The sequence below is a fragment of the Lissotriton helveticus genome, chromosome 8, assembly GCF_964261635.1.
Source record: "Lissotriton helveticus chromosome 8, aLisHel1.1, whole genome shotgun sequence".
In the NCBI taxonomy this organism is placed as follows: domain Eukaryota; kingdom Metazoa; phylum Chordata; class Amphibia; order Caudata; family Salamandridae; genus Lissotriton; species Lissotriton helveticus.
In genome coordinates this window covers 913,145,077-913,433,434 of record NC_136069.1, presented here as the reverse complement: position 1 = coordinate 913,433,434, position 288,358 = coordinate 913,145,077, and the positions used below count along the sequence as shown (strand labels likewise).

Below are 288,358 nucleotides of genomic sequence, written 5' to 3'. Positions count from 1 at the left end.
GTAATTGAACCTTCAGATAGCCCTTGGGCTAGTCCAGTAGTCCTAGTACCCAAACCTCGCACTCAGGGAGGTAAGAGAGAGATGTGGTTTTGTATAGACTACAGAGCTCTCAATGCGGTCACCAGGACTGATGCCCATCCAATACCAAGAGCAGATGAACTTATAGATATATCGATTGATTGCAGCAACACTAATGAAGAACCTCAAACATTGCATCAGGAAACCAGTAATTCGCAGGCTAATGCAAATGGTAGTGCTTTTGCGCTAGTTGGCTTAAACACCAGTACTGAACTCCAATTGTTACGTCAGGATGCCAATTACTCAAGTGATAATGAAACTGATTCCGCCAAGGCTATAGAATCACAGCAGACTGATCTTGCTTTGTCATTTAAAGTCATTTCATCCAATGTTGAACAACATCTATGTCATGAGTCCAACCAAGTAGAAGATAGGGGCAACAACATACATCTAGCAATAGTTTCCTCACCTCTTGACTTGAGCTCCCATCCTACCCCTAACACTGATCTCGACCCACTAATGGGAACAGTTAGCAGGGTGGAAATTACACAAGTCGATCAAGATATCGAGAGTGGCGCGTTTGTGAACCTCAAAGGGAGACGAGGATCTGTTTCTAAGCACAAAATAACATGCTCAGATCCTGCTGAGATAACCAAAGCAAACCTTCCAAGAGAGACTCCCACACAACAGCCCACTAGCATACCATATAGATTAGACTCGGAAAGGAACAGAACCCCACAAACAAATAGGGATTTTATAAATCTCAGATCGCAATATAGCAAGACTTACAAAGCCATCCTCGCCGCTATTAAAGATATGAAAAACCTGCTGTGCATATCTAAAAAATGGCTTGCAAAAATGGAGGTTTTTCAGTCCTCCTCCTTTGAAACTAAAGTTAAACACTGTTCCATCCCAATGGCGTCTTCTAATAGAATTTACCGCCCACGCACGCAACTGACAGATAGTGAGATATTATCCATCCTGTCTACATATGAACCCACTCCTACCTCTCAAACTAAGATAGGCGAAAACAATATTGAATCTATCATAACGAATGCTGGTAGAACTTCTCAGGCAAACAATAGAAGGATCAATGCCAACAACCTTAAGAAAGTCTATGCCACCTTTTATCAATGCGCAGAAACATATTCGCTGCATACTACTCAACTGTCGCTCAGCAAATAAACACGCGGCTGACATAGCCGACCTCATACTTAACTATGAAATTGACGTAACCTTTCTAACTGAAACATGGCTTTCTGACTCTTCTTTGCCATGCTTAGACCTGCTGGTCCCTCCGAACTACCAGATTTTGAGGCACGATAGAAATAACAGAAAGGGTGGAGGCATCGCTTGTATACATAGATCTGACATTTCCCTCACACAAATACAGGCTGATCCGTTAGAGTCTTGTGAATATCTAGGCATGTCCTTAAGATCTGCAGATAACCAGAACTGTAAACTCCATGCACTCTACCACCCCCGGGTACAAAGACCAAGTTCATCGACCAGATGATAGAGATCATTACAACTAACTCTAATCTGCAGTCTAACGATATCTTCTTAGGAGACTTCAATATTCATTGGGAGGATCAGGATGACAGTCAAATCACCCTTTTTAAAACCTTCCTGAAAGAGCAATCTTTAGCCCAAGGATGTCATCTCCCCACCCACTCCAAAGGCTCCACCTTAGATTGGATCATAGCTAAAGAGAAAACAATCGAGAACATTGTAATCACACCCTGCGATTGGTCGGATCACCACGTAATTACATTCAAAATTCCCCTCAGAAAAATTAAATCGTCATCACAAGCTATTAAATCCAAAAAATGGACTAGGGACACTAGAGGAATTAATATGGAAAGCATAGCAGCGCGCTGCGAAATAGAATTGCAGCCACCCAAGAGTATGTTTGACAACAATGACCTCACACTGCATTATAACAAATCAATGTCCAGCAATATTGAGGACATAGCCCTGCTAAAACTGAAAAGGGTCTCGGACAAAGACAAAAACCCATGGTTCAATGGTGCCCTTAATGAAGAAAGAAGTTCACTGAGACTATCAGAACATAAATGGCGACAACATCCTTCTTCGCCCCATCTAATCCTACTGAGACAATCCAGGAAAGCGTATAATAAAAGCATTATTAAATCAAAAAAAGAATTCTTCAGGAAAGAATTGGATAACGCAGTAAATAGACCTAGGAATTTATTCAATCTATTCAAAGAACAATCGAATAAATCGGCCAAAGTGGCACCAGTCATTTCCCAAACAAGCTGAAATAGTGAAGATGTTTCGTCTTCTTAACAGACAAAGCTAACTCATTGGAGGGGGAACTCAAAAAAGCTGCTGAAGACATTGAAAATGAGAAGGGTACGTGGGATGACGTTCTGGATGATAAAGAATTAATCAAACCTAAAAACAATGCCTGATGGTCAGGATTTAAACCGGTCAGTGAATTAGACATTTCAAAGATCATGTCGACCACTAAACCTAACAATCACTATAACGATCCCTTACCGGCAAAGTGCTGGTCTTCCATAAACCACCTGCTAATCCCATCTTGGACTAAGGTCAATAATGCCTCATTATCACAAGGCCAAATACCGGTCTGATTAAAAACAGGGCAAGTCATTCCTCTCCTTAAAAAACCAACAGAGAACCCTTCAGATCCGAACAGTTTCAGACCAGTAACTAATATTCCCATGTTCTGGAAAAATGTGTTCAACAACAACTGAGTCTACACATCTCTGATTTCAAGCTGTTAAATGATTGCCAATCTGGTTTCCGTCCAAACCACAGTACTGACACTGCAATTCTGCACATAGTAGATGACGCATTCCTGGCTCTCGACCAGAACGAAACATGCCTCTTAATCTTGTTGGACCTGTCGACACCATTCGACACGGTGAGCCATGCCAAAATACTTGATCGGTTGAAAAACAGAATGGGAATTGAGGGTACAGTCCTAACTTGGTTTAGCTCCTTTCTTGAGAATAGATCGCAAAAATTAATTGTCAACCAAACCCTTTAAAGCGCAACCAATAATACAATCGGAGTTCTGCAAGGGTCAACGCTATCTCCGGCACTTTTCAATCTATACGTTGAACCTCTCACGGAAATACTACAAAAAGCTAACATTGCTCGCCACATGTATGCTGATGACACTCGGCTGTACATCAAGGTCGCTTCGACTGACGATATAAAGACAATAAACCAAGCGCTAACGAGAACCCTTCTTTGGTTAACCAAGAACCACCTGAAGCTAAATCCTCAGAACACTGAATTCCTACTGATTACACCCCAGAAAAGCAAAATAATGATAGCAGAATGGTCCAACCTCATCACTGCTCTAAAGTGCACTCCAAAGATTGTTGACATGACCAAATCACTGGGTATCATTCTGGACAAAAACCTGAACATGTCAGCACATATCAACACAATGGCAAAAAACACCAGGTTCCACTAAAGCTACTTGCGAAAACTAAAACCATTTCTAAATAAAGCAGACCTCAAAACAGCAGTTCAGGCACTGGTCATATCAAGGATCGAATATGGTTGCACTACCTTGGCAGGGCTCCCCAAGATCTCAACAGCCCCATTGAAAGCATGTCTTAATGCAGCCACAAGACTTATAGCGGAACCCAAAAAATTCGACCATATCTCCCCTCACTTGAAAGCTCTCAACTGGCTGCCCTTCGAAGCATGAATTCATTTCAAGCTGGCATGCATCACTCATAAAGCAATACACAACAAAACTCCAATCTACCTTGCTCAGAAACTCACGCTTTCGGGAGGGACCCGGTCCTCCAGGAGCAAAGCGGAACTACTACTGAAACCGGCTTTTTTCTGTAAGAAAAGAACTTATGACCGAGCGTTCTTAGGGGCAGCACCGACAATTTGGAACGCCCTCCGCCACAACATTAGAAGAATTCCATCCATCGCAACATCAAAAAGGAAGCAAAATCGTTTTATATGAGGAAATTTCTCCCCTAAATCCTTACAGCTGAACGTCTGTATATTAACCTGTCATGTTGTTTTAAATTTCACGCAAGCAGCTCACTATCGTGTTATGGACTTGCATATACGTTTTCTTGTGGTTTTATAGTTCAAGAGGTTTTATGGTAATCTATCTGTTGACTATTATATATGTTTATATGCTTTCCTGAAGTGTAAATGTCGTAAACCAGTAATGTCTTGTAATATGTAAGTTTCAGATTGTTGAAATGCTCCTGTTAAGCGCTCTGACACCCTATGCAGGGTCATGTTTGCGCTATAGAAAACACTAAATAAATAAACAAATAAAAATATATATGTTGGCCTCTGCCAAATATCTGAGCACATTTGATCTGACAGCTGGCTACTGGCAAATCAGGCTAGCTGAGGATGCCAAGCCAAAAAACGCATTTTCAACCCCCAGTGGACATTATCAATTTGTGGTAATGCCCTTTGGTTTGAAAAATGCACCTGCCACATTTCAAAGGTTGGTGAATAAAGTCTTAACAGGCCTGGAGGCCTATAGTGCAGCTTATCTATTGATACTGCTGTCTTTAGCTCCACCTGGGAAAATCACCTGATCCACCTGAAAAATGTTTTGGAGGCCCATGCAAAAGGCAGGCCTAACTATCAAGGCTACTAAGTGCCAGATAGGGCAGAGTCAGGTTGTGTACCTGGGCCACCTTTAGGTGGAGGCCAGGTTCAACCATCACAGAGCAAAATCCAGACCATATTGTACTGGGTTGCTCCAACCACCCAGACTCAGGTCAGAGCTTTCTTGGGCCTGACTGGGTACTATAGGAGATTTGTCAAGGTGTATGGTTCCATAGTGACACCCCTGAATGACTTAACTTCTAAAAGAATGCCTAAGAAAGTTCAGTGGACAGTCAGCTGTCAAAAGGCATTTGATGACCTGAAGCAGGCCATGTGAACTGCACCAATTCTGCAAAGTCCTAACTACTCCAAATAATTCATTGTCCAAACAGATGCATCTGAGTTGGGGGTAGGGACTGTGCTATCACAATTACATTTCAATGTTGTATTCCATTATCAATTCAAAATGTGTTCTTAGGATCTATGTCTGTTGATTTCCAGGATAAGTCCTCAAACTCAAGGTTATTTGATCTTTTTATTGCTCTTGCTTTTAAAGTTATTCTTAATTGTTGGAAAGATAATTCTAAAATATGTGCGTTAACATGGTGGAATTTTATATGTGATGAGCATAGAATTTCTACGGTTTCATCTACTCTGTTATCTCAGACAATCAAAACTGATTTACTCTGGTTACCCTTTAATACTATTTTTTATCTTCACACTCATTCTTAGCCTAACTTCTATTCTCCTTTTACCCTCTCTCTCTCTCGCTCTCTCTTCTCTTTTTCTTTTCCTTTCATTTCCCTTCTCTCTCTTCTCTCTCTCTATCTCAAAATTATAAAATGACTAGAATTAGATAGGTTGTATATTCTCTTTTTACTTACCTTATAGCATAAGATTGTACTTTACAGTTTCTTTAACATGATAGTAACATATTTATTATCGTGTTTTCTTTTAAGATATGTGTTTTTATTATATTATCTTTCTTCCTTTTGCTGCTTGTACTCCTGGTACTTTTTTTTTTTATTCCAATAGAAATTATATTTTTTTTAAAAGACAGCTGGGGTGAAGGCAAACATTGTGGAGTGTGGCCCTGCAGAGAGGGCCAGGTCCAAAACAAAAGAAATCAGATGATGAATTCTGATTCAGGTTTTGTGCAACCTAAAAATTCAAATATGAATGGGATATAAGGAATGCAAGGAGTAGAAATGACGAATGACGGTGCAAATGCAGGGTTGAGATAGAGGGTTTGTGAATGATTCTGGAATGAATACAAAATGCCAATTTGCTGAAGAAGAGCACTGCTTGTCACATCTGTGGGAAAATCGGACACTGGCAGGGAAAATGTTTTAGACATAATCCAGATCTCCAATTCTCCAGATGCAGCGAAATATAAATCAGATGCAGACGCAGCTTGCTATCCCAGCCAAACAGACTCCTTTGCCGAATGTACAACATCGGGGGCACTGCCATACGAACACGTCCATATCTCCTGTTATGCAGCAAAATGTGAATAAGATGCCATACAATCTAGAATACCAGCAGAATCCATTCATTCTTAGCAATTGTTTCCCCAGATTTTACCCTATGGGACTAATTTGCAATGATGGTGCCAACGCCAGAGGAGGATTAGCTGCTTGATGCAGTCCTGGAGGATGATCGGGAAAGCCCATACAAAGTGGTGAGGTAATGGTCATCTCCTATCATTGTGTGATTTATTGCACACTGGATGGTGTTGCAGTTGAAATTCAAGGTAAAGATTCAGTATTTAAAATAAAATCACAAGAATATAGACTTCAGTGGTTTCCAGTTCTTACAAAAGACACCTTGCCTCTTAATTTAAGACCTACAGTGTAAGAAGAGGTATGGGATTTCACAGGAAAAGAGATAAGATGGATAAAAATTTCAAATCCACTCATGATACAAATTAAGGCAAATGCAGTTTACCCCAGAATTCTACAACATAAACTTTCAGGAGAAGCAGGAGAGGGAATGAATCCTGTCATTGAGAAATAGTTAAAGCAGAGCATTCTATGAGAGGTGCTTGTCAGACTTTTCAACTCTCCAGTGAAGGGCATTAAGAAACCGTGGAAAACAGTACAGGACTTTAGGAAAATGTATCAAATTGTAGTCCCATGTTGTCCGGTGGTAACAAATCCTGCTGTAACATTGTTTTAGATTCCTGCAGATGCAGAATGGTAGACAGTCATTGACTCAAGCTAAGCATTCTTTTCTATTCCTCTGCATGAGGATAGTCAAAATCTTCTTGTATTTTGGTTCCAAAATAAAGGCCTAGTTTGGTATTGAATCCCATAGGGTTATACTCAAAGTCCCTCATGTGTTAGTCTAATCATAACGTTTAGAGCATTTGGCCCTGTAACTCAGTCTTAGTCCAATACATTGATGACCCATAGTTGGTATCAAGGTCAAAGAAAGACGGGAAACTAGATACAATTGTACTCTTGAATCATCTTGCTGGCAATGGTCACATTGTTTCACCTATAAAGATGCAGTAGTGTAAAACAGAAGTGATTTATCTTAGTTGACATATTGAGAAGGGGGAAATGAAATTCTCCAAATAACTTGTTTCTGCAATCCTGAAGATGAATCCTCCAACCACCCAGTAGGAGGTGAAGATGGTCCTGGGAACAGTTGGCTACTATTGTTAGTGAATTCCAAACATTTCCTTGATTGCGAATCATTTGCTGAGGTTTACTTACAGTGATATCAAAAATCCGGCACCATTTGATGGAGAATACATGAAAGCCTTCTGGGAACGCATAGAAAGGCTTTATAGTGCACCCGCTCTCAGAATGTCTGATCATGAGAAGGAATTATTTTTATTCTGCCATGGGTGTGTACCTATTGCAACTTTCTCTGCTACTTTATATCCAGTAGCTGTAACCATACTTGTTTTTTTTTTAAATGGTTGCAGCTGTTTGCCTGGCAATAGAGCAAAGTAAAAGAATTGTTATAGGTCATACACTCATTGAATTCTACAGCGCTGATACAAATTCAAACAATGAGGAAGATGATAATTCAGATCCTGACCATGATTGTTAATGTAGCAGAATTGTGTCCCAAGCTAATATCGGATTTTAAAGATGTTCCCTTTCAAATGAATGGTCTGACTTTGTGGATTGTTCTTGTCTGAAAGACCATCAAGGAATACTATGAGGAGCTTAAGCAGTTTGCTCTATTTCAGAAATCATTAAAGCATCATGCTTCGCAAACACCGTTACACCGGCAATTTTCACAACGCACGGCGTTGCAACGCAGATACAGTGATTCCTATGGGTAAGTACAAGACATCGCAGACTGGAAAATCGCAAATCAACTTAAATTCATAAACAATAAATATCTTTGGAACATCATGGTCACAAGCCCTCCATTAGATGGCAGTATTGTCCAAGGATAGTCGCAGCAAAGAAGGTTTTTTCAAATCCTCCTGTTGTTGGGTCTACCTTACTACCTTATTACAGACCTCCAAATTACTAAATTCCAAACAGTGACCATTGAATGGATACATAACTGGGCGTTCAAATCGCCAATACATAGGATGTTAAACTCCTTATTTAACATTAGCCCAGTGAATTTATCCAAATCGTTTTACAATGACCCTATTACTGTCGACATCTTCCCGCCAAATTGATTATTACACTAATTAATCAGTATCAAAACCTGCATACTTCCCCCTTCAAAGGTTAAAAAATGGAAATAGGGAGATGGATGTTCAAACTTTATGATCTTAATAGGCAGTGTATTTACGACTAAAGTTAATAGGGCCCCTTTAGCTCTGCCAGACAAAGAGGGAATTGCGTGAGTTTGATATGATCAATACCCGTTTATAAATATCGGGTTTGTTGCCCATGTCTCCTGGAGACATATTATATCTTGATCCTGCCAGATAGCCAACCACTCGCGTCTGCCCATCATAGCAGCAAGACCCGCAACATTCCATGTGGCTATTTATACCCCTCGCTTCTTTCCTCTCCTCAAAACCGCCAGAGCCAGTACTCCCAAATTAGTTATCAGTTTTTTGGCAGTAGTTACGTCACTAACTCCCCTGTTTGCATTCCCTAAGGGATGTCAATCGCAAGTCTCTAAATCAGACAAGGGGGCTGTTATAACTTACATGTTGCCATTCCTCTTCCCTGGCTGTGTCTTCCCTACTGCTCAGCCAGCATGTGTGCTAGAATGTCTGATGATGTCATGGAATGCTTCAGTGCTGGGTTGAGTGTCTGGAGTGTCAGTTGGTGGATGCAGGCTGAGCAGCAGGGAGGCTGCTCCTGGTGGGGCGTTGCTATAGTCTACTTGATTACTTGAAACTTAACCTGGAACTAAGCTCAAATAAACGTATCCTGTTTTGTATACCTGGCTCAAGAATCTTCTGTTTATTACAGGGGCGAATTGATTCACTAACTCGATCCTTGGCTCTGTTCTAGGAAAACTAACAGTACCTCGCATCACAAGGGGGTAGGGCAAAATAACCCAGTGGAGGATCTCACACAATCCAAATGTGATATAGGAGATCTGTAAAAATGAGCCAGGGGGACACAGTAATCTGAGAGCTAAGCAAAGACAAATTTGAGCAAACCCTTAACAGGTTTTCTTTTTACCACAAATTGTTATTACAATTAACAATAACACAATCTCCTGTTACTTCTTTTGCAGAATGGCCCACTGTTGGACTTTGGCCCTTAGGGCAGGTTCACCCCTAGACTTTTTGCTTGAAATGGTGACCTGGAGATGGTGATTTTTGGATTGTGCGCACTTTCACTGTGTCCCAGTGGAAAGTGCGTGCGCACTCTGAGTGCATGTGCTGAGCTAGGCCTGCCCGCCCATAGGAATGCATGGGGAATGTATGTGTCCCTGGTAGTTCCTGATGCGTGGGGTGTACAGGCTTGAGTCTGGTATGTGTGAACTCGTGAGAGTGAATGCTGCGAGATGGTGTATGCAGCATGTATGTGTCTAGTAGCGAAGCGCCATTTCTAGACATGGCTGTACGTGTGCTGTGAGGGTGCTGGCGTGTGATTGGCTGGAGCTGGCTGGCATGCCAGGCTCCAGGAAGTCTGGATGGGTCTGCCCGGTGGTGAGTGGGAGATTAGCATGAGTAATGTGTGGGAGGAGTGTACCTGTGTCCTGGATGGGCTGGGTTTTCCCCACACAATGCTGGCTCCGCCCCCCTGTGGTGTGTCTAATGACCCAAGCCCTGCCAGTGAATAGAGAGGGTGGTTGAGGTAAACAGAGTACTCAAGAACCAGCTGCGACTGGTTCCGCCCCCACTCTGCACCCTCAGACAAAGGAATGCACTGTATAAAAATGGGGCTGTGTCCCCACTGAAGTTGTTCTCTTCCAGGATCCTGAGGGGGCTGTTGCTGCTGTCGCTGGGCCAGAGGACCGCCACTTGGGGTGTCTCCCTGCCTGGAGACCCAGTGTGCTGGCTCTGGGCCCAGCCTTGTCCCCCCTGCCTGCCCAAGGACTGCTGGGACTCTGCCCTGCTTGCTGAGGGCACCTGGGAACGCTTTATTTTACTTATAGCGCTTAAGAGCGCTTTATTTGGCTTGTAGCGCTTGGGAGCGCTGTGCCTTCACCCCAGCGCTGAGAGCGCTTTATTTTGATTTGTAGCGCTTGGGAGCGCTGTGATTGCCCCTGGCGCTTGGGAGCGCCTTATCGACCTTGTAAAGCGAGTGTCCACCTCGCTGGTTTGGAACATTCGAGCGGCTGCCCACACCGCCTTTACCCCGGGTGAAAAGCACCGCCGCAGCCCGGAGGAAGCAGCCCCGCCTTTCCCCGAGCCGAGGAGAAGCCACGGAGCAGCTGCTGACGTCACCCGGGAGCCGCGCTGCCATTGGCTGTGGCTGCGGGAGGCTCGCCGGGTGACCTGTGTTCTGATTGGCAGACCAGAAGAAGGCGCTGCCTGCGGGGGCCGCCCGAGGCTCCCCGAGCTAGAGAGGAGCCCCGGACCTGCACCGGAAGCCGGTGAGTGCACCAGACACGGGAGGGGCGCCGGGACACACTGTCGGTGTCCGCCCCCCCCGCCCCTCGGTAGCGCGACCTCGCGCTTTGTGTCTTGAGCCCCGAGAGGCTCAGGGCGCACCATTGCCTTGGGAGTCCCCGGGAGGGGGACTCCCGCTTACAGCGCCCCCAGTGTCCCAGAGCCCAGAGAGGCTCGAAAAGGCGGCATTTGTTGGTTGGAGCCTGCGAGGCTCAGGGGCATTTCTTTGGTCATGAGCCCTGAGAGGCTCGGGGGCAGAATGGAAGAAGGAGCCCATAGAGGCCCCACCCTGGCCCATTCAAGTTAAGAGCCTAGAGAGGCTCTAGGGGGCCACATTTATTTCTTAGGGCCCGGAGAGAGGCTCCAGGCGCCAAAGTGGTTGTGAAGGGCCCAGAGAGGCTCTTGAGCCCCCACTGTTGTTTTTGAGCCCTGGCAGGCTCAAACATTGTTGCACCAGTTGCCCAGCACTTTGTGGGCAACTGCTACGTTTAGGCCCCTGGACACTGGACACAGGGCGTCCTAGCCCCAACAAGGCCAGAGGGCCTAGGGACAGTCACAGGTGGTGACTTACGTGAGTTTGGCGCAATTGTACTTTCTATGCACCTCTGAATGTATTGTTTATGCGTCATGTGCCTTTACACCTCTGAATGAATGTTATGCATTGCATCATGTGTTTTCCTCTTACACCCCTACAGGTATTGTAATACATAGGTGGTTGTTTTCTCCCTAGTACAGGTGGTGCTAGTGAGATCCTGGTTACCAGTAATTACTGGTTGTGTGCTATTTTGTGCTATATTCTATGTTCTAAGTGCTACTTCTGATTCCTGACAGTGGTCCAGGTGGCCCTGTCTTGTAAATAATCCCTTGTAAATTCTGCCCGTGCCTCTGGCACATTGTAAAGTGTGTGTTTTATCTAATGTGTTTTGGTGTAATACAAAGGCTATTTTTATATAACCTTGTGTGGAGTTTCCTTTGTGGTGGGCCTTTGGTTGTTGTTGCTGGGGTGCGGGCGCAAATACTTAACCTACATCGCCTCCAAGTTTAGCCTTGCTGCTCGCGCCACGTTACCTAGAGGGTGAGTAGGGGTTATCTTGGCGTGTAACTCCCTTGCCCTGACTTGGGTGTGGTGGTCTCTGACTGACTTTGGCGAAAGCCCTGGCCAGCCGGGGATCCCATTTCCAACATTGGCGGCAAGCGGCGGGATAAGGATTTGTGTTTGCGTTGTACCTTAGTAGTAACTGGCCATACCACAAAACTCTGCATTTTAGATAAAAACATTTTGGGGATTGTTTTTGGAAGTTCCATTATTTTCTTCTCCTGAAGAGTGTCATTTGATTGTGTTCAGTACATTTGTCCCCCGCCCTGCTTCCAGAGTTTGGTACCTGTGTCGCTTTTGGTCAGGTTGAGAAGTCAGGGGTGGTAGAAACTGCCTTACCGATCCGAGGGGAGGGTGTGTGTGGATGAATGGTGTGTTTCCCTGGACGCATGAGTATGAGTTCTCTTTGATAAGGAGATTGTTGAAGTTTTGGAATTGTGTCCTCTTACTTCAGATTGTTCAGTCCCCTGTGTTGCACGTGTCTGTGAGCATCTTGCCAAGATGGAGTCTGCTTTTAATGTCTGGGGTCTGTTTTTGCATGAACTGAGAGAGTTTTGCGAAGAGAGAGACATTGCAGTGAATGAGTCAGACACCCAGTCCCAACTTAGGGGTAACCTGATCCAATGGCAGAAGGATGACTGGGAGCGTGAGCACAGTGCGGAGAGGGCCCGGGTCTCACACCATGAGGGTGGTGGGTCAGAGGGGAGCCCTGAAGAGTCTGAGGAGGAAGAAGATGACAGCACAGGGACGCCAGCAGAGAGTGAGGACCCCATAGATAGGGAGTCCCTTGCTGGGTCCAGTTTAGGAGGCAGCGCCTCATCCCCTTCCCTGTCCCCAGAGGAGCTGGAAGATAGGAGGAGAGAAAGGGAGCACCAGCTGGCTTTAGAGAAGCTCAGGTTGGAGCATGCCCAGGCTATGGCACAGCTGGGCATTAGAAGGCAACAGCTGGAGGTTAAGAAGCAACAGCTGGAGACCGAGAGGGTCTTAGCGCAGGACAGGATAGAGGAGGCTGAGAGGGCCGCCACCAGAGGCAAAGTAGCTCTGGAGGGTAGACTATCCCCTGCGCGCAGTGTTGAGTGTCTGGATCCCCCAGGGAGGGTTGGGTCCAGTGGTGGCAGCTATTTAAATCTCAGTCTAGAAAGTCCCAGTTCCCAGAGTATGGTTCCTGTTTCCCCAGAGGAGGAGAATAGGTTGAGGTTTAGGAACCTTAGGAAACCGTCTCATCAGTCTTGGGAAGACTTTGAGGATGACTGTTGTGAAGCCCTGTGTGATTGGGTACGGGAGCCCACGAAATGTGATTGGGACCTATTGTTCGATATGGTTCTCAGAGAGCAGTTGCTCAGTTGTTGTTCACCAGGGTTGCGCCAACACCTGTTAGGGTGTGGATTGTCTGAACCATGTGAGCTGGCAGAGGAAGCAGACCGCTGGGAAGGGACCAGAGGTTCTGTAGAGTCATTGGTGAGTGACTCCAAAAGTAGTGGGTCAGGGATCTTCCAGCCCAGCGTGGTGGAAGAGGCTCAGTGTAGCCCAGCTAGGTCCCTGGTTAGTGAGAAGGGTGTAGGGGCTGACTGCCTGGCTCAGTGGAGCAGGAGTCAGTGGGTGGCTGAGAGCCCCCAGAGGCCCGAAGCCCTGTCTCAGAACCTGGGTGGTTTCTTGAGGGAACACCAGGTTGGGGACCTAGGCTGTCCTGTTAACCCAGTTGAGGAGGATCTCCTAGTGAGTAGAGGACCTGGAGCGTCTGTAACCAGAGCTCCTGTGGTTCTAGAGTCTGGCAGTACCGCTCCGATAGGGAGGGTACAGGAGTCCAGAGTGAGGAGTGATTGGGGGAGTTCCCCAGTGGAAGGACCAGTGGGTCAGGGACTACCCAGTTGGGCTAGGTTCCCGTGTAGTGACCATGGTAACACCACTTCTGGTCTGGGGGATCGTCACGCACTGTCAGGTGGACAGAGGGCGGGAGATCTGCGCCAGACAGACAGTCACGCAACAGATGTGACATTTGTTAGCCTCAGGGGGATTGCGTGTGAATCCCCAGAAGTCCTGGAGTGCCAGGCAATTGTTCCACCGAAGGTTCTAGACCAGAGGTTGGGAGGCCAGGTTCAGGATCAGCCTGACCTGAAGGGTAGGACGACTGTAACCAGTGTCCTGACCGGTTCTCCTTCCAGAGGAACTTCTCCAGGTGGGAGAGGGCAGACCTCTGGAAGGGGGTGCAGAGGGTGGGAGAGCCCACCTCTGACCCCGGTGCAACCTGAGTGGATAAGTCCTGGGTTGGAATGGCGTTCTAGGGGTACCCCTCGCAGAGGGAGGAGGAACCCTAGGAGAAGAGGTAGGGGGAGGAGAGCCTTCCCTGAGACTCCTGGTCCGCCTGAGGTTGTAGGCCTTAGGCTGGAGAACCAGTGGCAGTCTAGTCCTGTCTCGCAGACAGGAAGAGTGGAAAATGGCTCCTATGTGCCAGGGGTTACTACCCCCCGCTCTGCGAATTGGCATGGACCAGTGGCACCTGGGTGGCCCAGGGCCTGGTCCTGGCCGCGGACAACTTGGGAGTACCAGTGGGGTAGCCCAGTTGGTCCAGACAGTGTGTTTAGAAGGAATCCCATGGGTTCACCGTGGCGTAGAACAGGAGGGTGTCCCTGCAGTTGTGGGCCCGCGTCCGTGTTCTATCGCCCCAAGCAGGGAAGTCCATCACGGTGGTGATTGGTCTCCCCTGCGTTTTGGCTGGAAGGGGGTTATGTTGGACTTTGGCCCTTAGGGCAGGTTCACCCCTAGACTTTTTGCTTGAAATGGTGACCTGGAGATGGTGATTTTTGGATTGTGCGCACTTTCACTGTGTCCCAGTGGAAAGTGCGTGCGCACTCTGAGTGCATGTGCTGAGCTAGGCCTGCCCGCCCATAGGAATGCATGGGGAATGTATGTGTCCCTGGTAGTTCCTGATGCGTGGGGTGTACAGGCTTGAGTCTGGTATGTGTGAACTCGTGAGAGTGAATGCTGCGAGATGGTGTATGCAGCATGTATGTGTCTAGTAGCGAAGCGCCATTTCTAGACATGGCTGTACGTGTGCTGTGAGGGTGCTGGCGTGTGATTGGCTGGAGCTGGCTGGCTGGCATGCCAGGCTCCAGGAAGTCTGGATGGGTCTGCCCGGTGGTGAGTGGGAGATTAGCATGAGTAATGTGTGGGAGGAGTGTACCTGTGTCCTGGATGGGCTGGGTTTTCCCCACACAATGCTGGCTCCGCCCCCCTGTGGTGTGTCTAATGACCCAAGCCCTGCCAGTGAATAGAGAGGGTGGTTGAGGTAAACAGAGTACTCAAGAACCAGCTGCGACTGGTTCCGCCCCCACTCTGCACCCTCAGACAAAGGAATGCACTGTATAAAAATGGGGCTGTGTCCCCACTGAAGTTGTTCTCTTCCAGGATCCTGAGGGGGCTGTTGCTGCTGTCGCTGGGCCAGAGGACCGCCACTTGGGGTGTCTCCCTGCCTGGAGACCCAGTGTGCTGGCTCTGGGCCCAGCCTTGTCCCCCCTGCCTGCCCAAGGACTGCTGGGACTCTGCCCTGCTTGCTGAGGGCACCTGGGAACGCTTTATTTTACTTATAGCGCTTAAGAGCGCTTTATTTGGCTTGTAGCGCTTGGGAGCGCTGTGCCTTCACCCCAGCGCTGAGAGCGCTTTATTTTGATTTGTAGCGCTTGGGAGCGCTGTGATTGCCCCTGGCGCTTGGGAGCGCCTTATCGACCTTGTAAAGCGAGTGTCCACCTCGCTGGTTTGGAACATTCGAGCGGCTGCCCACACCGCCTTTACCCCGGGTGAAAAGCACCGCCGCAGCCCGGAGGAAGCAGCCCCGCCTTTCCCCGAGCCGAGGAGAAGCCACGGAGCAGCTGCTGACGTCACCCGGGAGCCGCGCTGCCATTGGCTGTGGCTGCGGGAGGCTCGCCGGGTGACCTGTGTTCTGATTGGCAGACCAGAAGAAGGCGCTGCCTGCGGGGGCCGCCCGAGGCTCCCCGAGCTAGAGAGGAGCCCCGGACCTGCACCGGAAGCCGGTGAGTGCACCAGACACGGGAGGGGCGCCGGGACACACTGTCGGTGTCCGCCCCCCCCGCCCCTCGGTAGCGCGACCTCGCGCTTTGTGTCTTGAGCCCCGAGAGGCTCAGGGCGCACCATTGCCTTGGGAGTCCCCGGGAGGGGGACTCCCGCTTACAGCGCCCCCAGTGTCCCAGAGCCCAGAGAGGCTCGAAAAGGCGGCATTTGTTGGTTGGAGCCTGCGAGGCTCAGGGGCATTTCTTTGGTCATGAGCCCTGAGAGGCTCGGGGGCAGAATGGAAGAAGGAGCCCATAGAGGCCCCACCCTGGCCCATTCAAGTTAAGAGCCTAGAGAGGCTCTAGGGGGCCACATTTATTTCTTAGGGCCCGGAGAGAGGCTCCAGGCGCCAAAGTGGTTGTGAAGGGCCCAGAGAGGCTCTTGAGCCCCCACTGTTGTTTTTGAGCCCTGGCAGGCTCAAACATTGTTGCACCAGTTGCCCAGCACTTTGTGGGCAACTGCTACGTTTAGGCCCCTGGACACTGGACACAGGGCGTCCTAGCCCCAACAAGGCCAGAGGGCCTAGGGACAGTCACAGGTGGTGACTTACGTGAGTTTGGCGCAATTGTACTTTCTATGCACCTCTGAATGTATTGTTTATGCGTCATGTGCCTTTACACCTCTGAATGAATGTTATGCATTGCATCATGTGTTTTCCTCTTACACCCCTACAGGTATTGTAATACATAGGTGGTTGTTTTCTCCCTAGTACAGGTGGTGCTAGTGAGATCCTGGTTACCAGTAATTACTGGTTGTGTGCTATTTTGTGCTATATTCTATGTTCTAAGTGCTACTTCTGATTCCTGACAGTGGTCCAGGTGGCCCTGTCTTGTAAATAATCCCTTGTAAATTCTGCCCGTGCCTCTGGCACATTGTAAAGTGTGTGTTTTATCTAATGTGTTTTGGTGTAATACAAAGGCTATTTTTATATAACCTTGTGTGGAGTTTCCTTTGTGGTGGGCCTTTGGTTGTTGTTGCTGGGGTGCGGGCGCAAATACTTAACCTACATCGCCTCCAAGTTTAGCCTTGCTGCTCGCGCCACGTTACCTAGAGGGTGAGTAGGGGTTATCTTGGCGTGTAACTCCCTTGCCCTGACTTGGGTGTGGTGGTCTCTGACTGACTTTGGCGAAAGCCCTGGCCAGCCAGGGATCCCATTTCCAACACCCACCCATCCCACTCTCCTTGCCATAATAATATGCCTATCCAACCTGTTGCCCCACAATGCGTAACCTCTAACATGAGTATAAAACCAGTGCAACTCGTTATACATTAGCCGCTCTGTCAGCTCCCTTACTCAGCAGTGGGACATTAACTAAGACAAGGACATACAGTAGAGATGCTGGGGGAAGGTCTAAAGTATGTAACTGGTTTAAGCCAGTAGTTGACATATCTGTACCCTCTACTACCTATCCTCCACTTACCCCTCTATTTACATTCATATCTGCCTGAACTCCTCGTGGATCAGTTGTAATTTCCGTTTGTTTTTTAAAATTTAAATTCACTATGGACAGGGCAGAAGGAGTAAAATTAGTTTGGAGAGGAAAATTGGGTGCTAACTTTGAACCTGGTAGATTCTGAACGTTTGTTAGCTCGGGCCCTTGTCCCTCTTTCTTGGATTCCCCTGGCACCCCATAACCTGTCCTGAAATATGGAGAGATGTTGTAATCGTGGCGTTACCATGAGTAGACACCACATTGATAAGGATATCCGTTTTCTCTTCAATCGCTGCTAGTCTATTGGTTAGCGGTTGGAGCAGTGAAAAAACATCTTTCCCAATTTAGCACACAAGTCCTCACTCAGCCCTGATAAAGAGGCTTTATCCGGGAGAAACAGGGCCGTAGACATAGGGTCAGAAATGCTTTTAGTCGCTCTTGGTGCTTTCTAAGTTTTTGACTTCAATTTCCCTCCAGGTCTTTTCCTCTTAACTGCTGGCTCAATTAGAGAGTCTGAGGATGCAGGGGACCCAAGGTGATTAGAGGTAGCACTTAATTCCTCACCCCCATCCACTTCAGGATGTAAGCCAGAAGTGGGTTCTGGCAAAAGCCAGCCTTTTCTGCCTTCCTCCAAGGAGAGACGGTGCTCCATTAGTTCAATTTCTTGTGAAAGGACGTTTGCAACTCTAGTCAAAAATGAGTCAAGCCGTATTTACTATTTCTGCTCCCACCTTTTGAGTTGCCACCTTGAGCTTACCCATTGTAAATCAACAGCTTCTTTAAGAATCTTTTAACAGTCCCAGGCAAATATTAGCCCACAAAGCAACGCTTAGAGGGGGGCCCAGCCCAGCCTCTTTCGGGCCCTGACGGGTGTGGACAGGCCGGGCACATCATCCTTGTGGCATATATATATATTGGGGAGTAGAGATAGGGGTGCACAGTAATTTCCTGCAGAACCTATTCTCTTCTAGCTGGATTGCTGAGCAATTGGCAGTTCCCCAGATCTCTGCACCGTATGTTGCCACCGGGGAACATTTTAATTTATATATTTTCTGGACTGCTGCAAGGGCACCCATGGTCTTGGGGCGAGGTAAACTTAAAATTGAGTTGGTGGCCTTTGAGAACTTGCTCCTGGCGTGAGCTAAATGCTCACTCCAGGAGCCGTTCGCAGCAAAGGCCAACCCTAGGCACACAAAAGATTTTACTGAGGTCAGTTTTTGACCATCTATTGTTATTGCTCCCATATCACGCTTCCCTGGCCCACTACTCATAAGAAAAGATTTTTAAAAATTTACCCGTAGGCCTAATTCTTTCATATAGTTGTTAAAACTTTGGACAAGAAGACGCAGGGAGTTAAGGGTATGGCCTATCAAAACCGCGTCATCCGCGTAAAGAAGTACCGGGATGGGTACTTTGTAGACATATGGAACGTCCTTGGTTGCCATTTTCAGGGAGGTATTAAGCCCATTTATGTATATAATAAAAAGCAGGGTGCCAACACGCACCCTTGTCTGACACCCCTGCTGATATTAATGGTCCCCGAGACCTCACCACCCATCCCTATCCTTACTTGAGCCTGAAGGTCTCTATGCAGGTAGGCTAGGAAATTTACCAATATTTCATCCAGCCCGCCTGCAGAGAGGATGGCCCACAGATTTGACCTATTAACTAGGTAAAATGCTAGATGGGGGTCCTCCTTACAATGGTATATTTTCCCAAAATTAAATTTAAATTGAGGCATTGTTCGACTGTTCCTACCTTGCTCCTAAACCCCAACTGGCAAGGGTCCAGAATAGCATTTTCCTCTGCCCATACCAGGATTTTGTTATATAAAACTCTTCCTAAAATGTTGAGGGTGTTATCTATGAGGGAGATCGGCCTATAATTACATGGAAGCGACCTATCTCCCTTCTTAAAAATTCGGGACTATGATGCTTCTTGCCCAGGTTGCGGGTATATTAGTCAAGGTTAAATTGTTAAAAACATTCAGGAGTAGAAGTGCCCAGAATACCGGTTTCCACTTGAATAAATCAATTGGGAGCCCATCCGGGTCCGGGGCCTTATTGCCTAAGCTCTGATTGATAGCTTCTGTTACTTCTAGAATACTTATGTCTATGGGGACTGGGCTGCCTGGTTTAAAAAGTGCAGCGCATGGGGGCAGAGGGGTGTAGATACCCGAAAAGTGTACCACCCATGCCTCACTGCCTATATTACTACAGATAGGTGATGAGGATTGGCCGATGGAACGCACATCCCGGACTGCTGCCCAGAAGATATTGCCCTTGTTCTGGGCAGCAGCCTCAGATATTTTATCCCATTGGTCGATCAGGAGCTCCATCTTCCTATCATTAATCACCTTCGTATAGTTTTTCCTTGGCAGTTTGACTTCTATTGGACACCTCGGAGTAGCTAAGAGGGCACTAAGGAGCTTCCTGTTAGCTGATGAGCAATCCTTGTTGAACCATCTAGGATTGGGTGCTGCTTCGGGACGGGGTTTGGAGAGGAGAGTTTTAATCATCTGACAGATCTTCCCAAAGTCCCCGACTATCTGTCCCGGTAATTGATCAAGTGAGAGACCGGACTCAATGAGTGACATATTGTTCCCTGCCAATTTCCTAAAAAAATCAGAGTTATCTACCCCCCTCCAGCATAGTCTTTAAGTTGTCGGTTGACACTAATAAATTTGTGGCCCCACATTCGATCTGAAAAGATGGCCTTTGAGTAGTGTATATCACTATCGTGATGGGGTTGTGGTCTCCGAAATCCCAAGGTACCACCTCAGAGGATGCCAGTTGTTTTTCTATCAGGGGGCATACAAAAATAAAATCAATGGTGGTACTACAGCCCCTTCCCCTATAGGTTGGACAGTAGCTCGTCGTTGGCCCCCTAACCTGGTCCATAACATTAGACAGATTATGTGATCTTGTGAACCTGGACAGTTCTCTGCCTCTGCATAATGATTGTCTATAATAGGCTGATTCATTTTCAGAGTGTGTGTCCGATAATTTGGCATTAAAATCCCCCCCCATTATAATGCCCAGTAAATCCCCTTTATTGGAATGGTTATCCAGTTCTGATATAAAATCAAAGAGCTTTATAAAGCTCTTATTTGGGACCGAATGAAAGTCTTTGTTATAAAAATGTATCACATGGAAATGAATCGCTCTTTTAAACAAAACTACTTGGTAATCTAAACTATTGGATGGGATTACCTTAACTCTTCCACCGGCGGCCACATTAATTCCCAAGAAGAGACCTCCAGAGGGTCTCCCCTTCCTAGGTACTTGGGATAGTACACTGAAACAATGGAAACCCTCAATGAACAGTTCCTCTGTGGCCCACGTTTCTTGAAAAATGACAATGTCATAGGACCTAATCATTTTTACCCAATCTACGTTGTCAAGTTTTGAGCATAGACCTGCCACGTTCCAGCTCAAAACACTCAGGCTAATATCTTTGACATTTGTTAGTGGGTGTTGCCTCTGTTCGATGCAATTGGCTCTGGTTGGGATATTTATGGGTGGCCTGACATTTGCATCTGCATTGGGGACCGTATCTGATAGTCAATCTTGTGTATCTAGAGTGAACGGAGCGTAGTATCCATTAGATAGGGGCATGACTGTTTCGATGCTTCTGTTTGGAATTAAAGGTGGCTTATAAAAGTAGCCCAGAGGAAATGAGCTGATATTGGTAGGGGGGTTAAATGATTCATCTGTGATGGACAAAAGGCGACGGACCATCTGAGGTCTTCTGAAATGTAAGACGATACAGTCCCCTTCTATAGATTTGTTTGAAGGTCCAACCCAGCCTACTCGCCTGACCATAATTATTTCATCCATCCTATGCAGGTCAAACTTTTTATGTTTATGAAGCCAATCAGCCGCCTTATTTTGCAAATCGCGCCAAGACTCTGTCTGTCCCTCCCTAAGCGCAGGGACGCCAGTTAGGACGAGCACATATGGGGCAGATGCTGGGGGGAGATGTAGGACGTCTGGATTAGGATTGGTGTTTGAGATGGGGTGGGAGCCAGTCTTTCTAATATCTCTGTTCCCAGTACTAGTGACATTGGCTGGCCTAAGACCCTGCTTCGACTGCCTACCCTGGCTGGTCGCCCCCTTGAGAGTGCCCATCCCATCCTTTCTTGTCATTGACCTGCTACTTCCATCTAAGTGACCATCATTTATTACCAGGGGGGCTCCCTTTGTCCCACATCGCTGACAAATGGTGGCTTTGGTTGGTACTATAGGGACTGGTATGCTTTGGGGATGTGAATCATTGTTACAGGTAGTTTGACCATTTATCTGAACCTTGGGCACTGGTCGAGAAGAGATTTCCCCGACCCCACCCTTAATTATATTAGCTGTTGCGATGTGTTTCTTAGACATGTTCATCCAAAGGACATCAAGTTTCTTAACAAAAATGTCCATTACATCGTCCAGTCTAGACTCAAAAGCTTCCATAATGGTGTTTAAAATTTCAAGTCCCATGTCAGTGGTAGTAAGGTTGTTAGTCCAAGGATCATCAGTCTGGGTGGAAATAGAATTACACAGCCGGGCTGCAATTATACCATCACCTCCAATAACGTCACTCTTGCACGGAGTGCCTGTGTTGGAATGTATATGCTTTTGCCTAAGCTTTAGTTGGTTTGATTTAGCTGCGTTTTTCTTTCCCCCGAAGGATGTGGCAACCAATGACTGCCCTTTGGCCATCTTGCTCAGGGTCCCTCTGGTGTTATTAGCAGGTGCACTTAGGTTCTGGTTGGTAGATACAGGTGAGGAATGATTATTTGAGACAACAATAACGGTGCTTTAAGGCACAGATGAGGGTTTTAAACAGCCTGTTGTAGTTAGATCCAGAGTACCCCCAGTTGACAAACGGGGTTGTAGCGGAATAAGATCCAGTGACAGGCGTCTCTCAGTTGCTTGTATTTCGTGTATTATCACCGATTCCGCTCTTGTGAAAAAGTCATCTAGTGATCCTACTACCCCCTTCCGTTTACTCATTTTAGCGGTGATGTCCATTGTGGCTTGAGGAATAACAGTGGGGCAGTGTTCTTACGGTGATATATATCTGGCGGCATTGTATATAGATAACACGTACCTGGCTTCCTGGAGTTTTAGAGCCTTGAGGCGCAATTCAAATGGGGTGGCCCGGCCCGGCCTCCCTTGGCCCCTGACGGCAACAGACGGCCCGCCCTTTGCCCGGGCTTAGCCCGGCGACCGCCCGCGCACGTCCCACGTCGCGTGGGACCGGATATGGCTAAATACTCCTGGTGGAAAGGGGGGAGGGGCCGCCGCTCCTACACGCAGCTCCTCTGCCTCCTGGGACACCGAGTCCCGATGCCTGCCCCCGCTGATGGTGCTCAGCGGACACAGTAGCGTGCACCCTCGCACGAAGCATAACCAGTGTTTTAATGATGGATAATCATTGGTGCTGTCAGGTAAGACTTTTATCGGGTTCCAACCAAAGGAGCAGGGTGACATTGCATATCTCAAATGCCCCTATAGTGTTTCTCTCCAAACGCCCTCCTTCCAATCTCCCATTGGACTGCACCACCCTACTTTACTGGCACAGGTGCTTGCCACATTCTCTTCCAGTCCTGTGCGGTTGCTCCTTCACACACACATCCCCACTCAAAAACACTGTCCGCATCTTTGTAGAATACTACAGCTGAAGATGGTTTATTGCCTACTACTTTGCTTTACTATCGTTCAAGAAATGGGAAATTAATCAACAAAATCTGCTGTTACATTACCACAAGCCTTACAAAGAACCAATCCGTCCGCTCTACACAAAACAATAAAAAAATATATACATTAGTCGGCTTCAAACATTACTGATGAATGTAGCATATATCCAAATATTTCTTATTTAATTCTCTTTCTGTTTCTTTGTTAGTGCTTTACTGTCTCTTCTCCATAAACGTCTTTGTTCAAAACCTCAACCACCTTTCAGATTTATGGTATCCTATGTCTTCTAAATTATGTTCTGCCGCTTCTTTTTCCTAAGCTATCGCTGGCAAAAACGCAATGTCGCTTTTGCTAAGTAAACTAACTTAGCTATGAATTTTGCCTGAATTGTTTAGTGTATGATGTGCAACCGCGCTAAAAGTAAAATTTTCAGATCAGACTCCTTTTTAATGTGCACGTAAACAGACTTAAACAAGCATTGGCATAGCCAATAGGTCTCGCCTTTGGGACCTTATAAGTGTTTAGCCAAGCAACAGTTGTTGTTGCACTAAGGATATTGTGCTGCATACTTAAATACTTATAAAGTCCCAAAAGTGAGACCTATTGGCTATGCCAATGCTTGTTTCCTGAGAGTTGGTACTCTTGAGCAAAGATCAGAATATTCAAGACCTAAAAACTTCTGGATGCAACAGCATTACAATGCTACTGGGGGCTTGAAATAAACCATTGTGTGGGCCATAAGGCAAAACTTGGGAATTGGGCCAATGCATCAGTGGGTCAAGAATCTGAAAATACTTTACAAGATTAAAGTAAAAAATAAATAAAAAGTGTGCCACACTGAAAAAATATTTAGAGGAAACTGTCGAGCATGGAATGAAGAAATATGCCACTGGAGAAGGCCCTTTGATATGTGATAGAGTTGAAAATGTGAAATAGAGTTGAAAATGTAAGTTTGTCCTATCTTCAAACACTGGAGACATTACGGTACTTTATTGAAGACTTTTATATAGCACTCATGTACCCTGCATGGTGTCAGCGTGCTTTAACACTCAAAAATAACCATAAAATCCCGGTATCAAGAAATACATTTAACCAGACAAAGCATCAAGAAAATATGTATTCTTTGAAAAAATCTAAACCAGTGATTTGACTTTCAAATAGGCATTTTGCAGGTTGACTAATGGAACAATGTTGATAAAGGAACACATTCTAACACTTATCAGAGGTATGTCAACCTACTGTTCCAGTTCATCATATGTTTAGACACAAGAGGGTGCAGACTTGGAGGAGTGATGTGGTAATATCTGGTAGAGGTGAAGGCAGCATAAACATGCCGTGGAAAGAAGAGGGGGCAAATAGAAAGGAAGCAAAACATATTACTGAAGCCCTTATTAATAGTGACTTTTTAATACCGCGAGTTACAGGCCTCAGCGGAAAAATTGATGCGCAGATCTCTTTACTTTTATCGGAAGAAAGAAGGAGGTAAATGAGGTATTAGTGTGGAGTCGACCGGAAATAGCAAGCAGTTCTTCTGGTAATTCCTCATTTCTAAGTGGACCCTCCACGTCCAACTTGCAATGAGCATGATTACCCCGGTATTGGTAACTTTGGAGGTGGGAAAAATTCGGCCAATGTACTGGGCCACACATATGAGGGCTTTAACATTCTATGGATTCTTTCTAGGCCAAGGCATGCACAAACAGCAGTAAAAAAAAGTAAAATATTTCCCATATATCGACTGTGCCATATGTGTTTTATCACATTTTTGTAAAAAAGTGATGCCATATTTGTTAGACATTTGATTATAATTGTAGATAGATGGATAGACAGACAGACAGATAGATAGATATATAGACAGATAGATAGATAGATAGACAGACAGACAGACGACGGTGAACGCTTTCAACTTTGAGCACAGTCTCGTGTTTAGATAATAAATTAAAAAGAATGCAGACATGACTGTAATTCTTTTCTACGTCTCTTACTTTCCCCCTGCCTTTGCTCCTGCGGTTCTTTTTCACTCTTCTGGTACAGAGCAGCCAGATCCAGTGTGGTCCCTTGGTGTGACATGCAGCATGCGGTTGTGCATGTGTGAATGCCAGGCTTGTGAACTGATCCTTTGGAACTCAGCGACATCACTGAGCCCATTGTGACTGTTTAGTATTGAAGGTCATCTCATTTTTCTGCCATCCTATGTTATGTTAGACGTATGCTATGTGTAGTACATGTGAGTTACTATTCTAGTCTTTCTCAAGAATACTTAATGTCTACCTTCTCTATTCCACATTCCATGTTCCACTCTACCTTGTATGTTCCACCCTGTGGCAGTTGACCGGTTGTTGCTGCTGTGGGTGGTCTGCTCTTACGCTGTCTCTTCACTTGAATAAAAGAACCTACAAGAATCTCCAGTTGTCTCTATATCGTATATACAACAGTATTTTGGCGACGATTCTTCGAACCTTACGATATTCCGCCACCTTCTGGAACTCAGACAAACACTAAAGAGCAGACCGTGTTGAGCTGAATCCTTCTTACGCTCCTGCATACTACCGGAGGGCACCTGACGACTCCACTATTGGACAATCTACGAAACTGGCAAGTTTTTACCTACTTCTGCCTCTATTTCCCGACGTTTGTCCTCCTGCCGTCTCCCTCCTGGTAGTCACCTACTCCTGCGGCGCCTTCCCGACTCTGATGACGTCTTAGAACTTTCCGTAGGAGTTAGCGATCTTATCTGTGACGTAACCATGCGCTCCTCTCAACCAGCGTGACTCGTCTCAACGCGCCGTCTCTCACAGACAGCCAGCGCGTTTCAACGTCCACGTCATCACGCTGAGGGGGCCATCTTGAATTGCCATAGTTACGGATTCAACTCCAGCAACGACGATGCGCTCGTCTAATGCGCATTCGTAAAGTGAAGCTTCTTAACAAGTAAAGCATCGATTTTAATTCTGTTTGTAGCGTTTCTTCCTGGAAAAAGTTGCCTTAATTAACTATTAGTTACCTTTTCAGACAATTCCGTTTTTTTTTTGGTGTGAGAAAATTTAAAACATTATCTATACTTCTCACCACAATCTGTAATATGTCTGAACAGTCACCAATTCCGTCTGGCTCTGTGGTTTTACCACCCAGTTTTCTTTCTTCACCTGGCCAACCCAGCATATCGTGGGAAGACTGGTTTCCCATGTTTGAGAACTACCTTGACGCACTAGATGCTCAAGAGTTCCCTGCCAAACGCAAAAAAGCACTTCTGCTGGGTTCCCTTGGTAAGGAAGGACAACGTGTGTTCAGGTTCTTGCCACAAGTCCTGTTGACAGGCGCACAAGCACCGTTGGATGAATATAAGGAGGCTGTGTCTCGTCTTGAAGTCAGGTATGCCAAAGAAGAGAACCTGGTTATGAACAGGTATAAATTCTACACCAAAAGTAAAAAAACTGGTGAGAGCATAGATGACTTTGTTTCTAGACTGCGCGAAATGTCAGTGAAATGCAAATTTGGCAACATGACTGATGAGCTGATCAGGGATCAGCTTATCGTACAATGCAATAACAAGAAAATTCAGGAACGACTTTGGGCGGCCAAGAATCCCAACCTACAAACAGCAATTGATTTAGCAAAAGTTGTTGAACAGTCCCAAGGGTGTATGAAAGAGTTAGAAAAGAGAGCTACTTCAAGTGACGTTAGTGAAGTGTCTTGTCATTCACACATGTATCATAGTCAGGAAGATGATGACCAAGACGAAGTTGCTCTTCTTAAGCAGAGAAAGTTTTTCAACAAAAAGTCTGCTAATGTCAAGCCTAATAACACTGTTAAACCTTCTTCTTCTAGGCAATGTCTTAGATGTGGTAGCCTTGCACATGCTTCTGATTCAAAGTTTTGCTTTGCAGCCAAACAGGAATGCATGAAATGTGGTAAATTGGGGCATTATGCTCGTGTTTGCAGAAGTAAAGCCCGTCCTTCTGTTTCATATGTTAGTGATATCACAGTAGTTGAAGATGACACTGACAAAATTTTGGTGGTTGGTAATGACAGTGATCTTCAACGTGAAGACCACAAACGTAAGAATAGGCCTAAAGCCCTTTTCATTATTAATGAAAAGCATGTTTATTTAATGGTGGACACAGGTTCGCGATACACAATCATTCCCAATTCACTTTTTGTTGATTTGTGGGGTATGGGTCCTCTTTTTCCTACAGATATTTCTCCTGGTGGGTATCAAGGAGAACCACTGAGCATCCTTGGGTATTTTGAGGCTAACATTGTGTTCTCAACCAGACAAACTTTCGGTAAAGTGTATGTCTCAGAGTCTGGTCCCGCTATACTTGGGTGGATACACCAGTATGACCTTTGCATTGTTGTAAATCCCCGAGCTGATCCTCAAGTCATGGTAGTAGAAGACTCTGATCTAATTTCTTTACTCTCTAAATTTAAAAAAGTCTTTGGTGAGAGTTTGGGTCGACTAAAGGGCTATTCACATAAAATAATAATCAAACCCAACTCTGTCCCTGTACAACACAAGGTAAGACGCATACCTATCATCATAAAGGATGAGGTCAAGAGTCTCCTTGATGACATGTTGAATTCTGGGGTCATTGAACCGGTTGAAGCCTCTCCATGGGTTTCGCCCATTGTCGTCACCAAGAAGTCTGACGGCAAGCTCCGTTTCTGTGTCGACCTCAGGTCTCTCAACCACTGTGTTGTTGCCGACACTTTCCCACTACCTAACATATCTGAATTAGTCACCACTCTAAATGGCGCGAAATTTTTCTCGAAATTGGACCTCAGGAGTGCATACCACCAAATTGACCTTCACAAAGACTCCAAGTCCCTGACAGCCTTCATCACTCCCTGGGGTACCTTCCAATTTACTCGTCTGCCATTTGGTCTCAAGTCAGCAGCTAGCGTTTTTCAGCGCATGGTGTCAAGTATCTTTGAAGACGTGCCTAAAGTAGTCTACTTTCAGGACGACATCCTGATTTATGGTCAAACCGAATCCCAGCACAATTTCATTCTGAATGTTGTTCTTGAGAAGTTATCTGATGCTGGTCTGACTTTACGGAAGGACAAATGTTTGTTTGGTGTGTGTGAAGTAGACTATCTGGGCTACACCATCACTTCCTCTGGTATAAAACCCAAAAGAAACCTATGTGAAGCAATTCGCTCTGCACCCTCACCCTCTGACAAAGACCAGCTTCGGTCATTTATGGGACTGATAGAGTACTACTCTAAGTTTGTACAAAACTTTTCTGATAAGACTGTGTCTATTAGATCTTTACTTAAACGAGGTGTAAGTTTTATTTGGGGGGATGAGCAAGAGAAATGTTTTATAGACATCAAAAATGAAATTTGCAATGCAAAAATGCTATCTCCCTTTGATGTACACAACAGATCTATCGTCACTGTTGATGCTAGTGCACATGGCCTGGGTGCCATGTTGTCTCAATTGTGTGGGGGATCAGAAGTCACTATCGCCTTTGCCTCCAGGACCCTTACTGATACGGAAAAGAACTATTCCGTTATCGAAAGGGAGGCGTTGGCGGCCTCTTGGGCTGTTGAATATTTTCGTACTTACCTGTGGGGCATGAAGTTCACTCTAAGATCTGACCATAAGCCCCTGATCAAGGTTCTTTCACCTGGTGGGGCAGGTAAAGGTTCTGCCCGCCTTATGAAGCTAGCGGCCAGACTACAAGAGTTTCAGTATTCGGTAGAATACATCCCAGGTTGGAGGAATGTCCAAGCCGATTGCCTCTCGAGATTATCTATGGATTGACGTTCTCCTCACAATTCAGTTGTTTCACTTGACTTGGATGATATAGCTGTGGCCTCGGTGGAGGATGCTGTTTTTGTTGGCGAGGGTGTTTTTTCTTCCAGTGACTGGTCTAGAGAAATGTCTGCTGATACCACCCTTCAAGAAGTCATCAAACTTATAAGATTGGGGCCTAGACGAGAGAGTTCTGTCCCTGTCGCTGTTAGACCTTACATTAAAGTCCTAGAGGATCTTTCTATTGTTGGGGACATTCTGTGTAAAGGTGAGAAATGTGTACCCCCCTTTGGGTTAAGAAATAAGTTACTGGCTTTAGCACATGAGGGGCACATGGGCCAGACCCTTACCCAAAGGCGTTTAAAAGATCACTTCTGGTGGCCTGGCGTTGACTCCCAAGTAGTAGATTGGGTTGAGAGTTGTTCCCTCTGCAGGGAAGGAGAAAAACGCTTGAAGACTGGTCCAAAGCTCATTGATGGTGCACACGTTCTTTCACCAAATTTGCCCTGGCATACTATTGCACTTGATTTTATTGGCCCAATGGGTGAGTTAGGGGAGAGTGATAGATTTGCCATTGTTGTCATTGATGTTTTCACCAAGTGGTTGGTTGTCCATTTTACCAATGATATCACTTCTTCCAACTCCATCAGGTTTTTGGGAAACCTCTTTAAGGATGAGGGCCTGCCTTCTGTCCTAATCACAGATAATGGTCCACAACTCACCTCCAAGGACATGGAGATCTTTTTAAAGGAGTGTGGCGTCTCCCATCACCATACTTCCTTATACAATCCTCAAGGGAATGCTGTTTGCGAAAGAGCCAATAAAGTTGTTAAGGGTATTATACAGATGGCATCTTGTGGTGGTCATATTGTTAGGAAGATGGTGAATGAAATGCTATGGGCATACCGTACCACCCCTTTAGCTAATGGACATCTGTCTCCGTTTCAGTTAATGAGAGGACGTGATCCTGGTTTAAAGTTATTTCCATCCTGGATGAGGGATGTCGTTGCTCTGCAAGCCCAGAGTAATTTCCCAGATGATTTTCAATCTGATGTAGTTGAATCCACTCCTAATGTTTCTCCTTCTCCTTCTCCTTTTTTCGAGGGAGACCTGGTTAAAATCAAACTAGGAAGGTTGCAGAAAGGTTTATCCAAATTCAAGGGCCCATTTAAGGTCAAGAAGGTGCTCAAATATTGTGTCATCCTAAATAATGGCGAATGCTGGAACTTCAGGAGGGTGGCTCTCTACAAGAGGGAAAAGGGCTCCTCCCCTTTGTCTTCCTTGCACTCTGAGAGTACTGCTCCATCTGCTTCATGTTCTGATGACTCCGTTACCAGTGGGTTTTTGCTTGCCAATGACACTAATGATTTGCAACCTTCTAATGGTGCGTCCCTTGATTCTCATGTACAAGATAGGGTTGTTGTCTCTGGAGGGGGCGATGCTTCTGCTCTGTTACAGAGTCCTGTCCCTACTCAAGGTTCATCACTCTCTACACGCCCTCTTAGACCTAGACGGCCTCCTACTTATCTGCAAGATTTTATTTGTTAAGTTTCTTTTGTTTTTTTTGTTTTTAAACAACAGAAAGGGAGAAGATGTGTAGTACATGTGAGTTACTATTCTAGTCTTTCTCAAGAATACTTAATGTCTACCTTCTCTATTCCACATTCCATGTTCCACTCTACCTTGTATGTTCCACCCTGTGGCAGTTGACCGGTTGTTGCTGCTGTGGGTGGTCTGCTCTTACGCTGTCTCTTCACTTGAATAAAAGAACCTACAAGAATCTCCAGTTGTCTCTATATCGTATTTACAACACTATGCACGTTATATTACGTTGCGGCATGTGTGCTAACTGTAAACAATCAGACTGAGTAGGTTTAAAAGTTGCTACGGTCCCAGAAAAGCTACAGCTCTAAATTTGACGATCCAGGGTAAGACCTTACCGTAGGCCCAATAGGTAGGCCTGAGCACTTCCTGCAGACAGAATGAATGGATGAATTTTGGATTGATAGTGCAGCAATTGGCCAATAATGTTTCACGCGTCTTGGTGCTGAGGAAGCAAGCTACCTAAACAGCATCCTTCTGCTTAAGTTTCAGGATAAGAAATTATGCTAGGCTGAAAAGCCAATTTTTGAACACCTTACTGTAATGCTGGAGTCCAGGTAAATAATCCAAAGGAATCCAAGAATCCCGAGCAGCTGGTTTAGAGAATTTGACGAGGTGAATACAAGGTTTCTGTGGGGAGTTGGGAGGCCGCGTATCGCCCTAGCCCGATGCAGGATTCCACCGTTTGATGGGGGCATGGGTATGACCGATCTCCACCTATCAACCAAAGAGCTGAGGAGAAGAGAGTATGCATCCAGGGCACAGAAAATTAAAAGCATCACATTCATTTTTGTGTGGGTGTGTGACATAGTGTCCTTCCCAAATAAACAGTGTTGATTCCTTAAAGCTACTCCTAGCGTCAAGGACTGCCAAATATGTATGCTGGTCTCCATCATAAAAGTATTATCTCTGACATAATTGTGCACGTTCATGGTAAAATTGTGCCATAGCCATAATATTTTCTTCCTTGACTATTTTGGGCATACAAGTCTAGTAATTACATACTTGCTGACATATTAAGAGCATGCATGGCCTGCTTTTAGCCATTCCTGACAGAGTGGCAACCGCTTCTCCCATAACAATGGCCATAACTGATATATGTTGTGCATCCAGCTGTGGCACAGTAATAGCCCTGGTTTAATAGTGGGCATTATTAGCATAACAGAGGCATTCTTAGTGTTATGGTGAGGAAGCATGGCCTATGATTCCAATACCTGGGTATTTGAAGCATAATTTGTCCATGAGAGGCATTTTTACACGGTGGTACTCAATGAAAACTAAAAGCTGATGTTTAGGGACTGTGTATTTTCTAACTATGAAAACTGATTTTATTTTTAAAGGAAAAAATTATGCTTTTTCAGAAAAGGTTTTTCTTCTAGAAAATTGAGTTTGATTGCTAAAAGTGGAAAGGGATTTTGATAGAAAAATGTGTGTATTTTCAAAAACTAATATGCTAATGATGACAAAAAAAAACACATTTAAAGTTGTTAGCTTAATGATAACTTAATTTGAGTTGGGGAGAATTACTGCTGTCGTAATACCCTTTGTGGCACACAGCATGTGATGATTTTAATTTTACTTGATTACAAGCATTTAATATTGATAACCGTTTTCCGAGCATTCTGCTGATAACTTCACCTGGAATTTTTGGGTGGTTACTACTCATAATTGTGCTTAAGGTGGTCATAGTGTAATGTTAATACATATCATCAGCATTTTACAGTGATAAAATATGCTAGTAGCTCAGCAGGACTTTCCTTGAGCAGAATTAGATCTCGCTACAGAAAAGGTTGGAGACCCTTGCTTACAGTTATCAAAATACGCTTTAAAAACAGTTCCTTGAGGTCGATAGCTCCATCCAGGGCTATCATGGCATCGTTAGCAGACAAATCGAAACAGTTCAGGCTGGTTGCGGCGTCGCGGACCAGCTATGGTGTCGGGAAGACTCGCAAACAGAACCTGTTAGAAATGCAGGGCGCCGAGGCCCTTGAAGTCACTCGCGTTGCAGGTCGAGCTCCTTTCTGTTGGGATCAGGAGCACTTGCGTCGGCAGGCGTTGGGTGCTGCGGTGCTAAGTGCAGCGGTGCGGTGTGCGGTGCCCTCAGGTCGCGGTGCGAGCAGCAGCTCGGTGGCGGCGTCAGATGGAGACATTCACAAAAGTAGATTGCAGAAAGTTCAGTGCAGTCCTTTCACTGCCCAAGACAGAAGCAGCCACTGCAAGCCAACACAGCAAAGCACACAGCAAAGCGGTAATTCCTCCTCACAGCTTTTCCAGCTCTTCTTCTTGGCAGTCTTTTTGATCCAAAAGAGTTCTAAAGTTCAGGGGTTTGGGCCCCATATTTGTATCCAAAAATCCTTTGATCCTCTAGGCAGAGGGTGTCTGTGCCCAGCCAGAACCAGTTCTGCCTTCTCTGGTGTGAATTCCTGGCAGGAGGTGGAGACGGCATTGTCAGAGGCAGACCAGGCCCTTTGAAGTGCAAGGAAATCTCCTCCCTCTTCCCCCATTGCAGCCCAGGTCTATTCGGCCCTTTCCTTGACCCCACCTAGACTATCTGGAGCCATCCTGCTCCCCACCCTTCTGTCATCCGAAACCCAGACAGGCAATACACATTCCAGGGGAGGCAAACGGGATGACTGAGCAAGAAAATACCTACTTTCTGAAAGTGGTGTTTTCAAACACAGAATGTAAAAATCACCTTCACTAAAAGATGTATTTTAACATTCTAAGTTCAGGCATACTAAACTCGAATTTCTAACTTGTTCCCTGGGTCAGTTTAGAATTATAAGATGTTATAATCAAACTGCCCATTCTGGCCTATGAGAACAGGTAGCCTTGCAATAGTGAAACATGATATGGGCTGTAATTCAATATCAGGACATGCCACACACACCAGGGCATGTCCTACCTTTCACATACACTGCACCCTGCCCACATGGGTACTTTGGGCCTACCTTAGGGGTGCCTGACATGTAAGAAAAGGGAAGGTTAGGGACTGGCCAGTGTGTGCACAGGCCAAGTCGACATGACAGTAACAAACTGCGAGCAGACTCTGCAATGGCAGGTCTGTAGTACCTTTTTCCGGGCTACTAACATAGGTGGCACAATCTGTGCTGCAGGGCCATGCATAGCATTTGATTCCCAAGGAAGAAAGCAAAAACTCAGGGGAAACACACCAAAAGATGCCAAGTCTAACACCTGCGATGTCTCAACTACAGTATACTGTGAAGTAGTGTGGCTCACTGGTTAGAGGCGGCAGACCCGAGAGCAGAGGACGGCCCGGGACCAGGGTTCGATTCCCGACGCGGCAGGTTTCTGGACCAGGGTCAGCGGACTCGATAATTCTCTCGCCTCGGTGCCCACTCTGATCAGCGATCACACTCGGCAACTCTGGGCATTAGCTTGCCTCATCTTCACTAGCGGCCCCACCAGACCGCCGGGGATGCCTGGTCTCACCCTGGAGGTACCCATTAAGGGACCATCTCTCAGGGAAGCCAGGAAGGGTTTCGCAGCGGTCGAAGCGCGGAGATACTCCTCCGGGAGTCGATCCTAGCGCTATATAAACTTGCAATTAATTAATTAATTAATTAAGGGCATATGCAGTGGTGGTGATGCTATCTGGTAATTTGCAACAGGAGCCATCGACATATAATTCCCCTTGGGGGTCAGATAAGGGTTCATCAGTCAGGTCTACCCGTTCCTTCGTTTCTTCTTCCATCCGGAAAAGACAATCATGTATGTCTATTTCCGCACTCTCAGAAGGCAGGGGTAGTAACGGTGCAGGGTTCAGAGTGGCACATCTTTTGATCGTGATATGCGGGGCAAAAAGAGTTAGCTAATAACCAGTCAGACGTACACTGGTAAGGTGCTGCATCTTGGTCCTATTCAAGAGAGCATGCGGTACCATGACTGTAAAGTCAGTATCAAGTACGAGCCCAGCCGATTGCCTTATAGAGATGGCCACAGCCGCGACCACTCTTAGACAGCTCAGGAGGGCTCTGGCGACTGGGTCAAGCAGAACAATAAGCACACGGCTGTTGCTTACCTCCAAAGGCCTGTGTTAAAACAGAAAGCGCACAATCAGCCATCTTGTTTACATACAACACGAACGGCTTTGCGTACTCTGATGTACCAAGCACAAGTGCAGAGAAAAGCACAACCTTTAATTGCTCAAAAGGCTGCTGACATTCATGCGTCCAAGGCAGAAGCTCATGCACATCTTTAGTGGTTAGTGCTAATAGACACTTTACACTTTACTGACTGGGTGAGAGTACTCTGCTTAATTCAGAGACTCTGTCCATCACCACCCCTTGTTGTAAATATTTTTGTCCACCCTAAGCGTGGAAGGGTATACTCAGATGTGAGTCCCTTGCTCATTGCACCATCAGGATTCAAGCAAGCCGGGCCGAAGACGGCTGTAATGCCAGAAACCGGTCCCCGGAAGCTTGTTTCCTTCCCAGTGTAAGAATTGGCTTTTGTAGTCTGGTCTGCCCTGTTCCCATGATGCACTGGGCCAGGGACAGACTAATTTGCATACAGCCAGGTTCTGAAACTGGGATGGTGCAATGAGCTAAAAAACGGTGTTGGATCTAGCCCTGATCTCTTGACTGGGTGAGAGTACTCTGCTTAATTCAGAGACTCTGTCCATCACCACCCCTTGTTGTAAATATTTTTGTCCACCCTAAGCGTGGAAGGGTATACTCAGATGTGAGTCCCTTGCTCATTGCACCATCAGGATTCAAGCAAGCCGGGCCGAAGACGGCTGTAATGCCAGAAACCGGTCCCCGGAAGCTTGTTTCCTTCCCAGTGTAAGAATTGGCTTTTGTAGTCTGGTCTGCCCTGTTCCCATGATGCACTGGGCCAGGGACAGACTAATTTGCATACAGCCAGGTTCTGAAACTGGGATGGTGCAATGAGCTAAAAACGGTGTTGGATCTAGCCCTGATCTCTTGACTGGGTGAGAGTACTCTGCTTAATTCAGAGACTCTGTCCATCACCACCCCTTGTTGTAAATATTTTTGTCCACCCTAAGCGTGGAAGGGTATACTCAGATGTGAGTCCCTTGCTCATTGCACCATCAGGATTCAAGCAAGCCGGGCCGAAGACGGCTGTAATGCCAGAAACCGGTCCCCGGAAGCTTGTTTCCTTCCCAGTGTAAGAATTGGCTTTTGTAGTCTGGTCTGCCCTGTTCCCATGATGCACTGGGCCAGGGACAGACTAATTTGCATACAGCCAGGTTCTGAAACTGGGATGGTGCAATGAGCTAAAAAACGGTGTTGGATCTAGCCCTGATCTCTTGACTGGGTGGGAGTACTCTGCTTAATTCAGAGACTCTGTCCATCACCACCCCTTGTTGTAAATATTTTTGTCCACCCTAAGCGTGGAAGGGTATACTCAGATGTGAGTCCCTTGCTCATTGCACCATCAGGATTCAAGCAAGCCGGGCCGAAGACGGCTGTAATGCCAGAAACCGGTCCCCGGAAGCTTGTTTCCTTCCCAGTGTAAGAATTGGCTTTTGTAGTCTGGTCTGCCCTGTTCCCATGATGCACTGGGCCAGGGACAGACTAATTTGCATACAGCCAGGTTCTGAAACTGGGATGGTGCAATGAGCTAAAAAACGGTGTTGGATCTAGCCCTGATCTCTTGACTGGGTGAGAGTACTCTGCTTAATTCAGAGACTCTGTCCATCACCACCCCTTGTTGTAAATATTCATGCGTCCAAGGCAGAAGCTCATGCACATCTTTAGTGGTTAGTGCTAATAGACACTTTATTAGAAATGAATAGTTAGGGATCCAATGTCGACAGTAGGAAGTGATGCCAATGAAGGCACATACATTCCTCTGAGTTTTATGGACGGGCATTTTAACAATGGTGCTAATGCGCTCAGGGTCAATCTCCTACCCTCCTTCGACAATAGGTAGCCTAAATAGGTGACCTTCTGTCGACAATATTGAAATTTGTAAAGGGACACTTTATGTCCATGGTGACCCAAATGGAGCAACAACTTAACCGTACTGTCCTTGCATGCCTGTTCAGTGTCTGAAGAGATTAGTGTGTCATCCATGTACTGAAGCAATACATTACCTCGAAAAGCGTGAGGGAATACAATTGAGCTTTCAGAGCTTGGTTATATATACTAGGGCTCTCTGTATAACCCTGAGGAGTGCAACAGAATCTAAAACTTCTGCCAGCCAGCGTAAAACCAAATAAATAAGGGCTATAGGGGTGAATTGGTATGCTAAAGAACGCATTTTTCAAATCAATAAAAGAGAAGAATTTGTCAGAGAAGGGAATCATTGTGAGGAGGGCAGTAATGTCAGGGACCACCGGGAACCGAGGAATCACTATCTTTTTAACTGCGTGCAAATCAGTCACAAAATGATAAATATCTGCATTGTCAGCGGAGAAGTCTGGGGATGCTTTTTTAAGAATACGAAAAATAGGACTGTTACATACATTTGCTGCTATCTCCTCCACTACTCCCGACTCAATCAGATCATGTATTAATCCTAGCAAAGCGTGCTTTCCCGCCCAAGGAATTTTGTACTGGGGAATACGGGGCAAGACAGCGTTATCCTTAACCTTGATGGACAGTAGCGAAATTTGTTAGAGTCCCACATCCGTGTCACCTGTAGGCGGAACATCTTTAAATTCAGCAGGAAGGGGTGCATCTTTGGACAGACACTGCTTGGAACTGGTCACATTTGGCCCCATTGTCATATAGACACCTTCTGGAGAGCAGAAAATTGTTGCATGCAACTTCTTCAATAAGTCTAGACCCATTACATTTTTACCGCAATTGGATGTTAATAGGAATTGCTAGTCCACAGTAAAAAGACCAATAGTCAAGGAAAGAGGTTTGGAAATGGGGCTCACAACCGGTACGCCTGAAAAACCTACCGAAACATTATTTTGGCCAGACAGAGCTGCCTCGGGGACCAGCGAACAAGAAACAGAGCTATTTATTGCATATGTATCCACCAAGAATTTCTTAACCGAGCCGTGCATATCCGCGGTGACTTAAGGACCGCGCTGATCTACAGGTAACTGAACTGATCCCTCACCCTGTCCCTGGATGTCCTAACCCTGAGACATCCCTGTCACCTCGTCCAGAACATAATCATCATGATAATACTGTCTTCCTCGAGGGTCATCAAAATAGTTCTGGTCAGAACGACTCTCCTGTGCCCCATCTGCTCAGACCTCAACCTGATCACTTTCTCCACAACCCCGTCCTCTGGGTACGCAACTTTCTGCAATAACACCGGACACTCACTGTGCCAGTGCCCCTCTTCTTTACAGTACGGGCACTGATTCGGCCCCACCGGCGTAGCATTCCTACTCGTACGAGGAAGCTGCCGAGCTGGACCAGAACCACGCCCCCTGCCATTGCCCCTAGGAGCCTGCTGTAATAACACCTTTGTCTTCAATTCCTTATTCTTCTTTTCTACCTTTTCTTTCTCCTCATTCTCCCTATGCTCATAGTAATGGCCCATACTATGTATCAAAGAAGGGGAGGAGGTAGTCCAAGTACTCTCCGATCCCTGCAACTGAGTCACAATCTCAGTAAGCATGTTCCTAACAAATCTATTAACGAACAGCCGACTCCCCTTCCACCTGCAAATCATGTCCGCTAAAATCCCAAAACACACCCTCAAACCGAGTGAAGAAATCAGACACACTTTCCTCTTTCTTCTGAATACATGCTGTTAGCTTGTCCCAATCTACTCTTCTTGGTGGAATAAGAGAATGCATACACGTAATAATTCGACCAGGTAATGCTAGTATCTCAATCTTAGGCTTCTCCCCGGGTTTCCTGTCTTTGTCCCAGTCTTTAATCTGCTCCCAGGTGCCACCCAACTCCACAACATGATATTGTGTGTGCACCTGCCTCCAATTGTCGACAGGTACCAGCAAACCAAAAAACATTTTGATATCGTCAAACGTCATTACGGTCGAAGAAGCTGCTTCAGTCAGTTCCTTATAATATGCTGTATGATATTTCCAGACACAACTGAGTCTTAAGAGATAAAACCCCACTCCTCTTCCAAGGAGTGTAAATCTATTGTTCCTGGAATCGAGCCTCCACCTTTGGTCTGATCACATTATCATGATAATCTTATTGCTCTGGTATTTCGGGATGATATAAGGGATGCACCTCCCTCATCTGAAAGTGAGACACTGTCTTTGGACTCTTATCAAGTAGCCTACCACGGTAGGCAACCATTGCCGCAACATTACGAAACACCTGACCCGGCGCCATGTCAGCCACAAAGACATAGTCCTTAATATCAAAAATAATCTGTGGCGTCTCCTCATTAAAACATTGTTCCCAAAGCCCAATCATAGTAGTCAACATGTGCTTAAGGGCATGCTGCTGGACAAAAGGCTTATAGTTTTTTATTACTTCCCACACATCCTCCACACTGTAAATGGGGTTAGGAGCCCACTGAGCTGCCTGATTGGCCACCGCCTTTTTCTTATCTTCCTCCACATCTGATCATATCAACGTCTGCCCCAGTCGCTCTCTATTAAGAAAAAGATGCTAGCAAGGGAATTTAGTTTTCTTATTTTTTTGAAACTTTCAACAGGGTGTTGGTATATGAAAATTCAGTACCAACTTGACCATTCACAAGCCTGTTTATATTGCCAAAAACAAATTTATCATTTAAGAAAAAAGAAGAAGAGTTCCAAATAGCAGTAGTCAAAGTGGAACCAAGTAATTACTCAAAATAGTACAAGCTACACGGGAGGTAAAGTTTTTTGATTGTCTTTTTATATCAAATAAATCATAAAAAAGGGGGTACAGTTCTTTAAAAGCTGTGCAAATGCATCAAAAGAAAACAAGTGAACAAGACATAGATAAGTTAATTCTTGAGAATCACTTGCGTTGCAGACCACTCTTCAATAATCAAAAACAGCTGATCTTGAACATATACAATGAAGTTGCTGTAAAGATTTGATCAAGAAGGACAAGATGTGGACTCTTGTGTCGACGTTTCGGCCTTATACTGGAAAAATCTTTAAGGCCATCCTCAGGACTCACAATCTTATAAAAAATCACCCTTTCCTTAGTCTCCACTCGCAGCAGACCACGTGATCGATGTGGGACTTATGGTTCAAAGTTATTCCTGTCGCAATGGCGAAATTCTTGGATAGGTTTGTAGATGGCGTGCATAGATCACATCCACAGTCAGAGCTTTTTGTTTCTCCAGTGACTTCAAACAAAGTAACGATCGTCGTGGCGTAGTCTCACGAGACAGCAACTTCATTGTATATGTTCAAGATCAGCTGTTTTTGATTATTGAAGAGTGGTCTGCAACGCAAGTGATTCTCAAGAATTAACTTATCTATGTCTTGTTCATTTGTTTTCTTTTGATGCATTTGCACAGCTTTTAAAGACTGTACCCCTTTTTTATGATTTATTTGATATAAAAAGACAATCAAAAAACTTTACCTCCCATGTAGCTTGTACTATTTTGAGTAATTACTTGGTTCCACTTTGACTACTGCTATTTGGAACTCTTCTTCTTTTTTCTTAAATGATAAATTTGTTTTTGGAAATATAAACAGGCTTGTGAATGGTCAAGTTGGTACTGAATTTTCATATACCAACACCCTGTTGAAAGTTTCAAAAAAATAAGAAAACTAAATTCCCTTGCTAGCATCTTTTTCTTAATATAACACAGCCCAAGCTCGCAAGGGTTTATTGGGTCACCCACCTTTTTTCAATTGTTCCAGTTGCTCTCTAGCAGCTGCCCAGTCCCTGTCCTCCGCTCCCGTACAGGTGTCCCGCTTCCCAATACCGACGGGAATGGAAGATAAGGGAAGGAGTGGTGACAGAAGGGACAGGCACTAAGGTCGCCAGTGGTTGCGTCTTGCGGGGTGAGGGCTGGGGAGAGAAGTGGGGCTGACACAATAGGTGTAGCAGGGAAATCAACGGTTATCACAGGCGCGGAAGGCGAAGCCACAGAAACTGCAGGAAGCGCAGCAGCCAAAGCAGGGGGGGTCAGTAACAGAATAGACAGAAACAGCAGAAGAAAGACAACTGGGGCTGCAGCGCCGTGGGGTATATTCTCTGTGGGGCATATGGAGGCGGAGGTCGGAGTCCAACAACTCCTCCACAAATGCATCATTGTCCTCTCGAGCCACATAAGACTTTCCACATTGCAATCAAAATCTCCTGTCTGCACACTCTATCCCCTTCTTAGTCTTTTCCTTATCATATGCAACAGCGTTCTGAGTCACTGTCTGCATCCTTCCTTACCTAGCCTCCTTTTCTACTTTCATTTGTCTCTGTTAGGCTTCCTTTTGCCACAATCTAAGGGAATCAAACATGGACTGTCTACTTCTCTTCGCAAACAATATATCCTGCAGGAAATAATGCTTTTGTTCATCAAATGTGCCCGTCAACACCCATTGGAGTTTGGCGTTGTCCCTCGTATATTTGTGCCATAACGTACTAAACATCATAGGGCAAAGGCCATGCTTAACATACATGTTTGGAGTGCCTTCTGGAGGCGCATGCTGACTCTCAGCCAATCGAGCATCACTAGAACAACAACGACAATTCACACAAAATAATTTACTGAAACATGGCATCTTGGAACAAAAAGCTTTTTCCCTACCTATGGCAAACAGGTATTTGCAAATACCTTACCAAATTTGTTCCACAGACCTCACCAAATCCAGATCAGAGCAATACCATGTCCACAAAGGACCCAAACTCAAGAGCTTGTCCAAAGACGATCCTCAGACCGTACCAAACACAAATCAAGGTGGCATCATAGCCACAAACATAACTAAAACAGACTCACCTGGTGCATGCAGGTCAAGCGAAGTTATTCTCCACTGCAGACTCTTCGGACCAAACGGTCAGATACAATGGTTGTGCCTTTCAGGACCCCAGTCGGGATGACCACTGGGCAAGGCACCGCATGATCAGACAAGCGGGGCAGCTGCAAGTACTGAGCTGTATCATGCAGGGGTCACCGATCCACCCATCCGACCCGACGTGGCCCCGTCCTCCTCACCCTGCCGCGGGTAAAGAAGGGTCACTGACCCAATGGGGTCCCTGTTCAGGCGCCAACTGAAGTAAGTGACCCAATTAGGGCCATCAGGGTCACTCGCGACCAACTCTCAGCCTTCCACAAAAATGAAGAGTCAGTCAGACAGTAGAAAAAACAAACCTAGTTATTTTATTAGTATTCGCTCGAGCGGAGTCTTGTCTGATCAGCCTCCTTCGACAGCTGCTGTGGGACTGACCCCTGTCCAAACAGTAACACAAAATATGCATTTGCAACACCTCTAAAACCCCGCCCAGACTGGAATTTTCCTGTCTGGGCATTAACGAACAAAGGGAGTACAGAAAGGTTAGCTACCATCTTGAGAACGGGTACATGTTATCTTGGTTTCAAGGCTACTTTGTCGGTGCTCGTCTCTTTAGGGTGGGAGTAGGGCTTACTCAAGAGGAAAGGTATGCAAAGACAGAACGATCTATTCATCGGGGCAGTGGAACTCAACCTTGGGTAACACTAAAGAGAAGCAATCAAAGCTGCTTTTCTGCTGAGGCAAAGATTTATGAGGCAGGAGTATATTATATCGATCATGGCGCAAAATGGCGGCTGAATACAAAATGGTGCCGCAAATGCTAACTTATTTCGCATAATGATAGAAGGAGTCTGCTAGATGCATTTTCAGTCCAACACAGGTTTTCTCTGGTCTTAATTTTGGCGCTGCCTCCTATTTACACCACCCTTGTAAATATGGGGCTACGTCAAAATCAATGGGTGTTGTGGTGGAACGTCCACCACAACACCCACTGCCCACCCCTTTCACGCTAAGCATAGTGTGAAAGGGGGCCTTATTTACAAGGCAGCGTTTAGCGGCTTAACCCTGCCTTGTAAAATAGGCAAAGCCTCTATCACAACGGAATTGTCACACAAAGGACCGTTCCCTTGGCGATAGAGGCTTGTAAATATGCCCCTGGGTATTTGCGAAAAGGTCTAAATTATATTTGCCAAGCAGAAATGGTAAGAATCCGACCTACACAATACAGATTGAAAACCCAGTCGATTGCGGTGAACTAGAAGCAATTCCAGAAGGTAAATTGAGAAAACAAAGTGCATTCGTAACACAGGGAAACTGCATAATATTCAAAATCAGTAGAGGAGCATGGCTAGAAGCCGAACGAGATGGCCGCCATTTAACGGGACTCCGAGACCCTTGCCGCGCCCTGAGCAATTCGGTCATTAATCCTTAACTGCTGCAGAGATCTACATGGTGGTACAAGTACAGGATTGTAGTGGGAGGGCAGCAACGGTCCCGGTTTGGACTGAAAGTGATCTGCATCGTGGCACCGCCGTGTGGCGCAGTTGAGGCCTACGAGGAGCTAGCAAGCCGGGGCCTCGATTGCCTGACCTGCCCTCATCGTGGGGGAGAGACCGGCCAGCAGGCCCGGATCTGCTCGTCAAGAGGCGGTAAGGAATACCACCTGCAACGGAGGTGCACTGAATCACTGCTCTGGCACAACTGGACCTCCAGGTGAGACCTGGGCGCACTCCCCCTGCCGAATGACAGTGACCAGCATTGCCGCAAATCGCGGCACAACCCAACACACATTGAGCTCCGGGGTGGTGGACATCACGGCGCGATCGGCGCCAGCTGCCAACTACAGCGAACACGTCATTAAGCGGTAAAAACGGGGCATCGGAGGGAGTAGCGCTCATCCTGACAAGGTCGGTTCCATTTCACCCTGGCAGTACTCCGCATTGCTGCGCCATCGGGTTCTACTGCTGAGGCAAACGTGCGGCCTAGAAGCCAGGGCCTAGATTGAAGAGGAACGCCCGCGACGAGGGGGAGTGACCAGCCGGCCGGGAGCGGCTCAACAGTTGGAAGCCCAGAATACTGATTGACACAGCCAGACCCCGTGGGGGGCCCTGCGTTTCCCCCCCCGGCTACTTCTGGTGGGCAGCACGACCGCAGATCACGGTAACGTGTGGCTAACTACACTGAGGCCCAGTGAGGCAGATACCGGGGCGTGATCGGCACCAGCAAGGGACACAGACATTTGCACAGATTTGCAGCGACGGGGGGACGACGGTGCGGTGGACAACCAGCCGGGGAGGTGACAGCGCGACATCCGGTCTCTTGCTGGGGTGATGGGCCTGGACGAAAGTGTTGTGCCCGAGTACTAGCTTTTCAAGTAAATGTAATCAGAGACATTGGCACTACATCACCTATATCACTACTGGGCGATCGATATTACTTATTCGGGGCAGGAAACCTGATAGGCCGCAGGGGACACAGAACCCCCCTGGCTGGCAGCGGCGAATACTGCCCCCCAACACTATTTCAACATTGTGACACACCGCTGGTAGCGAAGATGGGAGGCGTAACTTCCCACAATCCACACTGGAGAAGTTTGCGTATGCCAAAGATCAAACTGACTCAGCTGACCATTCCAAGGAACCTGCTAGGGACGTAACAACTGTGAGCAATCTGGAGATCACCCTAAAAGACATCTTAAACACTCTGAACAGGGTCCATACGGATCTAGATGGCAAAATTGGTACAGTCTCAACAGAACTCTCCTTGCTTAGAGCTGATTTTAAAAACATGAGCACCAGAGTCAAAGAGGTTGAAGCGACCAGTGTGAACTTGTGCACTGAAACCAAAGAACTCCAGAGAAGGGTGAGGGTGCTGGAAAATGGAACAAAGCTATTTACCGACAAGCTTGACAATTACGAAGAAAGATCACGGTGCAACAATGAGCGCATTATTGGCGTACTGGAGGGGGCGGAAGGGCGAGCGGCCGAACTCTTCGTGGAGGGACTCATTGAACAGCGCCTCCAGCCCAAGGGGCTCTCGAACTTCTTCTCAGTCGAAAGAGCACATTGTGTCCCAGGAGGGAGGCCTAAGCTGGGAAACCCGCCTACACCGATCCTAGCTTGTATCTTTAATTTTAAAGATTGAGACACAATTCTACAAACGGCGCGGATCGCTCCACCAGTCTGATTTGAGGACAAATCCATTACCTTCTTTCCTGACTACACAGCAGCAGTCACAAAGCAGCGTTGTACGTTCCTGGAGGTGAAGAGAGAACTCCACAAAAGAGAATTGAAATACTCTATTCACTTCACGGCATGCTTGAGGGTTGAGGCGGAGGGCAAGGTATGGCTCTTCCACGAGGCAGGGGAAGCCTGGGACTGGCTGGGGGGTTGGCGTCCAGCGATAGCACCAGGAAGACGCAATGTTAAATTGCACCAAATGCCAGCGACAAGCACGCGAACTGACTATAGCGCCACTTCCATGCCACGAGGGGACTCGCCTGAGAGATGATGATAAGGCACAGAACCAACTATAGTACTCCCTATGGCCGTAAGGACGTCACAGGGAGGGATGGACGGTTCGTATCTCCCTCTACACAGATGATGTTCTGATATACATAGCTTCCCCTGCGTGGTCTTTAAACGCACTGCTGGATATCTGCCGAGCGTTCGGATCGGTGTCGGGCTGCACGATTAATTGGAAAAAATCAGTTCTTTATGTTCTACATGGCTCACCTCCCAAGTTGCTCCGGGGCTGTATGGGAAAGATGGTAACGGACAGCTTTAAATACCGTGGGATCTATGTGACGTCTGACCCGGACGAGTTATGGGTGCTCAAACTTCAGCCACCGCTACAAAGGCTGCAACGAGATATTTGGCACTGGAAGACACTGCCTCTCACCCTACTGGGTAAGGCAGCTCTTTTCAAAATTATAGCTTTGGGTCGATTTCTATATGCCCTCCACAATATGCCATATCGTGTGCCCGACTCCTATTTTAACGTAATAAACTCCGAAGTAACTAATCTCCTCTGGGACAATAAACCTGCAAGGATAGCCATGTGCAAACATACTATGGGGCCTCGCAATTGACAACAGTCAATCAGTGACTCCATGTGCCTGATACTGACCCAGCATATCACTTAGATAAGGTGGCCCTGGGACCTGGGGAAATAAATAGGATGCTATACAACAAGAGGAAGACGAAGGGACTCACTGGAACGATCATGCATAAATTCACGTCTGGCACACAGGGACACAACACCTCGCATGGGCTGATAAGCTCATGCAGCACACCCCACTGTGGGACACTGGTAGACTGGGTACCCTGGGAAAGAGTAAAGGGTTTCAGAAATGAGACTTGATAGGAATCTCCTGGATAGGGGACCTATGGAGGGAGGGCAAGGTAGTCACCTTTACTTACCTGCAAGAACACTATGAGATGACCCCTGGGGAATGGTTTGGATACCGGCAGGTCAAATAGGCACGAGAAGCAGCAGTTCCAGCTGCCGACACGCTCCCTTAATCGTCCCCCTTGGAAGATCGACTACTGACTGACTATTTGCAAAAGAAGGCAATCTCCCTTACATACAGAAAAATTATTAATAACCAGACAGACCTCCCTGCCACGACTCTGAGAGCTCTGGCAGGATGAGATTGGGGACGTGGATGACTCGGACTGGCAGGATGTGATAGCATCACCACGAGAGGTAGAGGTCTCCTCCAAAATGCGCCTCATCCAACTAAAAATACTACATAGGGCATACTACACAAGAGTGACTATGCACAAGATGGCCAGAGCCTCGGACCAGTACTGGTGTGCAACTGTGAGAGAGTAGGCACATTCTTCCACACTTTATGGGAATGTCCGGAGATCACGTCATACTGGGCAGCAGTAATGGATATCATCACAGAAGTTAGCGGGAACGTGGTCCCGCTTTCTCCCAAATGCTGCCTGTTGAACACATGGGACCCTACAGACCTCAATCACGCAGACCGACAGTGGGCAACAACGGGGATGATGGTGGCAAAGCAAAGCGAAACATTGCTCGGAACTGGGGAGCAGCGCAAACCCCGACTGTGACAGGCTAGTGTAGTGACATGGATGTTATCATGATACCCCGCCTGTTGTAGATCATGGTTCAGCTGATGAAATGTAGTAAACGGAAATGTGTAATGGTCCACCACTGTGCATTGTAATGCCCGATGAGATGTTCTCCAAGTATTTTTATCAATATGTCGAATGTTTTGTGGATTTCATTTTAAATAAAATAAAATGTTCCCACAAAAAAAATCAGTAGAGAAGGAAGTAGCAGACTATCATAAAGAAGCGATACAGTGAGGACTCTTAAAATATAAACGCAGAGATGCAGGGCCCATAAGGGGGACTGAATCGAGTACACAGTGGAGCAGTTCTCAAGAACTTTGAAATCTCTCTAGGGGAGGTGAGGGGGAGTGAAGGCTTATCCACGGGACCCCTAACAAATCTGTCATGCTTCACCAGTCAGCTGCTCAAGTTGTCATTTTGTTCCCTAAAATACTTTTTATACCGCAAGGAACGTTTTTGAAAGATCAAGATGATAGGGTTGAAACTCCAATGTGTGATCAAAACAAACCAAACTAGTTGTATTGATTGAAACACTGTCCATGGCACTGCATATAGACACCTGAGAACTGAACATATAGGGCACAGTTCCCAAAGTTATTTGTGCACTAAAGTGACACGCAAATCTGCTGCAATTTCCTGTAATAGGTGTACTATGGAGGGGCGTGTGGAAGGGTGGTGAACGCCCACAGAATTCTTAATTTCGTGGCACGCGCAAATATCTTGGCAATAGTTTTACACCTTGAAAACGATGGGAGATATACTACTGTCAAAGGCAGGAGTAAATCGGTTTCAAGGTGGGAAAGAGAATGGCAAACCCCAAAAATTGGTGGATGAGAATTGATTTCTTCACAGTGAAAACTTTATTCTTCAAAGACGTAAGCGGGTGCACATGCACTGGATGATGGCATTTATCCTTTTGAAAATATGCACTTTATATCTTTCTTTACATGGAAATGTTTATGGACGCAAAGACTCCTGATAAACTGCAACAATTGCAGCTTCTCATGGGTACTCTGTGAATTCCTGTGAGTGCTAAGAAAGTCAGCAATTTTCTTCACATGTCGGAGTAAGTCTACCGGACAAAACATGTTCCATTTTCTCTGTGAATCAGGGCAAAAAAGCACATTGATTAATTTTCTGGGTTAGAAGAAGCTTCAATAATATAGTTGAGAATGTTGCCATGGCAGAGGTGTGGCAAATGTGTTCCATTGAAAAAGGCCAAGGGTAGAGTGTCTACCATTATTTTTTATCTGACCATTGCCTCACCTCAATTAGCCGTATTTAAATAGCATTTTCTATACATTTAATCTCTAGCTTAATGGAAGATACCCATAAATGGATTTGTGTGCCACAAATAGACAGTGTTTCTGACGGGAATAAGATGCAGAGTAATGGCAAATTAGACAACTCTGTATCATCTATATCACTGCTTTTGGTCTGAATTCCCTAAAATATGACCCTTATCAAAACTTGTTACTAATGGCATTAGTTGCTTTTGACACTGATTACAGCCAAGTTTTAATTCGGGTCAAGACATGCTGTCCAACTTTAGTACTTAAGCGGAGGGGACATAATATAATTCCTGATTGCAAGATGCTTTGATTACTACTGATGAAACAGTTTTAGGTCTGTGGTGTGTCCAGGATTTAAAACGTTTAAGAAAAAACAGTATGACACTGTATTTATTGAATGTATAGAGTGGCCAACAGTTTTATTTGGTTAAAAAGTGGGTTAAAATAAACTTTTAATATTGGGCAAGTGGCAACCATGGTGGATCCTGCAAGAACAGATGATGAAACTGGTTTTACCATTGTTTTTTTGTCCTCATTAAACGCCAGATGCTGGTAGCTGTCAGCCCGGTAGGGTCGAACCCTTGGATGGGCAGTGGACTTTCCAACATGTAGGCTTGGACCTCCTGACCCTGGTAAGTTGGACATCTGGTCTAATCATTGGACAGTCCCCTTTTTGGTTCAGAATTTGGGGAGTTCAGCCTTGTCCCACCATCACACTCCCATTCCCACATCTCAGCCTTTTCACTTGCCTTATGTTTTGTTTTCTAGCCATTGTACCCATTCCATGATGTCAGTGGGGTGTGGGGGTGGGAGGGACCCGGGGAGACCCATTTCTCGCATTTTACCCTTGTATCCAGCAGGACTAAATAAAATAATAGGGACAGTTGTCTTTTCGAAAAGGAGGGAGTGGTTCAATTTACTTCAGGCATCCCAAAAAACTCCAATAGCAGGCTTTACTCGATTACTCTACTGAGGATTTCGGATAGAACCAGCCTTAACCACTTTCTGCCTGAAGGGCTGAATTCCAGGGTACTGCAGAAACATATGAACATCATCTGCCTTTTGAAGCCCACATTTTCAACACCTTTTTTCTGTGCAATTCCCGATCTTGGATTGTCTTCAAACCATCAAATGAGCTCTTTGTAGTACAAAAAGATGATTCTTCCTTAAGGATGCAGACTTAACTAATTCATACAAAGCACACATTGATACTTGCCACTTATTGCCGATCTCCAATGGCGGCTATTCCCTTCTCCACAATTTCTATGGCAGTGGGAAGTCACTGTCAGCCGTCTCTAAGAACAGCCAGTGCCACCTTGTGGCTTCTTTTTTCTTGGCGACTCTCAGACAGACACTCCAACCCTGACCCACATCCCGGGCCCAGCTAGACAACTGATAGTACTTGAACCTAAAGAGACTTTGCCCAGACAGTCCCCTATGGGAGCAGCCTCGCATCCACAAGAAGTTGACCTCATCTTTCAAATTCACTGCCCCTAAAGGGCTTAGTGAATTATACCTGCAAGCACTTGGGGGGGCCCTGGCGAGTTCCAGATAGGGGCGTGTAGTATTGTACTATAGTTTATTGTACCCTTTCACATTATTGTACGGTTTACTTGTTGTGTATATGTTTGAGTAGCACCATGGTGATAGAACCTGGTGCAAGGAGGTTGGAAGTTAAGATAGTCAGTTGTACCTGACACAGCCTACTGGATGGATGAGACCATTTGTCATTGCAATAAACTTTCTTTTCACTCAACACTGGAACAACTTCTTTTTATTTTAAACTTGATTTTTACACTGACAACGAGCTGTGGAGTCAACCCCAGTGCTTCCAGTGGTAAAGAGGAATTTTGATCTCAACATCTTCTAGACATTTTACAAGGTGAAGCCACCCTTTACGTTTCAGAGGACATCAAGCTTCATGTACGTTTTTTTTTATCATCTGTTTGGGCATTCGTTTTGCTACTCTTTAAGCACTCAACACACACCTCACCCTTTGGCTTTTGGGTTGGGAGGTTTCAGTGTGAGCTCAACCCTAAGAGCAACCGCCGCAAACCTCAACCCTCTGTGGTCCTCTGTGGGTTGGGAAGTTCCAGTGCGGGCACTTTTGCATTTTGAACTTTCTAAATACTGTCAGTTTACACCTCACCCATTTGCTCTGCGGGATGGGAGGTTTGACAGTGAATAATAACTGATTGCCTTACAGAAGGAAATTTGAGGCGGTCCTATGGAAAGAAAATTGTGCACAGTTTGTGTTCATAAATTTGCATTTGTTTGATCTCTGTATCGCTGTCGAGAAGACTTTGATCTTGTGACTAGCACTTGCGTTTGAATGCCTCAAGTCTGGTGCTACATGCGTGTTTTCAGCTTGTAGAGGGTTTGGTTGTTTTGTTTTGATTCAACACACAGAGAGTTTATTAATTTTTTTCTTGGACCTTTGTCCATCTCTGTGTTGCTGTGGTGAAGATTACAGATTTGAAGCTTTTCTCAATGAGAGTTCAGCGTGCACAACTTTGTTTTCTTTCGAATCCAACTCAAACCTACCGTTGAGCCGCGCTCCGTGTAATTTGCACAGCCCTGTTTTCTTTCTTTTTTTTTTTAAAGACCTTTATTGTACACTTCTGGAATAACACAGCTTTTGGCCTACAACCCCTGAGGCCGGCCGCATCATTTACAGTTGCTTCTCAACGTTATATTGTTAACACAGCCCATTAGCCGACATCCCTGGGGTCCGGCGGAATTTCAAGGAAAGGTGTACATAATTTACTCAATGTGCATATCGGACAATCCAAAGGCCTATATTTTTCTCATTTCAGTTTGTCTTTTCCCATTGTATAATTATATAAAACTCTTAACAAACAAACTCGTCAACATTCAGCACGACACTAGTTCCATCAGGTGTATGAGTAGATCCACGCTTGGGATCAGAGTTTACCCGTATTGCATTGAGTGTGATGTCTCACCATGTACTTTAACTTGGTCCAAAGATATTCTTATCATTCTCACTCCCCCTCCACCTCCTCATCAGAGCTGGTACCATCAGCCCTGTTTTCTTTTGATGCTTCATGTGGCTGTGATGCTCCCATCTTCAGCATACGGCAGTGACGACTCCGACATTCTTTTCCTTGACTACACTTGTGCGTTCATCATTACGTTACGCTACGCTACACCTTTCACGTCATGCGCGTGGCGTAGCGGGCATTTTGTTTCATCCAGAAGTTTTATTTACATCGTAAACAAGCGCATGAAGTACTTCAAGGCTCATCTTGGTACAAACGGCACAGTACTTTCGAGCGCACAGCTCTTCCAGCGCAGTACTTTTGAGAGCACAGCTCTTCCAGCACAGTACTTTCGAGCGCACAGAACTTTTGGATTCAAGTAATCTTTGTGATGCGAAATGAAGAGGACGCAGTAGTAAAAGTTGAAGCAGAGTTTATTTAAGGGGTACAGGGAGCCGTCCCTGCTGGCACAGCTCAGGCACAAGTGGTGACTGCCACTAACAGAACACTCAAGGTAGGATGCTAGTAAACACTCCAGATGACATCACCGATTTATGCTAATCTCAGCAAGCACCATATCACCACACCTCCCCCCCTTTTAACAGAATGATACTGGAACAACAGAAAAGGGGAAAGGATACATAAAGGAAAAGAGGAGGAAAAACAAATGATCAGTGTAAATAACAAACATATAAACTTACACAAAATCTCGTAATCTGCTTGGTCTGGCATGGACCTTGGGACTCTTCCTAACACCACCCCCCGAAACATTTTTGTCAACCTTCACAAAACAAGGGTATTTAGCCACACGTTAGGTGCTCCACCAATTTCCATTGGCCAATTTTTCACAGCATTCTTGCCAACTTTTATAACCTGCTGAGAATGTAAAAATTTAGAGAGCCCTTTCCTTACTGAGACAGGGTTTTTTACTCTAACCCAGTCTCCAACACAAACCTTGTGAATTTCTTTCTTGACAGTAGATTCAAAAACTTTCCAATAAATTTCAGAAGATTTTTTGTTGGCAGATTCCCACATGCTCTTCATGTCACCACCATCAAAAGACTTCACCGTCCAAAAGGTATAAACCTGTGAAGAAGCTTTTCTCCCTCTCATAAGTTCAAACGGACTGAAATTGGTGGCAACAAGTGGCAATGTGCGGTATGACCAAACCAAATCTTTCACAGCTTGAAAAATACAAGACTTGGATCTGAAAGCTGCTTGGACACATTCTACAACAACTCTATGGAAGCTCTCAGTCTTATCATTGCTTTGTGGGTGATAAAGAGGTGTCCTGGTGTGTTTGATGCCACAAGAACACAAAAAAGAATTAATCTCTTGCAGACAAATTGGACACCGTTGTCTGTAAGAATTTCCTCAGGATAACCTTCCCTGAGAAAAATCTTATTCAAGCAGTTGATGACACTTTTAGAATTAGGAATACCGATAGGTTCAACTTCAACCCACCTGGACAGATGGACCAAATAATATCTTGAATTGGTAGGAAGAACATGAAAAATCCCAAGAAAATCCATACCTATCTTCTGCCAGGCTCTCCCAGGAGGCGGTACAGGAGATTCAACAGTACCCTCTAATACAAGAACTTTGTCACAGGTATTACATCGAACACATTGTTTAACCAACTCATCCACCAGGATGTCCATCCTAGGCCACCAAAAATCAGTTCTGACCTTTCTCTTGGTGATGGTTGCACCCAGATGACTTGACTGAGCAGCTGAAATATTTTTTCTCACTAACACATGGGAGGCACAAGTTTGTAACCTCTGGCAACTTTTTCACCTTCAAGCGAAAACTCATTGTTGACTTTTCAGAACATTTGAAGATCTGGAGAACGACATTTCTCTTTAGGAGCATCACATCACCACACTTTGTTTAACTGGAACTTTATCTTTGAATGCACTAATGAGCTAAGAATCAGTTGTTTATGCTCCACATATTTCCATTTACAATTTAGTAATCTAAGTTCACCTCTTCTCATTTGTGTGTTTACTTAAAATGTATTTCTAAGATGTGACAAATCACTTATCATTGAGGTATGTATTTGCCATTTGAGTCATTGGACTATATTTAACCATTCTTTTATATATTGTTTTAAATTTATTATTCAGTTTGCTCCTTCAACATATTTTAAAATTGCTTGTGGGAAAGTATATTTGAGATCTTGCCTTTAAGTGGTTTGCAGGGTATACAACCATGCAAACGTTGCAACTCTTCCTTTTTTCTAGCATCTTCTGGTGATCCACCTATTAAGTGGCAAAAGTGGAAAAAAGTTTTCGAAAGATATGCCAAAGTGTGTGGTACAAATCTCATCGCAGAAAGGAAAACTGCGTTTCTTCTGCATTGTCTCTGTTGAGAAGGGCAAGAGGTGTTTGATCATTTGCCTGAAATTGATCATCAAAGCTTGAATGATTACGAGATATGCATACTAAAACTAGACAAACATTACTTACCTAAAGTCAGCACAATCCTTGAACTGTATCATTTTGGTTGCAGGACACAAAATGATGGAGAATCAGTAGAGAACTATGTCACCGGCCTGAGAAAATTGGTGTCCTCGTGTAAGTTTGGGGCCTTATTAGATGAGAGGATGAGAGCTCAATTTATGTTTGGACGTAACGTTGAGAAAGTCAGAAGGGACTTATGGCAGAAAGATGATCCCTCTTTAGATGAGGTGATTACCATAGCTAAACAGATTGAACATTCTTTAAAATGTATAGATATTATAACAAAACGTGAAACAAAGGAAAACAGCTTTCATTTGGTAAAAGGGAATTTGAAAGAAAAAGGTATGAAGAAAGGTATATATATGAAACCACAAATGAAAACTGGCCGTACGTTTCAACCCAAGTGTTACAGGTGTGGTAATGAAGGACATTTGGCCAATGATAAGAAGTGTCCAGCACTTAAGACTACTTGTTCGAATTGTAAAAAAAATTGGGCACATTACTACTGCGTCTAAGGCCAAGAAAAACAAAGGAAACGTTTTTGTCTTCGCAAGTGATAGTAATAGTGACAGTGATGGTTGCTCAGAGTTTGACTGTGGGCAAATCGTGTCACAAGTTTCAGACAACCGAAAGAAGGGTCCCTTAGATGATATATGTGTTGAAGATAAAACTACAAAAGTACTCTTTGATTCAGGAGCTAAAATTACCATTGTATCTAAAACAGTTTTATATGAGTAATCCGTTAAATACAGTGAAATTACTGAAGGCTGACATTAGACCTAGCGCCTACGGTGGAGAGCCCATAAAAGTCTTGGGTTACTTTTGTGGGTCAATAGAATACAAAGGAAGGTATGTGTCAGGTAAAATTTATGTCTCACACAAAGGCGATAGTATTCTAAGCTGGTTCCACCAGAGAGACCTGGGTGTGATGTTGGACCCAAATAATGACCCTCCTATTATTTTAAAAGAAAATTTTCAGGTGAATGAGGTTTCCACACAGAACAGTGAAACTTATTTCACTACATCCCTTAAGGATGATTTTCCTAGTGTTTTCAGGGATGAGTTAGGTTGTTTTCGTGGTTACGTCCATAAAATAAGATTAGTTTCTGGAGCCATGCATGTAGCTGGAAAAGTATGTGGTGTGCCCATGATGAAATGAAATATGATTTAGAGAAACTTAAGGCTCAGGGTATAATTGACGAGGTGGAAGGGACCCAGTGGTTGGCGCCAGTCATAGCCGCCAGAAAGTCCAACGGAAGTCTTTGTTTATGCATTGATTTGAGAGAGCTCAATAAGCAGGTCATTGTAGATAAATATCCCCTTCCAAAAATCTCAGACAATATCAACTTCCAAAAATCTCAGACATGCTGATGCCTTCACAAGGGGCCAGGGTCTTTTCCAACGTTGACCTAAAGTCGGCGTACCATCACATAAAGTTGGATGCTGAGTCTAAAGACTTAACCGCCTTCATTACACCTTTTGGCCCATACAGGTTCAAACGATTACCCTTTCGTTTAGTGTCAGCAGCTTCAGTGCTTCGAATAGCTTTGGAAAGGGTTTTGAAAGGACTATTGGGTGTGAAAATATACCAAGATGATGTACTTATTTATGAGAGGAATGAGCAAGAACACGATGCCAGACTTAGAGAAGTTCTAGAGAGATTTCAGAATAACAATCTTACTGTCAGATTAGACAAATGCAAGTTCAAGAGACGCTCAATTGATTATCTAGGTCACACCATTTCAGGGCAAGGTGTAGAACCCAAAGTGAATTAGTTGGTACTATACAAAATGTCTCCCACTAACAAAGAGGAGCTCATGAAATTTCTTGGCATGGCTTATTACAGCAAATTCATGACGAGCTTTGCGGAGAAGTGTGTAAATATGCGAAAGGTCTGATGTTTGTAAAACTGAGTTTAAAGAAGTTAAAGAAATGCTTAAAAGGACTCCCAAGTTGAAGAGTTTTGACCCTTCAAAGAGGTCAGTTCTCATCACATATGCTAGTATCAAAGGCCTGGGGCAGTTTTATAGCAAAGAGATGGTGAAACTGAAAGTGTGATCCTTTTTCTTTCACAAAGTCTTAGAGGGGCTGAACTGCGGTATTCATTCATAGAAAGAGAGGCCCTAGCTGTACACTGGGCCATATAGAAACTCAAGAACCTCCTGTGGGGTTTGAAATTTGTTGTGCGGACGGATCACAAACCTTTATGCCAGGTTTTTAATAAAAAGGGATTGATGCAACTTCAGGAAGAATTTCAAAGTGGGTGGTGGCGCTTAAGGGATATTGAAGTTGAATATGTTATGTTATGTTATGTTAAATGATTTATAAGCGCGCAGCTGCCCCAGCAAAGAGGCGTCCCGGCGCTGCTAAATCTATAATATATAGAATATATACCTGGAACCAGGAATAGCATAGTTGATACTCTTTCAAGGCTTGTATCACATAATTAATGTAATTCTAGTCCTAAGGAAGACAAACTAAATGAATGGGTTTGTAGCATTGAGAATGACGGGATGAAGGAAAGCAGATGGCGTGAGGAGTGTGCTTCGGCCAAAGAATGTCTTGAGCTGGCTTCGTTTCTTTAGAATGGATGGGATAACAAGGTCAAGGGAGATTGTGCAAAGTATTGGCATTTGAAGGATGAACTGTCGGAATGTGAAGGTCTTATATTTTGAGGAACCAGATTGGTTCCTCCTGTCATTCTTCGTCAAGAGCTTCTAGATTTAGACCATCATGGACATCAAGGGATGTCTAAAATGAAAGAGAGGCTTAGACTTAACTATTGGTTACCTGGTATTGACTTACAAGTCAAACGCCTTGTGAGAGATTGTGTACCTTGTTGCTTGAGTGAAAAGTGCCATAAACCTAGAGTGCAACCTATGGTCATCAGAGAGCGTCCTAAAGGGCTGTGGCAAGAGTTAGCATTTGACATTTTTGGGGGTAATACATGGGAATGGATGTGAAGTTATGTATTTGTGCTTATTGATAGGTATTCCAGATGGCGAGAGGTTAAAGTTACCAAAAACATTGACACAAAAAAGTTATAGTGTGTCTCAGGGAGATGTTTGGATGGGAAGGCTTACCTGGAGTCATCCTGACAGACAATGGAACCCAATTGGTCTCCAAGGACATGGAAGAATTTTTACAGAGGTGTTCCATCAGACACAAGCGGTGTTCCTTATATCATCTCGAGACGAATGGTATGGTGGAATGCTTCAACCGTGTTTTAAAGGAAACCATTGCCATGGCTAAACAAAATTGTATAGACTGGAAAGAGGAAATTATTTTAAAAAGTGGAAATTTACAGGTTTTCACCTCATGCTACTACTGGATGCACCTATGGTATAATCATTGTGTTATGTGCCTTATCTGTTGTCTTTTATCCGGTTGCTATTACTTAATTTTCCTCATCACTCATTCCATTTGTTGTATAAAGAGGGAAGGTGTGTAGTATTGTACTATAGCTTATTGTACCATTTCACATCATTGTAAGCTTTACTTGTTGTGTATATATTTGAATATCACCATGGTGATAGAACCTGGTGCAAGGAGGCTAGAGGTTAAGGTAGTCAGTTGTACCTGACACAGCCTACTGAATGGATGAGACCATTTGTCATTGCTATAAACTTTCTTTTTACTCAACACTGGAACAACTTTTTTTTTATTTTAAACTTGATTTTTACAGGGCGTTATCACTGTAGTAGGGTATCCCAAAAACTGAATCTGTATCCAGAGTTTAACCGGCATGCCCAGATTTTCAGCTTCACTTTACTACTACTAAACTGAGAAAAATCCTAACTTTACGACTTTCGGTATTCACAAAAGGCATTTAGTATGAGTAAAGTTAGGATTCCTAACTTTACTACTCCTAAATGCCTTTTGCGAATGCCGAAAGTCGTAAAGTTAGGATTTTGTCTCAGATTGCATTTGTGAATCGGGTCCCTTGTCTTAATAACTTTGTGTGGTTGCCAGTGCAAGATTTATTATGACATGTACCCAGAGGGCACCTTAGAGGTGCCCCCTGAAAACCCTACTACTATCTAGTGTGTTGGCTGACTGGAATATTTTTGCCAGCCACCACAGACATGTTTCTGACCTCCAGTTATAGGAAACAAGGGAACCCGAAGGTAGTACACTAGGGACCTTGGGCGTTTAACTTATTACAAAAAACAGTGGACCCTAGTAAGTTGGGTGATCAGGGTAAGAATAGACCCAAACAGGAATAGTATTTATGTCCTTTGTCCATCCGGACAGGAATTTATTTGGCGATGCACACAATCAGAAAGTAATGTCAAGGGGGCACAGCCCGTGACCCACAGTGAACAAGACAAAACAACAAGTATAGGCAAGAGCGAGCAAATCGGTCTGCATACTTATAATCAGTGAACAGACTTGATTGTAGTTTGAGTGACTATTGTACATAGTATTCACAAGCATATTCAGTACATATGATCCTATAAAGAAGGGACTAGCGCTGACCGTGTGGTGGCCATATTGGAATGGCAGTCATGCAATTGGTACGCGTTAGTCCCTCCTTTATTGTTCATTTTAACCACATGCCCCATGCTATCTCATTTTTCACTCCAAGATGGCCACTGCGTACCAATTGCATGACTGCCATTCCAATATGCAAAAAACACATTTGATGGACAGAATGTAGAACAATGTCATACATTCACTCCAGTACAAGGATCTGGGCCTAAATCCATCGTTTTTTTGCACTCCACACCACCCTGGGTTAGACACTGGCTATATGCAAATAACTCTGATTTGCATATGGCTGGGTTCAAAGTGGAAAGGCATGGTGAGCAAAAAAACGATGGATTTAGGCCCAGATCTCTGTCCTGGGGTGAATGTATGACATTGTTCTGCATTCTGTCCATCACCTGTTGTTTTTTGCATTTGTCACCCCGAGTGAGACGGGTATGCTCAGACGTGAGTCCCGTGCTCTCCATGCCACTGGAATCAAGCTATCCAGGCTGATGAGGGCTGAAAGCCCGAAACCGGTCCTTGGATGCTTGTTTACAGGCCAGGGAGGACCTGGCTTGGCAATTCGGGCTGGACTGTTCCCATGGGGCACAGGGTCAAGACTGATTTACATATGGCTGGGTTCAAACTGGAAAGGCATGGTGAGCAAAAAAACGATGGATTTAGACCCAGATCTCTGTACTTGGGTGAATGTATGACATTGTTCTGCATTCTGTCCATCATCTGTTGTTTTTTGCATTTGCCATTCCAATATGGCCACCACACAGTCAGCGCTAGTCCCTTCTTTATTTTTCCAGACCACATGTCTTTTTAGCCGGCTCCCATAGAACAGCCCAACAGCGATCACCGCCAGAGATGCCGCGTCCTGCGATTCTGCAACCGGCACAACTGTAAGTACACCCACCCTAACCCACTTAACCTTACCCCAGCCCCCCTGTCACACAATTTTGACTGAGCCCATGCTTCCTTTCCCCAGCGAGCAGTGATCTGGATGGTCTATTTGACTTAAAAGCGGGATAATCTGAAATACACGCTATCATTGGTAACTATTCTCTGCTCATTTTTGTAACGCTCAATTTGCCATGACTGCACAATACTTGTCAAGGCCATCTTCTCCATAGGTCCAAATCGATCCACTTCTCTCGAGCTGCACTACCTCCCCGCCTAAGGATCTGTCTTGGTAATACCCTTCTCCTCTATTATCACCGCGCCGTTTACACAAACTTGCTCACTGTAGAGATAATTGTCCACGCCTTAAGGTCTAGCCTTGATATTAACTTTCTCCACAAATGCCACCGCGCCATTCACACAATACTGCTCACTGTATAGACAATTGTATACCTGGTTAGGATCTTCTGTGATAATACCTTCATATGTCACCATGCCTGTTACATAAAACTGCTCCATGTATAGACAACCCTGTATGCAACACTGTTTAGTCATCGTTAGTGCACCAGTCACTCTGGACCCTCTCACTTCTATTCTGGATACTGTCTCGCACTGCACCATATGCAACGTTTTGTTTTTTTAATCGCCCTGTCTCTGAACTGGTTCCCACTTGGAACTCTGGCTTTTTAATTCCAACACCATTTCGCACTGCGCCATCACTTCTCCTTCCTTTTTCGCCGTCTGCGCCGAGCACACTTCACTATCTAAACTCACTGCACCGATGTTTAAGTGCACAGTTTGACATCGTTGCTCCAGCACTAAGCATGCCAGCAAAGAACGGTCCTTGAGGTGTGAATAGTAAAATGTACCACTGTGTGTTTTTTGTTTTAAACATGCCTGGCCACGTAATTACAGTGTTTCTTTCCCTTCTCTCCCTCATTTTTTTCCCACTAATGTCATTTGTATGTAGCATGAAAGGCAATTGTTTATAATTCCAAGACAAACATGATTTATATATTTGTCCTGAAGATGATGCCATTTATCTTGTTTTTCGGCATCGAAACGTCGTCGAGACAATAGGATCATATGTCCTGAATATGCTTGTGAATACTATGTACAATAGTCACTCAAACTACAATCAAGTCTGTTCACTGATTACAAGTATGCCGACCGATTTGCTCGCTCTTGCCTATACTTGTTGTTTTGTCTTGTTCACTGTGGGTCACGGGCTGTGCCCACTTGACATTACTTTCTGATTGTGTGCATCGCAAATAAATTCCTGATCGGCTGGACAAAGGACATAAATACTATTCCAGTTTGTGTCTATTCTTACCCTGATCACCCAAACTACTAGGGTCCACAGTTTTTTGTAATCTGTTTCTGACCTCCAGCAGGTGAAAACCCAGGCTCTATGAGGCCAGAAACAATCCACTCCAGAGGCTTCCTGCACCAATACCCGGTACCGGAGCCTGTTGCAAGGACCAAGCTGTGTTTGTGTTCAGCCCGAACATCACTGCTGCCGAAACCAACCTGCACGTCGAGGGACACCAACAGAGGTCAAACCAGTAGTTGTCTTGCTGTGTTTCTTCTCCCTCTTCTGCAGGTGAATTGAGAACTGTGAGCGCCTCAAACTCGCTGACCCACTGGACAAAACAACTATGCACCCAAGATCATCCCCCAGCCTGAGTCCATTGAAACTGATGGTGTCTCTGTGGTCCTGGAAACCTCAAGAGCTGAGTCCACCTTTGGGTTCTGACGGACTGGTCACCCAGTCCTTACTTGCAGCCTTTCTTTACAGGTACTTTTACCTATTGACTTCCTCGTGTAGCATTCGAGGCTACCTTCGCGAAAAAGCCTCTCTGCAACTGGACACCTCTGGCAGGTAAACTTGAACTCTTGGTGCTTTCTTGGATATTGGCCCCTAATTACTCATGTCCATAAGGACATTCATGTAAGTTGTTGGCAAGTGACCCAATGCTGTGTATGTTTCTCCCATAGGATAACTTTACAGCATTTGAGGCTCATGCCTCAATTCTGACAGCTGCATTTTCTCTGTTTCTGAAAATTGCTAACTCGAAAAGTACTTACCTGATCTAGAAGATCTTGGTGTCTAAATTTATATTAAAAGCTATGTTATTGTTATAAATTGGTGTTGCATTTCCTTATTGAGTGTGTGTATTATTTATTGCCTCTGTGTGTGCAATAAATGCCTAACACTCCCCTTTGATAAGCCTAAGGCTGCTCGACCACACTACCACAAATAGAGCACCTTGGGATTGTTAAAGCAAGCCCCTGTTCTCTAGTAAGGGATCCCTGGACTTTCTACACAGTGCACCTCAAGTCGGTACACTGTACAAAGAGCCATCTTCCTATATTGGTGATGTAGTGGTGGGATATAATACTTTATATTTGCTGTACCACTCTGCTACTATGTGATTCCACTAAGGAATCTACTATTGGCTTTAGTCAAAAATATTTTTGGGATTTCCCTCCATTTTTAATCTGAACTGTTCGGACCTTTTGATAAGCCGCCAGTCCATACTGTATTAGAAATTCAAAAAGTTCGACCTTAAAAAAAACATCTAAACTAAACATGTCAGCCTCAGAAGAGAGTTGAAGAGCTCAACCTGACTCTTTTCCTGCAACTTAGTTTGAAGCAGTTAAAGAGCCTCTGTAAGAATTGCAAAATTACAACTGGGCCTAAATGCATTTGATAGAGTCCGGGCAGGAGAAGAAAACACTGACAATATTGAAGATGACCCAGTCAGTGAAGATGAAATTGACAACAGTACTCATGGGGTAGCTCCCATTACAATACCCAAGAAGAAGAGGAAAACAATAGGAACCTCTTCCCTAATATTTTACCTAGAGGTAGCCCAGGCCCCTCCAGGCCCATAGAAGTAGGTGATCTAGACCAAGAGCTGAACAGCATAGCCAGAAGAGTAGCCCTTGAGGCCAAAATCCTGGCCATAGAAAGAGAAAGAGCTGCGATGGGTCTAGCACCCATAAATGGTGCCAGCAATAAAGTAAATAGAGAGAGAGAGGACATTTTTTATCCCAAAATATCCAAAGGCATTGTTCCAAAATAAGTTGAGGGTGATGATATCACGAAAGGGGTTACAGCCTTTGAGAGGGCTTGTAAAATGTGAAAGCTCAACCAAAAATATTAGGGCTCTACTCTGGGAGCTTTTCTCAGGCAAATGCAGGGATAGACTTCTGACACTTAATAAACGAAGATGCTGAGTCCTAGAACCTCATGTAGGATATCCTGATTGAGGGCTTCGGGCTCACCATTGAAAAGTAGAGGGTTAACTTCAGGGAGTCAGTCCTGGGTTGATTTTGCTGACTTCTCAGTCAAAACACTAGGTGACTAGTTGAATGGCAGTAAGGTGCAATATTATGAAGGCTTTAAATACGTTGATGAAGTTGAACTTGTGAAGTAATTGTATATCAAAAAAACCCTCAAACTTAAAATAACAAATATCGAGACTAGTCATAATGACATTCAGTTAATCAGGGTAACCAGTGATGAAACAGGGTCACTAGATATATATAACATATACGCTAGGAATGTTAAGGGTGTTAGATCTGATGTTTTAATCGCATTGGGTAACCTCCTTGATACATTTTCCCCTGATAGCAAGGTGGTGATTGCAGGCGATTTTAATAGGACGTTTGAGCCCCTGGTCTTAAGTGAGGTCTCCATTGGAGCAGAAGAGGACTCCCAATGGGGCATTCCTGCGTTAGATCTGAAGCCAGTTACTTATAGATCTGAATGCACTGTGCTTAGAAAAAGGTCTGAGAGCTTTGAATGGACATACAGCTTTGGATAGAAAAGGCTCCATGACCTTTGACAACGGAAGACATAAAAGTAGGATAGATTATGTTATTTGCAGCTTATTGCTGTGGTCATCTGTCCGTGATATGGAGGTCGTTATGAGACCTGAGAGCGATCACAATCCTTTATGTGTGGAGCACAAACGGTGGGCTGTTGGGACAAATCCTACTTGTTTAAACACTCTTGCTCCGCCCTCGCTCATCCCAGAAAATAACATGCGTAGGCTTAAATGGGCCAGTGTTGTGACCAATCAACAGGCTATTGATAATATTAATTACGAAACTGACCAAGCCATAGCTGCTTTGGAAACAATTAGTGTTTCCCCCTCTGGCCTGAAGGAAGTGGTTAACATTCATGATACTCTGTTCGCCAAGATTAAAAAACATTTCCTGAAACCTGTTAGGCAAAATGGGGCTAGAGCTAGTAAAGATGCTAAATGGTATAACGCCGAATGTAGGGCTGCACGTCTGGCTCTAGGGCAGGCACTTAAAAGGAGGGTGGCCGAAAGCACTTGTCTAGCCAGAAAGAATTATAAAGCCTGCATAGTGAAAGCTAAAAGAGCCTGGGATAAGCTACACTGGTGTAAATTGAAAAAAGCAAGTGATAGAAAGGATTCCAGAGCGTTCTGGAATATCGTTAAATGGGGTAGCGAGAGAGTAGTGGAATCCACTAATAATAACGTACCTCAGGAAGCTTGGGTAGAATTTTTTAGCTCGCAGTACGCTTTCAATACACAGATTAGAGGGGAGGACAGTATTACTATGTCTTTTTCTTACGGTAATCTTTTTAATGATAAAGAGATTTTGATTGCTATAAATGCTGTGAACAGAGGACGCGCACCCGGATCAGATGGCGTTCCTGCAGATATCTTTTTAAATGATAAAGAGCGGTGGTGTAAATATATCTATTTACTCATCAATTTTATTGCCAAGGGTGCTGAGGTCCCAGCCTCTTGGAGAGGAGCTGTGATTATCCCTGTGTTTAAAAAGGGAGACCGTGCACAGCCGGGTAATTATAGGCCAATAAGCCTTATCGACACTGTACAAAAAATAGTCTGCCGTGTGGTGGGAAATAGGCTCCTAGATTGGGCAGAGGACAACAACATCCTATCACCGTACCAAGCAGGATTTCGAAGGGCAACTAGTACGGTTGACCAAGTGTTCCGTTTCCAACTGCTTCAGTGGAAGACTGTGGTGCTGGGAGGAGGCAGCCTTTATGCAGCATTTGTTGATTTGAGGGCTGCCTTCGACCTGGTCCCACGGGCAAAACTGTGGCAAGTTCTACAGAGTTTGGGGGTCCCTGAGGAATTACTGACCTTGGTAATGCGATTACACAAGCTCACTTTTGCCAAAATACAGTGGGGAGGGCATGACATGGTCACAGATGAATTTCCAGTTGAAAGGGGGGTTCGACAGGGGTGTTCAATGGCCCCAACCTTGTTCACTCTGTACATAAACGGCGTTGTCCCCCGTATGGTAACAGCTCCTGTAGACGCTCCATCTCTCTCAGGGTTAAAAATCCCTATATTAATGTTTGCGGACGACACGCTTATTATGTCGAAAACGCCTAGTGGTTTGCAGCGTGCTCTGTGTATCTTTGAGAATTTCTGTGGGGAGCATGGGTTAGAGGTGAACGCCACCAAAACCAAACTCATGGCTTTTAAACCACATCGTAGCTGTAAGTCTAACATCATCATGAGTGGGCGGCCTCTTGAGGTGGTAAACTCATTCACATATCTAGGAATTCTCATCGCAGATAATAATAGATGGAGCCAGCATATAAATATTGCCACTTTGCGACATAAGCAATTGTCGGGTGCCATTAATATGGAACATAGGAAATCTTTGACCAAGCCTGTTAAGCCAGCTTTATTGGTTTATGAAGCGAAGGCTATAGGGTCGGCACTTTATGGTGCGGAGATATGGGGCTTTGAAAATTTGAACTCTTTACAGGGGTCGGAGAATAAATTCTTAAGATTACTTACTGGTACCCCGAAAAGCACTCCTCTCCTGCCTTTAAGATATGAGCTTGGTAGGAAGCAAATCAAGGATCTAGCCAGACTACGTCCAATCCTATATTGGCGACGACTATGGACTACCCCCGAGCTTGCGCATTATGCCGAAGGTTTTATTGATGTCATAAAGGCGGACTGTTTTCATAGAATTAGTTGGCTCAATTCACTGAAGGCAATACTGTTCGAGCTTGGGTTAAGTTCTATATGGCTAGATCCAACAAGTGCATCATTCCCTACCAAGTCTGCCCTAAAAATTATATTCTGGGAACATGTTGCTAATAAGAGTTTGAGTAATTTGAGTAATGGGTCTATGTCCGCTGGATTCCTTGAGGTAAAACTGTACCCGGTTTTGGAGTCGTACTGGGATATTGTTTCAAAACCGGGTGACAGGAAGCTCCTATTCCAACTGAGAGCTGGAGCCCTCCCTATAAGATCTTGGACAGCCAAATGGGGCTCAGGGGGGAGTGACATCTGCCCAGCCTGTGGAACGGGGAAGGAAACTCTTGGACATTTTTTGTTCTCTTGTAAAGCATACTGTGTCCCTAGACGCGCTTGGTTAGCTCCTATGTGTAGGAACCTTGGTACAACCTGCAGTTCTGTTGCTCTGCGCATTATATGCTCAAGCCCATTAACATGGATATTAATAGCGACAGCTAAATATATTGGCTGGGCATGGGCGATCCGTCAGAGACTGCTAGTCAATTAACTATTCTCTGGGTGAACATGCAGAGACTGCTAGTTATTTAACTATTCTTTGCCTGTAAAATCTGTTTTTATAAAATCTCCTTTAGTTTTTAGAATAATAATGAACTTGATAGATATTCAGAGACTGCTAGTTATTTGACTATTCTCTGTATGTAAAATATGTTTCAATGAAATTGACAACGCTCGCTCTTTAAATTGTATATACTTTTTAATGTATAAATCAAACCTCTTATGAATTCTTTTTACATTTTTTGTAAATACTGCGAGATTTCGTTCTAACCAAATGTATTGTATGTATTTAGTAGTGCTTTGTAAATGTGTCTGATCGTAAATTTAATTCTATTTTAATACTGTCAATATTTTGTGTATGTTTGCTTTTATGAGTATACACTCGAATAAAGCACTTTTGAATTGAATTGAATTGAAAATATTAGGGCTCTACTCTGGGAGCTTTTCTCAGGCAAATGCAGGGATAGACTTCTGACACTTAATAAACGAAGATGCTGAGTCCTAGGACCTCATGTAGGATATCCTGATTGAGGGCTTCGGGCTCACCATTGAAAAGTAGAGGGTTAACTTCAGGGAGTCAGTCCTGGGTTGATTTTGCTGACTTCTCAGTCAAAACACTAGGTGACTAGTTGAATGGCAGTAAGGTGCAATATTATGAAGGCTTTAAATACGTTGATGAAGTTGAACTTGTGAAGTAATTGTATATCAAAAAAACTACATCAGTACCTTGTGGATCTAGGGTTGTTTTCTCCCCAGGATCTGAAGAAGAAGACTGATTATTGGGTCAAAACAAGGGTGTCCAGAAAGACCATTGGTGAGGGTGACAAAAAGAAAGGTGTTGTAACCAACTGCCCCACCCACGGTCCAAGGAAAATATGCGGGCAAGTCTAAAGAAAAAGGTAAAGAATCTTCTAAAGGCCTCCAAAAACTTGTTCAGGAGGGGGGTCCAGAGACACTTTACAATCAAAGGGTGGGTACCAGGGTAAGAACTGGTATCCCAAAAAGGTTGGTGTTTCCATTGTAAGGCCGATGGACACCGAACTGGGGTCTCTTCCTGTCCCAAAAAGGCCCCCACTAGTACACCTCCAGTCTCTACTGGACTGGTGAGCCTCCAGATGGGATTCTTGGTGTGCCCTGAACAGGTCAGAGAGTACACTGAAACTACTTTAGTCTCTGAGGGTGGGATGGCTATAGCTACCCTGGCTGTCTGGCCCAGTACCCAGGAGAAGTAGACAAAAGCCACACATCAACAGGGTTGAAGTAGAAGCTCTGAGGGATACAGGTGCACGTGTCAACATGGTGTCTGAAAAACTGATATCCCCGGAAAAGTACTTGACTGGACGTAATCAGTCATTAATGCTGATAACCATACCAAGGTCCATCCCATGGCAATGGTGACCTTAGAAGAGGAGGGGTTACTGGTCAAAAGAAGGAGAATATGGCCGTGTCCTCAGCAATTACTGTCCAATGTCTGCTAGGAACTGATCTAGAGACCTCAGCATGGGCTGGGTAGAACTAAGATCCCATGCAGCCATGTTGGGAATACCTGAATGGGTGTGAATGAAAACTCAAGCACCGTGTAAAGGCCAGAGTGAAAAAGAAGAGTTGGAGCCTGGAATAATGACCCAACTCTCCTGGAGAAAAAGCAAAAAGCCTGGGAAAACAACTTCTCAAGAGACAAAAGCTCAGGTCCCCTTTACTGAGAGAGAAGACTAGTCAACCCTTGGGGAACTGAGTCACAGTAACTTGGGCCTTACCAGGTAGAGCTCCTAGGCCCAGAGGGACCCTTTAGGGAAGATCTATGCCAAGGCTAGAGGACCTGTCCCACTCTTGAGAACCTGAAACAGCAAGGTGCTGACCAGAAAAAGGGAGGTGTTAGTGGCTCCCACCACACCTACTGGAAAGAGGGACTCCTGTATACTGAGGCCAGAGACCCCAAAACTGGTGCCACAAGGACAGTTGTAGTGATTCATCAGTAGAGAGAGGTCTTATTCTCATCAGCACATGACATCTCCCTAGCTGGGCATCTTTACCAGACAAAGAATTGGAGTAGGTTACTCACCCACTTCTAGTGGCCAGGTATGTCCCAGAAATCAAAGTGGTTCTACAGCTCCTGTGTTACCTGTCAAGCCAGTGGCAAGACAAGTAGCAAACCAAAGGCTCCCTTAAATCAACTACCAGTGGTTGTGATTCTCTTTCAGCGGGTAGGGATTGACATTGTTGGTCCCCTTGACTAACAAGCAGCCTCCGGACACAGATTTCTGCTAGTGGTAATGGTTCACACTACCAGGTAGCCTGAAGCAATTCCCCTTAGTACTGTCACTGCTCCTGCAGTTGCCAAGACCCTTATAGTTATTTTTACTAGAGTGGGCTTCCCTAAGGAGGTGGTTTCGGACAGAGGTAGTAACTTGATTTCTGCTTAACTAAAAGCCATGCAGGCTGAGTGTGAGGTGACGTATACATTTACCACTGCATATCACCCACAAAGAAATGGTCCGATTGAGAGATTCAACAACACCTTGAGAGGTATGATCAAGCGACTTCCTAAAAAACCAAGAAGGAGATGAGATGTCCTTTTGCCATGCCTGCTTTTTGCTTACAGAGTGTTGCCACAGAAAGGAGTGGGCTTTAGTCCCTTTGAGCTTCTGTTTGGCCATCCTGTGAGGAGTCCACTAAGTCTGATAAGGGAAGGCTCGGAGTAGCCTCTTAAAGAACACAAAATGTACATAGTAGACTATGTGCCTGGTCTTCGTTCCACGTTGGCTGAGTACATGGCAAAAGACAATAAAAACCTTGAGGCAAACAAGGAGCTCCAGAAGCAATGGTTTGACCAAAAGGCTGCACTGGTGGAGTTCCAACCAGGGCAGAAGGAAAAGGAGAGGTCATCTATCAGGTAGACCTTGTCACTTCCAGGAACCCCAGAAGGGTTATCCAAGTGAACCGCCTTAAACTCTATCGCAACAGGGCTGATGTAACCATGCTGATGGTCACTGATGAGGATCAGGAAGAAGAGAGAAAACGTCTCTCTGACCTCCTCTCCAACAACTCTCAAGATGCGTCAATTGAGGGAGATGTCTTTTCAGATGCCCTCAGTGCCCAACAGCAGACTGACTGCAGGTAAGTCCGATGGCAGTATGCTGGGCTCTTTTCCTTGAACCCTGGTCAGACAACATGGTATGCACATGATGTGGACACTGTAGACAGCCTACCTGTCAAAAACAAAATATACAGGAAGTCTGACCAAGTCAAAGACAGCATCAGAGCTGAAGTCAGCAAAATGCTGGAACTAGAGGTGATTGAACTCCCTGAGAGCCCTGAGCCAGCCCAGTGGTCTTAGTCCCCAAGCCTCATTCCAAGGGAGGAAAACCAGAGCTGAGGTTTTGTGTGGACTACATAGGTCTCAATGCTGTCACTAATACAGATGCACACCCCAATCCAAGACCCAATGATCCTCTTGACATGTTAGGGGCAGCCGCGTTGCTCTGTACTTTTGATTTGACATCAGGGTACTGGATGATTGTGGCTCATCCCAGTAGCAAAAGAGAAGTCAACATTCTACACACCAGATGAGCATTACCAGTTTACTGTGATGCCCTTTGGTTTAAAGAATACACCTTCCAACGGCTGGTGAACAAAGTCCTGGCTGGGTTGAGGTCTTTTAATGCAGCATATCTTGATCATATTGCTGTCTATAGTTCTACCTGGCAGGATCACTTGATCTGCCTTGGAAAGGTCCTTGAGGCCCTGTAGCATAGAGGACTGACTATCAAAGCAAGCAAGTGCCAGATAGGTCAATGCTCTGCTGTATACTTGGGCCACCTTGTAAGTGGAGGCCAAGTTCAACCTTTACAGCCCAATATCCAGACCATTCTGGACTGGGAAGCTCTAACAACCCTGACTAAAGTCAGGGCATTCCTTGGCTTGGCTGGGTACTACAGGAGGTTTGCAAAGGGGTATGGCCCCATTGTGGCACCCCTCACTAAACTGACCTCCTGGACGTAGCCTATGAAAGTAAACTAGCAATGTACTCAGCACCCATTCTAAAGCTCCAGATTATACAAAGCCCTTAATTGTGCAGACTGAAAGTCTTTAAACATGGGATAAGGGCAGATCTATCCCAGACCAATGGTGATGGCCAGGACCAGCCTGTTGCTTTCATTAACGGGAGTTTACTTCCATGGGAACAGTATTGGAGGCCCATTGAAAGAGAAGCCTTTGCTGTGGTTTGGGCCCTGAAGAAGTTGAGACCCTACCTGTTTACGACTCACTTCCTTGTTCAAACTGACCACAGGCCTCTAAGATGGCTGATGCAAAGAAGGGGGAAAATCCAAAACTGTTGAGGTAGTCCATCTCCCTACAGGGAATGAACTTTACAGTGGAACACAGGCCTGGGACTGACCATGCCAATGGAGATGGGATTTCTAGGTTTATCCACTTAGACAATGAAGACTCTCTTGCAAAAGGTTAGTCCCCTCCTCTTATGTTTGAGAGGTTCTGTAGAAAAGTGCCTCTTTTTGTCATTGTCACCCCCCCCCACTTTTTAGGTCGAGCCTAGAGCAGCGCATGCGCTGCTTGTTAGGCTCGACTTTTAGTAAGGGGCTTTTCAAAGTGCTACCAGAGGCTGCCTCAAGCTTGCGTTCACGATCGCGTGCACACGTGCAGCCGCCATCTGTCTTTTCTCCGTCATGGGTAATTAAGTGCATCGCAATCGCGATGCACTTTTACTTTCGGCGCCAGCTAGTTGCTGAATGCCCCTCTCCTGTAATATCAATTAAATAGTTAGACTCCGGCGACGATAAAGCATATCTACAACAAAACTAAAAAACATCTTTCCTTGTAAAGGTGCAGAACCATGTAAATCATTTAGTAAAACAGCTTCATTTAATTAGACTTAGTTGTTAGTGACAAACACGAATGGGTGATTTACAAAACACAAACTGGTTGTTCCTTTCAACTCAGATTTATACCTCACGTCTAACAATGCCTTTCCTTTCATCAAAGCCATATATTTCTTTGTTTAAGGGCTGTAGGTGTGTTCGTTGTTACATTCTGTCTCATTTCCAGTGCTCTACTGTCCAGCTCCACGTGGCTGGCAGCTCATAAAACCTGGGTATGTTGAAATTGCTGCTATAAATAGAAAGAGCACCACTCGCACAAGATGTACTGGTACCAATTTAAAGCACCGTTTCAATCTCTATGGGGCCACTTAAATTACTTTGATTCATTTGTTTGTCCACCATACTTCTAACAGCTGCAGCTCCTTCCAATGTCCTCATGCCCAGTCCCCAGAAAGCAGCCATTGCGTGCGTGCGCACAATTTAAATAAACAAACAAACTTTTGAATGTGGCCCGAAAAGAAAGCAGCACTCGCGCATAAAACATGAAACTTTTTTTGTTTGTTTTACAAAGTTTTACTTTTAATTGTTTATATTCCCGCATTTAAAAAGACACGCTTACTCACTCATAAGTGTACCATTCAAGTACAACTGCAAGTTATTTTCTGCCCCATCTTCCACAGTTATATAGTTAGCATTTTGCCTGGTCTCTTCTATCTCTAGTCCTTTCACGGCCCCTTGCCTCATTAGAAAATCACAGTCTGATGACGTTTCAACATACCCTAGCTTTAAAGAATGCACCACCACATCCACCACCACCACCACCACGTCCACCACCACCACGTCCGCCACCACCACATCCACCACCACCACGTCCACCACCACCAAGTCCACCAACTCCACCACGCCCACCACCACTTCCACTACCACGTCCACCACCAATTCTACCACCACGTCCATCACCACCACCACCTCCACATCCACCACCACCACGTCCACCACCATGACCACCACCACGTCCACCACCAGGTCCACCACTATATCCACCACCACATCCACCACATCCACCACCACGTCCACCACCACCATGTCTACCACTATCACCACGTCCACCACCACCACGTCCACCACCACCAACACGTCCACCACCACGGCCAACACCACAACGGCCACCACCACCGCATCCACCATATCCACCACCACCATGTCCACCACCACCACATAACCACCACCATGTCCACCACCATGTCCACCACCAACTCATCCACCACCACCACCTTCACCACATCTACCACCACCACCACGTCCTCCACCACCACCAACACGTCCACGCCCACCACCACATCTACCACCACCAAGTCCACCTCCACGTCCACCACATCCACCACCACCATTTCCACCACCACCACATCCACCACGTCCACCACCACCACATCCACCACCACCACATCCACCTCCACCACCACCACCACGTCCACCAAGTCCACCACCACCACGTCCACCAGCGCTGCATCCACCACATCCAACACGTCCACCACCACCACCACCACATTCACCACCACATCTAGCACTTTCACCACCATGTCCACCACGTTCACCACCACGTCCTCCACCACACCACATCCACCACCAGCACCACGTCCAGCACCACGTCCACCACCACCACCACCACGTCCACCAACCCCACGTCAACCACCACCAAATCCACCACCACCACCATGTCCACCACCATGATGTCCACCACCACATCCAACACCACCACGTCCACCACCCTGTCCACCACCACATCCACCACCACCACATCCACCACCACATCCACCACTTCCACCAGCACCGCATCCACTACATCCACCACGTCCACCACCACTACGTCCACCACCAACATGTCCACCACCACCACATCCAACACCACCACCACGTCAACATCCACCACCATGTCCACCACGTCCTCTACCACTATGTCTACCATGTCCACTACCACCACGTCCACCACCACATGTCCACCACCACATCCACCACCACCAGGTCCACCACCATCATGTCCACCACCACCACGTCCACCACCACCACTTACACCACCACCACCACCACCTGTGACAGGTAAAGTGTCACTGGAGGGCAGGGGTAATAGGAGGGTCAGCCCGGCTGTACATGGGACATTTAAGGATGCATTGGGTGCGAGAAGATGGGAATAGGGGCTATAAGTATTACACCAGACCCAAGATACATTTTGAAGAGGCACAATGTCACAGGGGCTCCTGTAAAAGCACTTGCAGCATCTCTACTTCACAGTGGCATACCTATACAAGCCACTCATTCAAAACAAGCATTGGCATAGCCAATAGGTCTCGCCTTTGGGACCTTATAAGTGTTTAGCCATGCAACGCTTGATGTTGTTGCACCAAGGATATTGTGCTGGATAACTAAACACTTATGAGGGTCCAAAGGCGAGACCTATTGGCTATGCCAATGCTTGTTGCAACTGGTACTGATGTTTTTCGACTGATGTACACTGGGTCCCTGCTAACCAAGCCCCAGTGTCAGTGCTCTATCCCTAAAACAAGGTAAAATGGTCTAATGGTAGTACAAATGACACACACTTTGGCACCCCTGTAAGTCCCTAGTAAGTTGTACCCCTGATATCAGGGCATGGGTACTAAAGAGGGTTCCTAAGGGTTGTAGCATGTATTATGCCACGCTAAGGGACCACCATACAAAATGCATGCAGCCTGCCATTGCAGACTGTGTGTCAGGGTGCAAACCATGACTGAACACATAACAAGTCACACTCACTTTGGCCCATGTCAAAGTCACTGCATGTAATATATGTAAATCACCCCTTCAGCAGGCCTTGTAGCCCTAAGGAAGGGTGCATTATATTATATGTGAGGGCATATCTGCAAGACCAGATATGACCTTGTGCTGTATAGTTCAATTACTAGATGGTACAAGTGAACAGGGAAGCCGTCTTAAGCATATGTACTGGGCATTGGGCATTACGAGTTCCCCAGGTACATGATGGCATTACTGAAACCTATGGTGTTTGGTATCAAACACATTGTCTTAATAAAACTGCACTGATGCCAGTGCAAGATTTATTATGACATGCACCCAAGGGACACCTTAAGGGTGCCCCCTGAAAAACATACCATTATGCAGTGTGCTGGCTGCCACCACAGACATGTTTCTGACTCCCTGTAGGTGAGAGCCCATGCTCTCTGAGGCCAGAAACAATGCCTGCTCAAGAGGAAGGTGTGCAAGCCTCCTCCTGCAAGATTGCTTGTGATTTAGCATATCAAGGCCAGGGGCTTCAAATCCCCTGCCACCTTTGATATGCGGCCCAGCTTCCCCCAGACCTGAGAGATGCTATTCCCTGCCCTGAGGCTCATTTGGCACCAGGAGAGGCGAGAAATTAGCTATGCAAGTAGACGTGTTTGACCACCAGGCTCGTCACACCCCTAAGGTGATATCCCTGATGTGCTCCACGAAAGAAGGATTCCACCATCTTCTTTTTAGTGGAATTAGGAACTCTGGGACATGGTTATGCCCACTTACCACAGGAAGTGGTCATATAGGCGGAGTAGTAACTAAGCATGAGCGGAGTTAAGTGACAAAAAAACTCCGACAAGTTTCCCAGAGTTCTGCGAGTGGCGGAGTGGGTTACCGTGTGACGTTCACACTGATTTTTAGTGCCGGGTGTTTGTCCCGCACTGTAAAATCAGTGCAAACGGCATCTTACACAGTGCAAGAGTGCGCTGCTTCTTTCTGCCACTGGAGTAGAAGTTCTACTCTTGCGGCAGCTTCCTCAACACAAACTGTTTTCTCAACACGAGCGGTAGCAACAATCCGCGACCTCCCACGTTGAGAACTCTCCCTGGGAAGTGGTCTAGCCTTGGATTTTCCTCGCTTGTGCATGCCAACTTACCATTGGTGAGAATGAGCGAGGGAAAAACTCAGCTCCGCGGAGCTTTTCGAAACTCCACGAAGCACAGAGTGCAAAAAACTCCGCAAACTCCGTAAAGGGTGAGTTCAAGAGTAAGTAGCCCATTGGCTACTACCCTTCACTTCCCTTAAGGCCCCTAAATTGAACACCAGGAACTCAGATTCACCTGATTAAGAAAACAGGAAGACAAAGAAGAGCCGAAGAATGCAAGAACTATGGACTAGCTTGCACCAAACCCTGCCTGCCTGCTTCTGTCCCGACAATTGCAAAGACTCAAAACATCCTGTAGCTGTGCATCCTCCAAAAGCCTTGGAAGGTTGCCAGCACTTCGCCTACCAGCCAGTATCTTCCTTGAAGTGAAAGAGCCACTTCCCTGCAGCCTGCAGGTACTGACCACACAGTACGGTTCACTGATCTGCTGACCACCAGGTCCACCAACGCAGGATCAGCTGATGGGAAGGTCACTGAGTGTCCAGGAGGTAAGCCCCTTCGATCCATCTAGTCTTTGAGATGCTAATCCACTCCGGAGGCTCCCTGCACCAAAACCTGGTACTGGAACCTGTTGCAAGCACCAAGTCTAATTTGTTTTCAGCCCGAACACACCACGATCACCAAAACTGACCTACATCTCGAGGGACTCCAACAGAGGACAGCTCCACACCAGAAGTCATATCGCTGTGTTTCTTTTCCCTCTTTTGCAGGTGCATAGAGACTTGTGAGAGCCTAAATATCGACGACCCATCAGACAAAACACCTATGCACCAGAGCCCCCCCAGGCGAGTCCATTGAAACTAACAGTGTCTCTGTAGTACTGAGACCCTCGGGAGCCAAGACTCCTTTGGGTTCTGATGGACTGGTCTCTTATTCCCCACTTGCATCCGTTCTTTGAAGATACTGTTACCCATGACTTCAGCGTGTAGCTTTTGAGGCTACCACCACGGAAAGCACCTCTGCTACCCGGCACCCCAGGGTAGATAAACTTGATTTATTGGTGTTCTCTTGGATATTGGCCCCTACTTACCCTAAGTCCAGAAGAACAGTCCTGTAAGTCGTTGGCAAGTGACCCTATGCAGTGTATGTTTCTCACATAGGATAAAATAAGTGCATTCGAGGCTCATCACTAAAATCTGACTGCTGTATTTTTTTATGTTTCTGGAAATCACTAACTCAAAAAGTACTTAACTGATCTAGAAGACCTTGGAGTCTAAATTAATATAAAAATCAGTGTTCTTTTTATAAATTGGTGCCTGATTTCCTTATTGGGTGTGTGTCTCATTTATTGTGTGTGAAACAAATGCCTAACACTCCCCTATGAGTCGGAGGCTGCTCAACCACACTACAACAAATAGAGCACCCTGGGATTGTTAAATTAAGCCCCTGTACACTAGTAAGGGATACCTGTACTCTCTACACAGTGCACCTCATTTTGTCAGGAGCGTCTCCTCCATTAGGGCAGAGGAGCATCGCCATACTGACAAAAATGCCACCGAAAAGCCCCAGAGTTGAAAAATAAAATGGTAATAAAGTTAATTTATTACCATTTTATTTTCTACAACCCGTCCCGAACTGAGCTGGACAGGGGTGGGGCCAGTGCTGCAGCAGGGAAGAGTGGGGGCTGGCTGTGCACTTAGGTTTAAAGTGTGTATGTGTCTCTTTGTTCGGCCATCTTGCAATGGACAGCCAGATATGGACATTTTAAACCTCTAACCCAGCTGTCTGCAACTACTGGGTTAGAGAAAGCACAGGCCTCCAGTGCTCTTGCGAGTGCTGAGAGAGACTGCTCCCTTAAATACTGGAGCTTCTCTCATGCTGGTCACCAGCATGAGAGCTGTGCCGGGATTGGCTAGGGGAATTTGCTAGAGCCTGGAAGAGACAGAGCAGAACACGGACCGGAGTGTGGATGTCGTGCAGCAAGCAAGGTAAATGGCTATTTCTTTTTATTTACATTCACCACTCACCTTGCATGCATGCACCTCCCCACCCCCACTCTTCCTAGTTGCCAGTCGCCACGGCATTTTGGTACATTATATAAAGAGCCAGCTTCGTACACTGACCAAGATACTTTCAATGCTGGTCTGTGGAATTCAGGGGTTGGATTCGGGCACAGAGGAGCTGCCCGTTCTATGACTTTGTCATACTGAAGTTACTTCTCCTCTCATGATCATCCCCAAACTGCACCTCTGTGAGTACCTGAAATCTGATCTACACTTTCATTTCAATATTGCTCTCAAAGGTATCTTTCTATTTCAACATTTCCTCAGTGCCCTCCCCCCATTTTACTGCTGGTAAGGCTTGAGCTGTCCCTGCCGTGGACCTCCTTCACTATTTTCCACCTTCCTAGATTGCGCCTTAAAATAGGACGTTAGCGAGGGAGTCATTTTGTCTTTTTTTTGTCTGTGCAACCTGTACGGCTGATGCATGGGCAGGGGTTAACTTCACTTTGCCCTTTTTTGTGGTTAGAGCTGGATTTTTCTCTGGGGGGGTGGTCACCTTAAAGCTATATTCTATTATATATAATACTATTATTTTCTGCTGTGTAGAAGACCTTCAAAGTGTTATTCAATATGGTAGTGTTGGTGTTGAGGTTATAATCCCTCCCTGTCTCTTTACATCTGCAAAGCTTGTTGACTTTGCTTTAGTCCCATGGTGGATGTTTCTCACTGGAACTGCTTACGGTGACTTCCACTACTGTTGTGTGTCAATTTAGATACCGTATATAGGGTTTCTCAATTTACGCCCTTATATAGGCACAATTCGCATTGCCCTTATTTAGGCATAGAAATCCTACCCTTATTTAGGCATTATCTATGCTAGCCAAATACAGGCATGGTCATCTACATCCGTCCATCAATGTCACAACGAGTTCTTGGAAAACCAGACTCTTAAGCTATTAGGACTTCCCCTTGCTTGGATGATTGATTTCTCCAAGAACTCATTTATTATGCATGAACATCTATTCCTTAGGGGTTCATTCATGACGTTCTTCTGCCCGACTTTTACGTCAATACTGGCATTCCTAAACACCTTCAAGGTATAAATATACCTTCACTTGCCATGGCAAATCATGGCACGGAGCAACTGCATACTTGCCCGACTCGCCACGGCAAGTGTGGAAGGAAGTCAAGTCCCCGCCTGAAGCACTGACCAGATGCTGTCATCCTCCTCGCAGAGAATCCAGCTCCAGTGTTCCTGACTCTCTTTGCAGGGTGTTAGAGATCGAGACCCGGAAAGAGATTCCAACCTCTCTCATTCTAAGGTATGGAGCAGACTAGAACCTAAAGGGACTTTTGGCAAATCTTGGCAACACCAATCTAAACTATAGCCCAACTACACTATAGGAAAAGCAGCAAATAGGACTGTTCAATAAACCCTTTTTATTGAAACGCCCGTCTCTCTATTTGTGGGGAACTCTGTAGAAACTAAGCTTGCATGAGATTTACAAAAATTTGAGAGGTGGACTCGGTAATATGGTTGACACGAAAAGTTAAAGAAATGTAAGGATCTTCAGTTCCTTTTTTATTGGTTTCTTTATTTCTTTCTTTATAAAATACAGTGGCACAGCCAACGCGTTTCATTCCCTTTCGTGCCTTGGGAAATTCATCAGGGCAAAAGTTTTCACAGTCTCAGTCCCATAGTTCAAGGGAAAAACAGAACGTTCACCATAGGCGCAGATTAAACGTATTGTCAATAGTCCAACTGTCCAGTACCTTCATATAGGCTAATTTCCCAGAGAGAAATCCAATTACGTTCCTCTGTGTAAGGAGAATAATAACGTTCACCGACAGAGCGTGCGGTGGTTCTCGCCCCGAGGGGCGGTGTTATGTCCTGTGCGCCAACAGATGCTTCAAATAGGTGTACACTCGATATCGGGTGGCGTCTATTCAGATAGCCAGGAGCAGTGTGAGGCACCGCCGCAGTACCTCTGATAGGGTTTGCGGCACCGTCTGCTCCTCCGTCCGTGTTAGGAAAGATGACTAAGCATGCATGATTGACTGAGTGAAACTGTTATCTGTTGTTTCCACGATTTTGAGACTTCCGATTCTAAGAGAAACAAAGTTGTCATGTTTATGCGGTTGTCAGAAACGAATCCCTTCTTGTATATTCAAGAAGTTTCCAGTGACCTCTGAGTTAGCTGGCACACACAAGTAATTAAGTTTAATGTACTCGATAGAGACATACTGACCTCAGTCCTATGTCGAATCTATAGTGTATATTATTCCAATGCGCAGAGCCTATCATGGATATAGGAACTACACTACACTACCCCCGAAGAGATGAACCTTTTTCCCACCTTCTTTAACCCTCTTAGTAGGGATGTACCAGAGGGCTTCTCTCTCCTGCTTCTTGTTCCTTTTGCTCCAGTCCTCCTGGCTCCTCCGAAGTCATCTGCAGCGTACCACAAGGATCATCACTCAGCCCCACACTGTTCAACATCTACATGAGCCCCCTTGCGGCCATCGCACGCCAACACAACCTCAACATCATCTCCTACGCCGACGACACCCAGCTAGTCATCCCTTTTAATCCAAATATTATGCTTCAGGCAAACATTCCTTATTTACAGTTGACCATTCACATATTTTCACGACAAAGAAAAAGCAGAATCATGATGACAAGCCCATATTTCAGTTTGTCCAGCCCACAATCAATTACCCGGCAAGGCCCAAAACTTTTCATCAGATATCGGACGGACCCCTAATAAAAACGGGTACCTCCTCATCGTAGAGCAGGTCATAAAGAAAGGAACAGAGACAGGTGTGAGTAAGATTAGACATAGTTGTGTATAATAAAGAGTTTATGGCATGTTGTGGCTTGATCCCTATTCTCGATCGGCCACTGGGAAAGAAACAGGCTGAGCAGGTTTGGCTTTAGGCAACAGAGTCAGCTTGCCCAGGTCACACAGGAGTCAGCAAAAGGTGTACGTGTCCATGGACCCGGTCGGCCTTAGTCATCGGCCTATGTGAGGGCAACCACAAAATGGCTGCCGTACACAAAATGGGACCCGAGGGTTCAGAACGGGATTTCTGATTTCAGGGTGATCTCGTCACTCGAATACGACGAAAATACTTGTATACAGTATACTCGTCATTCTCGGTCTGCTGATACCAAAATCGTCATGATACGACGATGTTTATGACACGGGTCCAGAATTTCAGTACCACAGACCCTCCTTTTGCCCTTACATAGGCAATAACCTACACTCACGCTAATCTGAGTCCAGGTCTATATTCATAAAATCATTGAGATGTTGCTGTAGCATCATCCTATTACTTAACTCGTCTCTCGATACAGGTTTCCTTACACACGATGTAGCACAAAGGCCACATATAGCAGGAGCACACTGTACGCACAGACAGAACAGGAAAAGAATGGCTAAGATCATTCCAATGACCATCAGAATCTTCCATCCCCAGGCAGATATTAGTTCCCAGAACCACCCCATTAACGACCAATCTCCTATATCCACATGAATAGATTCGGAGATCTTATGCAGTTTGGAAATGGCCTGGTACACTGTTGGAGCATTATCTGGAATGAAAACACAGCAACTTGATTGGATCACTTTACATACCCCACCTCGGTCTGCCAGTATGACATCTAACGCAACTCTATTTTGAAAAGTCATAAGACGATCCGACTGGAGCTCAGCAGTCAAGTTACTAAGGGCACCGGCAGTTTCAACTATGGTGGACTCAACCACCCTCGTCAATTGCCTTATGTTCCTGCTGTTAACCATAGGTCCCCAAAACGGCAGAAAACCCTTCAAGAAATCTCCCAATTCTTGTCCTGCAGTGTCTTCCTTACTGAAGACACCTCTAACTATCCTTGTCTTGTGGTAGTCTGCCACCGCTGTGTAGGTGGGAGGCAACAGGAATGAAACAAAACATGTGCCCGAGAAGTCAGGGGGCAACCATGTGTATGCTCTATCATAACAGATGAAATAGGTACCCTTAGCTGCTAGGAACGAAGGGGAAGTCTGGGACGCAAAGACATACGTCTCATTGCAGATACTCTCCCCTAGCTGAGCTTTCGGATTCTTGCCATGACCCTGCAGACAGTAGTGACCCTGATTAGGGTATAACCCAAATTGGGGAGGATCTTTTTGCTCGCTGGTTCTCACTCAGACTAACTCCATATCCGGTTACGTTCCATCCAATATACGCTAGTGTCTCATCTCTCGGGATAGTCTCATAGGAAGTAGCTCCTCTAATCATATCTACTATACCCTTAACTAGAGCACTATTCTTTGGATTATCCTTTACAGAACGTAGGGGGTGGACTTCACGAGCATAGATGAACACCATTCTGTATGCCCACACAGAACCATTATGGCTGAATGGCAGGACCAGATAAGGGATACCTTTATCAGTAGTATGAGGCATAAGACCACACACCCAACAGTTAGTCGTGTTCACTACTAATTGGTGTTGGTGCAAAAGCTGAACGAAGGAGTTATTGATAAACTCTAATCTTCTAACGGACTCATGTTTAGGCAAAGGGTGAAAAGAATGTGAGGAAACAGTAGGAGGAGGTATGGGCTGTGTAGTGGGTGCAAATGTCACTCGAAAATAAAATAAAAAATATCCTATTAAAAATATCATTACACTGAGCAACATGAAAATGCATAATATCAAAAAACGTTTTCTGGTCATCAGTATACCCATTTTGGCTTTAAAGTTCATCTCTTTGGCAGGTCCCTCCATCTCGAAAAACTCCATCCTCTAACCTTGCTGCTCGCGGAGGTAGGGTGTTCCGTGCTAAGGAATGCACCTGTCAGTCCAAGGGAAACGCCCAAGGACCAACCAGAACCGTCGACCTTGTGTCTTTGGCTTGCACTCCAAAGACTTGTCGCCCGCGACCCTACAGCTGAACCCGGATGGTGGTTCGAAAAACAAAAATCAAAAAAGTTTCTCGGATGAGAGAGCTGCACTTTCAAAAATAGCAAAGAAAAGGAATTTGTTTATTTGTCCATAGTTCTTGGCCTCAGATTATAACGGCTTTTTCCAGGTAACGTCTGGTCTTGGAATAAGAGTTCTGGCTCGGTAGTGTCCAATCGAACTGATGGTGGCTCGGCGTCTTGCAAAAGATCGTCGCTTTCACGCTCAGAATTTGTCCCAATTAAACGTGCATCGCTGAAAGGCAGAAAACGAGGCACAGTCTCAGTCTCAGAGTCAGCAATACCCTCCTGGACCCACCGGTCGTACGGCAGAGGAAAAAGGACCCTCTTGCAGTGTAAGCCATGGATCCAGTTCTTCTTTCCTTGCACTCGCACTGCCGATCTCGTTGACAAAAGGATTAGGTAGGGGCCGATCCAACGGGGCTGATCATTCTTTGTCCGCTGGAAGTTTTTAATTAGGACCCACGATCCAGGATCGATGATGTGTCTTGGGTCTTCAGAAACCTGAGGCAAAGTATTGTGAACCTGTTGGTGTAAAACACGCAATTTAGCTGTCAAATCATATAAGTAATCAAGCAGTACAGGGTGTTCAATCTCACTGAATTTTGTCGGTCTCGGCACTCCCCATATATTTGCCGGACGACCAAAAATTATTTCATATGGACTAAGTCCCACTCGTGAATGCACAGTCATTCTTGTCGATAAAAGTGCTAATGGCAACGCATCAGGCCATTTAAGACCAGAGCTCGCTTGTATCTTGGCCAGTTTCAGTTTTAACATGCCATTGTAGCATTCTACCAGTCCAGCTGATTAGGGATGATTTGCAGCGTGAAACTTTTGGCGTATACCTAGCCGTTCACATACTCTCTTCATCACTCGACCCACAAATTCACTCCCATTATCACTCCAGACCATTCTTGGCAAGCCAAACCTAGGGAAAAATTCTTTGACAAGGGCTTTAGCTGTGGATAAGGCAGTATTGTCTTTCAGGGGATATGCTTCTACCCATCTCGAAAAGGCACAAAGAACAACGAGTACGTATTTTAAGTTGTTGCACCTCTCCATGTGAAGGAAATCTAGCTGCAAAACCTCGAACGGATACGTTGGAGGTGCAAAATGACCAGCTGGAGTTGGAGTTCCCTTACCAGGATTGTATTTCAGACAAGCCATACAATTTTTGACCACATTCTCTGCACACTTGGGAATTCCAGCATTTTGCCATACTGGAGCCAACAACTTACAGATCCCTTTCACACTGATGTGAGCCATTCCATGCGCCATTGTAACCACTGCAAGCACGTATGCATCGGGTAGCAACCATCGCTGATGCTCTGACAATTGAACCCAACAACCATTCGAGTCTAATTTACCCGTACTCTCTCTCCACACACTCAACTCTTTCTCTGTAGCTTCAGCTTGAATGGACTTCACACTCTCTATCGTATCTTCACACATTCCAACGTCACCAATCCATCTTGCAGGGCCTGCAACATACATTCGACTCATCACATCTCTTGCTGTTTCTTTTGCAACTTCATCAGCAAACGCATTACCACAACCGACATCATCGGTAACCTTCTTGTGTGCACTGCATTTTACAATCGCGTCTTGCAACGGCAAAGTAAGTGACTCGAGAAGCTCATTCACCAACTGACCATGCTGTATCTTGGTTCCATGCGAAGTCAGAAACCCACGTTCTTTCCACAATCGTCCAAAACTATGGGCCACACCAAACGCATACTGGCTGTCAGTATATATGTTCACTTTCATTCCTTTTGATAACACACACGCTCTCGTAAGTGCAATCAACTCTGCTGCTTGGGCGGAATTATGTGGGATGCGTGCAGCTTCAACAATCGTATGCAAAGTCGTAACAGCATATGCCGCAGTTGTATCACCATTCGGAAGCTTTTTTTTTTTTAAACCTTTATTAATAACAAAGGAAAGGTCATTACACAGCTTCACGCCTACAACCTGAGATGGCAGGCCGGCAGCTACTATGGAATTAGTCCAGGGTGGACTTATCATCAGAAATACAGGGCAATAGAAATTAGACACAGCATGTCGCCTACAACCCTCCTGGGCCGGCCGCGATATAAAGGTGGTATAGTTGGATGACGTGTACAGTATAATAATGCCATGGAAACGTTGTGTATACAAACATCATACTTTGAGGTTTCTTTTATCATTTTGTAACCAACCGTGAAACACCAAACGAAACTGATCCCCCCCATGATGTACCACCATACATTGTATGTGGCTGTAAGGACCTTGAGGTGAGGAGCCATGCGATGACGAGAAGAAGATGGAGCCACCATCGTCGGGGTTAGCGTTGCTCCGCACCCGTGTTGCATGTCAGGTTGACATGGGAGGGGAAGGGCAGAGAGGGGGGGGTGGGGGGGAGGGAACATTTCAAATCTAAACCCGTGAGGGAAATACGGTGCTATGGCCACAGTAGAAATTATATGTGCAGCATGTCAGTGAAGTGAGTATGGAGTCGTGCGTCGGGAACGAGTCGCGGATTATGGCATTATGAGTAGGGCTCCCGGTTTTATGGTATTTATTTTTTTGCCATTTCCGTCTGTATTTATCCATATTTATTTTTCGGGCATTTTTTCTGTATTTATCCACATTTATTTTTGCCACAAGCAAAAGATGACGCTACAGCTAGTATTTTTCCACATTTATTTAAATTGACAATGCAACGCGAGGAGCTTGTAAATAAGCCCCAATCTGTGATCTTTGTTGAAGGCCTGGAGGCAGGCAGGACACAGGTCATGTTGGGTCATTAGATTTCTGCTTGGGGAGAAAGGAAGATTGCTGTTGGGTAGAACTTAACCCCCACTCTTTATTCCTGTTTAAAAGATTTAAGCCTATTGGCTTGAATTCCCATGATACAAACGTGCAGAGCTGTGTTCAGTGCGATAATTAGGTTTTTGTTTAATACACTCCTGGCACTGCAGGTTGAAGCACACAGTGCACGTCAAGTGTGACACGCTTTAGAATAATTTGTACTGTGTGTTGTTTAATGAAACATTTAATTTCGCTTCATGCAGCCTGCCTGTTGGAATGCAACAAACATTTTAAGATATTATGAAAGCGTTAAAAAAAATAAAATGGCATGGTGTGCTGTCACATTAGTAACTCGTCACTTCACTGCCCAATACCTACCCAGGGCGGGGGGATGTTGTGACCTCATGTCCTGGAACAGGAAGTAAGTGAGGTCGGTCAGAAGCTCTCTGCCAATCATGGCCGTCAGTGCAGCACTGAGCAGATGCAGACCCAGCGTGCGTTCATTAGCCCTTGGTCTGTGTTACACTGGGCGGCCGTGCTGCGCCTGGGACTACTCACTGAACTGGCGCAAGCCTAGAGGGATCCTATCACTGATACGCCTTGACAAACCCCCGAATTATGGTAGCCTGCGGTGGCTCGCGGCTGAATTCAGGAGCCTGCAGCCACTGCCTTGCAGAGAGACGCTGCTTTAGTAATTAATGGAGCCGTCCTCCTCACCACACTCCAAGTTGAGACTCTGCTTCCAGCCCCGCCCCAAGTAAGTACCAGCTTCTGTAAGCTTGAGTTAACCTATTGAATGACCGCGCACGATCAGGAAGCTACAACAAATGTAAAATAAATCTTACATTGTGATCCTGTGATGATTTGTGCCTGTACTCCCAGGACCGCAGCGCAGTGATGGAGCCCAGAGCAGGCTAGTACACCACTCAGTGCACACCTTTATAGTTCGTTCAGCACGGACAGCTTTCTCATGTCGTGTGCCTGCCTGCTATCTAGTTGCACTCAACTGGTATAAAAATGGCTTCATCCTGAGCTGCCATTCTTGCTCCTATACTCACCCCTCTACTCAAGCAATTGTGCAGTCAAGCCGTCTGTCTCTGCTTGAGGAACGACTCACTAGCGGATATTACTGTAGTTTAACTGAGAGGGAGGTGTAATGAGGAGCCTTCCTCGTTGGCGAACGCTGCTTGCAATTATAGTGCTGTGCTGTGCTGGTCAATACGCAGTGGCGGCTGGTCCATAGGGGGCGACGAGGCAGCGCCCCACTAGGCAAAAAACAAACTGGCTGCTCACTGTGCTCAGTGCTCAATAATAATCGGGCAGCAGCAAGAAATGTAAGCAGACGAATTGACAGCTTTGACAATTCGTCTGTTTACATTTCCGCCCCCTACTGGCAGCTACTTCACAGCCTCAAGTGCGCATGAGTCAACAAATGCACAGGCTGAATGCACGCATGAGAGCAGCAGGAGTCCAGTGACTCGACTGCGCATCTGCGAGCGAGGGGCGCTTTTAACTGCGCTCGACGACTCCATTGACATTACATTAGCCCCCCCCCCCCCAGTCATGCAGGCCGCGGCTGAGGAGATTAAGAGGGGCTTTATTTGGGGGGGGGGGGGGCGGCTCCGACAGTGCACCTTCCCCTTGGCCTAGAGGGCAGGGCTTGTGCCCCCCTAGGCCCCCACGCTCTTCGGCCTCGTCCGCTCTTAGTTATCTTCATCTTCACCAGCAATCTATGTCTTGTTTTGGGCGTTTTGGAAGCGCCTCATTCACTCTCTGCGGGTTTCTTGGCTCTACAGAGTTTAATCGCTGGAATGGCTTTCACCTGGACGTCACTCGCCTCATCCCGCATTGCCCCCTTCCTATATCCGGTCCACTCCTCCTGTATACCCCTCCGCCCCCTCCATCCCTGTGCACTCTTACCCCCCGTATCCCTCTCACTCAGGGTCCCCTCCGGTATTCACATGTTATGTCCCCTGACTCCCCTCCTCCGTATCTGTCCCCACACCTCATATATGCCCCCCTCAGACTGCCATATCTGTCCCGTCTGAGTCTCCTGTACCTCAGGCCCCCCTCCCGCCTCCAGACCCAGGGCCCTCACTCAGGATCCCCCCCAGATCTCTGGCCACAGCCCACGGGGCCCCGTCTCCGGCCCCCCCACCCCCACCCTGCTCCCCTCCTAGAAGTGTGCGCCCAGCCACGTGACGGAAATAGACAATAACTTTACTCCTGCTGGCACAGAGCACTTTATAGTGCGATATGTTCAGTGCGCGAGCGGAATGATTATATGGAGCACTTTATTGCAAGCAGCAACCAGGAGATGCTGCTATGGCGGGTCATGCTGAGACCATGGGAGCTTGCTGGTTTAGTTTATGTGGCAGGCTGGTTTAGTTTATGAAGTTTGTTTAGAAGGGAGAACGGAAACTGCATTCTGGATGTAGGGGAATATGAAATGTGCTTAATTTATTTTTGTGCAATTACGATTTTTTTGGGGGGGGGGGGGGTAATTGCATGAAATTCTGCAGCAAAATGTGTATTTCAGCCTCAGGGCAGTAATATAACTCTCCAGGGGGAGTCAATGTTGAGTTCATCAAACATGATACTGTAATTCTATGAAAGCTGTACATAGGTTGGAGAAAGGTGGTAAAATGAGCGCCAATGATAGCCCCAGTTTTAACACTGGCGCTATTTTGGACTCGAGCGCTAAATACAAGCACCATGTTGGATTTAGCACTCAAGGGCTACTACCAGACAAAGGCTGATGACAAAACAAAGCGCTGTAATTGCTAATCCCTGAAAAACTGGTAGACAATGCACGCTGAAGTAATGTGTGCCAGCTGTGCTGCATTTGCACCACAGAAGGCCGAAGGTGGGACAACAGCTTGGTGCTCATCTAGCGAAGGTGTCTCATGCGTGTTAATATATTTTAAAACGTCATTCTTTCTTTGCGACTTTCATTGCTCGCTCAACACTGATGGGACACTCCTCCAGCACTTTTTTCACCCCTGCCATTTTCAAATGTCACTAGCCGCCCCTGCAATACAGCGGTATTTCTAGAGGAACCGTGCCGTCCCCCTGACCTTAACAGTACAGTAAGGTTACAAGGGAAGTGCCCTTCAATTTCTGGTGCTCTGCTGCAGTTTTAAAATCTTCTTTTTCTAGTTGCTTAAATGGATGTAAATTCTGATACTTATATCCTGTCTCCCTATTAAGCGTTGTTTTATTTTGCTTGTGAAAGTATCACTCATCGTATTTAAAATGTCACTCTTATTTACATAGCAATCTGAAACCTTGGCAGCTATGAGTCCGTCCTAATCTGACTCTGGCAGGGGCTCTAAAAGGGGTGAAATAACAAAGCAGCCTCATTAACAAATAAATGGTCTTTCAAAGACCTGTGAAGTACTTGGGTGCGGCTGGCAGCCCTGTGTGCACACGGGAAGCTGGGGAAGCTGTCACCTCTTAACCCTCTAAGGAAGGTGAGACACCAGACGGCAGCACAGCAAAATATACTAGTATTTTCCCGTTTTTTATATATAAATACAGATAAAGGAAAACTTGTTTTCCGTCTGTATTTATATGTAAAAAATCCGTAAAAACGGAAAACCGGGAGCCCTAATTATGAGCTAACGGGATATGCAGTCAGGTCGCCGATTGATTCAGATAGCATGTGTAAGTCTTGCAATAGGCCCCACAGAGCCTAGTGTGCAAGCGCACCTGTACGCAGGGTAATCTCAGGGGGGGGGGAAGAGAGGGGGGTGGGGGGGAAACTAGAGGCAGGGCAGGTTCACGTATCCGAAGAGTCTTCACCCTGCTCACGAAGAAGATAGGCAGTAAGGGGCCCCCAGAGATCTTTGGGACGGGACATGTGTGGCAGGAGGTCGGCATAGTTATGAAGGTGTTCTTGCCAGGTGATCATGGTATTGAGCCACATCTTGAACTAAGCCGCACAACCCCTGCCCCATTTACACGCCACGTGACGTTTAGCCAATAGGAGGCCCAGTGCGAAGAATTTTCTATGTGACTTCAGCGCTGGGGCCATGTGGTCCAACAGGGCGACCTTTGGACAGGGAGCTATATCTACCCCGACCATGTCAGACAGCGCCTCGAAAACTACATGCCAATATTCCGCCACAGCAGGGCATGTCCACGCCAAGTGAAAGAAGTCAGCTCCCTCGCCCCTGCATCTGAGGCATTGATCATTATCGCGCAGACCGAGCCGGTATAGTTTGGAGGGGGTAAAGTAGATTCGATGCAAGAATTTGAAATGAAGCAGCCGGAGACGGGCATTACCGGTCACCGCACTAGTGTGGGAGCAGCTTTCCTCCCATTGCTCATCCGACAGCGGGGCATCAAGGTCGCCATCCCAGTCTCTGCGGGCTCGAAGTTGGGGGGGGGATGGAGCTGGCTGTGCATGTCGGTAGAGCATAGACACCACGTGCTTTGGGGAGTCTGCCTGTAAGAGCGTGTGTAGGGGGGCCAGGGTGTCTGGCTCGTCAGGGACTGCCCTAACATTTTGACGGAGTCGTACATAGAGGAACGTGTCCATTACAGAGGGGGTATTCTCACCAAAGAATTGTGCCGCCGTTCGGAATTGTCCCTGGAGGTATAGGTCACCCCACTTATGGATTGCCAATTTCGCGAGCAATTTACGTCCTATCTCTTCACAAGCCATGCGCAGCCTCGGGTCGTGTGCTAGGGACATAAGCGGAGAGTAAAGAAACTCGACTGCCATGTGATCCGCTAGTGGTTTCCAAGCTAAAACCGTGCAATCAGCAGTGGTTGGGTCTCGGTCCGTGATCTGGGGCGTGGTGTATAAGTACCCCGACGGTTGCACAGGCCTCATATAGCCGTCCTCCACCGCCAAGTGGGCCATGAAGGGGGGGTGAAGCCAGTAGGCGACGAAATGGCCTTGGGCGCGGTCGTAGTAGCGCTGAAAGTTTGGGGCGTCAAATCCGCCTTGGTGATATGGGAGCATGAGTGTCTGCAAGCTAATCCTGGCCTGCTTGCCACCCCATATAAGGCGCGATAGTTGGGAATTGAGGGAACGGAAAAAGTGGGGTCCCGGACTGAACGGTATATTGGTGAAGAGGTAGTGCAGTTTGGGAAGGATAACCATGTTGACGAGGGAGATACGCCCCGCCATGGAAAGTGGGAGATGGATCCACCTAGTGACGGTATCAGTCAATTTATCCAGGACTGTACCGTAGTTGGCCCTGATGAGTCCCTCTCGGCTTCGAGAGACGATGATGCCTAGGTACTTGAGCTCTTCCGACTCCCATATCAAGGGAAAGTCCAGGGGAAACTGCTCAGTCTTATCCGTTAAGGGGAAGAGAGCAGACTTCGACCAGTTGATTTGTATGCCTGAGATGGCACCAAATTTAGTGATTTCGCGCAGGATGGGGTTGAGGTTTTCACGCGGCTTGTGTACATACAGGGTGATATCGTCAGCATACATCGCTACTAGTAGCTGGCGCTCTGGGTATATCAGAGAGCGGTGGTTATGATGCTGCCGAAGTTTAGCCGCTAACGGTTCGATGGCTATAGCAAAGAGGACAGGGGAAAGAGGGCAACCCTGTCTAGTGCCTCTGTGAATGTCAAAGGGGGCCGACCTAGCGCCATTTAGTAGGACTGAAGCACATGGGTTATTGTATAGCAGTTTAATCCAATCTAGAAAGCTGTAAGGGATCCCCATGCGTTCAAGAAGGGCCAGGAGGTAATCCCATTCAAGGGAATCGAACGCTTTAGTAGCGTCGAGAAACACAGCAGCAGCTTCGCAACGAGGGTTAATATCCTGCAGTACAGCCTGAAGGGTACGCAAATTATGGGAAGTCGCCCTGTTGGGGACAAATCCTGCTTGGTCAGGTAAGACCAATCGTTCCATCAGCAGGTTGAGGCGCGATGCAAGCACTTTCGCCAATATCTTTACGTCGGTATTAAGTAACGAGAGGGGTCTATAGGAGTCGCAGTGCTCCGGTGGCTTGCCAGGCTTCAAGAGGGATGTTATAAGGGCTTCGCGCATAGAGGATGGCAGAGTCCCCTCTTCGAGGGCAGTATAGTAAACTTGTTGTAGGATTGAGGCGAGTATATGTATGTAGGCTTTGTAAAAGTCGACCGGCAACCCGTCGGAGCCAGGTGCCTTGCCTGATTTCATGGACATGATAGCGTCCTTTATTTTGTCTAGTTCCAGGGTATGGTGCAAACATTTTTGCTGGGTTGGGCCAAGCCATGCAATGGCGGTGTCATCAAGGTATGGGTGCAGATCAATAGGTGCCGATCTATGTGATGTGCACAGTGTGGAATAGTGATGTGTGAGGATGCGGAGCTGCTCCGGGAGGTCTCTTTGTGGGATTTGGTGTTCATCTAGCAAGGTGGTAACATAGTTATTATATCCAGGGGACCTGACAGCTGAGACGAGTGCCCTGCCAGGCCTGTCTCCCTCGCCGAAGATGCGGGCCGTATGCTGTTTGCCGAGGAACTTGCATTCCTTATCTGCCACCTCCGCGTAGTCGTTCAGCTTTTCCCTTAGCAGGGCATTGGAAGCTTGGTCTCGCGTGTCACGAGTTCTCCTCTGTTCTAGGTCTCGGAGTTCGGATTCAAGTTTGCGTAAGTCACCACGTAGTGATTGGAGGACGCCACCTCCCTTAGCAATACACCATCCCCGCACCGTAACCTTAAAGGCTTCCCAGACCGTCGTGAGAGCTGATACCGACCCCACAATGCGCTCAAAGAAGTCCTGTATGTCTTGTTCTAGTTCAGCTCGGAAAGCGGAGTCTGTGAGGTGAGCGGGATTGAGGCACCAGCTCAGGTAAGGGGAGGTCTCAGTGGGTATGCGCAGCGATATTAGGACCGGGGAATGGTCAGAGAAGGTCCTGGCAAGGTGTAGGGCGTTGACTAGCCAGGGTGTGAGGCCAGGCGAGAGGAATACATAGTCTAGCCGTGCTCATGTGGAATGTACTGCAGAGTAGTGAGTGCCCTGTTGGAGGGAAGGGTGTAAGTGTCTCCAGGCGTCTACATAGTGGTGTTCAGCGGTGATAGAGGACAGCTCGCGCTGGGAATGGGAGTAGTGTGCGGCCTGGGGGTGAGACCTGTCGTGGGTCGGAGCAATTGCAGTGTTAAAGTCGCCTCCCAGTATGACGTGGCCGATCCCCAGTGTTTGAATCTTGCCCCACATTGTGAGAAGCGGGGAAGTGTCGTCGTTGTTGGGACCATAATAGCATGCAAACAGGACAGTACGCAAGTATAATTGCCCCCAGACCATGCAGTATCTGCCACTTGAATCCGCCTCTGTCCCGGCGGTTGTGAATTTCACTCCACGCCTGACCAGGATCGTGACCCCCCTAGCATAGTTAGAGTAGGAAGAGAAAACCTTGCAGGAGGCCCACCTGGATGCAAATAGGGGAGAGCTATCTGGCCGTTAAAGAGTTTCCTGAAGCATGGCAATCGACACCCCCTGCCTGTCAAGATATCCCAGAATTTGTCTCTTTTTTCTAGGATTATTCAGCCCGCGAATGTTCCACGACACCAGACGAAATTGTTGTGATGGCCGCTCGTTCTCTACGTCACCCATTCAGAGATAGAACAAATTCCGTGACATGGTATACCGTAAATAAAGGTCTTAGCGCTTTTGGCATTACGGTAAGGACATTTCCCTCCCTGAACCCTCCCACAGAACCCCCCAAATGACAGCATAGTGAATACATGAACAACAGTAGTATGCATATTAAGTTCCTTCCCACCCACACCGGCAACCCCAACTGGCCGGGAATACATCACCCACCCACCCTCCCAAGAACAAAATAAAACAAAAACCAGAAATGGTATGACAACTGCCCCTTCCCACAGGTGGGACGGGGTGTGTAGGAGCTCGCCCGTTGGGGGACACAAAACTAGGGGCACCAGACCCACCAACCACCTCCTTACTTGCACCCACAGACACCGGGTTCTAACCAGGCGGCTATTGTGGGACGGAGGTGGGTGACCAAGCACTTAGTATAATCATAGACCGGTAAGTCTAGTGTAGGTTGAGAACTTAAACCACTTTATGAAAGGAGACGATCTCCGCTCAGATGATGGCCAGAGCGCGTCGGATGACAAGGGTCAGTGTCGCGTTGCCTCCCTTCAGTCCTGCTGCGAAAGTGGTGAGAGAGATCTGGAGCGGCGTCCAGTTGCAACCCCGCCGCTACGATCTCTCCTGCAGTGTTTGAGAAAGTCTTCCACTTGTTGCGGATTTTGAAAGAAATGGTGACTGCTCTGGAATGATACCTTCAATTTGGCTGGGTATAACATGGCGTATGATATCTCCTGCGCCTGAAGTTTCTTTTTTACCCCCGCAAATTTGCGTCTGGCTTCTTGGACGGAGGGAGTAAAGTCTGGAAAGAAGGAGAGAGACGTGTTGCAGTAGTTCACAGTACCCAGCTCCCTTGAGCGCCTCAACACTGCATCTCGGTCCCTGTAATTCAAAAATCGCGCGATGACAGGGCGTAGGGGAGCTCCGGTAGGCGGGCGAGCTGCCAAAGATCTATGGGCCCTTTCAACTATGAAGTGCGGAGAAAAGGATTCTTTCCCAAACAGTTCTATGAGGAGATTCTCCACAAAGGACTCCATTTTGCCTGTGTTGGTGGACTCTGCAAGGCCCAAAATACGGACATTATTGCGGCGGGACCTCGCTTCCAAGTCCTCGTTCTTATCGGCTATGAGTTTGAGCAACCTGTCCATTTGAGTGACCTGTTTACGCGTGGAAGTGGCACCATCCTCCAGAACAGATATCCTGTCCTCAGTCTCTTTGATGCGGGTGTCATGTTGCCCCAGCTTGGCTACAACGCTGTCCATGCGCATATTCATAGTGTCTATTTTGGCGTCAATTGTGGAGAGGCTTTGCTTCATGCCCAGTAAGAGAGTCTTCCAGTCTTCCTCCGGAGGAGCCGAGGCCTCAGGGCCGCCCTCCAACTCCTGCGTCGCCCTGGAGTGTTTTTTGGATTCAAAAGGTATCTTGGACTGCCGGGCATCACTACGGCCCATGTCTCGTTTGGGCGTTTGCAACGTAGAGGGAGAGATGGACGCCAGGTCGCTGCAGTGTCGGCGCGGAATAAGTGGGGGGGGGGCCTAGGCAGCCTCGCCGGGGGCAGTCAGGAATATAGAACGGCCGCAGTCGCAGGTTCAGAGCTGATGAGGGCTCCGGATAGGGAGGGCAGTCCGTTGTGCAGGCCTGAAGAAGAAAGCCACTGTAGAGTCCCCTGCAGAATGTGTGGTCCCAATGCTGTGTCGCAGCGCCAATTCAACCCAGAACAACAAGCGGATGGAGGCTGGGAGAGCGCTTTGCCGTCCGTTATAGGGGGGAGGGGGGAGGTGCGTCATGCCAGTTCGCCACTGGGGGGGGGGGGCACAAGATGTGAAGGGCCCAGTAGATTGCGCAGGTGGTCGTTGTCGTCGCGGAACTCCGCTATTGGGGCGGACCGGCGGGTGCCAGATGCCCCGTGGTGCTCAGGGGCAGACCCCGGAGAAGATTAGATAGGCGCCTGGTTCGCAGTCACCGCGGTGGTCAAGGCGGTGGCAGGAGCAGGGGTGGCGCCACTGCAGCAGGGAGAAAAGGGCGCCACTCCACCTCACAGCGTCTGTCTGGGCAATGGGTGGGTGAGCGGTGGAAGAGCCAGCAAAGTCGGCGATCACCGCCCCACCGTATCGCGGCCGGGGCCGGAATGTAGGCGCAACGTGGCCCAGGGCACCAGAGAGAAGCCCCTAAGATGAATGGGTGGGCAAACCGCAAAGTCAGCGAGCGCGGCAATGTTCGTTCTCCGCACTGGGGGGACAGTGACGGGGTGAGGCGGCAAGCCGCAAGCAGCGCTCACCCGATGGCAGTCATTCGGCGTCCCCCCGGGCACGCTGATCGTCCGCAGGCAGTCCGCAGCTAGGCCCCTCCAGGGATCGGGTCCTCTCCGGCCGCGTCGGGAAGGCCGCGACGCACCGGCCTTACCTGGTAGAGCGAGCTGACGTGCTAGGGTCCTCAAAATAGCGCCACAGTCCGCTCAGCTCACCGCGGCCGTCAGCTCCGCTCCAGACAGGGTTCGCAGGAAAAGAAAGGCACCGCTGCAATCAGCCCGGCCGTGCGGAGGCGAGGAGGCAATGCAGGGGCCGATCTGTCCGGTCAGGATCCCTGTAGGATAGGAGAGAGTGCTCAGTCGATCGGGAGCCTCACACCAGTGCGGCCATCTTGGTCCGGCGCCACCTAGCGCCCTCACCATTCGGAAGCTTGAAGCATGAACCATCCACCCATAAGGTACCATCACACTTCACAAGAGGAGTGTCCCTAAGATCTACTCTCCCTTTCGTTTCTTCCTCTGTCTTAAGAAAGCAATCATGCTGTTCAGAAACATCTGTTTCCGCTACAATCGGCAACAACGTAGCTGGATTCAACGTGTTGCATCTTTTTATGTGCACATGACCCACTAAAAGTGTCAACTCATAACCTGACAATCGAGCACTAGTTAAGTGCTGTGTCTTGGTCCTGTTTAGCAAAGTGTCCACTGCATGTGGAACCATTACGATCAATGTGTTGTTCATCACCAAACCAGCAGACTGTCGAATAGAAACAGCTGCTGCCGCTGTAGCTCTTAAACAACTCGGCAACGCTCTAGCTACCGGATCCAAAGTCGACGAGAAATACGCACATGGACGCTGCTTGTCCCCAAAAGACTGTGTCAACACTGACAACGCACAACCTTCTTTCTCATGGACATATAGTGTAAAGGGCTTACTGTAGTCGGGGGTACCCAACACAGGAGCCGAACACAATGCATTACGCAATTCGGAAAAACTTTTCTGACAATCTTCAGACCACGGAAGGGGATTTGGCATATCTTTACAGGTCAATGCCACTAAAGGTTTGGCCAGCAGGGAAAAATTCGGTGTCCATTGTCTGCAATATGATGTGATACCCAAGAAAGCACGCACTTCTCTCTGTGTAATTGGCACACTTATTTTTGCAATTGCCTGAATTCTTTCTGGGGTCAATCATCTTCCCTCCTTCGATAAGAGATGACCTAAGTAGGTCACTTCTTGTCGACAATACTGTAATTTTGAAAGAGACACTTTGTGACGCAAATCAGACAAATGGCGCAACAATGACAAGATGGCTTCTTTACAAATCTCTTCACTATCTGCAGCGATTAACAAATCATCGACGAACTGAAGAAGTGTAGCACCATCAGGTAAAACAATCGTATCAAGCTGTGTTTTTAAAGCCTGACTATAGATTGACGGACTCTCACAATAGCCTTGGGGAGCGCGTTTGAACCGGAAGCTTCGGCCTCCTAAACAGAAGCCGAAAATATCCCTACTCTCCTCGGCAATCGGGATGCTGAAGAAAGCATTCTTCAAATCAATCACCGAGAACCAAGTGGCTGAAGCTGGAATCATAGTTAATAAGGCAGTGATATCAGGAACAACAGGAAATTGTGGCACAACGATTTTATTCACCTCTCTAAGATCGTTTACATCGTGGCTGAGAAGAGTCAGTTCTTTTTAGGACAGGCAAAACAGGGCTATTGCAAACATTACCTCTTGTTTCTTCAATCACATCCTTTTCAATCAAATCATAAATGATCGCTAACAACGCCTTTTCACCTTCATTAGAGATCTTGTATTGCGGAATGCGCGGCATTTTAACATTTGCTTTCAATGGCACGACATATGGCTGTATTTCCAGAAGACCCACATCATTAGGACCAGTAGCCCAAATAGAATCAGGAAGAGAAGACAATTCTGTCGGAAGTTTATCCTTCGACAAATACATCGAGGAGACCATTTTCCTACCTAGTGTAAGTTGTACTCCAGAAGGAAAACAATACAATGTCGCATACAATCTTTTCAACAGATCCAATCCTAACACGTTCTCACCACAACCCGTCGTCAGAATAAGGGGTGCTTCGAATTCACATGGTCCAACAGACAGAGGCATAGGACTAGAAATCGGGTTCCTAACCGGGGCGCCAGAAAAACCTACTGAAACATTCGTCTCGCCAGACAAAGGTGCGCCAGGGAGTTTAGAGTGCATAATAGAACTCTTCGTAGCACCAGTATCCAACAGAAAGGCTCTGATACACCTGATGTAATCACCTCAACATAAGGTCCACTCTGATCTACTGGAACTGAAACAACTTCCTCTCTTTGTCTATGGCTGTCCTAGCAATCATCACCTTCCATATTCTCACTTTCTGCATAGTAGTCATCAGCATAGTACTGAGTCGTCCTACCAGATGCGTTGTTCTGCTGATCAAAACTATTCATTGAATTTTGTGGGGGAAAGGAACGTGCGTTTTGGGGAAAACCTCCACGTCCTCTACCTCTAGGAGCTTGTTGAACACCTCGACCTCTTGTACCAGACACACCATTCATACGCTGTAACAAAACAGGGCAGCTACTCTTAAAATGACCCTCTCTTTTGCAATATGCACACTGATTAGTACCTACGGGAAAATGTGGTTGAGAAAACTCGAACCTTTGCGAGTTCCTCTGAAACTGCTGAGGTTGCTGATAATCACGCTGACCATTACGAGGCGGATACGCCTGCTGTAAAAGAACCTTCGTCTTTAATTCTTTAGTTTTCTTGTCTGCTCTATCCTTCTCATCCTTATCTCTATTTTCATAATACTGTGCAGTATCCAATATCTGTGCTGAAGAGGAAACGGCCCAAGAACTCTCTGAATCTTTCAATTTTTTACACAACTCGGGGAGCAAATTGTGCACAAACTTGTCAACGAACAACCGTTGACCACCTTCTGTACTCATGTCTTAACCACTGTGGTCGATAAACGTTTCTTCAAACCTGGTGAAGAAATCAGACACAGTTTCATCCTTCTTCTGCTTACACGCTGACAATTTATCCCAATTTACACGCATCGCAGGCATTAAAGTCTTCATGTAAGTAACGATCTTACCAGGGAGTTCTGCTACTAAAGGCTCAGGTTTAGCACCGCCTACTTGTCTGTCATTCGCAGCACTAATATTAGCCCATGTGTCACCTAACTCTCGCGCATGATCCGTACGACAAATCAATCCCCATAAAGGCTGTGGAACAACATTCCCAAACAACATGTCTATATCAGCTAAATTCATAATGCATGAGTCTGCAGTCTGTGATAATTCCTTATAGTACCCTGCAGGATTTTTACGGGGGTCAGGTAAAGTCTGCTTAAGGGCCAAAACTTCAGCTCGCTATCAAGAAACATGTACCCAAACACGCTGAAAGTGAGCCGGTACGGCATCAATGTTAAGACCAGCATCAGCCTGAACTGCTTCTTTCCAAACCGGAGGAACTTCTCTCATTGGATACTGTCTTGCTTTCCTCCTAACAGAGTGATCAGGCTCAAACAACGACCGAGAAATACCCTCACTACGAAATGACAACAATGTCGCAACTGCTCTCTCAACATCGGAACCCACACTCGTGCCTTTCGGAAACTCGAACGGTACACGGCACAGCTCAGGTGGATTGGGTTCCAAATCATTATCCTCCAAATCCTCATGAAGAAAAGCACACATTTTCTCAAAAACGTATCTCTGCTTCGGTGCTTCCCACTGACGGAAGACATCCATAACAGATTCTAGCTCATATCTTGTGGGGTCAGTAACCCATTTATGTGCCAAATAATCCAATGTTTCCCGTTCTCTAGAGTCGGGCAGTTGACTACGCAACTGTTTGTGCGTTGAAACAGGGGTCATACTTGCCGCCCCAAGGAGAGGTGATAGAAGACTAGCAACAGTATCATTCATTCTCTGTTGAAGAGAAGGAGAAGTCGATAAAAGAACAGGAGGAAAAACAGAGTGAGGCAAGGCAGACGCAGAGGCAGACGCAGAGGCAGAGGCAGTATCAGAAGGAATATCAGAAGAGGTAGTCGATACAGTAGGCAAAGTCGTAGGAAGTAAAGGCAGAGCAGGTAGCAAAGTCGGCAGCCCTTGAGGAGGCTGCACCGTAGCAGTAGGAGCCAACTGAAGAGGATGGCGGCTGTGGAAGAACCTGAGGCAAAACAACCGGAGGCTGCACAACTAAAGGTTGCGGAGGTGCTGGGGGGTGGTGAACTCAATAAATGTGACATTAAAGGGTCTTTCTCAAGTTCTTTTGCTACCTCTTGCAGGAGAGGCGACAAAACTGGGTAGCATTTATCAATCGCCATTTTACATTGCCTGTGCAACTGCTCACTCGCTTGTTCTTCTTCGTTGTCTTTAAACTGTATAGCAGCTTGCATTATCGAGATATCCCTTTCTCTTTTATTTTTCTTTGCTAATTTAATTTCTTTCTGTTTGGCTTCCTTTCGCCATAGGCGGAAAGAGTCAAACATCGCCGGCCGGGCTTTCTTCTTAAAAAGTCTAACCTCTAGATTATCTAAAATCTCGGTGTCGTAGCTACCATATTGGGGCCATTTTAAGACACCATCCTTCCTGGTGTATCGGATCCATACTTCATTATATGTGATGGGGCCCACGCCGTGCTTCACATAGAGCTCATAGGTTGGAGTTCCAATTGGAGGAACCGGACAAGAGTCCTCCAATCGGGAATCCCTATTTCGACCACAACAAAACAAATTTCCAAGGATTATCGAATATGATAGTCTCGTGAATACACGAGTCCCTCGGCTTTGGCACTTGCAAGTTCCAAATCAAAGATCCCAAGGGGATACCCAAAAACTAAGAACCAAAACTAAGGACTGGGAGACGCTCCACTCATACTTAACTGAGGTATCGATGACGTCACCAGAAGACTCGTCTATCGTCTCGCTCTACAAATCATCAAAAGGGTCCAAGACAGGGCGATAGTCAGGGCAGCAGTCCTTCGTAGCCGTTGGGAAGCGGGGAACCTCGCAGCAAAGACTTTCGGACCACGATGACATACAGGGGTTGATGAAGTGGTTGGCCTTCCTCCAGAATTTCACACGAAGCTCCTCACGAACCTCAGGCTTGGACCGGTACTGCTGAAATCCCCCCACGTTGGGCGCCAAGTGAAGTACCAGGTTTTTAAGAACCCAGCGGTGCCAGGGGACACACCCGAAGACTTTGAGTTCTCCTGTCTCAGACTACAGAAACGCAGAGACTTCTTGGTGACGTCAAAGATCAGATTTATTGGCTGCAACCAGTAACAGGCATCCTAGAAGTACAACACGGTGTATGTTCTCAGGAGACTGCTCAACTTTACAAAGCTAGTCATCCCTTTTATACCAAATATTATGCTTCAGGCAAACATTCCTTATTTACAGTTGACCATTCACATATTTTCACGACAAAGAAAAAGCAGAATCATGATGACAAGCCCATATTTCAGTTTGTCCAGCCCACAATCAATTACCCGGCAAGGCCCAACACTTTATCAGATATCGGACGGACCCCTAATAAAAACGGGCACCTCCTCATCATAAAGCAGGTCATAAAGAAAGGAACAGAGACAGGTGTGAGTAAGATTAGACATAGTTGTGTATAATAAAGAGTTTATGGCATGTTGTGGCTTGATTCCTAATCTCGAACGGCCACTGGGAAAGAAACAGGCTGAGCAGGTTTGGCTTTAGGCAACGGAGTCAGCTTGCCCAGGTCACACAGGAGTCAGCAAAAGGTGTACGTGTCCATGGACCCGGTCGGCCTTAGTCATCGGCCTATGTGAGGGCAACCACAAAATGGCTGCCGTACACAAAATGGGACCCGAGGGTTCAGAACGGGATTTCTGATTTCAGGGTGATCTCGTCACTCGAATACGACGAAAATACTTGTATACAGTATACTCGTCATTCTCGGTCTGCTGATACCAAAATCGTCATGATACGACGATGTTTATGACACGGGTCCAGAATTTCAGTACCACAGATGATGAACAGCCGCCTGAAACTGAACTCTGATAAGACGGAAGTCCTCATCCTGGGATCTTCGCCCTCCGCCTGGGACGACTCCTGGTGGCCCCCTGCCCTGGGCAGCGCACCCAAACCAACAGACCACGCACGCAACCTGGGCTTCATCCTGGACTCCTCCCTCTCCATGACCGGACAAGTCAACGCCGTCTCCTCGTCATGCTTCAACATCCTGCGCATGCTATGTAAGATCTTCCGGTGGATCCCCACCGAAACCAGGAAGAGGGTCACCCAGGCCCTCGTCACCAGCCGACTGGACTACGGCAACTCCCTCTACGCCGGAACCACAGCTAAGCTCCAGAAAAGACTCCAGCGCATTCAGAACGCCTCAGCACGCCTCATCCTGGACATTCCCCGACACAGCCACATCTCCACACACCTGAGAAACCTGCACTGGCTCCCCGTCAGCAAGAGAATCACGTTCCGACTCCTCAGCCACGCACACAAAGCTCTCCACAACCAAGGCCCAAGATACCTCAACGAACGCCTGACCTTCTACACTCCCACCCGCCAGCTTCGATCGACCAGCAACGCCCTCGCCGCCGTCCCCCGCATCCGAAGAGCCACAACGGGAGGAAGATCCTTCTCCTACCTGGCAGCCAAGACGTGGAACTCCCTCCCCATCCAATTCCGACTGACCCAAGACCACCTCGCCTTCAGGAAGCAACTCAAGACCTGGCTGTTCGAGCAGTAGCAGACCACCCCCCCCCCCCCAAGCGCCTTGAGACCCTCCGGGTGAGTAGCGCGCTATACAAATGCTTGATTGATTGACAGAGGAGCATAGCCCCACTGACAAAAATGGCACCCAAAAAGCCCCCGAGATGAAAAATGAAATAGTAATAAAGTTAATTTATTACCATTTTTCCACCAACTTGCCACGGACCGTGTGTCAGGACGGGGGCGGGACCATTGCTGCAGCAGGGAGGAGTGATGGGCTGGTTACACACTTAGGTTTAAAGTGTGCCTTTCTCTTAGGTCGGCCGTCTAGTGACGGCCAGTCAGACATGTGCATTTTAAACCTATAAACCTCTCTAACCCAGATGTCTTAGCTGAGTTAGAGAAAGCACGGACCTCCAGGGTTCTTGATAGCATTGGGAGAGGCTGCTCCCTCCAATTTTTTTGCTGGAGCGCGCTGTGCCTGGAGGAGACAGAGCTGAACACAGACCAGAGAGAGGACGTTGTGCAGCAAGCAACGTAAGTGGCTATTTTTTATTTACAGTCACCACTCACCTTCCATGTATGCACCCACCCACCACCCATTTGCCTGCCCCCCATTCTTCCTAGTTGCCAGCCACCGCTGCAGCTGCCTGCATATGCCCGGCTCCCACTGGAGCCAGAGGGTTTGTCCTTGCCTCACTGAAGTGTCTACAGGGTGCTGAATCTGCTTGGTTCACCCTAGAGGTACCTGAGCGAATGCTTGCAGGTCCCTCAGGAGCCTCGCAGCTGCCTTCTACCACACTGCCACAGACCACTACTGCTCCTCCTGACTCTTTTCCTATCTGTAAGCCGTTACTTTGGAGGTAGGAATAAACCGCCCCAGCCCTCTCTGCGATTACAGGTGAGTTGAAATCTAAAAAGTCTTGAAACCTCATCAGATCTGGAGCTTTCTGTACGTGCTGTTACACCATTAGCAAGCTCCAGAAAAGAGCTCCAGACCGGCTACCTCTAGCTGGCCGCCAGCTTCCTCGAATGCCTGATCCTAGTTCTGCCATGTTACTTCAACTCTTTAACTGGTACATGTTTTTATCCAAGGTATTCAGCTCTTTTTAATTTTTTTATGTTCAGACTAAAGATTGAAATTAATATCCTTTTAACAATAGAAAGGCAATGTACATTCAATTCAATTAATCTTTATTTGGAAAAAGATCCATAAAAGATCAACAGAAATCTTACACAGATTATTATAATACATAAAATTAAATTACAATATTTAAAAGATCTTATAAAAATATAAAATGGTGTACAAGTACAGGGCTATTATAGTGATGTAAATGGGGGTCTAGGGGTTTATACACTGGAAAACAATTTGATGGTCAACTTTAGTATTCTAAGTGGGCGCACATTTTCCATGGCCTAATGGGAGATGAGATAAATGTAGAGACTGCAAAATGCACTCCCAATGTATTTAAGTTAAATAAGTAATTAAAAGCATTCTAAAAATAAAACAATTTATGTGCTATAAACAACAGTTTTTAAAAGTGATTCCTAATATCCTGATAAAAATGACAGAACAATAGAAAGTGATCAGCTGATTGGGAGGTTTAGGTAAACTGTTCTTCCACACATCCATTCTTGGTAACGTCTACAAAATGTAGTGTTCCTAACCGAAGCCGTGTGAGGTAAAACATTTCTTGTGTATTGGTTACAAGTGATAAATATCTTGGAATTTCTTTCCACAGTTTACCTTCAGTATAGCTCTAAATATTCTTTTAGCACTGTCACTGGATTCCCGTACAGCCTCTATATGACCCATGAGGAGCATCTTTAGTTCTTTTTTACTATAATATACAATATTTGAAGGGTCGTCCAGGGAAGAGATGTTGTCTATTACAGTTAAAAGGCTTTTCACATGAATAAACCAAGGGATTTTGTCTCTACAGTCAAGGGCCAGGCAGTCTTTAATTATGTCTCTAGTAAACTTAGTTCCGGCCTTGGTCCAAATGCTATGCCAGGTCAAAAGTGCACAGGCATTAATGATATCTTGAATATAAGGGATGGCTAATTCACTGTGAACAATGTAGGATGAAGTAGACCTGGGTACTGCCAATAATATTGTACACCAGCGTTTGTAATAATACTCTACAAGGCAGCCCCATAAACAACACTACTAATACATTTACTTTTGTAGAGGTGCAGCAGCTCCCTTATAGGATTGCTTCCAAATTTGGATGCAAATCTAAAAATAGCTTAGAAAGTCCTACTAAATTGCAGTTTTCCAGTTTTTAGGTGGCAACTCCACGGACCAGAATTGGGAAATTGAATACCCAGATAGGAAAAACTCTCTGCTTTGCCGCTGCCTGACCATCAACAACATTTATTATTTTCATCGCTTTACATGTACAACAGGCCAAAGCATATGTTTTTGTTAAATTTAGTTTCATATCTTTGCCCTCCATGAATGTTGTACAACTGTGAATTAAACGCTGTAGGCCATTTGCAGTCTGTGATAGTAATACCGCGTCATCTGCATACAAAGGTATAGGGGTTGGACGGTTATCTACTTTTGGAGGGTCTGCAGGCAATTCTTAATAGGCATTCATCCACCAATTTATGCATCACAAAAATGTTGCTAGAAAGCATCCTTGTAGCATACCTCTGTTAACTCTAAAGCACATTCACTGTTTATGCCACAGCTTACACGAGCAGTCAAATGAATGTACAACTGATAAAAAGAGATAGCATTGCACCCATGTTTTTTCATGATCTTCTACAGCTTAGCGTGGTTAACTCAGTCAAACGAGCTGCTTAAATCAGCAAAGCACAAAAATATGTGGCTCTTCTGATATCTACAGTATATTTACTCAGGAGCAGATTTTAATTTAAACATTGCTCCAAAGTACCAATTTCACTCCTAAAACCACATTGTGAGTCAGTAAGCACGTGATTAGCCTTAGCCCAAGTCACTAATCTTTCTAATAAAATTAGGGTGACCAACTGTCTGTAAATTTCACGTCCGTTATTTTAGTATGATGTCCGTAAGGCATCCATAATTTGGGGTCCCCAAATTATGGACACCTTACAGACATCATACTAAATCAAATTGAGGAATTTCAGGAAGGTATGCTGTTCCCCTGCAAGAGGCCCCATGAGTTTATAAGTTTTCACTCAGGCCTGCTTTCCACCAAACACACACCTGACTGCGCTCCCCGATGGACAGCGGCTGCCATCTGTGTGCGAATAGATGCTTTCTTTTTTCAGCAAACTGATCATGAAAATGCCCACCTGGGACACATTTTTATTTTTTAAAAACACAAGGGATCGGAACCGATTTTCTCAAACGTTAAAAAGTGTGTGATCATCGTTCCCAACAGACTCCGCCCTCTTCAACCTCTGCATTTGACTGTACAGTACAGAGAGATAAAACAGTTCTGGTGACTGGGTATGAGTGTGATGTACAGAGAGATGAGACAGTTCTGGTGCTTGCGTTTGAATGTGATGTGCAGTGAGATGAGACCGTTCTGGTGATTGGGTATGAGTGTGATGTACAGAGAGATGAGACCGTTCTGGTGATTGGGTAGGAGTGTGATGTACAGAGCGATGAGACAGTTCTGGTAATTGGGTACGAGTGTGATGTACAGAGAGATGAGACAGTTCTGGTGATTGGGTATGAGTGTGATGTACAGAGCGATGAGACAGTTCTGGTGATTGGGTATGAGTGTGATGTACAGAGCGATGAGACAGTTCTGGTGACTGGGTATGAGTGTGATGTACAGAGTGATGAGACAGTTCTCGTGATGGGGTATAACAGTACAGTTCAGAGAGATGGGACATCGCTGGATACGATAGCTGCGCAGCACAGAGAGGAGGGCTGCTCTGGTCACTCCATCTATAAGTGGTATAGTACTGGGGGCAGGGCACAGATGAAGACTGAACCGTGGGACTGTCGTGCTTACTTGTGCACCCTTTCTCTCAAACATGGAAAACACAACAGCTTGTTGCTTCATAGATAATTTACTATAAATGATGAATCCCAGATTGCGGACTTGAGAGGTGGGCAGGGGTAAAGGCCCCATTACATTATGCCAATGTTGGGGACCCCAAAGGTTTATGTTTTCCCCCAAAAAAAGGACCTCCGTTTTTTGACCGTTGAGTAGATTGGATTGCATCCAAGATGCGATGTTACTCAAGCCCACTTGAAGGGTTGAAGGTCCTGGCAGTTTTTCCACAGAAAGGGAAAAAATTATTTGAGTGTCGTCAGCATAGGAAAAAAGAAAAGATACAACCCCGCCTCTTCTGCAATTGCTGCCAAAGGTTGCACATATACATTGAACACAGGAGGGCTTAAAATAGATCCTTGTGGTACCCCATAAGGAGAAGAGTGGATTTTGGAAGTAGCCCTAGATGAAAAAACTTGAAATGTCCGCTTAGATAAAAAAAGAAGACAGCCAACCAAGTGCTGTCCCTGTGATGCCAAGAGACTGCAAGGATTCAATTAACACGGTATGAAAAACCGTGTCAAATGCGGCACACAAATCTAATAATATGAGGGCCATTGTGTTACCTGCATCTAAACGTTGTCGTAGCATTTCGGTAACAGCAAGGAGAGTTGTCTCGGTTGAAATACCCGCTCTGAAGTCGGACTGGGAGGAATGTTAGAAATTAGAAGATTCAATAAACTTGGTTAGTTGTAAATTTACATGTTTTTCCAATATTTTGGAAAAAATAGGAAGTAGGGAAATGGGCCTAAAATTGGATGGCTGGGTAGGATCAACATTTGCCTTTTTCAACAATGAGAGGACCATGGCGTGTTTCCAATCAGGCGGGACCATGGCCTCTTGGAGCGAGGCATTAAGTAGTTCCATAACAATTTTCAAGGAAGGCTGTTCGAATTGCAGGAGTACTGAAGCAGGGAGAAGATCACAAGGAGAACCAGATTTAATGCTGCCTAAGATTTTATTTTAGAGAGTTAATATTAAGGGGCGTCCACTTTTCCAAATTCGTAAGAGGTTCAGCAGCAACAGTGGGCTTAGATGGGAGTTGATTGAATAGGTGCCATTTTTACTGGTTTTATCCAATGTCAGATATATTTGCTCCACTTTATTTATAAAAAAAGTTAGCAAGGGTGTTGCATTGTAATTCATCCAGAATAGGAGAAATGGGCTGCGTGTCCGAGCCCGCTAATTTCTTGACCATAGTAAACAGAGTGCGTGAGCAATTCTGTGCCTTGGAGATAGTGGAGGAAACATGTTCAGCTTGAGAAAGTTTACATAGAGCTTGGTATTTTTTTAGAGCAATTTTATAAGTAGTTTTAGATTCGGAGGAATCATTTTTCCTCCAACATCTTTCCAGGGCTTTGCATTTACTTTTTTCGATTTTTAATTGTTATGTGAACCAAGGAGCAGGGGGACGATGATTAAACACTTTTTTCACGGATAGTGGGAGACAATCAATAGTTGCATTAGAAATCCTGTAGTAAATAGTTTCCAAAGATGACTAATACTAGGGGCGTTATCGGGAAGGATCCGATTAAAAGCATCCATATCCAGTTTTCCCCAATTTCTGGATTGGGATTGTGTTCCAGGTACAGGTGTAACCAAGTTCAATGGGGCTGTACATTGAAACTTAACTGCAAAGTGATCTGACCAACATAAGGGAAGAGCAGGCGGACAGTGGATGTGGGAGAAGTTGGAAAAAATGGGATCTAGTAAGTGGCCAGCCGTATGCATCAGGCCACTGTTACAAAGTAGTATATTCATTGTAGATAGGTCTGTGATCAATGCGCTGCTAGTAGTACACTCATTATCAAGATGGAGATTTAAATCACCTAGAATGGTGCAGTTAACCATTTTGAGCAGATGAGAAACAATCAAGTCTGGGAGTGATGACGCCCAGAGACCAGCCGGTCCTGGGAGGGAGGGGGGGGGCTGGTCGATAAATCAACACACCAGTAAACTGATCAGTCAGGGTAAGTTTGAAAAGAGCAGCCTCGCAATCAGCAAGAGGCAGATCCTCAAACTTACAGAGGTAGCATTTTTTTAAAATTAATGCAATGCCTCCTCCTACCCTAGAGTTTCTATCTTTTCTGACTATGGCATAGTTGGCAGGTGAAGCCGTGGCCACGTCAGACCCTGAGCTTGTATGTAGTCATTTTTCTGTTAAAAAAATTGCATCAGGTTGTTCACTGCTAAATACGTTATAAATGTCCTCCTTATGTTTAGGGAGGTTTCAACAATTAATATTCCATACATGAGTCACTGCTGGGCATGTGGATGATTCCTATGGGTTTACAGCATCAATTGCTGCTAGTGTTGTACTTCAGCAACCAGAGGCAAATGCCATAGAGCTGTTGGGGGAACACCCATATTTTGTAGCTTTCCTTATCTGGAGGCACCAAGAGAGTCCCCGTAAGTCACTGCCACACGCCTATGAAGGTGGTGCTCTTGAAAGGTGATAAAATAGCTTCACTAAAAGCCCAGCACCAATTCTATCAATTGTGGGCCAGACTGCACCATGTGCTGCAGTACTGGTAATTATTTCCACTGGCTGGATTGCTAACCCACTCGGGCTCTGCTTGCAGAGCCAGTGATGGTGACATTTCGAGCATGGGCAGGCATTGGCTCTTTGACTTCAGGCTCACTTGAAGGGAGGTGCTTTTGTTCCCTCTTTTGAATGTTTTTGAGGGGTATCCTTTCGAAGTATGTAGAGATTACAAATAGTCTTATACTTTCTGCTATCGACTCCTGTGGCCTGCCCTGTCATTTTAACTAATCTGAACCTGATCACAGCAGCCAGAAGATGTTGGGGATCATTGTTTCCCAGGCCTCATGCTTGTGCTGCAACAGTTATTTAGAGGCGTAATTTCGGGGAAAAACGCTAACACAAAATGTCCCATTCAGGCAATTTTTTTAATGCATACAGCATTTCAGGTAAATTTTGAGTAGTTGTTTTAGCATGAAGCTACAAATCTGAATGTGAGCATCAGTGAAATAATAGTGAGTGCAGTTCCTTTAACATTGGCGGTCAGCAAATATTTCCGGATGATCTTTTAATTAAGCAGAATGTTCAGGTAATTTCAAAACTACAACTCTGAATGTGAGAAGCAGTGTTTTGAACATCAGCATCTGGGAATAAACTTGAAATTACATTTTCAAGTTCAATTTTCAACTGCACAGACTAACTGGGTAATTTTCTGAGTGCAGGATGCATTTAGCCTAATTATGCATACTTTTGTTGTAATTTCGTGTAAGTATGTTACCACAAGTTGTGTGATTTTCGCACACCCCTCATCAGAATGCATGAAGCGACTTTTGCTAGGTGGTGTGGATTGGTACTCTTTCTGCTCGTATTCTGTATGCTTGACGACTTGCATTTCTCACAGCAGAACTTCATCTACTTTCTGACAATGGGTAACTACCAGAGACTGCGTATTACGAACATTCCCCATGCATGCTCCTTGATAGAGGAGCGCTTTAGCTCCAAAGTGTCAGCAATTAGTCATCAATTACAGCAGGATAAGGGCTGATAAGTTTTGCTTTTAATGGCAGCTAATTTGAGCTACGTGGCAGCTATAAACAGTGATTAAGTCGGAAGCCTTTATGCATCAAGACAGAAGGAACAGCTTCCGACACGAAACAGATACAGTGCCTTTTGAAAGGAACAAATTTATCATAAACGGTTCTGCTGTGAACATCACGCGCCTGCTGAACCTGCCATGCCAAAGACCTAATCGGCACTTGAAATTTCATATTCTGCTTACCTTTTTTCCCTAAAGAGGTGTTGTATATGTACAGTGCCAGTCATACGATATGGCACTGTAGAATTAAGTGAAGCTAGAGCAGTTGAGGACGGTATATGGAAATGCAGTATAGATGCATAGTGAAGTGGGGAGAGAGATAGAAAAAGAGAAAGTGTAATGTGATTTTTAGGTCGGCTTAGCGGCATCGCCCATGCGCTACTTGCTCTGCGAGGCATGCTGTATTAGGTTATGTACTGGAAGCCCAGTCCACTCTCCGCCCATAGTTGTCATTGGCTTGTGCCATTGTCCTTCGAAAATGCTGGATTCTGATTCGTACATAGGCTTGTTAGTCCCACCTTGGTACCGCCTTGTCAGCATTTGTTACCGCCCATAACAACTGGAACTTTTACTGGGCTTGATGCATAGTCTCAGTTATTTAGTGGGTAAGCACTATTTTCTTTAATGGTCTTTCCTTATTCCAGCGCGGGCCGCTTTCACTTTAGCAGGCACGCTGCTTTAATTATTTAATTTGCAGCGCGGTCCGCATTAGTTCAGTGTAGCACATGCAAACAAGCATTCGCAATTAAATAGGTCTTGCATTTACGCGGGTTTAAGCTATTGGCATTGTAAATGACAATGCCTCTTATTTATGTTTTGGTTTTTGAAACATAAATAAAACGCATAGTCATTTACAATGCCAATAGCTTAATCTTGCATAAATGCGAGAACTATTGCATTGGAAATGCTTGATTAACAAGCATTTACAATGCAATAGGTCTCGCATTATTAAAGTTTGAGCTATCGGCATTGTAAATGACAATGTCTTTTATTCATTTTTTTTAAAACCTGCAATCGGTACACGTACAGTCCGTGCTTACGATGAGCAAGGCTGGCAGTAAAAGAGACTGCCAGCCTTGCTTCTCATAAGCATGGACTATAAGTACAAAGTGCTTGTTTACGCACCGAGTAAACTGGGTGGCATTGCTGTGTCACAGGAGTAAACGGGCTGGTGTTGGTACAGGAGTAAACGGGCTGGGATTGCTGGGGCACAGAAGTAAACCGGGTAGTATTTCCGTGGTACAGGAGTAAACGTGCTGGTGTTGCTGAGGCACAGGAGTAAATGGGCTGGTGTTGCTGGGGCACAGGAGTAAACGGGATGGTGTTGCTACAGGAGTAAACGGGCTGGTGTTGCTACACGAGTAAACGGGCTGGTGTTGCTACACGAGTAAACGGGCTGGTGTTGCTACACGAGTAAACGGGCTGGTGTTGCTACACGAGTAAACGGGCTGGTGTTGCTACACGAGTAAACGGGCTGGTATTGCTGGGACACAGGACTAAACTGGGTGGTATTGCTGTGGCCAGGAGTAAACGGGTGGTATTGCTGTGGCAGAGGAGTAAACAGTTGGTATTGCTGGGGCACAGAAGTAAACTGGGTGGCATTGCTGTGTCACAGGAGTAAACGGGCTGGTGTTGCTGGGGCACAGGAGTAAACGGGGTGGTATTTCTGAAGTGAAAAATTAAAGTGTGGTGCTGAGAAAAAACCACACAGGGGTATTTCAAAGGAACAGTTACATTGAGTTTGCAGGACGGAGTTTGGGGGTCGGTGGGGGTGTCGTCCAGTAGTGAAGAAGTTGAGTGACTCAGGGCGGTGGTACTGGGTGCAATAGAGCCAGGGCTGGTGATCAGCATGACAGTTGCAGGGAGGCTGCTTAGGGAAAGGCCCGAGAGCGGGGATACCCTGGGAGCTGGGGTAAGATTGGCACACTGGTGTTTGAGACTGCCAGTGCCGAGGAGAAGTGAGTGAGGGTGCACAACTGGCACAGCTGGGAAGGACACCTGTTGGTGAAAGCGGCACAGCTTGGGGTTAGGACACATTGGCTCTCTGGGAATCGAACTCCTGGGCGAGGAGTCCCCAAGACTCTGCAGATTCCACACATATTTCTCTCTCTACTTGAGTTAATAGCCAGACAACGTTTAGAAGACCACAAAGGAAAAACAAGGCCCTGGGAGAGCTGTACGTGTACACTTCGGGCAGTGCACACCTTGCTACACACATTGTCCCACTCACGCACACACACTCTCTCTCTCTCTCTGTATGGCATGGGATATGCGGAGTATGACGCCATCGGATTGCTGTAGGCGCACACACACACACACACACACACACACACACATCTGCACAGACTCGCACGCGGCGGTTAAGGGGTGTAAATACATGCACACTGGAAGTCATGACATAAACTAATGGGCCAGGGGGATCTGAACACGTGCACATAAGCACATGCACACACAAACATACACAAACAGACGCACATACTGCTAGGCGTGACAGCAACACTGCAAGATATGGGGATCAGTGCAAGGACGCACACTGGAAGGTATGATACGCACATACATGTTCAGGGGTGGATGTAAACACGCGCACAGACACAAACAAGACAGCCCTAAATAAACACACACCTCGGCGTGAGTGGCACACCAGGGTCCAAAGACACACAGACTCACAGCTGAACACGGCGGCGTACTTCCACGGAACCCGAAGGCGGACAGATTGTGCCCCGGACACGAATCAAACAAGCACTGGTGGTGAACATGCCTGTTCCGAGACAGGCTTATAGCAGAGAGCCTCACAGACAGACACAAGCGGATACAAACAGTGCGTAGACGCACACACAAACAGACAGAGGCGGACTCACGGCGAAACACTGAGGCAGTCAGGCACACTCACTGCAAGCACCCATACACATTTACGGCGTCTTAGAGAGGCAGGTCGGGTCACAAGCACCTTTACAGGCAGACAGACTTGTTGCCAAGCAAGCAGGCACAGTGACAGGTCCACAGGCCCACACTAGGAAACACTCGCAGACAGACACACAGACTGGCAGTGGAAGGGTCACAGAGTTACAGACAGGGTCACATACAATCTGTTTCCCAGAAAGACGGGGTGACAGAAAAGCAGTCAGGCAGAGACTCTAGATGCAGAGCACCCAGACAGGGTGGCAGCAGACAGGCAGACAGAAGCAGGCAGGCCAGACAAATAGACAACCCCTACACAGAACGACATCCGGCAAACATACCCGAATGCGCAGAAAATAACGCGACACAGACCGCATGCGCCTGCCCTCACCCCGGAAGCAGAGCCATTCAGGGTAAATTTGGGGAGTCGCGAAAGTTTGGAGACAGCCAGAATCCTGGTACATCAAAGGCTTTTTGGGGCGCACAAAACTAATTCTACCTTCAGATGTGCGGCAGGCCTGCTTCATAACGACAGTAAACCAGCGTGAGGAGAGACTCCCGCAAAGTGAAGTCTGTGATCCGCATGATCAGTTGTTGGTTAATGTTAAATAAAATGTTCTTTTTTTATTTCTGCACTCAAAATAAGGGGTTTGGGATATTGTTAGGTTAAGCTAAGTTCGTAGATTTATATAGGGAAGCTTATCCAGGAATCTGTCCATAGGCACGGAGGAAGAGTGCCGCCGAGGCTCGAACCCAGATCCCCAGCTCCCGAGTTGACAGTTCTGACCACTGTGCCACATCCTATCTTCTGTTGACGGTACAACCTTTATTTAGTAATGATCGCTTCGTCTGTCTCGCACAGAAAGGACACATCATTTTACATGACTAAACGGGAGAAGGCAAACTAAAAACAAGGGGGAGAATACTAAAATGACAAGCCTGTGGGTGGGGATGTGACATAAACACAGCAAGTTGCAGAGATAAGAAAAAAAGGAACCGCCGGAATGCCTAGTGCGCAGGGAACCGTAGAGCGCGTCTCACCGTTGGGTCTCATGTTGCAGCACAGGGCGGCCACCAGCATCAGCCTGGTCTCCATCTCGCCTCCTTGTGTTCTCCCAACACCAGTCTGCGCCTCTTGTTCCTGACAGCCTCGTAAGTACGTCTTACACGGAGAACCGCCGCAGGCACGGGGGCCGCAGAAGGCTCCCGCCTTCAACCTCGAGCGCATTGGGATGATGCCGGCAGGTACAGCGCAAGTGGAGTCCCTCCTGAATGACAAACAGCGCTTCTCCTCAGCCTTGCACAAAGCGCCGACCCGCTGACAACTCAGGCTGATGGGGCTGTCCAGGCGAGCGCGTGGTGGGTGGGAGCGCTTGAAAGTTAAGAGGCCCCTGCGCGTGCTCATCTGCTGTCCGAGGGCAAGATCCAGGCGCGAGCTGAAAGACAAGCCGTGCGCATGCACATGTGCTGTCGTGAACCAAGCTGATAGACACGCCGTGAAAAGCAGGCGCTGCCCGGGTGAGGAGCGAAGAAGCCCCTCCCACCTGGCGTCGACGAGTCTTCCGTTTCAAGGCTTCTTGGTTGGTTGGCTATCAGTCAGAAACCAATCAGAAACCTATCAGAAACCAACCAATCAGAAACCTTGACTTCCACCGGCACCAATCCCAGCGCGGCTCCTCGTCGGACGTCAGAGGAGCTGCGCTCGGGGATTTCTGAGGCTCCCGACCTTCCCGGGCTGCGGCGGTGTTTACGCTGAGGCAACTTACTTAGAATTTCCCTACAATGCCGCTGTGGGAGGCGGCGGTGATTTTAAACAGCGCTCCTTCTTGCACAGAACTCCACAGTGCCTTCCCATGTGTAAGGGGAGAGGAGCCCGGTGAGTGGGGTTGTACGCGCGTGTGTCTGAGTGTGTATGTGCGTGCGTGTGTCTGCTTAAGGGGGGGTGTGTGTGTGTGTGTGTATGCAGCGTGTGTCTGTTTAAGGGGGGTGCGTGTGTGTGTGTATATGTGCGCATGCGTGAGTGTGGCTTGGTTTCAGAATGGGAAAATGAGGCACGGCGACGTGCGCGCTCACGAGGTAGAATCTCCGGCAGGAGACGCTCGTGACAGTCTGCTGTCTACATTCCCCTGAAAGTGATGACATTAGTTGTCTCGCTAGACGCAAAAGCTTTGCTTTTGCACGCAAAAGCTTCGCTTTTGCGTACGTCTAGCGAGACCTAAAAATGGGGACTATAGTACTTTGTGTCCATATTGCTGGTATATAGCCTTTTACCGTTGCTGTGCATACTTGTATTAAAATGGGTCCACAAAGTGCAGGTTCTGATTTATAAGCATCTATGGGCATATGGAAAACCATAAACCTGTACGTCTGTCTCTTACACTTCATCATCCAATACATATCTATGCGCTGCACACAGCACGATAATCGCATGTTGGTGGTCATCGCGCAATAAAGACACTCCACACATTTCTGCTCATAGCATAAAAGGTCACTTTATTACTAGGACAGCCAAAGACAGACTCCGCACCTTACGTTTATTAAAACACCAACCTTTGTACCTTTTTTCCAAAACCTTTTGCCCCAACTGTTTTTACATCACCATTCCCCAATGATTTCATCATTTTTCCAAAACTCCAAAACTGTTTTTATCCCAACCAAAGTTTTTCTTCCAACTTTTCTTTTCCCTTATCCACCTACCCTCCCCCCTCCCCCCAGAGAGAAAGGATATGTCCGCTCTAGACTATCCTATCCCCCAAAACACACCCCCCAGGAAAACCCCGTGTTTTCCTGCCCCACCCCAAACCTGCAAATATAAAACAACATTTTTTTTAAACTTCGTGAAAACACCACAGATCAACCCCCCACAGCTTTGCCAGCACATCACGTAGTTCCATTAAATAATAAGCTTGCCCCATCTGCGACAGGTTTACCCCATCGCACCTGAACAAATGAAGCATCTCACTTGAAAAATGTTCATGCACCAAGACAGTGATACCCATTGACTTGCAAAAAACTGACATTGCTCTGTTCAATTTGACGGGCTTTTTCCACCGCTGAGTGTAGCCTAGCCCCTCTCCATTGGTGCCTGTATACAAAACCAGTCCACGCAACCCTTGTTCCAACCCAATTTTTTTTCAGCTCTGCCAGATCCAACTTCATTTGTTTTATCAAGGTGAGGCCTGACAAGTCCACCAAATCGTTCTCTCCCAGGTGTATAATGAGAAGATCCGGGATTCCCCACTCAGCAGCCAGCTTTGACAGCAACGGAAAAAGGTCCTTCCACCTCATTCCACTCACACCTTTCCACAAAACCTCATGATCTTCCCCATACAAACCCAAACACCTTCCACAGATTTGCTGTTCTGCAAAAACTGATGACCATTTAATCAAGGAATGGCCCACAATCCATGTCCGTTTTTTCCGGGGGAAATCCAAAACTCGACCTATGATGGAAAAAACCCACAATTAACTAACATACGAGAAAATAACTGTATGTCATAACGGAACATATCTGTAACAGTTGGACTTCCACCTCCCAATGCGCTGTATCTCCTCCCTCCCCCAACCCAATCTGGCAGCCTCCGTAGCCGCACCTATCCTAAAAGAATGTGTCCCAAAGCATTGAGGATTTCCCCCACCAATGAAAGCCCTTTTCTCAGTACTGATACAAACTGAAAACCAGACAACTGCCGCCCCCTGTTCATGGCAAAAAATCCCCCCAGAACAGAAAACACCCGACTTAAAAAAGGAATCCCACTCCCCCAACGGGCAACAACCCACAGCCCTACAGGCAAAATTGAGGTACCCCGAAAGCCGCTGAACCTGTCTGAGCTGCAACTTCTTTTCACCCAGAACTTCTCTCAAAAATGTCCCGATCTCCTGCACCTTAGCCAAGGGCAGACGAGCCACCATCGCCTCAGTATCAATCTCAATGCCTAAAAAGACTAACTGTGATGCAGGGCCCTCCGTTTTGTCTGCGGCCAAAGGCACTCCAAAATCGCCTGTCATTTCCTGAAAACATGCCAACACTTTGGCGCATTGCTCGCTCCCAGCTTGACCAATAAACAAAAAGTCATCCAGGTAATGGCAAATAGCTTCATGCCAAGACTTGCGTCTCACACACCATTCCAGAAACGTGCTAAACGTCTCGAAAAGAGAACAAGCGATGGAACATCCCATGGGCAATACTCGATCAACATAAAACTTCTCCTCAAAATACATTCCGAACAGCTCAAAGTCCAACGGATGGATGGGCAACAACCTAAAAGCAGCCTGAATGTCACACTTGGCAAGTTGCGCCCCCGCTCCAGCCAAACGTACCAGACGCAAAGCGTCGGCCACTGAAGCATATGACACCGCCGTGTCGTCCGTGGAGATGAAATCATTTACTGAATGGCCCTCCAGCCAGGACAGATGGTGAATGAGACGAAACTCACCCTGGGCTTTCTTTGGGATGACTCCCAAAGGTGAGACCATCAGATTGGGCAGTGGACAGCTACTAAAGGGACCCGCTATTCTACCCAGCTCCAACTCCTTAACCAGCTTAGCTCTAACCACATGAGGTAATTCTTTTGCAGATTTTAAATTATCAGCCCAACGCTGCACCCGAGGACCTTGGTACCCAATCTGAAAACCCACACGAAAACCCTAAAGTAATTTAACTGCTGCTGGCCCATCTGTTTATTCCTCCAACCAGTCCTGCATGGCCTGAAGCTTAACTGGGGTAGGCGCCTTTTGATATAAGAGGTGGAAGGGTCCCTCTGCCTCTCTGCCCTCTCCCTTGATCTCCTTGGTGATGATTGGGGAAACACTGGAATATGGCATGTCGACCCCCACACTGGGCACCCTCATGCTTGAATTTGCAATACTGACGGACACAGGTACCCCTGTTAAATCCCCAACACGCTCCAGTGGCAGGCAACTGTCCCCGTCCCAACCCGCCCGTCCCCAATGGAGCGGGACACTGGAGAAAGGGCCGATATTGTATGGGAAGACCAATAGCTGTATGGATTGTAGCCGATACCTGATGCCCCGACATCCATTGGAGCCACAGCTCCTGGTCCACCTCTCCCCATGGTTTGTCATTGAACAATCTCACTCTAGCCCTGAACTCTTCGTCATAGTTCAACCAGGCATAGCCTCCCGCCTGCAAATGTGCCCTCCTGATGATATCAATGTACTTAAATAATGCCACCCCCCGCCCTAGATACCGCTCACAATAAACACTTGCATAAATTATGAAAAGCGGCCGTCCAATTTTCGATGGTCTTCGGCACTTTGGGGCGGCGAGACAACTCTAGCTCTTCCTCCTTCCATCCCTCTCTAGCCTGCAAGTCCCCATGTAATAGACGAAAAACGTCAACATAGTATGGACTCCAAATTCTTTGTCTCGTCCTCTGCGACAAATGCATGCCCAGAGGCATGGCCACCCCCATATACGGTAGCTTGGTGCGACCACACCCCTGAACCTCACTCAGCGCAGAGCTACCTATGGACGAAGCAGGACTTGTACCCCCAACCCGTTCCAACTGACCCCCAGACCCCCTATTGGACTGTGGTGTTTCCTGTGTCACTGTGCCCAAATCACCTTGTACCTTAGCCCTCCCTTGGCTCCACACCTGAGCCGCCCACCAAAGGCCGCGTCCACGCAGCCTACCAGTCTTCCTTACCTGACGGCAGCTGTGTAGTCCTTTGCTGAAATCCTTCAGACCATCACGCTGATTATGACCGCAACGCCTTCCCCGACCAGCAGAGAAAACCGCTCCAGTTCTCTGAAACACACTAGATGTGAGACGACCCCCCCCCAGTCCCCCCCCCACCCAGGAGCTGCCCTTGACACCCAATCCCTGGAATTATCCACCAGCGGACGCACCTCACAGCAAAAAAACGACAACACCGCCTCCTCACTCGCCGCGAGTGACGTAGTCTTCCTGCTCCCACCCCGAGCACGGCCAAGCCCCTCCCACACCCCAACCAACCAATCACCTCCCGTGGGAGGTCGCATTGCACGAACAATCCCGGGGGGACACCGGCTCATGCCAAGTCCCCCCGGGACCCATTACACAGGCCATGGAAACACTTCCCACATATGCTTCAAACAAAGACAACATCCTTCCAACCCCACACCCTATATGGTGTACAGGAAGCGCTTCAGTGCCCCCACATAGTAGTGGGCACTTTATACAGCAATACAATAAATTACAATGTAGAAAATACATTCCCCCGATTTTCTTTTTCAAAATCTCCCACTTTCCCGTTTTAATATGCTGGCATTGATGGATGATATGATTATGTAAAATCTGCAAGGGTTGGGCTTTTGAATAATAAAAATGTTTCATCTGATGATTAAAACAAATAATACGCCTCCTGCTACCTTTTTAGGACAGAAAAAACATAACGAAACTCATTTGGAATACCCACAGTGTTTAACCAAACAGGAAGTTAGTCAGTAGAAAAGTGTAACAGAAGTAGGACTAAAACTGCGCGAACCCATAGCATCGTCTTAAACATGGCGGCCATGATATATTCAATTGCCTATAATATGAAGTAGTTGTAAATAATGTTATTTTCCAAAACAGTGAAATGTTAGGCTAATTATCGTATATAAAGTGAAATAATTAGTTTACATAAGATGCAAAAGTGAATACAAGGGTTTTAATTTGTTGGCCTCTAACGTTATACGTGAAAGGAACGCCAATTCTCTAGTTGACTGTTTAAACAGTAGTTTTACTTTTGCTGGTCGTAGTTCGTGCTAACTTTATAGTAAACTTAACCGTGGTTGGTGTTCCAGGTTTGTACGCGGGCACGACCCACCTGAGCGTGAGGAGCTTGGAGTCTTTACGCAATAGAGTGCACGAATGAGCTACTCAGGAACAGTGGCGCCAGTATTCAATTCTGAAGCAGTGGAGGGTAGCGAGAGATAGAGATTTGCAGGCTCAAAAGCCTTACTACGGAATAAATGAGGTAAGGCAGAAAATAAAACTGCGATGAGAAGTTTGTAGAGGGCGGTGGTGGAACCTTTTACGGCGTTGTTTAGGGTTGAAACTGCGCTCTTCTGATTCAACAAGGCTTGGTTGGGAGGTGCGGACCCCGGTGAAGGCTTAGGCTCCGAGTTCTCATATTTCGAATTTAGTGCGTGATTAATTTATCAGACCGTTTTATCTTTTCCATTTGAGTACTTTTAGTCTTGGATTTGCAACGTGATAAATGTCTGTGAGTACTAGCATTTGTTTACTTGGGAGTTAGTTGTTGCCGGAAGACATAATACTGCTTTAGAAACACATTTACCATTATTGACGATCGACAGTACGGAATGGGATCATATGAACTTAGCGCTGTTGTACATCACTATGTATGACTTACTTGAGACATTTAATACAGCCGTCCGAACTGGTTACCCATGTCAAAAAGGAAGATCATCCTGGACTCATCTGATGATTACAGTCAGGCTATTCCTGCAATTATCTGGGGAAGTCATCCCAAGCCATCCTGAAGTATGCCTGTAGGACGAAAAATGTAAATGTGATGACGAACCTAGACTCATCCCAAAAACTACAGTAGGATGGTGTTCTGATGACTTCTACTGGCAGGAGTGATTACCTTTTACAACTCCACAAATTGACAACTTCAGAATGAGGGAGAATTACTCCAGGATGGGTTCTAGCTAATTTAAGGATGACTGTCAATTATTGCAGGATGATCCTATAACCAAGTGGATTACTCTGGAATGATCCCATGACAATTTCTGGATGAGTGTGGATTATTCCTGGATGATCCTATGACAGCTTCAGGATGGCTATTGATTACATCAGAATGGCCCCATTATATTTTCAGAATGAGTGTTGATTACTCTAGGATGACATGGTGAAAGGGAGGCATGTTTTTGTCCTTGATTTTTGGATTTAAGCGGGGACTCCAAGACAAGTTAATTTGCACGGTCTGATGCGTCATTTTTTTTTTAGTTGTGGATTTTTGATGAAGGACACTAGCCATCCCTGCTAAAAGGGCCAGGTTTTCAAGTTTCTGCATATTCATCTGCGAACTTGCATCACCAGGCTGAGAAGTTGTGCTTTCAGCATGAGCTCTTTTTACCAACTCTTATATAATCCAGTCCACTCTGCTTGGCTTTTTTGTCCTTGCATCTTTTCTCTGCAATTTCTTCCTCTTGTAGTTCGCGTAACACCCTCTTAAGTCAACCAGCGCATCCCCGATTGCCACAGTCCATTAACATCTGCTATTCCTCCAGTGCCCTTTGAAGTAACACCTGTTTTAGACCCTCTGTTGTGCCAGAATACCTTGCAATTATCTCTTGAAAAATATCCTGAATCATTAGACACTGTTTCTTCACTAAAAAAAGCAAGAGAAAAAAAAATATATATTTACATATAAACTTCAAAACAGAAAAGAACACATTGACCACTTGCAATATATCTTCACGCTCTAGCCATACTATATAAATAAGGAGGTATTGGTAATAAAGGACAAATGTACAATCTATCCATAACCAAGTAAGTAAGTTTTCCTTAATAGACAGTACACATTGTAAGCCTGAACTTGAACCTCCTGAAAAAAGTTGCCTAAATAAAATAGTTTATCCAAAAATGGCTGCCTTATAGTAGTGCCACAAGCTAAACGTTTCAGTCCTTTTCATAAGTGTTACATTTGTCTCTGGAGAGCAATCCAAGGCATATGTGGGGACATGCATGTTCATTTGTACTGTCCATTATTGGATTAATTAATCACAAATGTAGGTTTTTACTGAAACAGGTTGGTAATTTGTACCGTTATCCTGCAGTTGCAAACTTATTATAAAGGTTTACTTATTGTGCTTACCAGATGATTGGAACAGATTCATAGCTTTAAAATCTCTCTCTTCGGTGATTGGCCGACCAGCTTCATCTACATTTTAGACCAGCCATTTACAGAGAACTTCCCCGGGATTGTCCAAAAGCAGGAAGTAATATGCTTAGATTTTGGAGTACAAAAAGAAGTGTTTGGGCATGCACTGAAGGCCATTGAGGAAATTACCTAATAATCAACTTTATTTTTGGAGAGCCAGAGTGTATGCTTAGGTCTTGCAGCTCAGGACAAATAGTAATAGCAAAGTAGAGGTATTATGAGAGAAATAGAAGAACTATGAGAGAAATAGAAGAACTATGAGAGAAATAGAGAGAGAGAGAAATAGAAGAACTATGAGAGAAATAGAGAGAGAGAAAGAGAGAAAGAGAGAAAGACATTGGGCCAGGATGCTTGGTTGGAAATGCTGCCTGCGCAGCTCTTGTCGAGACCCCAGCTCGAGGTAATACATAATCCTCCATTAAGGCAGGTCGATGATTTACCGCGTCTCAGCCGCTGTGTAAACACCGCCACCAGGACACGCAGGCTCCTGGGGTCGAGTGCCGCTTGGCCATGATTGAAACCCAATGGGCTGGAATTAATAGGAAATATTAATGTGATTTATCTCAGGGCTCGATCCCTCTACCTCAGTACTTTAGCAGTAGGTCAGGTTGTAACTGGATAATATATGGCTGGGATCGATAGTGGCAGATGTAACAAGACCTGCTTCATTTTTACAGAGATCTTAGCGGTCAAGGTAAATTAGCGCAAACAGGGAATACCCTGTCCCTGTCTCAATAATATATACAAACGAGTTAAAAACATTGCATGCACATGGAACGAAACCAGAATGATAGCCAGTTTTGCAAAAGTAGATATTGCAAGATGTTGGAATGCGTCGGACTACGTTTCCTAAATAGGGCTATTGGAGTTGAGCGTTCCTTCACACTTGCACTCATGCGCTATTGTTATGTGACATGTGACATGTGACACGTCACTTATCCTGGAGTTCTCGTTCGAACTCTCCTGCTCTGTAAGTGGCAGTTACTGCGGGGATACCAGGATGAGCGGTTGTGGGTTTTTCTTATGCTATACTTCACGCATGTAACTAATAAAGGTTTTCAAACCTATCCTTATTTAAGAACCATCATTTAATCAAAAGAACCCTCTTTCTACATTTGGCGACGATACTGGGATCATCTCTTGCCACCTATGTCATCACGGAAAATCAGAAACTAAAGAACTCACGAGGTATTTCATTTTTCTTACTTTGAGCTGCACATTTAAAAATCCTGGTATCCCACTCATCACAACCCACAACTTTTTCTTACTTTGAGCTGAGCATTTAAAAATCCTGGTATCCCACTCATCACAACCCACCGACCGACTCCAGCGCTCAATCTAAACATCTTCGAGCAACATATTTCAAGCAACATTAAGAATAGATATTTCGCCCTGCTGTCTCCTTCCTACCGGATTCCTGCCAGTTCGTGTCTATCCTGGCATTCCACTGAGCGTCTCCGAACTACTGCTGATCTGGCTAAACTTCGATTTTCATGTGACACTTCGGAGGGCTTCAGAGGACTGATCCTGTCGTGCTGCGTTCACTAAGCTTCCCCAGTTACTGGTCTTGTCATCAAGAGCAGCGTATGTTCACTGCTGTGGAGAGGTATTTGCGGTGACTGAGACTTTGGCACTAATCGTGAGTGATTGATATATATTTTTTTCCCTTTTTGCTCACTGTGTACCCCCGTGATGACGGTTACACACTTGCCGTTCATTTTTAAATTGGCACGAGCTGACACTCCTCTTTCATTCAGCGCGCGCAGCCTTACATCTGCAATACTCTCTCTCTTCTCCTTTTGTGACGTCAGCATATCTTTGCAATATCAATTAGTGCATCCCCGTGCCCTGAACCATCCTGCACGATGGCAAAAACGTCCCTCCATTTTGAATTTAGCATATTTCTTCGAGTTTTCTCCAACTTTCACCAGACTTCACGCTGTGCCAACTACTATGTCCTCATCTATCAACAAAGTTTTTAATAAGAGACCTCCAATGCGCCACCTATATTGCTCTTTCATCAACTTTAGTGCTTTTCCTCCTATAACATAGACTTACTTCAAGGTAATTGGAATGACTGATTTCTTTAAAAAAAACATTTGAATGCCTCAAACTATTTTTCGCATTTCAACACAGCTATTTGTGGATGCCTCCTAGCAACCGCTGTCTTCAGCTACACCATGAGACACTGTTATCCAGCAGAGAAGCTGAATTATCCTGCAAGACCACGGTGACCACTTTATTTTAATTTATTATTTTTGGGAAACAGTATTTCTTCTATACTTTGCATTCCGTATAATTCTATCGAGAAAGACTAATTGTTCATGGGAATCAGATCAATTTATTCCTTACTACAATCTTATTTAGGTATTTTCCATCGGAGTGATATTTTTAGCAGTTAACCGAATTGTACATATGGGTTTATTCCTTACCACAATCATATTTTAGTATTTTCAAAAGGGTGTTAAATAAGTAATCACATGAATTGCACGCTCAGTTTTTCTGTTTAGTATTGGTGTAATTCTACGCGGTTACATTATACTGTGTGGCACTATATACCACATGCTACACGTACCTAAATATTACAGTTATGTTATTATGGCGTACATTTACAAGCATTTACACCCAGTTTTACAGCATGCATATGTTTCGCACTGTGTGCTTTGTATAACACACCTACATATGCGCTCATATGTACTTTTTACTTTGTTCAGTGTGCCATGTTCACACTTCAGACATACGTTTTGCTGTGTTCTGTGCGCTATGTTCACACTTCATAGGTAGTCATATGCTCATACACATTCTGTTTTGTTCAGTATGCCATGTTCACACTTCACACGCACATTTTGTTTTGTTCAGTATGCCATGTTCACACTTCACACGCACATTTTGTTTTGTTCAGTGTGCCATGTTCACACTTCATTTGTGCATTTTGTGTTGTTCAGTGTGCCATGTTCACACTTCACACGCACATTTTGTTTTGTTCAGTGTGCCATGTAAACACTTCATACATACGTTTTGCTGTGTTCTGTGTGCTATGTTCACACTTCATAGGTAGTCATATGCTCATACACATTTTGTTTTGTTCAGTGTGCCATGTACACACTTCATACGTATATTCTGTTTTGTTCAGTATGCCATGTTCACACTTCACACGCACATTTTGTTTTGTTCAGTGTGCCATGTTCACACTTCACACGCACATTTTGTTTTGTTCAGTGTGCCATGTAAACACTTTATATGTACATTTTGTTTTGTTCATTGTGCCATGTACACACTTCATATGTACTTTACACCTCATCTGTGCATTTTACACATTGTTTCATGGTGCACTAGTAGTTTGATCGTTCCACCCTCAGTGGATTTATCACTTATAATGTTTTATACTGTTTACAGGTAGGTTCACCATTCCACCTCTCTGTGGATTCATCAATTTCATTTTACTTCACTTAAAGCTTCATTTGTATTACACTTTACTTTACAGTGTTTTTCTGTGCAACTAAGTTGTTTGCTGCTGCTTAACACTACTTCATTTCACTTGTTCTGTCCACGCCAGTCCTCCACTCTTTCAGTGCACCCAGTATTCTTTTCATCTTATCGCTCCTTCTACATATTGTCTCAACCCTGTACTTTACTCTTGTTAGCCTGGCCAGCTCTCATTATTATTGTACTTAGGTTGTTGTTTTATTTTATTTGTGTAAGGGAGTGGGTGCTTATCTTTTGTGAGAAAGATACATGAGTTGGTTGTTTTATCTTTCCTGCTTTTCTTCCTTCGTTTTCATAAACTCTTTTTATTCTCATATGCTACTTTGGTTCCTTTGCTCTTTTCTGTTCTCATTTCATTGCATTTGTCTACTCTGTGCTTTTAGTTAAATTTGACTTTTGCACTGTTTGCCAATAATGCTCTTTTTCTTTTATTTGATAATAAAGGGGATGTGTTGGAGTTGATCGTTCCTTCACACTTGCCCTCATGTGCTATTGTTATGTGACACGTCACTTATCCTGGAGTTCTTGTTCGAACTCTCCTGCTCTGTAAGTGGCAGTTACTGCGGGGATACCAGGATGAGCAGTTGTGGGTTTTTCTTATGCTATACTTCACACATGTAACTAATAAAGGTTTTCAAACCTATCCTTATTGAAGAACCATCATTTAATCAAAAGAAACCTCTTTCTACAAGGGCGTAAACCTCAATCGCCACAGGCAACCAGCCCTTTCAATTACACAAATAGCAAACAAAATAAGGAACCAGCATTACAACTGCTAAGTTTGTTTGAAGCATTTATCCTTATGCTTTGAAACGCATCCATGAAAACTGCCAGTGTTTTAGAAGATGTGCTGCTCTGCACACTACACAGCTTGGGGAACGTGACCAGGATTCAACAATAGAGCACACATTCATTTAGTAATGAAAGCTCACTACAAGTTGCAAGGACACAAGTAATGCTCAACAATATACAATATTGACATAAATAAATGTGTTTAGCCTTCTTTGATTGACAACTTTTCAGTAGATCTAAAACTGTTCCATTTGGTCGAGAATCTTGAATACACGCAGGTTTACTTGGAACCAACATGGGACCTACAATATACGGGCAGTAATTTATTTTTCCTTACGGCGATGAACTTGCTGTAAAACACATTTTTTAGGTTTTTTGCAATTTTCCACAACTTACACAGGCACGCACTACGTCACACATACACAAAAATACACATGCTCAAACACAAAAGGTCCATATTAAACAAGTAGGCAGGCTGACACAGACAAACATGAAACACACATGAAACACACATAAAACACAGATAAAACACACATAATACACACACATTGCAACGCATGCATTCATTATAAGACGTACGAAGCACACACATGCAGGGAGCTGCGTCTGAATTTACCCCCTTAATGAAAACTCGTGCTTTCCGAAAAATGAGGAAGCTGGTCTGGGACGGAAATTGAGCAGCTGGGACCGAGAGCGGAGGATCGATGTTGCTCTTTTTTAACAGCTGCAGCACTTACCTGAGTATACGCTGGAATCGATGAAGGAAGTGGCGTTGGCAAAATAAAGAGACCGATGACAATCCATCTGTCCCTTTAATGGCCATTGCACTCACGGCAGTCTTCGTTCTTGCCGCAGAACAATGACGTCACTTTCGGCGCTCACGGATGTGCGTAGGCTTTTGCTAGAGGAATCCACCGGCTTCCGGTATATGAAAAAGTGAGAGAGCTGCTCTCCATTGAGGATCTGCGGTTCGAGTCCCAGCCAGCCGGCGGACTGATGGTTTACAGTAGGTGATTTTGGCATTGTGTTCGAGGCAGCTGTGCTTTTTAAAAATGTATTTTAGTATTGTGATGGAGTGAATTCGGCAGTCACCATGACGACAAAGCTTGTTTTCCTTTGCAAGACCTATTCCTCGGGCAATGAGCAGGTCTGTCCGCAGTTGTTTAAAGAGTCTAACAATCGAATTCCACTGAACTATGTGTTTATGGAAATACTCTATGAAGGAAGTACAGCCTGGGGGTACAGAAAGCATCATATCACAGCAGCGCCTCCCGGCATTCCGCATTCATAAACAGTTTGGGGGTTTGTAGGGCTTTTGGATTTTAAGGCGTACATGGTCATTTTAGGGTTGATGGTGGGTTTGTGTTTTGGGGGGGGCAGGTGTAATTTAAGGGTTTAGAGCATGTTTTGGTTTGGGGTGCGAGGGTTAATTTTAGGGTTTAGGGTGTGTTTGGGTTTTAGGGTACAAGGGTTAATATTGGGGTTTAGGGTGTGTTTTTGTTAGGAGGGCAAGGGTTAATTTGGAGGTTCAGGGTGTGTGTGAGTTTTGGGGTGCAAGGGTTAATTTGGGGGTTCAGGGTGTGTTTGGGTTTTGGGCTGCCAGGGTTGGTTAGTGTTAGGGTTTAGGGTGTGTTTGGGTTTTAGGGTACAAGGGTTAATATTAGGGTTTAGGGTGTGTTTGGGTTTGGTGTGCAAGGGTTAATTTGAGGGTTCAGGGTGTGTTTGGGTTTTGGGGTGCCAGGGTTCATTTTAGGGTTTAAGGTGTGTTTGGGTTTGGGGTGCAAGGGTTAATTTGGGGGTTCAGGGTGTGTTTGGGTCTGGGGTGCAAGGGTTAATTTGGAGGTTCAGGGTGTGTTTGGGTTTTGGGGTGCAAAGGTTAATTTGGGGGTTCAGGTTGTGTTTGGGTTTTGGGGTGTCAGGGTTAATTTTAGGGTTTAGGGTGTGTTTGGGTTTTGGGGTGCAAGGGTTAATTTGGGGGTTATGGGTGTGTTTGGGTTTTGGGGTGCCAGGGTTAAATTTAGGGTTAAGGGTGAGTTTGGGTTTTGGGGTGCAAGGGTTAGTATTGGGGTTCAGGGGGTTTGGGTTTTGGGGTGCAAGGGTTAATATTGGGGTTCAGGGTGTGTTTGGGTTTTGGGGTGCAAGGGTTATTTTGGGTGTTCAGGGTGTGTTTGGGTTTTGGGGCTCCCAGCTGCAGGAGGTCAGACGTTTATCTGCAATTCATTGTGCAATCATCCAACCGTTTGCATTTTTCTGGAAAACTGAAACCAAAGTGGTGGACATGCTCTTTAAATAGACAAGCAATTCCTGTTAAATACACCAGACGCAAAAACATCTTATTGAAAACACAATAGTACCTTTGAAGTATTCAGATGCTTATTTTCAAATCACCCCAAAGTCATCAGGAACAATGTCATCTTGTAAAGTTATCGGAGAGTCATTAACAAGTCCTCCTCAGATCATCAGGAATAATGACACCTTCTGAAGTCAGCAGATACTAATTTTCAAGTCCTCCTTAAATCATCACGAATAATGACACCTACTAAAGTCATCAGATACTCCTTTTCAAGTCATCCTTAAATCATCACAAATAATGACACCTACTAAAGTCATCAGATACTCATTTTCAAGTCACCCTCAAATCATCAGGCTGAGCTTCTGCAGCTTGCTGATGACTTCAAGAGCTTGATGATGTCTGATGAAGTGTAAATGACTTCTAAGGTAGTTGGATGATCATCCAATGACTCTGGGATGGCTTCTAAAGTAATCCTGTTTGACCTGGGTAACAGCCAATCCACGAATGAGAAAATTGCAAATACAGGACCCAGAAAGTAAAGTGCCATTAGCTATATAACTAAGACTGCTAGACAGCATTGGTCACTAAATCTCACAATTATCTAATTATCATGCACACACTTTATTAAAAAAGGATTCTGATTGAATGGCTTTCCCCGTGGTCAGAAAAAGGAATTTGAAAAATGTATATTTCTCAGATTACTTAAATGAACATTTGGTTTTACAAACAACAAATGCATTGTCCTGCTACTGTGAAATTTACTTTGCTGCCAAATGGTTGCACCTGTAATGCCCCGCTTAGGCCACTCTAAGGAGTTGAAACTTTTGACTGGCACCGGTTCTTCTACTCAGTGGGGGAAAAAAGTAGGGGAACAGTGGGCGGAGAATGAGAGGGCGGGAATGACCCGAGGATTGGATCAGTGGGCCGAGTCAGAGGTGTAGCCAGAATGCACAAAACATCGCAATTTTTAGTATTTGTTTGGCATTTCACTGACACATTACAGCTTATTATGTAATTTAATTCAACCAATGGATACACATGGTTATTTAAGGTTCCATATGAGTTATTGACATTAAAATACATTCACAAAGTGGGATATGTTTCCAATCACAGAATGTCCCAAATACGCTTACAAGTGGAATCACTAGCCATTTGTCTCAGAGCAGTGGAGTTTCTGTCATCAGCACTTCTCCCTTTTCTCACAAGAGCAGTTCAAACATGAATGGCAAAATATCCTAGTTTGCAAATGTTTTCCACAAAATTATGGCTCTGCCCTATTTGCCACATAGTACATCTTCTGCTGCATGATCTGACAATGTTAAATAATAAATTGTTTGTAGCTCAAACAGATCAAAATAACAAAAATGTGACTTGTGTTGCTGCAAAGTGGACAGCCCTTTGCAAAGGTTGGCTGGTCACCTTTCTCACTGCTGCATTTGCATGTTGGAAAAAACTGTTACTAATAAGGAAAACTATTTCCAGAGACGTGTAAAAATGTCAAAATAATAAAGTATCAGAGAATATACTGCATTACGCTGCAGGCTTTTTTTTTTTTTGCAAAAAACAACAAGTGATGGACTGAATGTGGATCAATGTCACACACTCCCCCAGTCAAAAGATCTGGGCCCAAATCCATCGTTTTTTTGCACTCCACACCACCCTGGGTCAGATAATGGCTTTATGCAAATCAGCTCTGACCCTGTTGCCCCATGCTGCATAATTAAGTCAACACTGCGGCATAATTTTGTCCTCCTTTGCTGCATAATTCCAGTGGCCCCAAAGCAGGCAGCACATGTTAAAAATGCTTGTGCATGAAGCAGAGAGACAGTGAAGTTTGCGAACTTATTTTGGTGTGCGTACAAATCCTGCATTGCCGATCCCTGGTGGGTTACAGCTACTACTGCTGAACAAGGCCATTGGGTGAGGCGGACTGGCCCCAAGGGCAGGGCCTGCTTTAGCGTTGGTGGCGTGCTGTGCAACAATGTTTGTTGGTGCCCCTCAATGACCACCTGCACCACGGATTCCCTCACTACCACCCTTTAACAGTGCCCTTCAAGTCTCCATAATCACACACTCTCTCGGATGCATTTAATTTGATTTACAGCGCCAGTCATACTGGTGTAGTGTGTCAGAGCACTTTACATCACACACATTACACAGAGACAATCAATTATATTTGTGTATATCGCTGTGTAGGAAATGCTACATAAGACAAAGGACTACAAGATGTAGGGGTCACATGACATTCATAATAGTAGGCAATATAGTTAAATAGTGATTGATCTCGAGAAATACAAAATCAGAATTTAAAACGTAATACCTTATTTGGGGGTTCTCTTTAATAATCAGAATTGATTTCCATATGAATTAACAATTTTTGCAGCATTAGGATAATTAAAGACTGGGGGGGGCATAGCACTCTAATTTATACTTTGGAGGCAGCTCTTAGATGACAGTTAATAGCTCTCTGTACTATGTTAGGATTTTAACTTATAAACCAAGTAATACAAGGATCTCTCTGACAAAAACAAGAACCCACTGACCTATGTACATTATGTGCACTTTGTGATGTGCATGGTACATGTTCTGTTGAGCCTAAACTTCCACTAGAAAAACTCCTAGGAAGAATATTATTCACTGGAGTTATCATGGCTTTTTTATTGTTGCTGAAAATTGCTGGAGGCCAGGAAGGAGGCAACAACTGTGAGAAGTTGGCCTGGTATATGATGTTCACTATTCTAGTGAACACCTTGCACCAGTCCAAACAACCCTTATGGTGATGGTTGTAAGTCAACCTTATAGACCAGCTATCCTAGTGGTAGCGTGGACAGAACAGTCTTAGGCTAAAAGACTCTTGAGGGCGTGTAAAGCCAGCTGTTTTACCATATGTAACCCCTTGAATATCAAATGAAAGGACACCACACAGGATATATATAATATATAATATATATATATATATATATATATATATATATATATATATATATATATATATATATATATATATATATATATATATATATTTATTTACTAACACACTCCTCTGAACTCTTTATGAGATCGGAGGTAAAAGCACATGACAAGATACTTAGTCAGAATACGTTAAGTTGCACAATTTACAGTTAGGCCCTATGGGCAAAGCAAACCATATATTAAGAAAGTGGTATAAGTACCACGTCACGAGAAAAGGAAAGGCCTAGGGAATCGCTGGGGCTACACTATCTGAACCTTCGTTTAGAAGTAGGAGGCCCACAGGCGGCGCGTGCAGTGTCTTACACACACGTGGGAGTCCATGTAAAGTCAATGGGAACGTAGAAGTTAGATAAAGAAGGATTTAGGACACTTCCGGTTTAGCTAGGAGGAAACCACTAAAAACCTAGACACTTGGATAGTCAATAGCCTTAGGAACACCGAACTCCCGTTACCTCACTCACGGACGGCGGGTGCATAGGTGTGAAGATGTGTCGGGTTTCGCCGTTGAAGCCTATGGAGCCTGTGAAGAAAGATGCTGCAGGCGACCAGGAGGAAGATGTCCGGGTGGATCGAGGATGAAGAGGACCTGAAAGCAGAGGCGACAGAGTCTGGGTCACTAGCCAGTGACCGGGTGGAACCAGGAAGGAACCAGACGACGTCGAGGAGCAATCAGGTGCTGTCTTGAAGCTTGTCTCTTCAGCCACGCGGACCAGGAGGCGTCGAGGACGACCAGGTGGAATGGAATGGAATCGGATTTATAGAGCTCGTGGTTACCCGAGAGCGTTCCAGCGCTAAGGGACAGATCACTGTGGGAAGGATGCTAATTTAGGAATCGCGAGGGAAGAGGAAGGTTTTGAGGAGCTTGCGAAACCTCAAATAACTAGGTTCAGTACGGATCTTGAGGGGGAGTGTGTTCCACAGTGTCGCTGCATTATTGGAGAATCGACGTCCTCCTGTACGAGCCCTCTTTACTCTGGGAACATTGGCAAGATACTGGTGGTCCGAACGGAGTGTCCTATTGGCCTTGTAAGGGCACAATAGACTCCTCAGAGTGGGGGGGCCCTTGCCCTGTAGGGATTTGTGCATAATGCACAGGGATTTAAATGTAATCCTCTCGCGTATTGGCAGCCAGTGGAGAGATCTGAGAGCCGGTCTGGCTGAAAACTTGGCGGATAACCCAGTAAGCAGCCTAGCTGCAGAGTTTTGAATCTGTTGGAGTTTATTGATGGTGGCTTCTGGGGTGCCCAAGTAGAGGGCGTTGCTGTAATCCAGCCTTGAGAGGATTAGACCTTGAATAAGTAGCTTTCTCGAGTGTAGGGGTAGGAGAGGGACGACTTTTCGTGCAGAGCGGAGTAGGCCAAAGCAAATACCGGCCGTTTTTTTGACTTGAGTTCTAAATGACAGATCTTGGTCGAGCCATACTCCGAGACTTTTGATTTCGTTTTTTGGGGTGGGAAATGCTCCCATACAGGCGGGCCAAATGGCGTCGGCTATGGAAGTCATTTTATGTCCCAGGGGCATAAGCTCGGTTTTGGCTCCATTTAATTTGAGCAGGAATTTACTCATCCACTCATGGACTTCTGACAGGCAAGATTGAAGATTTCCTGGGCACTGGTCTGATTGAGTAAGCGAGGCGACTAACTGTGTGTCGTCTGCATAGGTGACTAATTTTATCCCAAAAGGAGTAACCACGTCTTCCAGTGGGGACAGGTACATGTTGAACAACGTGGGGCTCAGCGATGAGCCCTGCGGGACTCCACACTGGAGAGGGATCGAGTTGGACCGGGCATTATCTTCCCAAACCTGGAAAGTTCGATTGTTTAAAAAGGATGCTAGCCACGATAAAGCAGAGCCCGAAACTCCTATGTTATTGAGGCGCTGGATTAAGATACGGTGGTCAACCGTATCAAAGGCTGCACTTAGATCCAGGTGCTGGAGGCGAGCTGTCCCTCGAAGGTTCTCGCAGATGGAGGGGTCGACTGCCGGATTGGAGTCAACAAGCCTTGGCAAAGGCAACCCACGCAGGATTCAAAGAAGGCTTCTGGTGCAGACCAGCAAGGTCTGAGGTGCCTCACCTTTGTAGGGAGGCAAGGGCCAGTCTGGAGCAAACAGATCAGCAGGTTGGTTCAAAAGGATTGTCGTCACAGAGGCTACTAGCCAACGGACCAGCAACCGGACAACGCGTCAAGCAAAACACAAGCAGAAGGGCCCCACGCAGAACTCGTGGCGTGTGGAGGGCTGATCTTCGGTGCAGGTGGAGCTCGGATTCGGGGCTTCTCAATCCCAGTGCACAGCCTCGAGGATACCTCCAGGAGCTGCACAGTTAGCAAGTTGCAGGCTTTTCAAGATGTCCGGTCCCATGTGTCTCGTCGCCTCCACGGATCTCAGCTATGCTGCAGACGTGAAGAGAGGGTCAGAGAGGTCTGGAAGTCTGGGTCTTGTCAGGCTCTGTGCTCGGGTCCCGGCGGGAGCGTCGACAAAGCAAGCCGTTGATTTACTGGATGGTGCCTGGTTGCCCAGGGTGGTCACTCCTTGGCCACAAGGGAGATTCTTCAGTCTTCAGCTTCAGCAGAATGTCGAAGGTCCAGAGTTTCGTGTCAAGTTTCGGTTCAGGATTAATCTAAAGTCTCAGGACTCATCTCCTACCTTTTATACAACTAAAAGGGGCTGGATTACTTTCTAGGTCCCTCCTATGGGTGGGACCAGGAAGGGGGGTGGTTACACCCCCTTTCCTTTGTCCAGTTTTGCGCCAGAGCTGGGGCTGGAGTGCCCCAGCAACCGGTTTGAACTGGGGTATGCATGGAGCACCTAGTGTGCCCCAGGCAGTGTCTCAATCTATTCAGCCCTACCTGTCCCAATACACAAAGTCCTGTCTGAGGTGGTGCTCGCACCTCCCCAGGCAGGAAACCTTTTGTCCAAGCCTCCCTGACTGGAAGGACTCCCAGCAGCAGGAGGTCAGACTTGTGTCTGTGGCAGCAGCATCCATTTTGTGATGCTGGGGCTCTGGTTAACTTTAACCGGGTACAGTAGTTTCAACATGTCTTCTCCCTCTAGAAGGGTGGAATGCTACCCTCGTTGCCAGAATTGGCGAGGGGGTAGTATTCCAAAGCATATGACACCTTACACGACATGTTTGGATAAAGCCAAACCAATATTAGCATTAACCGCGAGGATTATAATGCACTTAAGAGTATATGGTATGGCAATATCATAGAACAGCTATAAGGACATGGTTCAGAAAGCTGTAGACAGGCTCAGCTCATGCTTGAGCACCATCCAACACATAACCAAGCACTCTGCCTCCAGGATTGTTAAGGCCTGCCATAATAATAATAATAATCCACATTTGTATAGCGCACAATCACCCGTTAGGGTCTCTAGGCGCTGGGGGCCGTCGGGAAGATTAAGCAAGCTATTGCCCAGAGTCGCATGGTGCTGGGCTAACCTGCTGCCGGAGCCGGGGATCGAACCCTGATCCCCAGATTCCAGCGTCAGTCGCCCTGGCCGCGGCGCCACACCTCTCCCAAGGAGTGACTTATAGGTTACTATGTGTCTATATATAAGTTAGGTATAGGGATACTATACCTAAGCAAGGGGTGATTACACAACCTTGCCCCAGCTGAGTGATCAGCCAGTTGTGTCAATGTAGGTGGCTAGCCAGGGTTGGCATAATATATGCTGCAGCCCCTGGTAGGCCTTGGGTGCACCTATGCCCTGGGTACCTATGGTACACTATACAGGGACTCACAAAGGTGACCCAATATCCAATTTGATATGTACCTACAGTACATGGAGTCCATTTTACAGAGAGAGCAGATAGCCTGGGGTCCTGAATAGCAGGATCCCAGGCCAACTAAGTCGAAAACCAGCTAAACACTAGGCAAAAAGTTGGGGGTAGCCATAGTCGGGTATCCACCTTCCTACAGCAAGCGCTTTTAAAACCATAATACATTTGCGAACACAAATCCCCCACCCAAAGTCAGCGCCCGGTGTGGTTACACCAGTCACACCGCCCTTGAGCCGGCCCTTCTCAAGGGTCCTGTGACCTCAGTGACAGTCACTGTTGCTCTAGGGTGTGCTGCTTCAAAGGCCTGCCCGCAAGACTGGAGGTGAACTTCAGTATGGATTGTGGTGGACAGGCCTTCAAGGTTCAGGAGCATGTGAGGGCCATAAAAAATGGAGATGATAAATATCCAGTGTCTGTGCACATTCATGAAAATCACCCGGACCAATCAAATATCCATTTTTTTGGCATTGATCATGTAAAACCACCAATAAGAGGTGGTGACAGAATCAAAATGCTTAGACAGAGGGAAGCTGCGTGGATTTGTCGGCTTCGCAGTATTTCTAAGGGACTTAACATTAATAATGAATTATATCATTTTCTTTGATACTGTTTGCCGTTAAGAGAAATATTAGAAAAAGAAAGTTATTCTCCCGCAAATGCCTTCTGAAATGATTGACTTGTTTGGTAAAATGATGATCCACTCTCCACTGACTAAAATTACTTGTAAGCTACTCTTTAGTGATGTAGTTTACCCTATGGTAGAAAATCATTTGATGTGACTAGCCTTAAAAGAGTATAATCACCAAGAGCTACATTATGTAAACGACCATGGAATAATCAAATCAGGGACGATATTCATTTACATAAAAAATGTTTTAAGTAATAACATGAATTACTTTTGTAATATGTAATATTGATGGTAGGGTTTCCAATATCAGATATTCTTGATTTCATATACACAGACCATCTCTAATGCTATATTGTGTGAAATAACGATTAGGCTGCATTGCCCGTTCCAACATGGTGCCCGAAATTTGAATTGATATTTTACCATCATCTTATTCGATAGAACAATGATAAGCAGGATCTCTTAAAGAGTATTGACCCATGGAACATTAAACATTATTTGTTCTATAGGCACTAATAAGTTACATATGTTATACCTCGCGAAGTAACCATTGCTCTGCTTTTCCCGTTCCAACATGGCGCCTGAAATCGGAACATCACATTATTGTATTACGTGATGTCTTAAGATTTGGAACACTACGTTAATATTAGGTCTCAATTATTGGTTCATATACTGAGATTATTATAGTGCCAGCTTTATAAAAGTATTGTACCGTTTATCAAACTTTGAAAATATTTAAAAAAATAACTCTTTTGCAACGCAAATCAATACACAGTTTTTAAATTACTATGCATGGATTCTATTTAAACTTTGAGATCTTTTTATACTACAGCAAACCTTAAGATCCCACAGAATATGGCTTAAACGTAATAATATCTAGGTAATCTTTATCCACTCAAAGATGGCCGCGGTATTTACATGGTCCGTTGTGCTCTTTAGTCTAATTGTGAGCAGCTGAGATCAATTTGCGGGCTATTTAAACTTGTCGTTCCCGGTCAATGCTCGAACCACTAACTCGAGGCCGTGACCAAGGGAAGACGTAGACGCCGCAACTACTCATGTAAGTAAATACTCTGGGGGGCCGCCAAACTTTTGTTGTCACTGGGCTTTTTCAATCTTTATGGACTTTGGTTTGATCACATTTCAAATAAGGGTGGGCATTCCCTTCCCCTTATCTGTCATGTTAACATATTCTGCCTACTTGAATGGCTTTTGAAGCACATTGGCGATACGTATTCTCTAATTTAGGAGCATGACCTAATTAGAGGGCTCCCTCTCATGTACTTAGAAATGCTGCAATAACGATAATATGGTTTCATATACCATTGTTTATATGCTATGTGTGAACCTATTCGCTTTCTTAAAACTTTAAAATTAGATCACACAATATATTATATTTCTTTGCTTTTACGATATTCTAAATAAGGGCTGTTATTTCTTTTCCCCATATCTTCTATGCCAGCATATTTTACATATTTTGTTGGTGGTTCAAGTACATTGGCACAATGTACTTTCTGGCCAAGGAGTATGACTGGATCAGAGAGTCTCCCGTTTACACTTTAGAGTGTTTGAATAACAATAATATGGCCCCCGCATACCTTTGCCCGATGCCATGTATGAACATAATTTGTTTCTTGAACTCTGAACTAGCTCATGGATTATATTTTTAACAGGGTGACTACATATATCACCGGAATAGGATGCAAATAATGACGCAATTCTAATTACGTTTCCACCCAACCAAAACCCTTTTGAGGAGAACTGACTAATGTATTTTAAAATCAGGTATGTGATATATTTGATTAAACTAACCTGAATTGCCCCACGAATAAAGGTATAAAGTATAAAAAACTTATATTCAATCCTTTTCCACAATAGGCTAGCCTTGCCATTTAATATTTGAAGAAATGCCTCGAGATAAAGCCTTGGAATGATTAATCCATGATGTACTCTTTGCTAACTTTCGGTAAGACATGGTCATGTGTTCATTTCTTGTTAAGACCAAACGTTGGATGTAGTTAAAAAAAATCCCTTTTCTCCTTTACTCAAGCATAAGTTTCTTGTGTAACTAAAACATAAAATCTCGTAGGAAAATCATTAGCTTGTATACTATAACATTTCATGCCCTTGCATAATATAGACTGTGTGGTTATTTCCTTCTGTAAGAGAAGATGGTTCATGAATCTTGTCAATAGGCCAATCTTGTTTATAAACTGTGTAGCAGGCATATCATGCCTTTGTACTCATGATTTATGAAAAATTCTGTTTTTAGTTGTAATATAGCTTTGTATAATATGTATATTTTGTATATTTGTTTGTTGTAGCCCTGAAGAAGTCCTTCGGACGAAACGCGGTGGCTACTTATGTGTGAAGATTTTTTGGAATAAAAGCAAGAAAAGAAAACTCTATGGCCTACTGATATCATTAATTTGATCAATACTGTTACTGTATTTTGTATGGTGTGCTGAACCACTGTGGTGTATTGTAAAAAGTGCCTTTGGGCATTAACTTTGGAAGCCTAGGGGTATATGGCTTCAGGTTTTTGGCACCCGCAGACATAACCAGACCAGGAGATAGTGGATGTAGTGCAGTCATTTGTTTGCCCTATACCCCTGTCGTAGTATTGCCAGGCCTTCAAGGTTAACCTACACTTGCCACCGCTAGGGTCCACCTGCTGGTGTTGACACCAGGGATTCTAAGGTCCAGCGGGCCTTCTAAGGTCTAGTGGGCCTTCTAAGGTCTAGCATGGGAATGTGCTCCCTCAGGAGAGTGGTCTGGGGGACTGGTCATGGAGGCTGAACCTGGTTCCCAAGTTCCAAATCTGGCAGCTCTGACCATAGTGCCACATCCTCTCCCCCACTGGACACCATACTGCCCCACTGAGAGAAACTTGCACTGCCTTCGGTTACCACCCAATTGTGCCCCCCCTATAAACCCTTGGATGTGAGTCAATTCAAATTACACCCTAGACTAGAGGAATATGCTGCCTAATTAAAAAAAGTACCAACATCCTGGAAAAAGCAAACACTCATAGGGAATGCAAGATTAAGTAAAGCATGTGAAATGTAAACAGGAACGACATGGTTACCATAACGCTTTGTCACTCACTATTCAGAATTCAGTGAGTGCTTTTGCCTGAAAAGTTAAGGACATGACTACAGGGCCCGGAAGGAATCTAGTAAGCAGTATGGTTTAAAAAGGCCACATCCGTAAACACATATCCGCGGTACACATTTTGTTTACCAATCTACCCATCAATCAAGCATTGCAGTACCTCAAGGATTAGTGCACGTCCCCACCTGAAGAAAACAATGCTGTTCAAAGAAAGACAAGAAAACAAAAGTAGCGCTTCACTGGCAAACTCTGTAAAATTATGCTAATGTGTTTGGGTGTGAATAAAATCAATCTGGCTGCTTTGCGACCACTCTGTCTTGCTTTAGTTAGTTATTTCTTTATTTTTCATATTTTGTACCTTTCATTCCCAAAGCTGCACTTTGGAATAGAAAAATGTCAGAAAAAATTGACATTTCCAGCAAAAGTGTTTTTCTTTTTTCGATCAATTTTACAGGGAAACAAATAAATGAAAGGAGGAAAGAGAGGGTGAGAACCATTTCTTGAAGTCATGCCCCTCCCCGAACGGCCAAAAACGCCGAGCTTTCTCTGCAGGCCTCCGCTATATCTGCCATCCTGGGACGCATGTTTAAAATAAAAAAAAAAAGAGGGGAACAAAATCAATTGTAACAAAGAAGGGGCATGCCGTGCCCTTCCGCTCCCGCCCACTTCGACCACTGCTTCTACTACTTAATGCCAGGACGACGATGAGGTCCTGTCCCGTAGAGCTGTCTGAAGTAACCCATGTGTCATTACGCAAGAGGATATTAATTAGCTAGCAGTTGCGTTTGTAGGCAATAGCTTGTTGCATTCTTAGATTTGAACTTTCGCTTTTTAGGTCAGCCTGGTCAGCCCATGCGCTGCTCTGCGAGGCATGCTGTATTGAGGTAGGGACTTCAAGCACTGCCCACATTTTTCATTGGCTTGTGTCATTATCCACTGTAAACTGTGGCTGTTCAGTATTCAATTCTGAAGCAGTGGAGGGTAGCGAGAGATATAGAGAGTTGCAAGCTCAAAAGCCTTACTACTGAATAAATGAGGTAAGGCGTCAAAAGGCGTGGTAGTCCCTCCTCAGTACTTACCGCCTTGTCTCATTTTGTAACCTCCCATGGCAACACACCCTGTTACTTGTGGTGTTGCTCTGTCGGCTTTAACAGCCTCTGAGCAATATTTTTTCAAATATCTTTGTCCTGCCTACTGTAGGAGGCAGGACACGCTCTATAAAAATATTTATAGCATGCATTTGCAATGCAATAGGTCTCGCATTTATGAGAGTTTAAGCTACTGGCATTGTAAATGACAATGCCTTTTATTTATCTTTTTTTAAAACAACACATAAATAAAAAGCATAGTCATTTTTAATGCCAATAGCTCAAACTCACATAAATGTGAGACCTTTTGCATTGCAAATGCCTGTTTTTAGCTACGGTCTGTTCCCTAAAAAATCTGAACTTGTTGAAAGTGCATTAAGTTAATCTCTTTACATATTTTAACGTGTTAATAAACGTCAAGGCCAACAAATAGTTGAGTGGATGTGTGAGGGCGTTGTAATACCACCAAAACTCCTTTGAAAAACAACTGCGTTATCACCCATTCTTGATTTGCTATATTGATTTCATGTGCTTAAACACTAACATGTTTGCAATTGTAAGGTTTACATTTGAGGATTTCAACTGAGAAAAGTAAACACATAGATGTTTTTGTTATTTCTTTTAGAACTAACCTTTCATTATTTCTGATAACTGTTCCTTATGATTGCTGCTTGCTTCCCATCCCCAAAAGTAGTTTCTATGGGGTGACGTTCTGATTTTACATTAGCGCTTGCAGTACTGTGTCAACCCAGAGCCTTCAAGCAGCTCTATCCAGATCACCTCATAATGATTAGTCTTACCTTTATACTGATATATATCACACTCTGGCCACAACACAGCTCTTTTCAGGTGCCGATCGGCCTCTGTGTTCAGTGCACCAGCCTGTGCAACAAATATGTGTGGACCTCTAATACAGCTGTGGCTCCAATCACAGTGGGCCATTGGAGAGCTCCGATCAGATGCTATGGCGATCTTGCAGATGTTCATGGCCATGTTATCCCTTCGATGGCTTCAGCACTGACTCCTAAAGATGTGCACTGTGGCTATCTTCTCTTTTATAAAAAAAAAACTGAGCAGTAAGCGCTTAGAGCCAATTAAAAAGATTTATTCAGCTATGGCCATTTCTTCTGCAACATATGGAGCTGGAGTTTGGGGAATATCGAAGGCTGATCACCTATAACGACTAGCAGATGGTTTCTTTAAAAAACTACTATCTCAACCTAATAGTTGCTCAAGCTATACAATGCATCACAAATTGAATTTACCATATACAACAGATGTTATATATCTTGCGCCAGTTTTACTATGACTTTCAATCTGGCAAAGGGATAGGGTGGGCCTAACCCAAAACATCATTAACGATTGTGTTTTTTTTTATATTTCTTTTTATTAACCATCAGAGTCGACTTTACAGGGCATTGAAAATTTATACATAGTTCGAGTCTAGAGCATTTATAAGTATACATATACAGGTAACTGTAGCGAACAACGACTATGGTGTAAGTTGTTCGTCCGACATGGGGGAGAGCACAGATACTCCCACAGTAGGTATTCCATTTGCTCAATATTGAGGACAACTTTTTGGGATATACTCGGGAGACATAGACCGTCTTTTCCCTGAACATACACCAGTCCATGTCATTTTTCCAGGAGTCCACCCTGGGCGGGTCCCCCGCTCCCCACATCTTTGCAATGTTTCGTTTGGTTATCATCTGTCCCAGCATAGCCCAGAGTTTATCCCTGTGATTGAGGTCAGTGGGCTCTCAAGCATTCAAAAGACACCTTTTAGCCTCCGGTGTATGATCACCCCGATACATGACCTATACACTTGTGCACTTGTGACCAGTAGGACTGGATAAGGGGGCATTCCCATAGAATGTGCATAAATGAGCCGAGCTGCCCACATCCACGTCTACAGCTGCCCCCTCTACCTTTCCCATTTTAACCGGGGTTGGGCTAGAGACATAGACCAGATGGAGGATCTTTAGCTAGACCAGGCGTAGTCTAGTAGAGATTGCAACCTCCCTCGGGGAGGCCAGGGCCTCCTGCCACTCCTCAATTAAGGATTGTCTTGTTTGTGAATAGGCCCACAAGGCCCCTTGGCTCAATTATGTAAGAGAAATATTAGTAAGTCTGGGCCTAGAAGCATTATACAACGATACTCTTAAGTGCCAAAAAGTTCCCGAAGCTGAAATTAAATCTCGCTTCCAAACATTAGGGAAAAAAGAGATACACATCAAACTGTAACAAAACCATGGTAGTATTATATCTGGGATTACCATCTGTTTCTGATGGCCCAAATTCATACTTGGTTGCTGTGACCAACATGCGCCACCGATATGCATTAATAAGTTTTAGATTAAATCTTATCCCTTGTATGTTGGGCTTCCCCTAGGGAGTGTACTCAATTAGTGAACTGCCAGTATGCCCATATGACGATATTTCTCCTCAGACCAATCTTCATTTTATATTTATTTGTACATTTTTATATCACTGAGCGTAAAAAGTATATCCGCCAAATATTTCCTAAATATAAATTTGCCCAATGTCGTCCAGCACTGTTTTCCCTCTAAACGCTACCTGATCTTTATCTATGTTTCTCCCTTGTGTCCTATCTATGCTTGGCTTTAGTAAATCGGAGATCGCTTAGCCCATAGTTTGCATCTTAACTGATGATGGTACTGTCTTGTATGTATTTTTCATATTTCAAATGAATTTACCAGTTTTAATACTGTATTTTTAAACTCAACTTTTTTAACCTTGTTTTTATCTGTAGTTACGGATTATTATGCTATGAAAATGAGATATATTAATCGATTGTTGGTATGACTTCTACAATTTTATGATCTTAATGGTTAAGGTTCAATAAAGTTAATTGAATTAACTCTTTTGCTAAGCAATGATGATGAAAAAAAGTCTGATCTATCGATTGCTCATGTGTGTTCTACTCACATTATATGCTATGGATTTCACAACTAACTCTCGTGCTGGTAGGCATGGTGTGCCCTGGTAAGAGGCACATGCGTATATGCAGGCATCAGTCTAGGAGACAAGGTGGTTGTGGCTACAGAATAACAGTACAATTAGGGGCGAGCAATATCAAAACTTACTAGACCACCTATTGGCTTTTGCAAGCCAGCTGGTTAATGTCACTGTTATCTGAAGGAATACAGTAAAGCCAACCACTGCAAGGGATGGAGTAACATATCGCTTTTAGCTCTTCTACTCAACTAATTTGCATGATAATCTCTATCTCCGCAGTGAACATGGCCGCACAAGCGTTCTTCTAACACAACACAGGATGCGTTACACTTAACTGGACTGTATAATAAGTGTTTTAATGTCATGCGTTTTGACCATTGCTTACTGTGTTATGGGGGACAAGGCTTAGTGGAGTGATAGGTTAAGAAGTCTGAAAAATAAACACACATTTGCGGTTCATAGTATTGGGACAACTTTGGTCAGCTCTGGAGGTACTTTTTAAGTCTCCCCTGAGACAGTGCTTGCGCTGTTGCTTGTGAGAAATTTTGTTGGCTTATAGTGGGCTCTGAATCCACCCATAGCTTACCATTGGTTGGCTTCATCATCACGCTCGTTTCCTTGCTTCTCTTTGGTCATTGTGCGCTGGCTTAATTTCCCCTTTGTGTGTTTGCCCTCCTCTGGAGCAAGGCCCAAGTAATTGTGTCCTTTCGCTGCTTGCACTTTTGGAGCTACATTTTCTTTTAGTTGAAGCACTCCGTAAGAGTGCATGTCATAGCAGACAGTCTCCTTTATGTGATTCTCCAGCCCCCTCACTGCATCTATCTCTCACCCGTGTGCTTTTGTCTCCCTCTGTTAGTGCGTGTCTCCAACCATTGCCCGCCTTGGGGCTTGTCTGAACCAGCTGCCTGCCTTGGGTCTTGTCCCCACCTGCTATCGTCTGCCTTGGTGCTTTTCCCCACCTGCTAGTCCCCACCCACTTTCGGTGCTTGTCCCCACCCACTTTCGGTGCTTGTCCCCACCTGCTTTCGGTGCTTGTCCCCACCCGCTTTCGGTGCTTGTCCCCACCCGCTTTCGGTGCTTGTCCCCACCCGCTTTCGGTGCTTGTCCCCACCCGCTGTCTGTGCTTGTCCCCACCCGTTGTCTGTGCTTGTCCCCACCCGCTGTCTGTGCTTGTCCCCACCAGCTGTCTGTGCTTGTCCCCACCAGCTGTCTGTGCTTGTCCCCACCAGCTGTCTGTGCTTGTCCCCACCAGCTGTCTGTGCTTGTCCCCACCCGCTGTGGGTGCTTGTCCCCACCCGCTGTGGGTGCTTGTCCCCACCCGCTGTGGGTGCTTGTCCCCACTCGCTGTGGGTGCTTGTCCCCACTCGCTGTGGGTGCTTGTCCCCACCCGCTGTGGGTGCTTGTCCCCACCCGCTGTGGGTGCTTGTCCCCACCCGCTGTCTGTTCTTGTCCCGTCCCGCTGTCTGTTCTTGTCCCCACCCGCTGTCTGTTCTTGTCCCCACCCGCTGTCTGTTCTTGTCCCCACCCGCTGTCTGTTCTTGTCCCCACCCGCTGTCTGTTCTTGTCCCCACCCGCTGTCTGTTCTTGTCCCCACCAGTTGTCTGTGCTTGTCCCCACCCGCTGTGGGTGCTTGTCCCCACCCGCTGTGGGTGCTTGTCCCCACCCGCTGTGGGTGCTTGTCCCCACCCGCTGTGGGTGCTTGTCCCCACCCGCTCTGGGTGCTTGTCCCCACCCGCTGTGGGTGCTTGTCCCCACCCGCTGTCTGTTCTTGTCCCGTCCCGCTGCCTGTTCTTGTCCCCTCCGGCTGTCGGTGCTTGTCCCCTCCGGCTGTCGGTGCTTGTCCCCTCCGGCTGTCGGTGCTTGTCCCCTCCGGCTGTCGGTGCTTGTCCCCTCCGGCTGTCGGTGCTTGTCCCCTCCGGCTGTCGGTGCTTGTCCCCTCCGGCTGTCGGTGCTTGTCCCGTCCCGCTGTCGGTGCTTGTCCCGTCCCACTGTCGTCGGCCTTGGTGCTTGTCCCCATCCGCTGTTGTCGGCCTTGGTGCTTGTCCCCGCCCGCCGTTGGTGCTTGTCCTGTCCCCGCCCTCGGTGCTTGTCCTGTCCCCGCCCTCGGTGCTTGTTCTGTCCCCGCCCTCGGTGCTTGTCCTGTCCCCGCCCTCGGTGCTTGTCCTGTCCCCGCCCTCGGTGCTTGTCCTGTCCCCGCCCTCGGTGCTTGTCCTGTCCCCGCCCTCGGTGCTTGTCCTGTCCCCGCCCTCGGTGCTTGTCCTGTCCCCGCCCTCGGTGCTTGTTCTGTCCCCGCCCTCGGTGCTTGTCCTGTCCCCGCCCTCGGTGCTTGTCCTGTCCCCGCCCTCGGTGCTTGTCCCGTCCCCGCACTCGGTGCTTGTCCGCGCCGCCTGCGCTTGTCCCGTCCGCGCCGCCTGCGCTTGTCCCGTCCGCGCCGTCTGCGCTAGTCCCGTCCGCGCCGTCTGCGCTTGTCCCGTCCGCGCCGTCTGCGCTTGTCCCGTCTCGCCGTCTGCGCTTGTCCCGTCTCGCCGTCTGCGCTTGTCCCGTCTCGCCGTCTGCGCTTGTCCCGTCTCGCCGTCTGCGCTTGTCCCGTCTCGCCGTCTGCGCTTGTCCCGTCTCGCCGTCTGCGCTTGTCCCGTCTCGCTGTCTGCGCTAGTCCCGTCCCGTCCCGCCGTCTGCGCTTGTCCCGTTCCGCCGTCTGCGCTTGTCCCGTTCCGCCGTCTGCGCTTGTCCCGTCCCGCCGTCTGCGCTTGTCCCGTCCCGCCGTCTGCGCTTGTCCCGTCCCGCCGTCTGCGCTTGTCCCGTCCCGCCGTCTGCGCTTGTCCCGTCCCGCCGTCTGCGCTTGTCCCGTCCCGCCGTCTGCGATTGTCCCGTCCCGCTGTCGGTGCAATGTCCCGTCGCGCTGTCTGCTGTTGGTGCTTGTCCCGTCGCTCTGTCTGCTGTTGGTGCTTGTCCCGTCATGCTGTTGGTGCGTGGCCCGTCAAGCTGTCCGCTGTTGGTGCTTGCCCCCACCCTCTTGTCTAACAGTAAAATCCAGTTCGAGGCAAGCACTCTACCTACAACAAACCCAGAGACAATGAAAAAACATCCTCTGGCAGCATCTATGTGCCTATCATGGATAAGCTATCAGCCTTACCTGCGGTATTAACAAGCATAATAGATGATGCCAAAAGAACCACCCATCACAGTAAGGATAATCCTAAAACGAACATCACAAGTATGATGGGAATGGAAAAAATTACACCTGGGGATGGTATGGACAACCCTATTCCCGTAGAACAGCAATTAATAAGTCATTTTGATGATTCAGTTAACCTACATATTTTACAGGCAAAGGATTATCTGGACAATGTAATCCCGTGTGAAGCCCTGTGCAAACTCTCCAAAAACGACCAAAATTTGATTGATACCGAGCCGGATGGATTCTCAACAATGTCAAAACGCCAAAAGAAAAAACTCCGCAAAGCAAGAAAAAATGAGAAACAGAAGTTGAATACTACAGGTATTCCACCTAAGGACCTCAAATCACCTAACTCAGGACCTAACAACTTCTTCCCTATCTTTGGAAAAAAACCTTTAAACGTTCACCAGGAATGGGATGAAAATAGAGAAGTGGAAGTACGAGTAATAAACAGCATGCCAGAGAGTCTACAAATGGAATCTAACCAGGATGAAAACCTAAACAAGGAAGAAAGAGATCAAACTACTTATAACTCTGATACAATGAATGGAAGCATCGCTACTAAAGAGACAGAAACAATGAATCCTTATCTCAAAGCATGCATGAAGAAAAATACAAAAAAAGACATTGTCCTAACAGAGAGAAGGGCAGAAAGTAGCCACGATATAATATCTGAACGAGACTACTTGCAGATTAAATGTGTGGATGGGAATAAAACAGTAACCTGTACAACGAAACATACTAAAAAAACAGAGGCCGCAAATCAACACACTACTGATACTAATGAGAAACTCAAATTTACACCAGAATTCCGATCTAGAGGTAGACACGATATTCTTAATCATGGGAACTTACTGCGACTTTTCAAATCCATACCTTCACTCAACAACATTGTAACTAATGACATATCTGTTCAATTTATGGAGGACGGCTGTTCAATTTATGGAGGACGGCCGGAATAGCCAGACCCCAACTTTAATCTCACTATCTTCAATATCCATAGCTGATCAGATAATGAAGGAGCAAAAGATATTCAAAACCTGGGGCATAATACTTACCAAACAAATTCCAGAGGTTTACCCTAGTCCTTTTATAGGAGCTGACACTCCACTGAAACAAAAGAAGGTAGGGACGAAGACTCTATCAGTCCTAAGAAATGCACTTGGCAGATCTCCAGAAAAAAATGAATGTCCCACCTTGCAAAAAGAGGTAGAAAGAAACACAGAAATAAATGTAAAATGGATCAACTTGGCACTGCATAGTAATCAGAGTCCATGAAACAGAAGTCCACTACAAATGGGAGCTAAAAGCACAAACAAAGAAACAATAAGTCTATGTTGCAAAATTCTTACTTGGAACGTGGCTGGATTAAACGCACAAACTTCTGATCCTTTATGGCAGGGCTTTGTTAAGTAGTATGATATTTTGGCCTTTCAAGAGACATGGGCTACATCACCCAGTTTTTCATTAGATGGCTTTCTTAGTTTCTCAACCCCAGCAGTACTGGGGTGGGGAGGAAGAGCTAAAGGGGGCTTGCTTACACTGTTCTCACTTAACTTGGTTGGGGTTTTTAAAAAAGTTGATCCTACCCCTCTGAATTCATTAATAATTGAATGGACCATTCCGGACCAACAAAAACTTCTAATTATTAATTTTTATAATTCCAGGGCGGGCTCATCTGAGAACGAGCATTTGACTGCCCTGGCAGATTTTCTGTCAGTCTACAAACATGATCGCACTTCTGTCCCAGAGATGGTTATCATGGGAGATTTTAATATTCACCCTTGTGAGGAGGATTGTTATAATGATGTACACGGAGGATCACTTGTGGAGGGGATCCTCCATTTTGAACATTGTAAGGAGGGTGATGCCCTTGAGAGTCTCCTTGCCAACTGAAACTTATTCGAACCAGGTTTAGGTAATGACGAGACTAGAGCGCCTACATTTATTGGGAGGGACGCAAACAGTTATCGACTATATTTTTGTTTCCCCTGGGGTGCTAGCCAAAACTCAGGAGTACAGTGTAGTGACCGCAATTTTTAGTGACCACAACCCCGTTTTATTGGCTATGGATCTTGAGAGTTTCTTGTATGGGAGGAACTCAAGCGTGGTGGCCTCAAGAGACTTGTCAACTGGAGGGCAGGGCAGGAGGGTAAAGTGGGAGAAGGTTATTCCAGAAACCTTTTTTAAAACACTTGCACAGGAAACCGAGGGCAATATGGCTGTCTGCTTAGACTCCACTGCATCAGGGGCTGATGTTGTGGATGCCTATGTAGAGATATGCTCACGGATTTCCAAGAATTAGGAGTCTAGAAACGGCTCACATTGTGAGAAGGTGTTTAAATGGTTTGACAAAAAGTGCTCACGTGCCCATATTGCCCTACTTAAAGCGCTGAAACTTAGACCCAGGGATAGGCTACTTGTGGCGAACCTTCATAAGGAATACAAACTGGCACTTGCAAATCGCAAGAACCAAATTAAGGAAGAAGCCTGGGATCATCTACAATCTGCAGATGTGTTGAGAGACAGCAAAAAATTTTGGGCTATCATCAATCAGTCGTTTTTCACTGAGGAGGGGAAATCAGATATGGACTGCGTAATTGAAGATGAGAGTTGGCTTAATCACTTTAGAAACATCAATGACATTGAGCTAGGGGTCCCTACTCCCCCAGACTTAGTTGTACCTCGAAACAATATGTCCATTAAGTTTAACACCTCTGAAGTGGCCCTGACGGGGTCCCTGCAGATCTTTACATCTTGTACCCACAATTCTGGTCCAAAATTCTAACAAATGTTTTCAATGCATTACTCACCGCAGGCTCCCCATCTTCTTGGTCAACCTCCATTATTGTTCCGATTTTCAAGAAAGGGAACAGGGGAGACCCCGCTTGCTACAGGCCAATCTCCCTGCTGGACTCTGCCGTAAAGATCTTAGGCAGAGTTATTTTACAGAGATTGGGAGATTGGCTTGAGGGGAGTGGGGTTCTTTCTGATCTCCAGTACGGCTTTAGGGCACACAGGGGGACCATGGATCAATGCCTAAACCTTCATTTTATTATTAGCAAGTACACAGTGGTGAAGGAGGGGCTTCTATATTTGGGTTTTATGGATCTTTCTTCCGCTTTTGATTTGGTCAATCGTTCTAAATTATGGTTTATTTTGCGGGATATGGGTTTGGACACTACGTTGGTTAATTTTCTAAATGATCTTCACCAGAACTTGTCGGCTTCTGTTAGGGTAACAAGGGAGGGCAGATGTACAGAGCAATTTAGATCAAGAAGAGGGGTCAGACAAGGTTGCATTCTGGCCCCTCTCCTATTTACGCTCTATATTAATTCTTTGGGTAAATCCCTAGATCTGGCCACCCTGGACGTCCCGCGTATGGGAGGGTCGGCTATACCGGTCCTCCTGTACGCGGACGCCGCCGACCTACTTGCTCGAACTGGTACTGGATTACAAAGATTGTTAGATCATTTTGGCTCCTTTATGGAGGCCTTAGACTTAAAAATCAACACCTCGAAATCCCACGTAATGGTGGCTGGTTTACGCAGGAAAACCATGAAGATCAAAACCTTTAGATGCAATGGAACGCCAATCTCTAGGGTGCCCTTCTTTTGTTACTTAGGGGTTATATTTGATGAAAGAGGGAATTGGGGCCCCCAGTTGAAACTCAAGGGTAACGTGGTTGCAAGATCTACCACAGCCCTCATGAATTTTTCAAAAAGATTGGGTGCAAGACCCATGGAGGCTATGATCCGCATCTATAAATCAAAGTGCGTAGCAATCGCCTCATATAGGGCTGATATTTGGGGTTATGTTCCAACAACAGGGATCCAAATTATAGAAAACAAGTTCATACGATCCCTTCTGTCACTCCCTCAATCATCCCCTACATATTTTATCCACTGTGAAGTAGGCTTGGGGTATATTTCTGATCACTTAAAAATTGCCCCTTTATTACGATGGGTTAAAACCTGGCTAAATGAGGAGATCACGCTTAACCACCGAATACTCAAGGACTGTATGGCCCTGGATAGAGTGGATAGAATACCCTGGCTTGCGTATGTTAGAGCGGCATGCGTGAGGGTGGGGCGTCCGGAAATGTATCTATCACCACAGGGTCTCAGGAATGAGGATGTAGGGTGGATTAAGCGCAACTTCCTCAATTTACTTGAGTCAGAAAGGGAGGAGGTTGAACTCAGGAAACCTACGGTGAGATCAATCTATCAACTTGTGATCTCCCCAGTCATGGAACCCTATCTGAAGTATGTGACCAACTCTTACCATCGTTTCCTTTTAGTTAGATTCAGGTTCAACCTCATCCACCTCACACTTGGTACCTATCTGAAGTGGGGGACCCCTGAAGATACTCCACCCTGCACCTGTGATAGTTTCTCTACACAGGACACGCTCCACTTGGTGATGTTTTGCGAGCACTATCTGGTGGCCCGTAAATTTTATACCCTGTTCTGAAGGAACTAAAATTCGTCCAGGTGAGGCCTGCCCTCCTACATTTACAAATGCTTGACTCTATGCAGGTTACTTATAGTGTAGCCAGTTTTTTGGTAGCGGCAGCGCGTATAAATAAAATTAGACTCACCCAAATGAATTCACTATCAGGAGGACACATAACTGAATGAGGATTGTTTGAAAATAGGGTTGGGCCTATATTCATGACACAGATTTTGTCTCTTTTCTCTTTGCATCAAAGATTTTAACTGTTTAGATTGTTCTGAACTGCAATCATGTGTATCTTATTTCTGTACAAATGTTAATGTGTATATAATGAATTTTTGTATTGCATTGCTTTTATGGTTTTTATGAACCGAAATAAAGATGTATTGACTGACTGACTGAACCCAGAGACAGAAGTCTGGTAGGACAAAAGCAAGACACTCTAGCCCAGACAGTGGATACATAAGAGTTGTCTTGGCATCCCTTTCTCTTCTTTGTAGTAAGCCCAAGGGTTACCTGTGGCTCAAAAGACTCATCAAGCAGAATTTTATAGTGCTGTCAAAAGGAGGCCACAACCCCCACTCTGCATATTATTCTGATCTCGAAGAGTAATCTCTGCCCATTTAGGTCAGATTATTGTTTGCTTCTGGATTCATTTCACATCTTTTTCACACCTATTCAAGGATGAGAGCTGGCAGAGGATCATGCTAATTAGCCTTCTGACCGTTGAGGCAGGTGAAGGATAACTTAGTAAAAGTTGCCTTTCCTTAATATTTATTAAACATCTAACCATTGAGTTGGGTTTTTAATAACTATTAAAAATAGTGATTTATTTTTCTAGCTTATCCCTTTCCTGATATAGAGTATATTAGTATTTAATATTGCTTTCCAGTGTTTCTTTATGGCCTGGGCAGCTTTCCTACTGTAAAAATAGCTTTTGAGGGCTAGTCAAAGTAAATATATGCTAACTTGCAAGTTCTACAAGTTGTACTTTCTAATACCGTGTACCCTGCCTTGTGGACTTTAAGATTAAATAACAGTGACCTATTAATATTTAAAAGGGGTTTACTTTAACAGGTCACAGTGCATGTTTTGCACTGTTAGTCAGGCTACATTTGGAGCCCTGAAACCATGGTTGCACTGCCTGTGTAATGGATGGCTCAATAAGTGCTGCAGTCCAGGAGTGGCATTTAACCTCCAAGCACTAGGTACACTTTATACCACATGTTAGATACTTCTAGGCAAGTTAAATATGCCAGTTAGGAGTATGCCAATGTGACTGTTAAAAGGAGGAGCACGGGCATTTTCCCACTGGTTAACAGAGGTAAAGTGCACAGAGTTCTAATGCCAGCAAAAATATAGGGTCCTGGAAAATGTGAAAAATTTGGGATGACCACGCAGAAAAGGTGGATTTCCTACAATGTATTTCTGCCACTATGTCTCACAATATGGGACTACAGTCAGCAAATTAACCCTCTTTACCAGTAAGAAGTGTCATTTACCACTATCTATATAGGGTACTTCTAAAGTGTATATTCTCACGACAACACCGATACCAATGTTCCTTTTAAAAATAAGTATTGTCTTAACTTTCGTTTTATATGAGTCCTACATGTCTTTAGTAGAAGTAAAGTGATTGTCAACTTGACAGAAATCTTCTCTGACAAGCATATTCCTCATATTATCTCTTCTTCTTATCCATGGCTAGTGTTTTTCAATAGTTCACTTGCATAATAATCCCTTGGACATTGTGTACCTTCTCACTACCTCTCTCTTGCATCACTGTGGGTCATCTTTTTAAGGTTCTTCCTCAATACCATTCTTTAAGAACTGATCCAGTCATAATACCAGCACAATTTTCTTAATCTGATCTGGAAAAGATATGTATTTCTGCTCTTGTGCGTTCATTTCTTTATTCGTCTATCAATAGATAGTCATAAAAGTATATTATAGTAATATTTTTTTGGGTTTTTGTTATATGGGTACATCAAATTTATAATAAAATAATTTCTTTCCTTAAATTAGAACCGTAACATCCGAATTCATAATAATATATCACCTAAGAGTCAAATCTTAAAAATTACACATAAGAATCTAAAACTAATATTTGAAATTCCATAGGTCATGTGATTTCCTTTTGCTAAATACTCAAAGTTTTTCTCATTTGGACTGCTTTCAGGATAAACGGGGTAACACTAAAACAAGTCAAGGGGTCACCCAGTGTCATCAGGAAATTCATTGCTACTTTATATGACCTAATATGTTGGGTGTTGAAAAGTGGCTGCAGATAAAAGCATTTAAAATTCTTATAAAAATTACAAAATTGCAAGAAATGCATTGTACTCTGCTTACTCCTGTTGTCACATGGACATAACATCTCTTCAGACGGATAAAACCGCATGTTAGGGAAAGCTACAAGATTAACCCTCTTTACCAGTAAGAAGTGTCATTTACCACTATCTATATAGGGTACTTCTAAAGTGTATATTCTCACGACAACACCGATACCAATGTTCCTTTTAAAAATAAGTATTGTCTTAACTTTCGTTTTATATGAGTCCTACATGTCTTTAGTAGAAGTAAAGTGATTGTCAACTTGACAGAAATCTTCTCTGACAAGCATATTCCTCATATTATCTCTTCTTCTTATCCATGGCTAGTGTTTTTCAATAGTTCACTTGCATAATAATCCCTTGGACATTGTGTACCTTCTCACTACCTCTCTCTTGCATCACTGTGGGTCATCTTTTTAAGGTTCTTCCTCAATACCATTCTTTAAGAACTGATCCAGTCATAATACCAGCACAATTTTCTTAATCTGATCTGGAAAAGATATGTATTTCTGCTCTTGTGCGTTCATTTCTTTATTCGTCTATCAATAGATAGTCATAAAAGTATATTATAGTAATTTTTTTTGGGTTTTTGTTATATGGGTACATCAAATTTATAATAAAATAATTTCTTTCCTTAAATTAGAACCGTAACATCCGAATTCATAATAATATATCACCTAAGAGTCAAATCTTAAAAATTACACATAAGAATCTAAAACTAATATTTGAAATTCCATAGGTCATGTGATTTCCTTTTGCTAAATACTCAAAGTTTTTCTCATTTGGACTGCTTTCAGGATAAACGGGGTAACACTAAAACAAGTCAAGGGGTCACCCAGTGTCATCAGGAAATTCATTGCTACTTTATATGACCTAATATGTTGGGTGTTGAAAAGTGGCTGCAGATAAAAGCATTTAAAATTCTTATAAAAATTACAAAATTGCAAGAAATGCATTGTACTCTGCTTACTCCTGTTGTCACATGGACATAACATCTCTTCAGACGGATAAAACCGCATGTTAGGGAAAGCTACAAGATGATGAACAATGCCACATCTAAATCTAATCAACGCATACAGATGATGGGAAAAAGTAACATGATATATAATTTTTAGTGCTTGCCTCTATGCTATTTGATATATACTGTGCGACAATTGATTTATCCTTTTCCGCCTTAGATGTCAGTTCCAGCCTAGGTTTTAGAAAGGTGTTTTTAATCTCTTTCTTTGTGTGCATAAGGGTTTTAGGTTTTTCTGACCATATTGTTTCCTTACACACGTCCTTCTGATGTACCCAAAAAATTATATAAAGGGCTATACCTACCAATAGCCCCAATTACCATTACCAAATAACCAGTCAGTTGGCAGTGAAGAAAGTTCAATTGTTTATTTAAGCAAAATACTCTATAGAGGAGCCTCTCCAACCCTCACCCATCAGGTGTGCGGAGAAGACTTCTGGCTTACATTCAAACCAAAGGCTATATACTGTCAGTTCAACACACAGAATCACTGTAAAAGGAAAAACACCAGTTGGCCATCAGCCCCCCGAGGAAGGACCCTATATGGCACACATGATTGATGCAAAGCTTTACTATTTATTACTGGGAAGGTCAGGAGGGGTGACTCCCTTTCGTCCTGGTGCCCGGGAGTGTAGGCACGGCGCCTTCAGGAATGCGCTTCTCGCACCCAAAGCCAGATGCGACCTTGAGTCCCAGGACATAGGGGAAACAGTTTACTTTCAGCTGCTCTCAGTAATTCAAATGAACTGGGGCTTGACATCTACTGGAGAGTGTCACGTGATCGCAGCTCGTGTCTGAATTGGGTAAAGGAAGATGGCGTCTGTATGGTTCTCGGCCTACCCGATTTAGTGCTAGAAAAAGAGAAACGAACAAGTCTTTTCCTACCAGCTGAAGCCTTTATGAATTATGTTATATGTATGTCAAGCAAAGAGGGTATATAGATACATCATGCTAACACAATATATGTCCGATACTCCTCCTGTATGGAATCTCTAATTTTTACCCCTCACATCAATGCGGAATTAATATGACAACCATGGTATTTTTAGTACATCATGCAGTGTAAGACAATCTAAAATAATTTCTTTTGTAAAAGCAGTTTCTTCCTTTTTAGGTCTCGCCCTGGAATTCGCATCTGAAGGATGCGTCCAGGGACGGAGACTTAAAGCTGCCCGATGCCGGGGAATGAGGGACAAAAAACTGTCACGAGCTTTAGCAGGCGGATTTGGCTGCGCGAACGCGCACGTTCCGTCCTGCGCCGTGCACTTCCCTCCCATACTCCCAGCAAGTCAGGCTAACGCGCATGCATGCACACGCATTTACACTTACACGCAGGCACCCAGACAGGCAACCCCCCACAGTCACACACACACACGCATACACACAGACTCCAAGACACATACACACACACGCACGCACGCTCACACACATACACAGCCCGCCGCCGCACGCGCGCGCGCGCACACACATGCCCCCCCCAACAAGGCGAAGCCCCACTCACCGGCTTCCTCGGATCTCACCGGCAGCAGGACTCTTCCTTCCTTCTTCGGCACCGGGGCGCAGTGTAGGCTCCTGCCTGCTCCGGTGCTCAAAACAATCGCGGCTCTTCCGTGGGAGGCGGGGTAGGCTCCCGCCCTCCTACTTCCTGTTTCCGGTTGTCCCGCCCGGCCTGCCTGACTTCCTGGTCGCAGGCCGGCGGCGGACTGCAGCACGCGCCATGCTTGTTCCAAGGAGAGGCCGGCGGCTTGAGCAGGGGGATGGGCAGTTTGGTGTTTGCGTGGTATAGGAAGGTGAGAGCCCAGCAGGAGGACGACAACTTGGAGTTTGTTCTCATTTAATTATATTTAATTACACCCCACACTTACCACGTACTGGCGCCCCTTGCACTCACATGCCACCTCTACACTCGCACATTAAGCGCGCATAGCCTCCCCCCTCCCAAGTTGAGGACACCCACGCTCACTTTAGTGCCTGGATGTAGGTTTTTCGGCGGGGATACGGAGGGTGGGTGAGGGTTTTCAGTGGGTTTATGTGTTGCAATAGCAGTCTGTTACGGTGTGCCTAACCCCCTGTAATAATGTCACATTATTGAATGTGAGAACATCAGATATCTCATTTACTTGTTCTTGTAAGCAGGAAATTAAACACTGTGCCATCCTGAAATGTAAGTTCCTCGATTGTGAGTATTTGGTGCTTTTTGATGTTTATCACCATGGCAGTGCTTGTTGTATTCACATGCAGCTTGTTACAACTCGCTTGCTGACTGATCTATTCCCTTTGCGAAACGCTGCAGAGAAGGCAATCGGTCTAACTTCCATTTAAGAACCTGGTGGTAAAGGGCGGTCATGTGGGATAGCAGACTAACAGCAGCGAATGGCCTTGTCGATCCTTCTCGATCCCGGGTCCAAGAAATTCACGGAGCACAAGTTCTCGGTCTCGTGAGTGGGTTGATAGACGGATAATGAATGCCATCTGTGTGAGCTGCTACATTCAGGCGGGGTGCGTTAATCCTGTGGGGGGTGCCTGTGTTCGCGCCCCCGCCCCCACACTCCTCTTCTGCCCCCACTCTCTGGAACGCAGCCCCCAGGCCGCCAGACTTGTGTAAAAGCAGAAAGTCTGTCCAAGTCACAAGTGCGTAGCGCACGTGGCAGCCATTTACTGACACTGCCAGCAGGAGAGTTCGGTGGGTTCGTGTGCCTGCCGCACAAGGTTTGCCTCGCCAGAGGAAGCTTTCATCCTCCCCAGGTTGATACATTCCGAGCTGCTGTGCCGTGTAATATTAACCCTGCCGTAACCACAGATCATCAGACACAACCCACCCGTGAAATTGCTCAGTGGGTTGAGGCACTGCTGCATGTCTGCAGTAAAAAAAAGTGGTTCCCTTGTTTGGCACCGTGGATAGCCAGTAGTAATCTGTATTCATGGTACAGTACGGCATTTGGCATTAATTTAATGCCATGATAAATTGCAACTCTTCATTTCTGAGCTGATTACCACAAGTGTGAATGAGCACTGATTTTAAATGACAGCTGCTGTTGTACTAAGGTTTACATATTTTGTATGTTTATTATTCGTTAAGTTGCAGTCTACACACAACATTGTTATTGCCTCTAGAGATGGTGAGTGTACTGATTTATAGTCTAGCCTGGATCATAAGGGTCAGGTATACAGGATCTAATGTACTCGACCAAAGTGCTTGCCATCCCTGCCCCATGGAAAATAAACCCTTCCACCTGATAAAAACCCAACATGGTTTGTCCCATATACATTATAGCATACAAGGCTCTTTAAAAAAAAAAAAATATATATATATATTATATACACCTTTACAAAAAACAAATACAATATAATGCAGTTTTACCTTTTTATGGGTTTTGTTTTCTAGACTGTTGAATTTTTACTGCGCACAAGCTGTGGCAGTCGGGACCTATATGAAATAACTTCTGATGAATGCACACAAATATGTATGAATTCTTAAGTTTTATAAAACGTTATGTTACCACTGTCAGTTCTTCCGTAGAGTCCAGTGCAGTCAGTCAGTGGTATCATTTCAGGATTAGCTTTTTTGCAAGTGTCAGTTTTTCATACACAGTAACTTTCCTCAAAATCGAGGCAGGTGTTACACTTGATTTGTTGTGTGTCGAAAGCCTCAGATACGTATAAATTGACATTCTAGCCAATCACAATGCATTGCCGATGATCCAGTATGCAATAGTGTTTAATATTGCTTTTCATTTACAGATGACTGCATTCAATTCTGGAGCAGCAAGTACATTTCCTGATTTTCCTCTATTGTTTATTTCAGCATTCATTTGTACCCCACCCACTCCCCCCGTTACTTTCAGACTTTTCTTTCTTAAACACTGCAGGTCCTGTCTGGCTTCTCCTTCCTGTTCGTGCTACTGAAGTTCAGATGCAGGATTGGAAGTTTTCTTTGCGTATTTGCATAAATGTGTTTTAAATTGGCTGCTGACTCCTGAAAACATGTAGAACTTCAAATGCCCGTGGGTCTTTTGTCTTTGTGTTACAGCTTACTGGTGGGCGTTTCAGTTGGCTCAGGATTTCAGCCTGATCCAGTGAGTGAAATCTGTAATTGTGGGCATGTGAACTTCTGAGGCCAAAATCAGTTGGTTACATGCTAACATGCAATCCACACCATGCACAGTTACCCCAATACGCGCACACACACAAGCACAAACCCACACGTTCATGCAGTTACATTCATTACTGTTACATATATGACCGCACAAGCACTCACGCACATATGAGCTAATTCAGACATGTACAGATATAAAAAAAATAAAGCAAAGACAGACAGATACAAGTGAGTGCAGAGTGACAGTGAGTGCAGAGTGACAGTGAGTGCAGAGTGACAGTGAGTGCAGAGTGACAGTGAGTGCAGAGTGACAGTGAGTGCAGAGTGACAGTGAGTGCAGAGTGCGTGCAGAAACAGTGAGTGCAGAGTGCGTGCAGAGTGACAGTGAGTGCAGAGTGACAGTGAGTGCAGAGTGACAGTGAGTGCAGAGTGACAGTGAGTGCAGAGTGACAGTGAGTGCAGGGTGAGTGCAGAGTGAGTGCAGAGTGACAGTGAGTGCAGTGACAGTGAGTGCAGAGTGACAGTGAGTGCAGAGTGACAGTAAGTGCAGAGTGACAGTGAGTGCAGAGTGCGTGCAGAGTGACAGTGCGTGCAGAGTGACAGTGCGTGCAGAGTGACAGTGCGTGCAGAGTGCGTACAGAGTGACAGTGAGTGCAGAGTGCGTGCAGAGTGACAGTGAGTGCGAAGTGACAGTGAGTGCAGAGTGACAGTGAGTGCAGAGTGACAGTGAGTGCAGAGTGACAGTGAGTGCAGAGTGACAGTGAGTGCAGAGTGACAGTGAGTGCAGAGTGACAGTGAGTGCAGAGTGACAGTGAGTGCAGAGTGACAGTGAGTGCAGAGTGCGTGCAGAGTGACAGTGCGTGCAGAGTGACAGTGAGTGCAGAGTGCGTGCGGAGTGACAGTGAGTGCGGAGTGACAGTGAGTGCGGAGTGACAGTGAGTGCAGAGTGACAGTGAGTGCAGAGTGACAGTGAGTGCAGAGTGACAGTGAGTGCAGAGTGACAGTGAGTGCAGAGTGACAGTGAGTGCAGAGTGACAGTGAGTGCAGAGTGACAGTGAGTGCAGAGTGACAGTGAGTGCAGAGTGACAGTGAGTGCAGAGTGACAGTGAGTGCAGAGTGACAGTGAGTGCAGAGTGACAGTGAGTGCAGAGTGCGTGCAGAGTGACAGTGCGTGCAGAGTGACAGTGCGTGCGGAGTGACAGTGCGTGCGGAGTGACAGTGAGTGCAGAGTGACAGTGAGTGCAGAGTGACAGTGAGTGCAGAGTGACAGTGAGTGCAGAGTGACAGTGAGTGCAGAGTGACAGTGAGTGCAGAGTGACAGTGAGTGCAGAGTGACAGTGAGTGCAGAGTGCGTGCAGAGTGACAGTGCGTGCAGAGTGACAGTGCGTGCAGAGTGCGTGCGGAGTGACAGTGCGTGCGGAGTGACAGTGCGTGCGGAGTGACAGTGCGTGCGGAGTGACAGTGCGTGCAGAGTGACAGTGAGTGCAGAGTGACAGTGAGTGCAGAGTGACAGTGAGTGCAGAGTGACAGTGAGTGCAGAGTGACAGTGAGTGCAGAGTGACAGTGAGTGCAGAGTGACAGTGAGTGCAGAGTGACAGTGAGTGCAGAGTGACAGTGAGTGCAGAGTGACAGTGAGTGCAGAGTGACAGTGAGTGCAGAGTGACAGCAGAGTGACAGTGCGTGCAGAGTGACAGTGCGTGCAGAGTGACAGTGCGTGCAGAGTGACAGTGCGTGCAGAGTGACAGTGCGTGCAGAGTGACAGTGCGTGCAGAGTGACAGTGCGTGCAGAGTGACAGTGAGTGCAGAGTGACAGTGAGTGCAGAGTGACAGTGAGTGCAGAGTGACAGTGAGTGCAGAGTGACAGTGAGTGCAGAGTGACAGTGAGTGCAGAGTGACAGTGAGTGCAGAGTGACAGTGCGTGCAGAGTGCGTACAGAGTGACAGTGAGTGCAGAGTGCGTGCAGAGTGACAGTGAGTGCGAAGTGACAGTGAGTGCAGAGTGACAGTGAGTGCAGAGTGACAGTGAGTGCAGAGTGACAGTGAGTGCAGAGTGACAGTGAGTGCAGAGTGACAGTGAGTGCAGAGTGACAGTGAGTGCAGAGTGACAGTGAGTGCAGAGTGACAGTGAGTGCAGAGTGACAGTGAGTGCAGAGTGACAGTGAGTGCAGAGTGACAGTGAGTGCAGAGTGACAGTGAGTGCAGTCACTCAGCACCACCACATTATCACTCAGAACCACCACAGCATCACTCAGAACCACCACAGCACCACTCAGCACCACCACAGCATCACTCAGCATCACTCAGCATCACTTAGCATCACTCAGCACCACCACAGCACCACCACAGCACCACCACAGCACCACCATAGCACCACTCAGCACCACCACAGCATCACTCAGCATCACCACAGCCCCATTCAGCACCACCACAGCATCACTCAGCACCACCACAGCACAAATATGTTCTCTCAATGTTTCAAGCTTTATTACAAATGTCACAAAAAGATGTTAATATTTCACTTCTGTTCTTGGATTTCGTTACAATAAAATACACTGAACATAATCTTCACAAAAGTTATTTACAAAAGTTTAAGCTATTGCCATTATAAATTACAATCACTTTTATTAAGTATTAAAAAAAATTAAAAGCCATTGTTATTTGTAATATCAATACATCCAAGTCACGTAAATACAAATGTTGCATTACAAATGCTATAGGTGTCACATTTGCGAAAGTTATAACTATTGGCATTGTAAATGACAAAGCTATTAATTTAGCTATTTTCAAAACCAACACATAAATGAACATTTGGTGAATTACCATTAAAATATTTGACTTTTTTACTAAGATATTATTGTACTCTTTTATGCAAACAAAATTTAGATACTGCATAAATAACTTTAATAAAACATATTTTATATGTAGCTTTTTATGTAAAAAAAAAACTATAGCACAAAGCAAAAAACAATTGCCATTTACAATGCTAATAGCTCAAACTTAAATAATGCGAGACCTATTGCATTGCAAATGCTTGTTCTATACAGAGTCCCAGAATACTAATGGTTGTACCAATAGTAGGTCGTCAATAAACTGAAGACCCACCTCATGGTGTTCAATGGTGTTTGACACAGATGATGGTAAATAAAGCAGGCGCTTCGGGAAGAGGTTTTCTTGTATTTGCAAGACCTTGCAGCCCCATAGCCCTGCCCCATAAAGGGCTGTACTTACGGCTTTGTCTTTATATAAAGCTACCATCTCATAGATCGTCCGGTTCCCTAGTTTGGTAGAAAATTAAAAATACCCCGGGTTGCCCTGTTCATTTCGGCTCTAATATTAATAACATGTTGAGACCACAGCCATTATCCTTAAAGAGAATACCTAGATAGCAAAAGGATGTGACTGTCTGGATAGTGCTTTTTTCAATGAAGAAAGTTTTGGGTAGTTTAGGCCCACAGATCATGGTGTATGTTTTGGACTTGTTTATAACCATTTTCTTCTGTACCATAAAGGTAGAGAATGCGGCCATCAGTCTCTGTAGGCCTATCCCAATTCTTGCTAGCAATATGGCTTTGTCTGCATATAAAAGAACAGGTATCGACGACCAGCCACCATAGGGGCGTCTACCTGTATGCTCTGTAAGTGTTTATCTAATCCATTAATGAATAGAGAAAATAAAATTGGTGCAAGAACACAGCCTTGTCTTATCCCACGCCCCATGGGTGTGCATTCTCCTTAGGGGCCAAAACGGACCTGACTAAATAATTTCTCATATAGCCGGGAAAGAAACCCTACAGTCGCCCTAGGTGCTCCCATTAAAATTAGTGTTGTCCAAAGCAAATTATGGTTCGCCAAGTCAAAAGTGCTGCTTAAATCGGCAAAGCACAGGTATAAAGAACCTGCCTTTGCCCTGTTATATTTGCCGATAAGCAGCGCTAAATTTGCACATTGCTCGATGGTCCCTATTCGCTTTCTGAACCCACACTGCACCGGGGTTAAAATTGAGTGTTCAGTTGCCCATTCCTCTAGTCTCATCAATAGGACCCTACTCATTTCTTTCATAGCTGTATCGAGGAGTGAGATCGTTCGATAGTTTTTTGGGTCCTCTTCATCCCCCTTTTTAAATATCGGTATGATGGTTGATTCGCCCCATGTCTCTGGGATTCTACCTATGGCAGCTATGTTAAATAACCTAGTTAGGTTGGGTCCCCACAAGGTAGGTGCTGATTTAAATACATCTACTGGGACAAAATCTGGCCCGGGGGCCCGACCCCCGGCACTTGCATAGATTGCCTCGATGACTTCCTCATTGGAAATATTCATGGGGAGGTTTCTTCCATCACTTGACAGACCATCCTGTAGCGTCCTCTGCTCCATGTTACTATTAAAAATTCCGGAAAAATTATTTACCCATTTGTCCGCAGAGACAAAGGAACAAAAATCCGGAGTGTTTTCATTCTTTAAAAATGGGGCATTAACTGCGTCCCAAAAGAGTTTGCTATTTTTAGTTTTAGCCGCAATGGTCACATTTTCCAATGCCTCTTCCTTTAGTATCTTTTTCCGGGCAGAGACACCTATCTTATACTCCCGGCGTAGGGTTTGAATGGTAGAGAATAATCTTGGTGATTTAGAGAGAGCATGCTTCAAATCCCTGGTTCTCATCACATCTGGTCTTGGTCCAGTGGCTCCCTCCAAACTGGGGGGCTGGCCACTAGGAATTATACTCAGATCCTTACCTACTTGTCTACGATTCTCACCCTCATTAACTTTTTTGATTTCTTCCTCAACCCTACACAACCTTTCTTTAAGTGGATTCATTATTTTGTTAAGGAGAGGATAATTTGTCCCAAAATGGTGTCCAAATTTGAGAGTCAATTTGATTATGGTCTTCAGAGCCTTCTCCCAATAATATGAGCTCATCTGGAATTCGGGGGGTGATTGGGGACTTCCGCTTATGTTTGCCTGCTGTATTTAGGGTTCTAGTTGGGGCTCTTTTTGCCCTTATGGATGTTACTTCTGGGGTAATGTGTAGCGGTCCCTGTTCGCCCCTGGATGTTGTGGGATTCTGGTTGTTCAGGGCATTATCACCTCTTGCTTGTTCTACTTGGTATATTTGTTTGTCTATTTGTTCGTTGACCATACCCTCGCCAATAGTTATGGTAGTTATGGTATTTATGTTAGTCCCGCATCCCCTATCATCAGACCCTCCATCCTGGCCCAATGAGGTGATCGACAGCGCCGCTCTGCCACATCAATTTCTTTAGTTAAAACTCCTACAGCATGTGCCAAATAGCTGTCGAAAGTGGTGGTCCGCTTGGGTGTATTTAATGGGTCAGTCACTGATTGCTTGCTAACCACCATCCTTTTCCTGCCCATCTCCTAGACACGTATCCCCTAACCGGGTCAGCAGGTATATTTAAATAGAGCTAGCTCTCCTTTGTGGCTTCATTGTTTCAAGAACATGAGCGCAGCATAATCATATAGGTGCTCTGCGGCAAATGCTGTGACTAAACAAGTAATGTTATTTCCTACTCCCAGTTCGCTGGTACAACCTGCTGGTTATCCACTCTACATAACATGGTCGAAGGCCAAAGATCCACGGGGGTTGACCCTGCCCTGCCTCTTCCTGGCGATGACGGGCGCAGGACCGGCCTGCCCTTGGCCCGGTTACAGCCCACCCGCGTCCTGCGCTGCAGGGTCCGTCAGGGTGATTTATGGGCCTCCTGGCTCGAGGCTGCTGGGAGTTGGAGTCCTCGCTCCTCTCCCTTCTCCCTGTGGTGCTCGCGCTGTGATTCCCCTGTGCTGTGGGCAAGTGGATGTTTATCTGGCCCAGACACAAAGGTGTTTCTGCTCTTACAAGGATCCATTCATTCAAACTAAGTAACATCCCACTTAGACCTATAGGTCTTCGCCTTTTTGTAATTTTTAGATTTGTTACTTAGTGTGAATGAATGGATCCTTGTAGGATCAGGACGTGTGCTGATTGAATGAGTATGAGTATGAGTTGGAGTGATTGTGTGAATGTTAATCTTTTGTGGGGGACTATTATTCTTTTTCCATTGTGTTTGTTCTGCTATCACATGTATTGAAATTTATGAATTGTTTATTTATGAATATTGATTAAAACGTATTCATATATCCACATCCCATGTCGGTTTGTTGATCTACTTTGGAGGGAGATGTATTTTTCGAGTGACTTTACAAGCACTTATTGATTAAGTACAGGTGGAGATTTTTGTTGTTTTATTATATTGTTCCTTTCCCTTGCATCTCCACCTATAGCAACTTTCAGGGGTCCCCTTGGTTTATTGGATGATTTGTTAAAGACATTGTGAGGACTTTAAGAAAGTTGACCTAGGAATGCATTCTGCCCGTTGATTACCATTGGGTTTGTGGTTTGTAACTCACATTTTCTGACTTTCTGTTTGCTTGCTTTATTTGCTTTAGGCTCTCCAGGTTTAGTTCCTCCCTCCCATTGCCTAAACCATGTTTCCTGTATTCTTCCATGAACTCTCTTTCTGCAAACAGGCCTTTAAATCTTGTACTTATCTTGTCCCATTTGCTGTGCATTCAAAGACCGAGGTCAAATGTCAGGTGCTGTCTTCCAAGCGCGTTTGATTACTTTTCTTTCTCTGACTTTTAAATTGAGTGTATTTATGTCATAATCTTGCTGGATACTGGGGGGTAGGAAACAGGTTTTTTTTCTAGCACACAACAACAATTAAATGAACTATAAGTATTTCAGTATATATCGGAATAAGAAGCACAAATAGAGCGCATTTTTGTTATTTCTGAAGTGTGTTGAAAAAAATACTTTAATATGCTCAAAACAAATCATTACAGTTGGTGGTGCAATTTCCATTTTCTTTTGTGCATTATATAGTTTTAATAATAAATAATTTCAATTGAAAATGTGTTGTCTGTAATGGCAGTGCACTACCACACAACGCATACTCAACTCTACTCTGCCCCACTCTACTCTGCACCACTCTAGTTTACACCAGTTCGTGCCACTGCACTCTGACCCACTCCACTCTACGCCACTGAACATTATTCCACTTCAACCTACGCCTCTCTACTCTGCCCAATGCACTCTTCGCCACTCTACACCCCTGCATTCTTCACCACTCCAGTCTAGACCACACCTATCTACTCTGCGCAACTCCACTCTACGCCACTGTATTCTATGCCACTCTGCAGCACTGCAATCTACGCCACTGCACTCTATGCTAGTACACTCTACGCCAAGGTACTTTACTCTGTAACACTCAACTCTATGCCTTGCACTCTACATCAATCCACTGTATGCCACTCTAGTCTTCTCTGCACCACTACATTCTAAACCACTTTATGCTGTTACACTCTATGCCTCTTGCTCCTGCATAGGCGAGACCTATTGGCTTTGCCAATGCTTGTTAGTATGGTCAGTCAATGGCTTTTATTTGGTTGAAAGGCATAAAAAGATTCACCATGGGCACAAAAAAGAATACAATCAATCAGCCGTACAACAGTTTCAAATTAAAAGCAAAATCACAAAAAATGAAATACAAATCTCAAAATGCATGTATATAACATATAACAAGCATTTGCAATGCAATAGGTCTCGCATTAGGAACGTTTGAGCTATTGGTATTGTAAATGACAAATTTTTTATTTATGTTGTTTTTGAAAATAGCAAAATTAATAGCTTTGTCATTTACAATGCCAATAGTTATAACTTTCGCAAATGTGACACCTATAGCATTTGTAATGCAATATGTGTTGAAATTACGTGACTTACTTGTATTGATATTACAAGTAACAATGGCTTTTAATTTTTTTAAATAATTAATACTTAAATAAAAGTTATTGTAATTTATAATGGCAATAGCTTAAACGTTTGTAAATAACTTTTGTGAAGATTATGTTCAGTGTATTTTATTGTGATGAAAATCCAAGAACAGAAGTGAAATATTAACATATTTTTGTTACATTTGTAATAAAGCTTGAAACATTGAGAGAACATATTTGAACCAGTTGTTGTTGAATGCTGTGGTAGCGCATAGTGATGTTGTGGTGCCCCTGAGTGATGCTGTGGTGGTGCTGAGTGATGCTGTATGCTATGTTTTGTTTTGCTATCCTATGTTTTGTTTTGTTATGCTATGTTTTGCTATCCTATGCTTTGATTTGTTATGCTATGCTCTGCTGTGTTTTGTTATGCTATGCTATGTTTTGTTATGCTATGTTATGCTTTGTTATGCTATGCTTTGTTATGCTATGCTTTGTTATGCTATGCTTTGTTATGCTATGTTTTGTTATGCTATGTTTTGTTGTGTTTTATTATGCTTTGTTTTGCTATGTTATGTTTTATTATGCTATGCTATGTTTTGTTGTGTTAGGTATGCTATGTTTTGCTATGCTATTATATGGTTTGTTTTGCTATGCTATGTTTTGTTGTGTTTTGTTAAGCTTTGCTATGTTTTGTTGTGTTTTGCTATGTTTTGTTATGCTATGTGTTGTTGTGTTTTGTTATGCTATGTTTTGTTATGCTTTGTTTTGTTATGCTATGCTATGTTTTGTTTTGCTATCCTATGCTTTGTTTTGTTATGCTATGTTTAGTTTTGCTATCCTATTCTTTGTTTTGTTATGCTATGCTATGTTTTGTTGTGTTTTGCTATGCTATGCTTTGTTATGCTATGCTTTGTTATGCTATGCTATGTTTTGTTATGCTATGTTTTGTTATGCTATGTTTTGTTATGCTATGTTTTTTTTAACACACTTTATTATCGACTGCAACTTGTCATGAGCAAGTACAATACAATCATAAACATACACAGTCATTTTCATTATTTCCCCCGGGCCCCCATCAGACTGGTGCGAGGAAAATCATTATATTCGTACGAGCATAAGACCTAAGACCGTCTAGCACAACATAGTCACCTCGTCCGAACATTACATGATCAAATCATATATAACCCACTTACTAGGATTCTGACGTGTATTGTTTACAGTAAACAACTCTTACTAAACTAAACCTACCTACAACTCTGCCCACCCCCCACCCCTTCCTGGTCAGTCCACCTGAATCATATACTACCCATGGGTTCTTCGGGCATCACCCAAATTTCAAAGTACCAAAGGCTAAGAAAGCTCATGTGTAACCGTAAGAAAGGGCCATGAACCACAAGGTATCTTAGGGCTAACGTGTCTCATTGGGACCCAGCTACTACAGTTGGGTAGAGATCTATTGTCTCCAAGGCAATCAGCAAAGCTTCCCACTCCAGTGATATGGGATGTTTACGCAACCCTCTCTCTTTTTCTCTACGGAGGGCTGCCCCTTCTGCCCGGCCCCACAGCAACAAATCAGCCTGCCAAGTCGGTACTATAGGGGATCTGGGGGATTTCCACCTCATAGTTAGGACCCTGATAGCCAACACGTACGCCAGATCCATGAATTTTAATCCAACTTTCTGCTTCCCTGAACTGCGTCGCAGTCCTAATAAACAAGGTAATGCCTCAATCGGAGCCAGCATCTGAGCCAGTGTATGAAGGATGCGGCAGATCTCACTCCAATAGGCGCGCAAACTAGGACATGCCCATATCATATGTATAAAAGTAGCCTCATCCTCCCCACAACGAGGGCACCGGTGAGAAGAATCGGGGAACATGAGCTGTATTCTCCTGGGGGTTAGGTAAGCACTATGGAGCACCATCGTTTGGATGAATCTAAACCTAACATTGTGCGACACACTCTTAGGGTGTTCCAGTATAGACTGCCACGCTCTGTCTACTAGTTCCTCGGCGGCATCCTCGGACCATTGCGCCTGCAGGGACCCAAGTGAGATTGCCGCATGCGTCCTGAGCCCAGCATACAGCCATCGGACCAAGTGACCCCCTGGTCCCATATAGTATAATAAGTGTACCAACTCATGTTGTGTGGGTTCAGTGCGTTGTGGGGCCCAGGTAGTCCAAATAAAATGTGTTACCATGGCATGCAGCAAATATAATCGTGTTGGAGCGCATTTGGTCCGTACAAATGTGTCATGTTCCAATATCATGCCATCCCCAAAAAAGGAGCCTACATCCTCTACCCCATTCTCTGTCCAGTCTTGGAGCCTACGTCGAGTGAGTCTACCCTGTGGTGTGGGGATGCCGAGCAGGGGGATATTTGTCGCATAGGGTGTGATCGACGAAGTGTAAGAGAGGGCCTTTCTCCAGCAAATTAGAGCGCATTTTAACAGGGGGGGCAATCTAAGGAGATCCTAGCCTTGGGCAGTAATAAGTAATGAAGTTCGCCACGATTAAGTATTTCGGGCGTAAATCCGATCTCACTTAAGTTCCTACCTGCGGTCCAGTAAGATAACCATTGGAGTTGGCTAGCGTAATAGTACCCTCGACAATCCGGGGCTCCCAGCCTGCCCATCTTTGTGCCCAGCTGTAGTTTCTTGAGGCTAATCCGTCTCTGGCCTGTCCCCCATATTAGGGTAATTAAGATGGAATCCAATGTAGTAAAAATAGACTGAGGGAGATGCACTGGTAGGTTTGCAAAGTAATATGAAAGGCGAGGGAGCAAAACCATTTTTCTGATGGCAATGCGTCCCATCACTGAGAGGGGCAACGAGGTCCAGAAGCCTACACTACTTCGGAGTCTAGTTATTGCTCTTTGAATGTTCCCATCAATTTGATCTGCAGGCGATTTATACACCTGTATTCCCAAATACTTAAAGGTGTCAGGGGCTACCGGCATACGATGGGTGCCGAAGTGTATATGAGTGAATTGCGGTGTCTTAAAGAAAAATAAGCCAATTGCCTTTGTAGGATTTATTGCCAAGCCTGATAATTTTTAAATGTAGCGAAAATTTCAGGGACGGGATCATGATCGGCCATTAAGTCTCGAAAATATAACAATATGTCATCAGTATAGATAGATATCAGGTGATGTTCGCCCTGGACCAGTATTCCCATGCGATCAGCCAAACCACGTAAAGAGAGTGCCAAGGGTTCGAGGGCCAAAACAAATAACGGCGACAGGGGGCATCCTTGTCTCGTGCCTCTATAGACTTCATAACTGTCGGAGATATATCTCCCAGTACGAGCCCTGGTCGTAGGGCGGGTATAGAGTAAACGGACCCAGCGCAAGAAATTATCTGGGAATTAAAAACGCTTGAGGGTTTAAACATGAACTCCCAGGATAAAGAATCGAATGCCTGTTTGAGGTCCAGCGCTATACAGCCCCGCATAGGGAAAGACATCCGGAGTAGCCGACATTATTGAGTGTAACTGACGAGTGTTTAAGGAAGTGCTACGATTCGGGAGGAAACCACACTGGTCCTGATAGATAAGTGTGGGAAGATGCGATTGTATCCGAATTGCAATGGTTTTACTTAAGATCTTGTATTCAGTCGAGAGAAGGGAGAGGGGTCTTTAATTGTACATGTCCAAGTCATCTCTTCCAGGTTTTGGTATCGACGCAAGCAGCGCCTGCATAGTGGACTCAGGTAAGCAGCTCGTATCAAACGCCGTCTTAAAAACCGCTTCCAGCACCGGGACTAGGAGTTCCGAATATGTTAAGTAAAACTCCACCGGGAGACCGTCCATGCCTGGCGTTTTATTGCGGTTGAGACACTTAATCGCAGCGCGAATCTCGGATTGGGTAATGGGGCCATCAATATCCTTCTGAACAGCATCGGATAATGTCGGGAATGGTAGATCCTGTAAAAACCTAGTGATCCTCGCAGAGTCTACTGGCTCGGGGGGTGCATATAGTGCCTGGAGGTGGGCCCGGAATGCAGCGTTTATGTCTACTTGTGTACAAACCACTTCCCCGGACTGGTCACGAATGCATGTGATATGAGGTGGGTCAGGCTGGTCTCTCACCAAACGGGCCAGTAATGTGCTGGGTTTGTCCGCATTCGTGTGTTTCCGGCGTGTGTATTTTTTTTTTTTTTGAAAATTTCTTTATTTGCAAGATAAGTCACTGCATATTGTACATACGGTCATAAAGTGTATCACTGTATCTTGACATATATCTCAGTATGCATTTCAATTCTAACATTTTTCCATTTTCAGTGTATATCAACCTCCCAACTCCCCGACTCCCTCCCTGTTCCCTCCCCCTCCCAGCACTTACTCTTTCCATATATCAACACTATGACCGTTTTGTGTCATTGTTCACCTTACAATCAGCATCCGACAGGTGTGCCGGTCCCCGTTGTACATCATATATGTATAGCATTCAGTTTGTTGTGTGCGTCTGCATCTCAGTTCCCGCGTATATTCGGCCATGGGTATTGTGTCCCCCTACGACGGCCGACAGACTCGTACTAGTCCCCTTGTTCCTGTATACCTTCGAACGCTATAAGTAGGGCATTCCATTCCATTGAGATGGGATGTTTCCTGAGGCCTCTGCGTTCTTCCCTGCCTAGTTCATGTCCCTCAGCCTTACCCCACCTGATCACCTCCCCGCTCAAGGTCCCTATGTCTGGCTGCCTTGCCGATTTCCACCTCATCGCCACTGACCTCTTCGCTAGTAGCAGCGCCAAATCCACAAATCTGGATCCCACACTCCTCTTCTTCTCTTTGTGTCCTTTCCCCAGCATGCAATACGAGGCGGGTGTGTAGGGTCTACCTGGTGCTATGTCCTTCAATATGTGGTGTATTGTACCCCAGTATTGACCCAGCTTAGAGCATTCCCAGAAAATGTGCATCATACCTGCATCTTCCTGCTGGCATCTGGGACAAGTATCAGCCGCAGTCGGGAACATTATGTGTATCTTGTGGGGAGTCAAATATGCCCTGTGTACTACCATCAATTGTATAAATTTAAACCTAGGGTTCCGAGACACTTTCTTTGGCAATCTCAAAATCAGGTCCCATTCCTTGTCGCTCAATGCCACCCCTAGATCCACCTCCCATCACAATTTCAGGGGTTGTAGGGGGTCAGCCCTGCCTTCCCGTATCCCAGCAGTCAGCCATTTTGTCAAGTGACTACCCGTCCCCATGAGGTATTGCATCGTGATCAATGTGTTGGTGGGAGGCTCCTCACCATCCTCCAACCAGTGGGTGCCTATGTAGTGAGTCAGTTGTGCATGTTGCAGAAAGAGCGCTCTCGGCGCCCGATGGAGCCTAGCGAATTCCTTGTATGGCAGTAGCCTGTTATCCGAGAAGAAATCCCCGATTTGCGTTATTCCCGCCTCCTGCCACACCTGCAGTCTTCGTTCCGTCATCGGGCCTGTCCCCAGTGGAATGCCCAACAGTGGTATCGAGGGCGCATAAATCGAACGTCCATTCGTATACCTGATCGCCCTCTTCCAGTATGTAAGAGCCAGTTTGAGAAGGGGTGGGGTCGTCTTCGGCGTTTTGACTCCCGGCAGTAACAGTCGATGGACATCCCCCCGTCGTCTATCACCCTCCGTCATATTCAGCTCGTGTAAATTGCGACCGGCCAACCAATAAGCTAGCCATTGCAGTTGGCACGTACAGCCGTAAGCGAACAAATCAGGCACTCCCAAGCCGCCCTTATCCGTGGGTAGTTGCAGTCTGAACATGCATATGCGTCTCCTGCCCTTCCCCCATATTAGTTCGAGAAGGAGAATGTTAAGTTTCTTAAAAAAGGGCATAGGGATAGAGACTGGTAGATTCGTAAAGAAGTACAACAAGCGCGGCAATACCACCATTTTTGATATAGCCACCCTTCCTGCCACTGATAGCGGCAGAGTATTCCAGAATTGTACCCGTGTAGCTAGGTTAGTCAGGGCACGCCCCAGATTCCCGTCCAGCAGGTCTTGCGGTTGTCGGTACACCTGGATACCCAGGTACTTAAACGTCACGGGTGCCACCTGGAAACAGTGCGGTGGAAACTGAACTTGTGGTCCCGCCACCGGGCCGCGAAAGCCAAACCCGTACGACTTTGTCTCGTTGATGGCGAGGCCCGACAACTCGCAGAAGACCTCAAAGATCCGCGGCAACGGCGTCACTGGGTTATTCATGTCTCTTAGGAATAGCAGTATGTCGTCGATATGACATGGTGAGCGTTAAGCCTAGTAATCCCCACCGCAGTCGCCGTAGATCGTACTTTCAGCATTAAGGGCTCCAGGGCGATTATAAACAGCAAGGGCGAGAGAGGGCACCCCTGTCTCGTGCCTCGCGCTATCTCAATCCGATCAGAGATACATTTGTTGGTTCGAACCCGTGCCGTAGGCTTCCGGTACAATAGGGACACCCAGGCTATAAATCCGGCGGGTATCCCCGAATTTGGTCATGACCGCAAACATGTAGTCCCACCTGAGCGTATCGAAAGCCTGACGTAGATCCAGTGAGATACATCCCTCGGTGTCACTTCCCCCTGTGGTCGGAGTCATTAACTGACTGAGTCTCCGTAAATTTAGCGCTGTGCTCCTACCCGGCACAAACCCACATTGATCGGGGTGCACCATCTCTGGGATGTGCTGGGACAGGCGCGCCGCCAGTATCTTACTGAGAATTTTGGAGTCAGTGTTCAGAAGTGACAGCGGTCTGTAGTGGTCCAGTCGCAAAGCATCCCGTCCTGGTTTCTGGAGGGAGACAATTAGGGCTTGTAGTGTCGTGTCAGGTAGGCCATTGCTCTTCGATGCCTCGTTATATAACTCATGAAGGCGGGGGGCCAATAGGTCCATGTATGTCAGGTAAAACTCCGCCGGGAGTCCGTCTGTCCCGGGCGCCTTGTTTCTGGGCAGAGCCCTAATGGCCATTCTAATTTCCGCAACCGTAATGGGTTTTGCCAGTTCCTCACTGTGCGCCGCACTCAGTTTAGGAACGCATACGTCGGAGAAAAATTCCTCCAATGCCGGTTCCGAGAGTGGGGCGTGAGGGCCATATAAATTAGCGTAGTAACGTCGGAACGTCGTGTTAATTTCCCGCTGTCCCTGGATCAATTCCCCGGAGGGATCCTGAATCTCCATGATAGGGGTGGTTGCCAGTGCGTCCCTGGTCAGGCGCGCCAAATGCGCACCCGCCCTGTCCGCCTGTGTGTGCTGTCGTGCAGTGTGTTCCCTATAATCTAGGGCCCTTAGGTCTTCTAGAAGTTCCGCATACTGTATATTAGCCTCCTGTAGTTGTGTGAGGGCGCCTCCTGTGCCTGCAGCCTCGGTTTCCAGAGCCGCTAGACTGTCCTCCACCTCTCGCAGTCTCCTGATGTCTGATGCCTACCTTGGTGCCCATGGCCACCCCGCGAATAGTCGCCTTGAAAGCGTCCCACTCGACCTGCCTGGAGCTTGCCGTACCTGTGTTCTCGGTGAAGTAATGTGCGGTAGCGTCTGAGAGGGTGGACTTAAAAATTGAGTCTTCTAAGAGGCTAGATAGTGACATAGGGGCCCATTTTGATCTACTGGAATCGACACAACTCCCTCGCTTTGTCCATGGCTGTCCTATTCGATCTGAAAATCGTCAGCCCTATCTTCACAATAATCGTCATTATAATACTGCGTGGACTGAACCTTTTGCTGATCAAAGCAATTCGTAGTAGATGAAGGAAAAGAACGCTGCTCCTGAGAGGACGCACCTCGTCCTCTAGATCCTGTCTGGGCAGTACCACGACCCCGTGGAGCAAACATCCCATTATTACGCTGTAATAAAACCAGACAACTATTCTTATAAAGTCCCTCTTCCCTACAATACGCACATTGATTTGGACCCAACGGAAGACGCGGTGCGAAGTACTCAGGTTTCTGGAGCACTCTCTGAAACTGCGGGGGTTGAGAAAACTGAGGCTGTGCAGAACGCGGAGGATAAGCTTGTTGTAAAAGAACCTTTGTTTTCAAATCTTTATTTTTCTTCTCTTGTTTTTCCTTCTCCTCCTTATCTCTATTCTCATAATACTGTGCGGTAGCCAGTATTTTAGCAGGGGAAGAGACAGCCCATGCACTTTCAGAACTCTTCAATTTATTTGATAATTCGGGAAGTAAGTTGTATACAAACTTATCCACAAACAATCACTGACCACCCTCTCCACTCAAATCCTGACCACTATGATCAATGAACGTCTCTTCAATACGAGTGAAGAAATCCGAGACACTTTCGTCTTTCTTCTGCTTGCATGCAGCCAGCTTATCCCAAATAACTCGCACCGCGGGCATCATAGTTTTCATCAATTCGATTATTCTGCCTGGTAGGGCCGTAATCAGATCCTCAGGCTTCGCACCGCCCACTTGATTTGCATCGGCGGCTCTAATAGCAGCCCAATCACCACCTAATTCACCAACATTATTCTCCCTACGAATCTGTGCCCACAATGCTTGCGGAACAACATTTCCAAATAACATATCAATATCAGCCAAATTCATAATACAGGCCTCAACTGTTTGAGACAACTCCTTGTAATATCCAGCCGGATTTTTACGAGGATCCGGAAGAGTTTAAGCGCCAATACTTCAGACCTTTTCCAGAGTTCGTGTATCCATATACGCTGAAAATGAGCAGGGACAGCAGGCGGACCAACCACGGCATCCCTCCATACTGGAGGAACTTCGCATCGGATAATTCTTAATTCCTTTGTCTTCGGAAAAGGACAAGGACAAAAACATAGTTCGAAACGCAACAAGTTTATTCACCGCCTCTTCGACTTGTGGTCCTACAATAAAACCTTTATCAAAATCGGCTTGTAATTTCAGTAACTCCAAAGGAACTATATCCAACTCCATATCTTCCCAACCTTTGATAAGAGTCTGACACATGACATTAAAAACATATCTTTGTGTGGGCTCTGCCCATTGATGAAAGGAACTCATAATGTCCCCTGTACTGTATTCTGGTCCTTTCACAATCCATTTACGAGCTAGGGAACCCAAAACTACTTTCTCATCCGTAAGAGGAAGTTGACAACGAGATTGTCGTCTAGCGAAAGCTGGAGACAGATTCAAGGACCCAAAAAGAGGAGAAAAGAAATTCGAAACAGCGTCTGCTAGTCTCCTGTGTGAAGTAGGGGAATACCTTGAGACAACAGGAGGTCTTTCAGACATAGAAGGTAACGGGGACTGGCACATCTCCAACTGAGAAACAAGAGCGAGGGATTGGAGAGGAGGTGGGGGCTGAATTACAGGCTGTAAAGGCGGAGCAGAAGCAGGCAAGGAAACATTTATAGGCTGTGCCGGTTGCTGAACAATCGGCAATGGAGCAACCATAGGTTGAGCAATAGGAGGGGGTAACCGAGGCGCATTAGGATTTTGGGCATAGGGCGGAGGTGAATTCAATAAACAAGACATGAGGGAATCTTCTTCCAATTCCTTACTTTTATCTGACGAGGAAGTAGGCAGCATCGGATAGCATCTATCTATAGCCATGCGATGTTGCCTCTCTAAGATTTCATTCGCACCATCTACTTCATTATTTTTAAACTGCTGAGCGGCCTCTATAATTGACAAGTTTTGTGCTTTCTTATCCTTTTTTGCTTGTTTAATTTCCTTCTGTTTGGCTTCCTTACGCCAAAGGCGAAAAGAGTCCAACATTGCCGGCCGGGCTTTTCTTTTAAACAGAATCGTTTCCAAATTATCTAGTATGGCGGGATTAAAACTACCATTTTGAGGCCATCTCAAGACTCCACTATTTTTCGTGTATTGGATCCATGTCTCGTTAAAAGTAATGGGACCAATACCATGTTTCGAATAGAGCTCATAAGTGGGAGTTCCAACTGGGGGGATCGGACATGATTCCTCCAACTGGGAATCCCTCGTACAACCTAAACAACAAAGTCTTTTGAACTTACTCAGTCCAGGCATCGTTACTTCTCTAGACTGTTCACAAACAACAAGGGGTGTAAATAAATGAAACAGTACAAACGTACTTACCCCTTGGCTTCGGGTATTGCAATACCTGAATAAAAACCCAAAAAACAAAACAAAACAAAGTTTTGTGGGAACGACCCACCAAATACTTAACTAAGGATCGTCCTACACCAGCAAAGGTCCGTCTATCGTCTCGCTTTACCAAATATCATCAGAAGGGTCCAAGACAGGGCGACAGTCAGGGCAGCAGTCGTCAGCAGCCGTCGGAGAGGAGTAGCCGCGCTGTCAAAGACCGTCGGTCCACTTCCAACATACAGGGGTCGATCACGTGGTGCGCTTCCTCCGGAATTTTCTTGCGGGGCTCCTCACTAATCTCGGGCTCAACTGCTACCGTTGAAGTCGCCCCACATTGGGCGCCAGTTGGAGAACCGTAGCCTTAAGGCTCGGCGGCGCAGGGTACGCCTGAAATCCCCTGGATTCACCTGCCTTGTCAGAAACAGAGACACGGACCCTTCGTCTGGCGTAAAAGATAGTATTTATTAGCTGCAGCTAGTACAGTGGTCTTAGAAGTCGTTGATAAATGAGGTTCAAAAGAGACTGCCACTTAACTCCGTGGCGCACAGGTTTATATACGATACAATACAATGCAAAATACAATCACACAAGAGAACGAGACATGAGGAAACGTTATAAACAATACTTTAAGTCTAAAGCAACTCAAGTTTCCCGGTTATGCTTGTCATTCGACCCCTTGAGTAAATCACAAGTGAATCCACACAATTCGATTTACAAGTAGAGAAAACACAGCTGCATGTTGTAGAAGGACAATCGTGAAACAGGAGAATGCGAGAGACATGTTGCGAAGGATAGCAGATAAGATAACTTGGAGGGAAGAATGGTGTGAACCAACAAACAGTCCGGACGGGGATTAATCAGCTCAGACAGGAATTAGTGTACTCGGCCAGACCCTGACACTAGTTAGTAAACACAGGCAAAAAGCCACCTGACACGTAAATGCAGAAACGACAAAAACATCGCGTTCGCCGCGCTGCCTGAATGAGGGCAACAAAATGGCGGCGACCACAAAATGGAGGCTGAACACGAACGAATTCGTAATTTTAGAACCTCACCATAATAGATGTTTATATCGCTTCTTTAGATTTTAGGCCTTGATACCAACAAACCGAATTCATGGATTGACTGTGGCATTATGTGTTTGTGACATTTCACCAAGCGTCTTGAGTTCATTGTGATTTCATCCAGTGAATAAAATAAGTTTGGAATGCCAAGGCTGGTGAAGACTCTCTTGACTTTAGCTAATCAGGGAATTTTAATCAATATTATCTTGCCTGATGCAGTCTTTAGGCACTAATCGAGAGAATTTGGTATGGAAAGAATGCCAAATCTTGAGCCAGGAGGGGCACAACCCACACTACATCCTCCAGAAAAAGCCTGCACAAACATTTTTTTCTATGATTTGCTGGTTCTCTGGGTTAGAATAACCCCACACACCCACCCCGTACATACCCAGGGAAAGGCATTTGCTTTCATAGAATACAATTAGTTCATTTATAGGTTTCCTTGAAAATCTAGAATGTGCATCAAATGCCCCAGCGAATTTATAGGCTCTCTGAGTCAGGAGCTTATCCCATCTCAAATTTCCTTCCAACATAATGCCAAGATAATTGTAACTTTGTACCTTGGAGATGGGGTTCCACCTGTATTGTGTTTGTGAATGTGTTTTGGTTTGCAGATTGATATGATTTCCGGTGGTTAACTTTTAATTTAAGCTCCCCTGTAAATTAGTTAAAGGAGTCAAGTAGCCTGGGCGGCTCCCTACCTTTGGTTGGTCCTTTCCTCTTGTCACCGGCACTGAGTCGAGGGGCTTCATATAAACAAGCATTGGCATAGCCAATAGGTCTTGCCTTTGGTACTTTATAAGTATTTAGTTATGCAGCAGGTCCCAAAGGCGAGACCTATTGGCTATGACAATGCTTGTTGTTATATCTGGGCATGTTGAGAGGTTAGGGGACTGGGTCTCGATGTCCGGTTGGGAGCACAGCAATGACCTACTCAATTTGAATGCGGTGGTAATACAACAGGAGGCGTGAAATGAAAGGTTCACCACCAAGAATAACAGGAAGGTAGAAAGTTAGGCTGATTAGAAAGGTAAGGAGGGGTAGAGGCAGGCATGGTGGTGAGGGGAAAAACGGATGCATGCTAGGAGAGCACTGTGAGGGAGGGAGGCGAAATGGGAGGAGGCATTGAAAGGTGGGTCGGGTAGAGATCGTAGTGAGGCAAACAGAAGAGTAGCAAGGGGTGAAGGCTTGACAAAGAAGTGAGGTGTAGAAGAAAAAGATTCAGGTGCAGAGACAGGTAAATCAAAGATGGAGAGGGGAGAAAACACAGTCATAGAACCAAAGAGGGCCAGGTAGAGAGAGGGAAAGGTGTGTCAGAGACAGGTAGAGACAGCTGAGGAAGAGGGAATAATAAAGACTGAGGTAGACCGGTGAGGTAGAGGGGTGCGTTGATATAGAGGAAGTGCAGAGATGTGTTTGGACAGTTGTCAGCGGCAGCAGCTGGACTCGCACTGACTGCGCTTGTGGCCTCCAGGGTTGGAGTAAATGAGGAATTCCCAAGCAGGAGGCTGGCCTCGGTAGGGAGCACAAGAGGGCAATCTACAGCGGCAGAACAGGGGAACCTAGCCCCATGCAGCCAGACAACAGGACGTGACGTATCGTGACGGAAGTAGAGGCCGAGTGGCTCTTTGCGGCTGATGTTCCACAATCTGAAGCAATTGGGAGAATATGAGCCATGCCTTGCCAAGAGTCTGTGTATTTTCCTGTGGCCAGTGAGCGAGTTATTTATTATAGACAACTTAGAAGTAGAACGAATTTATCAATGCTGCCATATAGCATTAGTGGGGCAATGCCCCAGCGCTCCAATGGACGCACCGCCACTGTTAAGGTAGCCCATTCTTATGGAACTGCTGAATGTTTGTATACATGTTTATTCGAGAGAGGTTTGCTCATAAAGTAATGTGGTTGGTGCTACAGAAAGACAAATTAATAATGTTTTCCCTGTACAATAAAAAAGTAATGAAAATATAGTAAAGAACTGGATTTATTTCACTGCACAAAAAAATCTGAAGGACCGCCAAGGAGGTCGGCTTTGGAAGAGGGCCTTAACATCAAATACTTCACTAGCTATACATTTATAATAACAGCTGGCAGCATGGCAGCATTAATGGAGAGGTATTTCACATATTGTGCATGGTGTTGTAGTCTAAAATGCGTAGGTGCAGCAAACGTCTCAAGACTTCTTGGCGCAGTAGATGTAGGCTGCATCGCCTACTGGCTGGCCCAAATCTTATTAGAACGAGTGAAGCCAAATTATTATCAATTTACATAATTGTATGTGTTACCATATACTACATAAACTGTGGCAATTTTAGTATTTCTGGCAGACTGCGAGGCCATGAATAAAGCAATTATTTAACCCGACAATTGCTCTTAGTACCAGTGTGAACGCTTTACATCTTTCAAAGAGTTTAGCCTCCTGCACAATGTAGGTTTCTGACTGAGCTGAGGTACATATTCAATGTTAATTCCACAGCAAGGGCGGCTCCACATATTAAGAAACTGCTTGTGTCTGGTTATAACCTGACATGGGTGGAGGGAGGTTGTACAGTAGATGCACTACGGTTTGAAAGGAGCATTTCAACTGCCATTAATCCATAAAATGTTATGGCTTAAATAGGCAGTTATCAGATTTTTATGGGCAAGTCAAAATATTTTCATGCTTAAATTTCAGGATTAAGTGGGAGTCAATAGGAAAGTTATAGGTCATGTGGGGCTGTACACGTTTTTTTTGGGGGGGGGGGGGGGGGGTTTAGACAAATAATGGAGGCCAGAACAAGCAAGCAGTTGTTCCAGGGTCCCAATAAGCGCAAAGATAGTTGATTGAGAGACTCTGTAAAAAAATTATGCTAGGTAGACTCGGAAAAAGCCAATAGCTGAGACCTTTCAAGTGAGAGCGTTTTCTCACATTTCACTATGACAAAAATCATGCACAAAGAAGAGAATTGGGATTTGCATTAAGGAAAGCTATTGAACCACTAAACCCAAATAAAAAACAACAAGTGGGAAGGGGTGGGGGGAGTGCACACGCGCACTAAGCAGCAGCTGTTTGCTCTTTTTTCAAAGCACACACTCGTGCTTGTGGAGCGCCACTGCACACTCCCGAAAGCTGTATGCCGCCACAAGAACAAGTATGTGCTTAGAAAAAGAGCTGTACGACGGCTAAAGGTCTCCTATTCAGCGCATGTGCGCTGCGTAGGCGAGACCTAAAAAGAAGTTAAAAAAAAGAGCTAAAATTCAGCCCTATCGGACTTCTCTACTAGACCTAAGAGAGGGAGGGGGGGGCAGTACATTCTCCGTTTTCGCCATATCGAACCTGTAAGTTTTTTTCCCACAGTGCAAACGCTTTGGGAAATTAAGGAGTTATTGATACCTGCCTTAGCCATCATGTCCCATAACTTGTCCCTACCAACCAGATCGAATGCACTGGAGAGGCCCATAAATGCCATGTGATGGGCACATCCCCTTGCTTTAACATATTTCCCTGTTATCAGAAGTTAGTAGAGTCATTTGTTGAGTTGTTTCTCCCCACAAATTCTGCAACATATAAGAGGAGGCACATTGTTCTAACATGTATCAAATACACAGTTGTTCACATCAATGAGTATACATGTCATGGTTTTTGAAGTTTTTGATGTGACTCATCCAGGCAGCGTTTGAGCGTGCTTCAGGTACCATTTCGTATGGGCATTTAATAATTTTTAAGATTGTATGAGTTAATTTGTTTCACTTTTCATCCAAATAAATAGAAATATTTCGTTACTTGAATCTGCAGAACAATGCACAATTATTTTCAGATACTTCTACAAGTTAAATTGGTTGTACTCTGCTTTTATTTCTTTGGCTCTCGTTCCTGTTGTACTACCATGTTTTTATAGCTTTGTAGGCAGTCATTCTTTCCCTTATATATTGAATTAATATGCTCTTTTCTTTTTTTTCAGTTACGGGATGGTATTAGTACTTGTCCTTTAGTAGTTGGTGGGGGACTACAGGAGATCCAGGTCAGAATGGCTCTGGAAGCTAAAGGAAAGGATTCAAGGTGGACTGTTTCTAGAACTGCTCTGAACAAAGGAGATGTTGAAGCTTTTTTTGAGGGGGCAGTTTATCCGAAAAAGGCTTCCAAAGAGAGCAACTCAAATGAAACTCAAAAGGGAAAGAAAAAGCAAACCAATAAGAGTATTGATCCATCTTCAGGGAATATCCATCATTCAAGTCAGAAGATGACTCGGCCCACTGTCTTGAAGCATTTGGCACTTTTTCTCTCCCAAACAAACACTCCCTCAAAAGTAAGAGATGACACATCGGTCACTGTGTCTGGGTTTACAAATATTAGTGCAGTTTTGCAATCGGGTAACAAAGTTCTGACTGGTCGACAGTTGCCACGCACCCCTATTGTTGCAAAGAACCATGACCTAAGTGCTCTGTTAGTTCATAAAGATGATAGTCTCCACTGTGACGATAACTTGAGACAAGAAATGTTGTCTGGTCATCCAGAATGCGAACAACCCAAGGCAGTTGAGGATTCTGGCCAAGTATGCAAAGAAAACTTGAACGCATGTGGCTTGTTTGGAACTACTTACTGTCAACACCACCATATAAGTTCTTCATCTTTGCCTTTGCTGGATGTGAGAAGCACATTACCCAAGGACAAAATGGAACAGCTTTCTGCTACTCTGAATCTGGTAAGAAATGTTCTCGCCTCCAACATTGTGTTGATAAAATCCAAAAGGTTTCTTGAGACTGATTTAGGTGATTTATTGCATTGTGAAGATCCTTTGTCGTCAACTGGCTGCTATTCAGAAGGTGAGTAGCGAGTCTGGTAGAACTGAAAACCATGAAGGAAAAAGTTAAACTCAAAATAGGGAATTTGTTATTGAGTTTCGGATTATACTTCTAGGAACAGCCCAATGATGTGTTGCTAGAAATTGCCTCATTGTCGTTATGAGAACATCATATAGCAAAACTGAAATTGCCTACTAACCGTTGTCATTTACATTTGTGAATCTTATGGATAATGATTTTTTCTTTTCTCTGCGACATTAGTTTATATTGGAATGATGCTTCAAAAAACATTACACGAAATCTGATCATGCTAAATGAAATGCCATTGTTGATATGACTGGGATTAAGAGTAGACCAAACAGTACTTAATTTGTTAAAAAGAAAAATAATAATAGTAATAATAAGTGCCACAGCCCTTGTCAGGAGGCCCCTGCAGCTTGCATTTCCTATTGCCCCTACTAGCACTGCCACTTAGAGTACTAACACGGCTATTGCTACACGTGTGACAATTAAGACTTTTACTATACATTAAAAATTACTATACCTGGGATCCAATCTACTCTTATAGCTTTTGGGTTACAGTTATTCGTCATTTTATTGTATATTGATTCATTAAACAACTGTTGTTTTCATCGCAAAATCAGACAAACAGTTCCACCATGTGGCAGGCTGTCATAAGTGCCGGTGTTGACCATAAAGTGCTGGTGCCAAGCACCGGAAACCACCATTTTAGATTAAGCACAGGGCCAACTCTGCTATCAATTTCACCGAGAGTAAGTAGCACAAGTGCTGAATGACCATTAAATTGACTTTAACTTTTTTTTCTAAACAATCTTTCTTCTTCCCTTGATAGGAAAATACGGATGAAGCAACAGAAAGCCTGAATCTTACTTTTACTAAGGCTTCAAAATACTCAACCAGAATGGCACAATCTTCTAAGAAGATGAGGATAAGTCAAGTGCCAATTCACAGTAGGTTCTTAATTTGTTGATAAATATTTGCCAAGTTAATCTATGTATGGTATTTTTCTGCTTAAATTAACCTGTCTCTCTATGGTCTGGGTACACTTGCTGATATTGTACATGTGAATGCTGAGAGCTTAGATTAGCGTCAACAGAAGAGGTGCAACATTTCAGCCCTGTTCTTAGTTTGATAAAAAAAAGAGTTTGGAGGAGGGAGGAAATGTTCCAGGTCCTGCCATTAGCCATCACAGCAGGACCATGGGATGCAAGCGAATGTGGCCCCAGAGGGCTGAAGTTTAGCTTGTATCAGTTTTGTTTTTCAATTTCGGTGTCAAAAAGAACAAGCATTGGTGAAGGCAATAGATCAAGTATTTTATTAGAAGTGTTTAGTAATAGTTGGGTGACTCTTGGACTTGGGCCATGAGCATCGGGTGCAGAGGTGGTCGACTTTGCGGTTCCAAAGGCACCACTTTGGTCTTTAGTTGTTTTTCTTCTGGACAGGTCAGCTGTCCATGGGAGATCAGGAGTCTATTTAGAAGGCAAGCAGTCCTCCCAGGGTTCTGGAGGTCACTGGCTTGCAGACGAGTCGCTCTTCTAGAGAGGGCTGCAGACTGGCTGATAGGGCTGGGGCCAAGTCAGTTGGTGTCTTCAGTCTTCGCTGCTGCATGGCTCTTTGTCCTCTTCTTTGTAGGTCATCAGTAATGTGACTATAAAGGTTCGGGGTATCCCTAAATATTAGTTTAGGGCATTACATGGGTCAGAAGGTAGCCTATGAGCTACTTACTTTTAGGGTGATTACACACTTTATATGTCCACTCCCTCTAGGGAGGGGCATACCCCTAACCTTATTGGCTAAAATCCTCCAAAACAATATGAAGGATTGTCAAGGGGGGTGGGGTCACTTCAACTCAGGAAACCTTAAGGGTGGTCCTGCCTAGAGGGACAGACCTCTACTGCTTACTAATTTTCCCACCGACCTTGCTGCCAAAAGTGGGTCTTGGTCAGGGGGTGAGTCAGCCCTGGTCAGCATAACAAAGGATGGGAAGCCATTGAGGGTCACTGTCCTTCTATGCTGTTTCTGCTTGGGGGTAGGTGTGAAGCACCCCCACCTAGGGCAGGCTTTGTTTCTGACCCACTAAAGCAAAAGGCTTCCACCTCAGAGGGGTCAGAAACCTGTCTAGAAGTGGCAGGCTGGTGCTGACCAGTCGGGTGCACACTAGAGGGTTTCAGGGGGCACCTCTGAGGTGCCCTCTTGAGTACATTTCTTAATGAATCCAGCACTGGCATAAGTGTGTTGGTCAGAGGTGATTACGCAATGTCATCAAAGTTATTTCCACCAGCCTTCGGTATATTTGTAAATTACTGCGTAGTAGTGTGTGTAATAAATATACTTTTCCTTTTTCTTAAGAAAAGGCACAGGCGGGACAAATATTTATTGAGTTCTTATTGCATGCTAGAGAATGGTGATTACTGGCTCACACCACCTCCTTTGAGTAAGGGTTGCTCTGCTCTGCTACCCTGAGAGGGTCAAGTGCTACAATGGGGTGTTTGGTTCCCAGTGGAGGACAAATGTGTGCAGGCCACACAACTTGTTTCCTTATACTTATGTTTTTGTTTTAAAATGTGTTTTTTTCTTTCCAATCTAACCGAAAAGCCTTATGTGCATTATTTTTGTTTTTCCTTGTTTATGCTCTTTTCAGGGACTAGTGAGATAAGAGTGTCAAGAGTGCTTAGAAGACTGCCAGGATGTAATTTGCAAAGTCAAGATTTGGAATTTCTGATGCAAATGGAATTTAAGAGGAAAGCAAAGGCATTGAAGGTAACATTTTCCTGTTCTTCAGAATTGGGGTAGTATTTGCTGCATCTACTACGTAATGCTAGCCTTGGGAACAGTATGTTTGGGTGGAGTAATTGTATCCTTTTACAAGTGTATTATATTACAATGAAGCATAGCATGCAGAATCCTTAATTTTTAAAGCACCAAATTGTGCATATTTTACCTTTTTTTCCAGGGATTTTCTCCGTGTAATTGTGTACATTTTTCACTGGCATAATCTGTCATGGAACAACTGCTGTGGTGTGATCTATATCCCACTACTTGGAATTCCTGTGAATGTGCAAACTTCAGTTTATGCAATACAGGAACCCAATATGAAGGGTCCAGAGACCTGGTTGGTGTTTAGTGGTTACTGCTTACTAAGTCAGTGTGTACCAAATTATGTAAGAAAGAAAAATTTCTTTCTAGAGTCCCCTCACTCACTGGGGTTGCCCCACGGTGACATGCTTCATCATTGGGGCCATCCCAGTTCTCTACGAAAAGGGGCGTGCTGCGACAAGGCGACTACGCTGGAGCACTGGTTTTGTGAGATGACTATGTGTGGTGTAAGTGTGGTGATGGTGGAGTGGGTGTGAAATTAAAAATACCGTGCTAGTGGGCCTCAACAATTTATTTTGCTCCTAGTGTGGTATAAAATTAAAAAGGGGTAACACTGTATTCTAACTTTAATTGAGCTAGATCAGTGTTATGGTCGACATGTTTCAAGCTCCCCCAAGCTTTTCATCAGGACCATACAGGGTCCAGCCCTGTATTTCCACTCCTATATTCAAATGAAAAAAGTGTTTTTTTAAAAGTAAATATTAATTATTTATACTGTATGCTGTTAATAATAAAACATGCGTGTTTTTCTGTACATACGGTTTGTAATCTACTCGAAATGCTGTAAAAGAGAATAACAGTTGTTTAGTGGCAAACACCCCCTTTCAAAAAAGGGGGGGAAACAACTCACATGCATCTCACTTCATCTAGGGCGTGGGTGTGCCCTGGGCACCATACTGGTGCGTGCTGGTTTTCAAACCGGTGTGGAAAAATAAAGCACTGTGAATCAAGTGGTTTAGTGGTTTCACACACAAGACATAAGACTTAATGTGACTAATGACACGACACACAACATATACACACATAAAGTAACATGGCAGATGGTATATTTACATAAACGAGTGTTTGGTTACACTCCATGGTCTTAGGCAAGGGCAGGATCGCCTCGTGGAAACATTGCTGAAAAAGGAGGTTCAAGGTAACAGTTATAGTGCTCCTTTTCTATGTTTCCCTCAAAAATAGCTGGTATTATAGCGATATAGCGTCATTTTGCACTTACTTCCTATCGGCAAACCCGCTCGGTACTACCTGATAACTCCTCACCCGACCGCATACTGAAGCAGAATGGGATTGCCGGTGTATTTGGATACATCGCGCTTCCGGGTTGCCGGGCCTTGTCTAATGACTAGAGCGTTTTTCTTGGCGGCCATCTTAGGAGTATGTCATCGCGATTGACGCGAGTATTTTGTAATTCCGAATATAACATCGGAGTTTGGCCGAATTTGGGGGTGCAAAATAATTTAGAGTAATGCTTGGTAGAGGGGCATACTTGTAATTTAATTTAGAACACAAGTTTTTCCGGGGACGGACGGATGATATTTTTGATTAGTTCTTTGGAAAGGAGTTATTTTGAACTCAACCATATTTGTTAAAACGTGGTTTTAAACACTGGATTGGTGTTTTGTTTCATCATAAGTGTTTTATTTCAAAGGCAACGGAGGGTGGGGTTTGAATACTTGTGAACAAACTTACAAGGTTGTTGAGGAATAAGGTACCCTTCTTGTATAGTTTATATACAAACAGCTTGTATGTCAGTTTTTTTCTCTGGGAAAAATGTTTGAGTTTCAATGGCATGTTAGGTAATTCTTTCAGTTTTTTTTTAACCCTTCATATTGGGTTCCTGTATTGCATATACTGACTGGAGGCCGACCTGGTTTGACCTAACCTCCTTCTCCCTCCTTTTTTTGTTCAAACTTCAGTTTAACCACTCTTACTTCAGCACCTTATATCACGGTTCTGAAACCATACCCACATTCAGGCAGACTGAAGTCAGGACTGTAATCTGTAGATCATATGAGGGCGTCTATGATATTGCTGAGAGTGCAATTTTATACAAGATCTCATATGTTGGAGGATGATATTGGGATTCATTGTTCATCCCACAATGGTTCTTCAGTACATCCAGTGCGAAGTAACATAATCTCTGCCAGGGTGTGAGTTATGGTAAAGAAATGTATAAATGTATAATTAAAAAATCTCCTGGTGCTTAAAATACATTGGCAACCTATTATAATTGTTGAATGGCCTAAATCCAGTATTCTGCAGGTCTTTACATTTACTTTTAAAGCATTCAATTCCATACAGTGCTTAAGCTCATAGTTCCTTGGTAGTCATCCAGTATCACAAGTAACATACTTCGTTTGTAAAAAGGAGACATATTTGAACTGTTTTTATTTATTTCATTATTTCTCCCTTATGTTTTGCCAGATGCCCTCCTAACTCAGCAGTGTCTCTGGCTATAAATTAAGATGTAATGAGCCATGCGTGCTTCCATTTTGAGAAAATAGTGAGTGTATGTTGCTTGTAGAAAAAAGCTGAAGAAGGTTTTTCCAGTTTTACTGAGCAGGACAGTCAATTTTTTTTCAATTTCAAGCTTTATTCGATTATTAAAAACAATCACAAAAGCATACAATATATAAAACACAGACTACAGACATTTCAGTAGAAAAAGAAAAGACAACTCATCAGTAATTGGATTAAAAGGATTAAAACAGCAGGCTTTTCCTATGTGAAACAGCCTTAAGTAAAAAAGTAGCAGTAAGAAAACAGATATCCATGGTATCAAGTGCAAATAAAAGTTTCAGTGCTTGGGCTGTAGTATACACAGAATATTTCTTAAAAACAGGTCTGAGATAGTAACGACGAAGGTGCATATAAAGAGGGCAAATAAGCATAAAGTGCAAAGTGCTTTGCCTAGTTAGGCCATCACAGGGGCAGGGGGATTGGCTATGAATTTTCATCACTGGAAAAGCCACTAGGTTATGTACAATACCAAGTCTCAACCTCTTGAGAACAAACTGGTGCGATTGCTTGGTAATAGTTTTAAGGTACATAGGCATGCCCCTGTCTTCCAGCATATTAGAGTAATAGAATACATGGGTTGACATGAGGCTGCATTTAGCCCTGCGTAAGTTAGATTTGGTCCCTATAAAGACATTTTTGAGTTCCTTTTTTGGTACAGTAGCAGCACTATGGGGGTCGTTAACAATGTCAAGGTTAAAGATTGCACTAAAGGAAGATGAAACATAATTTAACCAGGGAATCTTTCGGGCGTTGTCCAAATGGAGACAATCTAAAATAATCCGCCTGGTAAAATCAGTCTCATCTTTAACCCAGATTGACCTCCAGACCATTAAAGGTCTCATTCCCATTAGGTCTGTAAGATGGTTCATGCCCGCCTCACTATGGCATAGTTCATTAGATGCCGAGGAGGGTAGACAAAGGAGTCTTTTAAGGAACCGATTCTCAGTAACTTGCAGTTCCCTGTGGTTACAATAGCCCCATATACCAGAACCATATAGAGCAATGGATACACATCTATGCCTATAGATATTTAACATGTCTGGTATACGACGACTACCTAGCTTGGATGCAAAGCGGAATACTCCAGAGGAGCTTTTGCCCATCCTAGCATTCACGTTTAAAATCTCGGGTGCCCAAGTCCCTCTGTTATTAAATGTTACTCCAAGGTAACAAAATCTGTCCACCACCTCAATTTTGTGATTATTAAAATGAAACGGCTTAGAAAGTTTCATCCGTTTGCCACAGGCCATTATATAAGTCTTGGAGTTGTTAATTTTCAGTTTTCTCCCTTTAATGGAGTCATAAAAATAGTTCATTAGACTTTGGAGCCCGTTTGGAGTACGCAAGAGTAGAACCGTATCGTCGGCATAAAGCAGGACTGGCACAGGGTAACCACCAACCTGCGGAGAGTCAGCCTGTATCCTCTTCAATTCGGACTCCATAGAATTTATGAAAAGGGAAAAAAGCAGAGGGGCCAGCACACAGCCTTGTCTTATGCCTGAGTTAACCCTAATTTTCCCAGTGCATTCGCCTGCCTGGCCATAACGGATCTGTGCCGATAAGTTATTGTAGAGTCTGGCCAGGAAGTATATAATTGCTGGGGGGGCTCCCATATCCAGTAAAGTGGACCATAACAAAGTATGGTCCACTAAATCAAAGGCACTCGAGAGATCAGCGAAACGGAGAAATAAAGAGCCCTGTTTCGCTTTTGTGTACTTTCCAATGAGGAGGTCGAGATTGATACACTGCTCTGTTGTCCCAAGGCCTTTGCGGAAGCCATATTGGGACTCGGCCAGAATTGTATTTTCCTCTGCCCATTCCTCCAAACGCATCAGGAGAACCCTACTCATAATTTTAAGGGAGGAATCCAGAAGGGAGATAGGGCGGTAGTTCTTGGCCTCTCCTCTATCTCCCTTCTTATAGATGGGTAAAATTATGGATTCACTCCAGGTAGGTGGAGTACTCTCCATGACTGAGGCGTTAAACACCTGTGTTAGGAGTGGGCTCCAAAGTGTCGGGTTGGATTTATACAGGTCAACCGGGACCCCGTCCGGTCCCGGTGCCTTACCCCCTTTACTCTGACTAATAGCAGTTTCTACTTCTTGTAGTGTAATGTCCAAGGGTAACTTCATTTTGAACATGGGGGGGGGGGGGGGAAACTGACACAATCCTCCCTAGCCGGGTTGAAAATTTCTGAGAAGTGTGCAACCCAGTTCGCTTCACTAACCTGAGCTGACAATGTAGGGAAGTCTTCTTTTACAAGAAAGGGGCTATTGACCGTGGACCAGAAGAGCCTACTATCGTGCAATGTAGCTGCTTTATTAAGAGCATCCCAAGCTTCTTCCCTTAGCTCTTGTTTTCTGCGTATAAGATGAGTTTTGTACGTCAGTCTAAGGGATATAATAACCTCCCTGTCTCTGGGTTGTTTAGCGAGTGCCTGCTTGAGTTCCCGGAGAGATTTAGTGCACATACTATCAAACCAACCAACATTTTCCCTCTTAGTTTGGCCTTTAGTAATGGTAAGGCATCTTTTGATAATTGCGCCTAACTCCACAAAATCAACTATAATGCACTCAAGGGATGCCTCTGGATCCAAACATTTATATATTGCAGCAAACCCTGCTTCTATGATTTTGAGCTGCAGCTTCTCAGCGTTACCCATACACCACTTAATACGGATTCCATTCTGCCTACAGGGGGTAACATCTTCATTTAGCAAGCGTTGAGTGTTAGCTGGTAGCCCCCAGACAGAGATCAACATGGTAATAGCGTTATGATCGCTACTTCCAAGGTCGGCAACAATGGGGACCGTACAAAAAGGGACAAAATGTGTGGAAACCAATAAATGATCGATAACAGAGGCCGAATTCAATCCTACAAAGGTTGGGACTGAGTTACCATCAGCATCTGCTGCTGGAGGGTGAATCATAAGGTCCATATTTAACATAAAAGAATTAAGAGAATCACCATAGGGTGAGTGAATAAAATGAGCCCGGTTTTCCCCATTATCCCCATCATATCCGCAAATTCTGGTAAATGAATGGGGACAGGTGCGAATATTAAAATCCCCTCCCCAGATGATATCAAAAGATTTATGAATGCCCTTCCGAATGTTACTCACGGCTAAGCCCAATTCATCCACCACAGTAGTATTAGAAGCATCAAACAAATTATTATAGTGGTTGATCAACATGATTACATGGCCCCTTACATGTTCCAGAATTAAAATTTGTGAATGATGACCCACAGACTGGTGTAATTTCATACAGACAGGGAGATTCACGGAAAGTAGAATTACTAGCCCCCCTTTGGCCCTGCCCATATTGGACCTTTGTACCGGGTTGTTATATGACACAAATCCATCGAGGTTGATATTAGTGGTTACCCAAGTCTCTTGTAGACATAAAACATCAAAATCAGAGAGGATTTCGCTCCAGCCCAGGGACGACATTTGCCGGCTCCAACCTGCAACGTTCCAACTGGCAAATTTAAAACCAGGGAAACAGGGGGGTGGTTCAATGGTCTCGGGTACATTGGGGATTGGGGGGCTTGTTGGCAACTGTGGGAACCATCGTAGCAGAAAAATGGGCAGGGACGGGTGAATGAGCTCCATGAGAGTGTATGTGCACCAGTGTAGGGATGGAAGGTGTTACGGCTACTAGACATTGGCCCATATCTGCAACTAAATTAATATCGAAGGTTTCTATACCCTGGGAAGGGAGGTACACCGGGACAGCAGTAGGAGGCATTACAGGATGGGGAATAAAAGAAGAGCTGGTACCCGTTTTTACAACTAGACCATTACCACTAATGAGGGGAGTGGGAACTAGGGCTGGGGGCAGTCAGTCAACACCATCCAGCCCGTTAAGACAGTTGAATCAGTTATAATCGCAGAAGGGGGTCTCCGGGGGCAGAAAAACTGGTCTTGCTTCGTACCCACGAAATTTACCCCTCCGCTCAACCCTCGTCCAATTACCTAGGACTTGATCATGGTGCATGTGGGTAGGGGGGAAGAAGAAAGACACTGACAAAGTCTGAATGGTGGAATCGAGAGATCTATTAAACCCGGCACATATGTGTAGAACTGTCCTAGGGTCTCGGAAGCTCACCGTAATACAATCCCCAGTTATAGATTTTCTGGTTTTACCCAGCCAAGGTACCCTTCTCACCATGATAATTTCATTATTAAAATGGGCCGGGAGGGGTCTATTCCAGTTCAGCCATTTAATGACTTTACTTTTAAGTGAGTGAAAGTTCTCAGCTTCGCCCACCTCGAGAGGGGGGACCCCAGCCATGACTACCATGAAGCGATTGGCCTCAGGGGGCAGGTCAGGTCTACGTGGTCTAGGGGCAGGCTTTGCAGGGGGTGGAGGAGCTATATGGTCATTGGATATAGCCCCATTGGAAGCGGTCTTAGGGTGGACTGGGCCTACTGGTTGCAAAGGTGGGATAATAGGTTTGCTATATTGTATCGGGCTGGGTTGACCATAGGAGGTTGAGTGGGGGGGGCAACAGTAATCACTAGGGGAGGTCCTAAATTAGTTGGAAGGATTTGAGAGTTAGGGGGAGGATTAGAGGGAGAATTAGACTCAGAAGGTCTACCTAGGATAATAGCCGAGGTTTTCATACTACTTATGACAGTCTCCAAGATGGTGAGTCTGACCTCCACTTTCTTTATGCTCTCGCTGATGGGCAGGAGCAATGACCTAAGTAAAAATTCCAGGTTCCCTATAGAAGTAACGGGAGGTAATGCATTTGGTGGAATATCCCCAGGAGCATTGTCATGGTCTGTGATGTTGGTACCCGTGACAGATGGGACTTCTGGTACCTCCACTATTGCCCTATCAGGGATGGGAGAGGGCTTTCAAGCTTTCCCAAAATCGGAATGGGGGATTTTGGTTTTACCCAGCCCTCCCCTCAACTTCCTTCTTCTCTTATTTGGAGGTGGGCCATGCATCTCTACCACTACTACTTGCTTCGGCTTCGTTTTCCTTAACTTTACTGTGGTAGGGATCTGGGTGGTTAGATCAACAGCCGTACAGCTGGGGCTGGGGAGGGGGGAGGCACTTAAATCCTGGTCGGGAGGCAAACAGGGGTTGGGAATCCAATCCCGCAATAAAAGAGGGACGCCACCCTGGGATAATAGGTCCTCACTAATGGTAGATGAGCCACCCTCCTGAGCGGCAAGATGAAGAGTGGTGTCGGTAAGGGGCCTATTTTTCATGTTCTCAATAGAGCGACGACGCTCAGCCCTATGCTAAACCAGGTAGGTTTCCTTATCCCCACCACCCGGTGCCCTTGAAAAATAATTGTCCAAAGTCCCATTTCTGGCTCCCGCCACCTTCCCAATGATTCCCTCCACGGGCGGCAAAGCCATGTCCGTCGCCTATATCAGGGTCCACAGATCCAGCACAAAGCAGGCGAAAGAGGGTGGGCCCAGCCCAGCCTACACTGGCCTACGAGGGCCTCAGAGGGCCCGTCCTTTGCCCGGGCTTAGCCCCGCGCTTCGTCCCGCGCGCATCCCGCTGCGCGGAATGAGGTGTCTGATTTTATTCCTCCTAGGCGGGTGGGCGTAGCCGCTGCGGGAAGAGGCTGCAGGTGTGGTAAGTCTGCCTCGCAGTCCCGCAGCGGTGTGGGCGGTGTGGGCGGGTCCTGCGGTTCTACCGTGGAGCGGGAGCCGACACCGTGAGCCAGCAGATCAGCGAGGTAATCCAACGATGTCCAGAGCCCAGACCTCCGCCCCGTCGAGAACAGTTAGTGAGTAACACCCGCGAAGCGGGTGTTACGAAAAGTTATAGGTGAGCCAGGCGGGGGGCGTAGCCGCTCCGGGAAGAGGCTGCAGGTGTGGTAAGTCTGCCTTGCAGTCCCTGGGCGGTGTGGGCGGGTCCTGCGGTTCTACCGTGGAGCGGGAGCCGCGACCGTGAGCCAGCAGATCAGCGAGGTAATCCAACGATGTCCAGAGCCCAGACCTCCGCCCCGTCGAGAACAGTTGGTGAGTAACACCCGTGAAGCGGGTGTTACGAAAAGTTATAGGTGAGCCAGGCGGGGGGCGTAGCCGCTGCGGGAAGAGGCTGCAGGTGTGGTAAGTCTGCCTCGCAGTCCCGCAGCGGTGTGGGCGGTGTGGGCGGGTCCTGCGGTTCTACCGTGGAGCGGGAGCCGCGACCGTGAGCCAGCAGATCAGCGAGGTAATCCAACGATGTCCAGAGCCCAGACCTCCGCCATGTCGAGAACAGTTAGTGAGTAGGACAGTCTCTACATATTAGTGTTGATGGAGGTCAACCGCTAACCCACAATACCTGGTCCTGCTCCAAAATCTTCAACCAGTTGGTGCTTACTGTGGGGACTTGAGGAGCTAAGATGAGGTCAGGCAAACAACTATTCCTTCCATATCTTATAAGTGCTCTTGCCCATGCTGGATTTCACAGCCACCGCTGCCTTGCCTGTACGCCTCCAAACCAATCCGCCATCGGACTGCTAAGAACCTAGATTGGAGAGCGGGACTGGGAGATGCGGAGATTGCAGTCTCGGGGGGCCTGAAGCTCTGAGGCGTTGAAGCTCAGCCTTGGCCCGCAAAAAGCCTGCTCAATAAGTCTGGCGATGTGGATGTGAGGGGCCCAGCAAGGAGATCGACAAGCCGCCCTCACTGTAGTGCCGGGCCAGGTGGCCAGGCTTTCTGCTGTTTGTTGTTTTTCTTTCTTCGCTTCTGCTCCTGGTCCCCACCATTCCAAGGGGAGTTTGGGGGCAGGGCGATTAAGAACTGAGCTGGGGTGCAGGCCCCCTAGAGTTTGGGTGCCTCAGCAATCCTCCTAGCCCCTGCCCCGACCCTCCACACCCATTGAGGTGGCAAAAAGAGGCAAAATAAGAGACAAACCAGTCCAGCGCAATCCCCCTATAGTGCAATAGGCACCTGTGCTGTGCGGAGGTGGCCGGCGTTAGGTCAGTGTTGCTTGGGACCTGGGGGAACTAACAAGGTGCCATTTCAGGACATAGTGGGGCTCAGGGACACTAGTTGTCAGTTTGGGTATTGCCACTTCCCGTTACAATCACTTCAGTCTGACCTACAATCTCAATTAAGTCGAAGTCCTCAATAAAGCGCCAAGAATTAAATATACATTATTTGCAAAAGTCTACAAAAAGCCCCTAAAAAACCATAAGAGCCACTAGTGGCGCAATATGCGGTCTGGTTAAGTCAGAGCGCAGCAACCCCCGGCATGTAAAAAGAAGTTGTTGAAAACTCTGCTTAACACAAAAAGCACCTGTGAGAAGTTGGCCTGGTATATGATGCTCACTAGTTCTAGTGATCACCTTGTACCATGCCAAGCAACCCTTATGGTGGAGGTTGTAAAGTCAACCTTCTAGACAAGCTATCCTAGGGGTAGCATGGACTAAGCAGTCTTAGGCTAAACTCTGTAAAGGCATGTGAAGCAAGCTGTTTTACCATACACAATCCCCTTGAATACCAAATGAAAGGACACCACACAGATATATATTGAAAATATATATAGATTTATTTCTACAAATATCCCCTATACTCTTTATGAGCACAGAAGCAAATGCGTTAAAACAAAACACAGTTTAAATATACAAAAGTTGCACAATATGGATGAGCCCTAGGGGCCACCTAAACCATATACTAAAATAGTGGTATAAGAACCACTATGGGGAAAGGAAAGAGGCCTAGGGCCTGGGGAATCGCTGGAGCTGTTCGGGACTAACAGTGATGAAGTCGGGAAAGGCCCGCGGGACTCGGGTGCAGTGCTTAAAGTGCACGCATGCACCAATGCTAAGTCAATGGTGCGTAAAAGTTACAAAGTTAGTGTTTTAGGAACCTTCCGATGGACCTACAAGGATAAAACTTTAGACACAGGCACTAGAGGTGTACACCAGTGTGGGAACACCGGCGTTGCTGAGTTACCTCACCCACAGGAAGCGGGTGCACAGGTGCGAAGTAGTGTCGGGTTTCGTCACGCAGGTCGATGGTGCTTGGAGCTGAAGATGCTGCAGGCGGGTCGTCGAGGAGAGTTCCGGTGGATCCAAGGGTGGATCTGAAGAGGTGAAGACGTGAAAGCAGAGGGGACAATGTTCAAAGTCACTAGCCAGTGACTACCGTGGAACCAGGATGGAACCAGGCGATGTCGGGTGCAAACAGGTGATGAAGTGAAGATTGTCTCTGCAGCCACGTGGACACGAAGAGGTCAAGGACGTCCAGGAGTCGATCACGAGCTGTCCCACGTAGGCTCTCGCTGATGGCGGTGTCGGCAACTTGATTGGAGCAAACAGGCCTTGGCTAAAGCAAGCCACGCAGGAATCGATGCAAGCTTCTCACTCGGACCAGCAAGGTCAGAGCGGGTGCTCCTTTTCAGGGGAGCAAGGGCCAGTCTGGAGCAACCAGACCAGCGGTGCAAATCGTTGTTTTCATCGCCAAGATGGCCACTAGCCGCGTGGCAATTGACCGGGATGGCACGTCGAGTGGCAAAGTGCAAAAGGGCCCCACGCAGATCGTGGAGATGCCGGGGGGCTGATCTTCGGTGCAAATGCTGCTCGGTGTTGGGGCTTCTCAAACCCCAAAGCACAGCGTCGAGGGTGCCTCGGGTGCTGCGCAGTCAGCTCTTCGGGGGTCTTCCAAGATGTCCGGTCCCACGTCTCTCGGTGCCTCCACGGGTCTCTTCTTTTCAGGGACTGTGGATCGGGCTCTGAGATGTCTGGGAGTCTGGGTCTTGTCAGGCTCTGGGCTCGGTATCCGGCGGGAGGCGGCGGCAAAACATACGTCGAGTTGCTGGTTGGTGCCTGTATGCACAGGGTGGGTCACTCCTTGGCCACAAGGGAGATTCTCTTCAGTCTTCTGTGCAGCAGAATGTCGAAGTCCAGTTTTCTTCTTATTTCAAGTCGAGTTCAGGATGATCTGAAGTCTTGGGACACAGCTCCTACTCTTATTCAAATTCTAGGGGCCGGATTACCTGCTAGGTTCCTCCTCTGGGTGGGACCAGGAAGGGGGGTGGTTACACCCCCTTTCCTTTGTCCAGTTTCGCGCCAGGACTGGGGCTGGAGAGCCCCAGGACCGGTTTGAACTGGCCTATACACAGGGACACCTTGTGTGCCCCAGGCATGTCTGATTCTATTCAGCCCTGTCCTATCCAATACACAAAATCCTGTCTGGGGTGGTGCTAGCACCTCCCAAGGCAGGAAATCCTTTGTCCAAGCCACCCTCGCAGGAAGGACTCCCAGCAGCAGGAGGTCAGACTTGTGTCTGTGGTGGCAGCATCCATTTTGTGATGCTGAGGCTCTGTTTAACTTTAACCGGGGTTCAGGTTAGGTACATGTCGTATCCCTCTAGAAGGGTGGAATGCTACCCCCGTCGCCAGAACTGGCAAGGGGGTAGTATTCCAATTCGTATGACACCTTACTCGACATGTTTTGATAAAGCCAAACCAAAGTTAGCATTTAACCGCGAGGTTCATAATGCACTTAAGAGTATATGGTATGGCAGTATCCTGAAACTGCTAAAGGACATGGTTCCGAAAGCTGCAGACAGGCTCAGCTCATGCCAGAGCACCATCTCACATATTTCCAAGCACTCTGCCTCCAGGATTGATGAGGCCTTCCATAGGAGTGGCTGATAGGAACATATGTGTCCATTTTAGGTTAGGCATAGGCATACTACACCTAAGTAAGGGGTGATTACACCGACTTACCCCAGCTGAGTGATCAGCCAGTTGTGTCAAATATGGAGGCCAGGCCAGGGGTGACACAATACGTGCTGCAGCCCCTGGTAGGCCTTGGAAGAACCTATGCCCTGGGTACCTGGGTACACTGTTACAGGGGCCAATAAGGTGAACCAGTTCCAATTTCGTAATGCACCTAATGTGCATTGGCATTAATTTAGAGAGACAACAGCAGGCTGTGGGTCTGATTAGCAGGCCCACAGCCACATTAACCCCTTCCACGCTGATGACGAGCTGGGCTCGTCATGAGGTAGCCTCCTGCTACGCTGATGACGAGCCCAGCTCGTCACGTAATATGCGCTTTCGCAAAACTCCGCGTACGAGCGGAATTCCGCCCGCACGCATGCGGTTAAGTCATAAACCAGTGAAGCAAAAAGCAAAAATTTGGGATGACCATAGGATAGCAGACCCTACTCTCCTACAGCACCAAGTCCAATGCTGCCTGCGAGGGCCAGTGCTGAATCTCTCCAGTGGCGCACATGTTTGAAAAATCTATAAAAGTGTCATCTAAATTTGACTTATTAAAAGATCCCGTCTGGGAGATTTTTACTGTGTCAGCCAAAATAGTGTATGTATACGCTTTAATAGCCTGCCCCACAAGACAATGCAGGACACAGGGCCTCAAAAGGTGGAGGAAGGTATTGAAGCCATATCAGAAAATGACAACAGCACAGAAACAGCCTGAGGCCTGGTAACCGACATGGAGCTGCTAACCTTCTGATCACTGTCTCCCCAACATCCAGCCGCACTGCCACCCCAACCATTCTATCAAGTAGAGCTCTATTACCAAAGTCAATCAGGACTTGATGAAAACTGCAGCAAGGAGCTTATAGGGCACTGGAAGTACAATCTTCTAGCCTAAGCTCCATTACAGGCTCCTCTCAAACTGATAACAATTTTGACTATGATGAATAAAAAAGAGTGAACAACTCATTGGGGAACTATGGTCGCACAGCTCAACAACATTAAGGGGAGAGCAGTGGCCAGACAAACTGGCCAGCATCCGTGGAATAAGTCAAACAAGGACTGAGCACCTTAATCAGTACTGTGATAATATGTACTCATCCAATAGTCCACATGGAATATCAGCCCCCAGCAGGAGCTCAGTAAAAATAAGGACACAATACGTGCCCGCTACAGAGAGCGAGATACCAGTAATGAACACGTCTGGTCATCTTGTCCATCAAATCAGGTTCTCCTTTTGACCCTTGCCCCCACTTTACTACACGCCCTCATTGATATTGTAAACCCCATTATTAATAATATAAATAACTCCTCGCTTCTCACAGCCAAGATCCCAACAGAATGGAAACTCGCGGCAGTAAAACCTCTCCAGAAAAAGCAACTGGCTGATCCTACGACCCTCTCTAACCTACGACCCATCTCGCTCCGACCCACCCTGTGTAGGTTAACTGAAAAATGTGTTAATAGACAACTCACTACTTTTCTAGAGGAAACAAATGTTTGGCACTCTAATCAATCAGGTTTTAGAGCCCAACACTCGACAGAATCCGCCCTTTTGTATACTGCAGAAACCCTACGAGCAGCCCTGGATCAGGGAAAGAAAGCAGTCCTGGTGCTATTAGACCTGTCTGTGGCCTTCGACACGGTCTCACATGCCATTCTTTTAGACCGTCTTGCATCATCTGGCATATCTGGGAATGTCCTAGAGTGGATTAAGAACTTTCTGCAAGATCGGCGCCATGTGATCACGCTAGGACAATATAACTCAGAAGAAAAAGCACTCCTATCAGGGGTACCTTAGGGATCGAGCCTGACCCCGACCCTCTTCAATATATATATGTCCTCCCTGATTAAGCTAATCTCGTCGTTCAAGATCAATACCATCTCATATGCGGACAATACACAGCTTATCCTGGTCCTGGATAATGGTACTACTGAGGCGGAAGAAAACTTCAGAAAATGCCTCTCTGTAACCTTCAAATGAATGAATAACAACCATCTGAGGTGTAACTTGGAAAAAACAGAGATCCTGCCATTTGGCCAACAAAACCCCTTTGTGCCTAAACTTTGTTGGCCGGAAAATGTCACCCCCTCTCCTAATACAATAAATGCAGCTAGGAACTTCGGAATAACATTTGACACCACTCTATCCTTCAAACAACAATCCCTGGCAGTTGCGGGCACATGTGTCCATATTATAAAAAGTCTAAAGAAATTCTTCGACTTGCTCCCCTACTCAGCCAGGCAAGCTGTTGCCCTTATTACATCTAGGCTGGACTACTGTAACAGCCTTAAGGCAGGAACCAAGAAAGCAGTCTTGCACAAGCTTCAGATGGTCCAGCACGCGGCTGCTCGGCTGGTACTGAAGTGGCCCAGGAAATCATCTACCTCTGCTGCATTAGACATCTTGTACTGGCTGCCAATTCACAAATGTGTTTTGTTTAAGGTCCTTATCATTACCTTTAGGGCCTTTCATTCACAAGGCCCCCAATATCTTCAAACTGGCTTTAAGCGATACGCTCCCTCCCGTAGCTTAAGATCATCCAACGCAAATCTGCTCACCACTCCAACTTTCAGATTGGTGTCAAAGGGAGGAAAATCACTTGCGGTTATAGGCTCAAAGGCATGGAATCAACTTCCACCTCCGCTCCGCCAAATTGCATCTGAGTCTGTGTTTAAGAACGCCCTTAAAACTTGGATTTATAGTTCACCAGATATACTGTGTAAAACTCTGATCTGAACGCCCTATTTCCTTCTGTTAGGAGCAGCAAACCAATTTTTTCCATCTCTGGATTTCAGTATCCGCGCCAAGATGCTCCTTGGAGTGATAGTTGCGCTATACAAGTACGCTTTTACATTACATTACATTACATTACATGACTGGGACTGCCCAACATAGGGTGCCCCCAGCACCAACCGGGTAAAGAGATATATGGGACCTGTTCCACAGTACCTCACAGCTGACATTAGACGCATTGGCCTATCAATCAAACCAAATGGACATACAGGTGGACTTGTGAAACACCCTAGTGGCATTCGTCTCTGGCATCGACCCCAAGTTGGCGGATTTAAATAAGTTAGTAACTCAGGCCCAAAACTACGCAGAGTGTTATTAGTACAATCTTATTCGTCGTGAGCACTTTAATAGAAGATTTAAAAGTTAACCTAGCCACCTCACGTTTTAAAAGGAATGCCACGTCCCTTGTGCAAGTTAGCCAGCACCATGACACTTTCAATCCTAATACAAGGACAGTGGGAGATAATGAAATTGCTCTACTACGGCATTAAGGAGTCTGAAGGGCCCTTTTAAAACAGGGGCAGCCCGGTGGTTGGGGGGTGAGGGGGGGGGGGGGGGCGGCTCATATACAGCCGGTGTCCGGGTCAATAGAACCCTCTGAAAAGCAGAATATAAACATGGCACCAGTATTCCCTTTAAGCAGTTTTAATTGCACAGAGGACAATGAGACAAACCAATTGGCTTTCAAATTACACCAGAGTGTGTAATGGGAAAAAAAACAAAGGAAGAAGCAGAGTTAGGCCGGAAACAGAATATAAAACAGTCATGCAGCTCTTTCTTGCTGTACCACTGATCAATCTGTGACATCTACAATGACGTCACTTGACGACGCCATAGTAACCTCATTCTTTGCCAGGAGGGACTCCCTTAAAAAATAAAGCCATTTCCAATATTCGTTAAAAGGTCAGACAATACTGATTTAATTAGTAATGCTTTTCTTTCTAAGAACTCTCAATCTGTCACAAGTAGGCCTCGTTTTCAAACATTGCTCGGATCACATCTAGCCTGGTCCTCGCAGAGACTGTCATCCAAGCATCAGTTTCCGCGGAAATAGCCTCAAGTAGGCACCCACATTACAGTGCGTGCATGCGATTAATGAACCTGAAGTTTTGAGAGCTACATCGACAGCCACCCTAGAAAGGTAATCTCATTAAAAAGAGAATCAGACCTCACACAGGGGCTTTACGTTGCACCAGCCTCTCCACAAACACAAGTAGCTGCATGTGTCCATAACATGAATGTAGAGTTACTCTCGACCAACAATCAAAGTGGCAAGTATCCCTCAAATGGGTAAGGGCGTGCCGTACAAGCGTTGATGCTTGAGCTTTTAAGCCTCAGCCAGCTTACGATCCTTACCCCCAGAATACTGGTCCAGGGGTAGTCACAATATCTTAAATTGTGGCATAATTTTAGAACTGTTGCACATGTGCCAACTCTGGAGAACCTGGCCTCTGCTGACATTGAACCGGTGGAATTCCTATTCCTTCCATATCATATACCATGACCTAGAACCCTCTCAGAGTACTTTTACTCCTTCCCTCCTCATGAAAGTGCACAAATCTTTCAACCCACTGGTAAGGCGACAGATGAACAGCGAGTCGGCAAACAAATGAAGGCTGGAACTGCATGAATAAATCTGAAGCAATGGTCATTTTGCTTGAGTACATCTTGGCTTCACTCTTTAGCTTCTATTTTATCAGGGAGAGCAGCAGGTTCCGGCCCCGCTAAAGATTTCTTCAAATGAAGGCTATTAGAACTATTAATGATCCAAATTTTTAGGAGTAGAAGTGGGTAAAGAATCGTATTCGATTAAAATGTATTCAAAAAAATGCACTGAATACATATTAGAGGCCAAGGACCTTCTACAGAGATGAGTTCTCTTCAAGTGGGTGGTATTGCAAAAATGCTAATTTTTATTGGGGCAAAGGAATTTGAGGACAATGGAAGGGGGAAGAGGTCATTTATTGGGTTTCCTTGAAACATCATCCATTTTGATTTGATTTGATTTGAACATTTGTATAGAGCACAAATGCCCAAGGGCACCCAGGCGGTGGTGCTGGCGGAACCCAGAAGGCTGTAGATGAGAAAAGTAATGAGCAGAATTTTAGTTGGCAAAGAGCCAAGTTTTTAGTGATTTTCTAAAAGATAGCAATGTTGGGCTGTTTTCTATGTCCGCTGGAAGTGAGTTCCACGTTTTAACTGTCTCCAAGATGAAACTTCTTCCACCTCAGCAAGCTCTCTTGAATCTGGGGGTCTGTAGGAATTTGCTGTGTGACGATCTTAGATTTCTGGAGGGCACAAACAAGATCAAATGCGGCTTCAGATGTTGAGGACCAACACTGTGCAATGCCTTAAATGCTAAGCATTGGGATTTAAATGTAATCCTTTTTTCAACTGGAAGCCAGTGCAGAGTACTCAGATCATAGGAGACTGGCTGAAATCTAAGAATATCAGCAGCAATTTGGCTGCCGCACTTTGAAGACTGTAGCGTATGTAAGTACTGCGTTTGGATGCTCACGTAAAGGGCATTGCCATAATCCAGTTTGTCAGGGCTAATCCGGCCGCAAATGTTTTTAGGGTGTCAGGCGGTATGAACGGGCGAACTTTCCTGATCATCTTTGAAGTGAAGAAGATTGCAGAAGTAAGAGTACGGATCTGATGTTTGAAGGTCAGATTGTCATGCAATATAAAACCTAGGTTTTTCACATTCTTGACTGGGACTGAAAGATCTCCCAAACTAGAATGCCACCATCTAGGTGACCAAAAGGAGGTATCTGTACCCAACAAGAGGACCTCCGTCTTTCGGCCGTTCAACTTTAGGCAATTGGAACTCATCCACTGGTTAACCTGGGTCATACAGCAGTTGAATTGATCTGCAGTCTCTTCCGCGTCATTGGAGATTGACACCACTAGCTGGGGTTCATCCGAAATTTTAGCCAGGGGTTAACATAGAGATTGAACATTGTATGGCTTAAAGAAGAGCCCTGTGGCACCCCACGTGGGAGCATGAATTGCTAGGATGAGAAAGCTCCAGTCTGTACTGATTGCACCCTATTCGATAGAATCGATTTAAGCTTTAAGGGTGGTTCCTCTTATCCCTAACTCTGATAACATGTTTGCCAGTATATCATGGTTCACTGTGTCGAAGGCCACCGATAAATCTAATAAAATCAGGGCTGCCCTGCCACCAGTGTCTCTCTGTCATTGCTTAGCTCTTTTGTTAAACATCCCTGTTCATTGCAAAATCCTTAGAAAGTCTGCTACATTAATTGTTGCAGGACTTTCTCCATTCTTAGTGGGTTTTATTTTAAGAGTATGTATATCGCACAACCAGGCCTGGGAGTTATATTGATGGTTTACATATAACTAACCAGTAACGGGAATACATCAAGCTAGGCAAGGGGAGAATTAATTGATAACAATTCGAGATTTATTTGTCAAAATTTTGTTCAGAGTAAATAGATTGAATACAAAACAGCTAATCATATTATCTATGTTGATGTATCCCCCTTTTGAATATGCTAGCATAAGGTCAGAAATTGTTTGACTGGACGTGTTTTGAGCGGTTTCCTAAAGGTAGTGAGAGGCATGAACTTTCTAATATTTATAGAGTTCTATGCGGTTACAGCTGCTTCAGAGAAGAATTGTTTTCTGGCTAGGGTAGTTTAAAATTTGGAAACCTCTAGCAAAAGAGGGCCTATTAAATTTCTGCCAGATATAGATGACAGTTTTCATGTATCAGCTTATGGTTCAAGACAATGAGCTTAAAAACTATCCTAGCCCGTATAGAATGCAATCAGAGGTCAATAACATTTGGAGTGATGTGGTCACATTTGTTTTGCATTATGAATTAGTCTCGATGCCGATTAAAAGTCTGCTTTGATTGTGCTCAAATCTAATTTGGGAACTCCAGCTAGAAGGACATTACAAAAATCTGGTCTGGATACGACATGAGCCCATACGGCTGTCTTGAGTGAGTTGGTAGAGATTAGGGGGCATTACTAATAATTAGAACATGTGACGTTGTTGGAAAGCAGAACGTGTAATTTATTTCTGACTTGTAGCGCTTTTAGCATGTGCAACTGGATCTTGTCACACTGGAGTTTTGCACAGCAGAAGTGTAAAATATGCTTCAGTTAATCTGCAATTGTGAGGTTCTTTAAAACACAAGGAATTTGTTTGAAGTAGGTTAATGTGTGAAAGCAAATAATTTTCTCTACTATATAAATTTGCTGGGGACGGTCATTCACAATCTTTTTTTTTTTTTTTTTTTACAAATATTTATTGGAATTCGAGGAGGTAGTATTTTTAATGTATGTTTTCCACCATGCTTTTCCTGACCGTTAAATCCCCTTGGGCAGTCCCCCACTGGCCTGTTCATTTTATTGGTCCGCTTCTATGCGCTTACCCAGACCTTAGCACTAGCATCCTAAGTGCATACATGTGTTTTGTGTATTAGGCCTTCATGGCACATTAATTATGTTCGTAAGTAAGCCATTGTGGGATGCCCCAAGCGTGATTTGCTGCACAAGATGGTGGTGATGTGGGCCCACCTTTTGACTTTTCCCTCATCACTCTATTCAGTTTAGCTGGTGCAGTCAGGTGCAGAAGCCATACACCTATTTGCTGTGGGTGTTTCAGGCTGGAGACAACCCTGCTGTGCAAAGCATCACTCTATGCACAGGCTGTGTCTGGAAAGCAGCATGGAAAGGACACTTCAAAGGAAAACCACTTCAAACCTGTTCTGAAACTGCAGATAATGGATTCACTTTTCGTGTCTCTTTTACCCCTTGATTCACTTGTTGTTCCATGTTCTCTATGTCTGAAGGATGAGTTCCCCTGTTTAAATGATTCGTGAGACTTAGCAAGGTATGAACTTTTGGACCGATTATGTCCACTCAGGGTTTTGTTTGTTTGGGGGCTGGGCGCTTCACTTTTTACGTTATAGTTACCTTTTTTCTCTGTCTTTTATTTATGGCTAGAATCACCATGCCGTAAAATGGAAGCGCATTATGTTGGCTTCTGGGTTGTTTTAGGGGAGCTTTTACTTTTAAATATCAGCCAAGGATTACCTCTGTAGCATCGATTGTATTCGTCATCACACCTCTTTTTTATGTTTCCTCATGTAAGTAAAACCAAAGGAAATGATGGACGGAGCGTTGACAATACAAGCACTCGCCCCCAGTCAACTGATCTGGGTTTAATCCATCACCATTCTTTAGCCCACTCTGCCACCCCAGTTCAGACATGGCCATATGCAAATCAGTCTGACCCTGTGCCTCATCGGAACAGTCCAGCCCGAACTGCCAAGCCATGCCTTCCCTGGACCGGAAACAAGCTTCCCAGGACCGGTTTCTGGCATTACAGCCGTCTTCAGCCGGGCTAGCTTGAATCCAGTGGCAAAGTGAGCAAAGGACTCACGTCTGAGCATACCTTGTGTAAGTACCCATGTAGTTTCTCCTTGTATTTCATTGGTCCACAGTTCATGTCCATTTATTTTGTCAGGCCATTTATTGTGTGATGTTGATGCTTTTTACCTATTAGATCAAGTAGAAGAATGTCTACAAGGGATTTCACTTAATTCAAAAAATGATTATAATTCAAAAGTAGCTTATGAGTCAGTGTAAAATCATCAGACTCCACGGTGTCCAGCAAGACAACCAAAATCAATATATATATAATTAACAAAGCACAAAAAAGAAGCAAAGCACACGGAAACTCCAAGTCAAAAGGAGAAGTTTATCTGAGAAAACATAGAAAGGGGAACAAAACAATACAGTAAATGTCAGCAAAAACGTTATGGAAGAGATATACAAATAAATTTGAACACACAATTCATAACCACACTCATTCTAGTTAGATGGTGGAATCAACTGAGCAGCGCAGCAATGTTGCATCAAAAGATTCCACCATCTAACTAGAATGTGGAAGTGGTTTCAACTCTACTAAGAATACCAGAAGACCCATCATTGGTCTACTTGTGCAGATAATTTGTGTATCTGTAACCACAAGCATATTTTCATACTGCGCTGCCATCACCGTTCGTTAATCCAAGGCCAATAAGTTTTGTCCCTTGTGATCACCATAGAAGGTTATGTATCTGGCATCAAACTTTGTGTCCTGAAGATGGTCTAATGGACTGAAGCCAATGAGACCGAAACTTCGACATTCCGTCAACTCCACAAAATCACTGTATTTAAACCATACTTATTGATCATTGGATAATATTGGTTTTGTTATCTTTAGGAGGTGACGTCTAGTTATGAATTGTGTGTTCAAATTTATTTGTATATCTCTTCCATAACGTTGTTGCTGACATTTACTGTATTGTTTTGTACCCCTTTCTATGTTTTCTCAGATAAACTTCTCCTATTGACTAGGATTTTCCGTGTGCTTTGCTTCTTTTTTGTGCTTTGTTAATTATATATATATTGTTTTAGGTTGGCTTGCTGGACGCCGTGGAGTCTGATGATTTTGCACTGGCTCATAAGCTACTTTTGAATTATAATCATTTTTTTAATTAAGTGAAATCCCTTGTAGACATTCTTTTACTTGATCAAATTTAATTGCCCAAGCCTACAAGGGTTTATTGGGCTTGCCAAATCCGTTACAATTTTTACCTATTAGGTCCCCATGCTTGCATTTTAACTTTAGCCCAAGACCAGGCTTAGCACATTTCTATCTGCGGGAAGAAGCCCCCTTTTGCTGTCCATTTTTGTGCATTTCTAACAGATCTGTAGGGGTACGGTCTACTTCGTTTTGGGTCTCATTTCTAACCCCTGATATTCATCCAGACCCCCGACTTATGACCCCTCTGTTTAGGACCTTTTCCTTATGTAATTAATGTCTGCTATAGGTCTGTTCCCATTCGTGCATTTTTAGTCATTCTATTGTATTATGCTTTCACCAGCAGTATTTTTTCCTTAAACCGGTTGCCCATATTAAGGTTGTGGCCATTCTTTTCCACAATTTTTAGTGTTTGTAATATATTCTTTCATAGTGATTGTGAAGCCTATGATCCTCACTATTCGCCCTGTTTTTGTGAAATTGAGCTCACGTGGATCACCACACTTTAAAGTAGGTTTTAATTGGACCTTTTTTGTCATCTCCCTATCTCTCACTGGGAGTGGTTTTTCAGCTTTCTCCTATTACTGGTATCCACACTTACGCACAAACTGTATCTTTACACTGCACTCACTGATTTCATGGACTTTGTCTATTCTACACTTGGCTCTATCAATACTCTTTACCTTATTTCTTATTTTTATATCTGTTTCCTTTCTGTGCCCTTTATCTTACGTATGTTTAGAGTTATAGCAATCCTATTTTGTTTTCATTGATCCCACAGATTGGTTCCATTTTTGATATGCTTCAAGGACCCCTCGCCACTGTCCTATTATATATGGTTTCTGATTCTGTGACAGATTTTTTATACTAAATCTCTGCTGTACTAGTTGCGCCCTGATGAAGGATCTTGTGGACAGGTTCCACTCCGAAACGTGCGTCGGCGCTGTTTTCAGTCTCAAACAAATTGTATCTCTGTGTTCTGTAATTGATTATTGTCCTTGTATATTATTCATGCAATAGTTTTGTCTTTTGTTAGTCATTGTGTTATTCTTATTGTTATTTGTTTTGGTGGGTTGTGCATGGTATGATTGAATGTTGTATGATGTGTGGTGTCATTTCTTAGTTTATTCTTGTTTCTTTCTTGAAATTGTATAATATTTCATGCTGTGTGTGTTTTCAAAATGACCGTCTCGTTCACATAATATGTTCATGACTATTTTAACAAAATGATAATTTTTGATATAACATGAATAATAAAAATAATTTCATAAATACAAACTGTAGGACAATGTTACTGTTTCTACATCTAAGATCTATGACCTATGACCTATTATGTAATATATGGTTAGGGAGAGGTTTTTTGTGTTTGTACATACCATGTTCTCTATGACCAAGGAAGGGAGTTGGTGCCTCCCTAACAGTCCACTTCCTAAAGGTGAGAAGACATCACCTGAGTTTACCCCTTGCTATATGAGCTGTGCACCTGTCCTAAATTGCGTAGATGCCACACTGCCTGCAGGTATATTGAGGTATGATGCCTACCAACGCTGCAGGTGGAGTGGCCGTCCAGTAGAAGTGAGGTGCTGCATAATCCTGGCTTTGTGGGCTCTGTAGCATTCTCCCCACGCCGGTAGCATGCAAATGATAAAGCCGGACATGGAGCTTTGTAGAGCACCTCTTTATTCTTCAGAATGCAACCGTTAATTGCACACGTAGTGTAATAAACTTTATTAACAACACCCAACTGGTTATGTCATTCTCCTGCGTAGTCCATTAGGAGGGTCCTTCTGTTTATCTTCACAAGATTCCAATGAGCAAGTCTCTTACCCTGCCATTCCTCACAGGAACCATGCGGCATGAGTGAAGATTGCCAGAGTCCAGTTGGGGCTATAGTTCTTTGTTGCATGACCTGAGCCAGTGTACCAAAAGAAGAGTTGCGATATGACCTCAGCCACTGCTCCCAAGAGTAAATCACAGTGTGACCTTGACCACATTTGCCATAGTCAGTCCTCTATGGGCCTCACAGTCCAGCTGCTGCGCTTGGTCAACTCTGGCTGTGCAATAGCGCTTTGTTTTACTTTACTTTAAGCCATATTTTAAAGCAGCTTGCACTGCTGTGCAAGATGTCTAAATAAACATTGGCAAAGCCAGTAGATCTTGTGTAAGCGAAACCTATTGGTTTTGCCAATGCGTGTGCTAATGTGTGTTTGTTGAGTGCCAAGCTTGAGCAACCCCATACTTACCTTCTTGAGAAGCCTGTGACTTCTCGACATCGCTGCAGCAGAGAGCCAAGTGCTTAAAGTGTTGTACTTGGCCCAGTTTGAAAATCCGTAGTTGGATGGACCTTGGAAAATCTGTGGTAAACAACCTCACTCCATCCAATGAGGTCCAGTATTTATTTAAATTATCTCTATTGATTTTACCAAAAACTAAAACAACCTCACCCAATCTAGTTAAGATCCAGCAACCCCTCTTTGCCACATGGTGCATGCCCCAAATGTGGTCTGACAGTCCTGGTGCTTTGTCCCCCTCCATAGCATTTTACATTTAAATTCTCTTTATTGATTTTAAAACAAGTGCAATGCACATCACAGAGTTGTTGTTACACTAAGCTACTGTTGCAGGGATTCTGCACAAACACAGAACTATGCGCAGGATTATGGGTCCTCGGTGTATAGGGACTGAGTCTTCCTACCACCTTAGTACCCACGACCCTAGGACAGACTAGCTATAGTGTCTCACGTGCTCTCCTACTCACTCGCAGAGAAGCAAATTATTAGATACCCCAGTACACAACACTCCCTGATCTCTCAGGAATCGCGGTAACAAGACACACCCTTTCGCTTGCACTCTTGTACACATCCAGAACAAGATCTGACAGAGTCACAAAATAGTTTAAAATATTTATTTTAACTAACATGCCCTAACATGCAGTATACGTGCCACAACCAGCAGGAGAATGCATAATACAAATATAGTCAGCATAGCAGCTAATCCATAAATCATGAAGGGAGATGTCATCATAAAAAGACAGTGGAGCCTATCCTCCCTTCCCTTGCTACAAACAGTATTATTATATATTAGAAGATCTCTGGGCTTTGTCAGCAGACCCCATACCTCAGCCTATAGATGGTAGATCTAAATCACAGGTGCTGTTTCGCTTTTCTCCCTGGACCGGTCCCTCTCCAAGTGTGTCACCTAATTTGTGTACCCCACTAAAAATCAAGGTACGTTGTCCAAACAGCTGCATCAGTATGTTTTGTCTAAGGGCTAAGGTCTGGGCAGAACAAAATAACAAGGGGCATTATTGTTCGACCTTGCACATGATGTTCGGTCAAAATCCCAGGAACATGCAGAGTGTGGACACAGCGATGAGTTCTCCAGTGAAAGCTATCAATAAAATATTGCACAAATAAAGATGTGTAGTAACGTGTGCAAAAGCAGCAGGCAAGCTGCAATGTGCTCAAGCTAAGGTAGTGAAAAACGACTATGTCCCCACGGGCCAGGTGACACTCCCTCACCATTTTTGTTCTTTTCTTCATAGAACCATCTTACTAGAAGGTAATCCTCTAGATCAGTGTTTTTTAACCTGTGGTCTGGGGTCTACTGGTGGTTCACGACGCCTTCTGTGGGGCCTGTGACAGCTTTGAAAATTAAGTAATAATAGATTATTAAAGTGTGTATAAATAAAGAAGCAAAATTTAAAAAAATCTAAACGTTCTGTAAATGTGAAGGAATGTTAAAGTGGAGCCTAAAAATTATGTTAGTATCCTCACATAGATTTGCGGGAGAAGTGCAAGGGCATCAAACAGAATATAGTATTCACAATGAGTGGCTTCAGTTGAATTTAGAAAAGTACCATCTTTGTCATAAAAATTAAAATGGTGATTTAAAAAAAATACTTGTAAATAACATTGTCATTATTTCTGTATTTGTTCGATAAAAGCTTGTTTCTGTATTTTTAATGTATTGGTTTAAAGTTCAAATAATCGAAAATGCTTAGGGTTCCATAATGATGTAGTGGGTTCCACAGAATTCAAAAGGTTACATACCACTTGTATGGATTGGATTCATTAGATCCTGTTTTCTTGGGTCCCCTGGACCTGTGTGAAAATTGTTGGTACACTGCTGGGAATGATTTTGACCTCTAAGATGTTCATAAGTGGCAGGATCACGACTATACTAGCCATACGGGACACTGGGCAAAACCCTCTATAGGTTTTGAAGGTAAGTACTGCATCTGGATGCTTGAGGCCATGTAGCCCTGAGGGTGCAGCACAACTGTGCTTAAAATCATGTATATTATTTTCTACGACACAAAAAGTGGTCCTGGGTTCGGTGCCAGATCTATGGAAATTAGAATACTTTACAAATGTATCTTCAGTACTGGCCCTTATAGTTTGGTATTTTGCTATTTGAGGCAACTCTCTCAAAGGGAGATAATTGTTTGCTTGTGAATTGTGGATTTGTTATGAAGACATTTTTCATTGCTTTTTAACTTCAAGTCCATATCTTTGCCCAATTGTGCCTAATTTCCTCAGTGGGTGGATCATTGGGGCCCAGTTTAGATTTGTAGTTTCGTAGATCATTCCACAACAAACCACAATGCTTTTTGTAAGCTTACTTTGATCCTTGAACTTGTTATGGTACTGCTGTGGTCTCTTTGCTTATTTGTTGTTAAACTATAACTGGAGTTGCCACAGCAGCGTGCAGTCATTGTGTTCAAGTCTGAAATTAAAACTAGCCAGGTGCATGAATACCTTCAAATCGCAGCAGTTATGTTTAATTATTTTAATGGCGGCTGGCATCTACCGGGTGTTTGGCGCAAAAAGTAATTTAAAACAAACACTTACCTGAACCGATGTCCTCTGCTCCGGAATTCGTCTCAGGAACTGGATGCAGTACGGCCACCAATCCTGGTGCTCTTATCCTGTGAGAGCAGTTCCCTGATTGGTGGGAGCGGCCTCACTCACCGCTCCCAGGGACACTGGAGTCTTGCACATACTTTAAGACAGCTGGGTTAGGGGTTTCAAAGTGCACCTTTGTGTCTGGCCATCACAAGACGGCTGACCAAAGGGACATGCGCACTTTGAAAAGTGCACAATCAGCCCCCCTCCTCCCTGCTGCTGTCATTCAGCAGCACCCTGCCCGAGTCAAAAATAAAATAGTAATATATTACCGTGTTATTTTTCATCTTTCTTTGGGCGTAATTTAAGTGGGGTGACGCTCCTCCGCTCCAACGGAATGAGTCGTCCCTGAATTATTTGTGTGTCTGCCACGCTTCTGTATTCCTGCTAGTTTTCTCTTCGCTGCCCAGTTTGCTGTCTCTGGCATTAAAACATAATTTTTTTGAGAATCTGAGAACAATTTTAAGGTCCCGGACCATTTTCCATTTCTCTACTCCTCTTTACTAAAAAAAATACACAGTTCAAAACGTGGGTCTTCAAGTTTAGATTAAACACCGCAGACCGTCTCTTATTTGGTATTTTACCCTACCTTTTGGGGAACCTGGTTTCACACTTTCATTCCTCCAACCCTGTCAAGTGTGGGTGAGGGTAGCCCTTTGCTAACCAAGACCCACTGTATCCATTCGCGCATTGTGGCTTACCCTCAACTGTCTTTAAACCTCCAAGAGGCAGTTTAAGCCTCTCCCCAGCCCATTCCTTAGAGCTGGATAGGTGGGGTAGACTCCTTCATTCATCCATTGACCATGCCTTTTGGCTGGATATAAAAGATTATCCACTACACCCACGGGGTCAAGTAGGCAGTGCTCACCCTTTCTGTAGAGGAAACCTGTGCATCTTTGTAGGAGACCCCTCACAAAGCTATGGGTGCGTTCTGAATTGTACTTATTATAACAAACTAATATTGTGACTTAAGTTGAACATCATATGTAATACAGCAAAAAATACAGAATGCTATCACAAAAAAGTCTAAGGTAGAAGTTTAATGGTGCATAAAACGTGTTCATTGATCTTTAGTCTGTGTGCAAAATTGCCTTTTTAGAAACCGTTTTTGTTTGTTATTTTGCGGTTCGGTCCTGTAGTGCCTTACTTGTCAATTACTTTGAGCCTTGGCTGCTTTCTCTTCTTGTTCTAGCCCACTGTTTCACAGATGCTTTTATCTTAAGCTAGATTGTTGGACTCCTTCCCAGTCCCCTTCTGTCACTGGAATTCGATGTTGGCTCCTGAATGTTTGAGTGTTCCCTATCAACCCCGACTTGGATACAGAATAAGATTTGTCTACAGTGTTCCTTCGGCTAATTATCTCCAGCCAGCACCTTGTCTGCGTGCTGAAACTGTGTTTTTTTATCCAAGGCATTTCTTCTTCCGAACTAGGGCTAAGGTACACCGGATGGTAGAATTTAAATGTTTTCCAGGCATGTCTTTGCCATGTTCTTTGTTTCATATTGTCGCAGCTCTAGTCTTTTCCATTTTCCTGCACCCTGGACATCCTATCAACACACTCGTCCTCAGCCCAACTCACTCTGTACACTTAGTCCTCCTTTATCCAGATACCACCATACTAAGGTTGACTAGTCTGCTACACACAGACCTTTGCTGAACTCCAGACACACAAAGCACCTGCTTAACCAGTCTGCCAAATAGTCACTTTTCCTCACTCGTCGCTGGGACTCCTGGGTGGGACTGGTGGTCCTCTTGCTTTCTAATGGGGTCCCAGATGACCTACCTTCTGTGGCGGCTACTTGTTCTTTTTTGAGGGTTTATCATGATAAGTGCTGCTGATCCTTCGAGGTCCTGCTAAACTGTGGGCTTTGGAGTTTTCCTAGAGCCTGGTTCAGATTGGTGTACAACTGTCCCTCCATCCTCTCTCCCTTCTACGATTAAAAGTGGATCAGGATCACCATTATGAGTGGCATTATTGAGCCAGTGGCTGAAGCCAAAGTTAACTACAATTTACCAGGCGTTGTGCATAGTATTTCTGGGGGTCGTTAAACCATATGCAAACGTGATCAAGAATGAAGGAGTTAATTTAGATGTAAGCATATGCTGCTGGTGCCTGGTCCTAAATTACATTTCCAGTTTATGCTTGTTTTTCTCTTTATCTTCTTATATATAACTACATGCTATTATTTTACAGAAGGAACTTTTATGTCTTCGAAATGAAGTTATGAAGGTGCACTGGGAAAAGGAAGGGATGTTGGCAGTGCAAGACAATGTTAAGAAGGACATCCAACAAATGGTAACTAGTAACTGTCTTGCAAAATGATAGTACCATTAGCTATCTGGTGAATGTGAACATTAATTGCTCTCACAAACATTTTATTATCTGTAACCTATGGTTTTGGTTTCTTTCGGACTTCTGGTACTCAAAAAACAAAACTGACAGCATTTGGATCAGTGATAGTCCATCGTAAAATCATGAATATGCGCTACGATTAAAGTGTACTTCCTGCTATGCAGTTTAGAATGGGTATACATTTATTAACGCCATGGTTAGTCCTCTTAAAGGGAGTTTAATGTTCGGGCAAATGATTGGCCTCCATGTTTGATTGATGTTCAGAGAGTCTTGTCTCCGCAAACCTGAGGAAAAAAAGTGTTGCTGGATTGTTTCCAGGTATATACTTGCTTGGCTTGCACATACTTGCACCAGTTTTTCCCTTTCCTGGCATGCTAGAAAGCCTCATGTGATACACAGGTCCTCACGTTTGATTATTATTATATTATTATTATTATTATTATTATTATATTATTATGTGGTGGTTGTTAGACTTGTCAGCCTTAGGGTGGCCTTCCTCTAAACTTTTTCCTTACTCCTCCATTTTTGCTGTCCTTGTTTTTGTTGGCCGTGGGAATCTGTGCACTTTACCACTGCTGACCAAAACATGATGTTCGAGGCATGTGGGCTGCTAAATTCATATCTTAGCATTAGATCGCCGCCTAGTGTTGGGCTCGGATGATTGCACATTGTTGTCCTGGAAGAGTCTTCGAAGTATCCTGAGATAGGTGGCTCCTCCCCTGGACTACAGTGCGCATGGGCATCGGCTCCATCCCCAGATTGTTTTTTTCCGCCATTGGGTTCGGATGTGGTCTCGACGTCTTACTGTCGGAACCAAGTAACACTATCTTTTACCGGCCAAAAGGCCTCGATTTTCTTGCGTCGGTATTGTCTGCGCTCGGTCTCGAGTCTTCCGTCTCTTGAAGCCGGAATAAGCGGAGTTTTCTTCGCTTTCTAAACTTTGAGGCCTTCTCATCGCGACACGACAGCAAGCCTTTACGGACATGGAGCGGAGCCCGTTTAAGTACTGCCCGCTCTGTGGGTCCAAGTACCCACACATCGATCTACACCCCGTGTGTAACAAGTGCCTTTCACCGGACCACGACGACGGCAAGTGCAAGGCCTGTGCACAGTTCCGCTCCAAGAAAACTCTCAAGCTTCGGCGCGCGGTGCGCTTGGAAGCTAGGCAAGCGGCCCCAGATCCGGAGAACATCTTCGGCGACCCGGAAGAAGAGGTCCAGGGTCACCTTCTACAAATCTCCCCATCACAGACGGAGGTCGAGGCGGATCCGGGAGACGACGACGGAGTCGCGGGTCAGGTCCTCGAATACGTCGAAGAGGTAGGAGACGACGATGAGATTTATGGGGCCGCGGCGGATAGCTCTGCGGACGAGCTCTGCCCCGAAGGTTACGAGGATACCGACCGGGACACGGGATCGCCTGTCGGCCTTACCCAGGACCCGTTGCCGCAAGCCACAGCCCCGCCTTCGGGCCCGGCTACGGACTCACTTGCTGGGCACGCTGTTTCGAAACCGAACCTGAAACCGTCGGGGTCGTCAACACCTAAAATGGCCGACCCGAAATCGAAACTGAAACCAAAGGACTCGAGTGTCCCTAAGATGGCTGCCGTGCCTGTGAAGAAGTCGGTGCCCGTCACCCCGTCGGCTCCGTCGACCTCCGGTCCGCAGAAGCCGAGGAAGTCTGTCGATTCCGATGCTCCGAAATCGAAACCGACGCCCGAGGAAGGGGCCCCCAAGAAAGATGGTCGGCACGGATCAGCGGCTCCGGCGCCGTCCAAGCCCGCCAAGGTCGGCTCCAAAGAGGCTACGCCCAAGAAGTCTGCGCCCCGGCCTCAAGATTCGGAGGTGCCGAAGACGGTTTCCGCGCCCAAAACGCACAAGGCCCGCGAGGACGTCGGATCCGAGGGACCGCTCAAAGCATCCTTGTCGGCGACGAAACCCACTGGCAGTGTACCGTCCCCCATTGCGGAGTCACTGCAGAGAATCAGGGAGAAAGCCTTTGCTCCATCGGCTCCGATGCCATCACCGCAGCCGCAAAAGGACGCTCCGGCTAAGCCTTCTGGGAAACTCCTTTTTCTCTTGCCACCTAAGGAGGCGCCGAAAGCGTTTTCGACGAAATCGGCTCCGAAACAGGGTTCCTCGCTGCCTGACCCTCTTCCACGTCGTGTACTCGAATCGGAAGACGATTCAGAGCATTTCATCGATGCTGCCACCGGCAAGCTGACACTCTATAAACGGAAGATCACTTCGGAGCCGGTGGACCCCTACGTCATCCCGTTGAAAAAGAAGAGGGTGCCCCTTGACGCCTCAGGCCTCACGGAACCGATTCAGCCTCCTCCAAGACGGAGCCCTACTCCCTCCCCAGAACACTCTGTGGGTGAGGAATATGATGAGGATGAACAGTACAATTTCCCTATCGATGAACCTGATGTACAACCAGATTCTTACGACGACACTGGTGACCAGAACACCCAAGGTGTGGGCCAAGACCCGCAGACCTTTAATGCACGTGCATCCCCGACTGAGGACTCAGCAGGATTTCATGCACTAATTGAACGGGCGGCAGCCAATCATGATGTGGACATGCATGCCGACCCGGTTGAGGAAGACTTCCTTTTTGACACCTTTGCCATATCTGAAAGGACAGTAAAGACACTTCCTATGCTGAAAGGTGTTCTCAAACATGCTGGGGACATTTTTAAGGAGCCTACAAGGGCGAGAGTGGTCAACCCTCGCATTGAAAAGAAGTACAGGCCTGCGCCTGCGGACCCCGTCTACATCCGGGGACAATTGCCACTGGACTCTCTTGTGGTTGCCAATGCCAGGAAACGTGCCAACTCCCAGACAACGGGTGAAGCTCCTCCCCCGGATAAGGAGTCCAAAGTGCTTGAGGCAGGAGGCAAAAGAGTGGCTGCACAGGCGGCAAACTTTTGGCGCATCGCAAATACACAGGCGCTCCTGGCGCGTTATGATAGGGCGCACTACGACACCCTAGAACAGGTTATACAACACCTGCCCCCACAGTTCCAAGAAGGCACCAAAATGCTTATTGAGGAAGGAAAGCTAATATCGAACGCAGCCATCAAGTGTGCACTTGACGCTGCGGACACAGCTGCTAGGGCTATCAACACTAGCGTTATGCTGAGAAGACAAGCCTGGCTACGCATCTCAGGGTTTAAGCAGGATATTCAAACAACTATTCTGAATCAGCCAGTCAATCCTGATAGTCTGTTTGGTCCGGATGTTGACACCACCCTAGAGAAAATAAAGAAGGACACGGAAACTGCTAAGTCTATGGGGGCCCTGCAGTCCCAACAGTTTCGTGGCAGCAATTTTCGTCGCTCAGGTGCACGTGGAGTCACCAGAGGACAGATGGGTCAACAATCCCAGTTCTCCAAAGGTGGGGCGCAATCCTCGTTCACTAAACAGAACAAGGGAGGTTATAGGAATAACAGCAACAGAGGTCGCGGCAGAGGAAACAACAGCTCCCGCACCTCTACTCCAAGCAAACAGTGACTTTCTGTCACTGCCCCCCGACCACATAACACCTGTCGGGGGGAGACTGCAGCAGTTCCTGCCCGTCTGGAGAAACATCACCACAGACAGGTGGGTGCGACAACTAATCCAGTATGGTTATTGCCTAGAGCTGAAATCCACTCCACCCAACATCCCACCGAGGCAAAGGCCTATGTCCGCAGAGCACTTGCACTTATTGCAGCAGGAAGTGGTGGCGATGCTGCAAAAAGGCGCAATCGAGCTCGTGCCGGTGGGGGAGGAAGGCACAGGGGTATATTCCCTGTACTTCCTTATTCCAAAGAAGGACGGTTCTCTCAGGCCCATTCTCGATCTACGTCCCCTCAACCTGTACATACTGTCAGAGCATTTCCATATGCTTACACTACAGCAGATTCTTCCCTTGCTAAACCAGGGAGACTTCTTAGCGACCTTAGATCTCAAGGATGCTTATTTCCACATTCCACTACACCCGTCACACAGGAAATACCTCAGGTTCACTATTCAAGGCAGGCACTACCAGTTCAAAGTCCTACCCTTCGGAGTCACTACGGCCCCGAGGGTGTTCACCAAGTGTCTAGCGACAGTGGCGGCGCACCTCAGGAGGCAGAATATCCATGTCTACCCCTACCTAGACGACTGGCTCGTACAAGCCAAGTCAGAGCAACAGTGCGCCGCAGACATGTCGACTACAATTCACCTTCTTCACGATCTGGGTTTCTCCCTAAATTACCCAAAATCGCATCTTCAGCCGGCACATGTCCGGCAGTTCCTGGGTGCTACGATCAACACCCTGACAGCCATGGCTCAGCCAAACCAAGTCAGAATCGACAGCATTCAGTCACTGATCCAACGATTCCGACCAAGACACTCCCTGCCAGCGAGAGTGTTCATGCAGTTGATTGGCATGATGGCCTCCTGCATCTTCATAGTCCCTCACGCACGGTTACATATGCGCCCGCTCCAGGAGTGCTTAGCGAATCAGTGGACACAGGCTCGTGGGCAATTGACAGACCTAGTGTTGGTTACCAGTCGGGCATACGACTCTCTGCATTGGTGGACTCCACACAACCTTTGCAAGGGCCGACTGTTCCACGAGCCCGTGCCGCAGATTGTCCTGACGACGGACGCATCTCTCCAGGGCTGGGGAGCACATGTGCTCACTTACACAGTGCAGGGACTATGGACGACGCAGCAACAGAAGATGCACATCAACTATCTGGAACTGATGCCAATCTTCATGGCGCTCAAGTCCTTCATTGTACATCTGAGCAACAAGGTCGTGCTAGTCCGGACGGACAACATGACCGCGATGTACTACATTCAGAAACAGGGGGGCACCCACTCGCCACAGCTGTCTCATCTGGCTCAGAGCATGTGGAAGTGGGCCATTCAGAGGAACATTTTCCTCATGGCAGAACACCTCCCGGGCAAGGACAATCAGATGGCGGATCTGCTCAGCAGATACAGCCATCAGATGCACGAGTGGGAGATACACCCTTCTGTTCTCCACCCGTTCTTCCAGCAGTGGGGTCATCCGGAGATAGACCTGTTCGCAACAAAGGAGAACGCAAAATGCCGACTCTTTGCCGCCAGGTTCCCTCACCCACAGTCGCAGGGGAATGCGATATGGATGAACTGGTCAGGCAAATTTGCATACGCTTTTCCGCCAGCCCCTCTAATACCGCTGGTCGCAAGAAAGCTAAGGCAGCACTCCGTGACTCTCGTCCTGGTTGCTCCAACGTGGGCACGACAAGCTTGGTACACCACGTTCCTCGAACTCTCAGTGGTGCCGCATCAAAGACTGCGCCTCACGCCCAGTCTTTTGACGCAGAACCATGGAGACATTCAGCATCCAGATCCACGACAGCTCAACCTGGCGATCTGGCTCCTGAAGTCCTAGAGTTTGGATACCTTAACCTACCTCCAGAATGCATGAGTATCATCAAGGAGGCGAGGAAACCAACTACTAGAGCATGCTATGCTGCTAAGTGGAAGCGTTTTGTCATCTACTGTACGTCCAATGACATCAACCCACTAGATGCATCTATTCCCAACATCATCTGCTATCTGTTACATCTCTACAAGTGCAATCTGGCGTACACTTCCATTAGGATACATCTCTCAGCCATAGCGGCTTATCTTCAGAACAGGCAGCACCTCTCTGTCTTCAGAGTGCCCGCCATTAAAGCCTTCCTTGAAGGTCTGAAGAGAGTCATTCCCCCAAGAACACCACCAGCTCCGGTGTGGAACCTCAACGTCGTTCTCACCAGACTGATGGGGCCACCATTTGAGCCACTGCACTCGTGTGAGCTCCAATTCCTTACGTGGAAAGTGGCCTTTCTGATAGCTATTACGTCTCTGAGGCGTGTCAGTGAGCTGCAAGCGCTCACCATACAAGAGCCGTTCATTCAAATTCACCCAAATAGGGTAGTGCTACGCACTAACCCTAAATTCCTTCCTAAGGTGGTGTCACAGTTTCATCTTAACCAAACTATTGACTTACCAGCATTCTTTCAAAACCCGCAAACGGTGGCGGAAAGAATGCTCCATACCTTAGATGTACGGAGGGCGTTGATGTACTACATAGACAGAACACAACCCTTTAGAAAGACAAAACAACTCTTTGTTGCCTTCGCACCACAACACAAAGGCAACCCAATTTCCAAAGCAGGGATAGCCAGGTGGATTGTTAAGTGCATCCAGATATGTTATCAAAAAGCCAAGCGCACTTTAACAATACCCCCCAGAGCGCACTCCACACGCAAACTGGGGGCATCCATGGCTTTCCTAGGGAACATTCCTTTAGAGGATATTTGCAGAGCAGCCACGTGGGTCACACCACATACCTTCACAAAACACTACTGTGTTGATGTGCATTCCAAGCAGCAAGCAGCTGTAGGACAGGCTGTTCTCAAGACACTTTTTCAGGTTTCTGCAGCTGGCACGGGCAACCGCCGCTGATGGAGGGACTGCTATGTATTCTATGCTAAGATATGAATTTAGCAGCCCACATGCCTCGAACTGAATATGCTACTTACCAGTATGCATCTGTTCTTGGCATGTAGGGCTGCTAACATTCATATCGCCCGCCCTCCTCCCCGGTGCCTGTCGCAGCTGCAGATATACTATTGTATTTATTCGTTAGCATGGACATCCTTTACACTTTCACTCCATCTCCTGCCACAATGGCGAAAAACAATCTGGGGATGGAGCCGATGCCCATGCGCACTGTAGTCCAGGGGAGGAGCCACCTATCTCAGGATACTTCGAAGACTCTTCCAGGACAACAATGTGCAATCATCCGAGCCCAACACTAGGCGGCGATCTAATGCTAAGATATGAATGTTAGCAGCCCTACATGCCAAGAACAGATGCATACTGGTAAGTAGCATATTCAAACATTGGCTCACACCCAATTGGTACACTTAATCCCTGTAAATTGCTCCTGCATGTACCTAGGGCCTGTAAATGAAATGCTGCTATCTGATCGAGATATCTAGCGGCAGATTCCTGGATCCGGAAGACTTTTGCTCGCGCAATACCCTTGCGTGCCGATAGATGGTGTCGGTTAGCTCCATGTGACGCTGTTGCCGTCGTCCGAGCCGGAAGTGACATACGCGTCACCTATATAGGTACCACCTGGGGGCACCGACATCAGTTGTTTTCTTTCCGCACCAGCTAGCACAGATCCGTGAAGAGAGCTACCCTCTGTCCCTTTTTGAAAGGCCTTTTTCCAATTTTGTCGACCAGTTTTGGTGTGTAGACTTTTTCCAAACGTGCCGAAGAAAACTCCTGGTTTTAAAATGTGCTGCTTTTGCCATCACGCCATGTCGGTGGCAGATCCACACTTAATTTGTCTCTGGTGCCTGAAGTGCGACCACAACACGAAGTAGTTCTCCGACTGCCGGGCCATGACACAGAAAGCTTTGCGGGAGCCGTCCCTAAAGCTGCTTGTGGCCTGGCGCCAATCGCCCTGGTGGTCCCTTTATAGGCTCCAGTTTAGAGGATGGTCCTGGCACCGCTCAGGTAGTCCTAAATCCTCATCCTTCCACTCAAAAGTAGTCAGGTCAGTCAGCTAAGAGGCTTAAGAAACACAAGAATTTGAAGCGTGCTTCAACTTCTCCCCGTCCATCGGCTGACGTGACGGAGGAGTCTCAATGCTCTAGGCCTCGTTCTGTGGAACCTGCACCTGGGTCAGCTCCGCACTTCCCTGTCTTGCCAGGAGCCGAAACAATCCCCGACCAGCATAAAAATTTGTATGGCACCATGTGCCTCATATTGCGGAGACCCGCCCTCCCGGCGCGCATTCAGGATCGGTGGCTCTGGTGCCAATGCCCCCCCCCCAATAGATATTGCAGTGAATTCGTACCGGCACCACTTGTGCCACTGTGACCTTCCCCAGTCTCCGCGCCGAGACTTCCTATGCTACTGGCGCCCCACAGTGCCAGCCCCATTCTTTTCCCTGAAGACCTGGAGCCGGATCCGGCCCTGCCGATTCCGGCGCCGAACTGCACGGTTGGGGCCTGGGTCAGTTCCTCAGCCTTGTTATGAAGGGTAGAGCTGGAGGAAGATTGGGAGGCGTCGCTGTACCCTTTACAAGACCAGCCTGAGCACGAGCATGAGGAATTCGATGAAGCCAGTGGCCTGGATACCACTCCTGATTCTGCCCTGCTTTCTCCCCCTACCATGGCTACGGAGGAAGGAGCTTCATATGCTATGGCGGTGAGAAGGGCAGTTGAGGTCCTGGTCATGACAAATATCTTGGCAGAGGTTCTGCGGTCCGGTGTCGCCTCCTCGGAACCCCTCCAGCCTTTCAACTAGGCCTTGACTGATGTCCTTCTGGGAACCTGGTCCAAGCCCAGCACAAGGGCTCCTGTGAATAGGACAATAGCCCCCTGCCATCACCCTGTACTGCGCGACCAAAGATTTATCAACAACCACCCTATCCCCGAGAGCTTGGTGGTCCAAGTGTCTACCTCGCAAGGTGTGTTCCCTTCTGCACCCCTGGACAGGGAATCCAAGAGGCTGGATGGTTGGGGCAAGAGTATTTTTTCTTCCTCCAACCTTGCATTGTGGTCAATTACCACCGCATGCCTATTGGGCCGTTATTCCCACTTCTTGTGGGAAACATTGCGCAAGTGCTGCCACAGGTCCCAGAGGAGGCCCCGGCCACTCTCTCCCAAGCAGTATCAGACGGGAGAGATGCAGCAAAGTTAATTATTAGTTGTGGACTTGACACAACCGATTCCCTGGGCAGAGCAATGTCATCAATGGTGGCTGTTCGATACCATCAATGGTGGCTGGTCGACGCCAAGCCTGGCTGAGAACTTTTGTTTTTTTCTGGGGATGTCCAGGCTTCCCTGAACATGCCCTTTGATCGCACTTGTCTCTTTGAAGACCAGGCAGATCTAGCCCTGGAGCCTTTTAAGGACTCACGGGCCACAGCCAAGTCCTTGGGCCTCTCAGTGGCCATCTGTCCCCCATCTGCCTTTGGCCCCTTTCGTGGCAACGGAAGGAGCTTTCAGCTGCACCAGCCATATACCAGCCACAAGACCGTGAAAGTTCACAACCTCTGCATGGCCTTGGACGTTACTTCTTTTGACCCTGTGGGTCGGGCGGCCAGAGGTCCGTTCAGTCGATTCCTCCCCCCACAGCCTCCAAACCATCCTAGTCTGGCCATTCAAGATCATGGGCAGTTGGTTGCAGGATCAGCCAGAACAGCCACCACTGGCAAAACATACATCACATTGGACAGGTGGGTCCTTCAGAGGGTCCGAAGGGACTACTCCCTACCCTTCAAGACTACCTATCGCTCCATGCCTCTAACTTATGACCTACTGACGGAGAACCACCTGAACTTGCTTCAGGAGGAAGTCAGGACTCTCTTGGCCAAGGGAGCCATAGAGAGGGTTCTGGCACCAGATGGCTGGGGTTGCTATTCCTGATACTTTCTGGTCCCAAAATTGGACAAGCGCCTTTGTCCTATCCTAGATCTGTGAGCCCTACATCCTCAAAATGTTCACTCTGGCTCAGGTCTTGTCTGCCCTAGACTCCGGAGACTGGATGGTAGCGTTGGACTTGCAGGACGCCTATTTTCACTTTAACGTCCTGCCTGCTCATCGACGTTTACCTTTGGTTTCACGGGAGGCCACAAGCACTTTCAGTTTGTAGTTCTCCCCTTTGGCCTTACTAGCGCCCCTCTGGTGTTCACCAAGGTGATGCCGGTGGTAACCACTCATCTGCACAGATCAGCGGTTTCAGTCTGCCCCCTATCTCAATGACTGACTGAAGGCGAGCTCGCCTTAGATTTTCCTCTCCCGCTTCCAGTCAATGGCAAACCTTCTGCTTTGGCTGGGGTTCACTATCAACATGCTGAAGTCACACCTGATTCCTTCTTAGACACTCCCTTTCATCGAAGCTGTTCTGGACACAGTGCAGTTTCGGGCCTATCCTCCCGAGCCCCGAGTCCAGGATAATAAGGCTATAATACAGATATATCAGCCTCTGTAGGAGAGTAGGGTCTGCTATCCTATGGTCACCCCAATTTTTGCTTTTTGCTTCACTGGTTTTCGACTTAATGTGGCTGTTGGCCTGCTAATCAGACCCACAGCCTGCTGTTCTCTCTCTAAATTCACAGACATGTACTATAGGTACATCACCAATTTGGTACTGGACACCTTGTCAGCCCCTGTACCATGCACTATAGGTGCTCAGGGCATAGGTGCATCCAAGGCCTACCAGGGGCTGCAGCATATCTTTTGCCACCCCTGGCTGGTACTTAAATCGACACAACTGGCTGTTCACGCAGCTGGGGCAAGGTGGTGTACTCACCCCTTGCTTAGATATAGTATACCTATGTCTAAACCTATATCTGGACACATAGACACCTATAAGTCACTCCTATGGCAGGCCTTTACAATCCTGGAGGCAGAGTGCTTGGTTTTATGTGAGATGGTGCTCTAGCATGAGCTGAGCCTGTCTGCAGTGTTCGGAACCATTTCCTTACTGCTGTTCCAGTGATACTGCCATACCATATACTCTTAAGTGCATTATAATCCTCGCGCTTAATGCTAACTTTGGTTTGGCTTTATCAAAACATGTCGTGTTTGGTGTCATACACTTTGGAATACTACCCCCTCGCCAGTTCTGGCGACGGGGGTAGCATTCCACCCTTCTAGAGGGAGAAGACATTTTGCTTTACTGGATTGAATATACTTTATTCGATAAAGTTTCATCATAAAAGTATGCAATTTATACAATACAATTACAATTAAAAGAATAAGAAACAAGAACCCAACAATCCTAGAATACATACATCTTTACATACATACTACCCAAATTTAATATCATTAAAATATACATTATAAACAAGTGCAAAAAGGCCATGAAAACTTCCTGCCGGGGGGGCCATCTGGCAATTAAGTTGTGTGGGGGGTGGGCTTAACTCTCCTCATACGTATCTGCCATGCGCTACCCAGGTATTTAGCTATCCCACACACCATGGCAGTAGAAGATGTGTCCGTGCAGAGGACCCGTAGGGCCATTTTGTGACATCTGAGGCCCAACCCCTTACATAATGGTTTTAGCCATATCTTCCTGGCCACCCTGTATGCCGGGCAGGCGAAGAAAAAATGCGCCACAGGCTCATTAGGGGCTGCACAGCCAGGGCAGGCTTTCGATAGACCACCAAGGTTATTCCACCCGGAGGTGAAATCGTTCACCGGGAGGGTCCCGTGCCTGAGTTTCAAATAAAGTGATCTATCCAAAGATTTCCCTATGAAGTCTAGAAAGGGTTCAAGTTTCCTTGTCCATTTGAACTTGAGAAACCGCTCAGAGAGGGGACCCCCCTACACCTCTGCATATTGCCTCCTCCTGGACCCAGTCCCAATAGAACTTCTTAATCATTGACTTGGGGGGCGGTGTTTGGCTTATCCATGAATCACTCAAGCCCAGTTGCACAACCAACTGCCTCAGATTACACAGCCACTTAATCTTGTTGCCCGTATTAAGCAGAATAAGTTCATCTAGTACTGCTGCATAGTTATGGAGCTCACGGGTCCTCCTCAGTCGCACCCAAAAAAGTAGTGGGAGCAAGCGCACTATATCTTTAAGGGGTCGCCTACCCAAATCTAGCCGCAGTGGGATCAGCGGGGTGGAAGCTGGGAGGGCCACCAAATTTCTCATGAACTTATTTTCGGATATAACTAAATCCGTTGTATTCTCGAACCCCCACAGCTCGGATCCGTATAGGGCAGCCGGTAATACTTGGCCTTCATAGATTGCGAGAGTCTGTGCCACGGGTTTACTCATCGACTCCCGCTGTTCCCTTAAAGCCACCCCTGAAACTCTTTTGTGATTTAATAACATTTTGGCCATGTGATCCTTCCAACTCATCCGGCTATTTACCCTGACACACAGGTAGTCGAAAGAGTCTACCATCTCCAAGGGGTCACCGTTAAGCACAACATTATTCCTAAATCTCTTGGAGGGTGAGATGGCCATAAGCTTTGTTTTAGAGGTGTTGATGGTGAGGCCTCTGTCGGTGCAAAACACACTAAAACGGTCCAAGAGCCTTTGGAGGCCCATGGGGGATTAGGATATCAAGATGGTGTCATCCGCGAAGAGTAGGGTAGGTGTTTTTCCCCCCGCCAGGGATGGCGCATCGGCTGCTTCCTCCCTCAGATGGTCCACCACACCATTCACAAAGAGGGAGAACAAGGTCGGCGCCATAACACATCCCTGGCGGACTCCACTCCTCACGGGCACCCTCTCTGTCAGGTGTCCCTGGGTGCCCCATCTGATCCTCGCGTAGTTCCCCTCGTGGAGCTTCACAATAAATCCTAAAAGTGGCCCTGGGAAACCCATCTTCTCCAGGATATCCCACAATCTTGCACGAGGGACCAGGTCAAACGCCGTTTTGAGATCTATGAATGCCAGGTAAAGACTACCCTTATTAATGGTCACAGCCTTCCAATAGATCGCAAAAAAACGGAAGACCTGGTCCATCGTGCCCACCTTCTGTCGAAACTCTGCTTGGAAATGTGAAAGCACATGCTCCTCCTCATCCATACACCCACCCTGGAGATGATGACCCTGCCAACCACCTTCTGGATCACGTCTATCAGACTGATCGGTCTGTAATTGGCAGGGTCATCTCTGGCACCCTTTTTATACACTGTTACCACCTCTGCTTCCTTCCATGAGTCTGGCACGGGTGGCCCTTGAAGATCAAATTCATTATTAATGCAATGAGGCTGGCCCAGGCTGCAGGTTCATCCAAGAGTAGATCCCCTGGTATCCCATCAGGGCCAGCTGCCTTCCTCGGGGTCAGATGTCTAATGGCCAGTAATACCTCAGAGGGCTGAAATGGTTCTTCAAGCACCAGTGGAGATTGGGCCCTAATATCGGGGTCTGGGGGAGAAGGAGATAACACTTCTATCCCACCATACAGTGCAGAGAAGTGGGAGTGCCATTGTTGTTCTGTTATGTGGTTGGCAATGGGTGACGTGGTTTGCTGCCTAGCCTTATTGATCAATTCCCAGAACAGCGTGGCATTCTTCTTCTTGGCTGCGGATTTAAGATCCTGCCAGTGTTTTTCCTCCCACTCACGTTTGGCCAAAACAAATACCCTCGCATAATCCTTCCTAGCCGCTCTAACTAGTGAGGAATTCTTTTTAAGCAGGGCAACTGTCAGCTCTTTCCTTTTTGCCTTGCACTGGTCCGATTACCACGGGTTACTGGATTTGGCCAATTTACTATTCTCTCTGCCCCTTTTACCCTGGATTAAGAAATATTGTCCAACTTCCTCTATTACGTTTTTGTGAACCAAGCAGAAGGACGGCCCCTGGGCACCATTTTCCAGTTCAAGGTCTACCAGCTTTACAGTCAGATCTGCTACGTGTGCCCTAATCCTCTCACGCTTCCCTTCCTGGAATTGGATCTTATCCCATTTCAACCTGCGATTGCCAGTGTAGGGGATGACCTCGTTGGTTGACCTCAAGGGGACTTTAATCCCACTTTCCTTGCGTTTACCCCACCTTAGCTTCATACATAAAGGATTGTGGTCACTATCCTGCGAAGGTACTACCTCCATGTCTATTAGATCGCGCCACAATGTGACATCCAATAAGATGTAGTCTATTCTGGATGGGCCATTAAGCCTATTAAAGGTCTTCGCTCCGGCGCGATCAGAGATTGTCCGGCCATTTAGCGCTCTTAAATTAAATTCCATGGTCAGGGCATTGATCTGAATTGCCCTTGCTGACCATTTTCTAATTGGGGCTAATGACAGGGCTGGAATAGACCATCTAGAATCCTCTTCCTCTATGCCTAGGGGATCATCCCTACTTGGGGGTTCTAATGTACAGTTGAAATCCCCACCCACTATGATTTTGGATGTTGGGGGCATTTGGCTAATACCTGTTCTAGGGTCGCCAATGTGCATGAGGTCAGATCCCCCGGAGTACCTCTAGAATAGATATTAAATAGATCTATCCTACTCCCCTTAATGTGCCCTGCAAATGAAAGGTGTAGAATATCTCTACTCGCGGATTCATGGGTTGTGACATCCCAATTCAGTCCAATTTTTACCCATACATGTAGGCCTCCTGCCGGTCTTCCCTTCCCGCAACTTATTGCTGGAAGGAAAAAGGTTGCATAGCCGGATTTGTGCACTGGAAGCAGGCTCCAGGTTTCTTGGAACATGCATACATCGAACATCTCGATGAACGCATTCCATTCTGGTAGGATCATTTTATTCTTTAACCCAGCCACATTCCAGGATAGCAGATGGATAACTCTCTGGCCGGTGTCAAGCCGGTCAGGGGTGACCCCATTATTCACTCCCAGCAGACCAGAAGTAGGCTCAGCAATAGCTTCTACGGAACTAGCTATATTCGAGGGGAGGCTGTTGTCATCATTACCCCCCAAGGCCTTTATTTGTGTGGTAGTTATAATCCCGCTACTATCAGAATTGCTGGCAGATATAGAAACCACTTTCCCATTATCAGTATTATTAGCCGCTATAAGAGCCACTTTCCCCTTGTTTAGAAGACTTGATGATTTTGGATGCCAATCGACCATATCCAGACAGCTAAATCTGTTTATGATCGGAAAGCCACCCCAATTATCCCTAGAGACTTGCTCTGTGGTTGGTTGCTCCCCCCATGGGCCCAATTCCTGACCCCGGATTCGATGGCCTGCTCTATACCAATTTCCATCAACTACATGGTTCCGCGTGGGGCCACTCCTAGGTGGGTAAAAAAATGAAAGTCGCCTAGTGGCTATACCCTCTAGCCTGTCTTGAGTATCCCATGAGCAAACATGGTCAGCAGTATAAGGGTCCGCAAAGTTAATCAGCACACAGTCACCCTGCACAGTTTTCCTCCGATGACCCAACCATGACACCCTCCGCACAGTCAGAATCTTGCTTGGGCGATGCGGGGGTAAAGGCCGGTTTAGGTTAAGCCAATGTCAAACTTTGTTGAGTAGTGACAAATTAGCTTCCTCCCCGGGAGCCTCCAATTCCGGGACCCCCGTCATGACCACCACATAAGGTGTGGCCTCTGGGGGGAGGTTTACCACTCTACCTTCAAGGACTACCACATTTGGGCAGAAAGAACCTCTAAATTCGGACACCCACGGGGGGGGTCTGTCAACCTATATTTCCCAAAAATACAACTGGGAAGCGGAAAAACTGGATGTGGAGTTAAATTGGGTTCAAGTGACTAAAATTTCTGACTCCTCGATAGTTGGGAATGAAAAGTGGAATATGCTAATCATTAACGTTTACATCCATCCAGATAGGAAGCAACATGAAGAAAAGCACGCTAGTTTAGTCTCTCTGATAAAATTGTTGCAAAGAATACACTTAGGATGCCAGCTGTTCATCGCAGGGGATTTCAACTGCAATCTAACGCGGAAGAAGGGGGCAAAGGGAAACACGCCTTTGACTAGTGGCGGTCCAAGATTAGTAACCAAGTTAAGAGAACTCGGTCTGACGATCTTGAACGGAAAGACAAGGGGGGATAGGCCGGCAAGCATTACATACCTAAGTGGAAGGACTACCTCTATAATCGATTTCACCTTTGTAAGTGAAGAGCTCATCCCAGAAATTGAGACATTCCAAATTACTCAAAGGCCAGAAAGCGACCATTTCCCCCAACTAACTACCTTGAATACAGGGCCCACTTTGGCACCGAACATGTCCAGCCTACTACATCACGCCTCGAAATATAATCTAAAGAAACTAAAATGGCGAGGCGAAGGAATGGAAAATATCCAGTCTGTTGCAAAAATACGATTAGTCAACCTGGGGACCCAAAAAAAAGAAGATCTGGTAAGAAACTGGGAGCAAATGACATCGTATTTGCTTCATAAGTTTCCAACAACGTCTGTGATACAGAGTAAGCGTACCCTCAAGAAGGATCCCTGGTTCAAAATGGAATTAAGAACAAAAAAAAGAAGGGTCGCGAAAGAGGTCCGAGCGTTAGCCCGAGAAAAAAAACTGGGGCGTAAGATAAATAAGGGAAACTTGATCGCAGCCAGAAACTCTTATAGAAAATCATTGAATGCAGCAAAGTCCGCCTACAAGGAAAGGTTGTGGCTTAATCTTCTAAGTGCAGGGAAACAGTCTAACAGTCGGGACTTTTGGGGCATTATAAATGAGTTAACGAAAAGATCAAAACTCCAACAGGAAGCAGGTGTGGGAGCCAGTGCCTGGATCGGGCATGTACAAACCTTGTATGGTACATCGGTCGCAGGCCCGAAGAACGAGTTATGGACAACAAACACAAACGAGGAAGCACTGAGCAGATTAAACAAATCAGATATCAAAGGCCCAGAGACGGAGGAGATGTCAAAAGAAGAACTTACGCATCCGGATCTAATAAATAGAGGCGATTTATGTAAAATAATATCAGGATTAAAAGCTGAAGGCGCGGCTGGCCCAAATGGGCTGCCAAATGCCTTTTTCAAATATGATCCGGCCTTTTGGGCTGACAACCTAGCACCGCTTTTTAACCATATCTATAAAGATCAGATCCCGCCATCTTGGAAGGGCAGTGTCATCCACCCAATCTTCAAGCACGGTGATCATCGTAAACCAACAAATTACAGGTTAATATCGCTAATAGACGTGGAGGCAAAGCTCTACGCCTCCTGCATCCTATTAAACCTCCAAGACTGGATCACAGAAACAAATATAATCCCCCGGATGCAAACAGGCTTCAGACAGAAAATGGGAACAATTACAAACCTGACCAGCCTGTCATTGCTAATGGACAGAGCGGCAGAGAAGGGAGCTCGGCTGTATGCATGTTTTGTTGACATTAAATCAGTATTCGACCGGATCAATAGAGAGCGACTATGGGAAAAATTAAAGACCTGGGATGTGCCGATCAATCTATTAAAGGCAATAAAAGCACTATATCAAAGCACTTGGGTAAGAGTGAAACTGGACAATGGAGCCCATACAACCAGGAGCATACCAACGCACCAAGGCCTAAAACAGGGCTGTGTTTTAGCACCCACACTCTTTAACCTCTTTCTTTCCGACCTCGCAAAAGAGTTGGAGACGGACGAAGTTCATCCACCTTCGCTGTCAAAACAACGTATTCCTTGTTTGCAATATGCAGATGATATAGTGTTGCTAAGTAAAACTCCCATAGGATTACAAAGAGCTCTTAACAAACTAGTGACATATTTGAATAAGGAAGGGCTGGACCTAAATAAAGAAAAAACAAAAGTGGTCCGCCTACTAGACCCTAAAAAACTAAGATATACATGGACGGCAAACGGGGAAAAAGTAGAACAAGGGTCTTACAAATACTTAGGAATCATAATATCTCAGGGAGCAAAACAATCGGAGCACGAAACAGCATTACGTGCAAAAGCGCAAAACCTAATTTTTGCTTATCGCTTACTAAAAGCAAAAATGGATTGTCCGAACTACAAGCATCTGCTGGAAGTTATGTCAGCCCAAGTCTTGCCAACCCTGTCCTATGGTCTGGTCACCTGGTGTGGCAAGGAAGTAGACGTACTCAACGACCTACAAACTAAAATCTATAAGGCGGTTTTTAATCTCCCTAAAAGCGCCTCAGCTTCGCAAGTAAGACTTGAATGTGGTCTGCAAAACCAGAAATATAGGAGCATGAGCGGCTTCGTAAAACTGTGTTACAAACTTAGAGCTGCAGATTCAGATTCAATGGACTGGTTAAACTGGGAAGAAATAAAAAAACGAGGGGAGGCCGGAATACCGTGTACTTGGGGAAAGTACCTAAAATTCTGCGTAAAGGAGTTGGAGTTGAAAGCAGCATGGGAAACCGGAATGGACAAAGCAGGTTTCAGTAGGCTGGCCAATATATCAGCAAAAAAGAAATCTTTTCAAGAAGATAAAGGTATATTGAAAAAACGGCGACATGGCTGGTCTATAATAAACTCCTTCACAGCAGGAAAACCACTACCCTACTTATCCTCCCATTTTAACAAAAATTTAAAAAGCGCTTTTATGGACTACAGGATGGGCATGCACATTTCAAAGGACTTATTACCTTCCTGGAAAGTAACCCACCAGACTGAACATTGCCGACTATGTGGGTATAAATCTGAATCATTGGCCCACTTTCTGTGCGTCTGTCCGGCACTGCTAGAACAGAGGCAAAGATTTCTGAAACACATCTTCATTAGACTGAATGTTCGCTCCTGCAGACAGGCCGTGATATGTTGGTTGGGAGCGAGTTCCATCATTATGGTGTGCAGAGGAACAAAATTTATGGCTGAGGTAAAAAAACAGCTGAGTTATGTCGAACAGGGGGAAGGTCAATAGGTGGGTTACTCGGCCCCAAAAAGCCAGGGTTCGTAATAGTCGTTCGTACCCCCATATTAACTGGAGAACTGTAGACATGGGGAGGTCCCCAGGAAGAAAAAATAATTTCAAAAATGTTATCTTTACTTCGTAATTAGCGAGGAAAAACAACGTTAGAAAAATGAATTAAATTGTATTTTTATAAATTTTTTATTTTTTATTTTATTGTGTAATTGTAATAATTTTAATTAATTATGCAATAAATCCTTTGACACTCTACCTCTTGCCGGCTCTCCGCCATTTTTATTTCCCTTTGGATGTGTGGTGTGTACCCTTGGTAGTGTGGCCCCCTCGCCAGGTGGGTTAGCAGACGTGCTGATTTTATCAGTCTTTTCAGCTGTCTTCACAGCGACTGCAACTGATTTGGCGTTGGTATTCACCACGGGTGGTAGAGGATTTTTGGGAGCTTGTACTATGGGTTTGTTGCTATTTGATTTGGTACCCCTTACTTTTTGTACCCCAGGTGGACTTTGGTTTTTGGGCATGGTACAGAGATCAGCTAGTTGTTTTCCAATGTGGGATAATTTTTCCTCAATAGGAGAGAGATAAGATTTAATAAGCTCTTCTATCTTCTTTAAGAGTTGGGTGTCGGCCGCCTCCCCACTTGCACTTTCCCTATCCAGGCTGGTTGAACCTTCTATGATCCCTATACTCCCAGCCTCTAGTATAGCGTCGTTTTCACGGGGGTCCTGATCTATATGCGGTTTTTGTACGGGGGCCCTAATTGTCTTTTTCTGATGTCGTCCCCTTCCCCTCGCTTTTTTTGTCTTCCGTACTTTGGGGATAGCGCCCTCCCTCCTACCCCTCAGTATAGTGGCATTCTGATCTTCCTGTGTAATACTGGTGACTAAATCTGGCGATTTTTCCAAGTCGGTACTTATTTGAGTGTCACATGATAGGTGAGACACTGAAAGGTCTACCGTGTTGGGGAGACTACATCTATTGACATGAACGTCTGCCTGGATATCTATGAGACCCACTGCCCTCGATTGATCGGGGGTTTTAGCCGTTGCAAGTTGGCCCAAAGAAGATCTTTTTTTTGCCAAGGCAAGGTCTTGGGACACCCTGCGCTCCATTAGGGTAATCCCTTGATCTATGAAGGTATTGGCCCTTATGATAAAGTTGTCCAGGGTACCCGTTGATAGGATCCCCCCCCGCCGCTGTTTTACTTCTACTCCCACGGGTGGACATTATTTACCAGAAGAGGTCACTAGGCGAAACTACGGGTGACTCTATCCAATTGAATAATGTGAAAAGTACATACATGCAGCCACGTGTAAGAGTAGGGGTTAGGGAGGGGGCCGGTCCGGTCTCAATCGGGCTACAACGGGCCCGCCCTTGGCCCGGACTTATCCCCGAGCTTCGACCCGCGCGCGTCCCGCGATGCGCGGTATGGCCTTGATTTAAATACACAAGTGGAAAAGGGCGGGGCTTGCACGGGAAGAGGCACCAGCTGTCGATGGCAAAAGGTATGCTGGTCCTCGCAGTCCCGGTGTGCCGCGCTATGTCCTGTGAACAGGGTCCTTCCCGGCAGGTTCGGGGAACAAACAGCGTCCTGAAACTCCAATTCAAGTCCCGGCAGGGTCAGGAAACTAACAGCATGCAGAGAACTCCTACTGCATGCTGTACTTAAAACGCGGTTAATCCTAACCAGAGCCTCAGCATCACAAAATGGATGCTGCTGCCCCGACACAAGTCTGACCTCCTGCTGCTGACCGAAACTTGGCAGGGGAGGCCTGGACAAAGGTTTTCCTGTCACAGGGAGGTGCTACACCACCCCAGATAGGAGATAGTGGATTGGAGCAGGGAGGGTTGAAAGAAACCAGATACTGCCTGGGGCGCTCAAGGTGTCCCAGGCAAAATCCAGTCAAACCGGTTCTGGGGCACTCCAGCCCCAGTCCTGGCGCGAAACTAGACAAAGGGAAAGGGGTGTAACCACCCCCTTCCTGAGTCCCACCCACAGGAGGGACCTAGCAGGTAATCCAGCCCCTTGATTTGGAATAAAGGTAGGAGCTGTGCAGATGCACATCAGATTATCCTGACTGAAACTTATGAAACGAAACTCTGGACCCTTCGACATCCCACTCGACGTGGAAGACTGAAGAATCTCCCTTGTGGTCAAGGAGTGACCACCCTGTGCAAACAGGCACCATCCAGCACCTCGATGTTTGCTTTGTTGCAGTTCCCGCCGGAACTCGAGCGACAGAGATCGACAAGACCCAGCATGCCTGCCTTCTAACAGCCCGATCCACAGTCCCTGCAGAGCTGAGAACCGTGGAGGCGACCTGAAGCGTGGGGCCAGCCATCTTGGAAAAACTACGAAGCGCTGACCGTGCAGCATCCGAGGCTCCCTCGAAGCTGTGCATTGGAGTTTGAGAAGCTCCAGCCCGAGCAGCTTTTGCACCGAAGCTCACCCCTCCACACTCATCGAGTGCTGCGTGGGGCCCTTTTGCATTTTCCTGCTCGACGCGTTGGTCCGGTCGCTTGCCCGTTGGCTAGTGGCCCCAGTACAGACGAACCTTTTAATTTGCTCTGCTAGTCTGGTTGCTCCAGACTGGCCCTCACTCCCCTGAAAAGGAGCACCCGCTCAGATCTTGCTGGTCCGAGTAAGAAGCGACCTTCGAATCCTGCATGGGTTGCATTTGCCAAGGCCTGTTGACTCCGATCCGGAAGCCCACACTGCTGACAGCGAGAGCCTTCATGGGACAGCTCGTGATTTACTCCAGGACATCCTCGGTGGCCCCAGAGACCACGTGGCAGCGGAGACAACCTTCACGACAACCACCTGATTGCGCCCGACATCGCCTGGTTCCTTCCTGGTTCCTTCCTGGTCACTGGCTAGTGACCCAGACTCTGTCCCCTCTGCTTTCAGGTACTCTACATCTTCGATCCACCCTTGGATCACACCGGACACTTCTCTTCTGGACGCCTGCAGCATCTTCATCTCCAGGCACCATAGATCTTCGTGACGATACCCGACACATCTTTGCACCTGTGCACCCGCTTCCTGTGGGTGAGGTAACTCTTGAACGCCGGTGCTCCTGTAGTGGTTTACACGTCTAGTGTCTAAGTCTAAAGTTTTGTCCTTCTAGTCCAGTCGGAAGACCCTTAAAACTGTAACTCGATAACTTTTACGCACCATTGACTTTGCATTGGTGCATGCGTGTGCTTTTAGCGTTGCACCTGAATCCCGCGGGCTACTCCCGTCCTAACTGCTGTTAGTCCAGTGTAGTCCCAGCGATTCCCAAGGCCCTAGGCCTTACCACTGATCGAATAGTGATACTTATACCACTTTTTTGATATATGGTTTGAGTGGCCACCGGCCTCATCCATAATTGTGCAACTTTCATATGTTATACTGTGCTTTTGTTTAAACGCTTGTGCTTCTATACTCATAAAGAGTACAGGGGATTATTCTGAGAATAAATACCTATATTTTTATAATATATAACTTGTGTGGTGTCCTTTCATTTGATATTACAGGATTGCATATGGTAAAACAGCTGGCTTCACATGTCCTCTTGAGTTAAGCCTTTAGGATGCTTAGTCCATGCTACCCCTAGGATAGCTTGTCTTTAAGTTTGACTTACAACCACCACCATAAGTTGATTGTTTGGGCTGATATAAGGTGCCCCCAGTGCAGGAGTGCAAAAAAACGATGGATTTAGGCCCAGATCTCTGTACTGGGGTGAATGTATGACATTGTTCTGCATTCTGTCCATCAATTGTTGTTTTTGCATTTGTCACCCCGAGTGGGATGGGTCTGCTCAGACGTGAGTCCCATGCTCTCCACACCACTGGAGTCAAGCTATCCAGGCTGATGAAGGCTGATAGCCAGAAACCGGTCCTTGGATGCTTGATTCCGGTCCAGGAAAGACATGGGGCACAGGGTCAAGGCTGATTTGCATATAGCCATGTCTGACCTGGGGTCGTGTGGAGTGCAAAAAAACGATGGATGTAGGCCCAGATCTCTGTACTGGGGTGAATGTATGACATAGTTCTGCATTCTGTCCATCAATTGTTTTTTCCCAGAATTGGAGACATCATACATCAGGCCAACTTCTCACAGCCTCTATCCTGGATTCGACTTCATGGCTCCCCACTCTTGGCATGGAACGTTTTGAAAAGTAACTGATGTCAGCGCATCGAGGTGGCGCCTATATATGTGACGCGGATGTCACTTCCCGGTTGGGGACGAAGCAAATTACCTCATGCAGACCCAACTAGCACCACCTAACGGTGCACTAGGCTATTGCTCGTGCAAGTCTTCCAGATCCAGCCTGTTGTTTGGGAAATTCAAAAGTAAGGAACCTGCGGCTAGGTCATGTCTCAGATAAGGTGTCAGCGAAGATGAGTAACTTGTGCAGTGGGTGTGCAGCAGTGAGTGTGCTGTCCACTTTAGTAGCTATTTTAAACATCTCAAGTGTAGGAGGCAGGCTTAGTTTATGATGCACACTTATTTAAGTGGTGCACCTTGCACTAATCCAGGCAACCCTTATGGTGATTTTAGTGGGCTTTGATAACCATTGAAAGCTTTCAAAGTGGTAGCTGTGGAGAGCAGGCTTATCTTGAAAAGAGTGTTAAGCAGCTTGTTTTACCAGTTTAATCTGTAGTGTAAGTTAAATGAAAAAGAACCACACGGTGTTTGATTTATTACACAACACTCACAACATTGGTATAACTCCTACTCGGATATATACTTCAAGGACTGGACCTGCATCTTGAACCTAGCACCACCAGACTGACTCAAAGGGCTGGCTTCTGGATCAGACCCTCTGGGACAGAAAAGGCTCCAACCGCTTTAAACCCAGCTCCTGGACACTGCCTGCTGAGTCTTGCTCTCCAGTCCTGGACCCTTACAAGTGGACCTGAAGGTGCTCTGCCAGCCCAGCTCTAGGGTCATAGGCTGAACAAACGCATCTCAACGCATCCACTCGTCAGAATCACCCGTACGCAGTGCATCCCCAGCACTGGACCTCGCCTCACAGCCCATTAGAAGTGCTGCAGCGCAGCGTTTTCCAGACAAGGGACTGGGCATCGCAGGCCTCTGTCATCTGCATCCTCGACAACGACACAGGGTCTCTCAGTGCAGGCCTCATTGATGGCTCTTTTGGAACCACCACTGCATGGTACCTCCTCGATGCAGGACCTCGCTGCACCGACCGCAGCTCATCTAAACCGCCACTGGGTAACATAGCCTCAACCTAGGATCTCGCAACATTCCACAACCAGGAATTATGGTACTTTGTTCAGCGTGCCCAACTGGGTCCCTGTACCTGGCCCACGCTCCATCACGATCAGCCTGAACATGTGACTTTGTTCCAGTCCGGTGCGACCAGATAACCACAGTTGGCACTTTGTGCTTTTAAGAACTATTTTCACTTAAATCTTTAACATTGCATATCTCCGGTTCTACTGAATGTGTTTTTGTCGTTTTGATCGCAAATAATTAATTACATTTTACTCTTAAAATACTAAATTGGTGTGGTATTTTTTTCTACACTTTATTACTGTTTGAAGTGCCTCGAAGTTAAGCCTGAATGCTTTTGTACCAAGCTACCAGAGGGTTACACACAGGTTAATTTGGGGTTTCTTATGGCTTCACCTTGACAGAAATTGTGGTTGTAGCTTAAGGAGGGTTTCACCCCCTGTTCCATTAACCCAATTGCCTAAAATGGTGCACTCAAAGGCCCCATTGGGCTCACTTCAGATGTAGAAGAGAGGACAGGGAGTGGTGGGAGTGGTTGAAACTTTTCCCATTCTGGAAAATTAGCATAAGAAGCACATCCCCATAGTTGCGTATATACCGGCAGTGCAGGATTCACTCAATGAGAGAATCATGAGTTGATGCATGAGCAGTGAGATTTTGTGAAGTAATCAGGCTGTCTCTGGAGACCATATGCTGTCTCTCTCTCTCAGGTGGTTGCCTAGTAATGGAGAGATAGCAGGCTCCTAAAGTGTGTTAATGGATGGGGTTTATTGATCTGCAGTTTAGGTTGGCATGGGAGAATTATTTCGTCAGGAGTTACTAGTGAAAATAAGCTTGGTGTCTTTGGTACAGCAATGGATCTGCCCGCAAGAGAAACTAGAGAACTAAAGGGAAAGTAACCACAAGAGAAACTGATACACAGTTCCCTAGTGTTCCTGCTCCATGAGTCCTACTGTTACAAGAAGCAATTGTCCTCTAGTAGGATCTCTGCAAATCAGTCACAGAGATAGGATAGCCAACTTTGTGGAGGTGTTGCCTTACCCAAACAAATAATCCACTTGCATCCAAAACTCTCCTGAGCATATTTAGGAGGAATGGGATCTGAAATCAGGTTTGGTGCTGACTTGATGAAAGTAGATGGTGGCTTCAGTACTGCACTTCCTAAGCTTGAGTTTGGGCCTGCACACTTTGGAAACTTTGTAAGCATTCGGTACAGTCATGTGTTCCTAAACTGTCTGTACACCAGTTTGTCAGAAAGCTGATTCTGTGAGTATAGGAGGGTCCTGGTAAAGTTATGATCCATAGGTTCATGTCTCTGGCTTTTCCATCGGCCATCCAGGTTTATTGGCATGCTAGATAATTGAGCCAGTAGGATCTCTCGCCCAAAATGTAGCATCCAAATTGAGTGGTATTCATGTGAACAAAAAGTTGATGTTCTATTTGCCAGACCAGAAAAAAATTATCTGCTCAATATGTTAAAATTATCAGCAAGGTCAGTTCCATAGAATTTGCTTTCATGCATTGATAGTGCAGAAAATTTGGCCCTGAAATTCTATCTAGAGGGTTGTAGTGTAAATGATATAGAAGGTAACTTGATGAAGAAAACTATTAGGTACCTATGGTGTGCAATTTGTGTATTCCATAGTATTCTCCTTCTGAATGTATTGGAAGAATATTGGCTTATAATATATCTGACGAGTGATGGAGGACATTGGATTAAACTAGACATACAGACCATCCATTCAGGCTGTTACCAAAAACTCTTCTCAACCAGAGAAGTATGCATGATTTAATTCAACCATCAAGATGCATGTCTATTTATATAAACCTGTTTTGTTCCCCGGATTCCAATTCCAGGTGCTCTCCTTTTGATCTAAAGTCTTTCCCCATGCTATTCACAAAGTTACTGTTCCATTAGTGTGGATGTTCTGCAACAAAGAGCTCAGGCTACACCTCCATTTGGTGAATTAATTGATTTGTTCTGTACCGACCCTTTCTCTTTTAATTGAGAGCAGACTTACTGAGGTGCTGTTTTGCCTTTTACAGTAAGGGTCACAGGTTGTCAGATTAGATTTAGTTACCTGGAAACCAGTGCTTAATTTGTAAAAAAATAAATAAATACGTGCCAGGGCCCTCGTCAGGAACCCTCTGCAGCTTACACCACCCATTGCCCCTGCTACTGGTGGCAGTATAAACACACCTACTAACCATCACATTCCTACACCTGTGACAGTGCAGCCTATTCTACACCCCAAAGCTATAAGAATGGCTTCTGCGGGAGATAAGTACCATTTTTAATTCATGTTGAATTAATAAACAACTGTTGTGCTCCTCTCCAAATAAGACAAAGAGTGCCACCGGAAACCACTGGCTCAAATTAACCACGAAGGGAAACACTATTTGGACTACAGTTTCTTCAAACAATCCTTGCTATAGGTCTTTCCTCATCTCTTTTGTTTTACACTGCTGAAGGTCTTATTGAATTTCATGATACTTCTGACCAGGGCACATCTGGATCCAAGCCGAAACATTGTTCGTACTTCTGGAGACAGTATTTGCAGCTCAATCAGAAGAGAATTCTAGAATCCTCGTAGATGAGAGGGACAGCATTGGCTAGGCAGAAACCTGACTAGGTTTCTTTCATTTCTGTTACCCTTAGTTCTCAGGACGAATGCCAGTCCCCGTGTTTAGGGAGAAACACCGGCTTCATACTTGACTCAGTGTCACTAGTCTTACCTCGAAAGGAATTATTCACCAATTTGGAAGGAATTGTTGGATGCTTTTTTTGTGCCTTTAGGGACGCCAACAGAGGAAGACAATGGATTTTTGTTTGGAGATTTTAATCAACAAGGCTGTTTTGAAAAGGCAGGCAGATATATGCTTCAGATCTCTGACAGCCTTGGCATTTCAGGCACGGTGCCCAGGAGCATCTGTTAGCCTCATGTTAGTATACAGTAGGGCGTGGCCTATCAGCAGAAATATGAGTGGTTCAGTCATCCACCATCAATCTGTTTACAGATCAATGCAGCTCACTTCTTCCCATTTTTGTGTCCAGAGGATTACAAATTATCCTTGATTTGCCAGTTCCTTCAGAAGGGACTTGCTCTGGCGCAGTATGTTAGTATCAAACATGCAGCCATTTCGGCATTTGCTGATCTCTGGAGTAGCCTGGGCACCAACACTCACTATGGGGTCGGATGTTTGAGGTTTGTATTGGGCTCGGGCTTTTGCTAAACCCCTTGCATCCCCATGTGGCTTACCCCTATTACTGCATGCTCTAGAGATTCATCGATTTTATTTATTTATTTTTATTTATTTATTGAATTTGTAAGGCGCAACAGCTACCCAAAAAGGGTTTCCCGGCGCCTGGACGGAAACTGGGTGCAAAAGAAAGTGATGAGACAAAGTTACTGGTTAAATAACCAGGTCTTCAAGGATCTGGGAAAACAAGTGTAAATGGTTTCTTTACGAATAGCGAGAGGTAGAGTATTCCAGAGGGTCGGACCAAGTTACGAAAAGGACCTACCACCCCTCCTGGCAAGTTTGAACCTGGGCACCGTAAATTTTTCAAGAGTGTCAGAACGAAGATGACGGGTAGGGACATATGGGCAAACAAGAGAGTGCAGATATTGTGGTGCTGAACTCCATTTGATCTTAAACATGTAGCTCAGGGCTTTGAATTTTATACCCCGAGCCAATGTAGGTAACGGAGACAGCCAGAGATGGGAGTGGTTCGGGGAACTCTGCAAAGAAGTCTTACTGCAGAGTTATGTACCAGCTGTAGTCTTTGGGTCACAGCCTTATTTGCACCCAGAAAACTGACATTCCCGTAGTCCAGCCGTGAGGTGATAAGGGCAGTGACCACTGTTTTCTGGGTGACATTAGGTAGCATCCAAAGGATCTTCCTAAGCCATTTTAGGATGGTGAAACAAATGGCTGTGACCTTGACTGCTTGATGATGCATGGTCAAAGAATCATCAATGTAAACGCCCAGGTAACGGACATGGCTGGAAGGCCGCGGAAGAACACCCATCTCGGCAGGCCAATGTAGTGGGCCCCAAAGATCTTTCTCCTTACTAAGGATTAAGACCTCGGTTTTATCACCGTTTAGTTTCAGATAGTTCTGGTTCATCCATGTTGCAATTCGCATGAGACCCAGCTGAAGGCAGGATGTGGAGCAGGGGTCAGTATGTGAGAGTGAAAAGATTATCTGAGAGTCATCGGCATAAGTAAAAAGGGTCAGACCGGCCTGTTTGGCGATGTCAGCCATAGGCTTTGAGATCACAGTGACTCTCCTTATGCCAAATTTTAGTTTGATCCTGTAGACTACTTCCTGGTTGTGAATCACATCTGCATGACATTTAGAGGATTTGTTTTTCATGCTTCTGTATCTAACAGGTTTACCCAGATTGCTTGTTTCTGGGGTCCGATCCTGACTTTATATCCAAGTGTATATTCATATCTGTAATCTCCATCTTCCATGGAAATGTTGCTTCTTCACACCCTTAAGTTTAAGCCAGCAGTGTGGACCTATTTGCAGGTTTGTGGTGTTTGCATATTGCGATGTTCTTTTTTCCAATTCTCCAAGGAAAGAAATGCTTTACATCATGCACCATGATTATTGGTCTGTTTTCATTGGCCTATTATTTGACTCAAATAAATCTTGATGGCCTTGGCCATTGGAATGTTCACAAGGACGATGCGCACTTACCAGGAACAGACTAGTGGAACTTTGTTACAAGACAGTAATTGAGCCATGACTTAATTCCTGCCCTCAATTGTCATCCAAGACAACAAGCTGGTGATATGTAAACCAGGTCAAATGCCCTTTGGCGTATGTGAGTTCATCTGATAGAGACATCTAGCAGCAGATTCCATACCTTTGAATTTCGCAGGCATCAGACTGGACCCGGAAGATTTTTCTTCGAGCAATGCACCTGCGTGCCGGTAGGTGGCGTTGGTCGGCTCTGCGTGATGTAGTCGCCGGAAGTGATGTCCTCACCCCCTCAGTGTGCTGATGCCAGTTCTTTTCTTACCGCACCAGTCAAGTGCTGATCCGTGAAGAGCGCTACCCGCGGTCACTTTTTGACTGGATTTTTGAATTTTTTTTGTCAACCCCTTTTATTCTGTGTATGGAAGTCATTTCAAGGAAGACTCCAGGATTCAAGCCGTGCGGTGCCCATCACCGTGCCATGTTGGTGATGGACCCGCATTTGGTTTGTTTGTGGCATCTAGATCACGACCACAACTCCAGGTCGTGCTCTGAATGCCAGCCATGGCCCCGAAGGCTTTGAGGGAGCAGTCCCTAAAGCTGCTTGGGGCCCAGCAGGCTACTGCTTGCCAGACACCTTGGAGATCTCGGTCCCAATCAGGGGGGGAAGGTCCCGGGACTGCCCCATGAGTCCCAAGTCCTCTTCGTCCCACTCATGATCTTCAAGACACTCAGGTACGAGAAACAAAAAGTCAAAGCGTGCTTCGACTTCTCCCCGCCCGTCGACTGAGGTGATTGGGGAGCCTCTGCGTTCAAGGCCTCGTTCTCTGGAACCTGCGCTTGAGTCGACTCTGCACCTTCCCACTTTGCTGGGAGCCAGAATGACCCCCGCTCAATTAAAAGAATTTTATGAGGCCATGCGTCTAATTTTTGTGGTGCCTGACCACTCCTGACGCACCTTCGGGCCCGCCGCGTCAGAGGTGACTCCATCGGGTTCAGTGCTGGTGGCTGCAGCCCTAATGCCAATGTCCCTCCCACCCCCTGGATCCAGCATTGGATCTGAACCGGTGTTGGTTGTGCCTTTGCTACCTTCCCCGGTGACAGTCCTATCCTCATATCAACTAGCCAGTACCACATCGACCAATGCTGAAAGTGGTGCCGACAGAACCAACAGGTCTTAGGTCATCTCCTAAGCCTTATTCTGGAAGGCTTGGGTCATCTTCGAAGCCTTATTGTGGAAGGCTAGGATAGAGAGATGAACGGGAGGGACCGCTGGACCCTTCAGGAGACCAGCCTTATGAACAGGACATGGACTACTATGAGAAATAGGGTGAAGCCAGCTGACTGGATACCTCTCCAGATACTGGCAGGCTTTCTCCCCCTACCATGGCTACAGAGAAAGGAGTATCTTTCGAATGGTGGTCTGTAGAGCAGCTGAGGGCCTTGACCTCCAGCTGCCCTCAGTGGCTGTCAAGACTAACATCTTGACAGAGGTGCTACAGCCGGGAGCTTCTTCGGAACCCATGCTCCCTTTTAGTGAAGCACTCATGGACGTCCTTCTGGAAACATGGTCCAAACCCAGCACAGGGGCTCATGTGATCAGGACGATTGCCCGCCACCACTGCCTCTACCTCCCGGGGCGCATTCCCTGCTACTCCGCCGGACAGGGACTCCAACATTTAAAGCAAGAAAATGTTTTCTTCCACTGCCTCTACCTCCCGGGGCGCATTCCCTGCTACTCCGCCGGACAGGGACTCCAACATTTAAAGCAAGAAAATGTTTTCTTCCACCAGCCTTGCACTCCGGTCGGTGAACATCACATGCTTATTGTCTATGGGAAAGCATTGCACATGTGCTGCCACAGGTCCCTGAGGACACCTGGGCCATTCTCTCCCAAGCCGTAACAGGTGGAAGGCATGCAGCCAGCAAAGTTCGCACATTCGGTGTTGCTTAGATACGAACGACTCGCTGGGCAGATCGATTTCTATGGCAGTGTCTGAGTGAATGACTATGTACCCCCGAACAAAACAGTTGGCACCTATGACAGCTCAGCAGACAACACATCCATATCAAGCGACTCGAGCGCAGGCTCCAACAAACAACACGGCAGAGGACGCCGCGGCCAACGCTGGCCACAAAACTGGCGGGGCCCACCACAAACTCACACCTTCGGCCCACCACCATTTGGACAAATGCAACACGCATACTATGGATACCCACCCCTATACCCACCTGGCCCAATGCCCTTCTACCATGGGAACCAAAGACACACTTTTTTAGGACAGGGCCGCAGATCACGCGGCAGGAGACGGAACTACCAGCAAGTCCAATGGGAAGAAGACCCAGTCGGGGCCAACACCCGCAACAAATCCCGGGAACAACGAGCAGACAGTGACCCCTGACACACCCACATCCCTGGTGTTTAATCTATCAAGTACACCTGTGACAGCAAGCGAGACAGCGGTCCTCAGTAAAGGCCTCTCGTTCGTCCCTACCACACGACTGGACAAATTTAAGCTCCATGTCGAACTAGCTGAGTTTTTCAGAAAGCTCAAACTTAAGGACTTTTTTGAAAAAGTGACACCGGAAGAAACTACCACCAATCCCAATCCCAATGAAACAGGCCTTAGGTTAAAATCCACCTTCGTGCCACCTCCTACCAGTGTCCCCTCTTCGATCAAGCAGTTTACACTGACATAGAGAAACTGAACCCCAAAGGAACCTTCAACAATCTATCGAAAAAAGACCGTGACATCATACAACGCCTACAAAATAACCCCACCATTGTCATCAAACCAGCTGACAAGGGGGGAGTGATAGTCTTTATGGATAAAACCGACTGCGATCGAGAATGCCGCAGACTCCTCAGCGACACACGTAATTACAAACACCTGGATAAAGACCCCACCGCGGAACTGCAAATCACCATACACACCCTGGTAAAGAGAGCTAGTGACGCTGACAAATCTCAACACAAGAGGTGGAATACCTGTGCACCAAAAATATGAAAGTACCTTACTTTTATACTGTACCCAAAGTACACAAGGGCACCATACCACCCCCAGGAAGACCTATAGTCTCAGGGATCAACTCGCTATTGGAACCACTTTCTAGGTACTGTGACCACTTCCTTAACCCACTGGTACAAGAAACCCCTACCTACATCAAAGATACCAAACACCTCCTGAACATCATCACTGTTATGAACTCCGATCAAACCACCCAACTCCTGGTGGGACTGGACATAGAAAGTCTTTACACCAGCCTCCCACAAGACGCCACCCTGCAAGTCCTACAAGATGTACTGATGCAAAACCCCTGGATGTACCATACACCACGGCAATTCATCCATGACTGCGCAGCCCTAACACTCAAAGAAAACTACTTCAAGTATGAAGACACTTACTACCTGCAAACTAACAGAACCTCTATGGGTAGTGTTTTTGCTCCTAGCGCGGCAGGACTGTACGTTCACCATTTCGAGCAGGAAAGCGTCATGCCACTGACCAACCCATACTCACAAAACATAAAGACTTGGCACAGGTATATAGATGACATCTTCGTGATTTGGGAGGGAACACAGAATGTACTAAACATTTTTCTCACTTGGCTTAATGAGCGTGACCCTTACCTACGATTCATGTGCAACTCCAGTGCCACCGAGCTGGCCTTTCTGGATCTCAACATTCGAGCAGAACAAGGTACTCTGCGCACTACCACCTACTACAAACCAACAGCTAGGAACTCGCTGTTGCGGTTTGACAGCTTCCACCCCAGACCTTTAAGAGAAAACCTACCCTTTGGGCACTTCCTGCCGATCCGCAGAAACTGCAGCCACCTAGAGGACTACAAAAGACAATCCTGCGCCTTATCACACAAACTACAGGAACCTGGATACCCCAATGCCATTATTGCCAAAACCAGCAAAAGTGTCCGCAATATAAACAAAGAATCGCTACTGGAAACGGTGACAAAAGACCAGGAACCACCACCCATGACCTGTGTGACCACCTATAATACAGCGTCAAATCAAGTTTCTAGTATCATCCGCAAACATTGGAAGATAATCAATTCAGGCACCAGAGAATGGGAGATCCCGCGCTTTGCATTTAAATGTGCTAACAACCTTAAAGACAAACTAGTGTCAACAAGACCACGTGCCAGTCTTAAATCTATCGACAATACAGTCCTCAACTGTTGGGGCCTCCCCATAGCCACTGGCCATTATCCAGGCAACAACTGGAGTGTGTGCCATCTCACTAAACCAACGAAATCTCTCAACCTTGAACCTGGAAAAATCTGGACACAATGCCAACACACCACCTGCAACTCCAGCAACCTTGTGTACCTCATAACATGCCCCTGCGGGCTCCGTTACGTGGGCATGACGATCCGCAAAATCAGAACTAGAGTGGTTGAACACAGAAGCACGATCAGGTGTGGCAAAAACATCAGTACTCTGACAGAGCACTACCTCACGGCATACCACACCCCCATTGACATGTCCTGGACTGTCCTTGAACAATTTGACATTAACAAAACAGACAATGACCGGATCATCATACAAAATAATAGAGCTGGATCTATCGCCTCTCCACCCAGCAACTGGATTTGGGCTTGAATGACTCCATACCCTGGAGCTCACTGAAAACATTAATTTCTTTCTCCTCACATGAAACACTACTCTTGATTCCTCTCAGTGTTAAATGTCCCTCTGTTGTATTAGCCAGTTATACACCTGGCCTCATAACTTAACCCCACAGTGCTTTTTAAGTCTTTTTTTCTTTTCCCAGTTAGCGCTCTTAATTTCTCAACCGTTCTTATTACTACACCTGTACACTAATCTGTGTACACTGGGTGCAGCTTACACAGCCACACCCAATGCGCAGGCGCCGACAATCGGTACCGCGCATGCTCACAGCAGAATACACTACTCTCCCGCACATGGGCATGCTCACAGCAGGATACACTACTCTCCTGCACATGCGCAGCATAGCCATGACTCAGCGTGTCCTTGCACAGTCTGTTTTCTCTGTCCTTCCCTGCACAGGTGATCCGAATGATGCAGACTGCATTTAAGGCACAAACACAGCCCAGGACAGTCTTTCGGAGGCCGCAGAGACAACAAGAGGTTCAACGCAGACATTGACCGAAAGTTTTGTGAGTAAACCAGGCGCTTCAGCTACGAGCCGGGTAAGCTCTCTTTCCACAAGTCCCTAACCCCCTGAGGCCCCTTTATCTTCTCAGGGTCCACTCCTCTGCCTGACTACTCCATGGGGCAAATTTGGCAACAAGCCAACGTGAGGATAATCTTCCTTTCATGCACTTACCACCGTTTATTTGTGTTGATGTGCTTACGATGCTTAGCCCACCACAAAACTTCATGTATATATGATAACTTTCACCCTAGCCATACCACCAATATGGCTACACCATTTGCCGCTTATTTATCGTCTACACAGAACAATAGATATCGGCAATCAAACTGTTTTGTGAATGTTACCATACTAAGACTCTCCCCTGTATGTGTGTTTTGTCATACTTGTTGTATGTCCAGTAATTCTCTAAGAGGGAATCCCCCTTACACATGTAAAGCACCTTAGCGAGTGCTACACATTTTTCAAAATTACACAATCACTTAAAAATTAAGTAATTTGCACCTGTACACTTTGGTCCTGAAAAAAACAGTTTTAATCATAAAGGCCTGGCTGAAACATGTAGACCACACCTGGATGTAGGAGACCCTAATTAACACTCCTATAACATCCAACAGCCTTTTTTAATGCTAACAGTGACCCAGTTATTAAAATATAATTTACCCTCTGGTACTGGGATCCCTGTATAGCTTTTAAATTTTCACCTTCACGTTACTACACTGCACACTCAGAAACATACCTGCTCCGCTGTATTCAGGCGTCGAAGCACACAGGGGACACGCTCGGTGTCACTGGGTGGGCCCGATGATGAAGCATGCCACCAACCAGGTTGGTGGGTGAGGGCTTTATGAACAAACAAAAGGGTTTGTACCCTGTCTTACAGTCTTGAGTCTATGTAAATTCACAAATAGGCTAGTCCTTTTTGATCTCACATATAAAACCCGGGGATACGGACTAGCTACCTAGTCCTCTCCCTCTCCTTTGATAGTGATATAGTGTCTCTTAGATGCCATGCCTGACTGAGAGCATCTGTGTTTTCGGGGGTTGTCCAGGCTTCGCTCATGTACATGCTCTTTGATGGCACCTATCTCTTTGGAGACTAGACAGACACGGCGCTGGAGCACTTTAAGGACTCACAGGCTACGGTCAAGTACTTGGGCCTCTCAACTGCCTCCTCTCCCCAGTCTGCCTTTTGTGGTTAAGGAAGCAGCTTTCTACAGCGCCAGCCCTACCCCAGCCACCAAGCTGCACAAGTTCCACAACTCGTGCACAAGGGCGCAGTTCGTTCTGACCCCGTAGATCAGGTAGCCAGAGGTCAGATTAAGTCACCATCCCAGTAGTTTCAGCGTCCAAACCCTCATAGTCTTGCCCTTCAAGAACAGGATCCACCACTGGCAAAACATTACTTCGGACAGGTGGGTTCTTTAGATTATCAGAAGAGGCTACTCCTTCCCCTTCAAGACCATCCCCACTCCAAGCCTCCCCTCCAACTCTCCATCCTTCGACCAACTGACAGAGGGATATCTATTTTTGCTCCAAGACGAAGTCATGGCTCTCTTGTCCAAGGGTGCCAAAGAAAGGGATCCAGCACCAGAAGTAGGCTTTGGTTGATATTCCCACTACTTTCTTGTCCCGAAAAAGGACAAGGGCCTTCGTCCTATCCTAGACCTTCTGGTCCTCAATTGCTTGGAGGAATTCAAGATGCTCACTTTGGTTCAGGTCTTGTCTGCCCTGGACCCAGAAGACTGGATGGTAGCGTTGGACTTGCACAACGCATATTTTCATATCCCAATCCTGCCTGCCCACAGGCGTTACCTGCGATTCTTGGTGGTCAAAAAGCACTTTCAGTCCAGAACGCTACAATTCGGCCTTACCAGCGCCCCTAGGGTGTTCCACAAGGTGATGGCGGTGGTCGCAGCTCATCTGCAGAGATCAGAGTTGCCAGTCTTCCCCTATCTCAACGACTGGCTGTTGAAGGTGTGCTCCACCTCCAGACTTTTCTCTGGCATTAATGGGCTTTCACTAAGACCTTATATGCCTGCCAGTGGAAGAAAATTGTGATATATTGTACAGAGAAGTCTATCAACTCCTTTCCTGCTTTCCTTTCTGATGTTTTACTTTTTATTTTGACCCTTGCCCACCAGGGCTCTGTTCTGGGCACCTTGAAAGGGTATTTATCTGCTTTGTCTGCTTTCTCGAGGCTGCCAGATTAACCCTCTTTATTAAAGTCACTCATTGTACATTGATTCCTAAAAGGCTTTGTACATATGTTTCCACCTTCATTATGCCTCAGTGGGACCTTAATTTGGTTCTCACATTTCTCATGTGTGCTCCTTTTGAACTCCTGCACAATTGCCCCCACTGGCTGCTCACAATAAAAACAGCCTTTTTAGTGGCAATCACATCTGCCAAGAGGGTGAACGAGTTGCATGTTCTTTCGTCCAAGCCTCCCTTTCTGATGATATTCTCTGGCAAGTTGGTGCTTAGCCCTAGAGCCTCTTTCCTTCTGAAAGGGCTAACACCTTTCAATGTGGGCCAATCTGTCACCTTGCCCACTTTCTATGCTCCTCCGCATCCCTCTAAAGAAGAGGAACAACTTCACCACCTGGAACCTAAAAGAGTGTTGTCGTTCTACCTTGACTGCACAAAAGAGTTCTGGGTGGATGGCCAACTCATCATGGGGTATGTCAGGATGAAGGAAGGTCGGGAAGTGCAGACTAGGACCATCTCCAGATGGGTCGTCCTCTGCGTCAAGACATAGAAGTAGCCTCCTGAAGACTTATGATCTAATTGCACCAGAACTAAGGATGCTACTGTTGCTTCAGCATGTGGAGTCCCAGTCGTGAAAATCTTTCAGGCAGCTATATGGGCATCCCCACACATGTTTACCATGAATTACTGCCTGGACGGTCAAGTTCAAAGGCATGGTCATTTTGTCTGTTCGGTCCTGCAGGACTTTCTAGTCTGAAACATGTCTGCTGCCCCTCCTCCGGGGATGGTATTGCTTGGGTAGCTCTTCAAAGGTAAGGAATCTACGGCTAGATTTCTCTTTCAGATGGACAAGTTAGTAACCTCTGGTAACTCCTTTACTGCTAGAGACAGTATCTAACCACGGATTCCTTACCGACTCATCCGTCCATGTACTGTGGGCAAGTTTCTAGGGTCAGGATTGTTCCCTTTAAGGGCACTAGTTTTTAAACACACCAATGTCCGTACTCTTCATGCCTCTGTGTTTTTGGCATGGAAAGTTGTGAAAAGTAACTGACAGCGTGCCAAGGTGGCTCCTATATAGGTGACACAGACGTCACTTATGCAACAAAGTCGTGTGGAGCTGACCGATGTCACCTACCGGCACGCAGGGGTATTGCTTGAAGAAGAATCTTCCGGATCCAGTCTGATGCCTGGGAAAATCAAAGGTAAGGAATCTGCGGCTAGATACTGTCTCTACCAGATAAGGCCTTACCGAAGGTAAGTAATTTGTCCTTCAGTGCTGCAAGAGTGATTTAATCAGTATTGTTGAAGAAATATTTGCGTGTGGTTCAAGCAATAAAGTGCATGCTGCTTTGGTGTATTCTTAATCATGTCATGAAGAAGTAGGATAAAGACTATTTTGGCGAGGTGGTTATTTACCGATTTGCCTTATTCACTTTCCTCAGATTTACCTTTCCTCAGATTTACCTTTCCTCCCTTCAACCCATTTGGGTTTCTTTAGCTGCCGACTGTTATGGCTATGGTAGCAAATATCAACTTGCCCTGTAGGTGGCCATACATAGGACCTTGCACAAGAGGTAGAAGGGATTAGACCCTACAAACCTCGAAGTCCACTTTTTAAATTTCTTTTTTGCCAGTGAGATGCATGTTGTGCGGTGCGGACACTATTTATTGTGTCATAAAGGCACTTAGATGAGGAATAACACATCCGAATGATAAAAATCCCCTGATAGTAATTTGGTAATTTAGCAACCTTTGCCTCTTCTTTGTTTGAAATAATTGAGCAGGAAATTGGATCAACAGGACTGATTGCATTACATAAAGAAGCTTTCTGTTTTATTTGTTTCTGATCTGTGAGTCTGATGATGTAGAGGTGGATGTGCAGGGATTCAATGACTCATAAGACAAGTTAAAGGGCACTGCAGCGCAAACACTTGTTAGTTACTGATGGAGTACCATTCATATTCTAACAGTGCACCAGCTTTCAATCTTTGCAAGTTAAACTTGTGCTATTTCATGGAAACTATTGCTAACCTGTTTTCTTGCCCGGTTTGTTAATCGTTTTGATTTGTATATGTTTCTTTGACATATTTTCTTACAGAAGGGGACCTATGATGAGGTAATAAAACATGGAAGATCTTTCCTAAGTAGGCATCATCAGGTGGAGTCTGTTGAAGCCTTGGGAGATGAGAATGTGCTCAGTCAGTTAAATACACAAGCCGTGCTGTGTGTTCTGCATCAGCAAAGGGCAAAACTGCAGAGGCTGACACAAGAAATGAAAACAAGAAAGAACCATGATGCTACAATCACAAAGCAACCAATGGAAGAAAACATCAGGTGAGCGGCGATTAATATAAATGTCGCTATTTACCAAAAGCAAATCTGCAACCAAAATGTATTACTATTGTATGAAAATCATTCTTTGGTTATATAAATCACTAGTTGCTACGATTCTACCTTATTGCAGGGCTGTAAATAACTGTTTTTTTTCTTTTCCTAACCAAAAGGTGTCAGAATGATAGTGTTTCTTTTGTGTAAGCGTTTTTCTGCTGCGTGTAAAGTTTCTACCCAGTACACAATTTCTGACAGTTACTTTATCACACTACCATCTGGCATGTCTTACGTTTTTTCCTTGTTTTTAGGGGGGTGGGGGGGGGGGGGTCCCCCCGTTGAAAGGCTTTACTCACTCGCTGTGTTTCATCACTCCATGACTCGTGCAGGTGGTGGGGATGTCTAGATATTGCTTGCACGTAAGCGGGATGATGATCCAGCATTTCTTAGCATAACCTGCTTCTATATGGCATTGGTTTCTTCTGAATTTTGAGAACAAGATCCTCTTGGGGCGCTGCTAGTAAGGATAAAGGTGCATAATTACCAAGAGACAGCACAGCTCAAATGTGCTTACTCCAAGAGAAAAGGGTATAGATTTGCATCTAACTTGCCATGAATTTGGTTCACTAACAGTAGCCCGTCAGATTATCTGTCAGTGGTGCAAAGAGGTCTTGAGTGAACTTGGTGGTGGAACCGCATAGCGGTGGTTATGCTTACTGGTAGTAAATGTTAATCCAGTTGTTTTATTGAAACAAATAAAAACCATTATTCTTTCACGTTTGCATTAATTAATTAAATTTTTTTCTCTTAATAAGTGAGCTGAGTTGAATTGTGCTCTGGTTCTTACATCCATGAAGGTGGGAAAGATATATGCAGACAAGGGTTCGTTCTATGACCACTGTGCTATAGTGCTCAAGCTGAACCTCACTATTGAGTCCCACAAGTGGGCTGAAGCGTGTCCTGGATTGTCTGTGTTCCTGTCTAGTAGGGGCATGGACTTTCTTTTTGGACTGGGCTGTACCTTTAAAAGTAGGACCATAACTGATTTGCATAAGGCGGCTCTTTGTCCAGAGTGGAACAATGAGCAAAAGACAATGAAAGGGAATGTGGCTTTTGTGAGTGCAAGTGGCTGAGATTAATTCAAGCATTAAACCCATGACTTGTTGTGTTTGAGGTAATACCTCTATTTGCTCTGTCAAGGCTTTAATATCATGTGATTAGATTGGTAGGTTAAAGTACAATATATATCTGCCCATGCGTACCTTAATTCGTTATTTGATCGCCCATGTTTTCGGTATCTGTCACCGCGGGATTCATACTCGGAGTGGTCTGTTTGTGCTTTATTTACATTTTTACATTACCCAATCAGCTGGCAGTTTGGACTTGAATCTAAAATCACTATCCACATTATTTGCAGGATGCAAAGTACAACTAACCTCTTCTGCTTATTAAGGCTGTAAGTAGAAGTGAAGTGAGCTGGCTTAACCAGTTTAGCAAAATGTTTCCGAAGGTTTTAGATGTGTATATTGCCGGACACTACATCATCTTGGAGGGAATCCATCCTGCCACTTTTTATGTGTAACATTTTCTAAACCTATTTTCAACTAAATAGCCCTCACCCTATATCCGTATCTGCTTTACACAGCTTACCCATGGCAAAGTAATGGTCAGGTGATGTAGTGGGCATGTACCTGGCAGAAATGGGTAAATGAAGGATGGTATGACGGTTTGACTTGTTCATTTTTGGAAGAAGTAATTAGTAAAACTCAGCAGTGGCATAGCACAGAGAGAAGGGCTGCTGTTTGCTCTGATAGCTTGAGCGCTAGAGTCATTTTTAAAAACTGGATCCAATCATTTGAATTGGTATACTCCTGAGTGTAGTGTTGGGGTTTTAGAAGAGATGTACCTTGCATCCCGCCATGTACAGCACATCACCTTGCACATGGCATCACTGAAAAACTGTCTAGAGCATGGGTACTCACAAACATTTGCCATGGGGCCACAAAGTACAGTTTGTAGTGTGCCCGAGGGCTGCACTGATGCCAGCAGGGTGCCCAAAGGGGGTCTGGGTGGGTCATGAATTGTGGGAGGAGGTTCAAAAACATGTTAAATAAATAGGCAAACATTTATTTGCAGGTTAAAAAATGCTTGCTCGTTTATTTAACATATTTTTCTAAATATTAGTGCTAGCAAATAAACAGCAGTTGGTGCTGCTGTTCACCAAGGGGGCTGCATATAAAGGTCAAAAGGGCCGCAAATGGCCCTTGGGACGTACTTTGAGTATCACTAGTCTAGAACGTTAATGAGATCACATGACATCACCAATGATATCACTTTATAAACAAACACGTGTGATGCTCACAATGGGCACGTTAAGCACATTCAAGGAATTACTTAAGACCCTGAATACCTAAAAATTCTACATAACTCAACACTTAATGTTGGAGGCTGGCTTAGTAGATGGTGCACACTTATTCAAGTGATGCACCTTGCACTAATCCAGACAACGCTATGGTGATTTTAGTAGTCTTTGATAACCATAGAAAGCTCTCAAAGTGGTAGCTGTGGAGTGCAGCCTTCAGGTTTATCTTGTAGAAGTGTAAAGCAGCTTGTTTTACCAACTTTAGTCAAATAGAGTAAGTTAAATGAAAAAGTAACATACAGTATGTATATAAAATAAGTCTGTTTATTACACAACACACTCACTGACACATTGGTATATCTCCTACCCGGAGATATCAACACAATACACAAGAATACTTTGAAATAATCAGGTAAGTATCACAAATATACACTGGTCTCCAGTGGGAGACCAAACCATATATTAAGAAAGTGGAATGTGAACTGCAAAGGAGAAAGGGACTTGGACCAGAAGACTCAGAGAAGCTGCGAACACCAGGAACCACCCAAGGTAAGTACACAGGAATCCCATGAAGGCTTTGTGCAGAGTGGAAACACAGCTGCATGCCCAATGGAAGTCAATAGAGAGGTCACAGTTGCAGTTTTAAGGAAACAGTACCCTTCCTGGAGGATCCCGAAGAAACCCTTTGGAAGACAGAAAGTTGGAGAGCCACCCCACCATTGGATGCCCCAGGAACAAGGTTATCTGCACCAGGGAAGCCAGGTACATAGGTATGAATTGATGTTGGAACCTGCCGTAAACGACAATGGGAGTCTTTGAAGATGATGCCTCTGGAGAAGACTGTGAAGGAGTCCAGTAGAATCCAAGGGTGGAGTCTGGAAGTGAAGAACCTGCCACCTGAGGGGACAGAGTCTATGCCACTTGGAGGTGACCAGGAAGCATAGAAACACAATGCCCACCAATGCCGGTAGGTTCACGAAGAGACAATGGTGACCTTGTAGTTGTGAGGACCAGGCGACGCTGAGAGAGACTAGGAGCCGTGCATGAGCTGTTGGATGTCGGTGTCTAGGAGTTCGGTGTCCGGGGGAGCACTGACAAGCCTTAGTAGCTTCAACTAGCAGGGAGAACGAAAAGGAGCAAACAATGGGAACCCCAAGGTCCAAGGAACTCACATAGACTAGGAGAGTCAGATCACGCTCTGAGCAAGCAGGGGAGCCCACTGAAGCAAAGGAAGACCATCGACAGGACCTACAGCCCGAAGGCACAGGAGTCGCAGGAGGACCTCAAGCAGCTGACTAAAGTCGGAGGCCCACGATACAGGAGATGCATGCAGGACTCTGTTCTTCAGGAAGTGAGGTGCTGGAGCTTCTTGTAGTCAGAAGATCTCTAGAGTGCAGAGCCAACTAGCCTTGGCAATGTTAAATCAATCCAGTGCACAGGGGTTCTGTCCCAGCATCCCCAAAGAGGGATACTGTCCTCCAAATTACAGGGAAGACAGGTCAGACCTCTGTGGAGCCACAGAAACACCACCTGTGTTGGTGAGCCTCTGGATGTTCGTTGGATGTCGGGAGCTGCAGACCGCTCAGCTTTATTGCGGTGCCTGCATATGCAGGGAAGTGACTCCTTCACTCCAAGGGAGATTTCTTCGGGTGTCCTTGATGCCCACAGGTCTTTCCGAGACCTGGATGAAGCACAGACACAGACGATGCAGAAGACTTTAAGAACAGCGAGAGCAGGAGTCTTCCTAGGTTTAGTCTTGGTTCCAGTCGAAGTCCACGTGTCCAGACGATTGAAAAGTGACTGAGTTTCAGGATTGAGTCTGTTCCCATGACAAATCTGAGGACCCACCCACATGGGAGCCCTTAAGTACCATTGAGAAAGGATTGGGACGACTCGGGGTCCCTCCCAAAAGAGGGGCTGGACAGAGGGGCGGACACTCCCATATCCTTTTGTCCAGTTTCGTGCCAGAGCAGGAACCAAGGGTTCCTGAACTGGTTCAAACTGTAGTATGCAAGGAGGGCACCAAATGTACCATTCAAAGCCGTCTGGTGGTGCTGCAAAGCGCTCCCACCCCAACTCAATACACTAAGTCCTGTCTGGGATGCGGTTACACCCTCCTGTGACAGGAAACCTATTGCTATACCTACCCCTACTCGAGCTTAGCTCAGCAGCAGGAGGGCAGAATCGTGTCTCTGGCCTGCAGCAGCACTAGCTTGCTGGCAGACCCCGAAAGGCTGTTACCAGGAGTACAGGGGGGCCAGAAGGAGCCCCGCAGTACATGGGATCATACTTCCAGCACTGGTCAGCAGCAGCAATAGCTTGCTGGCAGACCCTGAAAGGCTGTTCCTAGGAGTACAGGGGGGTCCCTTAAGGAGCCCCCCAGTACAATGGATCATACTTTTATCACCGGTGTTGGGTTATGATTCCAACACGTTTGATACCAAACATGCAACAATGGGGGTAGGGATGCACACCTGTTTTCCTTATTCCTCCAAACTTGTCCAATAATATAACTGAATGCGTGCAGTTTGGTAAAGTGCCAGGCCCAAATGGCACCTGGGAAAGAATCATTTTATGATTTGGGGCATCCTGTGTCCCAACCAAACGCACTGCTGAATATTGCCAGCTTAGTGGTCACACAATGATTCCAAGTTAATCAATGTATTCCTTCTAATCCATGCTGTAACACCACTTATATTCAACTTTTTTTCAACAATTTTTACATCCACACGCGTAATGGTATGCTTATTTTAAAGCTGGGCCATCCGAACCTCTTGCAAAAACATGAATGACGCAAATTCGTCCAAGTCAGTGTTCATTTATTTCAAAACCCAATGCATTTCGGGTCGCTGGTGCCCTTCATCAGGGGTCACTGGAATGACAAGTAAAACAATCACGTTTAAAAAATAATCATGTTTGAAAAAATATTTCTACCTCTAACATCAGTAGTATTTACACGTTGATTTGCAATTTATCTGAGTGCTGCATTCAAATGTAACTTATATTTGTACCCCATAACCAGTTCTGCCACAATAGTGCACACCATTAAATAAAACGATCCTCTCAGTTCATATATATCCTTCCTCGGTTTTTATCTTTTACTCACATACAACTCGCAAAACCATAATCTGTCTCATCTTATTACCAATGAAGACACTAACTTTTCCTCATACGGCTCCTTCTTTCTTACTCCCTCCCAATCTCTTCATGCCACTTTTTTTTAACCCTTACCTCTCACTTAACCGTTTACTCTGGCATGCGATTGCCATCCAATGGACGACTCCAACTCCCCACTCGTTTTAAATAAACCTTCCGTACACTCTTACTTTTCATTCACCCTCAAACTCACCCTCTCTATCATACTGCTCATTCACCCTCCTTCAATCAAAACTAATTTATTCATACATTTCTCTCGATCCGCCCTTATTTTGACGCCGTATCCATACGTTCATATATTCACACTCATGCATCCTTCCATTAAGCTAACCCCCCAACAGCTACGAACCTTACACTCCAATGCATTGCGCACTCACTCCCCGTGTTTCTTACTTTACTCCTGCACTTAGACAACATGTCCATACATTCCCAAACCCTTTCTCAATCCCTGGATTCCATCTCCTACGGCTCAAATGCCAGCATTACTTTAATCCCACTGTTACGAAAAACACCGTTCCATACCTGCCGTAATCGATAAAAAGCAAACGTCCTCATTTCCCGTTCGACAGACAATTGTTCCCTCCCTTCTACAACCCCTTATTTAATGACTTACACCCCTCCCGATTGGTCCCCTGTTAGACAGTTTCCCGCCAACAGGGTTACTTTGAAAATTACTTTTGCAATCTCATAACTTCATTTCCCATAATGCAGTTCAATTGTTAGGCTTCAGTCAAACAACATCGTAATCTAATTCCTTCGTAATTGTCTCTAAATCACTGTAATCAATATGAACCTTTTGACTAAAATGAATTACCATCCAGTGTTAGTGAAGGTTAACATCCACAGAATTATAACTGTCTTTTATAACGAACCATGATGTCTCACCAGCCGTGTGGAAGAATGCAATCTTAGTCCTTGTTTCTTCTTTCTCCAATTTTTGCGGGTGCTATCCCAATGTAGGGAATTTTTTTTGACAAAAATACAACAATGGGGATAGGGATGCACACCTGTTTTCCTTATTACTCCAAACTTGTCCAATATTATAACTGAATGCATGCAGTTTGGTAAAGTGCCATGCCCAAATGGCACCTGGGTAAGAATCATTTTATGATTTGCGGCATCTTGCGCCCCAACCAAACGCACTGCTGAATATTGCCAGCTTCTCCCAACCCATCTCACCTTGTCTGCAAAAGCTCAGCAACAGATCAAATTTTTCCAGTGTGTGATAGAGAGCCTTGGGGGTATGGGGTTGTTTTATGTCCTGCATTCCATATATTGCGCAAAAGCTCAGGTCTTGGCCCACAGATTTGTATGGCACTGGGGAGGGGCCATGTTGTTGGATTCAGTTAGCCGGCATTTAAGGCAGACGTGTAATTAGCATGACTGAAAAGGAGATGTCTCTTCTCTTGAATGCACATAAATCTGCTCTCTGGCCTACTGCAGAGGACCAAATGGCTGGACCATATTTCATTTCGGTGTCCTGTGAAAATTAAAGAAGGCTATGGCAAGCATTTTCTTTTAATTTTCTTTTTAATTTGTGTTTAGTTTTCCCGCGTAAAAAAAAATAAACCATACCATTTATAAAGTTTGAAATGATTGAATTCAGTGTATTTTGTATTATTTATTTTACCTTTCTAAACCATGTTTCAAAAATAAGCATGAACAAAGCCAATAGATTGGCCCTCGTTATAAAAGGAAGACCTACTGGCTCTGCAAGTGATATTGTAACATATCCTTACATTAAAAAAAAAAAAAAAAACATGTGACCATTGCTCCAGCTTGTCAAGACTGGCCCTATTGGCTTTGCCAATGCTTGCTATGTTTTGACTCATAGCGATAGTGTCTCTTCAACTGTCTAGTTTTCCCACCTAATTGTTCTGTTTTGTAAACATACTTTAACATCTTATGAGCAGAAAAAACCATCGCTTGATCTTGAATTAAAAAAAAAAAAAAATTACTTTTTGGACGGTATATTGTATCGATTTATTGTGCACCTAGCCCCTGTTGATCAATGCCTTTGCCGATGTGCATGAGGGATATTATATGCTGGCCTAGCTTGCAGCCAGTCCTGGGAACGGCATCCAAACGCCCATGCATCCATTCCCCCCTGCACTGATCCCCCGGTTGTGTACAATGAAGTTTTGCACCCAGAAACCCTTACACCTAGTCCCCCTTGCACAGCATTATTTGGGCACATGAGCTGCAGTCAGTTATCTGCTTCGCACTCCTTTTGTCTGAATTCCATAGAAGTTGGGCACAGTGCCTGGACTGTAACTATCAATGGATCGGTCACATTTTGGACACAACCTATCTGAGATCTACTAAACAACAACTTTATGTGTACACTATTTTTCAATAGTACTTGATTTATAAAGAATATATAATATAATCCCTATAGAAAAACCGATTGATAACAGAAAGATTACTGCATCAATTAATGCACAATAGAGGGGTTCGTACAAGAGTCTTTTATTTTGGTTGTTTCTGTTTTGTTTCTATTTTTCTTTTGTTAAGTTTCTTTGCAAAATGTTGTCATGAACAGAATTAATTTTTTTAACAAATAATAATGTAAGTAAGTAATGTTATTCATGATGATCGATTACTTAAAATCATTACATGTAAAAAACACTTAAAATCAGACTTAGCAATGTATCGTATTAAAACATATTAGTAAAATGACTTAATTATAACGTTCAGTGATAAAGCAAAATTGATAAAGAGCTTAACTGTTCCTTCCAACATAGCCGTTGTACTGTCTGGTTCTGATTTTTTGTTTTCTAAATTGGACATTTACCACTGTTGGGTGACTGGCACCAGACAGGTGTATTCCGGTGTATGAAATGCCTTGATTGGGACCCTTGGCGACTTGCTGGTTTGATACAGCATGTTAGCTTTAGGAACAACGACTTCCTTTGTACCTTTCCGGTGGGGTGAGTGTTATTCTTGTAGCATTACTAAAAGCTGTCTGTGAGCTTCTTACTGTATTGTTTAGGTGTTAATATGGAGTCTGTATAGTTTCTTGCCGTAAAAATACTTTGAACTCTTGCTTTGCTGGACGTCGGCCCTTGTAGCTCTTGTAACATTTGGATATTTGAAGGACGGGTGCCGAACTGAATATTACTGGTTTTAGGATATCTTGTAACTTGGCCTTTGTCTCCATACATGGTTTGGTTATTAGATTGTGGAGCTTACGTTTGGGGATGCTTCTGTAGGCCGAGGTCTGCTGCTTGATGGTTATTGTTGGTACGTTTTGTTGTATTGGTAAGAGTGGTACGAATTTGAGTGATACATTTCCCCAGCTTGGCTAGGGTCTATGTAGTGTTGGAGGAAAAACGCAGATCCGAGGCTTCTCTGCAGTGCTTGAGGCCATGAGTCCTTGAACCAGTACCACAAGTAAATGCACTGAGGCATGAAATCTCTATAAATAGAACATTTTTTAGCAAATCATAATTTGATTGTATTTTCAATTTTTGCTCTTCCAACCATATGTAATGTTTGCATCGCATGCAGTACAGTGATACATTACACAAGTATGGGGCATTGCCCAGTTCTTAGGCTATATTAACTACTTGTTGTGTAATACCTTCTGTGTTTTGGAATTGATCTTATTTGCTTATATTACTTTCTTCTTGTCTTTTTTGTGCAATTGCTTCATGTGAGTGGAGCACTTGTTGGTGCCTGTTTGCACAGGGTGGTCACTCCTTGACCACAAGGGAGATTCTTCAGTCGTCTACGTCGAGTAGGATGTCGAAGGGTCCACAGTTATGTTTCAAAGTTTCAGTCAGGATTATCTAAAGTCTATGGACACAGCTCCTACCTTTACTCCAAATCAAGGGGCTGGATTACCTGCTAGGTCCCTCCTATGGGTGGGACGCAGGAAGGGGGTGGTTACACCCCTTTCCCTTTGTCCAGTTTTGCGCCAGAGCTGGGGCTGGCATGCCCCTGCACCGGTTTGAACTGGGCTATGCATGGGACACCTTGTGTGCCCCAGGCAGTGTCTAGTTTCACTCGCCCTCCCTGCCTCAATCCACTATCTCCTGTCTGGGGTGGTGTAACACCTCCCTGTGACAGGAAACCTTTTGTCCAGGCCTCCCCTGCCAGAGTTTCGGTCAGCATCAGGAGGCTAGACTTGTGTCTGAGGCAGCAGCATCCATTTTGTGATGCTGAGGCTCTGGTTAGTTTTAACCGCGTTTACTGTTAGCAACATGTCTTCTCCCTCTAGAAGGGTGTAATGCTACCCCCGTCGCCAGAATTGGCGAGGGGGTAGTATTCCAAAGCGTATGACACCTTACATGACATGTTTCGATAAAGCGAAACCAAAGATAGCATCTAACCGCGAGGATTATAATGCACTTAAGAGTATATGGTATGGCAATACCCTGGAACAGCTATAAGGACATGGTTCCGAAAGCTGCAGACAGGCTCAGCTCATGCTAGAGCACCATCTCACATAAAACCAAGCACTCTGCCTCCAGGATTGTTAAGGCCTGCCATAGGAGTGACTTATAGGTATATATGTGTCCAGATATAGGTTTAGATATAGGTATACTATATCTAAGCAAGGGGTGATTACACGACCTTGCCCCAGCTGAGTGATCAGCCAGTTGTGTCTGTTTGTATGGCCAGCCAGGGGTGGCAAAAGATATGCTGCAGCCCCTGGTAGGCCTTGGGTGCACCTATGCCCTGGGTACCCATAGTACACTGTACAGGGGCTGATAAGGTGACTCAATATCCAATTAGTTATGTACCTAGGGTACATGGAGTCCATTTTACAGAGAGAGCAGATAGCCTGGGGCCCTGATTAGCAGCGTCCCAGGCCAAAAAAGTCGAAAACCAGCTAAACACAAGGCAACAAATCTGGGGTAACCATAGTAAGATATCCATCCTCCTACACTGGTGACCTTCATTGACCTCAAAACTGCCATTGATTCAGTTAATAGACCTATCCTGTGGGAAACCCTGCACAATTTGAGTATACCCGAGAAACTTGTGATTGCTGCATGACAATTACATCATAATAATATAGCTTATGTCAAATATGGCCCAAAAGGAGAACTTATGGCCAGTTTTTCTTTAAAGTGCATCGTAAAACAAGGCTGCATACATGCGCCTAACTTATTCGTTTTATGAACGACTTAGGTGACAGACTACTGAAGCTGAACCTGGACTTTCCCCTCATCGGAGGAGACACAATTCCAATACTGCTCTTTGCCAATGATGCAGTTCTCCTGTCATGCATCGAGTATTTCAATTTTTCAATGGATTCGTGAACTACTGCACCTGCAAGAACTTCCAGATAAATGCAGCAAAAACAAAATTCTTGATAGTGTACCCTCGTAAATCTTTAATAAAATAATCTTTAGTATGTTATTCATTTGCTAATACAATATATAGAGGCAGAACCCCGCGTCTTACAACCAGATGACATAGCCGGAATTAAGTACATATTGATTGCAGTTCCATTGCTCCAGATAACATGCCCCATGAGGTTATCCCATTGCAGTTCACAATATCCACTGGGCCTCCCTATGCATGCTCCGCCGTGGGTCAGGGAAGAGATTATAGGGTCTCAGATGGCAGTCCTCACTCCGTGCCCTACTCTTTTCAACAACATCATTCCCAGTCATCCCTCAGGGGGAGGGATACGACCCCCATTAGATCGCCGATTCATTGTCCCCTCTCCCTGGGACAGCTCTTGTAATAAGACCTTAAGCATCTGTGACACTGCAAGGGCTGCAGAGAACGTAGTCCATATTTCCCGAATCTTCCTGGTCAGTATAGCAAACTGCAAAACCTGTCTGGCTCCCACCCAGGGGGACTCTTGCGCCTCCTGGAATGTTATACAGGTGTCTCCCGGAAACAAGTTACCCAGCGTGGAGCACCGCAGCAAGGACTTGTCCCGACCAACGCAAATGAACACTATAGCCGTTCAAGGGTAGGTACCTAAAAAAAGGCAGTGCCCGCAAGACCCCCTTCAGCACAGATTCCCATGTCTTAGCCACTTGACGTATTATGTAAGGGAATGTGGTGGGTTGGCGCTCTCCTGCCTTGAGGTAGACTGGCCATTCTCTGCCCACCCGGTCCCTGCTAACAATCTTTTCCTGATTTTCTTCCAGGCGAACACCATCTCACTGGGTGCTCAAGCTGAGTCATCATGTAATATAGTTCTAGGTCCTAAAGATCCAGTCCCCCCTTTCTCAGGGTCTAGCTTGAGTACCATCAGTCCTACCCCTACTCCTCTTTCCAGCCCAAACCACCAGAACCAGTAGGCTGTCCAACTCCTTAAACACAGTACAAGGTATAGAATATAGGGAGTTCTGCAGCACATATAAGCACAGAGGAAAGAACACCATTTTAGCAACTGCTACTCTGCCTATTGTAGACAAGGCATTTTATTCCAAAAGCGCACAGAAGTCCGGTTTTCCTCCACCACCCTATGTTCATTATAAATCAGCCACTGTTGGGTCATGTTCGCCAGCTGATTAGCGGAACTTATCCATCTCACACCGAATTCCCAGCCCTGCACCAGAACCGTGGACAGCCATGCCAACAGAAACAATAATGACTTAACTGTCCCTAACTAATGAGTGCACCCCGATCTGTGGAGTGTACGGATATGGCCTGTTTGTTCTCTGTAGCAGTCGGTGCCCCCCCATGTGGAGTGTGGCTCATAGCTCCCTGGTGCTGCCCTGAACACGAGTATGATGTAGGAGTATAGTCATACATTATAAATCACAGCGGATCCTCTCTGGTTTTGGGACCTGTATCTTCCATCCCAGTGCCTCTCAGAGCACAGCTCCTCTGAATAGGTCCCACCACCATCTGTGACTGTATGCTGACCCAGCACCTCACAACAGCAGCTCCCTTCAAGTGTCCTGAGTCTGTTGAGGGTACAGGCATGCACAAGGCTGTTCCCTCCTCCGGAGTGTCCAGTAGGCTCTCCTCTATGCCAGCCTCCAGTTCAAGGGTACCATCTTGGAGTGCTTCAACCTGGGGGCTCAGCTGTCTCTCAGCATGCCCCATTTCCGTCTTTCCACCCAGCCACTCAGTTTACTATGGCTTCTGCAATCCCCTCTCGTAGAGTTTCCAGGCTGTCCTCCACATAAACGGCTCTCTATCCAGACCCATACTTCTTCTAGCCGTTGGAAGAAATTAGTGCAGCCTTCCAGCATCACCTTAGTTTTGCAGGGTGCTGTAGCTTGTATTTGACACCAAGTTGGCGTAGGTTTTGTTTGTCACGAAGGGCTTGCGTTGAGACTGTACCTTTCATGTATAGTCTGAGGAAATCCGCACTGTAGTGCCATCAAACTTGGGATCCCCGCCGCCCGCGACCACCTCGGTGTTCCATCTATGTCCTGGTAGTTAAGGATGTGTGCAATCATTGCTCTTGCGGCTCTACCGGTTGTGGGCACAGCACTAAATTCCTGTGGGCACGTTCAGTGATGAAGAAGTTCCACAGTATGCAGAGCTTCAAACAGTCCTCAAGCAAGACCTCTAGAACTCGGCCCCTCGTGGAAATCACACAAAGTACAAATTACGTCTACCTTTGGCATCCACCACTTTTTCCTCCAGAAACTTGCCCAATCGGTGAAAGTCAGGATTGTTGACTGAAGGCCCTCGACCTCCTTCGTGACACTATTCACATTCCATTCTGTTGTTCAGAAGCATTCATTAACCTTGTGCAAGTTTGCCCTCAACAGGTTAACCTCAAAAGAGATGGAGTCCATTTGATGCTACAATGCCTGTTTAGAATGCTGGATTGCGTCCAGTATTCTTGTTTGAGATGTTTCTGGCGAGGTATGTAGCGTTCCCCCTTCATCAACACTCATCTGGCATTTGTCCATTTGTTGGGAGGACGTTGATACCCTAACAATACCCATTCTGCAGGCCAGAAGGGTGCCTATGCAGGGAGTGTCCAGGTCCAAGCCTACTTCCCTTTGTCACAGGGCCAGCCGTGCCAACCTGCGTGAGCCACTGCATGTAGATCGCTCACTGTAGGCTGTACAGCCACCCAGGCCTCCTCGTCCTGCCTGGCCTGTTCAGCCTGGGGGAATTGTGGGGGGAGGAGGGGGCGGGCGATCAGCATCAATCTCCCCGCAATAAAGCAGGCCTGGCTACCTCCTAGGTCAATGAAGTCCTCTGGAAAGCCAAAGCAGAGATCTACTGCTCCTCTCAGGCTGTGCCAAATTAGTGTACTGGGTGGGAGCTATCTGTGCTCTGCCAGTCAGGCTGTCCACTCCAAAATGGCCCAGCGGGTCCCCTGTTGGATCACGCCACTCCTGCGTCCAGCTACTCACCGTAGCCTCCGTTGGGGTACTCCGAAAGCAGGGAGGGCCCAGCAGCTCCACCCCTCCACTGCCCCACCCATCACTCAGCCCTCACAGGCCGTTTTTTTTTGTAGAGTTTTATATAGCACGAACTAGACCCGAACCGAATCAGGTATCAGAGTGCTTTACATAGCACAAGTTCCTTTTTTTTTTTTTTTTTTTTTTTTTACATGAGGACACACACTTTCATTTTTAGGCACGGGGAGATTAAGTGATTTGCATCACAGGAGGTTTTGGCGTCGTTACCGAGACTCGAACCCAGATCCCCAGGTCCGAGGTCGAGCGCCTTAGCCGTTAGGCTAACTCCTCTCCCCATCCATCGGTACTGGCTTCAGGGCAAGCCCACCGCATTGTGACCTCAGGGCTCTGCTCCCTCCACTGCGCTCACACTGCAAGGCCTCTCCAGAGGCCACACTCGCAGGTTCAGGACCCAGTCCCGTGCACCGCCCAGCCGCCATTTTGCAGGCGCCTAACGCATCAGGACTCCACAGGCCTCGCTAGTCTAAATCAGCGCAAAATCACTTATGACCGCTCTGTTGGGGGGTCCTCTACCCCCTTGGGCCCCTGGCATGTGTAGGAGCCTTGTGACATGGGCAGGGAGCCACAGGATGCCTCAGGATTACACAGGGGGGATCCGGAACCTCAGTTCAGGACGTGTTGTTGGCCACCCTCAGAAATCCTTGAAGTCTACTTTCAAACTTTACGGTCAGTCTCTTAGCAGAATCCATGTTCTATTATTTGGGGACCTGATTTGATGAAAAGCTGTCTTGGGCAGCTCCGCTATCCAAAAGTGAAGTGACTGCATCTCAATATAGCAATGCTGTACTACAATTCTCTTGCAAATGTGACCGTAGGCTCCTCTCGCCAGCATTCCGCGCCTACCAAATGAAAGTTGTGGTGACAAGCTCCTAGGGCGCAAAACTTTGGGGATTGAAAAACCCAACAGGCAATAGCAAAGTAGAAAATAGATTTTTATGCATCCTTCTTTGCCTGGGTCTAGGGACCCTAATGACCGCACTAAGGATGGACCTAGGCACGAGGCCCATTAAATTGCTCTTAGCACTGAAACCAGCACTCTACTTTGTGCGTATAAGGACAAAACCCGATCTGCCCAACAATATAAAAGTAACCAGTGAAATCTGGGCAAATAGCAGATCGAGAAAGCTGCCATGTTTCATTCATATTTCATGCATCCTCTCGGCACTAGGCTGCGATGAAGTTTAGAACAATCCAGAGTCAATGACTCCCTCAAATATGAAAGTACTAAAGGGGGTAGTGGCGTAATTTGGCTCTGCAGTGTGTTGTCAGCACCGGAAGGGACGTGCATAGTGACATGAGTTCTTTTCACGCAGATCCTGAGAGAGCCACCCCTAGTCACCTTTTTACAAGCCTTTTTGGGGGCGTTGGTTGGTTGATTTTTCCCCTGATGTGGCAGAAATGTCCTCCAGGGAGGCCGGCTTCAAGTCCTGTGACGCCTGTCCCTGCTTGATGTTGGTGATGAACTTGCACCTTGTTTGCCTCTGGTGCGTTGAGCACGACCACAACATTAAGAACTATGAACTGTCGTTCAATGAGTCTGTAGGCATTGAGGGAGCGGTCTCTCAAGTTCCTGGTGGCTGGACATGGGATTCCGCAGCGGTCTCGGTTTACCATCAGACTCAGTCTCTACAATGTACCCTACCCCTAATCATTCTGTACCCCGGGATTCAGACACATATGCTACTCACCTCCTACCAACACCTATGGTTACCCCAGATGAAACTACACCGCTCACTGAGCCCATTGGCGTTCCTGAGTTTATTGATCATACAACGTGTTTCCCTGGCTTTAAACTTGCTAGTTGGAATATCGCCGGCTGGAGTCGGCAAACGTTGTCGCTGGGTTGGAGTGAATCCCTTTCCCAGTTTGACGTCTTATGCTTACAGGAGACCTGGGTAGCGACTGATATTTTTTATGATGGTTTTGTGTCTTATAATAATCCTGCACAAAGGTCTAATATGGGCAGGGCTAAAGGTGGGCTTGTAATTCTACTCTCTGTGAACTTCCCTATACGTGTGAAATTGCATTTGACTGTGGGTTTTCATTCACAAATTTTAATTTTGGAATATAAAAGGGGTTATGAAACACTGTTGATCAACCATTATAATAACATGTTTGACGTTACAAACACCTCTGTAGTGGATGAGCTTGATTCAGCAGTGAGGAAAATTTGTAAAGATACTCACAAGATTTATAATATCGTTTGGGGTGGGGATTTTAACATCCGTACTTGTCCTCACTCCTTCACCAATGTATGTGTTTTTGACGGGGATAACAGGGAAAACCGGGCACATTTTACCCACACTCCCTACGGCAACTCTCTTAATTTTTTTATGCTTAGCCATGATTTATTGATTCATTCCCCGGCTACAGATAATGAGGGTAATATTATCCCAACTTTTGTAGGTAGGAATACGACGTCCGTTATTGACCACATACTGGTATCTGCATATATTACCCCACATTGTTCAGTCCCGAACGTTGTAGACTTTGGTAACAGCGACCATAATGCCATCACTATGTTGACCTCTATCTGGGGGCCACCGCCCTGTGTTCAGCGCATGATAGTAGAAGATGAAATCCCCTGCAGGCAAAATGGTATTTGTATCAAATGGTGTGGGGATAATTCAGAGAAGCTGTTGCATAAAATTGTGGAAGCCGGGTTGGAAGTGATATTTAAATGTCTGGATTATGATGCTACCGCCCGGTGCATTATTGCTGATTTTGAGGAACTGGGTACTATAATAAAAAGGTCCCTTACCATCACCAAGGGCATATCTAAGAGGGCTACGGTAGGCTGGTTTGACAGTGCTTGCACTAAATCTCTTCAAGAACTCAAGCGGGCACTGTCAAAACAACCTAGAGACAGGGAGGTTATTACACACCTTAGGTCGACCTACAAAAAGCAACTTATTTGTAGGAAAAAAGAGTTAAGGGAGCAAGCCTGGGATGACCTGACAAAAGCAGCAGCCCTGCGTGACAGTAAGCTTTTTTGGAGCACGGTGAATAGTCCCTTCCTCCTTAAGGAAGATTTCGCTATACTTACAGCCCAAGTTAGCGAAGAAAACTGGGTACAATATTTTACAGGAATCTTTGACCCGGTTAGGGAGGCCCTTGACATCTCTTTTGCCACCCTTACTAATCCTAAGCTATACTTGGGGATTACCGTTCAAGAAGTTGAAATTGCCATCAGTAAGAGCAAAGGTGGGAAGGCACCGGGATCGGATGGGGTCCCGGTTGACCTGTATAAAACCAACCAGGCACTTTGGAGTCCACTCTTGGCCCAGGTGTTTAATGCATCCGTTAGTGATAGTACACCATCCACATGGTGTGAATCTATAATCCTGCCGATTTACAAGAAGGGAGATAGAGGAGAGGCTAAGAACTACCGCCCTATCTCCCTTCTGGATTCCTCACTGAAAATCATGAGCAGGGTTTTACTAGCGCTATTGGAGGAATGGGCTGAGGACAATAAAATTCTTGCGGCTTCTCAATTTGGCTTCCGTAAGGGCCTTGGGACAATTGAGCAGTGCATCAACCTTGATCTCATTATAGGGAAATATACTAAAGCGAAACAGGGCTCTTTATTCCTCTGTTTCGCTGACCTCTCAAGTGCATTTGACTTCGTGGACCATACTTTGTTATGGTCCACTTTACTCGAAATGGGAGCCCCAACAGCAATAATCTACTTCCTGGACAGACTTTACAACAAGCTTTCAGCCCAGATTCGCTTTGGCCAGGCAGGGGAATGCACCAATAAGATCAGGGTCAAATCTCGCATAAGGCAAGGCTGTGTGTTGGCCCCGTTACTTTTCTCCCTTTTTATAAACTCTATGGAGTCCGAACTTAAAAGCGTTCAAGCTGATGCTCCGCAGATTGACGGCCACCCAGTCCCGGTACTGCTATATGCCGATGATACGGTCCTTCTCTCGAGAACCCCAAAATGGTCTCCAAAATCTTATGAATTACTTATATGATTTTATCCAGAGGAGAAAATTAAAAATTAATAATTCTAAGACCTTCATTATGGCCTGTGGGAAAAAGATGAAACAACTTAAACCATTTAAATTTAAAGAACACAGAATAGAGGTTGTGGATAATTTTTGTTATCTTGGTGTAACTTTTAATAGTAGTGGGTCATGGGCATCCGATATTTTAAATGTGAAGGCCAAGATGGGCAAAAGCTCCTCTGGAGTATTTCGTTTTGCCTCAAAGCTTGGCAGTCACCGCATCCCAGATATGTTAAATATCTACAAGCATAGATGCGCATCCATTGCCCTATATGGTTTAGGTGTATGGGGATACTGTAACCATGGGGATCTGCAAGTTACAGAGAATCAGTTCCTCAAAAGACTCCTGTGCCTCCCCTCTTCGGCATCCACTGAATTGATTCATAACGAGGTTGGGTTAGACTATCTGACAGATCTAACGGGCTTGAGACCGCTTATGGTCTGGAGGTCAATTTGGGCAAAGGACGAAACTGAATTTACCAGGCGAATTATCCTAGACTGCCTTCGGTTGGATAATGTTCGCAAGATCCCCTGGTTAAAATACGTTCTCACGTCCTATAAAGAAACTTTTAACCTGGACATTCTTGATGACCCTTTAAGTGCCGTTAATATACCCAAACAGGAGGTTAAAAATGTTTACTTGGGAACTAAATCTAATCAGCGTAGAGTCCAATGTAGCCATTTTACAACCCATGTTTTTTACCATTCTAACAAGGAGGTTGGCAAGGACATGCCTATGTACTTAAAAGAAATCACCAAACAATCTCACGAGTTTGTTCTCACCAGGTTGAGACTAGGTATTGTCCATAACTTGGTGGCATTCCCTCGGATGAAAATATATAGTTCAAGCCCTTGCCCGTGTGACAGTACCACCAAGCAAAGCACATTGCACTTTATGCTAATCTGCCCATTATACTTGCACATCCGACTATGTTATCTTAAACCTGTTTTTAAGAAATATTATGTGTCCACTACTGCCCATGCCATGAATTTACTATTTGCACTTGACACTTTGGATATTTGCTTTTCTACCGCTACTTTTATTCTAAAAGCTGTGTCTCATAGGAAAAGTCTGTTTTTTTAATCTGACCTATTTGTAAAAATTCTCTTGTATGATCGAATATTTGTCTTTAATCGAGTTGTTCCATTTATTATGGCCTATGTTTTTTTTTGCTTTGCATTTTAACTTGTAATTTTTATTGCTGTATGCTTTTATGATTGTTTACAAATAATCGAATAAAGCTTTGAAATTTGAAATTAGTATGAGAAGAAGGTGCCTAATCGGACGCAGAGCCCAAAATCTTTCTCACACTTATGTTGTCGAGTCACTTGGGTAAGTCCCACCACAAGAAAAAGAGTAAGAAGTCGAAGAGGGTCTTTGACTTTGCCTCGTTCATGAGCAGACGAGACAAGGGAGTATCACCATTTGAGTCCTGGCCCCATGGTTGAGCCAGCGCCTGAGTTTCTGGAAGCCAGAGTGACCCTTGATCAACTCAGTTTTATGAGGCCATGTGCCTCCTATTTAAGCGACCCTTTCCCGCTGGCATGCCTTTGGGTCCGCGGGTTCGGGATAGGCCCCTACTGGTCCACACCGACCGCTCCGGCCCAGGCACCAGTCAGGCCCCTTGGACCCACAGATAGATCTGGACCGGCACCAGTCATACCTCCTCGACCTTACCTGGCGTCTGTCCTGAGGCCGATGCTCCCAGCGCCAGCTTTTCCATTCCGTTCCCCGACCCTGACAGAGTTGGAGGGATGTTGTTCGGCGTGTACTGGAGCCATGCCTTCCAGGTCGGAGCATTATGTCCTATTTCTATGGGCTAGGACGTGGAGAGGTATGGGAGAAGTCGCTGGATCCTGAGGGACACTCCTGGCTGAAACACCTCCGTCAAGACATTCATTGTGAATGCCATTGATGGCATGCTAAGGTCCAGGACCTCAGCCACCCATCTCACCACCATTGAAAGGACCCACCCTCCACCATAGCCATGGTAGGGGAAGAAAGCATGCCAGTATCTGGAGAAGTGTCCAGCCCATTGGCCTCTGCCAAGTCTTTACAGTGGTCTTTGTACCAGTCCATTTGTGGATCTTTAGACCCACCTCTTGGTAGGTATTGCATGGGTGTCTATTCTAAGATTTGGAATCTGTGGCTAGAAGTCTCTATCAGATGAACAAGTTACTTACCTTTTGTAAGAAAGTGCTCCTTTTGGCATGGTTAACCCCCACTTTTTGCCTGACTCTGAATGCAACTTTGACTGAATGTGCACTGGGTCCCTGCTAATCGGGTTCCCAGTGTAAGAAAGTGCCCTCCTATTGCATGGTTGCCCCCACTTTTTGCTGAATTGCTGATGTACTTCTACTGAGTGTGCTCTGGGCTCCTGCCAAACAGGTGCTCAGGGCCTCTGTTCTTTCCCTAAAACTGCATTAAAAACAAAATCCATTTGACACTCTTTGGCCACAGGTCAGTCCTTTGTAAATGGTACCACAGGTACCAAGGGCACTGTGGCCAGGGAAGGCCTTTAAGGTTTTCCACACTTATTGTGCCACCCTTGGAGGCCCTGTACCTTTACACACACACACTGCCTTTGCAGGCTGCGTACTGTGGTGCAGAACAAAGTGAAGAGTCGACATGGCACACCCTGTGTGCCATGCCTACAACCCACTGCCCTGGCATAGGTCAGTCATCCCACTAGCTGGGTGCACTATACCAGTGGTGAGGATACAGGTGCATGAGCCCTGTACCCCTTCAGTGTCTAAGCCAGTTCTGCATTGTAAGTGCAGTACTACCATTAAGAGTATATGGTGCTGGGAGTTTTTCATTACGAACTCCACAGCACCATGACGGCTTTACTGAAAACTGAGAAGTTTGGTATCAAACTTCTCAGCACATTAAACCCCCACTGATGCCAGTGTAAGATTTAAAAATGCACTCAGAGGGCATCTTAGAGATGCCCCCTGAAAAACGACCTAACACTAGTGTCCAGGCTGCCACCCAGCTGCCACCACCAGACATGTTTCTGGACCCCTGGGTCGAGAGCCCGCTGCTTTCATGGTTCTGAAACAATGCACATCCTGTGAAGAGGTGCCAAGCCTCCTCCCCCAGGATGGGCAGGTTCCACGAAGGGGAAGCTTCAAAGGCTTGCAGCCTTTGTGAGCTTCCCCAGGCCTTTTGCTGCTTCCAGCAACTGGCCCCCACCGGTTCTGACCCCCATTTTGGGCGGGAGGATTGGTGGGAAAACCAAGTGAGGAAGGGAGGTGTGCCCACCTTTGCCAACCCCATCCCTCAGGTGGGGGAGGGGAGGTGAAGCATAACTCTCGGTCCCGCCATCTTTCAGCTGGGGGGACTCAGCCAACCAGAGTGAGGCATATGCCCCCCTCCCACTGGAGGGTGCCATAATAGGGGGTGTACCCACCCCAAGGAAGGGACCTATTGGTCCCAACCTTTACCTACCTGTAACGTCCCTAAATCTAGTATTTAGGGGAAACCCTGAACCTTGCCTCCTCTAACAAGAACAGACCAAGAAGGAGGACTGAAGAACCGTGCTGAACCTAAGAAGAGGAGGACACCCACTGACTTGGCCCCAGCCCTACCGGCCTATCCCTGCCTCGAACCTGCTCCAGTGAAATCCTGGTGTGTCCTGCAGCCAGCAACCTTGAGTACCCAGAGGAACTGCCCTCCCTTCCACCGCAAATACTTTGTCTCCCGTGAGCACCAGATTTGCACACCCACGGACTCTGGCCCAAGCCAAAACCGTGAGTCTGCACCACTCTGCCCCCTACGCCCACTGCCCGTGTTCAAATGGCCCAACACCACGAGGAGGTCTCCCCGGCGATCCTGGCCTTAGATCTGGTGATCTCTGACCTGCCTTGACACTCCTGATGCCGCCTGCAGTCTCTTTCCGGAGGATCCCCGTGACATGAGCTGGTAAGAAAACCCGACGCCTAAAGACACCCCTGCACCCAAAGTTCCTCTCCAACCGGTGGTCACCTCCAGAAGATCTTCGCCCGAGCCTGCAGTCTTAGTTGAAACCCGAGAATCCCCATTGCAAACAACGGGGCTCCCAACGTCAAACCAGCACCCTGCTCCCAGCCGCCGCTGCGGGTGTTCTTTGTGTGCTAAACCGGATCTCCCTTTGCCCTGAGCCTAACATAAGGAGCTTTGCTCCTACAACATTGTGGCCTGCTCGTAAGCCGCCACCAACCGGAGGCCCCCTATCCCCCTTTGGATAAAATTGGGCCTCAGCACTCTGCACCCAGTCACCCTAGTGCCGCTGAGGGTGCTTTGAGAGTGCATCTTTTAGCTTGGCAGACCCCTGAGCCTAACCCCAGAAAACCAACTCCCACAACAAAGTAATTACCTGTTAACCGATAACTTTATTTCCTCCCATAGGATAGCAATGACTGTTTACTTGTGAAAAAGTTTCTAAGTGTGGTGTTGGAAAATCTATGAAAGCCTATACAATTGTGTTCTAATACCAAAATGGCGTTTACTTACGTTTATTCAGGAAAGATCCCAGTGTAGTATCCAGGTATACTATACTGTGTAAGAAAAGTACACTGCAAAGCAATATAACCGGTACTACTAAAGTAATTACAAAGCTTATGTACATTATTTCAAAGTATTGCATAACAAGTGATTTATCTGTAATCAAAACCAAGTATTTACAACTACATTCAACTGTACTGTTTACTGCAAAGTATAAAACCACTTACCTGCACCAGGCTTGACTTGGTTCTAGAAATAAAATAACCTAATAATATTTTTGATACAAACAAATTGGTCTGAGTTCAGTCTTTGAGTGTGTGACTTCATTTGCTGATTGAGTGTGTACAACAAATGCTTAACATTACCCTCTGATAAAGCCTTACTGCTCACCCACATTACCACAAATAGAGAGTAAGGTGCAGTCTACTTTTACCTCTGCCTACCTTCGGGGTTCCACTGGACTCTGTGCACACTAAACCTCATTTTGGTATAGTATATACAGAGCCAGCTTCCTACACTCAGTGCTTGTGTTCTTTCCCAAAACGTTCTACCTGTGTTTCCACAATTGGCACACATCTGGCCCACATTTCAGCCCTGTGTAAAAGGTTCCAGTGGTACCAAGGCTATTATGACCAGAGAGGGTCTCTAAGAGCTGCAGCATGTATTATGCCAGCCTAAGAGACCCCTCACCAAACACATGCACACTGCCACTGCAGCCTGTGTGTTTTAGTGCATCTAAAAGTGGAGAGTCGACCTGGCACATACCCATGTGTGCCGGGCCTGCGAACACTGCCAAAGGCATAGGTAAATCACCCCTACGGTTGCTGCTTCTGTCTTTGAGAGGACAAGGACTGGACTTTTGCTTTGGTATCCTGCTTGAGAAGATTTGCCAAGGGCTTGTGCATGCTTGCCTCATATTAAGAAGTCTCAGGGCCATCAAAGACTTCACCTGCAGCCTTTAAACTTCTCTGTTGGGAGTTCTGACCTGCCAAGTGGTTCCAATTCCAGTTCTGGGCCCTTGGAGGTAGCTTCTGCTGCAAGAAGACCTCAAAATCCACGCATTGCCCTTCAGCGCTGTTTTTCCCGCCGCAAGCGTGCCATGCTGTTGAAAAACCAATGCATCGCTGCTGTGCGGCAGAAAAGATTGACACAGTGCCTGTCTGCGGCTGAGAGAACCTCCACATCCTACAGAGCCCCGTGTCTCTGACGTCCGAGTCTTCTGCTCCGACCTTGCTGTGCGACTAAAGGAATCAACACATTACCTGTTTGTGGCTGGACGAATAGACACAGCGCCTGTTTCGCCACCCCTGCATCAACTCCACCACAACCGGATTTTTTACGCTTCGCACCTATGCGCCACGTCTTTATCAACGCTGGGCTTCAGTAAAGAACTGAGGCCGTGTGTCCGGAGAAACGATGCATGACCTCCCGGTGCAGTAAGAAATTGATGCATCACCTGGTGATCGGGCCTAGGTCTACTAAGTCTAGAACACTTGAGTCAAAGGACTAGTGTTTGTAGGGCCAACTCTTTTTCAAACCTAGGTGTGACCGGTATTTGACTGTGCTCGTACCTGGTCTCCCCTTTTGAGAGGTAAGTAAAAATTCTATTTTGTCTCCGGTTTGAGCAAAAATCCTTTGAAAGCATTGGTGAAAATTTAGCAGTCCAAATGTGTGACTGCAGGGCATAGAGTAGGTATATCTAGTTATATTGATGTCAGTTGATCCCATGACTCCGTTACATCAAGAGACCTCATTTGCTTCCATGGATCATCATGATTTATTTGTTATCCGTGAAAAAAAATCTCTAAATCTGATCTGGACCCGCTAAACATTTCTCACCCTGCGCCAAGCGGATGGAGAAAGACTTGAATTGCCGAAACCTTCTATATGTGCGTACTTGCCCTTAAAAACAATGTGTATCACTGAACCTTATCTTAAATTTGTTACCCTTAGTAATCATCGTTTCATGTTAACAAGGTTTAGGTTAATTTTATTGCATCGGCTATTGGAGGTCCAAAATAGATGGATTACGGTCAAACGTGTGGGTCCTTGTTGCTGCGATTTAGATTCTCCACTGGATACCCTTAATTTCATCATGTTTCGTGTTTTTTTATACTCCGTTTTGATAGATATATTAGCTAGCTTTGATGTTTTTACATTTACTGACTGATTAATTCACCTTTTAGGTAATTGTTCCTTTTTTAACTGGAGCAGTCAAAATTAGAAGGCTATTTGATTGTTGATTTTATATACTTGTGCACTGTATGTTTATAATCTTTTATGGATTCGTACAAATTCCAAAATAAAGATTTTTTTATGAGGATTAAAGAAAATCTCCTTATAACACTCAGAAATATAAGTCGTAGCTTAATCATGAAATAAGGGATATAAATTAAGTTTTTATGTATTTATTTCAGTCAGAAGTTGGAGGTGTACAATAATCAGGTGAAGGTGGCAGAATGCACCCTACAGCGAGCACAGGTACATATTTCATGTTGAATGGTCCAGGAGGTTGGGATTGTGTGCTCTGCAACATGCTATTACACCGGGCCCCCACTGCAGTTTTGGCTTTCACCTACAGACCACTTTAAGCTATCTTATGGTAAACACCTATTGTCAACAATGCTTACAGTGCACTCTAGGTCAACCCACTGTTTATCATTGTTTGGCTTTCTAGTCAATCTCATTTGCTTGTTTTTAGTTTTCCTCCTTCTTGTATTTGCCCCTCGGATGGAGCATAGCTTCTTTACTGTCTTTTGATTCGATAACTTGTATCCTTCCACTGCTCGTATTTAGGAAACTACTTTTTTCTTTCAACTTGAGAACTCCATGGGAGAGTATGTGCTTTCTTATTTACTATCTTCCTGTATGCTGCTTCCCCCTTGTTCTCTCACTGTAGCATCCAGCTCACCCATTGCTTCCCTCCTTAGCCTACCCTGCTTTTTGTCATTTTTTCTTTAAATTCAGTCGCCCATCCGTTTCTTCTCTTAAATTGTTCCCCATTAGCCTTGCTACTTTCCAGTGTTTACTTTCCTCCTCACCAGCTTCTCCATTGCCCCCCACTCCTCCACGTCACATTTTTCTTTCTTTCTTTTCCTTTTTAGATGGTACACTCCAAGATTGGAGCTGTGCAAACAAACAAAATAATAGCTACCTAATCAGCATTATATGTTAAGAAAATCCCTGCCAATAAAGTATTTTGCTTGCAATTCTTTCCTTAATGGTGGAATTGTGCATCTTTTTCCCTTGCAGGAGGATGTGGATGGATTAAAATGTCGAGTTCAAAACCTCCAACAGGAAGTGGTCAATGCAGAGGTAGGTAAAGCTCTGCAAACAGTGAGTATGCAAGCTGAAGCATTACTGTAATCAATGTAAATGTATATACCAGAGGCTGGAGAACAGGTGAGGTCTGTTAGATTGGGTGTTCCAAACTAGTCACTTTATGGTATAACAGAATTTGATTATTCACTTAATCTTCTCTTCAAAACTGTCCCAATGAAATTTTAACCCAAACCATCTTAAGTGTCATGATATTAAAAAGAAAAAAACCCTTTAACTTTTAAATTAAACGTAGCATACTTATTTAATGTTTTCATCAGTAATAGTGACAGTTCAGACTTTCTGAGATGCGTCATGGAATGACTTGGGCATGAAATATCCAACTTTCTTCACATTTGTGCTGTTATCTCTGCTAAGCAGGGTGACTAAGTACCTTCTGATTTATGATCAAGCAGCAGATACTCCAGCTTTAGGAACAGCATGGTAATTGAGCAGTGTGTGTTTTCTCAAGGGCTGTGATTTTGCTTGCCTCTGTTGCTAAAGGCAATTGGAACATTTTATATGATTCATAGAACCAGAGCGGCCTGGTGTACTTTACTGAGGTGTACATTTTGTGTGTAATTATTAGCTATTTATTTGACAATGTTTTCATATGAAACAGGCCTATGATGCACACTTGTTTTGTGCAAAACCCTAAGTGCATATAAAAAAGGTGCAAGTAGCACTTGTGCTCAGAATTCTTCCATCGGTACTTCATTTTTCAGCAGAGGTGGACTGGATCAGGGGTATGGAATTTTATAAAAAATCTACTTGTCCAATATATGGGGATGCATTAGAAATCTACGTGTCCTTTAAAAAACTTACATTTGTCCATATTGGGCCAAGTCAATTGGGGAGGGCATTCTCACATCAGAGCTCTGATAAATCTCTCTGATTAGGCCACGGTTGTTCTTATATAGGATTTGGATCCTAACAAAGGCTGCAATCATCCACCTTTAAGCCAATCTACATGTAGTGGCTTACGCAGGAAGTGATAGTTCTAGGGTGGGAAATTCATGTGAGTCTATGCACATTCAGCAAATCGATTAACGTTTGTTCTGGCTCTTCCTCTTGACTCTGTGTGTGATCCATGGACATTTTAGATTGGTCTTAGTTTCCTTATCTATCAACATCGGGAGCACTTTGAAATTGAATAAATGTAAGTTAAAAGAAGCTCCTATTCTTGAAAAAATAGCCTTTCCTTTTAGTGTGCCCACCCCAGGAACTGAACAGAAACATTGTGGCCCAAACAAAAGCGTCTATTTGTTTTTACTCTTTCCAAGCCTGTTATTTCTGAATCATTTTGGGAAGGTTTGGTTGTGTTGGTAAGCAGACAGAATGACATTACCTGTTACAGAACAAGCTGGAACTAATGGCCTCTCCTGTCCACCCTTCCTTAGTATTGGCTGACGCATGAGCATAAACAAAGCACTGACTTACTTTTAGTATTTTTCTATATCCATCGACCAGTTGCAGATAGGTATTGAGTTGGTATTTCATATCCGGTCCATTAGAACATATATAAGTCACCTGGGGATAGCAACTATCGTAAACATCACAACATACAGTACTTTACTAATCCTTTCTACTTTTCTTGTTTCTCCTGTATCTTTCTTTGTCGAGTGCAGGTGATATATGGAGGATTACTTTCCATTGTTGTATGGCCTGTCAGTAAAGACTGCACATGGAAGGGAGGGTTTACAGACCCTTGCACTGCACTCCTGGTCTGCCTTCAGAAGACTCAGAAGTTCACTTTTGGTTAGGAGTGTGCACCCAGTTATCCCAGGCCATTCACTGCAGTATTGTCAACTAGCAGCACCCGGAATGGTCCTTTAAACCTTTCTTGCTAGAATGACTCCCGTTTGTGGACCTTCACACTGACTCCGTCTCCAGGTTGTAGTTCATAGCAAAACTTTGTGGGTGGCTATTGGAAAGCTGCTGCTATCAGGGAATGAATAGCTCAAATAGTCTTCAACAATGCTTTACAATAGTCCAGTATCATTTCACCCTCCACAAGCAAATTACTAACCAATGTCTCTTGCGAGATCATAGGTCTGCATTTCACTACTTCATGGGTTTTAATGCCCATCCTATTTGTTGTATTTAACATAATTTTGAGGGCTGCGGGAAGAGTATTGAGTCATTTTAGGTTGTCTCTGCACCAACCTTCACCATTGTTTTTCAAAATTCCATTTTAACAGTCCACGGCTGCTGGCTGTGATAGAGGCCCTTGAATTTGAGTAATGTTTAGTACTTTACCAACCTCCTTAACAACTTGGCCTGTGAAATGTGTCACATACTCTCTGTCCACCTGTATTGGGATTCCATATCTGAAAATATATTCTTTCAACAATAGTTTGGCTCCTTTCCTAGTATCTGCGTGTACACTATGGTAACGCTGCACCCACCTAGTGGAAAATGTCCAACAATTTTTGCATACTGATGCTTAATGCATCTTTCCATTTGAGTAACGTCAATCTGTATGTTTAGTAATGGGTCCCAAAATGGGGGCTCCACTCCCTGCTCTACTCAAATTGCTTGTCCTGGGTTAAAGGCAGAAATTGCAGTACTTTGTAGTTATTGCACGAAAAGAGGAGACATGCCAGTGAAGCTAAAATACTGAGCCCGTTCCTCTGTGTTCACATATGCCATTGAATGGTACTTCAAGTTAAGACCTGAAAGAAACTCTGGGCCACTCGTTTACCAGTGTGGGAAGTTCACAATGCATCAGAAGCTGATAACACTGGGAAGAGATCTTCGGCTATGGTCCATCTGGAGATGCAGAATATCACAAGATCAACCAATAGGCAGGGTGGTGTTCTCCAGAGGATACAGAAGAAAGGAATCCAACAACATGAGGGGAAAGAAATGAGCTGCCTTAGCTGCCCAGCCTGCCAGAACATCCGCCTTGATGGTGCCATCCACAATTTGCTGATGTGCTGTATGTTTGACAAGAGCAATAATAGAAATTTGGTGGTAAGATCTTTGGAGGTTGAAGGCATTCCCAAGACCAGACGTTAGATTTTGAGAAGCCCCATGTGGATTCAGAAGGGACTGCTCAAGATGGCCATGCTAGTTTGGGCAGTACCACTTTCCATGTCCCAATCCTCTGCAGCCACAATAAAACATGCTGCATGATAATATTGTAGTTGTTGTGGAATCCAGCAACCATCTCTAGATTTGAAGCGAACCCCTGGCCAAGTCAAGTCTCACTCTGCAGTGCTGGGCTTCGTTAATTCCACACCTCTGTTGCTATCCTTAATTCTTTGCTAAATCTCTTCTGGCCTGTTGGAGGTAGCCCTCTTCCCATATTCACTTACAAGCTGAGTAATTTAAAAGTGAATTCCTGCTGCATCAGTTCTGGGCAGCTGTGCAGTGCTCAGCATAGTATAGGAACTCCTACAGGTTCTTCCCTCGTCAGCCTGTGAGCACCTCCATCAATGGTTCTTGTTTTCTGCTATAATCCATTAAGAAAAGCTAACACTACGGCAGCTTGACCTTTATTGGCTTTGTCCTCTATCCCTGAATATCTCTGAAGTACTTTATTTAACCATGTGCTGTATGTAGAGTTTGACGTGCCTTAGCCCCGCTTTCAAGTAACTATCTATTTTTCGGGTTTTTGTTTTTGTTTTGTATAGCGCAAACTCGACCTGAATGTATCAGAGTCGTTTATATGAGCATCAGTTGCGTTACAGATGGACACATTATTATTTTTTTTGTTATGCACGGGAGATTAAGTGATTTAACCAGAATTACAAGATGTGGAGCATCCCTGCCAAGACTCTAACCAGGTTCCCCAACTTCAAGGTCGACTGCTCTAGCCGTTAGGCCACATCCGCCTTAGTCCACTCAGTCTTTTTCTGGTCCAAGGTTTCTAAGGGGGCTGTTAGGATGACCTGCCTAAACATTTTCACCAAGTCTGCGGCAGCCCTAGTATCTTGTTTCTCTTGGTTTGCCGGCTGAATGGGCCATTGCACTTTCCTTTTTACTTTCTTCCATTAAGTCATGTGACGGTATTACAGATATCAATTCGAGGATGTCTGGATAGGATGGCTTATAAAATATGATGCACTGATGGGCCTGGGTACGTTTCCCAGGGTCCTTCATAAAGGTTGGGACGGCTAAACTGTGGGTTAGGTACATAGATTAATGTTTTGTCCTGTCCTAGGGGACTGCCTGCAAGGATATGGTCACCAAAAAGGTCGTTACTATTCTCATCCTTCTCTCCATCTCTACTTTGCTTTGTATTACTTGCCCCTTGCTGCCATTTCTACCAACATGCCCGCCTAGGACATGGAGACGGTCCATAGCATCAAACCGCCCTTCAGTCACCCATTGTTCCATGTCCTTTCCTTAAAACCTGTAGCCTTCCGATCATAGGCCCCTCCCTTTTCAACTCCTTATATATGCAAGGTCAAATGGTGGATAGCCTCGTTAGTCAGGGTACTGTAACCTAAGGAGGCTGGCTCCAAGTCCACACAGCTTCCACCTTCTTGACTACCTCCTGTAGTTTGAGCACAAATGGCCCTAATGTTTGCTGTTACTTTTTCTTTGGGACTAAAATTTGGGATTTTATTTTTGGGCCTTGGGAGTTGTGACAGATTGCTTAAGAGATTTCACTTTAGTGTCACTTTGCAAATGCCCCCTGAAGATTGGTCTAATAATACGCATGTGCGATTGTTAGTGTTATTTCCGAGCTTCTTAGCTACTGAGGGAATGTTTCCATTGCTGTAAACTAACCTTCGTTCCCTTTTTGTTCATTATTTCTTTTAAATAATCAAGGATATCCTCAAACACCCTCTCGGCAGGGACCCTCAGGTCTGACCTTTAACGCTTGTGATAGGCCCTTCTGATTTCAAGTGCAGTCCTGTCTCGTAGCCCCCAATTTCCAAAAGCCTCCATCGGCTTGAAAATGTCCTTGTTGATCCGCCTGTCGCATCAGTCTTGCTTCTACTGTGGGAAGGATCTTTAGGGAGGGCCACGTCACTAGTCTGAGACACTGTCTGTTGAATACACTGAACAATATTCAGGTTACATCAACTAATTGGGTAGGGTCAAAACATTGGGAGTCCGATTCTTGCTCTGACGTCCACCCTCAGTTGCCCTCTTATTGTCAGTGTGAACACGTGATATCCACAATACAAGAGTAACATGCGTAAAACAGTCCTGTAATTGCATCTTTGTGACGTTTACCACCCACATGGTCTTTAATATTTGTAATTAAAATAACATGTGCACATTAAACACTAAAGCCCAGCACCTTCTGGGTCAGAGATACAACCCCTAATGCTTAGTAAAGTGTTCAGTCACTGTAAAGAGAAGCCAGAAGGGGCCCCTCAGTGAAAGCTGCAAACACCGTGAACTAATAGTTACTACCATCAAATACTGCAGGTTGTCTGTACTGGTTCCCTTGGTACCCGGCAAACCATCTTTGGCGTTAGTCAAGTAAAATCCAGGAACAAAGTAATTATGTTTGTATTTCTGCAACCATGGCCATCAACTAGAGGGAGTCCAAAGGCCCCACCCAGAGGAAATAACATTAATATGTTGAACTCAAAATTACAAAATGATTTTTTTCAGAGCTTTGAAGTTTTTCAAGTTTATTGGTATAAATCCACCGAACTCTTTAACATAATTCATTAAAACTAATAAAATGTAACAAAATAACTAGAACGTTTTTTAAAATGGTATAATTATTAGCACTCCGCATCAAAGTCTATTTTTTATACTGTAAAGCAGTGGCAGTAGAGGCTTCCCAAATGTGATGCCAAACCAACAGTAGATTCATTAATATTTTTCAATGTTTCAAGACAGGACACGCAAATGCATTTTATACAGAGGTCTTCGTGAAACTGCCAGTCCACCTTCTGCAATGGGGGTAGCAGGACAAGAATAAACTACAGAAGTAGTTACATCAAAATCTTAACTAAAGCCACATTTCTTGGAGAGTGATAAGGGCATATTTATCAAAAATGCCAAGATATCACTAGTAAAACTTAGGAAGGCCTGCCATATTGTTTAAAAAAAGGTGCCTCAAGGCAGTGCATGAGTAGCTCAGCCAGCCTATGATTTTGCTTTGATTCTGTAGGACTTAAAATGCCAGAATGCAACATAAATACTGGACAGTAAGAATTACATAGCCTAGGAAGGTCTCATGTTCCGTTAAAGCACCTAGATCTACGTTTTCAACTGGTTTTAGGAATGTTTTGGGACGATTCAGTAACCCTGCTCAGTTCCACGGCTACCTATCTACTCTTCCTTCAGCCCATTTTTCTGTTGCTGCTCCACATCTTGGAGTTGCGCCTCGGGAGAGCTGGAGTCTTCTCCCTATTTCTTTGGTCAAAACGTCTTAATGGCAGGATGTCACGCATCAAACCCCTTCTTCGCCTTTAATATTTCTCTTTTCTTGCCAGTCTGGTTACTCAGTGAATCGAGCACTGTTGTAGTCGTCTCTTCGTAATCTTCAGATGAACATTTCAAAATAAGACCTGCAAACGTGTCATCCTTCAAGGACCCATATTGTCACTGACATCAGATTAGGCCATAGTAAATCCTGAAACAGGGCAACGAAACAGAACAACCATGGCAGCAAGCTATGTTTCAAAACTTCGCGTTTATTACTTTTAAATATGAACTCCTGTTGCAAGCTTGCTGTCTTCGTTGTATGCTGCCCTCTCTAGGCAGGCCATCCACTGTACTGGTGCAGCCACTCTTCCCAAAGCAGGCAACCATCTGCGCTGTGACTAATTGTTAAACATTACATTGCCATGCATTACTGCTTTTAATCCCATTCCTGTGTTATTAGAATGGGATTTGTACTTGTTGAGAGTGTGCACTCAAATGAAAGCACAAACAAGGTAAAGGAGTCTTGGTTGATGGGTAAATTACAACAGTGTAATAATTAGAAATGGATTCTTAATCAAGCAGTATGCATATCTCGAATCATAAAGGTAGTGGCGCGGGTTTCCTAAAAGCACATTCGTTTTTTATAAGATACCTGTACTGAAAATCATTGTTGCAGCTCACATATTTTTCTTTTCTCACTCTTATGAATCAGCTAATCCATGTTATTGAGTTCCCAATGCAAATAGTGTTTTCATGTTTTTATATGTCCTAGGAGAACTTAATGAAAACTCAATCCGAAATATGCCGCTTGAAGTCCTCAAAAGAAACTATAGCTGCCTCAAAACCCATGGATGAATTTGAAGAGCTACGTCTTCGCAGAAAACTTGAAAGAATTTTGCGCCGAATGGAGATATTCATGGAGAGAGAAAAAATTATACAACGTTTACAAAAGACTCTAGGCTGAAAACCCTTCAGCAGCATTCATATATTTTAATCAGAAATTATTTCTCGTGCCTCTGTTACTTTGGGAGTTAAATGTTTGTGTGCAAGCTTGTGTAAGGCAATGCAGCATACTACTTTAATTTCTTGTACAGCATTCTTCTGCACTTTAATTTTGTTCTTATATTTTCGGTTACGGTGCACACCTTTTGCTTTAAAGAGATATCTCTATATCTGGTCCCAAAGGATGTAGGGGTTAAGAAACACTGAAAGTTCAGTGACTTGTTAACTGTAGGTGTTTTTATCATGTTTGCTGATATGCATCTGTAAATGTACAGACGATTCTATTTTAAATGAAGGTTCATTAACTTTTCTTAGACTCTCCAATTGCCTTTAAATCATTTTATATTCTTGCTTCAACTTGTGGTATGGTTGATGCATCTCTACCCATGCCACACACATTTCCTTTGCATTGGCTCACTTAGGTTCTTTTCTTCATGTAGTTTTAGGTTATCCTGTTTTTTTCTGGGGTGGTATTGAAGCATTGTTTATTTACTTTTTTTCCGGCATGCAGGTGTTTTTGACGCAAGGTTTATTTCCTTAAATGCATTTTGTAATTTTTAAGCATTTCCGTTTCACAGATTGCAAGATCAGTGATAGTCTGCACATAACCTTACAAAGTCAGCATCCTTTACCTATGAACTCAGGTTAACTGCTGGCAGTTATGTTTGCAAATTACTTGTCCTCCCTCATAAATCCCGTTCAATGATTAAATAAATTCAGATAGATGTGTTAAAATACTGTGAAATTATCCGTGATTGTTTGAAAATCACACTATAGGCTAGATATCTGGAACATTATCAAAATTTGTGGTGTCAGTACAGCCTGAGCATAGCCACATGATCATCTTTACTATATACAGTGACTTTTCAGTTCTGAATTCTTCAGTATCAGAGAGGGGCAGCAATATATAAAACAAGCATTTGCAATGCAATAGGTCTCGCATTTACGATAATTTGAGTTATTGGCAATACAATAGATTAAACTCTCGCAAATGCGAGACCTATTGCATTGCAATTATTTTTTTGTTTACTAGCGCCTGTACGGCACTTTTACATTCATGGTGGCCACATCCCTTTCCTTCGACAAAGAGGACCGCTAATAGTAAGAAAAATAAAATACGAAACGCAGCCGCTATAATTAAAGCGGCCCACCATTAATGAGTAAAATAAAAGCAGGTGGCGTGCTGCGACCTAGTGGCTGGAATAGGGGCAAATCATTAAACAAAATAGTGCTCACAGCCAAGATAAGGTAGACTGTGTAACAAGACAAGTAAAAGGTCTGGTTGTTAAGGGAGGTAACGAATGCAGATAAGGCGGTACCAAGGATGGACTAACAAGCATAATAACGACCCGGAAGCCAGCGTTTGCGAAGGACAATGACACAAGCCAGTTAAAAATATGGTCAGCGAATGGGCGGGGCTTCAAAGCCATACTCCACTTCTGCATGCCTCACACGCCGAAATGCAGTGCCCAAGGCTAGACCGAATGAACCAAAAGTACTTCTGTTCCTTGTTGTTGACAAATCATATGATGGTCATTTTCTCCGGGAACAGTCCCAAGCGATGGGTTGATAAAACAAATGCAAATTTGGTGAAAAAGAGCCATCAAGCCACATTAATCGCTTTAAAGGTAAAATCACTCAAAAGCCCCATCTCTTGCTTTGCTTCTAAAAGTGAAAATGTAGATTGTAGTACCATTAATTAGCACGCTACAAATTTCCTTCACCTCCAGCCCCCAGGGCAATGTGATATATGTAGTCTCCTCCAAGATGTTAGTACCAGATGCAGTTTGTGAGCCAAATTGTCCACTGCAATTGCAAATTTAGCTACCCAGTCTTTGTTCATCTTTAAGCTTTCTGGGAGTACCTCTAGTCTGGAAACGCCAAGGCCTTTTTCGATTTATCGCTCCCTGGATGCTGCTGCCTATGTATCACATGTGCAACTTTATACTTGTTGGTGTTTCCAAATATTGAGAACACCTTTGGTGCAAGAGCCTCTCTGTCTACCATACTTTGAAGCATATTGATCTTTGAAGTTCTCTTGTGATGGTTAGGACTACAGGGACCTTTCTTGTACCTCATCTGACCATGAGTCAGATGTGTTGCACTCTTCTGTGGGCCGGAAACACCAAATGGCTAACTGGTGCTGTGCTTGACCAGAAGCAAGTATCTCATTGTGAACATGTTGAGTGAAGTGCCTCGAGTGGTAGGATTGGACACTTTTCTAAACCGTATCATTGCTGAACTGAAAATGGTGTGTCCCACCTAAACGTTTTCTGGCTGTTCTGACAGGGAGATCTTGAAAAGCTCTGACTCACCTCTTTCTCTGAAGCCTTTACATACAATTAGAAGTTGCTGTGGATGAGACTGTCTTTCTTTCTCAAAGCACATTTTCTTTTGAGCAGGTGTGAGGGGGTAATCTTATTAACCTCTGTACTTCCAACCACAGACGCTTACCTATAGTTCTGGCAATTTATGAGAGAAAATAAATAGATTAACGTCCTGGAGTGCTCTATAAACAAGTTCTGATACGCAGTATGACATGTGCCTGTAAGGTTGGCTGTCTAGGTCTTCAGAGTTTTTCCCCAAAACCCTAATATGGGATTTCAAACCTAATTCCAATGAAACTGTGAAATGGATGTAGTCGTTATGCACTAAAACAGACCTAAGTAGAGGTATGTACTTCGCATATGACATAAGGGAGCACTTGCTTGGCCGAAGTCCTCAGTCCTAAATTGGAATGTGTACGAACATGTATGTAATCTCGCAGATGGTGGTAAGGCTGTACCGCTTCATACATCATATTCAGAATTTTGAATCTGTGCCATCTTGTGACTCAGACATGTTCTTTCAGGATCACAACTCCAGTTGGGCTGTTATCCTCACCAAGTCTTTAATGATGCTAGGAAAAGTTCAGGGATTACAGAGAGTGGGGGTCTGCCAGACAGATGATAAAAATATCTGACCTCTTGAGTTGGTTGACTTGTCCATGATCCTGTTCCATCAACCTGAAAGGGGTGCTTCTTTCCCACAAGGTCCAGGGGATTTTACTAGTCGTGGTCCTGAACATGAAATACAGTGACTTCACATTTGTAGTGTGCGCCAATGCCCCGAAAAGATGTAATAGCGCTAGGCAGACTGGACTAAAATGTCCTTGAAGAGGATTAGATGGAAGCTCAATATAGAGGCTCAGGTTATTTATAAAAAGTGAGATAATTCTACAGAAAGAGAAATTAAAGATGTAGCAAGCTCTAATATTAGGCAACCAAATATAAGAATGAAAGACCACCAAGATGAGAGTTGCAAACATGAGGCTATGTGGCAAGATTGGTGGAAGATGACCATAGAGTGAAAGGGACCATTCGTTAGCATAAAATGCTGTTGCAGGTGAGTGGTCCTTTCCATTTCTCTGCTCTGGGGCAAACTCTAATCACTTGAAGAAAGAGCGTACAGCAGTTTATAACCAGCAAAGCATTACAAAGTGGGGCGGTATAGAAGTGCGAAAATAGTGGACCAAGAAGACGTGGGCTGCAGCCTTTTGAGTGATCTGAAGTGTGGAAATTATGTAATGCAGTACACTATTGTGTTTTAATAAATAATCAGCTTTTCATCATCTCACCATTATATCAGTGCAGCAGATGCAAAGGCTGAAGTGACTTCCTTTTGAAAGTTTGGACATTGGGTCACTAAGTACTCCCATATGCCCTGACTAAGTCTGCAGTTGCTATCTACTCAGAGAGAAACACTTCTTCTTTTCCCAGATGACTCTTTGCATGCTATTGACAGTTCGGAAAAGTTCCTTATAGAAAAGTATTGCTGCTGCTTTGCCTCTACCTGATCATATATAGAAGAACATTGATACAGATGAATTAATATATTTCTTTTATTTTAGTGTAGAGAACATTTAATTACCCTCACTCTCTATATTGTTGTATATAACATTACATTGTTAGGTTTTTCTATAAATGTATAGGATGTCAGCTCTGTGACAATAGGGACCCCTTGTTAACGGATTGCCAGTGCCAGGACGCCAGAGGAGCTCGGTGGACTCACAGCGTAGCTGACCCTTTGTGGATTCTAACCGTCTTCACGACTCGCCGGACCCGCTTCGCGGGTCCCGTAGCGCGTCGCTTGCCAGGGCAGCATCAGAGACCTCAGGAGGAGCGCGGGGACAGGCGAGTAACCAGCGGGGCTGCGAGCATAGGCAGGGGACTCCAGTGTCCAGGAGCCCCTGCGCGCCCAATCACCATCACCTGGGCTGCTCTCCCCGCTGGCCACGCCCCACGCCTATCACGTAGTTGCAGAGTCTTAAGGAGCCTAGTATCCCTATCTCGCGGGAGCGACCGGGAGAAGCCCGGGACAAGGGCGGGACCGTCTGTGGCCGTCCGGGGCCGCTGGAGGCCGGGCTGGGCCACCCCTTTTCCATCTACAGGCTTGTGGTTGATTACAATTTAGTACTTAATTGTTTACCAGGATCAGCTAGTCATTCAAGGACAGCAGGGGGTTGAAAACTATGGCGAATACCTTAAATACCTCTGCCTTACAGACTTCCATGGGTGATGCTGAAACTGCGGTGATGGGGCCTCTAGATTCGTATTTTAAGCGTTTGCCCCAAGATATTGACAGGGAAATTGCCTTGGCGGAAAGACGCGCTGGACGAAGGTTATCGATCGAATTGATATAAAATCCCCTTGAAAAACACATAGGACAAAGTTTCCCTGCACTAGTCACCCCGTTATCTTCTACAGTATTGCCACTTACACAAGAAACACTGTATGATATATCTGTATGTAATGAGTTGTTGGGTGCCTCTCCCATAGATACAGTGGTTACCGCCCTATCTTCAGAGCATTTAAAGGCTTCTAATACTGCGCGTATAGGACAAAATGTCACACCAAAAGCAATTGCTCAAGTACACGCTGTCAAGCCCAAAGTATGCTCAAAGAGGAAGAGGGTTACAACTTTAAAAAAATCCATAGTCCCTAATCCAGCAAGGAAGATTAGGAAATTGGCCATCAAAACACCCATAATACATGCCCTAGTTGAACAACCTAATGAGGTAACAAGGGGGGAGGATTTGGTTACCCTAATAGACGTAGAAAATCCTAAGATTCCGGCATCACCAATAATAGAAATAAACCCCATTGCCATAGCATCTCCAGGGCAAATGCGGATTTATCCGGAACATTTATTGGATTTGGAAAAACTTATACGCTCCCTCTTAAATCCCCTTGAAACTAAACTGGAGAAGTTAGCAAAACAACTTGATCATTTTGAACAAGCTAGTTTGGATAATTTTTTCTCAGTAAAATCATTAATTAAGGCTCAGAACAAATTGGACGAGACCGGGCGACAAAATAATCCAGTTGAGCAGGATTTGGGTGTTACGGGGGTCGAGTTGTTTCCCGCTAAAGTAAGTGGGGTTTCTACTCAGCAGAAACAGGGACTGAATAATAATAAAAAAAATATAGCAGCACCCCGACCACCGGTAAACAATAGTGGCCCTGGGCGTACTAATATCAACTGCACTAGTACAATGGCCAAAAGTACTAAGGATAGCATAAAAAATTGTGCCCCTGTGGTTCATAAAAAGAGTTCACTTTTACCATCTACTATGGACTGTGTCCAGGGTACATTGATAGACACAGATAAAAACCCCGCTATAACTATTGATGGATTAAATGGGCCGCCTGTCTCTCAGTTAGTAAATAAGGGTGGCTATGTAGGGAATGGTAATTACACAGCCGGTGGAAATAATGCTAGTATGGCTGTGGGAAATAGTGCTCCCGCGAGTGTTGCTGCCCCAGAACGCTGCCCACCAAAACCTTATGCTAATAAACCTTTAACTCGGATTCCCCCGGTCCAACTTACCCCTGATTCTTATCCATATGTGGCCATTCTCACCAATGTTCCTCCCCTACCGGATGGCCAAAGGGAAACATATGATATGTTAAAAAATAAAGCCATGCATTGGCTGCGGGTAAATAGACCCCTGCCAGGAGATGTGGATGGCTTGATCATTGGGGTTAGAAGGGTCAATTGGATTGGGAACACTTTGAAAAAGCAGGGGGGTGAGTGTATTATAATCAACTTTCAAGACCCAAGGGTGGTAGGGTTAATTACGAAACCTGGATGGAATATTAGTATTGGCGGGATTGGCGTTGTGGATTTGACTTTTTTCTACCCAAGATCTCAGTCATCTTACCCAGGGGGGAATGAGTCACTGAGATTTAGTTTGCCTTCACGGGTAGAGGCTAGCTCTTTCCCTGCTCCCTTCTTGCGTCCACATGATGGTTACAACCAGGTATATAATTCTGATGGTGGCGCAGGGTACATGAGATGGGGATGTTGTCAAAATTTACAAACGTACCATAACACGGGCCCTATTATGGATTTGGTTAATCGTTTTAATCCTTTAAGTGACCTGAACATTAACGGTTGACTACCCACA

The 288,358-nt window shown here is 45.5% G+C and overlaps 1 protein-coding gene and 1 long non-coding RNA gene across 2 annotated transcripts; one reads left to right on the top strand and one right to left on the bottom strand.

The window, feature by feature from the left end:
• Positions 1-113,185: 113,185 nt before the first annotated feature.
• LOC144772996 (uncharacterized) lies at positions 113,186-124,391 on the bottom strand. Its single transcript, XR_013599894.1, has 3 exons — positions 124,279-124,391; positions 117,179-118,711; positions 113,186-113,808 (listed from the first exon to the last, which is right to left on the bottom strand). It is a non-coding gene; the product is annotated as an uncharacterized LOC144772996 (long non-coding RNA).
• A 31-nt stretch (positions 124,392-124,422) lies between these two features.
• On the top strand, positions 124,423-282,645 carry LOC144772995 (uncharacterized). Its single transcript, XM_078657731.1, has 9 exons — positions 124,423-124,547; positions 178,298-179,038; positions 179,992-180,109; positions 181,801-181,919; positions 210,711-210,812; positions 248,636-248,871; positions 273,663-273,726; positions 274,498-274,560; positions 281,681-282,645. Exons 2-9 carry the CDS (start codon positions 178,364-178,366, stop codon positions 281,870-281,872), a joined length of 1,569 nt encoding a protein of 522 aa, XP_078513857.1. The 5' UTR covers positions 124,423-124,547; positions 178,298-178,363; the 3' UTR covers positions 281,873-282,645.
• The last annotated feature ends 5,713 nt before the right edge of the window (positions 282,646-288,358 follow it).

What these genes read in the sequence shown, in the direction of transcription:
- LOC144772995 (XM_078657731.1), top strand. Translation starts at nt 178,364, where the DNA reads ATGGCTCTGGAAGCTAAAGGAAAGGATTCAAGGTGGACTGTTTCTAGA. An exon ending in AAGTCAAGTGCCAATTCACA is followed by an intron (nt 180,110 to 181,800) that starts GTAGGTTCTTAA and finishes TGCTCTTTTCAG; the next exon opens with GGACTAGTGAGATAAGAGTG. An exon ending in CCAATGGAAGAAAACATCAG is followed by an intron (nt 248,872 to 273,662) that starts GTGAGCGGCGAT and finishes TATTTATTTCAG; the next exon opens with TCAGAAGTTGGAGGTGTACA.